This window comes from Schistocerca gregaria, chromosome 6 (assembly GCF_023897955.1).
Source record: "Schistocerca gregaria isolate iqSchGreg1 chromosome 6, iqSchGreg1.2, whole genome shotgun sequence".
In the NCBI taxonomy this organism is placed as follows: domain Eukaryota; kingdom Metazoa; phylum Arthropoda; class Insecta; order Orthoptera; family Acrididae; genus Schistocerca; species Schistocerca gregaria.
Window position 1 is genome coordinate 268987051 of NC_064925.1, and position 224692 is coordinate 269211742.

Here is a 224692-nt window from a genome sequence, read left to right on the forward strand (position 1 = left end):
TCTTATTCTGTATGTTACGTTACGGTAAATGTCAGTTTGTGTCATGTTTTCCTGTTGTTTATGGTCTCGTCATCTTAGGTGCTTTTGTGTGTTCTCTATTTTGCGGCCATTACTGATGTGTTGTACTGTAATAGTGGGGTGTGTGATTGGTGCCATTGTTTATATTTCTTGGAGACACAGAAAAAGATTTCCAGATGTACCACATGTTAGCAATAGAGAAAAATAACCAAATGCAAAAACCTATCATAATGGTCAAAAATGTCATAACTGGTGGAACAATGCTCTGCCTCAGAACATTACTCTAAGTGAACTGCCAAAGAACAGACAATAAAACGCTCTCCTCTCTGTCGCGCGTGCGCTTACACACACACACACACACACACACACACACACACACACACACACACAGACATACATACACAAAACAAAAGAAAAACGCACAGGAATAAATTCAAATTTCGCTGAAGCCAATCGAAAACAAAACAGTGAGAGAAACGACTGTGGAGAGTGTATATAGAACGTAAATTGGGCGGTGAAAGATGGATCTTGGCAACACTGAGCGGGGATCACACGGGCACGTATCGTTGGTGGTCGTAAAAACTCGAGTATAAACACTTAAAATAGCACGTCGTCGCAACTGGCGTAGGTAGAAACAAAAGTTGAAGACGGATCTACTTATTTGCACACGTTGGCTTCCCCACATTACTTTCCCGTCGTCTTCGAGAGATGGCTCTACTAGCCGAATGACATATAGTCTATTTCTGTCCGTTGGAGACCTGATGTGCAACTTTTGTTTTCGAGGTTTGAAATATAATGACAGTGTCAAAAAAGTGGCCGGTATACTGTGCCATTTCTGAACCTCTACGAAGAGGATCTGTGTTTGTGAGACATTAACCTTGGTACATATTAAGACATAAATATGAAGGAAGGCGCAATATGAGACTCTGAACACGGAATAAGGGAAAATGTGCCGCATATTGATGAAAATACAATAAAAGCCAAAATCCGAAGATACGTGGTAGAGAAGAACTAGCTTAAGAATAAATTATCTTGAGACGCACTTTTAATGTCTCACATGTTGCATCCAGAACTTCGGGTATGAACTTGGAAATTTTAGACTTAGGAATGTGATAACTGTATTGCAGTGAGGCAACAGAAAAGTCTATACCAAGATACCTGAAGGTAACTTGCAACTGTAGACGAGCTGGGACAGCATCCCGCATTAGAGAATATTTTCTGTGAACAGATGTGCCTACGACTCTTAATAAATGTTAAAAATTACATATGTTCATTCGTAAATGGTTTCCGAAGGAATCCTCATTCTCGTTGACGCTACCAACTCATTTCTCCTCTCCACTTTAGAACCAAATATGTCTTCTTTTTTCCCCTATTCCCTCTGAACTGCAATTTAAGCCACGATCGAATGCCCGTATTTATTAGTTCGGTTGGCGCCATGTTAAAAAGCTGAAGTGGACTTGCTCGGACTGAAAATTTTCAACAGCGCTGGGAACGGTCACTGGTGCACGTTGAAGTCAATTGGAGTACGTAAAGCTGCCCGTGTAAAACCCCGATTAAAAATATAATAAGATCCAGAATTCACCAACGAGTAGGAACAATGTAACACAATCTATGAATAACAAACTACACCAAATAGTTATCCATACCAGAGTCTGACAAAACTTTTACGTGTTTACAGGTCACTTTAACCATAAGAACTGTAACATCCACGAGATAAATTTTAGCTACAGTGCGCAGAGAGGAAATTATGCCTGTAACAATTATAAACATTATCTATTCGACATATGACAAAAATAGTGATAAAGATCATAAATATTAATTATTTATATAATATTCTATGATGTAATTGGATATATCGATGTGTATCATACAAAGACAATGATAATTGTAAATTCTTTTTATGATCTGCGTTTGTCTTCTTTTGTTTTTACCTTTTGTTGGTTGGTTTTTGTAGGTTGCAGGCGTATATCAAACTGAGGTCTGTTAAGAAATTGTAATTATTTGTTAGTTATTACTTGAGAATAGAGTTCATTATTATTATAAATATGAGTGAGTAATTATGTGTAACTTTCATTCCTCTCTCAGTAAGCATTATCTGTGTTAATTATTTCTTTCCGCTGCAAGGAGCGCAGCCATTGATGATAGCGATTTGTATCGCGTTTTTGTCTGTGTTTTCCTTAGAAACAAATCAAATGTTTGCTTGACGAAGTCTAAATAGTGCACAATACGAAAGTAGAGTTTATAGAGTTTAATAAGCATTTCAAATACGTACTTATTTGCTCTAACAATAGAAAGTCTCATTAATTGTCTGTCGCCATCTTAACAATTATCTCAGCGGCAAATTCAAATTACGCAACTCTGCAGACATAAATACCGAACGTAATGCAAATGTGTAAAAATAAATGCGCACCAGTGGTCACGAACTCATTTTAATGAAAATGATTCGAATGAGGTTGGTTCTTTAAAAACCGTGCTCATAGCACGATCCCTATAAGAAACTTTTCTAGCTGATGTATGGAGCCGAAATTAATTACGCACGAGTTGCGAAGAATATTGTTCCCGGTAACATACGTCAGTGTTGTGCGCGGCTGATATTCGGTGGTTTTAATGATCATTTAGCTGAAGATAACTATTTCCATCATAATCAATAGTCGTATAGAATCTGTTGTATGGACTGTGATTTAGCAACACTTACACAACTTACAGACAACACTTTAACACGACGTTAACTTGGAGTTCTTCAGCAACGTGACCAAATTTTTAGCCGGGAGAAAATTTATTTAGTAATTACTCAACGTAATAAAATAAGATTATCATTTTCATTTACAAATTAGTTAAATACCAAACCACCGAATAACACAGCGAACGCCGCAGAACGATATACAAAGAAGGCAAATAAAAACCAAGTACACCTCAGAACTGCTGAAGTACAGCAGTGTAAGCGTAACAAAGGGGCATATGCAAGTATTTTGCATGAATATGTAGTTTAAGAGTTGTTTTGTAACCAAAAATCAAATTCAGACATTTTCCTAATATCCTTGTATTGCAGACGACATACTCTATTAAAAGATTTGTGGCAGACACATTGTGAAAACAGATAAAAACATATATAAGTTAAACACCAACAAAATCTAAATTAACGTACCCCTAACCTACATTCAATTTTTTGTATACGTTTCACTAACAATAAAAGGAAAAACCTATTAAGGAAGCCACTAATGCAGAGAAAAAAGTCTGGGTATTTTAAAAAATTGTGTTCTAGCAAATAGGTGGGACTCGTTAGTTCGATATTATTGTCTGCAAGCACGGGAACACTGCAGAAATTTCCGTTATGGTAGTGTACAGTACATTGTCTGACGGTGTAATGCATGCCACAGCATGTATTCTGTATTTGGAGAGACACTGGGTTTCTTTTTTGGTAAAGCAACATAAATTACAATCTCTAAGAGAGAAATACCACAGATGAGAATTTCCCTCTATCCACGCTTAACTGCCAGGTGCGAGGGCAAAACTTCTTGTAGCGCCTACTTGAATTTAAATCTGTCAGTAGTAAAAGAAATTACTGTAAGCGAAATTTTAAGTCATAAACATGCCTAACTAGGAGAATATGATAAAAATAAATATTAGAGAAGAGAAAATTATATTGATGTACATTTGCATGCTCGGAATAATTACTATGGTGGACAAAAAAAGCAGATATATCTTTCGGAACTCTTAACTATTTTGGCAACATAGCACAGCATACAGTTATCTTACATGAGACATAGAGATAGGTAGAATTACTTGTTACGTCATAAAAGAACAGATGTATAAAAAGACTGATCTGCTCTTTTGGAGTAAACAGTCTTTTGGAGTCTGTACTACAGAAGCACAAATTCATCAGATGATAACAATAAAAGTAACAGAGGTAAGCTGCAATATAAATTTAGTTTTACTGGAATATATATCTTCTAAAGTTGTTTTAGAGCCACTTGCCATTTTATTAGTTTAACCGCTCTCATATTATTTATAGCAGCGTGAAAGAGATTACAAAATTACTGAGTTGTAAGAAGAGATCATTTTGACCTTACAGAGAACTGTAGTAGTTGTAAGAAATTTCATTTGATGTATTCAGCAAATTAGACAAAATCGCAGCAATGTTGTCATAATATCAAAGCCACCAGATTCATTAGTGATGGAATAAATATAAAAGTATCTACTGATTGGCTCAAATTAACCCACCTAATGGTGGACTCAAAATGCTATGTGTACTCTACTAATATTTCGTGCAAATATTACAGACGTTTGATGTGTTGGAATATACATACAGAGAGAAGAGCACCACATACAAGCACTGGAAATGGATTGGAAAATGCGCAGTTAAATATATTGAAAAGCGAAGATACCAAGAAGTCGAATATTATACGAATTCTGCAAGAAATTTCTAGAAAGTAAATGACATAAAACAGAAAATACATCACTAAACTGAATCAGTCATTGCATTTAACAGTTATTATGAAAAGATATATACTCCAACTTAACTTCTGTGACTTAAAATTTTTCTGAAGTTAATGAAATTGGTTTAGATTAGATTACATTAGATTCAGGTTTTGTCCCATAGATCTAAAAAGGAGATCATTTGCATGAAAGTATAACATCAAAAACATAAAAAATCTGAGTGTAATACTCACTGACCTGATAATTTGTCAGTATATCGTTAAAATAGGTGAACAGTCTTGTGACCGAGTGCTGTCAAAACTGAAATCTGAGACATTTTTACTTAAGCTAGTCTAACAGTCCCTGTTAAGATATTCATCTATACTGTAGAAGGAATTCCCTACCAAAATGTCTATCAGACTCTGCTTATCTGAAACCAAGTTTTTAATGGTTGCTGTCAATTTATTGAAAATGTGTTTTGCTGAATACTGGACCCATTTGTGTACCAAAGTAAGTGACTTTAGGACTTTATGTAGATTGTTCTTATTCCTGGTATTGATAGTATATATTCAGATGTCGATTAGAAATAGAGATGTATAGCTTGCAACAAATTTCATTAAAGAATATATATAATGAGAAGCATTGGTTAGAATACTAAGTTCCTTGAACAGGTTTCTACATGATGTTCTTGAATTTACACCACAAATGATTCTTACTACACACTTTTGCATACTAAAAGGTTCTGCTCGGTTTGTTGAGTTACCAAAGAATTTTATCCTGTATGACATAACAGAATGAAAATCAGAAAATAGTGCATGATATTTTTAATATTTATATCTCTTACATCAGACATCATTCTCACAGCAAATACAGACTTGTTTCGGGATTTCAGCAGTTATTGTGGTGTGCCCTTCCCAACTGAATTTATTATTGTGTTATAATCCCCAAAATTTAATACTGTCAAGGTCTTCAATCTGCATGTCTTCATATGTTATATAGATGCTGGAAGGAAATCTATTACAGGTTCCGAACTGCATATAATGGTTCTTTCAAAGTTTAATGACAGTGAATTAACTTTAAACCATTTACTGAAGTCAGTGAAAATTTGATTAATAGCCGTTTCTAAATCTATATATGGCTTTCTATTTATTGCAATGTGTGTATCAAAGAAAACAAACTTAGCATCTGATAATGAAACAGACGATAGGTCATTAATGTAAACAAGAAAAAGAAACAGACCCATGATGGAACCTTCAGAAACACCACAAGTAATTAATTCACAATCCGATGAAGACTGACTGCGTACTGCACAGGTATTATGCATCTACATCCTTTGTTTCCTGTTTGTTAGATAATAATCAAGCCGTTTCGCAGCATTGCCAGTGACACCATAATATTCTAATTTACTTGCTGTGATTCACACAGTCAAAGGCTTTGACAGGTTAAAGAAAATGCGAGTAGTTTCTAGTTTATTGTCTAATGAAAGAAGTACACTCTCACTGTTCGTGTAAATAGCTTTCTCTTGGTCAGAATACTTGAACACAACCCTCTGAAATATTTTTGAAAAAGCTGGCAAAAGTGAAACTGGTCGATGGTTTGACGGTATCTCTTTATCCCCCTTCTTGTAAAGAGGTTTAACTTCAGCCAGTCTGGAAATGTTCCACTGATAAAAGATTGATTATGCAAGTAACATAAGATAGAACTCAACTTGCATGAACACTTTTGATTAACTTCGTTGATATTTTGTCATGTACACTGGAATACTTAGATTTGTATGGATTTTTTGTTGGATGCTACTTCTCTGGGGGACGTGAGAGTCATTTGTATTTTAGTGAAGTTATTTGTAAGGACTGTTCTCAGAAACTCCATTGCGCTGTTCACCAAGCCAGATAACACTAAGCTGTCAGTGACAGAAACAAAGTACTTGATTAAGGAGTTTGCAACACTACATGCACTAGTTACCAATGTTTTATTAATTTTCTTTTTGGCCCTACCTATGTTCACTATATCCCATTCAGTTTTTATTTTGTTGCCTGATGTAATTATCTTTTCCTCCTAATAACGCTGCTTTGATTTCTGGATTACTTGTTTCACTATTTTGTAATATTCTTAGTAATGCATTGCAGTGTTAACATCACAGCTGTTCCTAGACAGTAGATACAGTCTCCTTTTTGTCTCACATGATATCTTTATTCCTTGTATAATCCAGGGTTAATTTTTGTAATTCTGTTTGATTTGTGCTGCCTTTACAGGGAAACAATTTTCAAAAGAGAAAGTAACTTTATTAATGAAAGATTTGTATTTTACATTTGAGTCAGAAGTATTGTAAACATCTATCGAGCTCATAACTTGGAGCAATCTCCTAAAATTCTCAATTTTGGACTGATTTATTCCAATCTGTACACAGATTTAATATTTTTTTATTCTGACAGATTTCAAATTTTATCGCAAGATGCTACATGTCATGGTCAGATAGCCCATTTACTACTGTTTTTGTGATATGCGTTTTTTATGTAGGTTTGACTACAAAGGTATTACCAATAGCAGAGCGTATTTACATAACCTAGTTGCAAAGTTTGATGTGGACATTAAATTGAGAGACAGTGTTACTGATTGCAATGATTGTTCACTGACAGAGCTTTTCATTAAGTCCACATTAAAACCACTAGAAACAGCTGTTTCCATGATTTTTTTAAAATTTTTTTTAGCTTTGACAGTGCTTCAAGATTTCATGAAGAGGTTAAGGTTTTCTCAAGGTGCTCTCTATATGCTTACTATTATAAAACACTTATTGTGAAATACTACTTATGTTGCACAAGCTTGTGGGTGCTGCTCTGAGGAATATACACTCCTGGAAATGGAAAAAAGAACACATTGACACCGGTGTGTCAGACCCACCATACTTGCTCCGGACACTGCGAGAGGGCTGTACAAGCAATGATCACACGCACGGCACAGCGGACACACCAGGAACCGCGGTGTTGGCCGTCGAATGGCGCTAGCTGCGCAGCATTTGTGCACCGCCGCCGGCAGTGTCAGCCAGTTTGCCGTAGCATACGGAGCTCCATCGCAGTCTTTAACACTGGTAGCATGCCGCGACAGCGTGGACGTGAACCGTATGTGCAGTTGACGGACTTTGAGCGAGGGCGTATAGTGGGCATGCGGGAGGCCGGGTGGACGTACCGCCGAATTCTCAACACGTGGGGCGTGAGGTCTCCACAGTACATCGATGTTGTCGCCAGTGGTCGGCGGAAGGTGCACGTGCCCGTCGACCTGGGACCGGACCGCAGCGACGCACGGATGCACGCCAAGACCGTAGGATCCTACGCAGTGCCGTAGGGGACCGCACCGCCACTTCCCAGCAAATTAGGGACACTGTTGCTCCTGGGGTATCGGCGAGGACCATTCGCAACCGTCTCCATGAAGCTGGGCTACGGTCCCGCACACCGTTAGGCCGTCTTCCGCTCACGCCCCAAAATCGTGCAGCCCGCCTCCAGTGGTGTGGCGACAGGCGTGAATGGAAGGACGAATGGAGACGTGTCGTCTTCAGCGATGAGAGTCGCTTCTGCCTTGGTGCCGATGATGGTCGTATGCGTGTTTGGCGTCGTGCAGGTGAGCGCCACAATCAGGACTGAGTACGACCAAGGCACACAGGGCCAACACCCGGCATCATGGTGTGGGGAGCGATCTCCTACACTGGCCGTACACCTCTGGTGATCGTCGAGGGGACGATGAATAGTGCACGGTACATCCAAACCGTCATCGAACCCATCGTTCTACCATTCCTAGACCGGCAAGGGAACTTGCTGTTCCAACAGGACAATGCACGTCCGCATGTCTCCTGTACCACCCAACGTGCTCTAGAAGGTGTAAGTCAACTACCGTGGCCAGCAAGATCTCCAGATCTGTCCCCCATTGAGCATGTTTGGGACTGGATGAAGCGTCGTCTCACGGTCTGCACGTCCAGCACGAACGCTGGTCCAACTGATGCGCCAGGCGGAAATGGCATGGCAAGCCGTTCCACAGGACTACATCCAGCATCTCTACGATCGTCTCCATGGGAGAATAGCAGCCTGCATTGCTGCGAAAGGTGGATATACACTGTACTAGTGCCGACATTGTGCATGCTCTGTTGCCTGTGTCTATGTGCCTGTGGTTCTGTCAGTGTGATCATGTGATGTATCTGACCCCAGGAATGTGTCAATAAAGTTTCCCCTTCCTGGGACAATGAATTCACGGTGTTCTTATTTCAATTTCCAGGAGTGTATATTAACCTCACTATTCTTTAAATCAAAACAGTTTCAACTGTATTTTCTCCACAGAGGTAGGAAGCCTACTTAAAGCTAGTAACATTTAACATATCTGTAGTTGTGGTCACACGATGTTCAAAGAGGCACATTATATTGACTAGTTTGCTCAAATCTAATTCTCCAACACGAGTAAGCAACTCATTAACGTTACCTCACAGTCCTCAGATATTCTGATGCAATAAAGATAATTGATTTTGTGCACTGGCTGAATTAAAACTGGACGAACCTAATTTTTCTGTCAGTTTTTGAATCTCTCTAGTTTCAACCAAAGACTGTCTACGTGAGTTGTGTTCATTAAAATTTGCTTTCTTGCTGCGTGTTCTAAAGGATAGTGGAACAATCAATACTTGAAGTAGAATATAACGAGGTGATCATGAAACTGCAACAAAAGACTCTTATATTTACAATTCAAACTTGTACACGAACGGATTATGTTGAAAAGCAATGAGAGAGAGAATTTAAACAAGTTATAACTACTTTTAGCGAAAACATCTGTTAGTAGCTACAATGTTCAGTACAAATCACTTAACGGACATAATCTGTGTGGCGTTGCCCCATGTCAGTGATCTACATATTGGAAACTGATGGTATCGTCCGTACACGTAGGTATGATTTTCAAAGTTGACATGTCGGGACGGGGCAGAAAAAAGTTTGTATCTTTCTGGGCAGGCATCGCTCTTTGTGGCGATGAAATAATACGTTGGGTACAAATAACGAACTGTTTACAGTATCACTAAAGATTAATTTGCTTCTGTGAACACCTTGTCCCACTACATATTTTGGTTAGCAAAACAGACGAAAGCAAAACAGACGAAACACGAAAACGTCTTTTCTACTAATGAAACTACATAAAAATGTTATGGCAAGAATTTTTGTCCCATTCTTTATTTATTTATTTATTTTATTTATGCATTTATTTTACCTGGCAAGATTAGGGCCTTCAGGCCCTCTCTTACACCTAACCAGGCATACTCAGGTTGAACGAGTTACAGTTTCTACTTAACATTAAGGACATATAGCCTATTATGCAGTATTGATGTTAAACAAAAAAATAGATATTATAACAGTAGTACAATGATAATTATAACAATAAAAAATAATTATAACAATCAATAATAATAATAATAATAGTAATAATAATAATAATAATAATAGTAATAATAATAATAATAATGACTATGTATATGAAAGTAAACATACTTTTCTTTTCTGAATGTCAGTCCCATTGTTAGTTGGGAATTTCTCGTTATGTTTTTGCAGCTTGTGAGTTATTCTCATCGAGCAAAGACATAAGACGACAGAATGGGGTGAAAGAGATGTATAAGAGGTAGATAGGTTAGAGGAAGAGAAATAGAACGGTAAAATTCGAAGCTGTGATGGAGAGGAGAAAGAAAGAGATGGGAGGGGCACAAGAATGGTGGTTATACCGTCCCTAATATGTAAGCTTTGAGTTCCCTCTTTAATGTTGAGTAGTTCTGGATAAGACGCAGATCACAGGGGAGCGCGTTCCATAGTCGTATGGCTGAGATGGAGAATGACATGGAGAAAGATTTTGTGTTATGTAAAGGTACAGCCAAGATGATAGACGTATCCGATCTGGTGTTGCGATTGTGGAATGATGATAGGTGTTTAATGTGAGAAGATAAGTATTGGGGGCACCAGTGGCTAAGAAATCGATGAAGTAAGCACATCGTGTGGAGATCGCGTGCCATATGTGGGCGTATCCAACCTAGCTGGGAGTATGAAGGACTGATATGATCATACAACCGAATATTGCACACGTATCTAACGCAAGCATTCATCACTAGCTCGAGGCATCTAGAATTTTCACTATTTGTGCCGTGTTGAACTACATCGCAGTAGTAAAGATTAGGCAAGACTAGTGTTTGGACTAATTTTTGTTTAACATGGGTTGGAAATATTTTTCTAAACTTTTGAATTGCATGTAGGGAGGAGAGCGATTTCCGGCAAGCTGTGACTGTTTGTTCTTCCCAGTTTAGGTGTTCATCCAAGATTATTCCAAGGTCTTTTACTGTTTTTTGGTATGGTAGTTGGGTACCATTGAGGAGTATTTTAGGGACTGTTTCGCGAAAGTACCGGCTGATTAACTTTGGATGAGATATAAGTATGACCTGGGATTTCTTGGGGTTTAGTTTCAGACCTAGGTTCTGTGCCCATCGAGAAACAGAGCAAAGATCTGCGTTCATACTCGCTACTGCGCCAGCAATGTTTTTGGGGCTTGCACTTATGTACAGTTGGATGTCGTCGGCATAAAGATGGTAGTTGCAGGAGTGAATCACTGAAGAAATATCATTAATGTACAGTGAGAAGAGTAGTGGACCAAGGACGGAGCCTTGGGGAACTCCAGAGCGCACGTTTCTCCATGATGATTTTTCCGACCCACAAATGACTTGTTGACTTCTGTTTTTGAGGTAGCTGTCGAACCATTGTATTGCGCTGTTTGAGAAATTCAGCTGTTTCATTTTAATTAGTAATATATCGAAGTCAACTGTGTCAAAAGCCTTGCTAAAGTCAAGCAGTGTTAGGATAGTAGCTTCACGTCTGTCCATAGCATGTTTAATGTCATCAGTTACTTTGATTAATGCGGTTGCTGTACTATGGTGCTTTCGAAAGCCTGACTGATATTCGTCATGGATGTTATGAGTTTTGAGGTAATCCGTCAGTTGTTCATGGACGATGTGCTCTAGGGCTTTAGAAATTGCAGGTAGTATGCTGATCGGCCTGTAGTCACCTGGCGACTTAGGGTTGTCAGTCTTGGGTATAGGCTGAATTAAACTTTGCTTCCACTCAGTAGGATATGTACTACTGACAAGAGACAGGTTGAAGATGTCTGTGATAACTGGAATAATAGTGTCTACGACGTTCTTAATCATGCCAATGCTCACTCCATCATTTCCTACTGCCTCGGAAGAGATTCTCATAATTGCCTTGTGTACTGTGCCGGTAGTGACATGTTTTAGGAAAAACTTGTCTCTCGAGAGATTCATATCTTGGGGCTGGTAATTTGTCGCTGCGTGGCAGTTTGCAGCTGTTGAGAAGAAATCGTTTAATTCTTCTGCAGACGCTTGATAAACAGCGTCAGATCTTCGCTTCCCTATACCGAAACTGCGCAGCTTTTTCCACAGTGCAGCAGGTTTTGATATGCCGCATACGACAGAGCGGGCATGTCTGATTTTGGCATTCCTCACGCTTTGCTTGGTTCTGTTTCGGAGTTTCCTATAAGCTTCGTACGCCTCGGGAGTTGGGTTACGCTTGAAGGCCCTATGTGCAGCATCACGTTTATTCATTAACTGACGTAATGCAGTGGTGAGCCACGGAGCGGGAGCTCTCTTTCCCTTAACAGTGCGTTGAGGAGCATGTTTATCATACAGTGCAATAATTTTGCGACATATTTGCCGAATTTTTTCGTCTAAAGTCGGTTCATCGTTTATATCATGCCAAGGGATGTCTGAGCAATCCTTTTGAAGAGCGTCATGGTTAACATTTTTTAAGTTTCTGTAGGTTACCAGGTGAGATTTTTCTTTGGTAGTATGCATTGAGTAATTTAAAAATATCACGTCATGAGCAGAGAGTCCCGGAGCGGATGTCTGATTGGCGCGGATTATTTTATCTGGTCGCTTTGTTGCTATTATATCTATGATTGTGTGGCTGTGTGGCGTGTGATGAGTTGGGTCCAGCGGTGTTAAACTCATATCATTGGAGTGGAACAGTCGCCTTAGTTTTTCGGCAGAGGGAGATTTTAACTGTAAGTCGATGTTTGTGTCGCCCATAATGATTATGTGTTCATACTGTGTCACGAGTGAGGACAGGGCAGACTGAAAGGAGGACATGGCACCGACGTTTGGAGGTTTATAGATTACTCCAATTAGCTTTAAGTGGTACAGCAAAACCATGCAGTTCTTGTCGACAATTAATTTAAAATATTTTGTCATACGTGAAAACATTGACTCATCAAAAACACTGAAAAACATTAAAAGTGTTGTTGTCAGCTGAATGGTGGGCATGAGTCACCTTCCCTCTTTCACAATGTTCACAGCATATTTTATTCCAGCAGCTGATGATGCTGAGGCGGAAAATTTTCACTGTATTCGATATAAAATCTTCTTCAAATACATATTGCCGTCACTCATATGCGTTACATGCCACATTTATCTAGGATTTTAATAATAATAACAATAAACAATGTAAAATGTTGTAATATAATAATGATAATAACGTGTTGAGTTCGGTGCTAGACCATCACTTTAGTAAAACATGCAAAAAACTGCGCTACGGAGAAATACGTAATCAGAAAAACATTCGTAAGTATAATAGAAACTGACATGTGTCGTGAAGTTTATTAAAGAATTATAATAAAAACAAACTCTTACAACCTTGACAACGTCATAGTTTAGACCATTCCTCCCTCCCCCTCTCTCATCTCTCTGTCTCGGTCTCTGTCTGTCTCCCTCCGTCCTATCCTCCACCCCAGTCTCCCCCCTCTTTTACACACACACACACACAAACACACACACACACATACACACACACGCAGACGACTTTTTCAAAAAATTGAAGATGCCTTCACAAATTGGCAACGCTCAAAACCTACGCGGTAAACTGTTGAATAAATATAAACACTGTGCTGAACGCGGAACACTTTTAAATGCAGTTTAATTTCGCCGAGAAGTTCAACAAAATGAGATTTAGTGGAAATGAGGCCAGTGCTGAGTAAGAAAAAGTAGTTTCAACAATACAACTGAAAGAAAATCAGCCCTCAGTCACAATTTTTAACAAATTTATCTGGTTTCGACACTGTTAGGAGTGTCTTCCTCAGAATTTAAATCAAAGAAAATATAGACCATTGTTTGATTTAAATTCTGAGGAAGACAATTCTAGCAGTGTCGAAACCAAGTTAAGTTGTTAAAAATAGTGACCGAGGGCTGATTTTCTTTCAATTGTAAATATTCATGGTCTCTGAATGTGCACCCGTGTACAAGATTTTGAGTTTCTTTTGTGGTTGGCAGGAGAGCCAACACCGTGTTACTAGAGGAGGCCGAAAGGCACGGATTTAGCTCACGCAGGTTGGCGTGAGGTCTGGAACAGGACAAGGAAATTAGAATTTAGAAACAACGGACGTAGCTGGTGGAATACTTAACTTTAATCCATTAATGATGAACGTCTCTCTTGACGGTACATAGTTCACAATATCAATAGTAACTGATAATGGCGCCTTGCTAGGTCGTAGCAAATGACGTAGCTGAAGGCTATGCTAAACTATCTTCTCGGCAAATGAGAACGTAAGCAGGCAGTGAACCATCGCTAGCAAAGTCGGCTGTACAACTGGGGCGAGTGCTAGGAAGTCTCTCTAGACCTACCGTGTGGCGGCGCTCGGTCTGCAATTACTGATAGTGGCGACACGCGGGTCCGACGTATACTACCGGACCGCGGCCGATTTAAAGGCTACCACCTAGCAAGTGTGGTGTCTGGCGGTGACACGACAGTTTCAAGAATGGCGAAAAACTGCCGGGAGTGAATGAATATTCAAGCTTGTTCCGACCTCAACCTTCGCAACAACTTTAGGAAAAACAGTGGTTTGTGCGATATGTAAACAAGACACAGTAACTACGTAGGTACCCCGCACACCAACTTTATGAAGAAATATTGCTTTTAACCTATCAAGAACAAAATGCACAGAATGTCTCTATATTTCCAGAATGATCACGAATGATATTTTGTATATAAAAGCGATAAGCATCTGGAGTAAAGTACTATTTAATAACAGTGAGACTGAAAAATCACTAAGAATTAATTATAATAGATGCCGTGGAGGTCGGACATACAACCAAGCTTATTGAGAGGCTATATTCGCCTTAAATAATTACAACTTTTTTAAAAAGATACCAAGGTGATTCATGGTTTTGTATCTGAATTTCATGTACATGCTAGAGCAACAGGAATCCTGGTCTTGAAGTAATAAGGCAAACCAGACGAAAGTTTTGAAATTTTTCTACAGGAAATGGAAGTGTAGGCTCAGGGAGTAGCGCAATTAACATAATATTTGTACACTTCAGTACCTCCTATAAGTTGTTACAACATACAACTGTAGTCTAGTCCAGAAATAAAATACAAGAAGAAACTATAGTTTAGGATTTTTTAAAAAATGCATTATAATCGGGAAGGGCGAAGCCACATCCAAAATTTAATGACTTTCCTTATTTCACACACGTTACTAAGGTATCTGTGACATGAAAAGCAAAAAATAGTAGCATTTTTTTCTGTGTTAGGTGCAATTAACAATGAGTAGTGATATTATGAATTCTATAATAACTTTATTTACAGCGATGAAACATGTGAGTTATTCTAACATGTGAGATGTTAGTGAGAGAAATTCATTTGAAGATGCAGACCAAAGATAAATATTTATAGACAGTCTTATGATGTTGCTCAGTAAATGTTCTGAACAAAATAAATAATGTAAATATTAATTTCTCTCTGCAAACAGTTTCAGTGGATGTCGACGCCGTCATCCTTGTCTTCAGTGTTACTTGTTTTAAAACATACTATGCTATACTATGAAATGAGCGTATGGCATCGTTGGCAAGGAGGCCCCATTCGGGGGAGTTCGGCCACCAAGTGCAAGCCTTATTTCAGTCGACGCACATTGGGCGACTTGCGCGCAGATGATGAGGATGAAATGATGATCAGGACAACACAACACTCAGTCCACGAGCGTAGAAAATCTCCAACCCGGCTGCAGATCGAACCCGGGCCCGTTTGCATGGGAGGCAAGCACGTTACCAGCCAGCTAAGCAGGCGGACACATACTGTATGTTAAGCAGCCATGCAGTTATTTATTTGCTACACCTTTTGCTCTCTATAGTTTCTTTTATTACCCTTGTTCACTTGCGTACCAGCAGAATTCTTCTCAATATCCGGAGTTACCGCTTCACCTAAAAATTAATTTATGTTTCCATGTTCTCGTTGGTGTGCAAGACAGTTGTTCACATAATATACTAATATACTCAATTCTGCAGTAGAAGACTGAAAATTCTATTTCTAGCTCATGGAAAAGCTGTGGATCGGGCGGTGATTTTCATACTCTTCAACCACATTGGTATCAGCGCATTGTTATATTCCACGCCACATGTACCTTTCTTTCTACTACATAGGAAATAATCTATTGTTGGGCTCAGTAGTGGGTGTAGTGTATAATACGGTAGATTATAGTCTGGTACAAATAGAAAATTTAATCCTGTGTGCACCGTAACTTCGAAACTTTTAAAAAGTTATAATATCAACAAGGACTTAGAAAAATATAAATTAAATGTGTAACTTATTTCGCATACACAGCAGATTCGTCACTGTATGGATCAGGGATGGCGAACCAACAATGCCGTGAGTGGCACGCGGCGGAATTAATCTAGGCAGACCTAAGTAATCGAAATAATTCATTTGTTCGTCTGAATGTGAAGTCATAGTATCAGCGTTCATCATGGACAGGCTAACGGTGCCGAGGCGTCGTACGAGATGCGGACGAAAGATCTTCTCTCATGCTCAGTCAGTGCGAGTCACGTTATACTCAGATGCGTTTATACCGTCATCCACTGTTAGATCAGATGTTAGATCGCATAGTTTGGTAGCTGTTCAAACAATGACGACTTCCGATGTCTACCGACAATTTCCGTACTGCGAAACTGTATCTGCGAAGCAGCTGTCAACTGTTTGTCTTTGTTCTTCACTTACGCTGTGGTGCAATTATACATCTCCAGTACCACTGTTAAACTGGTGAGTATCATTCAGCATGGTTAGTTTGACAAAGAAACGAAAAGTGCAAGTAACAGACATTTTAAACCTGATGAACTGAGAAATACGGAATGCATATATATATATATATATATATATATATATATATATATATATATATATATATATATATGTGTGTGTGTGTGTGTGTTTTCAACAGCTCTTCCTACTAAACCACTGGCCCGATTTCAACCAACCTTGGTGCACGTTTCCCTTACTGTCAGTCAACAATCTCTGCCTACCTATCGTTGTTCAGAAGGTATAACGTCGTAAACAATAATATCCGTGAAAAACCACCGCATCATGCATGACGTTTAAATTTACTAAGTCTTTGCTACTACCTTTATTGGTAACAAATTTTGCAGACGGTATCCACATATGCCGCATAATATACCTACAAAATTATATCATTCAGTGACACATAGATCACGAGATATGCCGTCGTAAACACTGCGGTGCATGAGGAAAACATCGCATCAAGCATGAAGGTTTAATACAATTATTCTTTTCTATTAAGACACTCCTACTGTTGAATCAGCTTAAGGAAATCTCTGACACCTGGGAGCGCATTTTACAGCTGTAACTGCTAAGCGAAACGGCTGTAGGCGACAACAATAGCCGTCTATAGAGCTATGAGAAGGCATTATCATAGATTCATTTACAAAATCGAGATGTAGCCATGTGAAGAACTGTACTTACACATTTGTAGAGTTTCATAATTTCAAAGGTGTTTTCATGAATACATGGAAATGAAATTTTTCCGATGTTACATTACAAACACAGTTTTTGTTTTGTTTCCGTTTCTAACAGAAAATTGGCGAAAAGAGTACTCAGGGAGTACCAGGATATCAGCTAGTGGTTAGTGAAGGCAATACAGCGGAGTGTGCCTTCTAAATTCGGGGATAGTGGGTCGAAAATCATCGTCTGTTAAACGGCATTAAAAAACAAATTACAAACGTCCTTGTCAAAAAACAGAACCACAGCAAAAGGAATTCATTGCATACACTATTAAAGACAGGATCTGACAGTCGGCATCTGTGTTTAAGTAAATTAACAAGGATTATCGTACCAGTTTTACACGTTTCTCGGCAGAAATTGTCATTACGCGGCCAGGTAAACCTTTTGGAGAGGGGGAAATTTTGATGGAGCCTGGTTAACATGTGTCCCATCACAGTTTGAAAGTTTTGAAACTTAAGGTAAGACAGTTGAGAGCATCAAAGATACTTCTTTATTTGGGAACACTGTAAAAGGTAGAATCCTGAAACTGGCGGAATGTGTAAAAGGACATCAGAAAAGTGATATGACATCCTCTCCTATTTTGATGTGTCATGACGAAAGTACAGATATAACTATATCTGCCCGTTTATTTGTGTTTCTTCGATATTGTTTTGTAAATGACGTCAAAGAAGAATTGATTGCGATAATGTTGCCATCAACTACCAAAGGCACAGGTATTTGTACGGCTGTCAAAAATTCGCTTGCTGAAAAGGAAATAGATTTAAGTAAAATTGTTTCGATAGTGACCGGTGATTCCCCAATATGGCGGGAAAGAAAAAATGGTTTTATTAGTTTATTCCAAGCTCATGTTGGAGATCCTATTTGTGAATTTCACTGCATCGTACATCAAAAAGCAGAAGGTGGTATCGATTCCCTTGATAATATAATGGCCATAGTCACAAAAATAGTGAATCTTACATCGTCGAAAGCTTCTAATAAAAAGAAGTTCGAATTGTTATTAGATGAAGTCATCTCGGTGTACAATGGCTCACTGATATATAATAATATTCGCTAGTTGAGCCGCGGCTACGTACTTAAAAGATATTGCATTTTTAAGAAGAAATCTTGTTTTTATAAAATGAGAGAAAAGTTGTGAGTACTCACAGTTAACGGTTGCTATGTGGCTTAAAAAATTGATATTTTTTATGGACATCTACCAGCGTTTCAACGATCTGAACGTACAGCTTCAAGACCCAAGCAAAACAGTTACTGTTCTTTTAATGGCGCTTTTGAGGATAAACTGCAAGTTCTTAATAAGGATATTGTTTCCAAAAACTACCAGATTCGAAAAAAAAGTCTGTGATTTGGATTTACATGAAAATCCAAATGAAGAAAGATTCACTGAGCAACTTTCTGCGCATAACTGTGCTAGAAACAGAGGGTGGCATTCTTATTATGCCATTACACTGCTTGCAGGCACGTACAGATCAACACATCTGGGCCCATCGGTGTGAAAATGTACTGCAGTTGGCCCAAAGTTGCGCGACCCTTCTGTGATGTCACCGTGATTGCGCGGCTTAACGTAGCCGCCTTGCGGTGTACAAAGAGAGTCGCTTGTGATATCGCATATCGCCACCTCTGTGCTGTCTGCTTCCCTCACGCAATGTTTTCAATAGAGCTACTTCATTTCAGTAACGTTCAGAATTTAGTGATACCGTTACAGTACTTTTACACTGAACCTTGCGAGTATATGATCACTTGCAATTCGTAAGTGGTATAGGAAGGTCACATCGTGAGCAATTGCTTTATTATCTGAAAAAACGAATAATAGATCACTGGTAAATAGGGTAGCGCTGCACCAGAATTACAAACGTCACGTGGTAAATGGTAGGCTTAGAGGCAGCATTAATACGGAAAGAAACACAAATGAATCTGTGAGAGAAATTGAGAGCCGATGACTTTACTTTGTGTTTGGTTCGTTTGTCTGTTTGCTTTGCACACAATAAGGACCGCACATCGTTTAATGTTAGTCGACAGAGTATATCATATCCTTATAAAATATAAATTACAGTTTATAAGTAACAAAAATTAGTTAATAACGCAAGTTCTGCGCTTTTATGTGACTAAAGCAATTGCTTTACATGCACGAAGAGAGAAAGTCTATTTATTGCTGTTATTCTCTACTGAATAAAGCGTTCTTCATCGTGATCAAAGATGAAAGGTTCTTCCTCTAGCCGACAAGTGCGAAAGTTGTTAATAAATAACAAACATTTTTTGTATAAGCTCGACGATGTATTGAAGTGATGTTCGGTATGTTTTCTCTTTGCGGATTTATTTTTAATTTTACATTTTCCTGAGGATATTGCGTTTTATAGCACTATATCATAAATGATTCATAATTTCTTATTATAACATTCCTGTGTTCTGTAAAAAAAAATAAACGATTTTCGATTAAAGCCTGAACCAAACATTGGCAGTTACAATTTTGGTGTAAATACTGATCATTTTTAAGTAACACACAGGAAGACGACCACGTAGAATAAATAAGTTCCGTAGGTTGCGTGGCCTTTTACACACTGAGGTGACATAAGTCATGGGGCAGCGATATCCACACATGCAGGTGTATAGCGCACGCAAGGTATAAAAGCGCAATGCATTGCTAGAGCTGTGATTTGTGCTCAGATAATTCACGTGAAAAGGTTTCCGACGTGATTATTACGGACGTCTCGAATTAACAGTCTTTTAACGCGGAACGGTAGTTGGAACCAGAGGCATGGAACATTCCGTTTCGTAAATCGTAACGTGGCTCCGTATTCCGAGATCCGCAGTGTCAAGAGCGTGACCAGAATACCAGATTTCAGGTATTACCTGTCACCACGGACAACCAGTGGCCGACGGCCTTCACTTAACGACCGAGCGCAGTGGCGTTTTGGTAGATTTGTCAGTGCTAACAGACAAGCAACACAGTGTGAAATAAACACAGATATCAATGCAGGACGTATTCGTCAGGTCAGCGCGGCGAAATCTGGCGTTAATGGACTGTGACAGCAGACGACCACTGGGAGGATTTTTGCTAACAGCACGACATCGCCTGCACTACCTGTCCTGGGCTCTTTAGCATGTCGGTTGGACCCCACACGACCTGAAACACATGACCTGGTCAGTTTAGTTCTGATTTTAGTTGGTAAGAGCTGATAGTGAGGTTAGAGTGTGGCGCAGATCCCAGGAAACCGTGGACCCAAGTTGTGAACGAGACACTGTGCAAGCTTGTGGTGGCTGCTTAAAGCTGTGGGCTGTGTTTTACGTGGAGTGGACTAAGGTCTGTGGTCCGACTGAACCGATCATTGACTGGAAATTGTTTTGTTCGGCTACTTGAAGACTATTTGCACGGCCACTCATGGACCTCATTTCTATGGATAGCAATGTGTCATTTCACTGGGCCATAATTTTTCGTGATTGGTTTGAAGAACTTTCTGGAGAATTCGAGCGAATGATTTAGCCACCGAGATCAGCTGACATGAATCCCATCACACATTCGTGGAACTAATTGAGAGGTCAGATCATGCACAAAATCCTGCGCCGGCAACAATTCCGCGACTATAGAAGAAGCAGGGCACAATATTTCTGCAGGGGACTTCCATGACACGTCGAGTTGCTTCCCTAAGCTGGGAAAAGGATATTACGATATTACGAGGTATGCAATAAGTTTCGTCATCTCACTGTATAACCACACTCTGTCTCTAGACACTTTCACTTTGAGTTCCTAGGGGAATCTTTGGTAGTAAGACACCGATCACATACGTAAACAAAGAGATCGAAATGAGGTAATGCCCGGTAAGTATGCAACACACACAACGTAAGGATAACATGGTTACAATCTTAATTGATCAATTCTACTAGGAAAACTACCGTGGTCTTATGACAGTGTACTGTAGCCTATGGTAGTTCCACATCTCTACTGGTACACTCTGGATAAAGTTGTGAAACCAAACTCTAAGCAGACACTGTCATCTACATATGACGGACTTTTTAGTACCATTCCTATGATGCTTACAACTGAGATGTCTTCACATGTCGCGGGAGCCCGTAGAGCAGAAAATAGAAACAGTGTTATGCTGCACATTTTGTTTTTTTCTTTTTTTTCACTCATACTTTATCACAGAAATCTAGATGAAGGAAACTAACAAACATTTTATTCCATATGTTGTAGCGACTTACTATCTCTGCAGTTCGGAGTAGCAAGTTTTGAATGACTTACTAGTAGAATAAACACACCTGGTCACTCACTCATGTTGTCGATGGATATTTCCTTTTGCTTCTTAAAGAGGGATCTTTGTAGAGCAACCAAAATCCATTAACTGTGTTGGGGAATTTTGACACCAGCGTACCATGAAACTTTCCTCAGCATGGTGATAGAGCAACGGAGTTTCGAGTGCCGTGTGACTGCCACAAAGTGAATGGTACTTCTAGAGTAATTTAGCTGCCATTATGATTTGTTAAGTCGATCCAGTCTGGTATCAGTGATACGACCTCGAAACTTCTCGGATGAGAAGTGGGGGATGTATGATCAATTTGCGACACGGGCTTCACTCCACAGGAACACGCAGTATCACTGCAAAATGAATGTAAAATTCACATTTGATGGTAGATGATATGCTAAGAATATTTCTATACGACTGACCAGAAATTTATAATATGTAAAGAAGTTGCAGCTAGTAAGCAACACTACCTCTTACCATAATCGAATGTGCATACTACGTCAGCCTACAACATAAATTACTTTGTTAATAACGGGTAATTCTCAACTGAGCTATCTATGACTGTTACGTAATCTCTGATGTTCAACGTTAACGACAGTCTTGTCATAGTGTCACGTAATTTGTTGATTCACTTTGTTGATTTTCTCACAAACAGGTCTTAATTAGAAGAAACCTGGGAAATATACACCATCTGATCAAAAGTATCCGGAGACCTGCTTGCAAATGACTTACAAGTTCGTGGCGCCCTCCATCGGTAATGCTGGGATTGAATATGGTGTTCATCTACCCTTAACCTTGATGACAGCTTCACTCACACAGGCATGCGATCGATCAGGTGCTGGAAGGTTTCTTGAGGAATGGTAGCCCATTCTTACAAGTCCTCCAACCTGTCGGCTCTTATCCACAGCCGCTGGAACAAGTCCTTGCGGCAGCACTGTCTGGATGATTGACTGGCGAAGGTGCGCGGGGTAGCTGAGCGATCTTTGTCACGGTCCGCACGCCCCCCCCTCCCCCCCCCCCCCCCCCACTGGAGGTTCGAATCTTTTCTCGGGCATGGATGTGTGTGTTGTCCTTAGCGTAAGTTAGTTTAAGTTAGATTAAGTAGTATGTAAGCTTAGGGACCGATGACCTCAGCAGTTTGGTCCCATAAGAAGAAAAGAGAGAAAAGTGGACTAGCGAAGTAGCCAGTATGCTGGTTGAGCAGCCACAGAAGCGGACATATGTGTTTCGTTAGAAGATTCAATATGGTGGATGTTTGCACTGGACCGTTTTTCTCCCCATGTAAACTGATCAGTTGACTGCTTGGTGACAGTTTCTCCAACCTCTGAGCATTTGGTAGGATTGGTATGTGGACGCTGGGGGATGGGCATGCAGCTCCTAGGGTGCCCGCATGTGTGGCTTTCTCCTGACTGGTGTGCATGTGGTGTCACCGCCAGACACCACACTTGCTAGGTGGTAGCCTTTAAATCGGCCGCGGTCCGGTAGTATACGTCGGACCCGCGTGTCGCCACTATCAGTGATTGCAGACCGAGCACTCGCCAAATTGTGCAGCCGACTTTGCTAGCGATGGTTCACTGACTTCTACGTTCTCATTTGCCAAGAAGACAGTTTAGCATAGCCTTTAGCTACGTTATTTGCTACGACCTAGCAAGGCGCCACATTCAGTTGCCATTGAAATTTGTGAATCATGTACTGTCACGAGCGACGTTTATCATTAATGGATTAAAGTTAAGTATTCCACCAGCTACGTCCGTTTTTCTCAATACTAATTCCCTTGTCATGTTCCAGACCTCACGCCAGCCTGCATGAGCTGAGACGCGTGCATTTCGGCCTCCTTTAATAACACGGTGTTGGCTCTCCTGCGAACCACAACAGTGCATGTAACGACACGATGTCCATGCGGGCGGCGAGTTCCGGTTCCCGGCAGTCAGCGGACAGTGTGCTCTCTGTGATCGCGAGTGTGTGTGTGATCAGAATGGTTTTTGCACCAGATATGTTTAGTGGAAATGTGCTGGAAGAGGGTGCATACAAACCCTTCGATATATTTAGCGCTGCGGTCTACCTGTGGCGGAAATTTAATTTTTTCATTTTCAAAATGTTTGTATCTGATTCTTAAACGTTGAAAATATGTTTTACTCTGAAGAACTATCATCGTAAGGTGATGATCCGTTTGACTCCTGTAAACTTTTAAGGAATTAATTTGACACTGTAGTGCCAATGGACTATGTCTCTCAATTCTTGATATCGAAATTGCATCAGCTGTCTGTTTGTCCACAGCATCAGCCAACAGGAACACAGTATTCTGAGGAGAGATGAAAACCTTCATCTTTGGTTCTGGTGAAATTGATTCACAAACAAACAGGAAGTAGGCTCTTCAGAGAGACAGACAGAGGCAGGAAGTGAATTTGGAATATTGCTTGCAGTATAGAATATCGTCACTTGATGCATTGTTTGCGGTCACGAGAACAAAGGAGGTCAACATCCGGTCTGTGGTCTATGGTATTTAGTATCGTGATCGGTAATTAGGACTTTTGGCTGTTCTTGACCTCTTCAGCAACACCTGGACAATAGCCGGCCGGGGTGGCTGAGCGGTTCTAAGCGCTTCATTCTGGAACCATGCGACCGCTGTGGTCGCAGGTTCGAATCCTGCCTCAGGCATGGGTGTGTGTGCTGTCCTTAGGTTAGTTACTTTTAAGTAGTTCTAAATTCTAGGGGACCGATGACCTCAGATATTAAGTCCCATAGTACTCAGAGCCATTTTGAACCTGGACAATAGACTGTGCTATTTTGGTGCCAACTGCTGCTTAAATTGCAGCTGCGCATACAGTATCTTGCGCCAGAGGCATATGCCAAACATGATGGTATTCCTTCTCGGCAGTGCCACGTGGCCGTCTGGAACCGATTCGTCTTGCGACCGTATATTCTCGTGACCACCGCTGTGGCTACATTCCTGTGATGTCGCAAAAGAACATTAGCTTCTCCTTCCCCTATTACGTGACGTCAAATTCAGTGAGGTGCTGGTACTGGCGTCTCTGTCACCGTAAAGGTATTCCCGACTACCATCAACTCACCACGCCTGGTCTCAAACATAACTAACGCTCACTACCGTTACGACATGTGTTTAAAGTAAACCTGATTTGCATCCTTACAGTGGCGCTACTGGCGAAATTGGAACAGACATCTTTCAGATATAGAAACACGCCCAAAAACTGTAGTTCATACCACACTACTCCATCTTGGAGTTGCGATTTCTTCCCGTCAATTATTCGGGAAGCGCAAAAACTGACGATGACCGAAGTAAAGACGACAGAAAAAGTCTCCTTGCAATGCACAGAAAAGGATTTCTGGAAACATCAGATACACTGCATACATGAGTTATAGGTATACTTCCTCGAAATTCACATAATTTTCTCCTATCGCGGGAGAGAAATACGAAATCCGGCTCAAAGATGCCTGTAACGGTCGAAGTTCGTGATTCACTGTGATGTTGCCCACGGATCCGGCGAATCTTCATACAGCACGGTGTCGACACTGCCATAAGAAGGCCACAGTTCAGAAGTTCATGTGGAGTTTAAGATAGGTTAGTAACTTGATATCAGTACCAAATTCGATCACAATTCTGCCCAACACCGCAGTGGACGTGTCGTATGGTGGTAAGACCGGCGCACTCCTCCTTACCCACATTTCGTCCCTCCTCTTCACGCCTCTGTGATGGAGGTCAGAACTACGACGTCACAGTTGAAATCAAACGGTTTTATTATGGATGGGTGAAGAAAACATTTCAGAAATGTCACAGCTCAGAAGCGCCGCCGAAAAGCCTCAGCGGGTGGCATAAAGGGCGTCAATCAAACAATCCTTTCCTTTTGGGCATTGATTTCCCCACATTTAGTAGTCAAAAACGTCAGTTATCAGTTCGAAGCGCAGTAGGACGAAGTCGTGACAACTCCTGCCACTTCTGAAACCCTCAGATAATTCATACCTTTTCTAAGGACATCCTTGGGTGGAACGCCATTGAACACGGTCTGATACCTTTGGAGCATAGTGTAACTGCAATTTTTGCTCTTGTGTAAAGGGTATAGCCTCTAGCGACTTTTCAAAACCTTTCGACCAAATATGAGAGTTACCTGGAGCAGCAAACGATGTTTATGATTTTCCAGCCCTCCTGTTTCGTGCCATATTGTGGCGTGATCATAAGAGGGATGGAACATTGGTAGGTCGTTTGAATAAAACAGCAACACTCTCAGTGCCACACGTGCACTTTACTTGGACACTCTGAAAATACCTCTGTACAGAGACAGCCACTTTCGACTCCTAGGTATCGGCGTGACGGGCATCCCTTTCGCACCCCTTAGCCGGCCGATGTGACCGAGCGGTTCTAGGCGCTTCACTCCAGAACCACACGGCAGCTACGGTCGCAGCTTCGAATCCTTCCTCGGGCATGGATGTGTGTGATGCCCTTAGGTTAGTTAGGTTCACTTAGTTCTAAGTCTAGGGGACTGATGACCTCAGACGTTAAGTCTCATAGTGCTTAGACCCATTTGAACCATTTTTTTCGGCACCCCTTAGATAATGCTTCCGACCAGCGACGTAGTTACATCCAACTAACATGTATCGAAATGTTTGCCTGTCATACAAGCACCTATTCGCACTGAAGAGCCAAAGAATCTGCTAGACCTGCCTAATATAGGGCCCCCGCGAGCTCGCAGAAGTGCCGTAACAAGGCGTGGGATGGACTCGCCTAGTGTCTGAAGTGGTGCTGGAGGGAACTGACTCCATGAATCCTGCAGAGCTGTCCATAAATCGGTAAGACTGCCAAGGGGTGGAGATCTCTTCTGAATAGCACGTTGCAAGGCATCCCAAATATGCTCAATAATGTTCACTTCTGAGGAGTTTGGTGGCCAGCGGAAGTGTTTAGACCCGAAAGAGTGTTCCTGCTGTAGTAATTATGGACGCGTGGGGTGTCACATTGTCCTGTTGAAATTGCCAAATTCCGTCGCAATGCACAATCGACATAAATCGACACTAGCTGACCGCCCAGCATTGACATCTGCAGCAATCTGCGGAAGCGTTGCGCTTCTGTCAGGTTTAATGATTTTCTTCAGTAGTCGTTCGTCCTGTCCTTGAAATGTCTTTTTCCGGCCGCAGCGATGTTGGAGATTTGATGTTTTACCGGATTCCTGATATTCACGATACACTCGTGAAATGGTCGTAGGAGAAAATCCCCATATCATCGCTTCCGCGGAGATGCTGTGTCCCATCTCATGTGCGCCCACTACAACACCACGTTCAGACTCAATGAACTTTTAATAACCTGCCAATGTAGCAGCTGTAACCGATCTAACAAATGCCGCACACTTGTTGTCTTATATAGGTGTTGCCGATGTGTGTCGACACATCCTGAAAATGCCAGAAGTGCCTAAGTGCGCGGGTGACACCGATAGTGGTACCAAATTCTGTGTCTTAGAGGGACCGACGGTCAGTTTATTCATTCTTGTGTCAATAACATTCTCCCTCTTGAAAACGCCACAGAGCCCGCGAAACAGGAGAGTTGAAGATGCATAATCACCTTATATACCAGGGCAAAAAATTCAGTTGGAGTACACTCCAAAGGGCTCAGATGATGTTCAGGGTGGTTGTAGCTCCACGATATCGTTAGGAAAGGGTCGAATCTTCCAAGATGTGTCAGCGATACAAAGGTTGTCAAGAACGGCATCCCGTTGCTCATCACAGTGCGAAATGTCGATTCCGACAGCGAAATGCGAGGGAATTAACGCTCCAAGGAAAAGTGTGGTTTCAGTGACGAACTTTATGATATCCACTGAGGCCTTTTCGTGACGACTCCGAGTGGAAATGTAGCTGAAATTTAAACTCTGGGTGTCGCGGTTCTGAACCCAATCGTAGATGTGCCAAAGAGTGGGTTAGAGGTGTTCAAGAGGGGGTGTGACGGTCTTGCCATCGTGTGACACGACCAAGGTGATGATGGGCAGAATTGTGGTGAAAGTTAGTTGCAATGTGAAACTATTATCCCATCTATAGGCTTAGACCCGTAATCTAAGCGTAGCATTTTTGATTACGAATCAAAATATGTTTGGGCCCGGGTTCTAAACCCACACCACGTAAATTCTGATTTGTAATCAGCACTGGCGGCCGAAGACTTCCGGCGTAAGAAGTCACCCTCAGTCTGCCAACGGCCTTCTCAAAGACGGCGGAAGAGCGGACAAAGGCTCAGGCCACTTTATTGTACTTGTGGTGGGAAAGCGTCCATAAAGGCGGAACAGTCAGCAACGATCAATGGGATGAGGATGAAGAAGGCAATGGAAACCACTGCATGAAAGACACATAACGTGGCCATGTGGTTCAAATGTATGTGAATTCCTAAGGGACCAAACTGCTAGGGTCATCGGTCACTAGACTTACACACTGCTTAAACTAACTTATGCTAAGAACAACACACACACCCATGCCCGAAAGAGGATTCGAACCTCCGGCGGGAGGGGTATCGCAATCCGTGTCATGGCGCCTCAAACCGAGTGGCCACTCCTAGCCATATGGCCTATGATTTTAAGAAAAGTGTCATGATTATCCCAGTATTGCCAATAGATTCGGGAATAGCCCCCCGTTCGGATCTCCGAGAGACGACTGTCAAGTGAGAACTGACCATGAGAAAAAGATTGAATAAACAACGATAGGATAACGTTCTATGAGTCGGGGTGTGGAATATCAGAAGCTTGAACGTGGCAGGGAAGCTAGAAAACCTGAAAAGAAAATGCAAAGGCTCAGTCTTGGTACAGAGGGTTTCAATGAAGTAAAATGGAAGATGACAAGGATTTATGGTCAGATGAGCACAAAATGCTTTAACGGGAGTAGGGTCCGTTAGGGCAGATAGTGTATTACTGTAAACAGTTGAGAGATAAGGTTGTTCTTATTAGAATCAACAGCAAACCAACATCGACAACGATAGTTCAGGTATACATGCCGAAGTCGCAAACTGAAGAGATAGGGGAAAGTACCTGAGGATATTGAAAGGGTAATACAGTACGTAAAGGGATATGAAAATCTAATATTCGTCGGGGACTGGAATGCACTTGTAGGGGAAGGAGTAGAGGAAAAGGTTACAGGAGAATAGGGGCCTGGGAGAATGAATGAGGGAGGAGAAAGGCTAATTGAGTTCTGTAATAAATTTCAGGTAGTAATAGTAGTAATACGGATGCACTGTTAAAGAACTACAAGAAGAGAACGTATACTTGGAAAAAGCCGGGTAATACTGGACGATTTTAGTTAGGCTACATCATGCAGACAGAGATTCCGAAATCAGAGACTGGATTGTAAGGTGTACCCAGGAGCACATACAGACTCAGACCAGAATGAAGTAGTGATGAAGCGTAGGCTGAAGTTTAAGAGATTAGTCAGAATCAATACGCAAAGAAGTGGAGTACAGAAATACTAAGGAATGATGAGATGCGCTTGAAGTTCTCTAAGGCTACTGATACAGCAATAAGAAATAGCTCAGTAGGCAGTATAGTTGAAGAGAAATGGACATCTAGAAAGGGCATTCACAGAAGCTGGGAAGAAAAAAACATAGGCACAAAGAAGGTAATTGCGAAGAAGCTATGGGTACTAGAACGAATACTTTTCTTGATTGATGAAAGTAGGAGGTACAAAAATGTTCAGGGAATTCAGGAATAAAGAAATGCAAGTCACTGAGAAATTTAATAAGTAGGTAGTGCAAGGTCTTAAGGACTGGCTCAGTTTATAGGAAAGTCAAAACAACCTTCGGTGAAATTAAAAGCAGGGATGGAAGCGTTAAGAGTGCAACGGGAATTCCACTGGTAAATGTAGAGGCGAGACCGGACAGGTGGAAAGAGTACATTGAAGGTCTCTGTGAGGGGCAAGATTTGTCTGATGTGATGAAAGAAGAAACAGGTGTCGCTTTAGAGGAGTTAAGGACAAATGAAGCAGAAGGAACTGATGACGTTCCATCAGAGTTTCTAAAATCACTTGGAGAAATGGCAACAAAACGACTATTCACGTTGGTGTGTGGAATGTATGAGTCTGGCGACATACCATATGACTTTCGCAAAAGTATCCACAAAATTCAGAAGACTGCAAGAGTGGACAACTGCAAGAATTATCGAAGAATCAGCTTAACAGCTCATGTATCCAAGATACTGACAAGAAAAATATAAAGAGGAATAGAACAGAAAATTAAGGATGTGTTAGATGACGATCAGTTTGGCTTTAGGAAAGGCAAAGGCACTTGAGAGGCTATTCTGACCTTGCAGTTGATAATGGAAATAAGTACTCCGTCTTCAGGCCACGAGTGGCCTACCGGGACCATCCGACCGCCGTGTCATCCTCAGAGGAGGATGTGGATAGGAGGAGCGTCGGGTCAGCACACTGCTCTCCCGGTCGTTATGATGGTATTCTTGACCGAATCCACTAGTATTCGTTCGAGTAGCTCCTCAATTGGCATCATGAGGCTGAGTGCACCCCGAAAAATGGCAACAGCGCATGGCGGTCTGGATGGTCACCCATCCAAGCGCCGACCACGCCCGACAGCCCTTAACTTCTGTGATCTCACGGGAACCGGTGTATCCACTGCGGCAAGGACGTTGCCAATAATGGAAATAAGACTAAAGAAAAGTCAAGACACGTTCATAGGATTTGTCACTTGGAGAAAGCGTTCGACAATGTAAAATGCTGCAAGATATTCAAAATTCTGCGGAAAATAGCGGTAAGATATAAGAAGAGACGGGTAATATACAATATGTAGAAGAGCCAACAGGAAATAATAAGAGCGGACGATCAAGAACGAAATGATCGGATTAAAAAGGATGTACGACAAGGATGCAGTCTTTCGCCTCTACTGTTCAATGTATCCATCGAAGAAACAATCATAGAAATAGAAGGAAGTTTCAGGATTAGAATAAAAATTCAAGGTGAAAGGATATCAGTGATAAGATTCACTCATGATATTGCTATGTTGAGTGGAAATGAGAAGGTATTAAATGAAACGCTGAGTGGAATGATCACTCTAATGAGTACAGAATATGGACTGAGAGCAAATCGAAGAATGACGAAAGTAATGAGAAACAGCAGAAAGGAGAACAGCGAGATACTTAACATCAGGATTGATGGTCAAGAAGTAGATGAAGTTAAGGAATTCTGCTACGTAGGCAGCAAAATAACCAATGATGGACAGAGCAATGAGGACATCAAAAGCAGACTAGTACAGGGTAAAGGGGCATTCCTGACCAAGAGATGTATACTACTATCAAACAGAAACGTTAATTTTAAGAAGAAATTTCTGAGAAAGTACGTTTGGAGCATAGCATTGCATGGTAGGAGAACATGAACTGTGAGGAAACCAGAACATAAGAGAATCGAAGTCTTTGAGATATGGTGCGACTTCTCAGAATCACATGCAGCACCTCTTTCGACCAACGTCCAATAACGTGGACTCTAACGAAACGGGATTTGGAAAATATTTTTATAAATTTATGAATACTTCAATTATGACAAAACCATGGAGAATGTTAGGAACTGTCACGATATTCGTCAAGTTTGCACTGAGATGAGCGTAATTGTGAGAGAGATTATGTCACCATGCCAAATTTAAGTAAGCCACAATCTTCAGTGAAGGACTAGTCGCTACAGAGATGGCTGAGATTTCAGCCAAGTTCACGAAACCTATCTACGTTGGTATGTGTGTTTTTGACCTTTCCGAACTCCACGTCTACTGATTCCACTACAACTTTGCAAAACGAAACTTCTCTGGTGTCAAGTAACTTTATTTGGATACAGACAGGCAGTACAGTACAGTGCAGACAAACAGTGTGAAATACTGCTGTATATGTTATGTTATTAGGTGAAATCCCGATGTATTTGAGATGTCTGGTTATGGGGTTGATAATACTGGCGATATATCAGCGTATCACATCAGAACAAAAAGATTACCGACCTTAGTAAATATGAGGAGAATGGCTTGCAGATTGTGAAGTTTATATGGCTCAGATCAAATATGCATGTATACTATGTAGATGTGGGTGACACGCAGAGAGGAGCTAATGGTGTGCACTGTGCAGTCTTTCAGTCACTCACAATAGAAGACCATAAAGTGTGTCTCTTTTGCTGATGATGAATCTCCTTATATGGTTCAGCAAGTAGTGTTTCAGTCATGGGGCCATGAGCCACATCCTGTACAGAAAATGAAAGTCGGTCTGTCACATCATGATGAATGTGTGAGTGTGTGTGTAAAACATATGGATGAAGTGTTTATCATAGTTGTGTGTATGTGTGTCGGTGCGTGTGTTTGTATGCAGGTGAATTATATATTATTATATGTACCACATATTACAAATATAGTGTATTTGCACTTATGTGTATGGTTCTTCACCTGCAGCTGCTAATCTCTACATTCTGTAAATATATAAATTGTCTTAATATAGTGTGTCTGTGTTACTATAAATTTTTTACAGTTCATCAGTTTCTGTTGTGCACGAGAATACACATAATATATAAAATCATTCTGCATTCATGCAATCTCTTTTGCAGAAGAAAATGTATTGATCCTGGAACAGCATAAACCTGCTGCTGAAAATATGGTATAGTTGATCAGTAGCTGTAATGTAAATAAAATCATCCTACATTTATATAATCTCATTTTTCGAAAAAGATGTATTCTCTGATAATATACTAGGGATTAATTTGCTATATCTGTGTTATTATTATTATTCTTATTATTTCTGACACACACAGTGGTTACGGTTACTACAACCCACACTACAAGTTGGGAAACGGGACCAAATTTCTAGTAGTTTACTGTCTAGTTGAGATTTTCACAAATGTTGTATTCGCATCTTACATAAACTAGCAGTACGGCAACAAACTACTTTTTAAAACACGCCGCTAACGCCAATAAAAGTAATTTATAGCAATACAACAATTTAAAAAAATTTAAGAAAATTAGTAAACAGGCTACTAAAGTAAATACAGAACTTTGTTAATAAAGTACAGTGAGGTAGTGAAGCTTCCAACACCGCCATTAAAAAAAAATAAACAGGTCTCAGCAAACACACGATTAATGGCAATAAAAGAATTTACAAACTTGGAGGAACTAAAAAAAAATTTTAAACAAAAGTGTCCTGGAATATCATTAGAACATAACATGTATGACGGACGCGTGTAAGGCGGACACAAATCACCCACTCATCGGTGCTCAGGCTAGACAGAATACTGACCAATTTAAATACGGCCGTGAACACAATTGCCACTTTCAGGCTATCACTGCACCGACTTTTAGCCAGCGATAACTTGTTATAAGATGGCTTAACTTGCTGACAGAATTAGAGCTAACCTAGTGCAAGGGAACATTACACTACTCAGACCTGAATGAGCGACTACATGATCAACCAACAAGAAGCATGAATTTACTCATAACCCACGACAAAATAGCAAAACAATTAAATTGCCAAAACTACATCTCCCATCGGACAGTAACGAGAGGAGGAGGAAAGATCACTGTCTTCTATTACACCGGTGTCAGGCACAGGAAACTCGGTCGCTGGAGGCCGCAAGGCAGAAGAGACGCTGGATACACAAAATTGTTACTTAATGATTAATCCTTCCACGAACTTAACTTCCAATTATGCTCGAACAGTACACGACCTCCGATGGCAAGGATCCACACATCCGACCGCTCACGCGTCGCCAGCGTACCCCAACACACCAAGGTCGCACGAAAACATGCTCTGTCACCGGAGGTCACGTCTTCTCTGCAACGTTGACGGGTAGTGACCGCTCCTTCATGTTAGGTGTCTCCTTTTAAAATCCAGTGTTGAAACGGAGGATTTCAAGAAGGTAATTAACGTCCCACCAAGGCGAAATGAACTGCAACTACTCGTGGAGCGATAATGTATACAACCAACAGGCGGGGAGCTCTTCCGCCCACTCGACCCGCTCATTACACAGAGCCGACATACATCACGTTGCGACTCGGTACAACCGACCACGCCTGCTTCGCGCTGGACAGCCACACTCACCCTCCCGTGTCCACAACACTCTCTCTGCGCGCAACGCCCCTACTTCCGCACCACAACGCCAGGTTACAACCGGTCAAAGATCTCACTTCCTCCATAGCAGTTTCCCGGAAGCAAAAACGCAGATATCGATGACAGAGGAAAAAGACAACCAAGCAGCCACTTAATGACAGACAACATATCTAACAAACATGTCAGGGGAAGAAAAGGAATACCAATGCAATCTAAACACAAGGTGTAGCACGAGTCGATACACAGCTCAATTTGATCCTTTCATCATTAAAGTTATTGTAGGGTGTAAGTAAATGGGAAAAATTTCATAGAACTCTTTTTCAGTTTACAGAATCTTTCAGCTTTACAGAAGCATACAAATAATTTTCTTGTATTCTTTGAATTTAGCCTTAATTGTGTTCAACCTATAGGTGCAATTACATACATGGGCATTTCTACAGTAAAGTCAGCCTCCACTGATTTTATAGTTACACTTATACACTTTGTATACATGGAATAGAGGCCTTGACTTGTATCTATATGATTATCAAACAAATAGACAACAAATTCGTAATGCAGCTCTCTCACGTATGAACACCAACACTAGTCTATTAGTGGCAACTAATAGTGCACAATACAAGTCTTTCAGTTTAATAGCATTTAAATGTTTTAGATATATTTCCATATCCTATTACGTTAATGCTGGCATTGTCTCATCATACATATCTACTACAGACATTACAACCAAACATATGGAGGTTGTGAGATGTGTCATACATGTCTGTCATTTTCCTGTCTATATATTCTATAATAATGCATACTTTGTCCCACCCACACCATGAATACTGCATATAGCACCAGCACATAAGGCATTTTCTACCTGTATATGTTCTTCGAAGTGATGGTCAGGTGCAAAACCTACATTTACACATTTACAGCCATGGACAGTTACATTACATGTGATAGCGAATAACTTCCTGGAGGCTTGGCTACTGGGAATGTGCAACGGCATAAATAGATGACACAAGGTCCATAAGTTCATGATGACATTCCTGGAATACAACTGAACAAAGTGAGTCCTCGTTGAACACTGGATCTGGCGATCTTTGGAATTGCTCTGCTAATTCTATAGCGCAGCATAACACCACCAGACATCCCGTTGGCTATAAATACCACTGTCTGTCTGTAACAATTATAGCAAAAAAAGTAAATATAATGAAGCACATGCACTTAATAATAATAATAGTAATAATAATAATAAGAAGAAGACGAAAAAGAAGGAAACATCAGACAACAAGTACAACAAATACTGGAACAATGTGCAATCAGAAGAAGAAGAAAATACAGTAATAGACTCAAACATCACAGAGCAAACAAACAAAGAGTAAAACGAAATCTTAAGACAGCCACCATGACAAGCACAAATAGAACATGAAGTGATACACATGTTAGATATAGAAGATAAATTTCAGCTGACATATGTAGAGTACAAAGACACAAATACAGACATTAGACCATTCTTGCATAGATCACCAAATAATCCACAAGTCGAAACAACAATAACAAATATCAACACAATCATACACAACAAAATAAATGAAACTCCAACTATGGAAGAGTTACACCTACTGGTTTATATAGGGGGTTACAAAAAAGTACGGCCAAACTTTCAGGAAACATTCCTCACACACAAATAAAGAAATGATATTATGTGGACATGTGCCCGGAAACGCTTAATTTCCATGTTAGAGCTCATTTTCCACCTACAATCAATGGAGCACGTTATCATGATTTCATATGGGATACTCTAGCTGTGCTGTTAGAACATGTGCCTTTACAAGTACGACACAACATGTGGTTCATGCACGATGGAGCTCCTGCACATTTCAGTCGAAGTGTTCGTACACTTCTCAACAACAGATTCGGTGACCGATGACTTTCATTTTTGCGGGCATTTTAAAGCTCTTGTCTACGCAACCCCGGTACCAAATGTAGAGACCCCTTCGTACTCGTATTGTGGACGGCTGTGATACAATACACCATTCTCCAGGGCTGCATCAACGTATCAGGGATTCCATGCGACGGAGGGTGGGTACATGTATCCTCGCTAACAGAGGACATTTCGAACATTTCCTGTAACAAAGTGTTTGAACTGTTGCTGTGTGTTTCCATTCCATGATCAATGTGATTTGAAGAGAAGTAACAAAATTAGCTCTAACATGGAAAGTAAGCCTTTCCGGACACATGTCCACATAACATATTTTCTTTCTTTGTGTGTGAGAAATATTTCCTGAAAGTTTGGCCGTACCTTTTTGTAACACCCTGTATAGGAGCATTCATTACACTAAATATACACACTAGGTAGAGATCAGAACCAACCAACACACAGAAGAAACCCACAAAACCAGCATGGCAACACAAGCTACAGATCAGAATAGAAAAACTGAGAAAAGACATAGGACAGCTAACACAATTTATAAGAAATTGAAATATCAGACAAAAAACGAAAAAAGGTTGGGTAAAATCTCACAACAAGAAACGATAAAGCAATTAGACGAAAAGAAGCAGAAATTACAAGCATTGTCCAAACGACTTAGAAGATACAAAAAAATGAAAATAGAAGGAAACAAAACCAAACATTCAACATAAACCAAAAGAAATTTTACCAGACAAGAGATAACACACACATTAAAATAGACAATCCACCAAACATAACAGACATGGAATACTTCTGGAGCAACATATGGTCACACCTGGCATAACATAGCATACATGCACGGTGGATACAAATGCCTGAAGTGATAATTTTGCAGCATGAAGTCACCCGAGCAATTAATTCTATGCACAATTGGAAAGGCCCTGGAAAAGGTAAAATAGCAAATGTCTGGCTAAAGAAGTTCACCTCAACACATTCACATCTAACTAAATTATTTTTTCAAAACTACTTGACATAGAATCCCTCTTTTCAGTCTTCAAATCAAAATATAACCTCAAGTATGGACTCTCCTTGAAGACGACACCGCGAATTATTTTTCTCATTTCCATTCCGAAACTGAGACACTATCTGAGGCTTCTGTAATCCATAATGCGAGGGAAATTTCATAAATAACGCACACTACTTTTATTGAGTTACACTTTCTTTTTTTCAACACCTCTTTACAGTCCTTGCTTCTCTTTTTTATTGAGTTACACTTTATTTTTTTCAATACCTCTTTACAGTCCCTGCTTCTCAGTGACCGGTCACAACGTCTCAGAAGCTCTATTATTCTATCCCAGACACCACTTCTGCCCATCTTTCGAATGGATCCGGTAATGGCGGTAGAAATCTCTGATAGAGAAACATAACAACGTCCAGACACAGGTTTCTTTATGTTTGCGAACAAGTCGAAGTCTTTAGATTAATGTCCGGGCTCTATTGAGGATGCCGATACATTTCCCATCGTCATTCACGAAATTTTTTTTGGGTACAACATTTCCGATATGCGTGTGATCATTATCGTGTAGAATGAGTGGCCCAGCCTCGAGGAACTGAGCTCGGGTTTTTTGCATTTTTCTGCGCAAGGTTTGCGTGTAGTTACGATCATACGCCTCCGCTAAATTTTTTCGACACGGGACTCTATCTGTCATGATGATTCTTTGGTGATCATACGCAAAAATTGTCTTTTGCTTGAGCTTTGCTTGAGCGCGTCGAAATTTTTTTTGCACGTGGAGAAACTGAAGCTCTCCACTCATTGGACTGTGATTTCAACTCCGGTCCATATAGAAATAATTCAACAAAAGAATCTTTGATCTTCATAGTCGAATCGCTGTTGGAGCCAGGTTGCAATGTCCAAACGTTTTGCTCAACGGTAGAACAGTGTGAGGTAAATCTGGCAGAAATTTTTCTCTTCATCAAATCATTTGTCAGAGTAAGGAATACTTGTGTTGGAAGAATTCCCGTGGCTTCAGATTGTTCTTCACAAATCGCCCAGCGATCTTATTAAAGAGCATCTGACACGAGTTTCACTCTTCGTTCAACTATTGGCGCTTTTGGCTTTCCAGATGTTAGATTATGGTCTATGCGCATACTACCAATGTAAAAACGGCTAACCCGAAGTGAAACAGTACCACAGTCCACTGTGAACTCACTATAAACTTCACTTGCACTTGCACTTTGACATTGGATTTCTGTCGGGTATTTGCCGAGTGAAGTTTCGATGTTGATGTATGACTTCTGGTCTTCGACAGTCGTAGTAACCGAAACCCCTACAGGGTCCATTTCTACCTCTCGTCAATTTCGTTTAGAGCACTTAGTGCAAAAACAAAAACACATGCTTTTTAATCAAGCTTCCAAATGCACTTGACGTAATTTTTATTCTAGTTGCATCAAGAAGTACAAGTAATCCTAACCTGTGCATTTTTTTAATGAAATGTTTGTAGAATACCTGCATATATTCTCTAGCGATGCCACAGCTTCAGGCGAAAAATGTTCTGCGCAGTCTGATGCTCTGGATATAGCCGAAAATAGTTGTGTGTATCATGGAAGCTTACAGGACAAATATCCTTCACCAGCATTATATGCCGTAGTTGCGATACTATCAGTTAATCTATCGATTTAAGCACTAGACTTCCATCGAACCCTTCCAATAAGTAGACAATGTTGCATGGTATGTCTGTACAAATTGTTGTCATCCAATTATTCATTACAACTTGAATCGCCAGATGTTTTGTTTATAATTCTCCCATCGCTGCCATTGTTCCACGATCTGAGTCAGTACGATGCTCACTTTCTTACTGAGCAGTTGGGTAATGTTGGCTTGGAAAACGACGGTTTTAGTGTGCTGACTGATAGTGTCATTCTCTAAGCGAATCACCAGAAACTTATGGTCCACTGCTAACCAAGTTACTCATGGACCACTTTATAAACTTGCTGAGACAATGCATTGGGAGGACATATTCCTCACTGGAGCTATGCATCTGGATGATGCAAAGAATCAGCTCATTATGAAGAAAGGTGTCTCTCTGAGTGAATATCTGGCTTTGATGAAGAGACTCAAAAAACTCACATAATAGTAGGATGGCATTTGGCATTCTGGGCAGAAAAGTTACTGTCATCATTGTTACCATTATCTTATTTTGTAGTGTCATATAACAGCTGAGACAATTGTGCATGTCACATTTCCGTGACAGTAGCATCAGCACGTTTTTATGTCTGAGGCCACTCCAGCAATCATGACATATGTCCACGTACCAAGACCAAGCAGGGGAGGGCCATCCTGCCCTCCTACAATCTGCATGAAGCACCCCCCCCCCCCCCACACACACACACATACCTCAAGCACCCCCGCTGTGCAATCTCAGCTCCCCATCTTTTGAGTATTTTGTTGTAATAATGTGATTCCATGTCATCGTCATTTGCTGTCCAGAATGAAGCACTAACAGAAGCAGCAGCAATGATCAGCTGGGATGAAGGTGAAGACTGTCAGGCCATCTCTTATTATTATTTCTTTCCTTTCTCAGACGTTATGTCTGGTTAAAAATGGAAAGTGATGCGGACCTTGATCAAGCGTGACTTCCTTTTAACTGTACGGTATATGTTACATTGCATTTAGTAACTTTTGGTTAATTGAACATGTATCAATAATTGCATATTTCTATATATACGTTTGGATGTAGCTGTATTGCTTTCATGTACTGGTGGATATTTTGTGCTATGACTTCTGTAGTTGATAGTATAAGTGGTATAATGTCAACTTTACCCTTGTGCTACATGTCCTTGACTTCCTCAGCCACTTGGATGTATTTTTCAATTTTTTCTCCTGTTTTCTTCTGTATATTTGTTGCATTGCGTATGGATATTTCGATTAATGGTGTTAATTACTTCTTTTTATTGGTGAGTATAATGTCAGTTTTGTTATGTGGTGTTGTTTTATCTATTATAATGGTTCTGTTCCAGTATAATTTGTATTCATCATTCTCCAGTACATTTTGTGGTGCATGCTTGTATGTGGGAACGTGTTGTTTAATTAGTATATGTTGTATAACAAGTTGTTGATGTATTATTTTTGCTACATTGTCATGTCTTCTGCTTTATTCTGTATTTGCTAGTATTGTACACCCGCTTGGGATGTGATCTACTGTTTCTATTTGTTGTTTGCAAAGTCTGCATTCATCTGTTGTGGTATTGGGATCTTTAATAATATGCTTGCTGTAATATGTGGTGTTTATTGTTTGATCCTGCATTGCAATCATGAATCCTTCTGTCCCACTGTATGTATTGCCTTTTCTTAGCCAAGTGTTGGATGCGTCTTGATCGATGTGTGGCTGTGTTAGATGATACTGGTGCTTGCCACGTAATGTTTTCTTTTTCCAATTTACTTTCTTTGTATCTGTTGATATTATGTGATCTAAAGGATTATAGAAGTGGTTATGAAATTGCAATGGTGTAGCCGATGTATTTATATGAGTGATTGCTTTGTGTATTTTGCTAGTTTCTGCTCTATCTATAAAGAATTTTCTTAAATTGTCCACCTGCCCGTAATGTAGGTTTTTTATGTTGATAAACCATTTCCTCCTTTCTTTCTGCTTAATGTGAATCTTTCTGTTGCTGAATGTATGTGATGTATTCTATATTTGTGGTATTGTGATTGTGTAAGTGTATTGAGTGCTTCTAGGTCTGTGTTACTCCATTTCACTACTCCAAATGAGTAGTTCAATATTGGTATAGCATAAGTATTTTTAGCTTTTGTCTTGTCTCTTGCTGTCAATTCTGTTTTCAGTATTTTTGTTAGTCTTTGTCTATATTTTTCTTTTAGTTCTTCTTTAATATTTGTGTTATCTATTCCTATTTTTTGTCTGTATCCTAGATATTTATAGGTATCTGTTTTATCCATCGCTTCTATGCAGTCGCTGTGGTTATCCAATATCTAATCTTCTTGTTTAGTGTGTTTTCCCCTGACTATGCTATTTTTCTTACATTTGTCTGTTCCAAAAGCCATATTTATATAATTGCTGAATACTTCTGTTATCTTTAGTAATTGGTTGAGTTGTTGATTTGTTGCTGCCAGTAGTTTTAGATCATCCACGTAGAGCAAATGTGTGATTTTGTGTTGGTATGTTCCAGTAATATTATATCCATAATTTGTATTATTTAGCATGTTGGATAGTGAGTTCAGTGCAAGGCAGAACCAGAAAGGACTTAATGAGTCTCCTTGGTATATTCCACGCTTAATCTGTATTGGATGTGATGTGATATTATTTAAATTTGTTTTGGTATTAAGTGTAGTTTTCCAATTTTTCATTACTAAGTTTAGGAACTGTATCAATTTAGGATCTACTTTGTATATTTCAATTATTCGTAGTAACCATGAGTGGGGTACATTATCAAAACCTTTTTGGTAAAAAATGTATGCGTAGTGTAGCGACCTATGTTAGCTTGATATGTCACCTCTGCATCTATTATCAGTTGCTCTTTACATCCTTGTGCACCTTTGCAGCAGCCCTTTTGCTCTCCATTTATAATTTTGTTCTGTGCTGTATGTGTCATTAATTTCTGAGCAATGACTGAGGTTAACATTTTGTATATTGTTGCTAGGCATGTTATGGGGCGATATTTAGCTGGGTTTGCTGTGTCTGCTTGATCTTTAAGTTTCAGATAAGTTATTCCTGGTGTAAGTGTATCAGGGACTGTGTATGGTTCTGCAATGTAACTTTTAAATAATTTAGTCAGGTGTGAATGTGTTGAGGTGAACTTCTTTAGTGCTTTACAATTGTGGATAGAATTAATTACTCGGGTGACTTCATGCTGCAAAATTATCACTTCAGGCATTTGTATCCACCGTGCATGTGTTTTATGTTGTACCAGGTTTGACGATATGTTGCTCCAGAAGTGTTCCATGTCTGTTATGTTTAGTGGATTGTCCATTTTAATGTGTGAGTTATCTCTTGTCTGGTAAAATTACTTTTGTTTTATGTTGAATGTTTGGTTTTGTTTCCTTCTATTTTCATTTTTTTGTATCTTCTAAGTCGTTTGGCCAATGCTTGTAATTTCTGCTTCTTTTCGTCTAATTGCTTTATCGTTTCTTGTTGTGAGATTTTACCTAACCGTTTTCGTTTTTTGTCTGATATTTCAATTTCTTATAAATTGTGTTAGCTGTCCTATGTCTTTTCTCAGTTTTTCTATTCTGATCTGTAGCTTGTGTTGCCATGCTGGTTTTGTGGGTTTCTTCTGTGTGTTGGTTGGTTCTGATCTCTGCCTAGTGTGTATATTTAGTGTAATGAGTGCTCCTATACTGGGTGTTACAAAAAGGTACGGCAAAACTTTCAGGAAACATTCCTCACACACAAAGAAAGAAAATATATTATGTGGACATGTGTCCGGAAATGCTTACTTTCCATGTTAGAGCTCATTTTATTACTTCTCTTCAAATCGCATTGATAATGGAATGGAAACACACAGCAACAGAACGTACCAGCGTGACTTCAAACACTTTGTAACAGGAAATGTTCGAAATGTCCTCCGTTAGCGAGGATACATGCAACCAGCCTCCGTCGCATGGAATCCCTGATGCGTTGATGCAGCCTTGGAGAATGGCGTATTGTATCACAGCCGTCCACAATACGAGCAAGAAGAGTCTCTACATTTGGTACCGGGTTTACGTAGACAAGAGCTTTCAAATGCCCCCATAAATGAAAGTCAGGAGGGTTGAGGTCAGGAGAGCGTGGAAGCCATGGAATTGGTCCGCCTCTACCAATCCATCTGTCACTGAATCTGTTGTTGAGAAGTGTACGAACACTTCGACTGAAATGTGCAGGAGCTCCATCGTGCTTGAACCACATGTTGTGTCGTACTTGTAAAGGCACATGTTCTAGCAGCACAGCTAGAGTATCCCATATGAAATCATGATATATATTTCTCACACACGAAGAAAGAAAATATGTTATGTGGACATGTGTCCAGAAAGGCTTACTTTCCATGTTAGAGCTAATTTTGTTACTTCTCTTCAAATCACATTGATCATGGAATGGAAACACACAGCAACAGTTCAAACACTTTGTTACAGGAAATGTTCGAAATGTCCTCTGTTAGCGAGGATACATGTACCCACCCTCCGTCGCATGGAATCCCTGATACGTTGATGCAGCCCTGGAGAATGGTGTATTGTATCACAGCCGTCCACAATACGAGTACGAAGGGGTCTCTACATTTGGTACCGGGGTTGCGTAGACAAGAGCTTTAAAATGCCCGCAAAAATGAAAGTCATCGGTCACCGAATCTGTTGTTGAGAAGTGTACGAACACTTCGACTGAAATGTGCAGGAGCTCCATCGTGCATGAACCACATGTTGTGTCGTACTTGTAAAGGCACATGTTCTAACAGCACAGCTAGAGTATCCCATATGAAATCATGATAACGTGCTCCATTGATTGTAGGTGGAAAATGAGCTCTAACATGGAAATTAAGCGTTTCCGGGCACATGTCCACATAATATCATTTCTTTATTTGTGTGTGAGGAATGTTTCCTGAAAGTTTGGCCGTACTTTTTTGTAACCCCCTATATAAACCAGTAGGTGTAACTCTTCCATAGTTGGAGTTTCATTTATTTTGTTGTGTATGATTGTGTTGATATTTGTTATTGTTGTTTCGACTTGTGGATTATTTGGTGATCTATGCAAGAATGGTCTAATGTCTGTATTTGTGTCTTTGTACTCTACATATGTCAGCTGAAATTTATCTTCTATATCTAACATGTGTATCACTTCATGTTCTATTTGTGCTTGTCATGGTGGCTGTCTTAAGATTTCGTTTTACTCTTTGTTTGTTTGCTCTGTGATGTTTGAGTCTATTACTGTATTTTCTTCTTCTTCTGATTGCACATTGTTCCAGTATTTGTTGTACTTGTTGTCTGATGTTTCCTTCTTTTTCGTCTTCTTCTTATTATTATTATTACTATTATTATTATTAAGTGCATGTGCTTCATTATATTTACTTTTTTTGCTATAATTGTTACAGACAGACAGTGGTATTTATAGCCAACGGGATGTCTGGTGGTGTTATGCTGCGCTATAGAATTAGCAGAGCAATTCCAAAGATCGCCAGATCCAGTGTTCAACGAGGACTCACTTTGTTCAGTTGTATTCCAGGAATGTCATCATGAACTTATGGACCTTGTGTCATCTATTTATGCCGTTGCACATTCCCAGTAGCCAAGCCTCCAGGAAGTTATTCGCTATCACATGTAATGTAACTGTCCATGGCTGTAAATGTGTAAATGTAGGTTTTGCACCTGACCATCACTTCGAAGAACATATACAGGTAGAAAATGCCTTATGTGCTGGTGCTATATGCAGTATTCATGGTGTGGGTGGGACAAAGTATGCATTATTATAGAATATATAGACAGGAAAATGACAGACATGTATGACACATCTCACAACCTCCATATGTTTGGTTGTAATGTCTGTAGTAGATATGTATGATGAGACAATGCCAGCATTAACGTAATAGGATATGGAAATATATCTAAAACATTTAAATGCTATTAAACTGAAAGACTTGTATTGTGCACTATTAGTTGCCACTAATAGACTAGTGTTGGTGTTCATACGTGAGAGAGCTGCATTACGAATTTGTTGTCTATTTGTTTGATAATCATATAGATACAAGTCAAGGCCTCTATTCCATGTATACAAAGTGTATAAGTGTAACTATAAAATCAGTGGAGGCTGACTTTACTGTAGAAATGCCCATGTATGTAATTGCACCTATAGGTTGAACACAATTAAGGCTAAATTCAAAGAATACAAGAAAATTATTTGTATGCTTCTGTAAAGCTGAAAGATTCTGTAAACTGAAAAAGAGTTCTATGAAATTTTTCCCATTTACTTACACCCTACAATAACTTTAATGATGAAAGGATCAAATTGAGCTGTGTATCGACTCGTGCTACACCTTGTGTTTAGATTGCATTGGTATTCCTTTTCTTCCCCTGACATGTTTGTTAGATATGTTGTCTGTCATTAAGTGGCTGCTTGGTTGTCTTTTTCCTCTGTCATCGATATCTGCGTTTTTGCTTCCGGGAAACTGCTATGGAGGAAGTGAGATCTTTGACCGGTTGTAACCTGGCGTTGTGGTGCGGAAGTAGGGGCGTTGCGCGCAGAGAGAGTGTTGTGGACACGGGAGGGTGAGTGTGGCTGTCCAGCGCGAAGCAGGCGTGGTCGGTTGTACCGAGTCGCAACGTGATGTATGTCGGCTCTGTGTAATGAGCGGGTCGAGTGGGCGGAAGAGCTCCCCGCCTGTTGGTTGTATACATTATCGCTCCACGAGTAGTTGCAGTTCATTTCGCCTTGGTGGGACGTTAATTACCTTCTTGAAATCCTCCGTTTCAACACTGGATTTTAAAAGGAGACACCTAACATGAAGGAGCGGTCACTACCCGTCAACGTTGCAGAGAAGACGTGACCTCCGGTGACAGAGCATGTTTTCGTGCGACCTTGGTGTGTTGGGGTACGCTGGCGACGCGTGAGCGGTCGGATGTGTGGATCCTTGCCATCGGAGGTCGTGTACTGTTCGAGCATAATTGGAAGTTAAGTTCGTGGAAGGATTAATCATTAAGTAACAATTTTGTGTATCCAGCGTCTCTTCTGCCTTGCGGCCTCCAGCGACCGAGTTTCCTGTGCCTGACACCGGTGTAATAGAAGACAGTGATCTTTCCTCCTCCTCTCGTTACTGTCCGATGGGAGATGTAGTTTTGGCAATTTAATTGTTTTGCTATTTTGTCGTGGGTTATGAGTAAATTCATGCTTCTTGTTGGTTGATCATGTAGTCGCTCATTCAGGTCTGAGTAGTGTAATGTTCCCTTGCACTAGGTTAGCTCTAATTCTGTCAGCAAGTTAAGCCATCTTATAACAAGTTATCGCTGGCTAAAAGTCGGTGCAGTGATAGCCTGAAAGTGGCAATTGTGTTCACGGCCGTATTTAAATTGGTCAGTATTCTGTCTAGCCTGAGCACCGATGAGTGGGTGATTTGTGTCCGCCTTACACGCGTCCGTCATACATGTTATGTTCTAATGATATTCCAGGACACTTTTGTTTAAAATTTTTTTTTAGTTCCTCCAAGTTTGTAAATTCTTTTATTGCCATTAATCGTGTGTTTGCTGAGACCTGCTTAATTTTTTTTAATGGCGGTGTTGGAAGCTTCACTACCTCACTGTACTTTATTAACAAAGTTCTGTATTATTTTAGTAGCCTGTTTACTAATGTTCTTTAAATTTTTTTAAATTGTTGTATTGCTATAAATTACTTTGATTGGCGTTAGCGGCGTGTTTTAAAAGGTAGTTTATTTCCGTACTGCTAGTTTATGTAAGATACGAATAAAACATTTGTGAAAGTCACAACTAGACAGTGATCTACTGGAAATTTCGTCCCGTTTCCCAACTTGTAGTGTGGGTTGTAGTAACCGTAACCACTGTGTGTGTCACAAATAATAATAATAAAAGATAAGTCAAATTACGGCTCGTGTGGGGGCATGTAGGCAGTCGTTCCTCTCTCGCACTACCTGCAGATGGAACAGTAAAGGAAGTGACTAAAAGAGGATAACAGGATGGGAAACGCCGTTTTCAATTCTATTTTTATTATTCGTGCTCGCCTTTGGTACCTGGACTGTGCTGTCACAGCATTCAATTTGAAGATGCGATTGTGAGAAAAAGGTGAGATTTGCAAGAATTGAATTAGTGTATAAATTTATCTATGTTCAGTGTTTTCTGCACTACCATCCCTTACAAAATAAGCATTATTTAGTTCACAGAAAGCTCAAAAAGAATGACAAGGGCTGTTTCGCTAGCAGTGACAACCGAGGACTCTCAACATTAAACAGTTAGTGGAAGAAGAATCGGATGATCTTGAATCATCTGTTTTTCATATGGAGCGCATTCTTCGATTCAGTTTATGAATATGTTAATGTCCAGTAGTCTTAAGAAAGAAGTATTATGAAATATAGACACATAAACACAAATATATGTAAATAAATGTCATCGCAGATTTTGAAGAAATGGAAAGCGCTAATAATGTGTGTTTTTTCACAGATTGGATTGGTAACCAGGGTTGTAGTGTTAGCCGATCAACAGATCGTAATAAAACTTACGAAGTGTAGTTTTGTTTGGAAAGTTGCACTTTTTTGAATGGGACAATGCCTATTGACATTGCCGGACTAAAAGTAAGATAAATCAGAATATAAGTGGTGTTTATTTCAGGATTCTAGTGCGAGTCTCCTACGAGGTATCGTGTTTTGAAACGTTTCCACACCAACACTTGTCTGTATCATTCAGCCTGCGTAGTTGCTAGGTACGATGTTATTATGTTTGCTTACAGTGTGCTTGTGTATTCCACGAGTGCTCTGCGACTTAGTTAGTGTGTGATTGTCGAAGCGGTAGGTCGTGTGTGGAGGATGGTGTTTAACAATGCAAAGAAAGCCGACGTGCTAATAGTGTACGGAGAAATCAGTTTGTTCTCTTATCCTGTGTGCGTCGAGATAGCCCAGTAGATGTCAGTCATCTCTGCAATCATTTATCAACCTCTTCTACCACTTATGTGAAAGTGCAAGTATAACACTTAGACAATGTAACAGAAGGAAACAAATGAGAACATAGGAGAGTGAAACTAATGTTCTTGTTGCTATTGCAGTTTATCCACATATTAACTCCCGCAAAAACGCACGAGGAAGTAGCATGACTCAAGCAAGTGTCCTACTCATTCTCCATCGATGTAGGTTCCTTCCCAATCACATCTCTCTCCATCAAGAGCTGTACGGAAACGGTTATGAGAGTCTCGTTAACTTTTGTACATGGGCATTAAGACATGATAGTCTGGCTGTATCATGTATCTTGTTTGTTGATGAAGCCATATTTACCAATCATGGCCAGGTGAACCACCGAAACAGGCACCGTTAGTCTGTTGACAGTTCCCATTTGCATCGTCACATGGTATGTCAGCATCCATGAGTTGTAATTGTGTGGCGTGGGATAGTAAACCATTAGCTCATAGATGGGACACTGAACAAGCACGAATATTGCAGCTTCCTAACAGATCATCTTCCACGGGTACTAGAAAACGTTGCTCTGCAGACTAAGAGGAATCTGTGGTACCAACATGATGGCTATCCAGCCTTAGTGCACGAAATACTACAGAATGTCTTCACGAACTGTTTCCAAATCGTTGGACTGGACTTAGAGGATCTGTACCTTGGATAACCCATTCCCCAGATGTGACGCCTGTGAACATTTTACAGTGGGGAAAGCTGAAGGACGATTTTATAAAGACATACCAACTACATCCAACGATACACAGGGCCATATTAGTGCAGCCTGTTTGGATGTCTCCGCTGAAATGGTAACACATGTGCAGCAGTCGTTGCATACCAGATTGGAAGCTTGTACTGCTGCTGGCAATGGTCATGTTGAACACAACCTGTGGTCGTCTGTTGCCCCGTTACTGGTCAGGATGCACGTAAGTAGGGTATGCACTTGCGTTATTCTTTAGTGTATGCTATCACAGGTATTGCACAAGTGTCAATGTGGGACCTATTCAAAATACGATATTTCGAAACGACTCGCAACGGACACCAGTGAGGTTCTAATTTACATTACATTTAGTTTGTTGATGTCAATAGGCATTGTTCCACAGAAAAAGTGTATGTTTGTACAAAATACACACTTTCTAAGCGGTATCAAAATCTGTTGGTTGGGTAACAATGCGAGCCCCTGGCTACCATCCATTCTTTGAAAACCGCACATGACTAGCAATTTCCATTTCCGCAATATTTCCGGTGCAAGCTTTAGGTGATTAACTCTCTATATCAGTAACTGCGATAACAATCAAGAAAAGATATCTCTGAATTTTGTAAGTCGTTCCTCACTTTTCTTTAATAAACTCTCTCTCGTCTTCTTCACGTAGCATACTGTTTCCTGCCTTGACCATTGCTTGTGTAAGCATTTGTAATTATTAGACATTAATAACTGCGTGAACTGGGAGTATATTTATATATGTTAAGACTAATTACCACCATTTTCACAGCTGACAGAGCAAATGTTCGGGTTCCTGTAAGTACTTTCCGGAATAACGGCTTGGTGACAAAATATTATCAGCCACTTTTGACACCTCATGCAGATCGCTACTAACGGTAGCAACCATTTTCAGAGCCTAAAGTTGTTGTTTCATTATTTAATACGATGTTCAAGTATGAATAAATTCGGCGAGCCTGTAATAATATTCATGGTGTCACAAATTAGGAATATCGAGCCTATTATTTAGGGAATGAAGCACTATTCTATATGCTCTCATTCTCAAAATATAAATAATTTTCTTAGTCAATGTAATTTTTATCCTCGGTCAGGGAGGAAGAATAATAACTTGCTCAACTTGTGGAGCTCTTTCTTTTGAATAAACCATTCAATTTTCCTGAAACTGTAGTCATTGGTTTGTAGGTACATTTGCATCACATCTACCGATTTACATCTCATTCGGGTCATTATTTCCTGATGAGTCGTTCTCTTTGAGTTAGAGTGTCCAATACCTTTGACATAATTCTGCTTTGGTCACATTAAGTCGATTAATATGTTGAAGGAAATAGCATAAGTGAGTCTAATGAGTTTCATACCCAAATTGATACACTGCTGCAGGTTTCTGTAACGCGTTAGGTATCTCTGTTCACCCTCCTGCCCCACCCCCCTCCCATCGCATCACAGCCTCGTTATGTATTTAGGCATGAAACCGTAGCTCGGGACTATGCGCTCTGGATGTAGTGGCAACTCACTGTGGGCATCAGAGAAAATAACAGGAAATGCCAGTTGTAAATCCATGACATACTAAACGAGAATCATAAGCCTCATCCGAGAATTTAATTAATCTGACGATTTCTTCATTGTACAGCCAATGAATCCCTCCAATTGCGACTGATCGTTGTTGGCCATGTGCATATGCGTTCTTTAGATTATGGTACATGATGTAACAGAAATCATCAGATGTATTGAGGTTCAGAACCAATAATTTATTTGCCTCGGAATTCCTGTGCATGCACTGGCCAATCCACCATGAAATCTAGATCTGAAAAGTAGCAGCAGGTCGTTATGGTCAATTGTTCGATGCTGTAACGAGTTTTTCTCAACGTGGAGTCACATGAAAGCCCTGACATGCTGTAATAGGAGGGAGCAACCAGCATATATGTGGTCATGCACACACTCTAGAATTTCTCGAGAGTGCCTAAAGTGTACATATACAGTTCTGTGTAATCCTCTAAGTCAGACTCGTTGAAATTGTACAAAGCATTCATCACGTACCAATACTTCACATCCGTTATGGCATTGCTTGTAAGGCTATAGATGAAAATGGCTATGTCACGATATGAGTGGGATGGCAGTGGGCATTCTGAACGGAAAATGCTGATATCAACATTAGCAATTTGTTATCTGTAATGCTATATTACAGCTGAGACACTTGTGGATGATATATTCTGCTGACAGCGGCATCAGTACTTCCTTATGTCCAAGGTCATTCCAGGAAACATGGCATCTGGCTACATTCCAAGGCCAAGGAGTGGAGTGGAGGGGAGGGGAGTGGAGTGGAGGGGAGTGGAGTGGAGGGGAGTGGAGTGGAGGGGAGTGGAGTGGAGGGGAGTGGAGTGGAGGGGAGTGGAGTGGAGGGGAGTGGAGGGGAGTGGAGTGGAGGGGAGTGGAGTGGAGGGGAGTGGAGTGGAGGGGAGTGGAGGGGAGGGGAGTGGAGGGGAGTGGAGGGGAGGGGAGTGGAGGGGAGTGGAGGGGAGGGGAGGGGAGAGGAGGGGAGGGGAGGGGAGAAGAGGGACGGGTAGGGCAGGGCAAGGCTAAACTGTCCCATACAATTTATATGAAGCACCCTCTGCTCTGAGCGCCCCTGCTCTGTTTACGTGGGAGTATCTGGTATCATCACAACACTAAAACTAATGTGTATGAAGTGCTGTGTACGTTGGAACTGTTTAAAATGCATGTCTCCAAAAGACGTGCGTGAATATTCATCTATCTACAACTAAATATAGTTCTTATTATGTTTTGTGTAATTTATTTTGTTACTATGACAGCAGTAGCACATTGCAGGTTTTTTTGTTTTCATATTTTTTTGGTTTCGTTTCTTAATCCAAGCTTTCTCCCTACATTCTCGCCATGACAATGGCAATGATTGATGAAGACATCGGCTTTAAGTATTTGAAAGAAAAAAAAAGTTCTCGCACCATGCTGCTAGGCATTCAATTTTATTTTTGTCCACGGCACAACATAATGGAAATGCTAACAATGAATTGATTGAAGCAACTTTCTGTTGTTGCTGAAGTGTTCTGTCCTAATGACAATATTGGCAACAATTATGTAACAATAAATAATTATAGATTAAATGAACGAATAATTTCGGCATAAAAGTTTGTGTGTATGGTACTGCGTCATATGCAAAAAAAAAAAAAAAAGAAGACTGCTGCTGCTGCTGCTGCTGCAGAAAACCAACGTTTCGGCCAAGGTTTCAGAGGCCTTCTTCTGGGCCTTTTTACATTATGACGCGGTACCATACGCAGAAAACTTCTATGTCGACTGACTCCGCCCGCTGAAGCCTATGCAATTATGAATGTATAATTTCTCACAGCAGTGCATGTCCCACCTTCAGCTCTGAAGCGCTTATCAGCCATGCAGCGTGGTGCTAAGCACACCACCTAAATATCTTATCCACACCAGCATACACATAGATAACTTAATAATAATAACAGCAGAAGTTGCGAATAAATATTTGCAGCGATCGGTAAATATTTCTCCCACTTATGAGAGAAATGTCACATGGTAAGGGTGTCGCAACGTACATCAATACTCTCTGCTACAAGGCGGTGTATGTACCGATGCCGACTGTGATGACTAAGAAAAAAAAGCAAATGAGCGTAACTAAAGATATATGATTTCCTTGCTGTTGAGGTGAGGCTGTTGCAGCCGCTGCCATGTCACATGAACATGCCGCTTTTCAACCAATCTCACTGTCTGAACACTACTGAGTGTAAGTATGTCAATTGTGGTACGATATCGAATAGGGATTTCTACGGAGTAGTAGTGCAAAAAAGGCGTCTATTTGGCAGTGTCATAGTAATGTTATCTATTGATAAATGACGTTGACTCTGCGGCGTGTCAGTGTAGATTTTGGCCTTGAGAGCAAAACCGAGGCAATGAACGCTAAATGAATGGACCTGAAATGTCTTATTGAGGCAGAGGCTGTAAATTTTGAGGTGTTGAATGCTATAATACAGCAATATCAACTAAACGTCAAAGAGAAAATTGAAGAAGTCAACACAAAACTAATTGCTATGCATGGATATATGAAGGTGATAACTAAGACACTTGACTGCTATCATCATCAGTAGTTTTAAAGCACATATATGTTAAACGCAATCTCAAAAATGGCTTGGACACAGGAGCATGTAGTCGACAAGGCATGAAATTAATGAGGCAAGGAAAGTCACGTGACGGTAGTCAGAATGATAAATTAAGGCAGTTGCAGCAAGATCAGCATCTCTTATAGTCCTTTACGCCTGTAAGCTACAGCCTGAAAGGGCTAATAAGCACAATGGATGGAGGTGGAAGGAAGAAGAAGTAGCAGAGAGAAAATATAAGGGCTTAGTTTCTATTACTGACTTCCTAACCATCACTGTAATAATGAGGTTGCCGCAACATACTGGATTGGCTGGAAAAAACCATATGTGCTAGGTAAGCAACTAGTACATTTAACGGAGAGTGTAATACAAATTTGGGATATACTGTAGAATTTGAAGGTACTCCTGGTTTATTAGAACTAATATTCTTAAGAACCTCTAACAGTAAATAGCATACCCCAAAAGAGATAAAAGTGTCTGGCCAATGCATGACTAACACACATGACCTCAAAAGGACAAAAGACTGCCTCAATGATTCACGAGTACAGGAATATAACGAAGCCAGTGTCAGCGAGGGTACTTAGCACAGGTAAAGGGATTGCAGTTCAGATGCTCAAATTGTTTCAAGTGTAGGGAAGGAACCATCTCAAAAGTCCCCTGAAGCAATTTAGAGAAAGCACAGAAAACCTAAATCTGGGTGGTTAGCTATGGATTTGAACCATCGTAATATAGGGAAAAGTGTGTATGGGCATGCAGTGTAAATACCAATGGTAAATGACCATACGTTGGAGTAATGGTCAAAAAACGATGGATTTGACCACGTTTATTATGTTAAACGAAATACGAAAAATCTGTTTATAAAGCTCTAGTTCTTTTAGGATCTCATTGAAAGGGATGGGTAATGCTGTGCATATAGCAACAAACAACCGTTCGTAGTACCTAAAAAGTACGAGAATATGTATATTTAATGCGCACTTATTTGCAAAAGTTATCAACTTTGGTTTTTATACATAAATTCTGCAAGAATAGGGAACAGAAAGGTTGCCAGTGTACACCCAAGAGGAGTTGGAATGTTTTAACAACAGTGTAAGGACATAGGAGGTAAAATTAAAATTACCGAACGCTCCTGGCTAGAAGAATTCCAAGAAAGGGCTGAAGTAACTGTTTAATGCACAAAAGAGAAAGTTTGTAGAAAAACTTCTATATTTGTCAGATTACTAGTTGTAGAATGAATTAGATGGTTCAGATGCGGATTCAAATTATAAATTAGAAATTAACCTGGGCGATATTAAAATTACACAGAGCAAACAAAAGGAAAGCGTTGTTTTTGGTGTGTAAATGTAGATGTAAAAGTGAATAAAGTGCTTGTGCCAGAATGTTTGTTTTCTGATTCGCTACCCAGCCAAATCAATCCTGTTTATGACGAGCTCCATGTGTCTCCTTTGGATGTTTACTTGACAAAGTAGTTGCAAGTGAATAGTTAGAATACCAGATCGTAGGGTCAAGTGCTATCGTTTGACTTGTCTCTGCAAAAAATTACGTGGTGGTGAAAATATCTTTCCACCTACATGAGAGGAAATTAATCGATGAAGGAATATAATTAAAGGTACAACATCAGGGCTTATTTCATTTGCGTTCCCCCATGTTCTCACCGTCAAAACTGTAACTTTCAAGAAATGCAACACATCTCGTCTTCCTGTTTTCGAACTGAAATTTGCTTATTGTCGTCAGATCTTCTGTTCCTTTAATTTTTATATCACAATTTGTTAATCGCCCATGATTGTAACCTTCCAGTTCATGCCAGAGGATATCTGAAACCTCAAAAGTACACACAGCATGCTGGCAGCCATAACATCTGAGTAACCACATCATCAGGCACACTCAAAGATTGTAGATGCTATGATGAAGATGCTATATTGTGCTGCTAATGTCTATGTTAATACATGCTGATTAAATGAATATCGAGCTAGAATAATTTGGGAGTGCTCTATCGAATAAACACAAAACATAATTATGTTCATAGCAGGAAACAAACCAACACTTTCCGACACATTCAAGAAATGATCGGCTGAGTACAGCTACAAATAATAAATATCTTCCAAAACTGCTGAGCAATTTCATCTGGCAGCTCTTACAATGGACGACCTGTGTCGCTACAATAGTAGTTCGATTACTGGTAAGTATCAGGAGACTTTACATCAGATAGTATGTGTAGACTGCACGTTTTTAAGAGTGTAGGAAATTCGCTTAGTTTATACGATTTGTAGTGGTGGTTAATGCTAATGGGAAGGATGTATCTGCTACTTCCCATTGCATCCGGCTTGGTGTGACTTGCATAACCTGCCTCGGTTAGCGAAAGGGTTGACCTTACCTGATAGTGACCTATCACGTGCTATAGTCTGGGGCCACAGAGGCTACAGCAGATGGGACGTGCCTCTGGTCACGTCATCTCCAGCCGAATCAGCGGACGGCGGTGGGCAGTAATCTGGTCACGTCTGGTGCATGTCACGGAAGAATTTCTTTTTCCTTCTTTTAAATAAAGTCCATGTCTTCTCCTTCAACCCTATCCCAGGGGCAACTGGAATGTGATTTAGCGATGTATTGTGTTCGTGGATTGCAGTGTTTGGCATAGTTCCTAATTTGCACAATTATTTACGAATTCACAAAATGTTATGCTGTTAGACTCGTCGTAATGACCTGACAGCTATGTCATAGAGTGTGAGCCATTACTTTGAACACACATAAGCACGACATTAGTACACAACTGTTTTAAATTAAGTCTTCCATTTCCAAGAACACTGTGGGCTGTAAATTTTTTACAACCTGGGATATCAGAATAGTTTGTTTAAATAGTGCACTGGGGTAATTATTAAACATTTAAAGTCTTGTGTTTACGATCTCAAAAAGTGGGTACTTTGAAAAATGCCTAAGAGGCTCAAAACTGTGGACAGCAATGGAACAATGTGCTGGAGTGCGGAAACGACGCTGGACACAATACTCTGCGGAAAAAAATAAAAAACAAAAATAAACAAATTAAAAATTAAAAAAATGCAATTGCATAAAAGTTTTACGCCCATGTCAGGAGTGTTCGTACAGCCTGACAAACAGAACACAAGTGAAGCTGAGGACATCTGATCGTCAGTAAGACGGAGTGAGTGGTGTGGGCTGGAGGAGGGGGAAAATCAATATATTTGGGTAATAAGTAACAATGACCGCTATAAGTAACAAGTTGGTTAGCACTGTCAGCCAGGTGTTATGTGTATGCGAGCTTTGTAAATTTGCTTGTATTTGCGATTGAAAACCCACGAAGTCAGGACTGCACAAAAAATCTTTTTTATTTGGATTGATTACTACTTTCGGCTAACAATCTAGCAACCTTCAGATGTAAGACATAAAACAGATTTAGCAACATCCAGCAGCTTACAGAACTGCACATAATATTGTAGCAGGGTTCAGTATTATAAATACAAATAATTACAGAGTACATACCATAAAACTTTCTTGCCTAGTGTTGGTACTTTACACATTCTTAAAGTCCTCCTTAAAATGACAACATCCACACATAACATAATTAAAGGCAACATCACGGCCTAATTCATCATTTCTCTGGAGAACTACTAATTTGCTTTCCCCTATGTTCTCACCATTAAAACTGTAGTCTTCAGGAAATTTAGTACATCTATGTGCAAAAGCATATGCCGAATGATGAGTTTCTTGAACTTTGTAATAAGTAACAGCTGCCATACCATTTACATGTCCCATGTCACAGCAACTGGTGATCTCCGTTATGAAATGATGTAATTACTGGTTGTATCAGTTACTAAGTTGTGATGGCATAACGCCTCTGATAAGATGATGTATTTTACATTCAGTCATTTTAATGAATGGTTTCTCAAGCAGAGAGTTTTACTTCCACTGCCTCTTCTCTGTATTAATGTATATATTCAGTTTTATGGCCATCATTCAATTACACTGGCCAAGATGAAAAGCTGTTTTAATTATCTCATGTTTGGATGTTTTCATATTTAACGACGTGTAAAGTCATAATGGCACCAACAGGTCACGAATGTTTCATGGTAAATATTCCATAATTAATTCGTGTATATATTATTGATCTCTGCTATAAGATTATGTGTAGTTCTGTAAGCTGTTGTATGTTGCTAACATCAGAAATAAATCTGTTTTATATCTTAGATATGAAGACGGCTAGATTATTAGCCGAAAGTAGTAATCGAACCAAATAAAGATTTCATATGCGATCTGACTTCATGGGTTTCAATCCCTAAAATAAATAGTCACGTATTATGGTAGTGTCACGACAGCTCCTTACGTATTTGGTAGAGGATAAGGAGCTTAGGGTAAGTGGTTGACTTGTAGAGAACAATGGACTCCTTGACTCAGGGAAAGTGTATGGCGGGGGAGGGGGGGGGGGGGGGAAGTGGTTGACATTGGAGATGAGTCACTGAGTCACAACTATCAGAGCCAGAGCAACGACCTTAAACTTTGATCTTGCTGATAAGGAGAGCAAACAACCCACTGATCTGGAGTGACCACTGATCCACTCCTGACACTATAGAGGTAGTCATCTTCAAATGGAGTAGATATTTGTAGCAAGGAATATGAAACTAATTTAAGGTTGTTATACTACAACTCAGTGACTAGGCGAATAACGGAATTCAAAGTAATTAGATAACATTTGTTATGATGTCTCCCATTCCACAATACATTGAAATATACTGGTAGTGCACAAAAAATATGGAAACAACAAAAATACATTACCATGCCTAATAATGAGTAAGAAAACGGTTGGTATTCAGAACAGCTTGCAGTCGTCTGTGAATGCGTAACTACAGGTCCTGTATGGTTTTCGAGGATATCTTTTAAAAAAAAGGAAAAAACTGGCAAACACAGTTAGCGATAATGGAGGTGGATAGTGATCACCTATCCTTCTCTCGAGAGTAGACCATTAACACTTAATAATGTTGATATCTCTTGACTGTGGTGGACAGGTAAGATGCGAGTGCTCTTACATAGAAAATGAGTCCTGGACAATGGGAGCTGTCATCTTTGAACATCGCATTACCAATGGGCAACCAATTTTGTGACATCTATCTGCTCAACCAAAGCAATCACATAATCTGTGATCTAGAAAAAAATAAAGAAAAACTTAATGAACCAATTAAAAAAGTACAAAGCGGAATATAAAAAGCTTCATATAACTGATCCAAAAAAAACAATATTTTTTATTAAAATACTGAAGCAAATTTAAATAAAGACACTGGTAACGAGACGGCTGCCCTAATAATATCGGAATCCGCACCATATTTTACTCCTGGGGTGTAAATTCGGCCAGAAGTTGGAAACGGTGTGAAAGAAGACTCAACCGACGAAACGACCAAATGACTTTCATCCATTGTTCCATATTTAAGGTTTTTGTGCCTTCGACATCAGGTTTTCCAGCTATGGGTATTTTCATCAGTGATGTGTTTCCAGCTCGCCCTACCATTCCCAGCTTGTGGAACTCCCTTCGGCCGGCCGGAGTGGCCGAGCGGTACAAGATGCTACAGTCTGGAACCGCACGACTGCTACGGTCGCAGGTTAGAATCCTGCCTCGGGCATGGATGTGTGTGAAGTCATTCGGTTAGTTAGGCTTAAGTAGTTCTAAGTTCTAGGGAACCGTTGATCTCAGAAGTTAAGTACCATAGTGCTCAGAGGCATTTGAACCATTTGAACTCCCTTCGTGTTGTTGTGGTGCTGACAGGATTCACGAGTGCGACAACGAATTCTGCAACGACTTTCGCAGCTGTCTTCAAGATACTCATCCCGTCTATGACGATATCGCAACACGAACTTTCGCCCTCCTTATGACTTTGCACCTAACGTTTCTCAGCTTTCCCTGCACGATGTATAAATCTTCGTTATGGTGAGCCTTAAAACACCAAATACTGTAGTAGCTGCCCTGGCTACGTAAGCACCCACGTTCAAATTCAGTTACCTCCTACATAACGCCATCTCGACTACAGAGAACACTTGTTTGCTCACTACTGACACACATGCAACGTATTAAGGAATTCTACAGGTATCTTCTGCGATCAAATAAAAGTGCGCCACCTGCAAGATTATCTGACATCTGCATTTGTGTCCAGGTATTCATTTCCCGCGGTGTTTCCGTGTATATGTAGGATCCCTGTAAGTGAAATTACTGTTATTATTCAATTAATCATCCGCTCACGCAGAAATCACAACAACACTTCGACAGGCAACTAGTGTCACAACTTTGGGGTCGCTGGGGATGACAGCAATCTCAAACAGAGAACAGTCGGTACGAAGGATTCCGTATGGGGCCGACTTTTACCGATCTCCTAGCAGTCAACTTATTGCACCGTTGCTATAGCTAGTCACTTGGAAGCTCATAACGCACTGATTTATGTACATTACCAATTAATATGGAACAGATATATTTGCGGTCCGAGGTACTATCACAAAATGTCAGAACTGAAGATCACTACAGTAGTGGGCAGTAACTTCACTCATAGACGATAAAATGAGTGAAGGCGGCAACTTTAAGACTTTCAAAAGCACATTAATTATGTCCAGATGCCGTGAGGCACTCTCATAACTTATAAACGTAAAAGAAGACGGTTGCTGTAGTTAAGAGTTCGTCAGGGAAACTGAGTCGTAAAGCGATAATAGGCATCACTGGCCGCCGTTGGAGAATATATATTGATTAAAAATCAGATACATAACAAACTGGGATCCGAATTCACCTGAAAGCGATGCGTCTAGTATTTGAGTATCTGCACTCGGCGAAGGTGGACACATCTGAACAGCTGCAGATAAAGCAAATTTTTCGACCACTTCTGGCTATAAGTGTAGGAAACGTGGTAAGATTTGCCCGTTTTTGTATTTTTATCGTAGACGTCGGTATATTATACGCTGATTTATGCAAGGATGGGTATAAGATTGTTGCGTAAGTGTGCACCTACCTGAAAAGCATGCCCGCTTCAGGCCACAAATGGCCCCTCGGAACCATCCGGCCGCCGTGTCATCCTCAGCTGAGGATGCAGATAGGAGGGGCTTGTGGCCTGCACACCGCTCTCCCGGTCGTTATGATGGTTTACTTTGACCGGAGCCGTTACTATTCGTTCGAGTAGATTCTCAATTGGCATCACGAGGCTGAGTGCACCTCAACAAATAGCAGCAGCGCATGGCGGCCCGTATGGTCACCCATCCAAATGTCGGCCACGCCCGACAGCGCTTAACTTCGGCGATTTGACGGGAACTGATGTAGCCCCTGCGCCAGGGCCGTTGGCGCACCTGTCTGAAACTGAAAAACGATTGTTAGGAAACACTTTCATCTTCATACGCTTAAGCCTCATCACTCGTAAAGACCAACTTCATGTTTCTCAGCACTGTCCAAAAACTTCTTTTTTCAATTTAATTTGTTCTGTGTAGCAACATATTCCGTGGGTCACTAGTTCGATATATTATCATCATACAGAAGGAAGCAAATTACAAGCTACTTCACAAATTACTTCTTTAAATACAGCCTTATGTTGACCGTTCATTGATTAATACGCAAATGGTAGAAGAATATCTAGTTTAACAATGGAAGAAAATGTAATTTTTTTAGACTGTGTAAGGTGAAAATCTTTTGACTAAAAATAATACCAGCTTCGGAAAAATGTTCTTACAGTTTATTCAACAACATGCAACCCATTGGTAACGCGCACATCGCGTAAATGTGCTTGATTTTTATTGACGTCGAAGGCTCTCACTGACAATTAAATTATAGCCTAGTTTTATTCACACAAACGTTTTCGACTCCATAACGAATCATTCTCAGGAACATTAGCTGAGGACAACACGGTCACATAATTAAATGTAAGTTCCAATACCATTCGTCGTTGTGGAGTAAAACTGGGTCAACCATTAATCCTGCTTGCAACTAATTATATTGTACAACAGTTTTTATCGAATATTCAGTTAAAAGGAGTTCTTTTGCAGCATAATGATTCACTAAACATAAAAAGCATCTTTCTTGCATCGTATCCGTCTACAGTGGCTTTTGTGGAAATGTGTGATTCACGCTGCATATCTCAGTGACCATAACTTTCGACAATTTGGGTCTTGTATTTAAAAGATATCCCATAACTCAACATTCTTTTAAACTTACATTGAATTCTGAACGTTTCAGTGTGTGGTTCAAATCGATTTTCTACTATCCGCCAAATACGCTAAATGTATAGTGCCATTACACCTCTAATTACTTAAAAAGCATGAGATTATCGTGTCTGCAAGTGCATGATGTCAGCAGGTGTCAGAATTATTTTAAGCAGATTTTGAGTGAATAGAACTGAAGCATGTATGTTTATTAGTACGAATGGTCGTTTTTAACACGTAAATGGCAGATAAAGTACATGTTTGCTTTTTCTGTGACAGCGAAGAAAGGTTAGAGTTTTCACATCTTGGTGACGTGTTCATGACGAAACAAAGGCACAGATTCGAAAGTGATGCAGAAAGAAATCACCTTGGACCTTTCCCAAGCTATCACTATGGTCTTAGCTTCAACTGCTTTTGGGAATACGTACACAATCTTAAAGTAAATGCCCGAATGGTTATTTGAACTGACTCATCTGCAAAACCAGTCAGTTGTTCTGACATCTGTATATCTGCTGGTATTGTAGATCCCGTATGTGTCTGTAGAATTTTTTGTACTTTAAAGGGATATGGCAAGCTGCTCAGTGCGCTACTGGCTGCTGGCTTTCATTTAGATAGGTTGCAGAAAGGAGAACGTACGAGTATTAGTAAATCAGCATTAGTAAATTTTTCGAAAGCTTTTTACCAAGTTAACTGCAATTCTCTTTGAAATTATGATGGCTGCAGGTACGAAATGCAGGAAGCGGAAGATTAACTCTACCGGGCCAGCTAGTTGACATTAGAGAGGATGAGTGGATGGAATTGTAGCCTATTCCCGATGTTACTTAACGTGTGCAGTGAACAAGTTGTGAAAGAAACCAAGGAGAAGTTGGGCAAGGGAATTATGGTTCAGGGAGAAAATTGAAAACTTTGAGGTTTCCTGACGACATTGTCGAATGACACAGACGAAGGCTTTGGAAGATCAGTTGAACGGATGCGATGTGTCTTGAATAACAGTAATAAGACGAACATCAACAGAAGTAGAACGAGGTTCATGGAATCTTATTCAATTAAATCAAGCTATATTTATGGAAATATATTAGGAAGTGAGATAGTAAGGGTAGTAGATAAGAGGCGTTACTTGTGCAGCAAAATAGACGACGTTCGCCGAAGCAGAGAGGATGCTCAGTGCAGACGAATAATAATAATAAGAAGATTCTTGGAAAAAATAAATATGTTACATGAATATAATTTCAGTGATAGAGTGTTTTTGTCTGAAGGTATTTGTCTGGGGCGCAGCCATGTGCAGCAATGAAATGTGGACTGTAAACTGTTCAGACAAGAAGAGAACAGAAACTTTTAAAATGTAATGTAATTGGAGCATCCTTAAGATTATGTGGGTAATGTAATAGAATTTAACACAAAACTAAGGAGACAATACGTTTAATTTCGGATGATGCGGTTAGGCTAAGAAAATGGTGTGTGTACTGGCTTGTAAACGTGAAATAGCGGCCAGGAATATACGTACAGGCAAACGATTTCAAGAGCCAGAATAGCTCTCCGTAGGTGTCGGAGTGAAATACCAGGCAGAGGGAGCTGGCGATGGGCTGCCGTGGGGAAGAACCGTTAACCGCCGTGCGGTGGGAGACAATGGTTCAGCTGGCGTAGCTCTCCTAAAAAATATTTGTGTCCACCAGATACTGAGTCAGTGAACCACAGACTTGTATTTGAATTGTGAACACAAGTGGGCAAAGAGACTCGGTCTCTACTGGCACGTTATACATTGCATTACAAGCGAAAGTAACGTGAACGGTGGTACTGGCTTCTGAAAGCCAGTTGTTTTGTGCGATTTGCGGCCAGTAGATGCAGACCCCTAAAATGCGTCCGACAGCCACAAGATACGTTCTATATTTCAAAAATTGGTAAGATGTTTTGCACCACTCTCCTTTGCTCAATCTGCATTGGTTTTCCAACGAAGAAACAATTCATGGCCAAGAGTTTAGGATAAATAATAATAGATTAAGAGAAGCATAGTGGTTTAGCAAAGTAAAATGAGGATATTTACTGTAGATTTCTTGCGTCAGCATTAATAAAGAACAGCTTTGTTTATTCTTGTATAGGAACGTAGCAGCGACATTGGGGTTTTGCTACACCCTGCTGTAGGCGACGTGGAAGACGTATCTGAGGTCACCGAAGTGAAGGTACAGGTGAGTGACAATCAGGGCCGGATATAGGGAGGAGGCAGGGAGGGGGGGGGGGGGGTACAAACCGGGGTATCGGCCCCGTACGTGAATTTCAGGGGGCGCCAAATTACTCTTAGAAAAAAATCCTTTTTATACAAAGCGCCTAGCATCCAGCGCACGTTGGCCTATCGATTATTCATATAATATTGAAACGCATCGCAGTTGGTCTTCGAACATTCCTGAACACATTCTAAGTTGATTTCTTAACAAATCGTAAGTTAATTTTTGAATGCGTGCATAGTGTACTTAATGTCTCTGCCACGGGAATCGCCGTCGCATCTTTCGCGCACGCAAAAGGAGACGGGGCTATATGAGCTGAACAAAATAAACCGCACGAATGAAAACCAATCACTGTTTGTTTATGTGGTTCATTAGGTGAGCGAAAGATCAGCATTGTTATAATTACTAGCGAAATCCATCGATTAAGACTACCAGGGTGGAAATAAACGACTAACAGCAATAACAGGTAAGATAGGTTACATATCATCTTCTCTGTGTATCCAAGAAAATGAAGTTTTGACAGAAAATTTTAGCCGGACCCTTACATTATTAATGGTCAGCTGTGCAGTCCCTGGTTAGGAGCCGCATTAGTCCTGTTCTCGGAGTAGCACGAAAAACGCATTGTACGATCCCGTAATGACGCGTAACCGGAGAATTAACTAGCAATTCTGGCAGGGTTAGAGAAGTTAACCGGAGAATAAGTTTTGACGCACTACGTTTACATGCGACACATCTTCCGAAAGACCAGAGCCGAGTTTCGGAAACAGTTTTTCGCTGTCGTTTTTACACGTCAAGGTCTGAATTCTATTTGCTAGCCCTTTAAATATAGTGCCTGAAAACCAACTGTTACAGTTTCTCATTTATTTAGACAATTGCTATTCCTCTTTAATTAAGCGAGGTGTAAACAGATTCAGTCTAATATTTCAAGTAATGCTTCACTGTGCAAAAATCCACTCATTCCATATTAGCCGAAAATTTTTAAAAACAAGACGGTACCTGACAGCTATAACAGGTTTCAAAACCAGTTGCGTTTACATGGGAACGAAAATCGATTGTGAAACTGGAAACCTGGCCATTAAAAGAGCATTTCCTGAACCGTTTTCGAAATTTTTACATAACCAATGAAAAACGGTTTATGAAATTCGGTTTTGAGAGCTTCATGTAAAAGGGGTGACAATGGCAGGAATAGTTACAGAATTAATAATGACAAGATTGTTTGCTAGAACGAGGAAGGAGAAGAAACTGAGACGTCACACAAATGATATGGAAGAATATGACGATTCCAAAAATATATAAAAATTTCGTATTACTACTTTTCGATCTCATGCTTGAGAAACTGGAGCGTATGAATGAAATGTGAAACTATTTACTAACATAAAACTTTTTGCTTGTGGTAGGGCTAATAGGCATTTGATACTGGCACTTCGTGAATTATATTCTATCGTGTGATTTATGTAAATGAGGTACATACAAAATGACCATCTATGCCAAAACAGTCTCGCTTTTTTGGTGCACGTTATAGCTGCTGCAATATTAGAAAGATCTATTTCGTTTTAACTTGCGGACAGTGACAAGATAGACGTAATTAAATAGAGAAACTACACCAGTATTGGGCACTATTCGTGTTAACAAGTTTTTCAGCATTTGACAACGACATCTTCATTTTTAATGTAGCAAAACGACTGACGAACTTTGATGAGCTAATATATTCTTTCGTAAAAAGGAAAGCACACCTTGTAAAGGTGTAGCAAGATCAGAGAGAAAAAGATTGCCGAGACTTACGGATTGAAGAAATGTTTACAGTTTTGCTTTCCTCTTGCCTATACTGGTTTTAGTTTCCTTTGTTTTATTTTATCACACAAAAGATAAAGTTAGTAGATAACAGGCAATAAAGACTGCAAATTTTCCCACCTAATATCAATTGTGATTTTTTTAAAGGGGGGTAGGATGTCAAACCGAACACCGACCGACTGGAAGCAGGAGAGGCACCACACGACATTTCAATTTTGACTATCGTGAATATAGGCTTCTTGGCGTCCACTTCAAAACATGTACGTTTGAATTCCACAGAGCGAAATACAGTGACGTGCGATAGAGTAATGCTCTTTGAAGAGGTGTGGCACTGCACTTTGGAACACCTAAGATGAGATAAGATGACTTGCATTTCTTAGAATATATATGATTTGTATATCACTGATTAGAAAGATGCGCGCTACAAAATGAACATGTTTTGAAAAACCAAATTTTTAAAATTTTTTGCGTCCTATCTCAAAGGCTAGAGGCGTGGAGGGGCGGTGTGTGTGTGTGGGGGGGGGGGGGGGGGGGTGTCAATGGGGGCGCTTGGCGGGAGGCTGGGTGGTGCCAGTATCAAGGTTTTGCAATATAAACCAGATCACGGTCCACTGGTTTCCACAGGTCGCGGAATCCACTTGTGCAAGCACAGTACGAGCAGTACTGAGCTTGTACCGTCGCAGTAGATTGAATAACTGATGAGAAAATGTTGTTTTTGTTGTTTTCAGACTGAAGATTGGTTTAATGCTCCTTTCCAAGGTACTGTGTCCTGTCCAGAGATCTTTATTTCCGTTTAACAACTGCACCCTTCATCCGTTAGAACTTGCTTTCTGTATTGAAGCCTTTGCCTCCCAGTATACCTTTTACGCCACCTCACACGTACTTCCCTCCATTGTCAAACCGACGATGCTTAGATGCCTCACGACACGTCCTGTGAAATGATCACTTTTTTCGTCAAGTTGTGCCACAAACTGCTTTCCTCTTCAATTATATTCAATACCGTCACATTACTTATTAGATGTACCCATCTAATATTTATCATTCTTCAGTAGTTCCACATTCTAAAGCTTCTAGTCTAGTCCAAACTGTTTATTGTCCACGTTTCACTTCCGTATTTTTGTATGCTCTACCTTCAGAAAAGACTAACACTTAAAATCAGATCTGAGTTTAACAAATTTCTGTTAATTAAAATCGCTTATATTGCCTTTCTCAGTCTGCATTTTATATCCCTCTATTTTGGCCAACGTCAGTTTATTTGCTTCTCAAATAGCAAAATTCATCTGATACTTTTAGTCTCTTCATTTCCTAATTTGAATATCGCCATTATCTAATTATAACGACTCCATTGTATTAAACTTGTTGTACTTTTTCGATTTTAATCTGACAGTTTCTTTTCAAGACCCTGTCAGTTCTTTTTATCTGTTCTTCCGAGTCCCCTTCCGCATTTGAAGGAATTACATTGTCATACAAGTTACAGATATCATTTCGCTACCTATATTATATCGCCTCTTATTTGAGAATTTCAGAGTGTATTCCACATAACTTTGTCATTAGCTTTCTTCAAGTCTGCAAATGCTATAAACGCAAGTTTTGTTTTGTCTAAGGTAAGTCGTATAACCAGTAGAGTCATACAGGCCTCAAGTGTCCTACATCGATCTGGAACCCAAACTGATCTTATCCAAGCTCGGTTTCTACCAGTTTTGCCACTCTTCTGTAAACAATTCGTGTCACTTATGAGGAGTTACTGACTCTAACTGGAAAGAAACAAACGGTTACTGTCCATGTTAGAGCACATTTTATTACTTCTCTTCAAATCACATTAATCATGGAATGGAAACACACACCAACAGAACGTACCAGCATGACTTCAATCACTTTGTTACAGGAAATGTTCAACATGTCCTCCGTTAGCGAGGATACATGCATCCACCCTCCGTCGCATGGAATCCCTGATGCAGCCCTGGAAAATGGCGTATTGTATCATAGCCGTCCACAATAAGAGCACGAAGAGTCTCTACATTTGGTACCGGGGTTGCGTAGACAAGAGCTTTCAAATGACCCCATGAATGAAAGTCAAGAGGGTTGAGGTCAGGAGAGCGTGGAGGCCATGGAATTGTTCCGCCTCTACCAATCCATCGGTCACCGAATCTGTTGTTGAGAAGCGTACGAACACTTTGACTGAAATGTGCAGGAGCTCCATCGTGCATGAACCACATGTTGTGTCGTACTTGTAAAGGCACATGTTCTAGCAGCACAGATAGAGTATCCCGTATGAAATCATGATAACGTGCTCCATAGAGCGTACATACTGACGAAACTAAAATGAGCTCTAACATGGAAATTAAGCGTTTCCAGACACATGTCCACATAACATCTTTTCTTTATTTGTGTGTGAGGAATGTTTCGTGAAAGTTTGGCCGTAGCTTTTTGTAACACACTATATATATATATATATATATATATATATATATATATATATATATATATATATATATATGTGTGTGTGTGTGTGTGTGTAAGGGGGGGGGGGGGAGGAGGGGGGCAATAGTAGAAGGAGACCAATGCTAGAGTACAGTAAGCAGGTTGAGATGCTTGAATGTTGAGCAGCAGGGCAGAGGAGAAGGGGACTCCACAGGACGCAATGTGGCAAGCTGCATCACACCAGTGAATGCACTGAACACTAGAGCATCAACAGTATTTACTGTCACTCAGAATTACACAACTGGCCATTAAAATTGCTACACCACGAAGATGACGCGCTACAGACGCGAAATTTAACCGACGGGAAGAAGGTACTGTGATATGCAAATGATTAGCTTTTCAGACCAATCACACAAGGTTGGGGCCGGTGGCGACACCTACAACGTGCTGACATGACGAAATTTTCCAAGCAATTTCTCATACACAAACAGCAGTTGATCGCCGTTGCCTGAAGAAACGTTGTTGTGATGCATCGTATAAGGAGGAGAAATGCGTACCATCACGTTTCCGACTTTGATAAAGGTCGGATTGTAGCCTATCGCGATTGCGGTTTATCGTTTCGCGATATTGCTGCTCGCGTTGGTCGACATCCAACGACTGTTAGCACAATATGGTGGGATTCAGGAGGGCAATACGGAACGCATGCTTTATCCCAACGGCCTCGTATCACTAGCAGTTCAGATGACAAGCGCTGTAACGGATCGTGCAGCCTCGTCTCGATCTCTGAGTCAACAGATGGGGACGTTTGCAAGACAACAACCATCTGCACGGACAGTTCGACGACGTTTGCAGCAGCATGGACTGTCAGCTCGGAGACCATGGCTGCGATTACCCTTGACGACGCATCACAGACAGGAGTCCTGAGATGGTGTACTCAACGACGAAAATGGGTGCAAGAATGGTAAAACGTCATTTTTCGGATGAAACCAGGTTCTGTTTACAGCATCATGATGGTGGCATCTATGTTTGGCGACATCGCGGTGAACACACATTGGAAGCGTGTATTCGTCATAGCCATACTGGCGTATCACCCAGCGTGGTGGTAAGGGGTGCCAGTGGTTACAGGTCCCGGTAACCTCTTGTTCGCACTGACGTTACTTTGAGCAGTGGACGTCACATTTCAGATGTGTTACGACCCGTGGCTCTACCCTTCATTCGATCCCTGCGAAACCCTACATTTCAGCAGGATAATGCACGACCGCGTTGCAGGTCCTGTACGGGCCTTTCTGGATACAGTAAATGTTCGACTGCAACCCTTGGCACCACATTCTCCAGATGTCTCACCAATTGAAAACGTCTTGTCAATGGTGGCCGAGCAACTGGCTCGTCACAATACGCCAGTCACTACTCTTGATGAAGTGTGGTATCGTGTTGAAGCTGCATGGGCAGCTGTACACGCCATCCAAGCTCTGTTTGACTCAATGCTTAGGCGTGTGAAGGCCATTTTTACGGCCAGAGGTGGTTGTTCTGGGTACTGATTTCTCAGGATCTATGCACCCAAATTTCGTGAAAATGTAATCACAGGTCAGTTCTAGTATAATATATTTGTCCAATGAATACCCGTTCATCATCTGCATTTATTCTTGGGTAACAATTTTAATGGCCAGTAGGGTACCTACTGTGCAATGTTCTTTCCTATATTTTGGTGTGTGATTTAGTGACTGTTTTTGCCTGTGTGCTCCAGTTGATGAGGTGCTTGCTGCCTCCCCAGGATGGAGCCCGCTGCCGACCTTGCTGAGGAGCTGCAGCTGCTGCAGTGGCTGATGCACTGGGCAGGCACGATGCGGCACCCGAGGGCTGGACCCTGGGCAGGCCGCGCCTACTACCTGCTGAACGCGATCGCACTGGCGGCCATTGTGCTCTTCCTGTGCGGGCAAGGGACCGCCATCTTGAGGGAAGGCACGCGTGACCTGGACCGCTTCATGCTCATGGTCTCCACCTTCAACTCCGTCACCATCTGGTTCCTTCGCATGTGCCACATAGCCATTCACGAGCACCAGTTCCACTTCCTCGCGTTGCAGGTGAGTGTCGAATTACATGGCTAGAGATGTAGGCAGATCAATTCGAAAAATACTATAGTTACTCCATAGTTCAAATCAAGAACACCTGCCAACATAAATCATTTGGACGTAGATAACCTCAGTCTAGTGAAGATGGTTATGTCATATAACAAAGGCAAGTGTTTGGGTCAAAATAGTAAACCAACTGCGTTGCATTCGGACTATGTCGATGAAATAGCTCCATATTTAGTAATTACATACAACTGCTCACCATATGGAAGATCTGAATCTTGCGCAGATCACACTAATAAGCAAGAAGGAAATACAACACCTCTGACAGCCGGCAGCTGGCTGACGATGACAATGACGGGGAGTATGTTTCCCATTTGCTGCGAGACTTTTTTTCGTGTAGAAATTGTAAGTAGACTGTTTAGGTTTTTATGTTGGTAACGCCACGTAGCGCTCTGTATGAAAATCACTGACTGTGCTGTGTGCAGTCTGTGGCTGGTTGGCATTGTTGGAATATTCGCTATTGTAGTGTTGGGCAGTTGGATGTGAACAGGACTTAGCGTTGTGCAGTTGGAGGTGAGCCGCCAGCAGTGGTGGATGTGGGGAGAGAGATGGCAGAATTTTGAGAGCGGACGATCTGGACGTGTGTCCATCAGAAAGAGTAAATTTGTAATACTGGATATCAGGAACTGATATATAATGGCTTTTGATCATTATTAAGGAAAATACATTGTTTGTTTTCTATCAAAATCTTTCATATGCCAACTATGCCTATCAGTATTCAGAGCCCAACACAATATTCCAACAATGCTAATCAGCCACAGACTGCACACAGCACAATCAGTGATTTTCATACAGAGCGCTACGTGGCGTTACCAACAGAAAAACCTATACAGCCTTCTTGCATAAGAGCGCTACGTCGCGTTACCAACATAAAAACCTAAACAGCCTACTTACAAAATCTTTCACAAATCTTTGATAAACGAACCAATACAGTGTATTGAGTGAAACAGTTTCAAGCAAAATGGGGTGGTACAAGTACTCTATTCGCCAACGATTTTTTATGGAAGATTCATAGGTACATACAGAATTTTCAAGTTCAATAAGGAGATTATTGAGAGGGCAATTTCGTGACGTTCAGGGTCCTAATGAGAGCTCGATCCATTAATTCATAAATAGATTTTGGGAAACGGGAAGTGTTCTTGTCAGGAAACATTGACAACTAACAACTATGTACTGAGCTCAAGGAATAAACTCTGGAAATCTTTGGGGCTTATAGAAGATCACTTCAACGTCTTTCTCGACAAATGGCGATTTTCTGTGGCTCTACTCAAGTGACTACGAAGTTACTAAAGTTACAGCCCTATAAAATAACTGTGTGCAAGAACTTAAACCGGGTGCACGGCAGAAAAATTTACCGTAATTTAACTTTCTTTTCAGAAGAACCGTAGTTCTACCTCAGTGGGTATATTAATTTAAAAAATGACCGTTATTGGACTTCGATAAGCCTACCGTAAAACACGGAGAACCACTGATGTAGGAGAGTGGTGCACTATTAGCGGTAAGAGAGTAATAGGCTCTATTTATTTCTAGGAGTATGCGAAAAAAATTTTGGCCAGTTTTTGGACAGATAACTGAAAGAGAACGTGCTTTCGCGACTTTTCAGCTCCAGCCAACATGTCATTGCAGGAAACTTATGACTCGTTTCAAGATAGAGTTACTGTATCATTACCAACATACTGACCCCTCGTTCCCACCGATTGGCCCCCAGTGTTTAAAAGAGAAGGCATAAAATCAAATTCAGACACTTGAGACGAACTTCAAACTAACATATAATGAGTAATTTCTTACGTAAGTGGAACAAGGGGATGCAGTTCCAACGTCACCTTGTTTAATATAACCCAGAAACCTACTTTTCTTTTTAAGTGTTAATGTTATGTACGTTAGAAATAATTTACGGGCCGAATAGTACTGTATTTACTTCGAACCTCCTGTAACCCACACCGCCGATGGCACAGCAGCTGTCCCCACGCTGCGTAAGCGGTTGCGTTGACGATTGAGCACCAAGTAGAAGTAATACATTGAACTATAGGACAATATGTGTTACATCGACTTTAGTAGCACTTCTAAAGACATACTGTGTTCCAGAATTACAAAATAATTCGAAGAAAACGACCTATTGACACATGCGCGGCACGGATCCGGAAAGAAATCGTTATTGTGAAACGCAACTGATTATTAAAACGAAGTAATGAGAACTATAGAGAGGAGATCTCAAGTTGTTTTCATATCTTTAAACGTTCAGAAGTCATTTGACACACGACAGGCTTGTAATCAAATTGCATGCCTGTGGAGTACAGCATCAGCTGTGCGACTGGATTTGTGATATCCTGACAGAAAGATCACAGTTCACACTAAGAGATGAGAAGTCATCTAGTAAACCTGAACGATGTCTAAAGCTTTCCAAATAAGCATTAGAGGCGGTTCTTAATCTGCGTTTGCGATCTAGGAGACAACAGGCGAAGATCTTTTACGTTGTTTGCAGTTGTGCCGTATGGTAAAGTCATCAGATGGCCGAAAACACTTAAAAAATGATGTATTGCTCGATGCGAAAAGTGGGAATTGAACCTAAACAATAAAAATTGCGAGCTCCTCCATAGGAGAGCAAAAAAAATTTAGTTACAAGATAAATAACAGTAATTTAACGGTTTTCGATTCAACCAAATTCCAAGGTATTACGTTATTAACTATAGGACTACTTTGCAACTCACACTTAAATGCTTAACAGAAGGTTAATTGAATCACTTTCAGACTATTTCTCTACCGTTCAAATCTCTAACAGCAAGTAGGAAGAACGAACGCTTAAATCTCTCCTCACGAACTCATACTTTATTAGGACGGTCATTTCTCCCTCTAAAGGTGGGAACCATCAAAACTTTTTCGTATTCGGAGAAGAAAGCTTTTTATTGAAGATTCGTGAAAACATCTCGCTGAAACGAGAAACGCCTTTTGTTTTGCTGATTTGTTTTAATGATTGCTACCCCAGCCCGTACATCATAACCGTGACATTTCCTCCCTTTCCTGTGACAGTATAAACGAGTTGCACTTCTTTGAATTTTTCTATGTTCGTCCGTCGATCCTTTCTGGTAAGGAATCCACGGTATGCAGAAATACTCCAAAGAGGACGGACAAGCAAAATATGGGTCATCAGTTTAATAGAATTGTTGCTTCTTCTGCTTGGCCAATAAAACATAGTCTTTACTTCGCCTTCCCAACAAAGTTTGTATGATATCGTTACAGTTTAAGTTGTTCGTAATTGTAATCCCAATGTATTTAGTTGAACTAGAATCCTACAAATTTGTGTAATTTATCGTGTAAGTGAAATATAACGGATTCATTTGGTATTCATGAGAATGAATGAATTATTTTTATTGTTTAGATTTAACTGACATTTCTCGCTAGCAGTAGGCCTATGTTGATTTTTGTGCATCGATTTGTGAATTTTCAAACTGTCACACTTTCCACCCCCTCCCTCTCTTTGATTCCTGACCCTCCTCCTCTTCACCTCTCGCTCTATTACTCTAATCTACTCGACTCACGTATAAGTAGATATCCAAGATAATTTATTACCTGTTGCAACAAAATCCTCACCATTTCCCTTGCTGACAGCTGAGTTAATTTGTGGCCGAGCGGTTCTAGGCGCTACAATCTGGAACCACACGACCGCTATGGTCGCAGGTTCGAATCCTGCCTCGGACACGGATGTGTGTGTTGTTCTTAGTTAGGTTTAAGTAGTTCTAAGTTCTAGGGGACTGACGACCACATAAATTAAGTCCCATAGTGCTCAGAGCCATTTGAACCATTTTTGAATTAATTATGGTAACCTAAGAAGAGTTTCTGTGCGCTAGACGACCCATATTGGCAACAGACCTGTCTTAATTAATTGATGACCAATATTCTATCCAACAGTAAGGCTTTAGTTCCCCCTCAACATTCCCCAAGGTTCAATGACTATCAAGGTGCCGGTAGAGGTGGCATCCAGATGGCAGATGGTCAAGAGGTGGCAGAAATACGATATCATCATCCGAAATTGCTGTACTAACCCACTTACCCTTGATTGTTCTAAGCAATTACGTTCCTCTCCTTCTCTCCTGAAGTTCAAGGTCAAGAGGATACACGTCCTGGTACACAACTGCAACTGCGATAATGATTTATTATGATTACATGATACAATATGGAGAGGACATCTAACACAGTTGTGGGGTGTCGACTCTTGTAACGTAGACAGCATATAAATCCCACCTTTATGTTTGAGAACCTTTTTTGAACAAAGTACTCTCTGATACCTAGCAATTAATCTGTGGGGATGTAGGTTTTGTCTTAGTACGCCAATAGTATTTAGCTGTTACACTGCAGAGATGTTGGGTTCATTTTTTAAACAAAGAAGAAGCAGGGAATGTTTTTTACTTACATTGATACATAGGCTACAGGGACTTTGAGGAGCTCTGTGAGATGTACTTTGCACAAGACCCGTGTTTATAAGGACAAGGAGAGATGTTAATCTAGTACGACCAGACATCCCGTTTTTAACGGGAGTGTCCTTTTTTTCGTAATGTATCCTGTGATGCCCACAGCTCTTTAAGGCCGCCAAATGGGTTTTTATTTGTTTTTTACGTCACTTTTGTCTGATACGTTTTTCATACTTTTTTACTGAGATCCAGTCGCAATTCGAATATTCAAGGAAACGCTGCCACTAGCTGTCCTTGAACGGTTACGTGAGTGAAGATCGAAAGAAAACGTTGATAGTAGAGGTGCGGAATGAAGACTTTCGCCGGCCATTGTGGCGAGCGGTTGTAGGCGCTTCAGTCTGGAATCGCGCGACCGCTACGGTCGCAGGTTCGAATCCTGCCTCGGGCATGGATGTGTGTGATGTCCTTAGGTTAGTTAGGTTGAAGTAGCTCTAAGTTCTAGGGGACTGATGACCACAGATGTTAAGTCTTGTAGTGCTCAGAGCAATTTTAACCAATTTTAGAAGACTTTCAAACCATGTTGCTCAGTGCTGACAACTCTGGCGTGAGCTTCGCATTGATGATTTTTGTGATAGAAATGATTTGTGGCAATAACATAGTTTTGTGAAAGCTGATTATAGGGACGTTAATGTTCAAATGTCGTGGCTATCTGTTATAATGAATACGAATTAAGAATTTATCTGTGAATATGCATATGAATATGAATTACCTACACACTGTTACATCTAATAGACTGACTTCTGCTTTTCCTTGAATATTCGAGTTGCGCCTGGATCTCAGTAACTATGAAAAAGTACACTCCTGGAAATGGAAAAAAGAACACATTGACACCGGTGTGTCAGACCCACCATACTTGCTCCGGACACTGTGAGAGGGCTGTACAAGCAATGATCACACGCACGGCACAGCGGACACACCAGGAACCGCGGTGTTGGCCGTCGAATGGCGCTAGCTGTGCAGCATTTGTGCACCGCCGCCGTCAGTGTCAGCCAGTTTTCCGTGGCATACGGAGCTCCATCGCAGTCTTTAACACTGGTAGCATGCCGCGACAGCGTGGACGTGAACCGTATGTGCAGTTGACGGACTTTGAGCGAGGGCGTATAGTGGGCATGCGGGAGGCCGGGTGGACGTACCGCCGAATTGCTCAACACGTGGGGCGTGAGGTCTCCACAGTACATCGATGTTGTCGCCAGTGGTCGGCGGAAGGTGCACGTGCCCGTCGACCTGGGACCGGACCGCAGCGACGCACGGATGCACGCCAAGACCTTAGGATCCTACGCAGTGCCGTAGGGGACCGCACCGCCACTTCCCAGCAAATTAGAGACACTGTTGCTCCTGGGGTATCGGCGAGGACCATTCGCAACCGTCTCCATGAAGCTGGGCTACGGTCCCGCACACCGTTAGGCCGTCTTCCGCTCACGCCCCAATTTCTTGCAGCCCGCCTCCAGTGGTGTCGCGACTGGCGTGAATGGAGGGACGATTTTAGACATGTCGTCTTCAGCGATGAGAGTCTGTTCTGCCTTGGTGCCAATGATGGTTGTATGCGTGTTTGGCGCCGTGCAGGTGAGCGCCACAATCAGGACTGCATACGACCGAGGCACACAGGGCCAACACCCGGCATCATGGTGTGGGGAGCGATCTCCTACACTGGCCGTACACCTCTGGTGATCGTCGAGAGGACACTGAATAGTGCACGGTACATCCAAACCGTCATCGAACCCATCGTTCTACCATTCCTAGACCGGCAAGGGAACTTGTTGTTCCAACAGGACAATGCACGTCCGCATGTATCCCGTGCCACCCAACGTGCTCTAGAAGGTGTAAGTCAACTACCCTTGCCAGCAAGATCTCCGGATCTGTCCCCCATTGAGCATGTTTGGGAGTGGATGAAGCGTCGTCTCACGCGGTCTGCACGTCCATCACGAACGCTGGTCCAACTAAGGCGCCAGGTGGAAATGGCATGGCAAGCCGTTCCCCAGGACTACATCCAGCATCTCTACGATCGTCTCCATGGGAGAATAGCAGCCTGCATTGCTGCGAAAGGTGGATAAACACTGTACTAGTGCCGACATTGTGCATGCTCTGTTGCCTGTGTCTATGTGCCTGTGGTTCTGTCAGTGTGATCATGTGATGTATCTGGCCCCAGGAATGTGTCAATAAAGTTTCCCCTTCCTAGGACAATGAATTCACGGTGTTCTTATTTCAATTTCCAGGAGTGTAGTTCCTGCAAGTGGCTCGGTCTTCTGATTTCTACTCACAAGTACTAATAAAAAGCAGAGAACAGCTTTGAACAATGGGGCCCGGCAGTTTTGCGACAGTGCATTCAATTGTTTGTTGTTCGCTTTGTTCGAGGCACACGTGCGTCTCAACAAGACGAAAAGAAAATGTACTTATTCCGAAACTCTTGAAGGAGAGTTTCTTTCTCGAAGCAAAACACAGGATCTACGCAAGTACAATGTGCATTACGTTGTTCAGTTTTCCCCACTGAATTTGGAGGACGTACCGATATAACACAACACCTTAAGGAAAACAAGTAAATGCTGGCCGTTTCTGCGAGTATTTCCGGCAGTATAACTTCCTTTTTAAGTACTAATTAACTACAAACTGAGCGACACAAACGCAATGCTGCTGTCGAAGCTATGTTTGCGTTTTATGCTGCAACACACAACCAGTCATTCCATTCAATGGACTGCACAGCTCGTATCATCACAGAACATTTTTATAAAAACACGCGGTGTTCCAGGACAAAGTGCGAGTCGAGCTTACTGAACGTTTCGTCGATATATACACTGAATGAGTGCAATAAGATCATAAAGGCGCTAAGTACATGTTTGTGATGGTTGATGCATCAAATCACAGAAGCTTAAGATTAGTCACTATTGTAGTTAGATATTTTACTCCTAGCAAAGTCATTCAGCGTAAAATAATCTACTGTCAGAATATTGGTAAAGAAACAGGAGACTTATTAGCTACTTATGTGCTGGGCATCTTAGAAATCAGAATTTAGTTAAGAGCATCGTTGAGTTGTGTTCAGATAACAGTAACACTAATTTTAGTGCGTAGAAGAGGGCTGGGACAAACTACGTTTATTCCAAATTATTGCAGAGTGTGCTCAAAATGAAGACCCGAGACATTTCTTGAGTAGCCTATGTGGTGCACAACGGTGATGAAACTGGTGCAGACATGCTGCCTATCGATATAGAAACTGTACTAAATAAAATATTTCATAATTTTCTTATTTATACTGTGCATATGGAAGAACAGAAATCATTTTTTGATTTTATTCCCACTGAATATAAGTAGGTTCAATGAAGTGTTAAAATTAGATTGCTGTCATAGCTGCCAGGCGTTTGTAAGACGTCTTGACATGCAAGAACCTCTGAAGTCTCATTTCATGTATCAAGATATGTGTCCTACATTGCTAATACAGTTTTTGAGAACCCACAGTCACTTTACTTCATTTTACACAAAAGATAACTGAAAATGTTTTCAAATTAAATTCAAAAATTGAAAACAATCAAATTTTGCGCTAATGATCAACTGAGGAAATGAAATTGCTTAATGAAAAAATCGATAACAGGCAATGTAGTAAGTTTCAAACTTTAGTTATTTCTTCAATGTTAATTAATTTCGAAAATTAAGGTGTTTTTGCCCAATCGATATATGAAACTATTAAAAATTTATTTTATGACAGTTTTGTAAGTTATTTAGAGAAGCAGGTATTTCTGCATATGCGTCTGAAACCTCTTCATCGGATAACATTGAAAATTTCTGTACTTTGGAATGAGTTTTTTAATAAAAAAACTGGAAATTCCTAAGACCCGAGGTTGAGGTTTGACGGTTCAGTTAACTGAATTTGAAGTATTTGGTATGTTAGAACATGTGACGAAAACTCTTTCTAGAAAAATTGTGCATACTTTAAGAGATGGTGTGATATACTGCATGTCCCACAAGGCACAAATGATGTTGTGGGAAATACGTTTTCAACTTTTAACATCCCCTTTGGATTGTTGCAAAAAATTTGTTTTACTGCCGAATCTATTGAATCTATTACAGTTGTTTGGACACATTTTTAGTGCGTTATCCCAAAGGAATTCTACAACTGCTGTGAAGCAATCCAAAACTCTTGCAAAGTATCAGGTCTTCTGATAAGTTCAAAGTTAACAGAGATGTTCCTGTTTCAGCTGCCACAAGTTCATGTTCAGCTGGTATTTGATGTCTGTCGCACTCTTTACTATTTTTTTGTATTTTAAAGTCTGACAGAATTCTTGGAGAAACTTGTTGTATTAGAATATGTACGTTTTAAAGCACGTTGTTGAATAAATGTCTTTGAATATTAGTTCACATTTAAAGCAGTGCTGACATGCATGAAGTATATTTTCTTTGTAACTAGAGTCATGTTTTGTCTTGTTGCTTCATTTCTGTTTTTCAGACATATCCAGTTTTTTACATAAAATATCCGTTCTCCATATGTCAAACAATTAGTGATTCTTACTTCTTACGTTTAAATAATTAAACGACCATATACAAGTTTTAAAAAGCTATTGTGCTCCTGCTTTCACAGAGAAGGTCGATGCCTGGGAGTGCAGGGCCCACATGCCTAATCTGCTACCCAGCGTGGTTTTGTAACCACATCCAGTTGCCAAACTGTTCACAGTGCAGCCTCCTGCCGCAGCAGCTCTGTCCCACGCCGTCTCAGTCCTCAAATCACTCTGGGTGCCTCCATCCTTCGCCTAATAACCCAATGCTGAGATGAGTGCCGGACATCTGGACACTTCTGAGTGGCTGCCAAGGTGTCACACTGTGGCGAACTGGAGCACCATGAGCATGTATATTAAAGCGATTTTAGTCATACGATAAATGCCCGACCAAAACCTAGAAATTCTGTCTCCGATTTGTCAGCGTTTTACATGTTGTTTGTTTCATCATACCGGCATTCTTGGTGAAGCATTTAATTGGCGTCTCAATAACTGAATAAATCATAATTACAATTGTTACTCTATAAGGTGTCCAGCATTCTGGGACGGCCGGTATGGCCAAGCGGTTCTAGGCGCTTCAGTCTGGAACCGCGCGACAGCTACGGTCACAGGTTCGAATCCTGCTTCTGGCATGGATGTGAGTGATGTCCTTAGGTTAGTTAGGTTTAAGTAGTTCTAAGTTCTAGGGGACTGATGACCTCAGATGTTAAGTCCCATAGTGCTCAGAGCCATTTGAACCATTTTTGAAACAACATTCTGAAGTAGAAAATACGTGGGTCATGTGATCACATCTGTCGGTGAAACAGTTGGGGGACACTTGTGTACAAACTACAACACAGATATCATCCATTCAATTAAGTGTATGTCTCAGTGTCAACTGTGTATTTTATGGTACATTTCCCGGTTATTATTTAAGGTAATGACAAATCATACACTGATAAGTGTGTTTCGTGTTTTGAATAATGTATTTACACGGAGCACAGAGCCTGAATTGACGAATATTCTACGTACAGTAATCAAATAAAATAACGTGATTATCCTCCACTCTGGGAGCAACAGTGTTAAGCTCATGTGAAAGGACATGAGCCCTCAGCGTGGCCGAGCGGTTCTAGGCGCTTCAGTCTGGAACCGCGCGACCACTACGGTCGCAGGTTCGAATCCTACCTCGGGCATGGATGTGTGTGATGTCCTTAGGTTAGTCACGTTTAAGTATTTCTAAGTCTAGGGGACTGATGACCTCATGTGTTAAGTTCCACAGTGCTCAGAGCCATTGAGGGGACATGAAAATGCAATAAGGATGACGAGTGAACTACTGTAGTTCCCTGAGAGATCACACAGGCGACGCAACAAAGCTACTTAACCCGCCTATGCCACATTGTTTGGCCCAGATAGGACTCACGAAGTACATGGAAAAAAGTTCCAAGAGAGGTAGTAGATTTTGCATCATTGCAATATGGAAGAGTCTGAGGCACAAATCTGGTGAGAATCTTGGAATTGCAATCTTCTCCCACATATATCAGTGGAGGTTCTTAAACAAAACTACGACTGATAATATACTTGCAGTTGTGAAACAGGCAACTTCCAACTGAAGAATGGAATGACGGAACTGAAACTGTGTGCCACATCTGTACGTAAACCCGGATTCCCTGCTTCTCACCACTGTGTTTCTTAACAGTTTCGGCTATCTGTGCACCCTTCCATTCTACAGTTGGAGATTGCCTGTTTTCTGAAATGTGAATAAATTTCGTGCATGTCCAAAGGAACATTGCAGCATACTTGTTACAAAAACAAAACCGCAAAAGCAGACAATATGAATGGTTGTGATTGTTTAAACCTAGCAGTAGCAACGTATTTTCCATAATGCTTATTACCAAGGAGAGTGGTGGACTTCATGCCCACCGTAAAAAATGAAAAAGAAAAAAATCGTTCGTTAATATTAACTTTTAATAACAGCATACTTTTCAGAAGGATCGAGAACTTGAAGATAAGAGGGTGACATTTGTTGCAAAAAGCCACATTCCACAGTAAGGGTTAAATTTCTGGGTTAAACTCCACTGGAAAATTTTAAAAATTACAGGATGTAGTTTAACAAATCATTTAAATACATTAAATATTTTTCCCTAAATTTTAAAGTATTAAGTATGCTACAATACTGTGGGAAGTCTGAACACCTTGATGAATTTAGAATGCAAAGGAAAGAAACACCAAGTACAATAAAGAGAGCTAAAAGATCTTTTGAAAAATCACAACTTCTTTACATACAAAACAACTTTGTAAAAAATAACTCCCAGAATTTCTATCAGATATTTAAAAGTCATCTAAAGGGCTACCAAGATCCAAGTACTTGCTTCACAGATGAAAATGGTAAAGTAGGCCTAAGCAACAGCCAAAATTGTGAAATACTAAGAAAGTACTTTTAAACATCATTGAAATGTGAAGAACCAAATTGTGAGCTCGAATTTCCATATCTCCATGAAAATACAGAAGGAGACCCACCACCTACAGCTGAAGAAATTAGAAAAGCAATACATACACTGGAAAACAAAAAAGCCAGTGGAGAAGACCCTTTTACAGCAGAACTTATTAAATGGTCTCAACCAAAAATAATAACTAACGTTCAGCTCATGTTTGAAAAAATATGGGAAACTGAAAACATACCAGAAGACTGGATAGTGGCTCCCATCCATCCCTTGCAGAAGAAAGGTGATAAGGAAAATGTAAATAGCTACAGAGGTATATCTTTTTTGGCAGGGGTTATAGAATATTTTCAATAATACTACTAAACATGGTAGAGGCAACACTTGCTAGCTATTTGGGAGAATATCAGAGTGGATTTAGAAAGGTCAGATCTTGCACAGAACAGATTTTCAACCTAAAGCCCATAATTTGTCACAGACTTACAAACTCCAAAGATATAGTTGTAACGCTTATTGATTTTAAAAAGCCATTTGACTCGGTTGATAGAGAAACCCTAGATAAAGTGATTAGAGAATTTTGCATCAAATCTAAATTAGCAAACCCTATTCATGAAACGCTCACAGACACCAAATAAAAAGTAAAGTTTTGGGGTGAAATAACGAAGGCATTCGACATAAAAACAGGCGTAAGGCAAGGTGATAGCCTGTTTCCACTCCTCTTTAACTGCATACTAGAGAAAATAGTAAGAGAATGGAAACAAAAACTAAAAGAACAGAAACTATCACAAATCAGACTGGGACCTAAAAACAAAGGTATTGAAATTCATTGGTCAGCATGTTTGGATGATTTTATCATTCTTTTTGAAAACCTAACGAATGCTGGAATTAAAATCAATCTCTTAGAAGAAATATCCAACAAAGCAGATTTAAGAATATCTGTAGAAGAAACAAAATTTATGACAAATGTAGAAAATGCTCCAGAATCCCTAGCAATAGATATTGGCCAGATAAACAGGGTAAATAAATTTAAATATTTGGGAGAAATTATCCAAGAAACTGGCATAGAAAAATTTGTTGTAGAAGAAATAGTACACAAGATGGAGAGGGCTTACGAAATAACTAGGAATGTCTACAACAAAAAGTGTCTGTCTAAAAATTAGAAGATACAGCACTACAACACAGTAGTAAAACGAGAATGTCTTTATGCATATTAATGTTTAGTACTGGACTACAAATTACACAAACCTGAAGTCCTAGAGAGAAAAATCATTCGAAAAATACTTGGGCCACCTAAAAATACAGAGGTTTGGTAATTAAGAAGCAATGAAGAAGTTTATCGCAACATAGGAAACAAATGAAACACTACAAAAGTGGCGACTGTAATTTTACGGGCACTTATACAGAATGAACAGCAACAGGTTAACCAAACAGATATATTAATGGACTGAGATCCGCCTCGATTGCGAAAAAACACCTAGTGTTTACCTAGGTTTCGGTGTAGATAACTACACCTTCTTCAGAACAATAAACTCAAAAGTGTCTATAAAGACCTTTGTCAATAATTAAAAGCTCAGCATAGCTATATATTTATAAAAGAAAAAGATGACACATAAAAGTACATGTGAACAAAGTCAAAAGAATAACTTAACTTAATGGTGTACACTCCACCTCACATCAGCATGTGTTCGATGGGCCGTGTCCCGTCGCAAACTGCGGCAACCAAACGGTAGCTCGCTTACCAGCTAGACACGCTATCTATGCACATGCGCAAAAAATAGGAAGTTACTTAATGCGCATGCGCATAAAAATACGAGAAAGCCCGTATATTCCCAAACGTGGATCAACGTATACCAAAATTAAAATGGACATAACCCGAGACGAGCTAAATACAAGATAAAACCTAAAGATCAGCACACAGGGTTACTGTATCTCGGAAGAGTAACATACATGATATTGCTGATTATGACAAAAAAAAATTTTTTTGTTATTAGAAGCTGTATGAAAAGTCAGTAGTTAGTCAAATGAGGGGGGGAGGGGGTTGCGGGGACGTAGTCTAAAGACGTCGTGGAGATAAGGATATAGGGATAAAACGTGAGATGTTCACCGGGCTAAAACCACCTACATCGTAAAAGGAATAAAAAGATAAAAAGAAGATGAACAGCTTGGCCAACCGCGCTCGCCATATCATCAAAACTACGAGTGAAAAGAACGAAGTAACGGCGCAAAACCATCAAAAAATTTTTTATTTCTTAGTAGGAGTTGGTCATTGAGGATATTGTCTCTATCATGTTGCAGATGCTTAAAGATCTGCATTTCTTCTAAGATATCTAATTTTAAGCCCTTGACCTCAGCATGAAGTAGCTCAATGTTAACTGGAGGGCTCGGCGCATGAGCCGCTTGCACAAGATGTTCCGCATAAGTAGAGCCTTCAGTACCGTCACCGCTTCGCGTAGGAATATGCTCTGTATACCTGAGACACAGAGCTCGTCCTGTTTGCCCGATGTAAAATTTTGGACAATCCCCGCATGTAATTTTATATACTCCTGATTTGGAAAGTTTATCGCTCTTACTCTGCAAGGAGTGAATTAAATTCCTATGTAGACTGTTGTTAGTAGAATAGGCGATTCTGAAATTATGGGCTCTGAGTAAACGCCCCAATTTGTAACTTATATTGCCTATGTAAGGGATAGATATTGTTGCCACCTGTTTGTCATCTACCGCATCCCCTAGGGTGGAAGACGTAATATTTTTTTCCATTTACTTTCTTATTATACATCTGTCTTACCAACTGAGGTCTATAGCCATTATTTATAGCAATATTCTCAAGTTTGACCAGTTCAGCTTCTACCGCATCTGGTGCAAGAGGGATAGCTGTAACTCTATGAATATTAGAATGAAAAAAGGCCATCTTATGGGCGTACGGATGGGCCGAGTGTGCAGGTATAATATTGTCGGAAAACGTGTTTTTCCGAAAAATACTAAATTCAATGTGGTTGTCAACTACTGTTAATGTGAGGTCCAGAAAATTTAAGGACCTAGTATCGGATTCTCGCTCAATTGTAAAACTGACATTAGGGTGAAGCTCATTAAAAATCGAAAAAATACGATCTACGTCACTTCGAGAACCATCAATGATTAGTAAAATGTCATCAACATATCTCTTGTAAAATTTTATTCTCCTAAGAATCTCTCTGTCGCTGGCAAAAAAATTGGACTCTAAGTAGTTCATAAAAATTTTTTCTGATAAAATCCCAGCTAGGGGGCTTCCCATAGCCAAACCTGCTGGTTTTAAGTAAAATCTCCCATTAAATGTGAAGTAGTTGTGTTTCAAACCGATCCGTAGCAGCATCATCAACTCATCGATCTCATTATCCAACAGTTTTTTATGGTGACGTAAATTGCACTCTAATATTTGCAGTGTCTGGTCTACCGGTACATTAGTGTACAAACTTGTTACGTCAAATGATACTAGTTTAGACTCTTCAGAACAAGATACCTCACGTAAACTAGTAGCTAGATGAATGGAATTTTTAACGGAATAGTTTTTACTGAAAACGAAATTTTCTTTAATCTTAATATGCAAGTATTTCGCCAGCTTATGATAGGCACTTCCCGTACTGTCCACGATAGGGCGAATAGGGTGGTTTAACTTATGAACTTTAAACTGGCTTCTCAATTTAGCGGGCTTGGGATTCATGTTTATCAGCCCCTTCTTTCGAAATTCTCCTATCAAATTTTTAGTGTTTTGGAGCCCGGTTCTAATTTCTTTTTGAAGCGTAACGGTGGTGTCTTTGTTAAGCATAACTATCCCGTTGTCATTGAAAAAAGCTTCGGTCTTGTCTATGTATTCTTGCTTTGTGGATATAACTACGGAGTTTCCCTTATCGGCTTTAGTAACAATAGCATCATTTTGCGTTAGTTTGCGGTTAATATTCCTTAAAACCTTTGTATTATCCTGTTTGTGTGTGCTGTGTACGACCTTACTCATAATTTTATAGGCATCGTAAGCAAATCGGGTTTGTTTATCATTAGGCATTTTGGCATAATCTAGACCGGCTCGGTTTGAAACACAACTACTTCACATTTAATGGGAGATTTTACTTAAAACCAGCAGGTTTGGCTATGGGAAGCCCCCTAGCTGGGATTTTATCAGAAAAAATTTTTATGAACTACTTAGAGTCCAATTTTTTTGCCAGCGACAGAGAGATTCTTAGGAGAATAAAATTTTACAAGAGATATGTTGATGACATTTTACTAATCATTGATGGTTCTCGAAGTGACGTAGATCGTATTTTTTCGATTTTTAATGAGCTTCACCCTAATGTCAGTTTTACAATTGAGCGAGAATCCGATACTAGGTCCTTAAATTTTCTGGACCTCACATTAACAGTAGTTGACAACCACATTGAATTTAGTATTTTTCGGAAAAACACGTTTTCCGACAATATTATACCTGCACACTCGGCCCATCCGTACGCCCATAAGATGGCCTTTTTTCATTCTAATATTCATAGAGTTACAGCTATCCCTCTTGCACCAGATGCGGTAGAAGCTGAACTGGTCAAACTTGAGAATATTGCTATAAATAATGGCTATAGACCTCAGTTGGTAAGACAGATGTATAATAAGAAAGTAAATGGAAAAAAATATTACGTCTTCCACCCTAGGGGATGCGGTAGATGACAAACAGGTGGCAACAATATCTATCCCTTACATAGGCAATATAAGTTACAAATTGGGGCGTTTACTCAGAGCCCATAATTTCAGAATCGCCTATTCTACTAACAACAGTCTACATAGGAATTTAATTCACTCCTTGCAGAGTAAGAGCGATAAACTTTCCAAATCAGGAGTATATAAAATTACATGCGGGGATTGTCCAAAATTTTACATCGGGCAAACAGGGCGAGCTCTGGGTCTCAGATATAAAGAGCATATTCCTACGCGAAGCGGTGACTATACTAAAGGCTCTACTTATGCGGAACATCTTGTGCAAGCGGCTCATGCGCCGAGCCCTCCAGTTAACATTGAGCTACTTCATGCTGAGGTCAAGGGCTTAAAATTAGATATCTTAGAAGAAATGCAGATCTTTAAGCATCTGCAACATGATAGAGACAATATCCTCAATGACCAACTCCTACTAAGAAATAAAAAATTTTTTGATGGTTTTGCGCCGTTACTTCGTTCTTTTCACTCGTAGTTTTGATGATATGGCGAGCGCGGTTGGCCAAGCTGTTCATCTTCTTTTTATCTTTTTATTCTTTTTACGATGTAGGTGGTTTTAGCCCGGTGAACATCTCACGTTTTATCCCTATATCCTTATCTCCACGACGTCTTTAGACTACGTCCCCGCAACCACCCCCCCCCCCCTCATTTTACTAACTACTGACTATTCATACAGCTTCTAATAACAAAAAAAAATTTTTTTTGTCATAATCAGCAATATCATGTATGTTACTCTTCCGAGATACAGTAACCCTGTGTGCTGATCTTTAGGTTTTATCTTGTATTTAGCTCGTCTCGGGTTATGTCCATTTTAATTTTGGTATACGTTGATCCATGTTTGGGAATATACGGGCTTTCTCGTATTTTTATGCGCATGCGCATTAAGTAACTTCCTATTTTTTGCGCATGTGCATAGATAGCGTGTCTAGCTGGTAAGCGAGCGACCGTTTGGTTGCCGCAGTTTGCGACGGGACACGGCCCATCGAACACATGCTGATGTGAGGTGGAGTGTACACCATTAAGTTAAGTTATTCTTTTGACTTTGTTCACATGTACTTTTATGTGTCATCTTTTTCTTTTATAAATACATAGCTATGCTGGGCTTTTAATTATTGACAAAGGTCTTTATAGACACTTTTGAGTTTATTGTTCTGAAGAAGGTGTAGTTATCTACACCGAAACCTAGGTGAACACTAGGTGTTTTTTCGCAATCGAGGCGGATCTCAGTCCATTAATATATTAACAAACGATTGCTGACGCGCTGCAATGTTGAAGGTTCTTAACCAAACAGATTTTTAAATATCTTTGGGACAAGATGTCAACAATAGCCTGGATTCAAGGAGTTAATAAAGATTTGGAAAGTAACTACATAAGCGAAAAAGATGCAACAAAAAGAGAGATTATCAAGAGGAAAGTGTTATAAATGGAAGGATTCCAAGGCAAGAGGCAGATGAAGACAGGATCAAAATATTCCGAGAAGAGAAAAGCGATACATAGTAAAAAGTTGAGAGAATACTGGAGGAAAAAGAAAGATCAACAAAGAAGGAAGCATTGAAATTGGTGTGTGGTCCTTAGATGACCCGAGCGAAGAAAGAGGAAAGAAGAAAGTACGCTATTAGATTGCAGTACCATTTATCAGCATTCTATCTCCTGCAGAGTAATACTGTACTGCAAGATAAAAAATTTTCCCTAGCGTGGAGGTCGCTTTAAAGTGTTCCTGACTGATATCGGTTCTAGCCCAAGTAAGACAAGTGATACCAACAACTTGGACATGGGAATAAGCGATTTCACTTTACTTCGAACATTAAACTGTAAGAAAATTCTTTTTGAATTGTAGGTTAGATCAGCAGTTATAATGCGCGTTTTTTAAAGTTATACAATAAATCTTAGTTTCATAAATAAGAAAGACAGTTTTTGTTTTCTTTAATATGTAGTAAAGATCAAACTGAGTTCGCTCACCTGTACTGCTTAAAGTGGTGTAATTTACACCAGTAGTGCCAAAATGTGGGCCAGGTGTATTTTATTGCTGTTATAGAACAATTAATCTGGAGCAGAAGTACTATGTGTGTATCTTACATTTTATGTATTTTGATAGTAATATAGACAAATTTTATTTTGCAAGGATGAATTTTTTCGTTCACAGTCGGAGATCTATAGTCATACTTGCTTATTACTCACACACTAATACCTAAATACCTGCCCCCCCCCCCCCCCCCGCCACATACCACCCACATACAAACATATACAAATTACTTTAGGAGTTTAAAATTACGTTAGTCAGTTCCATGAACATTATATCCATCTGATCGTACATCATGATTCTTTAGGGTGCATAAGAAGCACACAAAGTTTTACTTGATCAGTAATCTGTTATCTACAGGCAAGAAAGTAACAATGACGAATTGCGTAGTTCAGTCACAGATTTTAAATTTTTGAGTGACTACACACTTGCAGTGAGTGCATGCACTTTCTTGTTGACTACCATGGGGTTCAATTTTCTATGCTGCAGTACAAAGTATCAATATGCCCTGCTCTAAAACATTATTGTGTATACATGACACATACACGCACACACACACATACACATAAAATAGTGTATCTGAGGTAGGATTTTACAGTTGGTTAAGTGAGTTTCTCCAACATTATCTCCGTCTGCTGAATAAAAGACGAAATAATCAACGAAGGAACTACGTTATACAGGACGGAGTATGAAATGGCAGTAGTATGAACATGATAGGAAAACTAGGAAACCTGGAAACGGAAAGTCAAAGGATCAGTGTAGATCTAGTGGGGATCAGTGATGATAAATTTACATCGGCATCTACATCTACGTGGATAATCTGCAAATCACACTTCAGTGTTTGGCAGCGGGTTCATCGAACGACCTACACAATAATTCTTTATCCACTCTCGAACAGTTGGCGGAGAAATGATTTGTCTTATTTCATTATGATTACCGTTTCTTCCTATGTACGTCTTCGTCAACAAAATATTTTCGTATTTGGAGGAGACGGTTGATGACTGAATTTTCGTGAGAAGGTCCCGACGCAATGAGAAACGCCTTTGTTATAATGATGTGCATATCCTCTCTCCTATTTCTCGATAATACAAAATGTGCTGCTCTTGTTTGACCTTTCTCGATGTACTCCGTTAATCGTATCCTAAGGGCCCCACACCGTGCAGCAGTGCTCCAAAAGAGGACGAACAAGCGTTGTGTAGGTAGTCTCTTTAGCATATCTGTCGCATCTGCTAAGTGTTCTGCCTTTAGAGGTAAGATAAGAAATTATTTTCAGACGAATAATGCGTAATATCAAAAGCAGCTGAAAATGGTATGGTGGGGCTAGGATTAGTTATGAATAAGAACGTAGGGCATAGAGTGAGCCACTGTGACTAGTTCAGTGATAGGGATATTCTTATCGGTGTCGACCGCAAACCGACACCTACAACATAGGTCCAATTATACATACTAACGCCAGAGGCAGAAGATGAGCAGTTAGAGATAGTACATGAAGATATTCAACTGATAATTCAATATTTAAAGGGGTATGAAAATATAATGTTCATCGTGGATTCCATTGCGGTAGTAAAGGATCGAGCCTAATGGTCATAAGGCATTGGAATGTGGTTGTACGGGATTGAGTAGAAGAAAGGATTATGGGAGAATATGGGCTTTGTAGTAGGACTGAGAGAGGAGAAAGACTAATTAGTTTCAAAATAATTTCATTTAGTAATAGCGAATACTTCGTTCGAAAATCACAAGAGGAGGAGGTACATTTGCAAGAGGGCGGGAAATATGGGAAGATTTCAGTTACATTAAGTCAATGTCAGGATGTAACCAGGAACAGATCCAGACTTAGATCACAACTGAATAATAATGTAGAGTAGTGTGGTGTTTAAGAGACTACTCTGGACGTATTAATGTGCAAAGAAGTGGGATTTTGAAATACTGAGGAATGAAGAGATATAACTGAAGTTTTCTGAGGCTGTAGATACTATGATAATGAATAGCTGAGAAGGCATTTCAGTTGAAGAGCAATGGTCATCTCTGGACTTGTCTAATAAAACACAAGAAAATGACCCTATGCCTCACATTAATATGAGAAATTTGACATTTTTTAAAAATATTTGTGTGTGATAGAAGTGCATCAACTGTTACAGTGTATATTGTGTAGTAGCATAGAATAACATTAGTCACAGTCCAAAATGATCCAATCGTCTGGCTGGTGCACCTAATCCTTTCATTTCTGTTGTTTGCATAAACCACGCTTAGTTTTCTTGTTTATAATTGGTAAATGTAACTAAAGTAGGTAAGCTTATGAATCTCAATAATGTAATGATTACGTGATAACGTAAATAACTTCCGAAACTAGAATAACAATGAATGGATGCCAAATGAGGGCAACCAAATTATATACTAGAGTCCTCAATAGTTTGTACTACATATTAGGGGATTTTTCAGTATCTACAGGTACTTGCCTTAAGCTTATTGCAACACATGAATATTTAGATGATTTGTCACTAACTTCAAAAATGGCTCTGAGCACTATGGGACTTAACATCTGTGGTCATCAGTACCCTGGAACTTAGAACTAACTAACCTAAGGACATCACACAACACCCAGTCATCACGAGGCAGAGAAAATCCCTGACCCCACCGGGAATCGAACCCGTGAACCGGGGCGCAGGAAGCGAGAACACTACCGCACGTCCACGAGCTGCGGACCCACTAACTTCTCCTGATAAAAATTTGCCATATACTTTGTAGGGGGTGACTACATTTGGGGTTGTCATTATCATTTAATTTTATATACGTTTGACTGACGTATTTGCTTACTAAAAAAGTGGATTGGGAACGCCAGCAAATGTAATTAATTGGTCACGAACATTTATTTTACAAGCAAGCGTTACAAAATATGGCCATAAATACCTTACATTTCTCTGTTACTAATGAAATGAAGCAATATTATACCGATTACTAATAAATTAAATTTTCATGAGTGTCACTAAGGCTTTAATTATGGTCAATAAAAATCAAATGTAGTTGGTGGGCGGATTTTGTTGGGAGTGCTGTAGTGTGCATCACTTACCAGGTGATGGTTGGGCACTGATTGAGTCTGCACTGGAGTCAAGGTCATCTTTATTCCCTGCTCTTGTTTCTCCAAATGAAGTTCCCACATTTAAATCAGTAATATGGTTATGGCGACTCTGGTGCATTTGTTTACAATGCTGACGTCCTACACACATGTCAGTACTTCACCAATGATATCACAAGCCAAATTTCCTTTCTATGATGTCATTATGTTTCTCCCCTCTCCTAAACCATGTTCCCATTTCTTTGAAATAGACCAGTTGGGGAATTACTAAGCTAACAAACCCAAATTCAGATCTACCAATCACAGCCCAGTATTTTACCAAGCAATCATATATTTTCTGCCTCACTTGATCACTTGGCCAATCAGACAGCTTTTAGCAAAAAACACACATATTTAGATCCCCCAAACACAGCCCGGCATTTTACTAGCCATTAAAGCAAAGATTCAACCACTTCACAGTAAAACGAAACAGTCACTGCCCACGTTTGTTCTCTGCATCGCCCACTTGGTAATCAGTTAAGTCTAATATTTGCACTGCACATGGTGCTAGCACAATGGACGCCAAAATTAAATAAAAAAGTTTAAAATATCGCTGTCATTTATCAAAATATACATGACACAGCTGCTTATCTCAGTTACAGGTTAAGCTGCGCTGGGTAAAAAACATAATTCTATCACTGTACCACACTTGGTATAACGTCCAGTGGAGCCTAGTATTAAATATTTCCACATGTACACTGCTTTTATTACAGTTCTATAACTGTACAAAAAAGTTATCTGAAATTATGTGTCAGATACTGGAAAAGCACAGTCATTGTATAACTTGTAATTTAAGATATACTTGATGCTTACAACATGGTACCACAGTGCTATTTCCACGTTCAAATTGTCTGTATCACTGTTGTACAACTCTACAATACACATGTTGGTAACGTGGCTGCTAAGAAAGCAATACGGTAATATTTGACATTTCCTGCTAGGCCTAAATAAGGCTACACGACTACTGTGAAAAAATGAGTTGTCCAAGCACGATTTTAGCACGGAGAAGATAATGAACCAAGAAATTATTGACTAATGAATATATTTTTCATTTATTTTGTTCTTGAAGCCAGTACTTTTCTAATGACATATATCACATCTCAAGACACATTAGCATTTTAACTACATATTTCTGACAAGTAAGTATACTGCCGAAGTCCACTAAATATTACATGCAGCAAACATGCTACATGGGAAGCACGATGTCAGGCAATGTTCCACAGAAAAGAAGGTTAGACCCACCTAAAATACGATCATTGCACCAAAATGATATTGTCTGTATTATTTATAAAAGCACTCAAGTCACAAGCAGAAATTCGAAATGGACCAAATACAGTGTGTAAGCACTGCTCGGTCAAACACAATAATGGTCAGCTTTCCCCAAAGAGTTCCAAAGATTCTATCTTAAATAAAATTATGTGCGTTATTGATCGCAACAGATAAAGAGTTTTTCTATAGCAGTACAAAACAGTTTTGGCACCGTTGCCTTAACTTAACTGTTCTATAATAATAATAAAAAATACATGTGACTTGCGGTTTGGGACTACTGGTATAAATTACAAGGAAGCTACACTCGACAATGAGAGAAATTCGATTGCTGTTCCACACTTTAAAGAAACCAAAAATTGTCTGCATTATTTATCAAAGTAGCTTAGGAGATGAGAGAGGCATGATGACGTCTCAGAAAGGGGGCGTAAAAAGAATTGTGGTAAGGTCTTATGGGATTAAACTGCTGAGGTCATCGGTCCCTAAGCCTACTCACTAATAAATCTAACTTAAACTAAGTTATGCTAAGGACAACACACACACCCATGCCCGAGGGAGGACTCGAACCTCCGACCACGGAAGCCTCACGAAAGGGGGAGTAACTGGAGCTACAATGGGTAGAGAATTGGCACGTGGCATGTGATTTCACAATAGTTAACGAAGTGCATCAGATCACCATAGCCGTATTTGTCTCAGCAAGGAGTGTTGCCTATGCTGTCTCCAATTCCCGTACCACGGCGATCTCTCAGCCGTAGTTATGTAGAGCTCTCTCTCTCTCTCTCTCTCTCTCTCTCTCTCTCTCTCTCTCTCTCTCTCTCTTTCCTTCCGAGCACAGCGATGCATACCACTGTCCAGCTTCTGTTACTGTCCTGCAAGCTCTTCTTTAACTATTGTTTAACGCCCAGAAATCCGATAGCAGAAAGACTGCACACAACCACAAAGAAAGTTAGTACTCCAACGCATCCGTCACTTAGCAGTTAACGTGTCGCCTTTTCAGCGTTGACTTTCTGTATCCTGCGGTTGTGTGCTTTTGTCGCCTTTGCCTTGAAACAGCCTTTACATCACTCCAGTCCGACAATATGGATTTCCGTCCACGACCAGTGTGCTGCATTATTGCACATGCAATAGAGGTTGGGGATGCTCCCTTTGGCACACATGTGTACTGGCTATGGTACTAGGTGGTTACTGTGTCTGGGTAGCAGAGAATGTGTACCATCTGGCCCTACAAATTTTTTTTCCATGCCGGTTTCTTACAGCACTTCTTGAATTTCCGACCTTATCTGCCACTTCAATTTATTAGTGGTACACAGTGCTCAGCTATCTACATCTACATGTATGTTCCGCAAGCTAATGTACGGTGCATGACGGAGCGCACCCTGTTCCAAGAAATTACCTTTCTTGTACTATTCAGAAACAGAGGGAGTGAAAAGCGACTATCTCTATGTCTGCGTACATGCCCAAATTTTTCGTATCTTATTTTCGTGGTCCTTATTCGAAATACCCATTGACAGTAGTAGAATACATCAGCTTCAAATGTCATTTCCTAAAATTTTCTTAATTTTGTCCCTCAAAAAGTACGTAACCTTCCCTCCAGGAATTCCTATTTGTGATCATGAAGCAAGTGTACAATACGACCGATACGGTCTCAGGTTCGAATCCTACCTCGGGCATGGATGTGTGTGATGTCCTAAGGTTAGTTAGGTTTAAGTAGTTCTAAGTTATAGGGGACTGATGACCTCAGATGTTAAGTCCCATAGTGCTCAGAGCCATTTGAACCACTTGAACCATGTATACAATACCTGAATGATGTTCGAACCTACCAGTAACAAATCTACCAGCCTGCTTCTGAACTGCATAGATGTCTTCCTTTAATCTGGCCTGGTGCAGATCCCAAATACTTGATAAGTACTAAATAATGGCCGTACTAGTATCATATACGCGGTCTCCTTTACAGATATCCACACTTAAAGCTTTCCCAATAAACGATTGTCAAGCTGAGCTGCAGACCTTTTTTTTCCTGACTTTTCAAGCCTCATATTTCACGTTACAGTAAGCTATGTTTCAGACGTTTTATTTGAACACTATTGTTTTCAGCAGCAATTAATGTCCAAAGCCAGCATAGCTCTTTCGTTGAAGAAACCATTACAAATGTCTGTACCACAGGGTCTGCGTCATTTGTGAAGGCAAGCGTTGCACTTTTATTTGTTACTGACAACTTTCTTTCACCTCCATCATTGTTTCTTCCACAAATTTGTGCAAACATAATGGAAATGATCTGTACTAGTGCTCTAGGTAACCACTCCAAACTGCAGTGAAATATCGGACGGCAGAGTGAAAGGCTGAGGATGGTGAGGCGGTAAGGGAGGGTGAGGGGGAGAGGGAGGAGAAGTTAGTTGTCTTGTGATAATGAGCAGTTCTCATAATATGTAAAAATCCGCACATTCCTCAAACTGGGGAACTATCAAGAATGGTGTTCCACAAGGGTCAGTCTTGGGTCCTTTGTCGTTCTTAATATATATTAATGACTTGCCATTCTATATTCATGAAGAGGCAAAGTTAGTTCTCTTTGCTGATGATGCAAGTATAGTAATCACACCTGACAAACAAGAATTAACTGATGAAATTGTCAATACTGTCTTTTAGAAAATTACTAAGTGGTTTTCCCTGTAAATGGTCTCTCACTGAACTTTGAAAAGACACAGTACACACAGTTCCGTACAGTGAATGGTATGACGCCATTAATAAATATAGACCTTAATCAGAAGCAAAGCTAAGGTAGAATATTCCAAATTTTGGGTGTGTCTCTTGATGAGAGATTAAATTGGAAGAAACACATTGATGATCTGCTGAAACGTTTGAGTTCAGTACTTATGCAATAAGGGCCACTGCAAATTTTGGTGATAAACATCTTAGTAAATTAGCTTACTACGCCTATTTTCACTCATTGCTTTCATATGGCATCATATTTTGGGGTAATTCATCAATGAGGTGTAAAGTATTTATTGCACAAAAGCGTGTAATCAGAATAATAGCTGGAGTCCACCCACGGTCATCCTGCAGACATTTATTTAAGGATCTAGATATATTCACAGTAGCTTCTCAGTATATATACTCTCTTATGAAATTTATTATTAACAGCCAAACCCAATTCAAAAGTAATAGCAGTGTGCATAACTGCAATACTAGGAGAAAGGATGATCTTCACTATTCAAGATTAAATCTAACTTTGGTACAGAGAGGGGTGAATTATACTGCCACTAAAGTCTTTGGTCACTTACCAAATAGTATCAAAAGTCTGACAGTTAACCAACAAGTATTTAAGAAGAAATCAGAAGAATTTCTGAATGACAATTCCTTCTACTCCATAGAGGAATTTTTAGATATAAATTAAGAAAAAAATAAAAAAATAATAAAAAAATAAAAAATAAAAAACACAAAAAATAAAAAAGTTGTTATATTAACTTAAGTATGTTGTTAAATTAACTTAATTATCTCATCCATAGGAAATTTTGAGTCGTTCCACATCATTACGAAATATCGTTTTCATGATCCATGGAACTAATACTAATCAAATCTAATCTAAATGTAATCTAATCTGGCGTCATCGATACTGGAGATGGGCTTGCCGCCATCTTGGATTGACAAGGGTGTTGGAGGTACGCCATTTATAGACCACTTGCACTTTTCAATATCATGTAAATGCAAAATGTGCCAAGGAGTACATTGGTCGGCTTGAATAGAAGTGAAAGAAACTGAGAGCGAGGCTGCTGCAACTTGCTCTTACGTAAACAAAAGATTCTGCCAAAATTTCTTATACTTTAATGATTATTCTACCTACAGTGTTCCACATTACATACACTACTGGCCATTAAAATTGCTACACCAAGAAGAAATGCAGATGATAAACGGGTATTCATTGGACAACTATATTATACTAGAACTGACATGTGATTACATTTTCACGTAATTTGGGTGAATAGATCCTGAGAAATCAGTACCGAGAACAACCACCTATGGCCGTAATAACGGCCTTGATACGCCTGGGCATTGAGTCAAACAGAGCTTGGATGGCCTGTACAGGTACAGCTGCCCATGCAGATTCAACACGATACCACTGTTCATCAAGAGTAGTGATTGGCGTATTGTGACGAGCCAGTTGCTCGGCCACCATTGACCAGACGTTTTCAATTGGTGAGAGATTTGGAGATTGTGATGGCCAGGGCAGCAGTCGAACATTTTCTGTATCCAGAAAGGTCCATACACGACCTGCAACATGCGGACGTGCATTATCCTGCTGAAATGTAGGGTTTCGCAGGGATTGAATGAAATGTAGAGCCACGGGTCGTAACGCATCTGAAACGTAACGTCCACTGTTCAAAGTGCCGTCAATGCGAACAAGAGGTTACCGAGACGTGTAACCAATGGCACCCCATACCATCACGCCGGGTGATACGTCAGTATGCCGATGACGAATGCACGCTTCACCGCGATGTCGCCAAACACGGATGCGACCATTATGATGCTGTAAACAGAACTTGGACTCATTCGAAAAAATGACGTTTTGCCATTCGTGCACCTAGGTTCGTCCTTGAGTCGGCTCCTGTCTGTGATGCAGCGTCAAGAGTAACGGCAGCCATGGTCCCCAAGCTGATAGTCCATACTGCTGCAAACGTCGTCAAACTGTTCGTGCAGATGGTTGTTGTCTCGCAAACGTCCCCATCTGTTGACTCGGGGATCGAGACATGGCTGCACGATCCGTCACAGCCATGCGGATAAGATGCCTGTCATCTCGACTGCTAGTGATACGAGGCCGTTCGGATAAACAATGCGTTTCGTATTAGCCTCCTGTACCCACCGATTCCATATTCTGCTAACAGTCACTCGATCACGACCAACGCAAGCAGCAATGTCGCGATACGCTAAACCGCAGTCCTGATAGGCTACAATCCGACCTTTATCAAAGTCGGAAACTTGATGGTACGCATTTCTCCTCTTTACACGGGGCATCACAACAACGTTTCACCAGGCAACGCCGGGTCAACTGCTGTTTGTGTAAGAGAAGTCGGTTGGGAACCTTCCTCATGTCAGCACGTTTTAGATGTCGCCACCGGCGCCAGCCTTGTGTGATTGCTCTGAAAAGCTAATCATTTGCACATCACAGCATCATCTTCCTGTCGGTTAAATTTCGAGTCTGTAGCACGTCGTCTTCGTGGTGTAGCAATTTTAATGGCCAGTAGTGTAGAAAAATGTGAAATTGTAATGTGAGGTGAGGTAGAGTCTCTTTCTATTTGAGGGACATTATCATCTTTGATATCTTCCACGCCACTGGTTATTTCCTTTCCAGTAAGTATGTCAAAAGTATCATTAGATTGGGTAAAGTGTTATATTTCCTGATACTTTCCGTGTTGTTGTGTTACATGATAGGAGGAAGTTCTATATGCTCTTCACTACTTAACATCATGGGAGGAAGTTCTACCTGTACTTCACTACTTATAACAATAGTTTACCTTCTTCATAGGTCTCGCATATTAGTAATATTCAAGAATGTGTGACGTTGAAACAAACCTTGCGTTGATTCTCGAAGAATACTGGTCAGGAGAGGAATGCCTTTGAAGTCGGCAAATATAGTGACGTGTTTTTCTAAAAGCTCAATGATTGTTGTTATTGTGGTCTTCAGTCCTGAGACTGGTTTGATGCTATTCTATACTGTGCAAGCTTCTTCATCTCCCAGTACCTACTTCAACCTACTTCCTTCTGAATCTGCTTAGTGTATTCATCTCTTGGTCTCCCTCTACGATTTTTACCCTCCACGCTGCCCTCCAATACTAAATTGGTGATCCCTTGATGCCTCAGAACATGTCCTACCAACCGATAACTTCTTCTAGTCAAGTTGTGCCACAAATTCCTCCCCAATTCTGTTCAATACCTCCTCTAACCATCTAATCATCCCCCTAAATGAAGAATACTAAAATTGTTTTCGGTGTAATGTCCATAAATGTAGCACGTTAGCACATGAAAATTCTCATGTGTGTAGCAAGAATCTTGCCAATATCAACTCTAACCAACGGCCATGATCGATACAATGTGACCATATAGTATCATTGTTATAAACCAAAATATTCGCTTTAGTCTGTGGCTGTTATCCGTATGCTTTGACGTAACCTAAGACGTCTTTGCAATGTTGTTGTTGTGGTCTTCAGTCTGGAGACTGGTTTTATGCAGCTCTCCATGCTATTCTATACTGTGCAGGCTTCTTCATCTCCAAGTACCTACTGCAAGCAACATCGTTCTGAATCTGCTTAGTCTATTCATCTCTTGGTCCCCGTCTACGATTTTTACCCTCTACACTGCCCTCCAATACTAAATTTGTGATCCCTTGATGCCTCAGAACATGTCCTACCACCGATCCCTTCTTCTGGTCAAGTTGTGCCACATACTTCTCTTCTCCCCAATCCTATTCAATACCTCGTCATTAGTTATGTGATCTACCCATTTAATCTTCAGCATTCTTCTGTAGCACCACATCTCGAAAGCTTCTATTCTCTTCTTGTCCAAACTATTTATCGTCCATGTTTCACTTCCATACATGGCTACACTCCATACAAATGATACATACTTCCTGACACTTAAATCTATACTCGATGTTAACAAATTTCTCTTCTTAAGAAACGCTTTCCTTGCCATTGCCAGTCTACATTTTATATCCTCTCTACTTCGAGCACCATCAGTTATTTTGCTCGCCAAATAGCAAAAATTCCTTTACTACTTTAAGTGTCTCATTTCCTAATCTAATTCCCTCAGCATTACCTGACTTAATGCGACTACATTCCATTATCCTTGTTTTGCTTTTGTTGATGTTCATCTTATATCCTTCTTTCAAGACACTGTCCATTCCATTCAACTGCTCTTCCAAGTCCTTTTCTGTCTCTGACAGAATTACAATGTCATCGGCGAACCTCGAAGTTTTTATTTCTTCTCCATGGATTTTAATACCTACTCCGAATTTTTCTTTTGTTTCCTTTACTGCTTGCTCAATATACAGATTTAATAACATCGGGGAGAGGCTACGACACTGTCTCACCCCCTTCTCAACCACTTTCATACCCCTCGACTCTTATGACTGCCATCTGGTTTCTGTACAAATTGTAAATAGCCTGTCGCTCCCTGTATTTTACCCCTGCCACCTTCAGAATTTGAAAGAGAGTATTGAAATCAACATTGTCAAAAGGTTTCTCTTAGTCTACAAATGCCTAGAAACGTAGGTTTGCCTTTCCTTAATCTTTCTTCTAAGATAAGTCGCAAGATCAGTATTGCCTCACGTGTTCCAGTATTTCTACGGAATCCAAACCGATCTGCCCAGAGGTCGGCTTCTATTAGTTTTTCCATTCGTCTGTAAGGAATTCGTGTTAGTATTTTGCAGCTGTGGCTTATTAAACTGATTGTTCGGTAATTTTCACATCTGTCAACACCTGCTTTCTTTGGTTCAAAAATGTCTCTGAGCACTATCGGACTTAACATCTGAGGTCATCAGTCCCCTAGAACGTAGAACTACTTAAACCCAACTAACCTAAGGACATCACAAACATCCGTGCCAGAGGCAGGATTCGAACCTGCGACCGTAGCAGTCGCCCGGTTCCGGACTGAGCGCCTAGAACCACCGCGGCCGGCTGCTTTCTTTGGGATTGGAACTATTATATTCTTCTTGAAGTCTGAGGGTATTTCGCCTATCTCATACATCTTGCTCACCTTATGGTAGAGGTTTGTCAGGATTGGCTCTCGCGAGGCCATCAGTAGTTCTAATGGAATGTTGCCTACTCCGGGGGCTTCAATGATAAGTTAAAGTTGTCAAATTCAGGACTTCTTTTAGTCGATTGTTTTCATATTTCTTCTAATACTGTAAGTCTGAAAGACGAATTAAGTATCTCTATATTTAACGTAGGAGAGCACTAACCTGTTCTGACCTGTATGTAGATTCCCCTAATAGTAAAATGACACAGTGCAAGAAACATCCTCTGTTGAAATTGTTTACAGATGGACCGTGACTTCAGAGAGTTCTTGAACCTGCGTGACATCCCTCCGCTACGGAAGCGCTGTCGAGGTCACCGCCGTTTCCTCCTCTTCTACTTGACACTTGGCGTAATAGTAAGCGTGGTGTGGTCAGTCCTTCCCATGGCGACCTTTGGCGTTGGGCCTGAAGCCATTCCGAACGCCATGGCACTGCCTTACGACGTTTCGCACCTCCACACCTTTATCCCCACCTGGATTTTTTCAGCTTTTATCGTAGTGCACGTCACGATCATGACTATTACCACTGATACTTTCAACGTCAGTCTTATAGCACAGCTGCGTTTCCAACTCTTTGTGCTTAACAGGAATCTCATAACCCTCAACGCTGATGTTGAGACCATCAAGTCTCCATTAACAAAAGGGAACTACATCACAAATAAGAGTTCAAATGAGTCTCTAGAACACAGAAACATCCACCACCGCCTGAAGCAAAACGTTCTTCATCATCAGCTTATTATAAGGTAAGAATGATGTCAGACTTATTACAATATGTATTTGTGTATACTGTGTTCTTATATAATTTTAATTATACACTGAAGCCCCAAAGAAACTGGTATAGGCATGCGTATTCAAATACAAAGATATGTAAACAGGTAAAATACGGAGCAGCCTCGGCATTGCCTATATAAAGACAAGTGACTGGTGCGGTTGTTAGATCGGTTACTGCTGCTAAAGTGGCAACTTATCATGATTTAAGTGAGTTTGAACGTGGTGTTATAGTCGGCGCACGAGCGATGGGACACAGCATCCCAGAGGTAGAGATAAAGATGCGATTTCTCCTTACGACCATTTCGTGAGTGTACCGTGAATATCAGGAATCCGGTAAAACATCAAATCTCCGACATCGCCGCGGCCGGAAAAAGATTCTGCAAGAACGTGACCAACGACGACTGTATGGAATCGTTCAACGTGACAGAAGTACAGCCCCTCCGGCAAACTGTAGCAGGTTTCAATGCTGGGCCATCAACAAGTGTCAGCATGCGAACCACTCAACGAAAGATCATCGATAACGGCTTTCAGAGCTGAAGGCCCACTCGTGTACCCTTGATGACTGCACAACACAAAGCCTTCTTCTGCCTCGCCTGGGCCCGTCAGCAGCGATGTTGGCCTATTGATGACTGGTCGGACGAGTCTCGTTTCAGATTGTATCGAGTAGATGGACGTGTACCGGTATGGAGACAACCTCATGAATCCATGGATCCTGCATGTCAGTAGGGGGCTCTTCAAGCTGGTGGAGGCTCTGTAATGTTGTGGGGCGTGTGCAGTTGAAGTGATATGGGACCCGTGATACGCCTAGATTCGACTCTGACAGCTGACACTTACGTAAGCATCCTGCCTGATCACCTGCATCCATTCACGTCCAATGTGCATTCAGACGGACTTGGGTAATTCAAAGAGGACAATGCGGCAACCCACACATCCAGAATTGCTATAGAGTGGCTACAGGAACCCTCTTCTGAATTTAAACACTTCCGCTGCCCACATGAAAGTTATTGAGCGTATCTGGGATTCCTTGCAACGTGCTGTTCAGAAGAGATCACCACCCCATTGTACTCTCTAGTATTATGGACAGCCGTGCGGGGCTTTTTTGGTGTCAGTTCCCCTCCAACATTAGCCGAGTCCATGTCACGTCGTGTCACGGCAGTTCTGCGTGCACCAGTTTCTTTGGCTCTTCAGTGTATAACTAAAACACAACGCTGTCATGGTCAATGTTGAATCAGAAATTGAAGTAAAAATGCACAGCTGTTTCGAATTATAACAAAGAGGGAAAATATCAGAATCGTTTGCCAATTCCTTAAATCAATGATTTATTTATCTATTTATTATGGGTCGGATTGCAGACCACAAAAGCTTATCAATCGGGTTGTTCATTTCAATTAATGATGACCATCTTTAGATACAAAAATATGCATAAAAAGATAGTTAGACGTACAAATGTTCACAAATTACACAAATACAGAAACAGAAATCATTATAATCAAATATGTCAACGTTTACACACATGAGTAGATAGATCATATTACACATATCTTGTCGTTAGGTATGTAGATAGTACATTCATAATAATTAACAATACAGAATTCGTAATGAAGTTACAAATTTTGAGTATCATGAACACCATTGCGACATACCTGTTGACACTCATGGGAAACAAGTTATACTTAGGTGCAGCAATGTGTGACTTTGTTGCATTCTGGCACATTAGAAGTCACTGCTGCACGTCAGTTCACATGACTGAAATTGAAATATTCGTTTCATTTAAATATGCAAAATATGTCCTGATGAATTTAATGCAAAAAGGTACCAAAGCCCAGACGATTTCTTAGCGTACTATGATATGAAATGTAATGAGGGAAGAAGCTTTATTAGAAAATAAAATCATATAACAAAAATTACGTAATATTATTGTACAATGCAGTTATTGTGTCAAACTGAAACACCCGTAACTCGTTAATAATCCAGAAAAATACCCTCCTCCAAGCACACACACTGCGCTCACGCAATCCACCTACTAAATGGGTGGTTTACGTGAAATGAAACGAGTGGCAACGCTACTTGTCAATCATACTCTGTTCGTGAGACACACTTCAATATAATGTATCTTGGTAAACAGTACCACTATACAACACAAACAATATAGTTCCCTTATAAAGCAGAATCAAAACTTTTTCTCTCAGCACACATACTGCGCCTACATAGATTACTCGCCAAACGGCAGCACACTAACTGGTTCACTGTAATATACAACGAAATGGAAGGAACAACTGTCAATGAACTTACTCAGATTTGAAGTACCACGTATCATCTCTACTTATAAGATACAGATGAATAGTAAGTCACAGCTCCGAAAAATATGCCTGACATGAGGATCAATCGCATCATCAATGGAACAACTGTGAAAACGAAGTCAAAACACACACCAGTAACGCACAAAGGCATCTGTTAAACCTAGTTAATTACTCGTATAATACGTACAAAGTGTGACAACACAACGCTCACATAAAATGTAGTAGCCACCAAATGGGAAAAAGAAAGTTCGAAGTGGAAAAGTTCAGTACTAATTACTGTGACTGTACCACCTATATATGTAACGACAAGTTATGTGTAGATTTCTGCATCTACCCATGTGTTGAAATGTAATCATACATGGATAAAATAATTTCTGTTCATGTTTTTGTGTGATGTGGGAATACCTGTATGTCGAGCTGAATCTGTATGTTTGCTTTTAGTTGTGTAGACGGTCATTGTTCGCTGAAATTAATAACATGGTTGATATATATTTGTGATCTGGGATTGGATTTATAACAAAGCAGATATTTTCTGGGCCCGTGGAATACCCTACTGTGACCATGTCGCAACTTGTGAAATTACTTATCTGTTTTGTGGTTTTGATTTTGGACTGTATTTTGACAGCAGCATATATTTCTTACGAAAATTAGGGGCCATTTATTCTTAATGATAAATATATGAACATGTGTGTATAAATACAAATAAAACTTACTCATGTTTGGAATAATAATTGTAAGACAGTGGTAGATGTGTATTAAATTATACAGTACGTAAAACATATTCAATATATAACTTTAATCAGCAATAGTAGTCTGAAGACACTGGAAAGAATTAGATAGGCTTTAGTATTGCGATAACAGCAGAAGTATTTTCATATTATTAATGTTAAAAACGCCTACTACATTGTGCTGAGTGTTGTGATTAAGATATGTTATAAGTTATTTGTATCACCTTAATGAAAGTGTGGTGTAATGGAAATTGATGCTATTGAGAACGCTGTCTTCGTAACTTGAACTCATGTTCATGAAAATCTTAACTGACAGAACGTTCTTTATCTGTCTCTTTGTTCTCCCACTGTTCTTAATGTTACATAAGCTTCTTACTTCACGGCAGATCATCTCTTTTGTAAGACTACATCATAGGTTTACAAAAAATTAGGGGTTGCCTTTGTGTAATACTTTTGTGTTTCATATTTAGATGAAAATTTAAATTACATAAGTAAGAAATATGTACTGCCTTTTGAAGATAGCACAGAATCCTAATTATTAACTGGAAAATATACACAAATCCTGGAAAAGAAAATATGGCACGTGGAAAGGGAGGGCGAAACGAAATCAAACCTCACAGATCTACATCTCTACATCTACATCCATACTCCGCAAGCCACCTGACGGTGTGTAGCGGAGGTTACCGTTAGTACCTCTATAGGTTCTCCCTTCTATTCCAGTCTCGTATTGTTCGTGGAAAGAAGGATTGTCGGTATGCTTCTGTGTGGGCTCTAATCTCTCTGATTTTGTCCTCATGGTCTCTTCGCAAGATATATGTAGGAGGGAGCAATATACTGCTTGACTCCTCGGTGAAGATATGTTCTCGAAACTTTAACAAAAGCCCATAGCGAGCTACTGAGTGTCTCTCCTGCAGTCTTGCACTGGAGTTTATCTATAATCTCCGTATCGCTTTCGCGATAACTAAATGATCCTGTAACGAAGCGCGCTACTCTCCGTTGGATCTCCTCTATCTCTTCTATCAACCCTATCTGGTACGGATCCCACACTGCTGAGCAGTATTCAAGCAGTGGGCGAACAAGCGTACTGTAACCCACTTCCTTTGTTTTCGGATTGCATTTCCTTAGGATTCTTCCAATAAATCTCAGTCTGGCATCTGCTTTACCGACGATCAACTTTATATGATCAATCCATTTTAAATCACTCCTAATGCGTACTCCCATATAATTTATGGAATTAACTGCTTCCATTTGCTGACATGCTATTTTGCAGCTAAATGATAAGGGATCTATCTTTCTATGTATTCGCAGCACATTACAATTTTCCACATTGAGATTCAATTGCCATTCCGTCCACCATGCGTCAATTCGTTGCATATCCTCCTGCATTTCAGTACAATTTTCCATTGTTACAGCCTCTCGACACACCAGAGCATCATCTGCAAAAAGCCTCAGTAAACTTCCGATGTCATCCACAAGATCATTTATGTATAATGTGAATAGCAACGGTCCTATGACACTCCCGTGCGGCACACCTGAAATCACTCTTACTTCGGAAGACTTCTCTCCATTGAGAAGGACATGCTCTTACTTTGTTCATTAAACGACTGTGGGGAGCTGTATTGAACGCCTTGCGGAAGTCAAGAAACACGGCATCTTCCTGTGAACCCGTGTCTATGGCCTTCTGAGTGTCGTGGACGAATAGCGCGAGCTGGGTTTCACACGACCGTCTTTTTCGAAACCCATGCTGATTCCCACAGAGTAGATTTCTAGTCTCCAGAAAAGTCATTATACTCGAACATAATACGTGTTCCAAAATTCTACAACTGATCGACGTTAGAGATATAGATCTATAGTTCTGCACATCTGTTCGACGTCCCTTATTGAAAACGGTGATGACCTGTGCCCTTTTCCAATCCTTTGGAACGCTACGCTCTTCTAGAGACGTACGGTACACCGCTGCAAGAAGGGGGCAAGTTCCTCTGTGTAAAATCGAACTGGTATCCCATCAGGTCCAGCGGCCTTTCCTCTTTTGAGCGATTTTAATTGTTTCTTTATCCCTCTGTCGTCTATTTCGATATCCACCATTTTGTCATCTGTACGACAATCTAGAGAAGGAACTACAGTGCTGTCTTCCTCCGTGAAACAGCTTTGGAAAAAGACATTTAGTATTTCGGCCTTTAGTCTGTCGTCCTCTGTTTCAGTACCATTTTGGTCACAGAGTGTCTGGACATTTCCACCTACAGCTTTGACGTGAGAGCAACATTTCTTACGATTTTCTGCCAAGTCTGTACATAGAACTTTACTTTCGAATTCATTGAAAGCCTCTCGCACAGCCCTCCTCACACTACATTTCACTTCCCGTAATTTTTGTTTGTCTGCAAGGCTTTGGCTATATTTATGTTTGCTGTGAAGTTCCCTTTGGTTCCGCAGCAGTTTTCTAACTCGGTTGTTGTACCACGGTAGCTCCTTTCCGTCTCTTATGATCTTGCTTGGCACATACTAATCTAAAGCATATTGTACGATGGTTTTGAACTTTGTCCACTGATCTGCAACACTATCTCTACTTGAGACAAGACTTTTGTGTTGAGCCGTCAGGTACTCTGTAATCTGCTTTTTGTCACTTTTGCTAAACAGAAAAATTTTCATACCTTTTTTAATGTTTCTATTTACGGCTGAAATCATCGATGCAGTAACCGCTTTATGATCGCTGATTCCCTGTTCTGCGTTAACTGTTTCAACTAGTTCTGGTCTGTTTGTCACCAGAAAGTCTAATATGTTATCGCCACGAGTCGGTTCTCTGTTTAACTGCTCAAGCTAGTTTTCAGATAAAGCACTTAAAAAACTTTCACTGGTTTCTTTGTCCCTGCCACCCATTATGAAAGTTTGAGTCTCCCAGTCTCTATCCGGCAAATTAAAATATCCACCCAAAACTATAACATGGTGGGGAAATCTACTCGAACTATTTTCCAAATTATCTCTCAGGTGCTCAGCCACAACAGCTGCTGAGCCAGGGGGCCTATAGAGACATCCAATTACCAAGTCTGAGCCTGCTTTAACCGTGACCACCCAAATTATTTCACATTTCGGATCTCCGTGAATTTCCTTCGATACTATTGCACTTCTTATCGCTATAAACACGCCTCCCCCTTCACTGTGCAGCCTGTCTCTGTGGTATACATTCCAATCTGAGTTTAGGATTTCATTACTGTTTACGTCTGGCTTCAGCCAACTTTCTGTCCCTAGTACTACATGGGCGTTGTGACCGTTTATTAATGAGAGCAGTTCTGGGACCTTTCTATAGACGCTCCAGGAGTTTACTATTCGCACTTTAATATTGTTATTCCCTGTTGCATTTTGCCTGCTCCTACCTTGCCGCGTCTCAGGAGGCGTCTTGTCGGGCCTAGGGAGGGAATTCTCTAACCTAAAAAACCCACATGTGCACTCCACACGTACTCCGCTACCCTTGTAGCCGCTTCCGGCGTGTAGTGCACGCCTAACCTATTCAGGGGGACCCTACATTTTTCCATCCGATAGCGGAGGTCAAGAAATTTGCATCCCCAGCTCTCCGCAGAATCGTCTGAGCCTCTGCTTTAAGCCTTCCACTGGGCTCCAAACCAGAGGACCGCGATCGGTTCTGGTAACGATACTACAAATAGTTAGCTCTGATTCCACCCAGCGAGCGAGGCTTTCCGCCTTCACTAACTCTTCAAACCGCCTGTACGAACTGAGGATGACCTCTAAACCCAGACGGCGTGAGTCATTGTCTGTATGACTGTGCACCCCGTCTACTCTGAATGCTGTGCAATAGTTGCAATAGGACGTATGTCATAAAGCTATTGTGTCATCAACTGAGAGAAGGTGGCCGACAACTGTTGTAACAGGTCCTTGATATACTGAATACTGGGCCTGGGCTGGAGTCGACGTCCGAACTAGTCCCTGACATGTGGACAGACCAGGGTTTCTTGCTGTCTTCGGGACTACCTCAACAGCACACATACAGTTTATAAACAAACGTGCAGTGTGTGAGCGAGCATTGTCCTTTTCAAACATAGCACCATGATACTGTCACATTAAAGGTAAATCATGAGGACGCAGGATGTCCTTGAGGTATCACCGTGCTGTTAGAGTCCGCTCAGTTGCTACCAGTCCTACAAAGTGGCTTCCAGAACAATGATGCCACAAGTACACTACTGGCCATTAAAACTGCTACACCAAGAAGAAATGCAGATGATAAACGGGTATTCATTGGACAAATATATTATACTAGAAATGACATGTGATTACATTTCCACGTAATTTGGGTGCATCGATCCTGAGAAATCAGTACCCAGAACAAACACCTCTGGCCGTAATAACTGCCTTGATACGCCTGGTCAAACAGAGCTTGGATGGCGTGTACAGGTACAGCCACCCATGCAGATTCAACACGATACCACAGTTCATCAAGAGTAGTGATTGGCGTATTGTGACAAGCCAGTTGCTCGGCCACCATTGACCAGACTTTGCAGTTGGTGAGAGATTTGGAGATTGTGCTGGCCAGGGCAGCAGTCGAACATTTTCTGTATCCAGAAAGGCTCTTACAGGATCTGCAACATGCAGTCGTGCATTATCCTGCTGAAATTTATGGTATCGCAGGGATCGAATGAAAGGTAGAGTCACGGGACCTAACACATCTGAAATGTAACGTCCACTGTTCAGAGTGCCGTCAATGCGAACAAGAGGTGACCGAGACGTGTAACCAATGGCATCCCATACCATCACGCAGAGTGGTACGCCAGTATGGCTATGACGAATACACGCTTCCAAAGTCCGTTCACCGTGATGTCGCCAAACACGGATGCGACCATCATGATGCTGTAAACAGAACCTGGATCCATCCGAAAAAAATGACGCTTCGGCATTCGTGCACCCAGGTTCGTCGTTGAGTACACCATCGCTGGCGCTCCTGAGTGTGATGCCGCGTCAAGGGTAACTGCAGCCATGATCTGCGAGCTTATAGTGCATGGTGCTGCAAACATCGTCGAACAGTTCGTGCAGATGGATGTTGTTTTGCAAACGTCCCCATCTGTTGATTCAGGGATGGAGACGTGGCTGCACGATCCGTTACAGCCATGCTGATAAGATGCCTGTCATCTGGACTGCTAGTGATATGAGGCCGTTTGGATCCAGCACGGCGTTCCGTATTACCCTCCTGCACCCACCGATTCCATATTCCGTTAACAGTCATTGGATCTTTACCAACGCGAGCAGCAATGTCACGAAAAAAAATCTCAATCGCGATATGCTACAACCCAACCTTTATCAGAGTCGGAAACTTGATGGTACGCATTTCTCGTCCTTACACGAGGCATTACAACCAAGTTTCACCAGGCGACGCCTGTCAACTGCTGTTTGTGTATGAGAAATCGGTTGGAAACTTTCCTCATTTCCACACTTTGTAGATGTCGTCACCGTCGCCAATCTTGTGTCAATGCTCTGAAAAGGTAATCATTTGCATATCACAGCATCTTCTTCCCGTCGGTTAAGTTTTACGTCTGTTATCTTCATGGTGTAGCAATTGTACTGGGCAGTAGTGTAACATCGCTGCTCCTGTTCAAGCATCAGATGAATGGGACCTCTGGCCAGATCGCAGCATATGAACTGACGACAGTCATCCAGCGTAGTATAGAAGCACGATTCCTCGCTGAACACAACGCGGCGACGCCGTTCATTAGCAGTCCATACTTCCCAGTCATGAAACCATTCCACACACAGTCATTTTTATTTTGACGATGACTTCAACCAACCTTTGGGAATATAACTCCCTAGTCTGGCAGCTTCTAATCTGTAACCAAAGTTGTGTGATGACACAGCATGAAGCAGGGAGCCGACTGCTTGTTTTAGAACGCCAGCTGGAGATACGGTGGGGCTACGCTGAGCTCGGTGCACAACACGGCAATCCGCTCTTCTCGTAGTCAGACATTTTCGACCGTAACTTTGACGAGAAGTGTACCTGCGCTCACATTCCCATGCAGTCCAACATTCGTACAACATCACATCAGCAGCCCCACAAATTTGGATAATGCTCGATTTTACTAGCTGACTAAATAACGACCTACAGTGAGGATTCTTTCAAAGTCTGTCAGGTGCCGATAAGCGGTCTCACATGAGTTCACGGCGTCTCAGGGGGTTCACAGTGATTAGTCACCATCTGACGCTGTTCAGGCTTGGAAAAAACACAAATTCAGGCTGGTGGTGTGTGGCAGAGAATTGCAATAATAGTCATTTAAATACTCTGCAACGGTGTGTGCATGTAAATTACATTGACATCTGAACTATTATTCAGGGTGCTTCACTTTTTGTGTCAGGCAGTGTAACAGTCCCGACGAAATAATGTCTAATCAGAGAGATATTTCTATTATTGCTGTTGGAATGGGATTGTTATAGCACATAACGATACAATGTTGTTGTATACCTAACATACTGATCTCTTGCATGTTCCATTTTTAATGGACTAGATGTCATCGAGTTCTTAAGTCCAATCCACGCGGGTTGACAACAATGGAAAGGAATGGAACGTGACGTCAGTTTAAAAAGGAGGGGTGTTCACCCGAGACGGAATGTCAATACAATGACACCTCGCTTCTCCTCTCGCTCTTAAGGGTGTGAGTTTCTGAGATACCGGTCATGATAAAAAAATCGGGATACGTATCAGAATTAAGGAACTAGTATTGATACAGAAATGATTAGTTTGCCAAACGCAGACTAAACAGGATATTCTTGATGGTCATGTAGTACAGTTTCTACATGGCTGTGAATGGAAAGAATAGGGGAAGTATTTTAGAAACACTGAAAAACATTATCATTTATTTTATCAGGAAAATATGTAAACCTATAGAACTCGACATGAATTTTTCTCTCTTTAGTGGATTTTTCGTTGATGTGCAACTTCTTGGCTGATTGAAACTGTTTGTTAGACTGAGACTCGAACTTGTGAACATTGCCTTTTGTGGACAGGTAATCTTCTGACTGAGTATACGAAGCACAACTCAAGCCCTGTCCTTACAGTTGTCCCCACAGCTTGTGGCTAAACCGCGTGTTTACAATATAATCTGTTGTGTCACTACCTAGTCATCGAGCAAAAGTAATGGCGTTTTGGCAAAAATAATAAGTAGTGAAAAAGTCACTGTGGAATGTTGCATTAACAGCTGTGGCTGGTATCTGGAGTGTGGCAAAATGTGTGTCAGAATAACATACATGCTAGGGTATTGCCAGACAACACTAGCCACACCCAGTGGAAAACGAGAGTAGCAGGTGGGCTGAGGGCAGCACACCAGTGCAAATCTCTGGCATGGTCAACGTGAGTAGTTGCCAGGTATTAACGAAACATGTTCGCCTCGGAACGAAATAAATATGGTCGATTTTTAGGCAGAAGGCATTCTCTTGTCGATGCAGTCCAGCAACACCGCCAAAATGCAATGGAACACGCTGGGTAGCAAGACGACTGGGCACAACCTGCACCAGCCATGGGTTCAACGTAGTGCTGCGTATGCTACCACCAGCACTAACTACCTCTCGGGACTTGCCATCCACACCTACTGCTCCCAGCACGGAGTTCCTAGAGGAACTTAATGCTTCGGCACCATCTGGCGTCGGACTACCGTTCAGGACAACAACCCTAAGACCACATACATCAGACATGTACCACCACGGTAAACATATGCAAAGGCGAGGCACCATCAGGGCTTCAAACCACCGAGGGAGCAGGACGTGGGTGACGTCATGACCGTGGTCTACACAGGCCACTGCCTGTCATGGTCTTCCCGTTAGTAATGCAGGGTGCCTACGCAGCATCTCTGCAGAAACTACCCGCCATATGTCAGCGCCATTCAGGGACAACAGAGTGAGATGTGTCTGCTATGGTGTCGCACATCATGTAACCACCACTCGTTTCCTAGGGCAACTGCACTCTTCAGAGTTATGTTAGAGTGCTCGTCATCTCATAGTACTGTTCAGAGTGGCGTCAGGTGTGCTGACGTCGCTGCAGTCAGCAGTGCACGTTGTTCAACCACGTACAGGGCAACATCCGAGCCACGGCCCACAGTGTCGTTTAGTGTGGTGGCAATCAAGGGGCATGATTATGTGAGGAATCCGCGAATATGTCACAGTTTAACGGTAATGCTATAACTGAATCGTTAGCGCCTATACGCTGTAAATAATATTTTCTTGCATATTCTGCCTCTTGTGCCAAATTTATAGCAGTGATTTACATTATATGTAATCATTTAGAGAATACAGCTAGACAATGTGGAAAGAACCGATGGCTCATGATTAGACAGGAGAGTACTTTGGTAATATAAACAGTGTTCGTCTTTGTGCGTCTGTGTTTGTGGTGGCTTATTGTTTTCGTGTTATCCTTTATTTACTATTTCCGGGAAGCAAAAGTGTTTCAATGTGAGGCAATGGCAAAATCTGTGGGTGTCAAAAGGGGTGGGGCTACAGAGTCTTTAGTGAATCATGTAACTCAATTAAAGGCAAATATAGTGCTTGTGGACAATAAACTGACACAGAAACATGAGAGAGTTGCTGAACTTACAGATTCTAGAAATGGATCCGAATGCTGATATCCATGTTTTCCCCTTTTCTGGAAGGTCATCTGAGGATGTGTTAGATTTGAAGATGATCTCAGATCACTAGCTGACATAAAGGGTTGGTCGGCTAACAATTTTTGGAGATGTAAGGTTGTGCTCTACAGGAGAGGTAAAGTTGTTCTTCCCGTACTAAAAAGCATTACGGAGTGCGGGAACTTTTCATCAGATGAGATCTGGGTTGAAGTAGAGATGTAGGAAACAAAATAGTGCACCTTGTTTTCGTGAGCAGTTGGCAGAAGGCATAATGAGGGGACATCGCAGATAGAGTTAAGAAGTTGACTATTGACACTTACGAACTACTTCACAGAGAGCAGCTGAACAAAGTGGTACTATAGGAGGCCCAGCACCGAGCACTTGGTACTTTACTGAGAGACTTGGCACCAGAAGTGCTGAGAAGGGTGAGCACTAGGGCAACTAGAGATCTCCGTGCTGGGGTTAGATAAGCATTGGAGTATGAGGCAATCAGGGATATGTGTTTGCACCCAGTATAAAGTGTTTCAATAGGGAGTACGTGGGGCATACGCAGAGGCATTGCTGCTAGCCACGAAGGAGTGACGGGTATAACTGCTCTTGTGGTAATTATATTTGTTTATGGTTAAGAGAGAGGGGGGGTGTAGAAGTAATCTCCGCAAGAAATATGATCGAGGTAAGACCTGAAGGGCCATGTCTTTTCCGTGGAAGGAGGCAGTTTACCATCACCATCCAGTGTTTTAGCAAAAGTAATAACTATTGTGACAAACGTACCAAGAAATATTGAGAAATCCACTGTGGAGTATTGCATTAGCAGCTGTGGACTAATAGCAGAGGAGTGGCGACAGGTGGGTCGAAATAAGATTTCAAGCTAAGTGGCCAGCCACTGTGACAGAGCAGTTCTAGGGCTTCAGTCCGGAACCGCGCTGCTGCTGCTGCGGTCGCAGATTCGAATCCTGCCTCGGACATGGAAGTGTGTGATGTCCTTACGTTAGTTACGTTTGAGTAGATCTAAGTCTGGAGGACTGGTGACCTCGTATGTTAGGTCCCGTAGTGCTTACAGCCATTTGAACCATTTGAACGAGCTAAGAGCAACCAAGTTCAATGGAAAACTGCACCACACAGTGATAATGAGCATATCAAGCAGGTCGATGTTAGCAATACAGGGTAAGGCTCTTTTTCTGGATGTCGTGAATGGAAGCCAGGTTTTAGCGAAATAGTGCGCCTCAGAGCAATATAAATTTGTCTGTACTTTGAGGAAGAAGTCATTCTCTCTTCACTAGAGTCCGGCTCCATTGCCGTGATGCCAAGGGCCACGATGGGCAACGAGACGAAAGGGCATCAACAGCAACAGTCAGGGGTTCGAGACCAGGCTGCATCTGCTGCCATCAGCACTACCTTCCTCACGGGACTTTGTGCCGTAGCCCCGCCAACCTGTCGTCTGTACCTGCTGCCATCAATGCAGAGTTCCTAGTGGGACATTTTATCTCAGCAACAGCCGTAATTCAACTCTGCCGGAGGGCAGCAAGAACAAGCCTGTACACAGCTGTCTCCACGCGTCTTTGTGATGAACACATGTGTAGCCGATGAGCTGCTAGGGTTACACACCAACACTGATGTTACGGCCATGGCCTCCGGAGGCCGTCAGTCTGCCAGGGCATCTCGTTAGCATCACATGACTCCTACGCAGCAGGTCGTATGTCTTCTGCAACGAGAGACAAGAGAGTAAGTCGTGTTCGCCTCGTTGAGGCGTAACATGTCACGTACTTTAATCAGAAAAAGGCATCCGTTACGGTCAGCAGTGTTTCCACTGGGTCTACCAGCGTGTCACCAGCACTCACTCACGCTCCCACCCTGAGTGAAACTGCACTCCTCACCTTTCTTCCTACATAGGTAGGAATGATCATCAAAACAAAATAAGAGAAATCAGAGCTCGAACAGAAAGGTTTAGGTGTTTGTTTTTCCCGCTCGCTGTTCGGGAGTGGAATAGTAGAGAGATAGTATGATTGTGGTTCTATGAACCCTCTGCCGAGCACTTAAATGTGAATTGCAGAGTAGTCATGTAGATGTAGATGTATGATTTGAACGACATTTTGGGGAAGTGGGTCGTCAGTCGTGCTTTGTTGCCTTAAGCAGTAGAGAAATGCCTGTGTAAGGCCAAGATCCCGAGTTATAGTCTCGGTTCAGGACACAGTTTCAATCTGCCAGAAAATGTTATGTCAAACAATATTCAGATGCTAATATATAGCACCTTTTCACTTTATTCTCTGTATCTGGTCTTCTTTAAAAGTACCAAATAGCGTCAAACATTTCATTTTTTCCATCTTCAATGGAGCTGACAGTTTGATGTTCACAAATTTAAATACCTCATCAGGAATTGGTCTCATGGTTCAGATAGCTGGCCATACTCTACCGACTCATTCTGTTCTAGTACATAGATTTGTCAGGAGTGTTCTGATGGTGATTTGGTTCTACCTTAATTGAGACTTGTTTAAGGTGGTAATCATCAATGACTCCACACAAATAGCTTTTATTTAACAATGACACTATAGTTTTGTCCTAGGAACACTGAACTGATGGAGAAGTGCATAGGCGGCATATTATTGGCCCAGTGCCTGTCCATTGGTGCTGCAGTCTCCTTACAGCTGTTCCAGGTTGCTGTGGTAAGTGTCCAGTGTTTGGTAAGAGGTGGTCTTAAGTTATTTCCACTAAAGAAAACGACAATATTATCAGCCAACAGGTAATACTCTTTCAATAAAACTGATATTGTGCTATACATATACTATGTCTGTAACGGATTAGCTACATTAAATTACAAGGAAATATTTAGTATAATTTTCGGTGATCTTCTTCATGCCCAAAAATTGAATTTCTTTGGCAAGACTGTTTTCAAGTACAGCTCACAAGGGTTCAGAATTTTTTATGTGAGAATCAAAAAAATTCCTTCTGAAGAAACTGTGTACAACAAGCTGTCTAAAGGGAGTTACATGGTTCTAGACGTATGTTAAATTCGTTAGGACAATTGAGGTAGGGAAAACATTTGCATACTTTAAGTAATTAATACATTATGCAGGATTCAACAATATTACAGAAAATATGTCTGTTTCCCCTTCAAGTGAGAAGATTGTGACCAAAAACTAGAACATACGGAAGTGGAATGTGGAGAATGAACACTTGCTGACATAGATACTACTTGCATCACTTCATTCCTTTTTGCCATAATGAGACATGTCATAGAGAAAAACAATCTAACAGCTTGATGCTATATGTATTACTAAACGAATAAAATAGGATTTCTATGTGAAACATTATTTCACTTTCAGTACTTCATATAATTGTTCCCAGAATTTGAAAGTTTGAAGTTGTTTTGTAAGTGATAGTTCTTTAAGGATTTGGCAATGCATGGGGGAGGGAATGGTGTGTAACTAACTAATAAAGATAGTGGACATGTATTTGTGGTCCTTCAAATCAAGAATTTTGAGGAAGGTGACAAGAACACTTAACTTCAAAGGGCTAAAGAGCATGGGTATTAACAGAAATATTCCTGGGAACAAGAAGTAGTACAAACTACACAACGATAGTGAATGGTATGATCAAAGCATATCTCTGACATGGATGTCAAAATGTATTTCAAGGTATATATGATGAACTCAAATGTGGACTACTTTGCAGAGAACTGTTGTCATACATCAGAAGAACATCATGTAAGATATGTCAAGAAAGTAACAGGAATCTTCTATGGATTAAGAAAAGCAATCAACAACAAGTTAATAGGGAATGACAAAATTAAAATATATCATCATTTCTCAGCCACTGTATGGTTAACTCTCATCTGAACTACTTTGTAGATTACTGTTGCAATATAGCGAAAAAAATAGTAGAAACTTTCATATTATAGACATTCCTACAGTGTTAACGAATAGTAGTATAAAAGGGAGTGAGTAACTCTTAAACTGACTGATTAATCCTAGGCTATGATTCGAAGAAAGAAAGACAGAGAACGTATAAGAAAGTTCATGGGAGCTCGTTCGTATGGATTTTCTTTCAGTTAGTATAAGTGCTTTGTTGTCAATAATATGAGAATACCATACCATACATAAATTTTCGACTTCAATTGATACATCATAAAAACGAGTATGTGTTTTGACGCGTAATAAGAGAGTGGCTTGGACGGTATTACATATATAAAGACAAAGAAAATTTTTATTGCTGCATACTTGCTGTGATAGATGAAGATCTGACAACATATTTGAATTTACCAATAAACCTACAGCCATGGTATCATAGTATCTACCTATTAACAGAAAAAAACCAAATTTATGTAGATCATTGATACTTGTATTCAGATAATTGTTTTTGGCATTTAAGAAAATGAGACTAAGAAAGAATTTTAATCTGCCTTTGCTTCAATGTCCACAACACTTTTCTTTATCACTGATAGATCATGGAATTTTTGTAGAGCTTTGTACGTTTATCATGTCTGCGGTAAAATTAGACTCCTCTTTTATGGTGTTTTAAAGCGATGGTTGACAGAAGAATGTTGAAGACCAACTGCAGCGCTAGAACTTTCAATGAAGAGGTGCTAAGAATAATACAAGGAACTATATCTCTCTGGAAGCAGGTCTAAACAAGAAGGGAGACATTTCAGACACAAGAACATATTGGGGCTAATTTGAGAAGGAGCAACTGAGGTAGAAAACCCAGGGTTGAACACTAGACAGAGAGAGGGAGAGAGAGAGAGAGAGAGAGAGAGAGAGAGAGAGAGAGAGAGAGAGAGAGAGAGAGGGAGGGGCGAGAAAGGCAGAGAGTGAGAGACACAAATAGATGGTAACGAAAACGAATAGTCAGCATGTGATTATTTCATATACTCATAATTATTGCAATAGACTTCACAATGGCATAGAAGTGTATGCCTAATTCGTACTTGGTCCTAATTACCTTTCTTTATGCTATAAACACTTTCTTGTCTGTACGATGAGTTAATAAAAAAATGTACTACAAGATATCACTGAGCCAAAAAAAAAAACAAACAAAAACACGAAATACGTTTCTTTAAACCGTAATTTATATGTAACCGATGTTGGCGAAGGTTCATGTGGAAAAATTACCTGAATAAGTGGTTTAGAAGGAACAAAATAATATTTTTTTAGTTTACACTATTTATTTTCTGTCAGCATTTACCACTATAACAGTAATCCCACAAAGTATATCAGTCATTCTGTTCTTGTGTTATCCACTAACTACTAAGTTGCTACTTATTGCGAAAATTTGCAACAGTTTAATATAGATAACAGTGCATGTCGATAGTTTGAATGAAATACAGCTACAAAATAAGCGGTTTGTTTAAAATATGTTCACTTGTGCATAGAAGTTTTATCTTAAATCAACTTCCATGTTAAAATTAATAGAAATGAGTCCAAAGATTGTAGAACTATCCGCACAATACCTATAGAGGTAAAATACACAAAATATCAAAGAAAAATTACAAATACAACTTGGACACTGCAGTGCTGACTTTTTATAGCATACAGGTGATAAAACTTTGTAATACCTTATACCACATGATAGTATCTTCAAATAAATATAATGTTCTGGAGATATGAAACCAAAACAAGGAGAATTTCAAATATAAGCAGCCGTGTGTACATAATGTAGAGAAAATGATGAACTTTAAAGTCAGGAAATGAAATAATACTGAAACAAACGACTATATGTTAAAACTAAAATCAAATGATCATTCCAATAATATTAAACAAAAAATAACACACACACACACACACACACACACACACACACACACACACATACACATACATACAAACACACACTTTATCTTACTTATAAGTTCATTTCACTTTAGGAACAATATTATATGGCCCAGATGAATGACCAGTTGCACAATATAGGATATTAACAGCATATGAAGTTGAGTGACAAGTTACTTCATAGCTCCTGTAAAATTTTTAAATAATCTTCAAATTCCTAATGAATACATTTTTAATCATTCAAACAATGTGTAATTTTCTAGAATAAAAGCAACAAGCAGTCTGGAGATATCATTACAGTGAAAAAACAAATGATATTAAAGATGCCTTGGATTAGACATGGAGCCTTACATCCAAGGTCAAATTTCCCTGAACTAAGTAATCCCTTTCTCGATCTGTAGTTTTAGTTGGGACTCTGTATATTTAAAGATGTGATACTAAATGTTAGTATTACTTATTATCAGCATATTTATCATAAAAAACAACATAAGAGATTCATGTACAAATACAGAAAATATAAAACCAATGAACAAAAACAGTATTAGTCTAGTTGCTGTAACAAAATATTCTGCACCATTTGTCTTACGTAGTGATTTTCAAAAGTAATTGGTGGTTCACCTGCATATTATTTTCCCTAAGAACATTATACACGTCTATCACACATCTTTTCCATTACATTGATACTACCACATGGGAAAATTTCAGTGGTATATGGAAAGAAGTCAAGAATGTAGATAATATTTAAATGCCATGAAATGAAATGACTTAAGTGTGTGTAATACTGCAATTGTAAATTTGATTCAAATACAGCATATTTCATTAGTTTTAACTACTTTTATGACGATATACTTCAGTTAACTGGAGAGAGTTGCACTGCCAAAAGTTATTTAATTCCATCTTGAACTCCACCTCATAACCCACGATACATTTAATATGCTGTGTAAAGTAACTGAATACAGTTCCATCCATATAAATGTGACTCCTTTCTTTTTTTATCATCAGACGTCTGACTGGTTTGATACAGCCTGCTACAAATTCCTCTCCTGTGCTAACCACTTCATCTCAGAGTATCACTTGCAATTATTGCTGGATATATTCCAATCTATGTCTTCCTCTACACTTTTTGCCCTCTACAGTTCCCTCTAGTACCATGTAAGTCATTCCTTCATGTCTCAACAAATGTTCTATCATCCTGCACCCTCTCCTTATCAGTGTTTTCCATATGTTCCTTTCCTCTCCGATTCTGCACAGAACCTCCTCATTCCTTACCTTATCAGCCCACCTAATTTTCAACATCCGTCTGTAGCACCACATCTCAAATGCTTCAGTTCTGTTTTGTTCCGATTTCCCACAGCCCATGTTTCACTACCATACAATACTGTACTCCAGACGCACATTCTCAGGAATTTCTTCCTCAAATTAAGGCCAATATTTGATATTAGTTCACTTCTCTTGGCCAGGAATGCCCTTTTTCCATTGCTAGTTTGCTTTTGATGTCTTCCTTACTCCGCCCATCATTGGTTATTTTACTGCCTGGGTTGCAGAATTCCTTAACTTCATCTACTTCATGAACATCAATCATGATGTTAAGTTTCTCGTTGTTCTCATTTCTACTAGTTCTCATTACCTTCGTCTCTCTTCGATTTACTCTCAATCCATACTCTGTAATCATTAGACAACTGTTCATTCTGTTCAGCAGATCATGTAATTCTTCTTCACTTTCACTCAAGATAGCAATGTCATAAGCAAATTGTATCATTGATATCGTTTCACCTTGAATTTTACTTCCACTCCTTAACCACTCTTTTATTTCCATCATTGCTTCCTCGATGTACAGATTGAACATTAGGGGTGAAAGGCTACATCCTTGTCTTACACCCTTTTTAATACGAGCACTTCGTTCTTGGTCGTCCAGTTTATTGTTCTCTCCTTGCTGTTGTACATATTGTATATGACTCGTCTCTCCCTATAGCTTACCTCTGTAGAATTGCCTCTCCTGTGCCTTTAACTTTCTTAAAGCCAAACTGACCATCATCTAGCACATCCTCAATTTTCGTTACCATTCATCTGTATACTATTCTTGTAAGCTACTTGGATACATGAGCTGTTAAACTGATTGTGCGATAATTCTATAATTCTCGCAGCTGTCAGCTCTTGCCGTCTTCGGAATTGTATGGATGATGCTTTTCCTAAATTCAGATGGTATGTCTCCAGACTCATAAGTTCTACACACCAACGTGAATAGTCGTTTTGTTGGCACTTCCCCCGATAATTTTAGAAATTCTCATGGAATGTTATCTATGCTAATGTTGAACCCCAAAATTCTTTATAGATGTTGATTTTCGTCCCAATGTTATGTTCATACTTCGAGTATTCCTTGAGAAAATAGAAAATTTCATAGCAAGGTACATACTGAGAAGCAGTTTTCAAAAGGTGAAATTTTTGGACTACGTATCTGCAGAGCATTTTAGAAGTTACACCAAGTATCTAGAATATATAATTACTATCAGTAGCTATTGTACTTCCAAACATTTACCATTGCTTGCTTCTCGTATTTTAGTGTCAGAATAGGCTATTTTCATAGCATTTTATGTACTGTGACTTCTAAAAATCGTAGCTTATCAGTTCATTAGCAATCTCTTCAACTGGAGACTCTTACTACTTTTATTATGATACCGAATAATCTGGAAAAGGTCAAAAGAACCTTCCTCTGACTGTGTTAGTGGAAGACGACTTATGCAGTTTTTAAATTTTATTGTGCAGATCTCGATTTTGGCTGGAGGCTAGCCATTTTCAATGCACTATTATTTTCGCACAATGCATCTAATGCCTGGTGGTCGGGCTGCATCCACAGTTCAGCAGGCATTACATGCACTGAGCGAAAATAAAGGTGCAGTGAGAATGGCTAGGCTCTAGCCAAGGTCTAGATCTACAAATAAATAAATAAATAAAAACTATGACTGATCACTGCAATCTATAATTTACATTTCCTGTTTTTAGTTGACATCAATGGTTCCTCTCATCTGCTCACCTGAAGGTCGCACTACCACTCTGTTCACGAAACACGGATATGATTTTGTGTTTCGAACATTTTTGTATCCAATTTTAATTTTTTTGCATTTGTTGTTTTGATGTACTATCAGTTTTCTATCACTAATATATTAGTGTTATGTCTATATTAGTGACATGAGACTGATTGTACATTAGGACAAAAAGAGCAAACAAAATGATAAGTGGGAAGAAAACTGTTCGAAACACAAAAAACAAGGATGTGTTTCGTAAATCAAGTAGTGGTGCGACATCCATGTGACCAGATGAGAGGAAACACCGATGTCAACTAAAAACAGGAAGAACTGTAAGTAACCACTTGTTGTTGTTGTGGTCTTCAGTCCTGAGACTGGTTTGATGCTACTCTATCCTGTGCAAGCTTCTTCACCTCCCAGTACCTACTGCAACTTACATCCTTCTGAATCTGCTTAGTGTATTCGTGTCTTGGTCTCCCTTTTCGATTATTACCCTCCACGCTACCCTCCAATACTAAATTGCTGATCTCTCGATGTCTCAGAACATGTCCTACCAACCGACCCCTTCTTCTGGTCAAATTGTGCCACAAACTTCTCTTCTCCCCAATCCTATTCAATACTTCCTCATTAGTTATGTGATCTACCCATCCAATCTTCAGCATTCTTCTGTAGCACCACATTTCGAAAGCTTCTATTCTCTTCTTGTCCAAACTGTTTATCGTCCATGTTTCACTTCCATACATGGTTACACGCCATACAAATACTTTCAGAAATGATTTCCTGACACTTAAATCAATACTCGATGTTAACAAATTTCTCTTCTTCAGAAAAGCCTTTCTTGCCATTGCCAGTCTACATTTTATATCCTCCCTACTTCGACTATCATCAGTTATTTTGCTCGCCAAATAGCGGAACTCCTTTACTACTTTAAGTGTCTCATTTCCTAATCTAGTTCAATCAGCATCACCCGACTTTTGCTTTTGTTGATGTTCATCTTATATCTTCCTTTCAAGACGCTATCCATTCCATTCAACTGCTTTTCCAAGTCCTTTGCTGTCTCTGACAGAATTACAATGTCATCGGCGAACCTCAAAGTTTTTATTTCTTCTCCATGGATTTTAATAACTAATCCGAATTTTTCTTTTGTTTCCTTTACTGCTTGCTCAATATACAGATTGAACAACATTGGGGACAGACTACAACCCTGTCTCACTCCCTTCCCAACCACTGCTTCCCTTTCATACCCCTCGACTCTTATGACTGCCACCTGGTTTCTGTACAAATTGTAAATAGCCTTTCGCTCCCTGTATTTTACCCCTGCCACCTTTAGAATTTGAAAGAGAGTATTCCAGTCAACATTGTCAATAGTTTTCTCTAAGTCTACAAATGCTAGAAACGTACGTTTGCCATTCCTTAACCTTTCTTCTAAGATAAGTCGCAATGTCAGTATTCCCTCACGTGTTCCCGTATTTCTACGGAATCCAAACTGATCTTCCGCGAGGTCGGCTTCTACTAGTTTTTCCATTCGTCTGTAAAGAATTCGTGTTAGTATTTTGCTGCTGTGGCTTATTAAACTGATTGTTCGGTAATTTTCCCATCTGTCAACACCTGCTTTCTTTGGGATTGGAATTATTATATTCTTCTTAAAGTCTGAGGTTATTTCGCCTGTTTCATACGTCTTGCTCACCAGATGGTAGAGTTTTGTCAGGACTGGCTCTCCCAAGGCCGTCAGTAGTTCCAATGGAATGTTGTCTACTCCGGGGGGCCTTGTTTCGACATAGGTCTTTCAGTGCTCTGTAAAACTCTTCACGCACTATCGTATCTCCCATTTCATCTTCATCTACAGCCTCTTCCGTTTCCATAATATTGTCCTCAAGTACGTTTCCCCTTTACAGACTCTCTATATACTCCTTCCACCTTTCTGCTTTCCCTTCTTTGCTTAGAACTGGGTTTCCATCTGAGCTCTTGATGTTCATACAAGTGGTTCTCTTGTCTCCAAAGGTCTCTTTAATTTTCCTGTAGGCAGTATCTATATTACCCCTAGTGAGATAAGCCTCTACATCATTACATTTGTCGTCTAGCCATCTCTGGGAAGCCATTTTGAACTTCCTGTTGATCTCATTTTGAAGACGTTTCTATTTCTTTTTGCCTGCTTCATTTACTGCATTTTTATATTTTCTCCTTTCATCAATTAAATTCAGTATTTCTTCTGTTACCCAAGGATTTCTAGTAGCCCTCGTCTTTTTACTTACTTGACCCTCTGCTGCCTTCACTACTTCATCCCCCAAAGCTACCCATTCTTATTCTACTGTATTTATTTATTTATTTATGCATTTATTTTACCTGGCAAGATTAGGGCCTTCAGGCCCTCTCTTACACCTAACCAGGCATACTCAGATTGAACGAGTTACAGTTTCTACATAACATTAAGGAAATATAGCCTATTATGCAGTATTGATGTTAAAGAAAAAAATAGATAACAGTAGTACAATGATAATTATACCAATAAAAAATAATTATAACAATCAAGATTAATAATAATAATAATAATAATAATAATAATAATAATAATAATAATAATAATAATGACTATATATATGAAAGTAAACATACTTTTCTTTTCTGAATGTCAGTCCCATTGTTAGTGGGAATTTTCTCGTTATGTTCTTGCAGCTTGTGAGTTATTCTCATCGAGCAGAGACATAAGACGATAGATTGGGGTGAAAGAGATATATAAGAGGTAGATAGGTTAGAGGAAGAGAAATAGAACGGTAAAATTCGAAGCTGTGATGGAGAGGAGAAAGAAAGAGATGGAAGGGGCACAACAATGGTGGCTATACCGTCCATAATATGTTAGTCTTGAGTTCCCTCTTGAATGTTGAGTAGTTCTGGATAAGTCGAAAATCACATGGGAGCGCGTTCCATAGTCGTAGGGCTGAGATGGAGAATGACACGGAGAAAGATTTTGTGTTATGTAAAGGTACAGCCAAGATGATAGACGTATCCGATCTGGTGTTGCGATTGTGGAATGATGATAGGTGTTTAATGTGAGAAGATAAGTATTGGGGGCACCAGTGGCTAAGAAATCGATGAAGCAAGCACATCGTGTGGAGATCGCGTGCCTTATGTGGGCGTATCCAACTTAGCTGGGAGTATGAAGGACTGATATGATCATACAACCGAATATTGCACACGTATCTAACGCAAGCATTCATCACTAGTTCGAGGCATCTAGAATTTTCACTATTTGTGCCGTGTTGAACTACATCGCAGTAGTAAAGATTAGGCAAGACTAGTGTTTCGACTAATTTTTGTTTAACATGGGTTGGAAATATTTTTCTAAATTTTTGAATTGTATTTAGGGAGGGGAGCGATTTCCGGCAAGCTGTGACTGTTTGTTCTTCCCAGTTTAGGTGTTCATCCGAGATTATTCCAAGGTCTTTTACTGTTTTTTGGTATGGTAGTTGGGTACCATTGAGGAGTATTTTAGGGTGTGTTTCGCGAAAGTACCGGCTGATTAACTTTGGATGAGATATAAGTATGACCTGGGATTTCTTGGGGTTTAGTTTCAGACCTAGGTTCTGTGCCCATCGGGAAACAGAGCAAAGATCTACGTTCATACTCGCTACTGCGCCAGCAATGTTTTTGGGGCTTGCACTTATGTACAGTTGGATGTCGTCGGCATAAAGATGGTAGTTGCAGGAGTGAATCACTGAAGAAATATCATTAATGTACAGTGAGAAGAGTAGTGGACCAAGGACGGAGCCTTGGGGAACTCCAGAGCTCATGCTTTTCCATGATGACTTTTCCGACCCACAAATGACTTGTTGACTTCTGTTTTTGAGGTAGCTGTCGAACCAGTGTATAGCGCTGTTTGAGAAATTCAGCTGTTTCATTTTAGTTAGTAATATATCGAAGTCAACTGTGTCAAAAGCCTTGCTAAAGTCAAGCAGTGTTAGGATAGTAGCTTCACGTCTGTCCATAGCATGTTTAATGTCATCAGTTACTTTGATTAATGCAGTTGCTGTACTATGGTGCTTTGGAAAGCCTGACTGATATTCGTCATGGATGTTATGAGTTTTGAGGTAATCTGTCAGCTGTTCATGGACGATGTACTCTAGGGCTTTAGAAATTGCAGGTAGTATGCTGATTGGCCTGTAGTCACCTGGCGACTTAGGGTTGTCAGTCTTGGGTATAGGCTGAATTAAACTTTGCTTCCACTCAGTAGGATATCTACTACTGACAAGAGACAGGTTGAAGATGTCTGCGATAACTGGAATAATAGTGTCTACGACGTTCTTAATCATGCCAATGCTCACTTCATCATTTCCTACTGCCTCGGAAGAGATTCTCATAATTGCCTTGTGTACTGTGCCTGTAGCGACATGTTTTAGGAAAAAACTTGTCTCTCGAGAGATTGATATCTTGGGGCTGGTAATTTGTCGCTGCGTGGCAGTTTACAGCTGTTGAGAAGAAATCGTTTAGTTCTTCTGCAGACTCTTGATAAACAGCGTCAGATATTCGCTTCCCTATACCGAAACTGCGCAGCTTTTTCCACAGTGCAGCAGGTTTTGATATGCCGCATACGACAGAGCGGGCATGTCTGATTTTGGCATTCCTCACGCTTTGCTTGGTTCTGTTTCGGAGTTTCCTATAAGCTTCGTACGCCTCGGGAGTTGGGTTACGCTTGAAGGCCCTATGCGCAGCATCACGTTTATTCATTAACTGGCGTAATGCAGTGGTGAGCCACGGAGCGGGAGCTCTCTTTACCTTGACAGTGCGTTGAGGAGCATGTTTATCATACAGTGCAATAATTTTGCGACATAATTGCCGAATTTTTCCGTCTAGAGTCAGTTCATTGCTTATATCATGCCAAGGTACGTCTTAGCAATCCTTTTGAAGAGCGTCATGGTTAACATTTTTTAAGTTTCTGTAGGTTACCAGGTGAGATTTTTCTTTGGTAGTATGCATTGAGTAATTTAAGAATATCACGTCATGAGCAGAGAGTCCCGGAGCGGACGTCTGATTGGCGCAGATTACTTTATCTAGTCGCTTTGTTGCTATTATATCTATGATTGTGTGGCTGTGTGGCGTGTGATGAGTTGGGTCCAGCGGTGTTAAACTGATATCATTGGAGTGGAACAGTCGCCTTAGTTTTTCGGCAGAGGGAGATTTTACCTGTAAGTCGAGGTTTGTGTCGCCCATAATGATTATGTGTTCATACTGTGTCACGAGTGAGGACAGGGCAGACTGAAAGGAGGACATGGCACCGACGTTTGGAGGTTTATAGATTACTCCAATTAGCAGTTTCTGATTTGGTGTATTTATTTCGAAAAACATGAACTCTGCTTCTCCTTTGCCCTTTGCATCCGATGTGCATAGTACAGTAGGTGTCAGATCAGAGCGAACATAGGCACCCACACCACCTCCGCGTCGTGTTTCACGATATACCCTTAGGAGAGAGTAACCAGCGATTCGGATAGCGTCGGAAGAAATGTTTGGTTTCAACCAAGTTTCAGAGACGAGGATAATGTGGAACAGCGATTGGCAGAACAGGTCACAGAACTCGTCGAAGTGAGCCGTTAGCGACTGCGCGTTCGCGTGGGCCACAAAGAGCCCGCCGCCGGAACCGGTCCGTCCCATTGTGGCCGCCTGTAGGACCGAGCGCGCTCCGTTTACCTGCTGGCCGGAAGAGGGACAAAAGCTGGATTTCGCGGGGCAAGACATATTTACAGGTGTGTCCAAGGTCGTGACTGACTCAAGCGTCTGTGGACTAAAAGTGAAAAACACGCTGGCCCACGCGAACGCGCAGTCGCTAACGGCTCACTTCGACGAGTTCTGTGACCTGTTCTGCCAATCGCTGTTCCACATTAAGAAGGGAGCGAAAAGAAAGATGGAAAGTGGCAGTAGTGGTTACGAAAAAGATAGTAGTAGTAGTAGTGGTAGTGGCGAAGATGAAAATAACAGATATAGAAAGGCGGTTGTAAGGAGATTCCTGTTAATGGAGAATGTTAATTCCCATTTGACTGACAATATGAATATACATGAGCACTTATGATAGACAAATAAAGAAACAATATTTTTGTGAAACAGTTGACTGATTTTAAATAGAGTACTTATGGTACTTATAGAAATAACGGAGCTGTATGTAAGCTAAAAAAATGAAAAGAAAGAATAAAAATTAACTTATATTAGACAGATTATAATATGAGACTTTGTCTCTCGCGAGATTTCGCTCAGTCTTTCAGTTCGAACATGTTTGTCACCGTTTTCCTCCCTCTTTCCGTCTTGATTACGATCCTGCCATCCTGGGTCCATACATTTTGAAGGCCAAACTGTGTGATCGCAGCGTTCAAAACTTTTAGTCTTTCGCGCGTCAGATCTTCCCTCAGGGTAACCCCGCTCTTGGCGAGTTTTCTTTTCTGAGCAAACACTTCAGCTCTTTTCCGGTAAGACACAAATTTAATTATTATGGGCCTGGGTTTCCTGGCACCTGGTATCCTGCGCCCAACACGGTGGCTTCTGTCAATATCGGCCACGTCGATCTGCACGCCAAGTTTCTCACGCACGAGGCTAATGGCCAGGTCGTCGGTGTTTTCGCGATCGTTTTCAGCTACCCCGAACAAGTGCAAGCTGTTCCTTCGCTGATACTGCTCAATTTCATCGGTGGCAGCAGACAGTTTAGCTTCTAGGTCGGCGGCTTTTTTCTCTTGTGCGGCCAGCGACTTCCTAAGAGACTGGATTTCGGTGCTGTTGCGCCTGACAGACTCTTGCAGTTTGTCCATGACCGCGGCCGTCACGGAGTCCGTGATGGATTGGACGATTACGTCTAGCGTGTCTTTGCTGTGCAGCGCCGCACTCACCTGGGACCGGACGAGCTCCCCGATGTCGGGAAGCGGGGCCTCACCTGCCGCCGGAGACCGGGCGCCCGCGCTGCCTGCGCCCCTGTAGCCTCGCCTGCTGCCGCTTACTCGTGCTCTTCCCATTTCTTATTACATATTACATATTTATTTACATAAAAAAGCGAGTAGTGGACTGTTTCATAATCCACGAGTGACGCACATCAAAACAAAAGCATATGATAACTGTATCACTATAGATCCCACTGATGATGCCTTAAAGTGGAAAAAAGGTGAAATGGGTATACTAAAATAAATTAAAGTGCAGCAAGAGGAGGCATTTTTATTTACAAGATAAATATTTCTGTGCTAAGTGCAGAGGATGGACATGCATACAATCTTGTTAAAAATCTATTAGTCCGCTATCCGATAATATGTAATTTTTTATGAAGAAATCTGTCCATAGCCGTAATATATTACAAATGATAAGAATTTCTTCCAATTGGGGATCACAATCTGTACAAATTTATAACGTAAAGGTGGTGAATGTTATTGGCTGTGCCTATCATACAGAAATCTATATGTCATGTAATATCAGCGAATGTCTATTAAAAATGGACATATTCAAGTGCTCAGGTGGAACTCAGCTGATAGTGTGTGGCGTGAAGCAATCTGTATAACGAGTACAGTTAATAAAGAAGCCATGACTTGACTTAGTAATTATTATAGGTTCCAACATACCACTCACCTAGGAAACAATGCCTTTTCCTTTGAAATATAAGCTGACTGTCACTGAAATTGTTTCTTTATGCTAAGTACTTATAAATTCAGTTGTACATGAACGTTTCGGAAACTTTTGAAAATGCTGGCAGTAATGTGTATCAGTGCCAGGTGAGGCCTAAATTGCTGACGTCAACACTTTTTGGTGTGAAGGTTCCTGGAATTGCACCGATGTCAGCACTTGTGGTGTCAAAGTTACATGAATTGCTCTTCCATTGGTGAGGAAGGTCTTCTGGTTATATTCAAGGTGACAGCCATCCCCTCTCCTTTACCTGGTTTGCTCTCAGCTGACCTGACTGTGCTCTCAGTCAGTCGCTAGCGTGCCCCACTGCTTTTGGGCAAGAGACTGTCACAGCGTAGCCTGTACTCAAAGGCACCGAAATGATTGGAGTTATTCATCAGTAATGTGTTGTTGCTCTCCATTTGTGCCTGTCCACAAAACTGAACACTAAGCGCTCACATGTGTCTGCCTGCTTTAAACTGTATCCATTCTTGCAGCGCAAGATGTGTGCAATGTAGATGTAACCATACACTCTAAATAACTAGCTGCCTAACAGGTCTCCATATATCGACACTTCCAGTTTATTAGAACAATTTAATTCCAACTAATCCTTTTGCGCAATTGTTTGAGTTTAATCGTTTGTATTCTGTAGTGAAGAGGTCAGATTATTTTTTGAAAATAAAAACAGTGATATAAAAAAATAACTAATTAGCAATGAAAATTGTTATGGATCCATAACATTCATTAATATATCGTTTCTCCTTTAAATATGACTTCCAAACATATATAAGGCAGTAAAAAACCACATTTTCCGTAACAAGAATTTTTTTGTACTTTAAACATAATGCCACTATTTTTCGTTAAACTAATACTGTCATGTAGCAAGATAATACATACAATTTATTTACACTAAAATTAATAAAGAATCTATACACTATACAATGCTTATACAATAAAATATTCTTTTTCTTTCTATAAACAGTTGTCTCAGACTTTGTACAATTTGCAACACATGGGAAACGGGGACTTCCAAGAGTAGGTGAATAAAAACGACACATGTATACGCAATTACATGCAATATATACGCAAATGGATAGTGTGCAGCCATGTAGATACCACACACACAAGATATATTCACACAAAAAAAAAAACACTGGCATCGTAGTGAAAGCACTGCTTGTAATCTTTGGTCATGCTAACCTTTGTAGCCACACAATAAATACCCTCATCCCACCACTGGGTACTGTCAGTATCTATATGTATTTTTACGTCTGAGCTCCTCAGACTCCACAATCTGTGACCGGTTCACCTTGTCTTTCATCAGGCTGGTAACCTCCTGGCTCTGGTGTGTTATTCCATAAAGATTATAGGTCATATACCCAGAAATGTCAAATACCTCAGGATTGTACATACTTGCTTCATGAAATGTCTTGTGTCGTAGCCCACATCACAATGATAAACTAAATGAATTCCATAGTGCTTTCTTACATTACAGAATTAATCATTAATTTTCAAGTATGCTTTCGAAAATGACCCATGACAAGGGCTCTCGTGTTGGTATTTACATCAATGTGTTTCTTCAACGAGGCATGCTGTTTAAAGGATGCGCTGCAAGTGATTAAAATGTTTATCCCCAAACTGAAGCATTGCTGTAGATTTCTTTAGTGTTTTGTCATCGTATTGGGGCTGAATTCATTGCATGGAAATAAGCACCCTGGACACAGTGGCAAGTCAATGTGTGCTTAATGGAAATGGGTAGGATATGTGAGGTGTGCCTCCATGACAGACCCTTCACTGGAATCCGCAGCCACATCTTGGATCTTTTTCTCCAGTCTGACCGTTTCCTCTCTGGCAACCATTGGTACCTTCCACACAGCAACGACTGTTGCATGGTGTCCCTGCTGACGTTGCTTACATCTAAATAAAGGATCTAACTCAAATTATCAGATAGCCGGCAGTCCTCCTCTTTCATTGGTGGGTTATCGCCTTGTCTTAGCTGTGCTCCCAAGGGCAAAGCCCCTCACGAATCCATCATTCTAATGCCAACGTCTTCAAACGTTCTTCTTAACGTTGCATCATACAAAATCCCAAGTGTGACGTAATAGAAGGTAGGATACAGTGTGTATATGGCCATGAAAACACTCTAGATTATCTCAAAAACGTTTGCAAGAAAGTACACCTTAGTGTTCATGTGCAAATTACCATACCAGAGACACCTGCAAAATATTTATCAAATGCCTAAATGTGGATACTATATGGTAGTGCCTGCGAGTTTAGTGTGAATGAGATTATGTCAGGTACCACAGTTTATTGAGTCTCTTTTTCGAATCCAGGTATTCATGAGGAAAGACCCCCACATTTGTCACGAGCTGAAACTTTGCATCATTGGCATATGAAGCTCTGATGAAATGCATATACTCCTAATGTATTGTGTTAGCAAGTTCCTGAAGAGATGCTTGCTTCAAACATAATGAATCCCAGAGATAGAACATTATTATTGGTGTGAATCGCTAGGTAAATGAAATGTAGTTTTTTACATTGTCGGGTATGACACTGTCCATATAATTTTTGAAGCTGCAATCATCCAAGTGCTGAACCAGAAAGTGAAAGTCATACTTCCTCAAATTATAGGACAAGACAGACACGTGTCACGGCAGTTATATTTCAAGTTGTATTTGCTGCAAGCTGCACTGCAGAACTTTGTTGTTAGATGACAGTGGTCTCTATGTGAAGTTTCCTCATCTCTGTTTAACGGCAGCTCAAACTTCCTGCTCATATAAGACGTCACTTTCCTGTGATTTGGTCATGGGAGAGTTTGTTCTATAGATCTCATGTAGACTCATTGTAAGATTTTTTGAGCTCAGAGAGCGACGTTGTTATAGAATCTCACCTGACTTATGATACAAACTGATGGAGTTACATGACATACAACTTGATATTGTGGTATTATTATGTTGTACATGTCCCCCATTGAAGGAGGTGTGTTAGGTGGTGGGTTCACTTTCAGAATATGCCACAGGAGCTAGTAAGCACTGAAAGTGAACATATATGGCGAAGACATTGCGCTACTGGAGGTAGGCATTCTTAAACTTAAAGAACTCTTCATTCTCAGTAGGCTTTTCCACAAGTACCGGTTCCTGGCTAGGGCAGTCCAAAAGATGCGTTTCTAGACACTTGCTCTTAGATAAAGAGCTGACACATCTATGACAAAAGTACTGTTTATGCTCGTCTTTATACAATTGAATTGAAAGTGTGCTGTGCTGGTGCATAATGGCGAGATTCAGTACCGACAGATCGCTTTGATTGACAGGATCACTGACTGTGGTGTAGTCAGAACGATTTTCCTCCACCAGAGGGAATCACAGTGACGATTAGGTCGATTGACAGATGCTCTCACTCAGGGATCAGGAGTCAAGTGGATTGAGTGGCGACGGTGGGTAGTAAGCGCCGGGATGTCGTAGCCGACAGGTCCTTGGCTTGCTGTATTTTGGAATGTTGAGTAATGTCTGGTGTCGGCTGGATCAGTTGAGATTACCTGATGCAGATGTTATTTTGGTGTGTTGCTGGGGCACTGTAGCGGCACCATCGTTCAGGATAGGGAAAGTTAGTTTTGTGCGATATTCTGAGCGAAAGTTGGAGCAAGGTGCGGGCCAGATTGCAGTGAGTTAGGCATACCAGCAGTTGCGAAGGCAAATAGAGGCTACAGGGGTGTGGAAATGCCGGAGAGGGCACACACAGCAGTTTCCATGGTGCAAGTCACAGGCAGACGAGGGCCACTAGCCAACCTAAGTGTTATGCATACGTGATGTGAAGCAGCACGCTTGACGAAAACAGAGGCACACAGCCGAGTATAAATAAGTGCCATTTTCTAACGAGATTCAATTCAAGTCCATGGCGGGTCGTTGGTTCGACTCTCTGGGGCTGACACAGGGTCCGCAGACAGCCAGGGCGGGCCGCTCTTCACCTTGCTACTATGGGCAGTCATCTCGGCTCCCGATACAAGCCGCAGACTTCCGAGGCGAGGGCCGCAGATTCGGATGCCGGATCGTGGGCGGTCGTTGCCGCCGTGTTCTCAGCTATGCCAACGAGAAGTAGCGGCAGCAGGGCCGACCTAGAGTTCCCAGCGGAGCAGCGCGGAATCAACGGGGATGGTGGCCGATGAGTTGGTTGCTAGCGCAGCCATCTTGATGTAATCCGAACTCTGCAGCTGGTGTACAAAGCCGGCGCAACACAGCATTGCGTTGCACAGGCCGCTGGGGCGCTTCCTCAGCATTGCGGGGCCCTGTGATGCAGACTGAGGTAAACGGAGTGCTGTAGTGGCAACAAATGAATCATTTGGAAAGTTCTAGCAGAGTTTTAATATGGCAACTCCTGACACCCACCCACTACATTTGGTGTCTTCCCACTACATTTGGTCATCCTGATACATCTGGTGGGAGAAGCCACCATTACATTTAGTGTCAGAATAGCGGATGTCGTCTGTACAGTTCAACGTTCGAGTCCACCGCCTGCAGTACAGTCACAAGATGTCGTCAGTGCTGACAAAATTGTTCTTTGTGAGTGTGGGACGTTTTCTTTCTTTTTTGTTTCTTCGAGCATGGCTCCCGGCCAAGCCACATTGTTAGATGTTTGCGTGGGCATAGTATATTTTGTTGTCAGAATCAGTGTTAGTATGTTTAGGGAGTAACATTGTTTTGTGGCGTTTAATTACTTTTGGTGTTAATTTGAGTGTGATGTTACTGAGTATGACGATACGGAGTTGTAGGAAGTCAGGTTATTCTTGCGGTTAATCGTTTTGTTTTGAGACTAACTGAGAATGAAAGCAACACAATGGCAGAATCAAGGACGCAACGTGTGTCGGAACCACAAGTGGTGAGGATTTTGTTGGAAAAAGTAACACAATTGACAGCAGACAATACGCAGTTGAAAAATGAATTAATATCTAGAAGTGAGAGGGAAACTGCATCTGATCAGTCGTTGTTGCCTAGGGTGCAGGAGATTGATCCAGCTGTTACGAGTCTGGTTATTCCGTTTTCTGGCTCATGCATCTCCTTGGCCATTGTCAAGTGTTATGACTGCCAGTGGGCTGTTGGTGCGCCCTTATATACGCTAGTTGCAGGCTGTGACGTCACTGGTGCCCGTGACATTGCCATATATGGGCATGTTTTGAGTCGGCGTTCGATGTGCCCTCTTCAACCGCGCGATCGCTGGATCCCACGCAGTGCTGAGCCGTAAGCCACCGTCTCTATTCAGCGTGTTTGTGGTAATTTTTATTTTAATAGCTTCCTGTATTAAACTGCCCCAGAAGACAGAGGTATCGTCAAATTTTATGTGGTGACCGTTTCTAATACATGCTCAGCTAACGCAGATTTCTCTGGATAGCGTAGGCGATAATACCTCTCATGTTCTTTCATGCGTTGTTCCACAGTGCGCACTGATTGTCCGATGTACCTCTGGCCACACTCACAAGGTATTTCGTAAACTCCAGGTGTTCTGAGACCTACAGCATATTTAACTGGTCTCAGTAATCGACGGATTTTCGTTGGAGGCCTGAAGATCGATTTGATCTTATGTCTTTTCAACAGGCGGCTTATCTTGCCCGACACAGAGCCACAGAATGGCAGCAAAGCAAGTTTCTTTTCCTGCTCTTCGTCGCTGGTCTTATTCTGATATTTCCCAGAAATCACTCCTTTCACTTGATGGGCGCTGTAGCCGTTCTTCCTGAAAACCTCGTGGCTCAGTTCGTGGGGCAGGTTGTCGTCGTCTGATATTACTCACGATGCACTAATGTTTGTAACACTGTGCGCTTCTGTGCTGGATGATGATGGCTGGTGGCGTGCAGGTACAGGTTTGTGTGGGTGGGTTTTCTGTAGACGCTGTGGCCGAGGCACCCATTTCGTTTACGGTGGACAAGGACGTCGAGGAAATTCAATGCATTACCGTTTTCACCTCCATGGTGAACTGGATATTACTGTTGATGCCATTGAGGTGTTCCAAAAACTCGCCTAATTTCTCACGTCCGTGTGGCCAAATGACGAACGTGTCGTCAACGTGTCGAAAGAAATACTTAGGCTGCAATGGCGCAGTATCTATGGCAATATCCTCAAAATTCTCCATGAAGAGGTTTGAAACAACTGGAGCCAACGGGCTACCCATTGCTACACCGTCTGTCTAATCGTAATACTGGCCGTTGTATACGAAGTAGGATGACGTAAGAGTGTGCCTAAATAGCTCGACCACATCACTTACAAAGTACTGGGAAATTAGATCCAGAGAATCTTTGATAGGCACATTCGAAAACAGCGCCACTACATCAAAACTTACCATAATATCGTCCTCACTAAGGCGTAGACGGTTGATTATGCTGATAAATTCTGCTGAGTTTTTTGTATAACGTTCCCAGTGTCACATGTGGAGCGAGAAGCTTGGCCAAGGCTTGGAGAGCCTATTGTGGACACAATAAGGCGAAATGGCGTCCCGTCCTTGTGTATCTTCTGTAAATCATAAGCAGTAAGTGGTCTAGGCGCCTGTGGGAGAAGATTCGTAACCACACTGTCTTCCACTGAAGACCGTTTAAGAAGTTCTGATGTTTTTCTTACTATGCTTGATGTCGGGTCGCGTGGTCGCTTCCGATAGGTATCTTCGTTCAGTACCGCACAGATCTTCGTATCAGAATCCTCGAACTCCATAATTACGGCGGCATTGCCCTTGTCAGCGGGAAGTGTCACAATGCTGTCATCATTACGTAGTGCTCGAAGGCCGTTGCGCTCAGCCCTGGTCATGTTGGATGCTGGTAACTTCGCCTTTGTCAGTATACGCCTGCTTTCTCGCCGTATTTCGTCCGCTGTTTCATGTGGGAGCTTGTGGACTACCTGTTCAACAAAGCTTATTATTTCACAGACAAGAATGTCCCGCGGTGAAGGTGCGAAATTAAGTCCTTTCTTAAGTGCCGATATTGCACCCGCGTCTATATGTGGTCGGCACCATGTTGTTGTTGCGAAAGGCGGCCGAACTTTCCTTTCCGCTTCTCTGTAGTTCGTTCCTGTGCTGACGTCTGTTGAGAAACCGTAGCAGCGTCGACCCATTCCCAGTCCAAAGCTGTGAGTGTTCTTGATAACTGCAGGTGCAAAGCTATAAGAGCGCGTCCATTTGCATCCAGCTGTTGCCTTGTGTTGTGAATCCTTTCTCGTAATAATGCAAGCCTGGCACGACGAAATATCCTCCTGGTATCCCATCATATCAACACCGCTGCCACCAGGAGCAAGTTATCAGGGCCAATGGCAGACCCTGTGTCTACCAGGCAACAGGACACATACTGAACCGAAGTGACTGAAATACCAATCATTTCCGCAGAACATACAACTGTACATGTCCTGTGAATATGGACGTCCTGTCTCTAGTCGTTCCTTGAACACGAGTTTGTAAGAGACAAATTTCACCACAGCACGCACCCCCGCCCCCCCCCCCCCCCCACCTCGCCCTCTAATGTTAAATTACTCATTCCCACCCTGTGTCTACCTATCATGTTCACTGTTACACTTTGGTTTGCAGTACCTGGCTGGATACTCAGCAATTCTGACAATGCAGCTCATAGCATTCCTATTATATGTGGTGTGCTCGTCAAACCTGTAATATTTATAACCTATGGCGAAAATATTTTGCCTATTTTGAACTTGGGCCACCATATCTGCCTCTCCCATCTCCTTCATGGCTGCTGTTGCTTCAGCTAAGTTCTTAGGAGACTCGGTTCCTACTTTTCTTTGCACGTCAGCTGTCAATCCCCTCATATGGCTATCTAATACCCTCTATTCTCCTTCCTCCTATAGGACCCTGTTGGCAACATTTATTTCCATAAACGCACATGTATTGACGTTTAGCTTCCTAGTACTGTCAATAAAATTTTCAAAGAATTCTCCTACTTTTTCCACACACTGCTCAACAGTTATTCTCCCTTCCGTATCACTGTACGAACCTGTCCTCAGATATTAAATTGTTGACGAAATTTTCCATTTCTCATGATAGATTACATATGCTTTAGCATTTCAAACTAAACGTAGCTTGGACATATGCAAAAGCTGTTCCTCCACCCAATATCCCAGCCTTGTAGCTGTTAACAAGTTGTCTACAGTCGCTAATACACACATTAAAAAAGTATTGTATCACCCCGGTTCCACAATTCCCTAAGAATGATGTTGACTGTGGAGATTGCATCACAGGCACAGTTCCTTTGACTGTTCAGAGATGTCACTAAACCCACTCAAACATTTAAACAACCATGCATGAGCCATGCATGAGCACCGCCTATTAAACGGATGGGGGCCGGCCGCGGTGGTCTCGCGGTTCTAGAGGCGCAGTCCGGAACCGTGCGACTGCTATGGTCGCAGGTTCGAATCCTGCCTCGGGCATGGATGAGTGTGATGTCCTTAGGTTAGTTAGGTTTAGGTAGTTCTAAGTTCTAGGGGACTAATGACCACAGCAGTTGAGTCCCATAGTGCTCAGAGCCATTTGAACCAAACGGAGAGGGTGCAACAGACGATCAGATCCAGTAATTCCACCAGGAAGCAGGTACACGGCTCGTGCTGTCTATAGTTCAACCATGCCTGGACGGTAAATACCGTAGTTCGATCGCGTCCGCATTGTTACTTTGTGGTAGGAAGGGCTCCCAACAAGGGAAGTGTCCAGGCGTCTCTGAGTGAACCAAAGCGATGATGTTCGGACATGAAGGAGATACAGAGAGACAGGAACTGTCGATGATATACCTCACTCAGGCCACCCAATGTCTAATACTGCAGTGCATGACCACTACCTAGGGATTATGGTTCGGAGGAACCATGACAGCAACGCCACCATGTTGAATAATGCTTTTCGTGCAGCCACAGGACGTCGTGTTACGACTCAAACTGTGCGCAATTGGCTGTATGACGCACAACTTCACTCCTGATGCCCCATACGAGGTCCATCTTTTTAACCACGGCACCATGCAACGCTGTACAGATGAGCCCAACAACATGCCGAATGGACCGCTGAGGATTTGCATCACGTTCTCTTCACCGATGAGTGTCTCATATGCCGTCAACCAGGTAAGTGGTAAAACGTGGGACCGATGTACGTCGCTGGTGGTCACAGAAGGCACCGTAGCGGCTGAACGATGTATGAATGTCATCATCGGACCGATAGTGCAACCATATCGGCTACATATTGGCTTGGCATTCCTCTTCATGGACGACAATTCGCGCCCCCATCGTGCACATCTTGTGCAGGACTTCCTTCAGGATAACGACATCGCTCGACTAGAGTGGCCAGCATGCTCTCCAGACATAAACTCTATCGACATTCCTGGGTTAGACTGCGAGGGATGTTTATGGCTGATGTGACCTTCAATCACTCTGAGGGATCTACGCCGAATCGTCGTTGAGGAGTGGAACAATATGGACCAACAGTGCCTTGATGAACTTGTATGCCTCGACGAATACAGGCATGCATCAATGCAAGAGGACATGCAGCTGAGCATTAGAGGTACCGGAGTGTACAGCAAACTGGACCACCAGCTCTGAAGGTCTCACTGTATGGTGGTACAACATGCAATGTGTGGTATTCATGAGCAATAAAAAGGGCGGAAGTGATGTTAGTGTTCATCTCCTGAACTCTCGGAACTGAGGTGATGCAAAACTTTTTCTGATGTGTGTACATCCTCTCCTGCCTTAGCAGAAAAAAGAGAAACTATAGTAGCTGTACTGGCATGCAGAACAGGAACTGAGATACTAGAAGGGGGCCTATTCACTCTTAGTATCTCTACTCGCTTGGACAACTGAGTATTGTCTTCCTGCATTTCTACCATATGATTAACGGCGTGAACCGTTACGCCAATATAAGAGGCTGACGACTGCTAAGACTAAACGACAATGGCCAGCGGGTGGCAAGTGCATGTGCTGGGGCAGAGAAGTACTCCACCGCATAATGACAGTTAGGGGCGCATGTGGCCTTATTGATGCAAGATAGGTGTCTGCTTTGCAACAGGTGTGGTGAGACTGACGAGTCGCGAACACTGCATGCAGCCCAAGGTGGCGAACTGAACCCAGGAATCTAGTGTGACTGGCTGGAGTGTAAGCTGAGGGCACCCACTGGGCAGTCTTGCCTTGGGTACCATCCAAGTGTGGCAGCATCAGGGCTGGCTGTCAGGGCTCACAGAACAGTGGGTTTGCTGATGTTTTTCAATGAGACTATCTCTGTTTAGCCACACATTGACCAAGGACTGCCGAGGAGACTGTCAAGGAGCTGGTGAATGTCGGAAGTCGGTCGTCCAAGTCCTGTTAACGATTGAGTGCGGAAAAATTATACAATTATACTTCCTCCGGCCCACTTACCGTCACTTAGGTGGCCGAGGCAGCGCAGCCTTGTGCTACAGTGTGTAGCAATCTAGTCAACGCTATGATAGACTGATGCTTTGTAGAACACAAAGTCAGTATTTGTCTAGTGCCTAGAAGCAGAATTACGTAAGTGGCTGGTCCGCACTCCCCTCGGTTGCTTGCAAGAGCTTCCCTTAGGCCTATGCAGCAACATATCGTACTTTGTTGTCGATAAGACCTTACAGTGTATTTTGTCATTCTTTCAGAACTCACGGAGCCTCACGCAGGCAGGGAAGTGCAGCTGGTACCTGACCCTAATGCTAGCGGAGGTGTTTGTATACTGCTGGTTCGGAGACGAGCTCATCACGGAGGTAAGACCCATAAAACATCCAAGAACCTCACAGCGGTAAGACATAGTACTGCAGGTGCAAAAAGGCAATGTTGTTTGGGATAAGAATTTTAGATACAATACAGTATCAAGGAAAAAGTGTGACGTAATGCAAGAATAATACACAGAATAAAACCTAAATAAAACAATTAAAAAACACTTATGAGCCAAAAAATTATGACCAGTGGCCACTGCGAGACTGAATGACACCTCCTGATATTGGGCAAGTGATACACTAAGGAAAGTATATATAAGGAGCGATCAAAAAAATTCTGTTTGATGGCGTTGCCGCAGCGTATATGCAACCCAGCGTGACGCTGATATGGGTGTACGAGTATAATCACTAACTTCAAGCTAAGGAGTTAGCGTTGCCTTCGAACTGAATCTTATTGATGGCCCCTTATGAATGGTGGATGTAGTATATGAAATCATTGTACAAAATGGTTCAAATAGCTCTGAGCACTATGAGGTCATCAGTCCCCTAGAACTACTTAAACCTAACTAACCTAAGGACATCACACACATCCATGCCCGAGGCCGGATTCTAAGCTGCGGCCGTAGCGGTCGCACGCTTCCAGACTGAAGCGCCTAGAACCGCTCAGCCACACCAGCAGGCAATCATTCAATAGATTAACCTCCTAACCATAAGCGATTATCACAAAGGGCAGATTGTTATGGCCCAGTACCTGCAAATGAGTATTTTGCAAACGGCGTAGGTTTTAACCTGTTTTCGTGAGTGGAAAGTGATTGAAGGATAGTGAAACGACGAGAGGGTGACAAGGTGTATGTCGTCAACGCTTCATAACAGAACATGCAGGTTGGATTGGAGGTTTGCACCGTCTGTAAAGTGAGCACCTGTGAAAAGTGGCTGATGGCGCTGGTGCATGCTGAAATGTTTTGAACACACCGTTCAGTGATAATTGTTGAACACGGACTTCACACTGTGGACGCTACGACATCGTCAATTACGACTGCAGTAAACACAGGATCATAACATTTGACCGTGGGCTATTGAAAACGTGTCTTAAGGCATTACTAATCACATTTATTTTTACACGAGGTAAGGGTCGGTTCAATTTGCCGATATTCAGGTGAAATTCTGATTGAAACATGCGTCACGTCATGGACACAGACCGAAGGGGACAATGATAGGCTATGTGGAGTATTCACCAGGTGTTCCATGGGACCTGTGGTAGTAATCAAAGCTGCCATGATAGCTTTGGACTACGTGAACATTATTTCGGGCCAACTGCATTGTTTCATTCTCGATGTCTTCCCCGGCGGCATTCTCATCTTCCATTACAGTAATTGCCCGTATCTCGAGGACACCATCTTTCTACAGTTATCTTGTGATCTGAAGAACATGACAATGACTACTGATTGATGTGCTGCCCACCAAATTCACTTGATCAGGACTTGAAAGAAAAAATGTAGTATGCTATCTGGCACCTGTTCCTTGCACACAACCCTCAACCCATAATTTAAGGGAATTGCGTGAATTGTGTGTAGAAGTCTTGTGTCACATACCTCTAGTCACTTGTCGAATCTGTGCCACGAAAATCGCTGTTGTATTGCGTTTTAAACGTATGCCCACAGACTGTGCGGCAAGTGGTCATAAAATTTGACTCATCATCGTATTTTATAATGAGGATGCTGGTCTGACACTTCGAATTCCTGCTACAGCGAGTATTTATTTGATCTAGAAGGAAAATAATCCATAGGTTTGACAATGCAGCGTTAATCGAAATCTAGATGGTGCTTGCAGTGCTGTGGGATGCAATATAGCCTATGGTGTGCCGTTGTACAATCCGTTTAACGGTAATGACAGTCGTTATTTTGATAGGATCCTGTAAAAAATTGGCCTGTTTGTACTGTACACTAACAGGGAGGTTAATTACACCATTATTTTATGTTTTTGTTCACGTGCATATGGGAGTGTTATAGCGGTATTACATGTCAGACCTGTTGGTGAAGTAAACAGAGTGGTCTGTCAGCAGAGGCTACCATATGTCCATGGAAAGATTTTCTGTGTAAACATTCACACTACGTATTGCAAGCATTTGCATCTGTATACACGTACCCTCCGTGTAGTATAGTCACTAACGTAATTTTGGTAATCTGTTTCCTATGTTACGGCACAGTTTACTCAACTACCATCACACCAAAACATTTAGCCCAGATACAAGATCGAGGTTTGTCGATAGAAATTTAACTCTGAAATAGTGTTCCATTAAGTTTCTGGTGTGCAGCCGCAAGATTTCTCCTTATTCTTCTAATATTTCGGCTGTATAACGTTCAGCCACGTTCGCAATCAGCGCTCTTCTGGAGATAGGTTGATGACACGTTTTTTGTCTGGTCCAATTAAGGTGATGCTTGTAGTCGATATCTGAACAACTTCAGCAGTCTCAATCCCAGTATTAGATTTACCATGGAGGCCGAAATTGATGGAAGGCTTCCATTTTTGAACATGACGATACTGTGGGTCACAGTGTTCATACAAAGCTGTCACATAAAAATCGATATCGGCACGCTAAGAGTTGCCAGCCACGACACCATCGTAATGGCGTACTTAGATCTCTAGTTCGCTGAATATGTACAACTGAATACGCCGATAGTTGAACTAAAAACTTGCACATTTTACGGTTACGTGTAAGGAAAATGGAGACTTTGACAAGCAGGTTCTTTGAGCTCTGGAGTTTGGACCATTTCTGAAAGTACATGAAGAGGAGAACAGATCTGAGAACATTCTTCGTTATGCTGGTAACATATGCCTTAAGACTGCCCGAATTTTATAGAATTTTAACATTAAGAGCATGTTCTGCCCACCTTCGAAAATTTTGGAATTACTCGGCTCTGTCAATGATGATATTTAGCATACAGGTTTCCTTGTCACTGCGGGAGGACTTACATCGTCCGTTCGATTAATATAATTCATGACAGGTGCGTGGAACACTACAACAGCCTGGAGAATCGCAGGTAGTGGAATATTGTTTAAACGAGCGACACGAGGTGAAATTTGACGAGTCCTGCTAGTTGCCAGTATTTCCGGTTTCTTGAACAGTGTTCACAACGAGGCAAGTGACATTAGCTTGACAACCTGAGTAGTGTAAACGAGCGCTATCCTGTTGACAGGAGGTGGAACCCCTTCTCCTATCCTATGAGAGCCAACATTCTCAGTTGCAACCATCCCAGTATTTGTAGACGCTGTATAACTGACGTCGGAGTCCTTCTAGGAGCGGCGTCACAGCCCGGTGTTGCAGGCAGCAATTGTGGTGTGCAGCGCATACTCAGTGTACGGCATGGAGGCCTATACAGGACGACGATTTGCAGTCCTGGCATCAGGTTCCATTGGGACTCAGCAGCAACAGCAGCATTCTCCTGAAGATGGGGAACCGGTAGAACGCAGAAATGTTGAAATGTTGAGAATTATCACTAAGGAAAACCTACGCAGTACCGGGGATGTTTCCTGCGAGTATAAGGCGGACGGGGCGGTGGGCCTGCCGCTTCCATCTCCGCGTCGAAAGAAGGCTGCACTGAACGTACACTGACGTTAATGACTGGTCACGAGCTTGGGCCACAGACTTTACGGTTTTACATGACGTGAGCAGTTTACAAGCATTATTGGAAGAACTGTGTGTACCACAGCGATTCGAAACATATTAAAGTTGGTGAAGAACGTACCACCACTTTCCTCCGCATCCAGTTATAATTCTTTCAGGACTCTCGTGGAGATAGGTGCATATCCTACCCATTCCACGTCACGATTTTAGACGCTCTGACAACTGCACGTAGGGGTTTCACATCATACGTTACTGTATTTCCGATGTCATAGGCATGAATATTAACAGTTGGACATCTACATTATTCTACACTGACGGAAAAAAAATAGCTGTACCAAGAAAGAGTTGTGCGACATAAACGAAAGTTGGTAGACGTGTTTCTATATCTGAAAGACGATGTACAACAAAATTTAGCTCTCGCTGCATAAGAGTGGCGCCAGTAGCGCCACTGTAAAGAAACAAAACAGGTTTGCTTAAGATACACGTTATAACGTTCATAAGCGTTGGTTACCTTTGAGACTGGGCGTGGTGAGTTGACGTTAGTCAAGAATGTGTGTAAGGCTGCCAAACGCCATTATCAGCACCTCACTGAATTTGAACAAGACTAGTTAATATGATTACGAGAAGGTGGAACTTCTTCCTGTAATACTACAGAAAGATTTGGCACAAATGTGCCCACTGTACATGATTGTTTGGAGCGGTTGACATGACAAAGTACGGTCGCAAGGAGACCGCGCTACGGACGTCCACATGGCAATATCGAGAGGGAAGAACAGCTTGTTCGGCGTATGGCTCTGGCGCAACAATTTGAGCAGCAGTTGGCACCAGAGTGACACAACGAACTGTTGCAAATCGGTTATTTCAAGGGCAGAAAAGATCAGAAACACCGCTGTTTACGATTTCAATGACGCCAAGTGAGAGTTCATTGGAGGGCAGGGTGGAGGTATGTTGTGTTTTCTAATAAAAACTGGTTCTGCCTCGGTGGCAGCGATGGTCATTTGTTGGTTAGAAGGAGGCCAGCTGAGGGCCCGCAACCAACCTGCCTGAGAACTAAATACACTGGACCTGTACCTGAAGATATGGTCGGCGTGCGATTTCGTTTGACAGATGGAGCACTATCGTGGCTATCCACTCTCGTAGTTAACCCACGTGTTCTGACTGCAAATATGAACGTCAGTCTGGTGATTCGACAAGCTGTGCTGACATTCTTGAACAGGATTCCAGGTCTTTTCCAATAGGTAACGCTGCTATAACCCAACATCCTCTACAGAGTAGCCTGCTCGATCACCAGATCTATCTCCAGTCGAGCACCTATGAAACTTCATCGGACGACAACTCCATCGTCATCCGAAAACAGCATTAACCGTCCTGTATTGACTCAACAAATGTAACAGGCATGGAACTCTGTGCCAAAAACTCACATCCGATACCTGTACAGCTTAACTCATGCGCTTTTGAAAACTTACATTCAATATTCTGTCAGTTATTCTGGTTGTTAATGCAGACTATTTCACAGTTGCAATGGCTTATCTCTCACATTAAGCTGTGATCTTGAAATGTTAATCACTTAAATATATTACCTAAGCATATATATTCCCAAAACTTCATTATCATAAATTATGTATTTGTTGGTGTATTTGGAGATGGCCAAGTTAAGTGGCAAAATAAAAGAAAACATTTACGTAGCTGGAAATAAAATAATACATACAGTTTGACTTACTGAGCCCTCCCGGTTGACCGTGCGGTCTAACGCACGGCTTTCCGGGCGGGAAGGAGCGCCTCGTCCCCGGCACGAATCCGCCCGGCGGTATTTGTGTCGAGCTCCGGTGAATCAGCCAGCCTGTGTATGGTTTTTAAGGCGGTTTTCCATCAGCCTCGGCGAACGCGGCCTGGTTCCCCTTATTCCGCCTTAGTTACAGTATGTCGGGAATTTCTGCGCAAACAAGTTCTCTACGTACGCGTACACCACCACTACTCTACCACGCAAACATAGGAGTTACACTCGTCTAATATGAGACGTTCCCTGCTGGGTCCACCGGGGGCCGAACCGCCCAATAACCCTGGGTTCGGTGTGGGGTGGCGGAGGGGTGAAGTGGACTGCGGTAGTCGTCGTGGGGTTGTGGACCACTGCGGCTGCGGCGGGGACGGAGCCTCTCCGTCGTTTGTAGGCCCCCGGTTAACATACAATGCAATACAATGGCTTACAGAATTTATGGTTAGTCCCGCAAGACACTAAAACAATCGCTCACCTGGGATTCTTTAGAAGGATATCTTATGGTTTTAGTTTTATTTTTGGTGTGGTGCTCCTTTGAATTTTAGCCGACTGACAGGGCAATGTTCTTTGAGTAATAGATATGTAGAGAGGTACAACACGAACATACAGGTATGAGCTAATCTGGTCAGTAACGTAATGTTACGTTGAAAGCATAAAGCGATTTGTAATTTCGTTTGTAATATTAGTGCTGTCTGAAAAGTAACAGTATTGTTTATCTACATTGGGTATTTAGTGTGTTTCCGGCTGTCAGAAAGGTTACATGTGTTTTAATAGTATCAGCGATTACTTATTTTCTGTAAACATAGACCAGCGAAACTGTATTAAAATTTTCGATAAGACCGGAATAAAGAGCATTAAATTTTCAGAAATGTTCAATACTGCTTTGGTGAATCTGATACGACTAAAAGACATGGGTTTACGTGGGTTTACGAGTCGTATAAGCATTTAGAAGATTGCCGTAAATGCTATGTTGATGAGTGCCCTCGACACCCCAGCACATCATCAACCGATTTGCCATATCAATTAGCTCGTGTCATGAAATTGTTGCTGATGATCCGATGATTTCGGTATCAAACAAGTGACAGCAAAATTTAATCCAAAACTGTTAATTTCCAAAGACTACCAGCGCAATTGTAAGTTGCTCAGGAACCGATGCAGCACTGCTGGAACGTGTCGTTACAGATAACAAAATACCATGTATAGTGGGAACATTCTCGGTCGCCGAAACCGAAAAGTGTTCGGTGAATATGGTGAGAAGTCATGGATATGCTCACTGTGATCTTCGATTTTATCTGGACAGTACGCCAAGAGGTTTTGCTGTAATGTTGAAAAATCAATGAGGAATACTACTTACAATCTCAGCATCGTTTGCATGTAGCAATCCAACAAAATCGTTCGGGTTTGTGGCGATACAATGCATGACCACTGCAGCACCAAAATGCATATCTGTGCACTAATTTTTGGCCAAAAACAATACTGTAATGATGTATCAGCCTCCATATTCTCCTTATCTATCTGCAAAGATAAGGAAAATTTTTCACGGCCGTCGAATTACAGAGGTAGATGAGATTTAAAACTCGTCGTCGGTAGAGCTAGAAGTTTACCCCATGGTCGATTTCCAGAAGTACTTTGAGGGTGGGAGAAAGCATTGGTATAAACATATAACGGGGTCTGTTTCCTAGGGGATAGGATTAATGTATACGAATAAGTGAAATTCTTTTCATAAGTCAAAAATTACCGCTAATTTTTAACACGGCTTGTCAGGTTCGTGACATTCTTCTACTTTTCAGATTCTGTCATTTGTAAAGCATTTCTTTTCCTGTTGAAATAAGATTTATAGAAACGTTCATGACATCCTCAATAGGTTTCTTATTTCCTTCCTGGGAAGTGCCATGTAGACTGTAATAATAGAACCGTAATTGCTAATTAGACCTCTATCATCAAATAGGAAAATAACAACATTTTAAGTAGCCTTAGACGTTTGTTATGTATGTGTGGTACTGTTTAGTTGCTTATGAACAGTACCTGACATGAAAGGGCCTTGTAGAATTGAAATTATTAAATAAATCAGCTCTGCATCGAATATTGCTCTATGCGAATTTGTGTCATGTAATTTTCTGTCCCCGAAAACGCAGAACTCATTTTTGCTTGATGAAAATAGTTTTTATATTGACAGCATGAGATAGCCGTTATATTTTGGGCACGTTTACCTTTCTGCTGTTTATACTCACTTGCTTTCTTTTTACTAATTGCTGGGTGGCCCTCGCTCTTCAGCGCTTGCGTCTTCTTTCAGAGTGAGAACGTCACCATGTCAGCCTACACAGCAGCGACGTCACTACAGGGGTTCCCCGCTGATGTCCGGAAGTCGCTGCTGCTGGTCATGACCCGCGCTCAGCGTCCGCTGCGCATCACCGCCGGTGGGCTGTTTCCCTTCTGCAGGGAATCCTTCGTCTCGGTGAGGACTCGTACTAACGTACACATTTCTGTTCATGTGTTCGCATTCGTTTTGGTACAAATATTCTTCGCCGTCAGGCTGGCTCTGAGCACTATGGGACTTAACATCGGAGGTCATCAGTCCCCTAGAACTTGTTGTTGTTGTTGTCTTCAGTCCTGAGACTGGTTTGATGCAGCTCTCCATGCTACTCTATCCTGTGCAAGCTTCTTCATCTCCCAGTACCTACTGCAACCTACATCCTTCTGAATCTGCTTAGTGTATTCATCTCTTGGTCTACCTCTACGATTTTTACCCTCCACGCTACCCTCCAATGCTAAATTTGTGATCCCTTGATGCCTCAGAACATGTCCTACCAACCGGTCCCTTCTTCTTGTCAAGTTGTGCCACAAACTCCTCTTCTCCCCAATTCTATTCAATACCTCCTCATTAGTTATGTGATCTACCCATCTAATCTTAAGCATTCTTCTGTAGCACCACATTCGAAAACATCTATTCTCTTCTTGTCCAAACTATTTATCGTCCATGTTTCACTTCCATACATAGCTACACTCCATACAAATACTTTCAGAAACGACTTCCTGACACTTAAATCTATACTCGTTGTTAGCAAATTTCTCTTCTTCAGAAACGCTTTCCTTGCCATTGCCAGTCTACACTTTATATCCTCTCTACTTCGACCATCATCAGTTATTTTGCTCCCCAAATAACAAAACTCCTTCACTATTTTAAGCGTCTCATTTCCTAATCTAATTCCCTCAGCATCACCCCTGAATTTATTCGACTACATTCCATTATCCTCGTTTTGCTTTTGTTGATGTTCATCTTATATCCTCCTTTCAAGACACTGTCCATTCGGTTCAACTGTTCTTCCAAGTCCTTTGCTGTCTCTGAAAGAATTACAATGTCATCGGCGAACCTCAAAGTTTTTATTTCTTCTCCCTGGACTTTAATACCCACTCCGAATTTTTCTTTTGTTTCCTTTACTGCTTGCTCAATATACAGATTGAATAACATTGGGGACAGGCTGCAACCCTGTCTCACCCCCTTCCCAACCGCTGCTTCCCTTTCATGCTCCTCGAGCCTTATAACTGCCATCTGGTTTCTGTACAAATTGTAAATAGCCTTTCGCTCCCTGTATTTTACCCCTGCCACCTTCAGAATTTGAAAGAGAGTATTCCAGTAAACATTGTCAAAAGCTTTTTCTAAGTCTAGAAATGTAGGTTTGCCTTTCCTTAATCTATTTTATAGGATAAGTCGTAGGGTCAGTATTGCCTCACGTGTTCCAACATTTCTGCGGAATCCAAACTGATCTTCGCCGAGGTCGGCTTCTACCAGTTTTTCCATTCGTCTGTATATAATTCGCGTTAATATTTTGCAGCTGTGACTTATTAAACTGATAGTTCGGTAATTTTCACATCTGTCAACAGCTGCTTTCTTTGGGATTGGAATTACTATATTCTTCCTGAAATCTGGGGGTATTTCGCCTGTCTCATACATCTTGCTCACCAGATGGTAGAGTTTAGTCAGGACTGGCTCTCCCAAGGCCATCAGTAGTTCCACTGGAATGTTGTCTACTCCCGGGGCCTTGTTTCGACTCAGGTCTTTCAGTGCTCTGTCAAACTCTTCACGCAGTATTGTATCTCCCATTTCATCTTCTTCTACATCCTCTTCCACTTGCATAATATTGTACTCAAGTACATCGCCCTTGTACAGACCCTCTATATACTCCTTCCATCTTTCTGCCTTCCCTTCTTTGCTTAGAACTGGGTTTCCATTTGAGCTCTTGATATTCATACAAGTGGCTCTCTTTTCTCCAAAGGTCTCTTTAATTTTCCTGTAGGCAGTATCTATCATCGCCCTCGTGAGATAAGCCTCTACATCCTTACATTTGTCCTCTAGCCATCCCTGCTTAGCCATTTTGCACTTCCTGTCGATCTCGTTTTTGAGACGTTTGTATTCCCTTTTGCCTGCTTCATTTACTGCGTTTTTATATTTTCTCCTTTCATCAATTAAATTCAATATTTCTTCTGTTACTGAAGGATTTCTAGTAGCCCTCGTCTTTTTACTTACTTGATCCTCTGCTGCCTTCACAATTTCATTCCTCAAAGCTACCCATTCTTCTTCTACTGTATTTCTTTCCCCCATTCCTGTCAGTTGTTCCCTTATGCTCTCCCTGAAACTGTGTACAACCTCTGGTTTAGTCAGTTTATCCAAGTCCCATCTCCTTAAATTCCATTCTTTTTGTAGTTTCTTCAGTTTTATCCTACCGTTCATAACCAATAGATTGTGGTCAGAGTCCACATCTGCCCCTGGAAATGTCTTACAATTTAAAACCTGGTTTCTAAATTTCTGTCTTACCATTATATAATCTATCTGATACCTTCTAGTATCTCCAGGATTCTTCCACGTATACAAACTTCTTTTATGATTCTTGAACCAAGTGTTAGCTACGATTAAGTTGTGCTCTGTGCAAAATTCTACCAGACGGCTTCCTCTTTCATTTCTCTCCCCCAATCCATATTCACCCACTATGTTTCCTTCTCTCCCTTTTCCTACTCTCGAATTCCAGTCACCCATGACTATTAAATTTTCGTCTCCCTTGACTACCTGAATAATTTCTTTTATCTCCTCATACATTTCATCAATTTCTTCATCATCTGCAGAGCTACTTGGCATATAAACTTGTACTACTGTAGTAGGTGTGGTCTTCGTATCTATCTTGGCCACAATAATGCGTTCACTATGCTGTTTGTAGTAGCTTACCGGTACTCCTATATTTTTATACATTGTTAAACCTACTCCTGCATTACCCCTATTTGATTTTGTATTTATAACCATGTATTCGCCTGACCAAAAGTCTTGTTCCTCCTGCCACCGAACTTCACTAATTCCCACTGTATCTAACTTCAACCTATCCATTTCCCTTTTTAAATTTTCTAACCTACCTGCCCGATTAAGGGATCTGACATTCCACGCTCCGATCCGTAGAACGCAAGTTTTGTTTCCCCTGATAACGACGTTCTCTCGAGTAGTCCCCGCCCGGAGATCCGAATGGGGGACTATTTTACCTCCGGAATATTTTACCCAAGAGGACGCCATCATCATTTAACCATACAGTAAAGCTGCATGCCCTCGGGAAAAATTACGGCTGTAGTTTCCCCTTGCATTCAGCCGTTCGCGTTACCAGCACAGCAAGGCCGTTTTGGTTAGTGTTGCAAGGCCAGATCTGTCAATCATCCAGGACTGTTGCCCTGCAACTACTGAAAAGGCTGCTGCCCCTCTTCAGGAACCACACGTTTGTCTGGCCTCTCAACAGATACCCATCCGTTGTGGTTGCACCTACGGTACTGCAATCTGTATCGCTGAGGCACGCAAGTCTACCCACCAACGGCAAGGTCCATGGGGGTAGGCCTAGAACTTAGAACTACTTAAACCTAACTAACCTAAGGACATCGCACACATCCATGCCCGAGGCAGGATTCGAACCTGCGACTGTGGCGGTCGCGCGGTTCCAGACTGAAGCGCCTAGAATCGCTCGGACACACCGGCCGGCTCGCCGTCAGAATTACGTGGTCGCTTGATGCGGTGGGTTCAGTATAGGAAGCATCGGTGCGACAACTGCCTGGTCTTGAGGGGCACATCAGCCTTTACGTCTCCACATTTGCATAAAATTTTAACTGTTTGCTAGATCAGAAAATTAATTGACGTCTTATGGAACCCTCAATATATTAGCTGGCGTCATAAACCACTTGCGAGATTTTCATATTATCTCGCTCGCTACATGCAGAGCATTGGTCCTACAGAAGGAATGCACGAAACATTTTTGCTGAAAATTAAATGTAGTTTGTACTTAGATCCGTTTTCGCTAGCGGCCGTAGTTTTCAAGTTATTCAACGAAAAAACAGCCCCACTTCCACAGTGGTCTCTACTAGTCAGAGTTTGTAGTACGTTGTTCATGCCACTCCTTCCTACCAATATACAATTATCTGAGACTACACAAATTATTTCGCACAGCCGACCTTGTCTACCGAGTCAAGGACATAGAAATTGGGATACTGAAGTTTGTGTAAATTTTACCTACCAATTTCGTGAATTTTAACACCATAAAATAAACCTTTACATCTTTGTATTCGTCAGGCTTTCTGATTACGAAACTACTGTGCTTGTACTGGCTAATTTTGAATAGAATTGTTAATGTAATTAGTTTTAGCATAGCGTTCACAGATGTGTTTCGTTCGTTACCATCACGGACACATTTAAATAAATTATGTTAACTAAAAAGATTATTATGTTGGCGGCGGCGTAACAGCCAACCAAAAGAGACCTAGGTAGTTCGTGATAGTCGGAAGTCTTTGAACAGTGGTAAGAGGAAATGCAAAGAACAACGGTCTATAAATCCTGACCGGCAAGATATTAGTATAGGGTGGAAGTGCGTTTCAAGGTCACTTTTGTGCGTTTTACAAAGATAACCAGCTCGAATATAAAAAGCTCAGAAGTCGGTAGGTAGAGGAAAAATTGAAGCAGAAATTCTGGAACGCGTCATTACAGGTAATGAAGTACCATGTCTAGTGTAAATATTCTCGGTATCTAAGATCGAAAAGTGTTCGGCGAATGCGTTGAAAAGTCATGGATATGCTCATTGTGTTCTTCAATTTTATCGGCGTTGTACATCAAAAGAAAGAGTTTCTGCTACAAGGACGAAAAGTCAGTGAGGAGTACTACCTACAATTTCAGCGCCGTTTGCGTGTAGCAAACCGAAAAAATGACTCGGATAAGTGGTGCCACAACGTTACTCTGTATGTTTTTTCGAGTTACTGAAGTACTGTGGCCTACAGCGATAATGTATCCCAATTCAGAAATTAACTACATTAAATTTCCTACGAAAAGGTCATGCTGATTTTTCTTTGGGCCTGGGAGTTTGCCAGCAGGGAGATCGAGATTATCAAAAACTCTTGCTTGGTTTATGGAGATCAGATATAACTTTGCGGGATGCATAAAACGACAGCCGTACCTAGAGCTGAATCACCCTGTACATAGGGGAACATCTCCAATATCGTTCGACTACACTGTTGGTGATAAGCCATTAGAAATAGTAACACTTGTAAAATATCTTCAAGGAACAGTCCACAGTGAGCTAAAGTGGAATGACCACATAGACGCAAAAGTAGCTTTGACGTATGATACTCCTAATTCAACAGTCTACTACACGTTTATATGGTGGGGGTCGTCAATACACATTGCTCATCAATTCATTTAAACTGGCCGAGTATTGAGTACCTGCGATAGCTGCATTGAGAACGGACGGAGTTTTCAATATAATTTCCTTGCTATTCACTTTATTTATAATTTTTCCACGACATCAGCAACAAAATATAATGAGATGTAGTCCTTTCGTCGAACAGACAAATGTGTGATGAGTCATTTAATACGTCATAGAAATCTGTCTGGCAGTTTACTGAAAACACACCTACGTCCTTTTGCAAGAATAATAAACGAAGTTACGTAATCTATGGCGTGTCCTAGTTCTGTGATGAATTTAATTTGTAACCGTTGTTCGAGGTGAAGATTCGCTTTCAAATAATAGATGTTCCATTGGTTACATCATACAAAAATGCAACAGTGAAACGACTGAAACACTGTCGGGCATGCTTCATCAAGAACGTGGAATGGTTGGGGACCTTTTTCTCTCACGTAGTGTGTTTAATTCTATGCTCACCATTATTCGTTTCGCTTCTATGCGATCTGAAGTTTAAGATTTACCGACCACCTTTGAAGAAAAACGGTCCTTCCATTATAGTCAACAAGAATTCATAAAAAAGTTCTTCTGAAAAGAAAAGTAATGGGGTTTTATGTACAAAAGTATAGTCTCTTTTGTTTGCCAGATTTCTGATGACTTATTTTTCTGATAATGTCATGTAAAAGTGTCAGATATCTCCCACTTCCCCCCCAACTCCTCTGTCACAACGGGAGTAGGTCACTTTGGCTAAGTATAGAATCCAAAGTGGCAGACCTAGTCCGATATACTTGCTTTTAAAACGGTTTAAACTCAAAACTCACAGTTTAAAATAGTGGGAAATTAAACAAATTCCACGTGTGCGAAGGCTTCAATAGTCTGTGTGGTTTCCGGAGCATTTATGATAAGTTTGGATTCCAAGAGCCTACTTGTCGTAATTTTAAAATTGCTCGAAATTAAAAAAATCCAAAATAGGCCCTTGCCCTAAGTTTAGAACGATGGGAAATTATAAACAGCCCATTTTTTAATTCAGAAACTCAATTGTGCCAGAGACCTATTATGTTCAATGTCCAAACAGTTACCACTGTGTGTAGTACGATAGAATAGGGACATTTATTGAGTTAATCAATCTCGAGGCCATGTTGCGGGTGGATAGCTCCACAGTATGGCAACAGAGATAACAGCTGCCCATTATGACGGTTCAACAATTTCCTTGGAATCTCAGGACGAGTTCTACCAACCATTCCTTCTTTGAGCTAAGCAAAGCCATAAACAATTTCCCTACCTAAAAGTCAGCCACATCTCTATGTCCCTGTCGGACAGAAATTTTCATACGTTACCAGAGGGGCCGTCACGAAATTAGACGCCATAAGATCACACTCCACCCTTGCAGTCGAGCGGCGATGAGCGCTGTGATTCCACGCCACATAGCTGTGCATTAAACACAGCAGTATGTCAGCAACAGCTAAATGTTATATGTTCCGATGCTATGATAAACAGAAGGCCGAAATTGTAAACCTAGCTTTCAAAAACTCGTTCACGGTAGAGGACTGCAGCACCATTCCCCCTTTCAATTATCGAACAAACGAAAGGATGGGTGACATAGTGTTTAGTATATTTGGGATTGTAAAGCAGTTAAGATCCTTAGACGCCAGGAAGGCATCTGGCCCAGACGGTATCTCCGTAAAATTTCATGTTGACTATGCTACAAATATAGCATCATTCTTTTCCATCATCTATCACAGATCATTGGAACAGCGGAAAGTTCCACGGGATTGGAAGAAGGCCCAGGTCATATCAATCTACAAAAATTGTAGAAAATCGGATGCACATAATTACCGGCCAATTTCACTGACATCGATTTGTTGTAGAATCATGGAACATATTTTGGTTCAGACATAATGGCCTTTCTAGACTCTGAGAAGCTCCTATGCAGAAACCAGCACGGTTTTAGGAAACAGCGGCCGTGCGAGACACAGCTGTCCCTCTTTGTGCATGATATACAACACGCAGTAGATACCGGCTTCCAGTTTGTTGTCATATTTCTCGGCTTTGGAAAGGCGTTCGACTCATTTCCGCACTGTCGCTTGCTACATAAAGTGCGCGCTTACGGTCTATCCGATGACATATGCGGTTGGATAGAATGTTTTCTAACAGACAGGGAGCAGTATGTCGTCCGGTGACTTCAACAGAAACAAGCGTAACTTCAGGTGTGCCACAGGGCAGCGTAATAGGTCCTCTGCTTTTTACGATTTACATAAACGATTTGGTTGGTGGTACAGGTAGCGGCCTTAGACTGTTTTCCGATGATGCTGTAGTCTACAGGAAAGTAGTATCACGTGAAAGTTGTGAACAAATCAACTAGGATTTGCAGAAAATAAATACGTGATATAATGACTGGCAGTTATCTCTCAATATTAGTAAGCGTAAGGCGAAAATCGCCATTAACGTACAAAATAAATGCCCAGTATATGCAATCTTCACGGATTGTCAGCCGAGTAGCATCGTCGTCTCGTAGCAACGTTTCGATGGAATGCGTCTCCATCATCTTCAGGCAAAGCGTTGAGATATCGCTGCTGCTCTCATCTTTTACTCTCCCCTCTTTGTGGAAGTGTGAGGGGGAGTTTGTAGCCTTTCGGCTTTTACTTCCTTGTGTACGTGTGTGTGTGTGCTTTTTTCTGTAGTTTTTTTGGTGCCTGTGTCTGGTGTTATATGGGAAGGAGCAGGATTTGGGATTGGGTATTGGGATTTTCTCTTCGACTTAATCGTCGAAGTACATGGGTAGCTTGTGCTTCTTGGGGGACATGTCATACGGAGGGCGTTTCCTGATCTGGAAGAACCCTCATAGAAGGCCCTTGCCAGATCTTGGAAACGCTCTCTCAGGAGCGGGATGTCAGCTGCGGCGTGCAGAACATCTATGGGGAATCCAAGGGGTAAATGCAATGCCATCCTGAGGGCGCGATTCTGCAGCCTCCGGAGTTTGTCCAGGTGCTGCTTCGCCGCGTATCCCCAGACATGCCACGCATAATCCATTACTGGCCGGATCAGGGGCTGGTACACATTTACTGCTACTGGGCAGGGAAGGGAGCTGGTTGAGTTCAGGATGGGGTATAGGATGGACGTTCTGGCGCAGACCTTCGTGTGGACCTAGTCTATGTGGAGTTTCCACGTAAGGCAAGAGTCCAAGGTTACGCCAAGGGCAGTTCTGCGCAAGGGTAGTTGGCTTCCGTGTTGGTGAAGGTCTAGGTTCGCGCTTTCCGAGTCTGCGGGTAATCAACATAGCCTGCGCCTTTTCAGAGTTGATGGTGATGCGCTAGCGACTGTCCCAGGTTTCTGCCTCGTCTAAAACCGTTTGTAGCCTACGAATGAGCTGGTCCTTGTTCGCATTTCTCGTGTAGAAGGGTGTGTCGTCCGCGTACTGTGCAGTGTGCACCAGGGGGGCTGCTGGAGTGTCCGTAGTGTACAGACTGTACAAAACGGGCTCCAGGACCGATCCCTGTGGCACCCCAGCACGAATACGCCTTTTGGTGGAGGTGGCAGTTTCTACTTTGACGGAGAAAGCTCTATTCGTGAGATAGCTTTTAATCTGCTGAACTATGCTCCCGGGAAACCATTGTGTGTACAACTTGTAGAGTAGCCCTCCTTGCCATACTGAATCGAAGGCTTTGGCTACGTCTAGCAGCACTATCCCTCAGTAGCCACTGTGACTGAAGCCCTCTGTGGCTGCTTCAACCATTCTCATGACCTGTTGTGCGGCAGAGTGGTTGTGCTGGAACCCGTATTGGAATTCCGGCAGAATTTGCTCTTGGTAATCTTTTCTTGTATAGGCCTTAGCAGGAGGCGCTCATAGTTCTTCCTGAGAGTTGGCAAAAGGCTAATCGGCCTGTAGTGCTGCGGTAAGAGAGGGTCTCTCCCTGGTTTGTGTATCGCGACCACTTCCGCATGTTTCCAGCAAGCTGGGAACTCGCGGAAACGAATAATCTCGTTGAGGACTTTCGCAAGGTGTGTGATCGCTGTGGGTGGGACATTTTTGACTAACTGGTTAGTGACACTGTCGTGTCCTGGCACCTTTTTTGTAGGAAGGGACCTGATTACTCTTGCCACGTCCTCGGGGGCAAAAAGTACGGGTTCGTCCTCTGGGTCCTCCTCAGCGTTGAGAAAGACAGCCAGTTGACGACTGACTACCTCTTCATGCTCTTCATCCTGGGGTTCTGCCGCTTGAAACTGGTTCTCAAAGGAGTCGGCGAGGGCGTTGGCCTTCCCAACATGGCTGTAGACCAGTCCCCGCTCGCTGTGCAGTGGCGGCATCCTAGCGCTTCTTTTAGTGGACTGTTTGGTTGCTTGCCATAATGTATGATCGTTTACTTTGAGAGCTGTGAGGCGGTTTTGCCATTGCTGGTTTCTGTGCTCATTGGACAATACCTTCAGTTCTCTCTGTAGACGATTGAGCAGCATCCTGGTGGCCTGGTTTCTGGTGATCTTTTTTGCCACTCTGTTATTATGTCGACTTTGAGCTAGCAAATGTTCCGGGAGCTGTATTTGCGGCGGTGGGCAATCCCTTTGTGGAGGGGTGGCCTCTTTCGCTGCCTGCAAGATGGTGCCTGTTAAGTCTTGTAGCTCTTGTTCTTCTGTTTCGGCAGTAGGTGGCGGAGCGCGAGCGATATCAGAGGCGACAGTTTCTCGGTATCGCTCCCAGTCTGTACGTTTGAAAGACGTCTGGTACCGTGGGAGTGCTACCCATTCTCCCAAATCGACCTCTAGAATCACTGGGTTGTGGTCAGAGGACACAAACCATGCGATCCTCCTAATGAGAGCTATGTCTAACATGTCAGGCCTGCTCAAAAAATGGTTCTGAGCACTATTGGCGTTAACATCTATGGTCGTCAGTCCCCGAGAGCTTAGACCTACTTAAACCTAACTAACCTAAGGACATCACACAACATCCAGACATCACGAGGCAGAAAAAATCCCTGACCCCACCGGGAATCGAACCCGGGAACCCGGGCGTGGGAAGCGAGAACGCCACCGCACGACCACGAGCTGCGGACACGGCAGGTCTGCCTCCGTTTGTCGGAAAATGTTTGGGCTCGACTGGACCCCATGTTTCGAAGTGGTGGGTGCGTGCTAGTTGTTGCAGTTTGGCGCCTACTCTGGAGGTTACTCTAGAAGTCCAATCAGGGTGTTTGGCATTGAAGTCTCCCCCTATTACGAGTTTGCCTTCAATTTGCCTCAGAGCAGCTCTGTCTCCCTCATCTATCTGGTCATGTGGGGGGCGGTAGACTGCAACAGTTGTTAGGGGTCGGGGGGCAGTGGTTACTTCCACCGCCACTGCTTAGATTTTATTGGTATCTGGTAGGAATACCTGGTGTTGGGGGACCCCTCTTTTTATGTACATGGCCACTCCTCCGTCTTGGGTTGGCCTGGGGACTGTGGCTTTTATTCCCCGTTTTAGATGAGTTTCCCCCATCATGCCTATGTCGATGGAGAACTCCTTCATGAGTTCTCTGAACTCGACCGCTTGATTAACAATGCCGTCTGCATTAAAGACGCACATTGTCAGGCCTAGGATGTTTGGTCGTCTATTCATGATGGGGTTTTGAAACTACTGTGGAAGTCGCAGAGGAGAGCGACTGCTGGACTGCTGCCTGAAGGGCAACGAGGATCTGTGTGTTCTGCCTCTGGGCTTCCCTGAATTCCTTCATCATTTCCATGACGAGGTTCATGGTCTGCACCATAATGCCTAACACCTGATCCGAGGGTGTGGGCTGCGTTTGGGGTTCCCTAGAGCTTTCTCTGTCATGGTGGACCTGGTCGTTGTTGTTGTGTATTTACCGGTGTTGTTCTTGTGTTGGTGTACGGTGTTGTGGTGATGGGGTTACGTTTCCGTGGCTTCTCGAAGGAGAGAGTACTTCTGTGCAAGTTGCCCTTGGTGTGTCCGGCCTTGGTTTTACCCAGGCCTTGTCCGTGTGTGTTGTTGTGTTTTCTGTTCTTGTGTGGCTGGATGGGATCATGGTGTTTTGTTTGCGAGTGTGGGGGGCGGCCTTTGCGCCCTTTGCCTGCTGTGTGTGTCGTTTGTGGATCTCACAACATTGGTAACCCGCTGTGTGGTTTTTTGCCACACAGTGTGCACCTTATTTGTGGGTCCGTGTGTTGTAGTGTGCAGGTTCTTGTGTCTTGGGCCTCGGCGCACTTTCTGCATCTTATTGGCATGGTGCAGTAGGCGGCGATGTGGTTTAGGCCCTGGAATGTGATTTTCACTCTGCAGCGGAGTGTGCGCTGATTTGAAACTTCCTGGCAGATTAAAACTGTGTGCCGGACCGAGACTCGAACTCGGGACCTATGCCTTTCACGGGCAAGTGCTCTACCAACTGAGCTACCCAAGCACGTCTCACGCCCCGTCCTCACAGCCTCACTTCTGCCAGTACCTCGTCTCCTACCTTCCAAACTTTACAGAAGCTCTCCTGCGAGCCTTGCAGAACTATCACTCCTGAAAGAAAGGTTCGCAGGAGAGCTTCTGTAAAGAGGAGACGAGGTAGTGTCAGAAGTGAGGCTGTGAGGACGGGGCGTGAGTCGTGCTTAGGTAGCTCAGTTGGTAGAGCACTTGCCTGCAAAAGGCAAAGGTCCCGAATTCGAGTCTCGGTCTGGCACACAGTTTTAATCTGCCAGGAAGTTTGGTTTAGGCCCTGACACCTGAAGCCCTGCACTGTCTTGTTTTGCGGCACAGTGGTTCAGTGGTCACAGGGACAGCCAAGATCATCTTTATTTCCCTTTTACTTTGCGGGATGTCTGGCAGTGTGACCTGATACAGGGACCATTTGCTCCCTATGTTGCCCATCTGCTGGACCGCCTTGGCGACATACCCCTGGGCTGTGAAGTCTGTTTTGATCGCCCGGGGGGACATTCGTCTCAGTAGGTCCTGGATGACAATGTTCTTGTTTTGGGTTTTTGTAGTGGGGAATGTGTAGTGGGGTATGTTTTTGTTGTTAAGAAGTGTTTTGATTGTGGTGTAGTGCTCAAGTGTGTGTACTGTTATTTTGATTTTAGCACCACCAGCAGGTTTTTCCTGGAAACTGCCTCCCCCGATTTCTATTTATAGCATCTTAAAGAATTCCTCATAGCTCTGGGCAAACAATCGGAGGGAGGTGGTGGGTGACCTGATTTTGTGTTTGTGTTATGTCATGTGATGTCTCTGGCTCATCGGCCACCTCCTGAAACCTGTTCTGGGTGGGTTCCACTCCACGAGCAGCCGGAAGCCCCGGCTGGCAAAAGGCTTTCCTCGCCAGCACGAAACCATCCGAGTCTTGCCCTTTTACGTGGTTGCCTTCTAGTGCAGTTGTTTCCTGGTCCCCTCTCAGGGCGACGACAGGTGCTGTCAGCGGCGCAGTTTCCTCACAGGGAGTGGTTGGGGTGGGGGTCCTAGAGTGTTTCGTTCCCTTCGTGTGCTTCTCCTTCCTGTCCTTCCCTGGGCGCCACTGTTTGGATGAGGTGGACTTGAGTGGGGGGGATTTGAGGAACTGCGATCGGGTAGGGGGTTCGGTAGCAGTTGCGGATTTGGGAAGAATTTTGGGTCGGTTGACGGGACTTCTGATTGGCACTTAGGTTGAAGATATGTTCAGCGAGGCGATTATGGCCGTTGGCAAGCAGGAGCAGAATAAGCAGAAGGGAGGGAGGGGGGTGGGGAGATCGCAAATACTGACAATGTATTTGTTTGTTTGTGTTTGGAGTGTGTTTGCCATGTCAGGAGCGCAAAGGGGGCTTGCTGCCAGGTGATTGCCAGTTGCATTGCTGACCCTAAGAGAACGATGGCAGACGCGGAATTCTGGACGGGGAAGGCGGACAACCTTTCTGTGGTTCCGCAGCCCGTTTCCAGGTCCTGACCTACTTTTTCCCTATTCTTGGGGGGGGGGGGAGGGGGGGAAAAGACTAACTCTGTGGCAGCCGAAGTGCTCGAAACGGCCGGCTGAGCGGCCCGCGGCAACAAGAAAACGCGCCTCGTGTCGTCGGCGGAAAGAGACTGCCGCGACCCCAAGGCACCACCCTAGCTCGACATACCACCTCGACACGAGAATTCTGCTGTCAGGTGACGCCATGGAAAATTTCCAAAGTGCCGTTTTTGCTAAGACCTTCGTGCAAGTGCCCGTCAGTCTTTTAATAAAAACAGAGAAGGCAAACACTTCTGTTTGTACTCCCGTGCAAGTGGGGGCCTATCATTGACATTGCGCTAGTTAGAGGAGCGATGCTCAACCCTTGACTGCCACTGCAGTCCTTCAACAACGGAAGTAGCTTACAATACGTTAGTTCGTCCAGTCTTGGAGTATTGTTCATCTGTATGGGAGCCCTTACCAGTTGGGTCTGATTCAAGAGATTGAGAAGGTCCAAAGAACGGCAAGATTCGTAACTGGTACATTTAGCCATCGCGAGAACGTTACAAATCTCATAGAAAGTTTGAAGTGGGACACACCTGCAGATAGACGACGCGCTAAACAGAAGGGGCTGCTCACTGAATTTCAGAATCCGATCTTCGCCGAGGATGTAGAGTATATATATTATTACCACCAACTTTAACATTGCACAATGATCACCATTCAAAGATAAGGAAAATTTGTGTTTGTACTGAGGCGTTCAGATAGTCGTTCTTCATCGCACGATCCGCGAGTGCAGCAGAGGGGGCGAAATATGACTTTGGCGCTAATAGTGCCCTCCGCCACACACCTCTTGGTGGCTAGCGGACTATATATGTAGATGTAGATCGTGTCGTTTGAGTTTTCTGTGGTACGGTGCACTGACGTATGTTTTATATCGAACCAAACGCAGGAGCAAGGGCCTCCGCTTGGTGTGCTTAAAGGCCGAGAAGTCATTCGAAAACTATCTAAAGTTGTCGTATCGAACGTACTGAATTTATTTTACTAACCTACCAACAGTGAAGCCAGGAATAATATACATTTTGCGCAAGTTCAGAAAATGGCAACGAAATTTTATGATATTTTCGAATTGACTGTACTCTGTATTAAAAGTCCAGTAACTTCTGTAAAATCCCTATATGTGAGCACGTGTTTTGATTCTCCAACAAAGGAATACAAATAAAAGGAAAAATTACCGATTCTGACGATTTTCACAAAAAGGTAGTTTGGAGAAGAGTATTTCGATACTGCGACAGAACAGACTATCAGATGGCTAGAATAATACAAAGTGATTACCATGAAAACATTAATTATACTGGTTCAGACATTTCTGTTCTTTGTCTAATCCTTTTGCGTGGTTTTGGATTCAGAAAGTATAATGATGGACAAAAGGTTTTAGAGAATGCGGAGACACTATAGCAGCAAGAACGAAGTTTTCTGTAAAATCCGCTTACTGGGTGTCGAGGGCAATAGTTTCGTAAAATACGTCGATAAAACTTGGACTTCACAAAACCAGACGCAAAAGTATATTTCGCTCGAGCTCAACGGAAATATTGGACAGAAAACACTTAGTTATATTTGTGTGCGTGAGGGGTGCAGTAACGAAGGCTCAGTAAGAGCTGCAAACAAACCATTTTCGTGAAGTAGGGAAAATTCTCGGTCGTATTAAGGTGAGCCGATGGAACTAAAATACTGGTGACGGCATAAAAGTAGTCGCGCGCAGCTGCGCAAGGAATCTCTTGTAAGGAAAGTGCGTTCGTACATAATGCAATATAGTAATTATAACTCAGGCGTTACCAAAATTAATTTCATAATTTTCTTAACCACTTTCTCGCTGGAACTATCTACAAGGTCCAACAGAACGTGTAATTATCAGCAACAACGTTTTTCACTACACCGTCGGAACAGTTTCTACATCTACATCTACATCTACATCCATACTCCACAAGCCACTTGACTGAGTGTGGCGGGGGGTACTTTGAGTACCTGTATCGGTTCTCCCTTCTATTCCAGTCTCGTATTGTTCGTTGAAAGAAAGATTGTCGGTATGCTTCTGTGTGGGCTGTAATCTCTCTGGTTTTGTCCTCATGGTCTCTTCGTGAGATGTACGTAGGAGGGAGCAATATACTGCTTGACTCCTCCGCTAGCCGGCCAGTGTGGCCGAGCGCTTCTAGGCGCTACGGTCTGGAACCGCGCGACCGCTACGGTCGCAGGTTCGAATCCTGCCTCGGGCATGGATGTGTGTGACGTCCTTAGGTTAGTTAGGTTTAAGTAGTTCTAAGTTCTAGGGGACTGATGACCTTAGAAGTTAAGTCCCATAGTGCTCAGAGCCTTTCGAACCATTTATGAACTCCTCGGTGAAGGCCTGTTCTGGGAACTTTAACAAAAGCCCGTACCGAGCTACTGAGCGTCTCTCCTGCATAGTCTTCCACTGGAGTTTATCTTTCATCTCCGTAACGCTTTCGCGATTACTAAATGATCCTGTAACAATGCGCGTTGCTCTCTGTTGGATCTTCTCTATCTCTGCTATGAACCCTATCTGGTACGGATCCCACACTGCTGAGCAATATTCAAGCAGTGGGCGAACAAGCGTACTGTAACCTACTTCCTTTGTTTTCGGATTGCATTTCCTTAGGATTCTTCCAATGAATCTCAGTCTGGTATTTGCTTTACCGACGATCAACGTTATATGACCATTCCATTTTAAATCACTCCTAATGCCTACGCCCAGATAATTTATGCAATTGATTCCAGTTGTTGATCTGCTATACTGCAGTTAAATGATAAAGGATCTTTCTTTCTATGTATTCGCAGCACATTACACTTCGCTACACTGAGATTCAATTGCCATTCCCTGCACCATGCCTCAATTCGTTGCAAATCCTTCTGCATTTCAGTACAATTTTCCATTGTTACAACCCCTCGATATGCTACAGCATCATCCGCAAAAAGCCTCAGTGAACTTCCGAAGTTATCCACAGGGTCATTTATGTATATCGTGAATAGTAACGGTCCTGAGACACTCCTCTGCGGCTCACCTGAAATTACTCTTACCTCGGAAGACTTCTCTCCACTGAGAATGACGTGGTGCGTTCTGTTATCTAGGAACCCTTAAACCCAATCACACAATTGGTCTGATAGTCCATATGCTCTTATTTTATTCATTAAAAGACTGTGGCGAACTGTCTCGAACGCCTTGTGGAAGTCATGAAACACGGCATCTACCTGAGAACCCTTGTCCATGGCCCTCTGAGTCTCGTGGACGAATAGCGGGAACCACTTAGGGTATTGCATTTTTTGACTGGGATTACTTTTACGTTTTCACTATAAAATATGTATCACATGCAAGTGTAAACTTTGAGAATGTTGTTATTTTATTTACAGTCCAACTAAGTCAGTGGCTCTTTTTATTCCACAGATTGAAGTAAAAGAAATAGATTTTTTCAAAATTTCTTGTGTCAGTAGTTTTTAATTTTTTTTGTACAAGCTACTCTTTCGGAATCTTTAGTAGCATTCTCGAATCATCATTAACTGCAAAGCTGTAAGACCATGAGATGCCCTTGAGGAGACTATTTTCGTAACGGCCGCTGTAGTAAATCGTGTAGCCGTCGTACAATCGCATTCGCGAACTGCGAATACATTTCGTAATTTAATTCATCGAACTGGAAGGAATACTATACAGACACTGTTAGAGACGGACACTGCCCTGTTGTACTACTCTCTATGTTGTAGGATGGAACAGAAACGTTTACTCATTTCATATACAATATCAGCCTTATATTTGTTTAACTAATGACAGAGTTCTGCGAGGCTACGACAGTCAGGTCTTGTCAGGACTGTCGCTGACCGACGAGTGGGCGGTCAGTGTTGCGTCAACCGCCCGAGCAGGTTGACGGGACCGTGCCGTGCTGTGCTGTGCTGCATCCCATCGACCGCGGTCCACCGCTGGCGTTAGGCCCAATGTGAAATTTACGAGGGCCCGTCGCGAGATCCACTGACGTCAGAAGGCACCGTAAGTTCAGTGCCACCGACTGCTCGAAATTCGCACTTTTTTCGCCGTCTGACTAACACTCAGTAACACACTATTGCTTCAAAGTTCAGATATATGACATAGCTTTCCAAACCCACACGATTTTAGACTTAACCTTTCTCCAATTTTAGGACCGGACAGCAATATGCCCAGACAGGATGTAGGCCGCTGTGCTGGAGAAGCAAGAAGTGGTTCAAATGGCTCTGAGCACTATGGGACTTAAATTCTGAGGTCATCAGTCCCCTAGAACTTAGAACTACTTAAACCTAACTAACCTAAGGATATTACACACATCCATGCCCGAAGCAGGATTCAAACCTGCAACCGTAGAGGTCGCACGGTTCCAGATTGTAGCGTCTAGAACCGCTCGGCCACTTCGGCCGGCGATGGAGGATCGCTATTTCCCGTCATAAAGTGAATAAAATGCTTATAATGACGTATGGTTACTATATCTGAGCCAGTTAGATAAATCATTCCAAGCAATTCAAAGTTCGGACAACGTAACCATCCTCCATGAGGAATTTGCGATCTTTCTTGGATTTTGGAGGGTTTACAGTTTAGATAGCTGTATGAGGCTTATTCTAACTAAATCTGCAATCTTCGTTGATGCCTGGTTGTCAATTTTCACAGGTAAAGCCGCAAAATCCTACGGCAGTTTGGTATTTCCTATGGTTGGCATTCGGAGGTAACAGAATTTAGAGCCACAATTGCGCCAGTTTTATAAAAAAGACTAACCAATGTACATCAGAAAAATATATTTTCTCGGACAGATGACAGTATTATTATTTACCTAACGCTGATTATTTGTTTAGGTAGTTAGGCTTTGGTGCAAGCGAAATACGCAAAAGTTACTCGTTCTGACGGAACACACGGTAACCTAGAAGAGTAGGAGAATGTTCGTTAATAAAATGCTGCAACGTCAATGTATATATTTCAAACCGCATTCTAGAACACTTGCAGTGGTATAACGGTTTATTAACGTGTTTCCGATGTAGTCCATCAACAAAGGAGGTGGATTACAAAACACTCGTTCGACCTATACTTGAATATTGCTCATCAGTGTGATCCGTACCAGGTCGGGTTGGCGGAGGAGATAGAGAAGATCCAAAGAAGAGCGATGCGTTTCGTCACAGGGTTATTTGGTAAGCATGATAGCGTTACGGAGATGTTTAGCAAACTCAAGTGGCAGACTCTGCAAGAGAGGCGCTCTGCATCGCGGTGTAGCTTGTTGTCCAGGTTTCGAGAGGGTGTGTTTCTGGATGAGGTATCGAATATATTGCTTTCCCCTCCTTATACCTCCCGAGGAGACCACGAATGTAAAATTAGAGATTGGAGCGCTTACGGAAGCTTTCCGAAAGTCGTTCTTCCCGCGAAACATACGCGACTGGAAAAGAAATGGGAGGTAATGACAGTGGCACGTAAAGTACCCTCCGCCACACTCTTCTCTCATTGCTCTCCTTACGCTCACTTTCGCTTCGTTCAGCTTTTGTTTGTCAGCTAGGCTTTTACTCCTCTTTAATCTGAGATGAAGTGCTCTTTGTTAACGTAGCGCTTTTCTAGCATGGCTATTAAACCATGGTGGATCCTTCCCATCACTCAAAACCTTAAATGCATAATTTCGGACGAATGCTGGTATGGTTCCTTCACCTAGTTGACTGGTGCTTTGTACCCATGTCAGTGCAATCTGTAACGATGCTGATATCGACAGGATATTAAACTCGAAGCACCATTCTGATAAGCAGAAAGCAATCTAGAATGCGGGCCAGCATTGCATTCTTTAGCGATTTTTAAGCGATTACTCACAAAAATTCTAATGAACCAGTTGGTGTCTGTCCAAGCTGCCTGCAAGTATGCCAGATGCGACAGATATACGGCGTAGTTCACATCCCACTTTAGTTTCTTCGTTTCACAGGCTCTGACATCAGTAGGGAATTCAACTTGACCAGAAGCTCATTGTCCAACCTTCTGTACTGTTGTTTCTCAGCAAATCATAATACTATTGATGTTCTTTCACCTTAATGTTTACATAGAATTCTTATTTTTCTCTTTTCTGACATCTCATTTACAAACATAAGGTCGTGATCCAAGGAATAATTTTCTTCCTGAAGTTTCGTCTGTCAGTGCTGAAGACATATTCAGCAGATCGTCAGACGCGGTCGCCATAGTTTAGCAGGTAACATTGGCCGACAGCGTGGTCAGAGTACGTCCTATTTCCTTCTTCAGTTCTTGCTGGTACGAGAGCTTACGATACGTTAGGTTAGTACCAGTCCTGTGTATCAAGTAGATTAGATTTGAACCTGTTAGGGTGGATGGATGGCGTGATGCCTGTCACGCCTGTGTGCTTGCAGACTAGTGCTGCACTGCGGTTTTTGCTATTAAAAAGACCCCGGATGCATGTGAATGAGCTTCATCTGTCTCGAAAATACCAGGCGAATACTGCACCTCAAGTTATCGGCATAACCAAATAAGTTTTACGAGTACATGACATGACGTGATAAGCGTTCTGTTATGTACTAGAGACAATTCGTGGTAACCTTGAGAATTAAGTTACAAACACTCTGTTGTGCAGACGTACATCAATTAACGTTTAATGACAGTCATTAAGCATACGTATGAAAGATAAGTATAAAATTACGCATAAGGTATTCCGAACACCTAAAGCACTGAAATGTGGAAATACATAGCTATTTCACAGTGCATTTAGAAACCACTTCGCGTAAGAGAATCACCACTCTTTTAAGCTGTAATAATCATTTTTAGACACTAATGCCAACTTACCACAGAACTAAAAAAGATCCACTACACTAACTACAAGCGTAAATACTCCAGCCTTCTTACTTGAACAAATTACTTTTTTGAGTTTGTAATTTACACCTAAAATTTACAACAAAGATTTTTACCAGCTTGTGGTTTCCAATAAACTTGCGATTTCAGTCCATAGATTCTCATCTATTACCGATTATGAATGTTTTATCTTTAGGGTGCAATAAACTCAGTCTTTCTTTGAGTAATCGTATCAGTTTCTCACGCTCTATATTAGTGTGAAAACATCAATCCATTTGGCCGTAGAAAAAAAGTTGAAGTTCACCGTTTTTGGTCCGAAGACTGTACGATCCGGCGACGAGATCGCCTAAGGTGTGATCCCGCAGCTAACGGCGTACTGATGCGATGCAGAAAGATCGGCCGTCTTCAGCCGCTATCCGTCGTCTGCTGGATCGCCCGATATCGGAGCATCTGTGACCACAGCCTAACATCGCAGGGTCGCGCCGACATGTGCTGCGGCTGTTGTAATGGCGGAAGAGTTGGCGCTGTTTTTTGTATCCATCACTGTCTAACTTCAGACCGTCTTCTATTCTTTTGAAATTGCTTTGGTGCTTTTGAATTTGTATGTACTTTATGTATATCCTACCGCTGCGATTATTAGATCTTACTGAGACCACAGTGTGAGAGAAACAGCCGGCCTCGGTGTCCTTGCGGTTCTAGGCGCTTCAGTCTGGAACCGCGCGACCGCTAGTGTCACAGGTTCGAATCCTGCCTCGGGCATGGATGTGTGTGGTATCCTTAGGTTGGTTAGGTTTAAGTAGTTCTAACTTTTAAGGGACAGATGACCTCAGATGTTAAGTCTCATAGTGCTCAGAGGCATTTGAACCATTTTTTTTTTTTTGTGAGAGAAATGAATTTGGTGCTTTTCTGCTTCTAGAATGTGATCTGCTACTGTTGATTTATTCGACTTGCCCAGGCAACAATTTCTCTTGTATTCCATATGCTGGGTGGTAATGAATCTATTTGCAGTTTCTATGTTTATTTGGGTTTTATGTGTGTAATGGCTTTTATATACTCTTCTAAAGAAACTACGCCCGTCGCTTGGTAGCGATCAAGTGTTACAGGAACTACAAATAGAAGCATTAGCACCCTTATTAAGGAGGACTAGAGTGGTTGCCGCCTGGAAAGGACACGTAAATCCACAGTAGCAGAGCATACACGAGGATCATAAAATTTCCAAATCCGTTTCTCTGACATTCTTGTTTTAGCAAGCTCTAAAAATCACCTTGGTATGATGAACAGAGCAGCCATGGAAACTGCAAAGCATAGAAACAATTTCAAAAGAAAACAAGAACGATTAAAATTATTTAAGCTAGTGTCATCAGTGCTTCATAAAACAAATAGCGCCAACTGTTCTCCACGAGAAGCTCCCCTTGATCATCGGCGGCGGCCTGATGACGTCACAAAGCGCGCGTCGCGCGGGTACATGTATACAGTTCGGTTTGTTGAGCTTGTTGGTGTCTGTGGTAGCTTTCTGATTTGTTACAACGTCTGATGATTGTGGTGTCACTGCCAGACATCACACTTGCTAAGTTGTAGCCTTTAAATCGGCCGCGGTCCGTTAGTATACGTCGGACCCGCGTGTCGCCACTATCAGTGATTGCAGACCGAGCGCCGCCACAAGGCAGGTCTAGTCTAGAGAGACTCCCTAGCACTCCCCCAGTTGTACAGCCGACTTTCTAGCGATGGTTCACTGACTACATACGCTCTCAATTGCAGAGACGACAGTTTAGCATAGCCTTCAGCTAAGTCATTTGCTACGACCTAGCAAGGCGCCATATTCAGTTACTATGTCTTCTGAATAGATAATATTGTGAATCATGTGCCGTCAAGAGAGACGTTCGTCATTAATAGATTAAAGTTGAGTATCAAACTAATTAGTCCGTTTTCTGAATTCTAATTCCTTGTCATGTTCCACACGTCACGTCGGTACAGTTCTTCCCTCCTCACGCCAGCCTGCGTGAGCTAAAACGCGTGCATTTCGGCCTTCTCTAGTAACACGGTGGTGGCTCTTCTGCCAACCTAACAATGATAGCTCTGCATTGGAAGACGAAACGTTAGGCAGACAATAGTGTCTGCCCATAACTCAAATTTCAGCAATAAGAAAAATACCGGCCGCGAAAACCTGTTTATGGTTTTGCTCTTTGTCTGATTTGACACAGCTTTTCACTGTAATTTACGCTCCATTTTTCATCTATGCACAATTAATGCCCTCCACGTCCACTAGCGTGATACTGACGTAGTGGGTAACAAAGGCGAGCAGGACTTCTGTGATGGCATGTATTCGTTTTAGACTATTTTTACTCTGATCTACGTACAGTGATGCTCAAAAGTATCCGAACGACCTGAATTGCATTTCGCCTGATTCTTATGCAACCCACATAACGCAGCTGTCTAGCAGGTCCTCTAAGCACTCCTTGGTACAGTCGTTTGACTATTGAAAATGGTTCCAACAAGTCACCACTAGAAAAAACTGCTCTGTATCGCAATTACTCAAGATGTAATGAAATACTACGATACTACAAATATCAGGGAACACCTTATCACAGGTAAGACTGTCCTTAAGGCTTGTAAGTTCACATTTATTACAATAAATAACATACCTGAAATGTTACCACTCTCATTATTACGTCAGATAGGTAATGCATCATTGACCGAAGTTGGAATTGAGCCCAGACCATAGATATATGAACCTATCACCAGCCCAACAGACCACCAAATCCTTTTCTCAGGGGGCTCATTTTCCAATCATAAAGCCGTTGTACCACACTGGCTGAGAATTCTGACACACAGGCTCCCTATATCAATTTGCAGCATGTTCAGTGAATTCATTTACTTGGTTGACCGAATCACCGTGAACTAGCTGCCTCGGCTACCCAGTGCATCCATTCATCTTTATTTTGTAATCACCAAAATAAAATCACGTAACTGCCACCAACACAGAACTGCCTACAGTGTAGGAATGCAGAAATGAAAATAGGAAGTGTTCCTTTCCACTGGAGCTACTCTATTGCGCTATAGGTTTGTTGGAAACGTCGTGCAGTGCAAAAGAAAGGGTATAACTGTTTGTCTCTCATAAGTATTGACCTGGCGATATGCATTATCCCACAACGCTGTGGAATGCAGAAGTTCTGGAGGAATTGTTCTAGACTTCTGGAGCTGCTATAGCTACATGTCAGCTAGTGGCGTAATGGTAAATTTCGCGCACAGTAGATAAGATGTCGCGAGTTCGAGTACATTCACTTCTGTATTTTTTTAAACGCAATTGTAGCATAATTTCCTATACTTCTCAACGCAAAATAGTCGTATGTGGAAAAAGGGCTACCTTCTGCGACATTTTGTTCATTTCAGGTTTAATAGACAGCCATACAGTAGATGCATCTCGAAACTTTTCCATTATGTATGGGTAGAGCGCATCGTGCTAAAATACGTCGGAAAAGTATACCAGTAACCAAATCTAAACTTGAAAATCGAAGACAACAGTTTTTGTAATAAACTGGGAATTCTCTCAAGACCCTGTCATTCCCGTTAACTAACCACGAAAGATGTCTGATATGTCTCTATTCTAAAGTAACAAAGTGTGCATGCATTTAAAGATGAAGTGCATGATGTGAAGTTCTGTGACGGAGATACCAACCCAACACGTAATCGGATTGTTAACTAAGTAAAATCAAATGTTACGTGTCGGTTTTTCATACCAGCTGCTTGACTCTAAAATAAGGATACAAACTTTTGTGCCCAAGCAACAATCGAACTGCTCACCTACCGTGCATCCACGAATATAGCTTAAGTATCAGTTGCTTACTCACCAATAGCAAGATGCGTGCGTCTTTGACCAGAAATAACGAAACCTATTGCGATTGTTGGCAACACATGAACAGACATTAAAAATGCACGTTAATTTTCACTGACAGGCTGGTGTGCACGTGATAGGGCTTGAAATGAAATTATGAATAATTTTGTACTGGATCAGGATTTGGACTCATATACTTACCTTTGGAGGAGACATAGAGAAGACTTCAGTCTTGAGAAAAGGATCAAAACGATTGAACTATACTGTTCCGAGAGATTCAGATCCTCGAAAGAGGAGATACGAATTCGAATCACACTCCAGCACCAAATTTTTCAACGCCTCTAGTTCAACCAAGCACAACTAAAGTGAGAGCCCTGTCCTTTAAATGGCTATCGGGTCATCAAATAAAATAAAATTTTCTAATGTAAGTAAGTTTACTGGCAACTGTATTTCTGTTTTCCATGACTTCCGCTATGTCATTTCCCAAAGTAAACCGGCTCTGCCCAGTTGGTAATGAAGGAACGTGATTTTTAATGCGGATTCTGGATTATAACGTCTCTCTCTTGAGATTACCGGGGGTAAAGTAAATCTATTTGTGCCTCTTAAAAGTAAATGCCTGAACCCAGACATTGCACCTGTGATAGTTCGTTCCGCCAGACCACTGTGGCCACATTTCCCAGCCCCAGGAGTGTGCTGTAACAGGTGATGTGCTTAGCTTACAAAATTAGTCACGGTGAAAAAACGCGAGACTATTAAATGGTTAAGTAGAAGCAAGCTTCTGAAGCGGAGATTATGCTATTCTCATGTCAGCAGGATATAAAGACTCTTCTAGGCATCATAGGCTCGATGTGAAGCCATTTTAAAATTTTCACAAATTCAGCAAATTTATTAGTTCGAGAAAATCCACTGGGAAGTATGTAGTTACCGGATAATTCGATTATTACCGTCATTATTACAATGATTTTCTTCATACCACTGCTGGAACACTGTACTTGAAGATCATTTGATGCTGTTTGGTCTTTATAGAAGTAGTTTCCCAAGAACAGGTTCTTTCCCTGTCTACAGAATCCTTTTCATGTTAATATCCAACATCAGTAATAACTCGTAGATTACATTAAAACTAAAGTAATTGATGAAGACGTTACTTGATAACAAAAAGGCGCTGCCTTTCTTCATTCGCTTGCGCCTAGAAATGGCTATCGAGTACTGCCAAACCAAAAAACAAGAGATCTTACTGCCTTCCGATATACGTCGCTGTCAGTTATTCTATATGATTTGGTCGACATGACCTGTTTCAAGTTGTGTATGACAGACAATGTTTTAGAAAATCAATTGTTTTCCTTTGCTATAAACAGAAAGATTTTCATTCTAAGCTATCCAAGTACAACATTTTCGCAATATTACTTCAAATTTAATATTCGCTTCTATAATCTAGGAAAGTATTTCACAGTTGCAAAACTCGCAGCCGACTCATTGACCTTACACTTAGTCGCTGACCATAAATTCTAGCTGAGAGTGACACCAGATTAAGTAACCTAGTGTAGCGAAGACTGTTTGCCAGTGCTCTTTCTCACCGGAAAATACGCAATTCACTCATTGGGCTCCATAAGTACACTGTAACAGTAATTTCTGTGTGTATATATTGCATACGGATTAGAATTTAGTGATGCTCTCTCTTCCACTTCTGTATACAATATGCCTGACCTAAACGGGCCTTTTATCATTACAGGCCCTGAGCAGTGCAACATCATACTGGCAATAGTAATGTGCTTATACTGACAACCTGACTGTTCGTTTTACCTCATTTTGTAATAATTTAAATAAAACAACATGACTTTCCAGTGGGAGACATTTCGACCCCCTTTTCTTTCTGTGAAATTTGTCAGTAAGCTTTTTGCCTTCCAATCAGTGAAATGCGGTAGAGTAAGGCCGATAAATGATTCACAAACCACGATTTAGTGCCGTTAAGACGATTTATTTAAACGTAAAAGGACTGCACATAAGTGCAATAGATTTCGAGGTGCAAAGTGTTTGTTATCATACTTTTGTGACAGGTTGGGAATAAATGATTTCCAACGACTTTTTATTGTACTGAAATAATATTTTGTCACAAAGTAACAAGGTAAGTGTTTTATTCGTATCTATTTTGTAGGAAACTGTAATCATCATGGAAGATTATACACCTGAATGTTTGCACAACTGGTAGGGGAAAACGCTTCATGTTAACCAAACCCCGCGCCTCCTCTCCGTATCCTCCTATGACACGAGCAAGGGGTTCTCCTCGCATACCGCTACAGAGCTGTTCCTAGCACAGCTGAGAATTGGCAACATCGTCACAAACATTAGGCAACACTGTGACAGGGCAACCACTTCCGCGTATGGTATTGAACTCGCTAAATTCATTTGGTATTCCCTTTCCATTTGAATGACTCGTGCTGTATAATCGTTATGTAAACTAAGACACTGAGACAGAAAATTCAGTTTTTTGCCTTAAGAAATGCTATTCTTCACATAATACAACTTCTATTATCTTTCACGATGCGTTATGAGGCTGAGCGACCAATACCATGATGAGAGCAGCATACAGGCAGCAGTGTGGCTGTAGCCTGGTCGCGACCGTGTCTACGGCTAGAACGGCTCAATCAGTCGTCAGTTCTAACCGTGGTAGGGGCCAGCGTGTGCGAGCTCTTTTTTCTGATATATTTTATGGAGCTGCGAATTTCCAGAAAAAATTCTGTATCGAAACCGGAAGAAAACCTTTACACGTCAAATCCTCTTGGTAGTTCCACTCAGTAAGTCGTGTTAATGGTCATAGATCTTGGCTTTCTGACTGCCAAGCTGCTTCGCAATACCAGCGTCTCTGAAGAAATCCGAATCGACCATCAGCGATACGAATTTCAGTATCGTTCTTAAGACTCACATGCCAGGGTGATAAGTATGAAGGAAATGAACCTCTTGATTACTATAAGCCCTGTATGCTAAATTTCCACGGTAGCAATTAGGAACTCCCTGCAGACATTTGCTAACAGCGGCTCTAGCAACTTACTTTTTCTCTGGGTAGCTTCAAATATAGGCAATTTTGTCGCCTTAAATCCAATTGAATATTTTAAATATCACTTGTGAACAGCGTTAACTTCTCCATTAATTAAGGTATTTGCCTGAGTAGCTATAGAGCAGGTTCTGATAGGTATTGACACAATCTTTTGAATCCATTTACCATAGAGAATCAAAGAAAGAAACCAAACACATTACATTGCATTTACTCTCTGTGCCTTGTCTAACACATATGAATCCATGGCAATAAAAAATTATTTGAGGAACCTCCCGTGAAAGGAAAAAGAACAGAATGTGACGCTTTAATTGTAGTGCACGGGATCAGAAACAATGAAATTAATTCTGTGCCACATTGATGTATTGCATTCTGGTAAAATAAAAGGCGAGACAATCCAGTGCCTCAGCCCGCGCCGGTAGGCAGTAAACGCGTCCCAGAGCACTCAGACGCATGCGGTGTTCAGAGACACATGGTCGGCAAAGAAATCTTTCGCTACAAAATTGTTGGAACAAACTATTATTACCAGTGTGACAGAAAGCGAAATCTATTGTAGATTCTCTTGAATTACACTCATAGCTTCAGCACCGAGAGGAAAGGGGCGATAAAAACTTTGTCGGCGTGTGCTTTTAGTTACCAGACGTCGTATTAGCTAGTCTCGCGTTTTACCTCAAGACTACGGCCATAGTCAAGAATAAAGTACTAAGGCTGAAGTCAAGACTTCTTCTGGGATGTGCCGCAGTCTACAATGTTACCAGATCGAGCATATTGCTGGACAAAGGATTCTGAGAGGAGCACTACTCTATTGCCCACCTTACGTGAACGACTCGACGGTCAATTTATTGCCCTAAGGCTGTATCTACAACACATATTGCACGCTGAAGACCCAGAAGAATTAAAAAAACAAAAGTAGTTTATGAGAGCAACGTTAACTATAGCGTTCGAAGTATTTATAGTATTGTATACGTGTGTGTAAATGACTTCCAATTCTCACTCAAGGAAGACAAGGATACACAGTCTAGCTTCAATATTACAAATTCGACTCAGTTTGCGGATGAACTCAGAATTAGGTTGATAATCATTTTTAATATTTAGCAATACTTTACACATTGGTGTTTTACTCGTTTTCAACCAATGATTCCCACAGCTACAGGAACACTACTTGTGATACCTCATAGACAAAATACTTACGCAGTGCTATCAGACGAAAAGATCAAGCTGACACAAACTGCGGGAAGTCTGTTTTACAACCTTCGTACCTGGATAATGAGCTTTTTCCTATTTGAGAATTCTGTGAACGTTGCTGCTTGAGATGATTTAGGACGAAACTAAATTCCTTCAGCTACAACAATGTTTAAAGTAATCGTCTTAACGGTACTAAATCGTGGTTTGTGAATCGTTTACAGGCCATTCTCTGCAGGATTTCACTGGCTGAAAGGCAAAAAGCATACTGACAAATTTCACAGAAGGAAAAGAGGGACGAAATGTCTCCCACTGCAAGGTCATGTTGTTTTATTTAACTGATTACAAAATCAGGTAAAACGAACAATCAGGTTGTCATATAAGAACATTACTGTCGTCAGTATGATTTTGCACTGCCCAGGGCCTGTAATGACAAAGGGTCCGTTTAGGTTAGGTATATTGTATACAGAAGTGGAAGAGAGAGCGCCACTAAATTATAATCCATATGCATTGCACACACAGAGAAATTACTGTTACAGTGTACTTCTGCAGCCCAATGAGTGAACTGCGTAATTCCCGGCGAGAAAGATCACTGGCAAACAGTCTTCGCTACATTACGTTACTTAAACTGGTATCACTCTCAGCTAGAATTTATGGTCAGCGACTTCGTATAAGGTCAATGAGTCGGCTGCGAGTTTTGCAACTGTGAAATACTTTCCTAGATTATAGAAGCGAATATTAAATTTGAACTAATATTGCGAAAATTTTGTACTTGGATAGCTTAGAATGAAAATCTTTCTGTTTATAGCAAAGAAAAACAACTGATTTTCTAAAACATTGTCTCTCATACACAAATTGAAACAGGTCATGTCGACCAAATCATATGGAAGGACTGACAGCGACATATATCGGAAGGCAGTAAGATCTATTTGCCTTTTGGCAAAACACACACACACACACACACACACACACACACACACACACACACACACACACACATTCTTTTTTTCATTTGTTTGTTGTGCTCGACTATTGGCGAGGCACGAAAACCTCTGTGAATGAATTTCTTAGTTTTGAGTACACTTACGAAAGAAATATAAAAACAAGTATGAGAGTTACTGATTTATGATGCTCAGTTTGCAGTCAGTTCTGAGTATTATTAGTAACTACGCTCCAGTCCCTAAGCCTAGTTAAGACGCATTACGTATTCCAGGCCGTAGCAGCCGCGACTAGGAGACCCCAGCTATGGTCACTTCCCAGCCCGCTGTAAGATCGCATCGGTTCGTCTTCTTCCTGCTGGTATTGTAACTGAGATTTGGCAACACAGCAATATATGTTTGGCAACTCTGTGATGGACGAGTTATTTCCTGGTGTGCATGGAATTAAGCCTCAAAGTTCACTTGATTTTACCTGTCATTTCCATTGAATAATGTGAGGTATTGTCGCTTGAGGTGTAACAAAATATCGTAAATTTACGGTCATGAATACGACGAACTTACTATGCGCATTTCCTATCTGACGTACTAATGAGAGTGCTAACATTTCAGGTATGTCATTTATTGTAATAAATGTGAGCTTACAAGCCTTAAGGACAGTCTTCCCTGTGATAAGGTGTTCCCTGATATTTGTATTATCGTAATATTACTTTACATCTTGAGTTATTGCGATACAGAGCATTGTTTTCTTGTTGGAAACATTTTCAATAGTCAAGCGACTGCACCAAGGAGCGATTAGAGGTTGCATGCGAATCAGGCGAAATGCGATTCAGGTCGTTCGGGTACTTTTGAGCATGACTGTACATCCTCGAATCGTTGTGGCACCTTTCAAGTCTTGTACCAAAGGCAGGTATCCTGCTATAACACGTCAAACACGAAGGGGTGTGAAGAGGGATATCACCTGTAGGGATGACTGCGACAATCCAAAATGGAATTGTCGTACACAGTATAGGGCTTACACACATCCAATTTAATTGCAATTTTTTAAACAATTTCGACTTTCCTCTGTAATTACAATGATATTGTATAACTTTACAGGGAGAACTCTCAGATTTGGTAATATCAATATGTATATCTATGATCATGGAATGAAAGGACTTAGAGACAAATTTTGTGCTACACCTTGCAGCTACTTCATCCAACAGTTGACCATTTTCGACATCTAGCCTTTGGGCGCCTGTAGTTTTCAATTTATCTGCTAACGTTAAGGTGATATTAATAACCAGTAATATCGAAACTAACAGACATTGAAAGGAGGCAGTTCGTCAGAAATCAGCAGACAACTGCCTCTAACCTACTGGAGACATATAGAGGTAATGTCTGTAATTTTGCGACAACATATGAGGCTCATGATGAAACCTCATCTGTTAAATGTAATATCTAAATTCGTTTGGATTTGCGTTAAAGAAGATTGTGGCCAGTCTATGCCACGAACTTACGGTTAACGAAATTGTCCACGTATGAGATTGCAGGCTTTCTCGTTGAATCACGATGATAAAATCTTCACGAGCTGACAGCCGAGTCAATGCGTTGTTCTCCGGCAGCGTTTCAGCAAATTCATTACTGGCCATCTGCAGGCAAAGTCTCGGGTTCACGTCTCGTCCGTCCATCCGCCGCCACCGACCTGCCTCCATCGGTGCACTCTCGTCTTATTCTTGATAATGTTGTGTTCCACGCCATGCTGAGTTGGAAGCCACTATCCCAGTTGACCAGGTTATCACTCACCCTTATCTCCACTGCCTCTTTATTATTAAGTCCCAGAAATCTTTGGCCCTCCACAGCCTCTTGGTTTCTTCAGACTGAAACGTTTATTCTTCATCGAGGCTGTACTCCGCTACCATAGATTTATCTTTTTGTCCAAGGCGAACGCTTCTCATACGCTCAGAGATGCGTTGTATGATGCAACTCTGCGTCTGTCTAATATATTGTTTTCCACACTCACGGGGAATGCTGTAGACACTCGCTGTTCTTACACCTATAATATAATAAAACAATGGAATAGATGATAATGATATGTTGAAGTGCGTGGCTTTTTTTAATGTATTGAATTAATGAGATTAATTTTTCGGCATGAATGACAAGCACAATAAGCTGAGCTATGCCTAGAAATAAGTTCGTATTAGTTCATATTATTTTGCAGGGCGAAGTAGTTTCTTTCTCCGCTGCAGATTTGTGCTTACCATTCTTTATAATGCTACGTTTGGTCGCCGTGTTCACCTTTGAAGTCTTGACCGTGTTCCCATCGGGCTTATCGGATCGTCGTAAATTTCCAAAGTACACGGGTGGGCTTCAGTTCTTGTAATTATAACAACTCACACGACATTTCTGTTAATGAAACGATACTGTATTTTTCTAAACGGTGCACATATGAAATAAATACTCATCACTTATTCATAGCGACCCCAAAATGGCGGTCTACAATTACTCGCTAAAATTGGCGTGCTTCTCACTCGTTCACTAGCTGAGCGCGAATCCTTCCTTCCTCGTAGTGGTTCCAGAAAAAATCCTCTGTTTTTTAACAACTGAAAGTCAAAAAATACATGACGGTAGGCATAGGCTCTATGATGGGCTACCGCTTCATCTTCTCTCTTTGCCTTTAAAGAAGACGAAAACATAAAGGAAATGCAAAACGTTTATCACACACCCAAGCTGTCCTTCATTTAGCCCAGCATATTAACATCTTACGTTCTCCAACAAAAATCAGAAATTTGGGGCATCGATGTTGAACCATGAAAATTGATAATAAAAACTGTTAATTTAAACGAGTCTAAAGCCATTTACAACGAAACTAATGTTATTACGCTTTAGTTTTGAAGTAAACTAAATTAATATCTTCATTTCTAATTTTAATAATTTTCCTGTCTGCAGTAATGTAAAGAGAGGAAGCTGAAATAATTTATAATTTCAAAATTTACACTCATTGATATTAACCGCACAAATCTTTATACAAATAATTATTTACATAAAATGTTATGTAAGTTGTGCCTGTAAAGTAATTTCAACTAAGACAAAAAAATTTCAACTGCACCCTGTTGTAGAAGGACGTGGGTGCTATGTATGTATTACTTATTGAAATTTTTTTTGCCACGCCTCGACGTTCCTGAACTGTGTTAAAAGGCGCAAAGTAAGTTCTGCCCAAAAGTGTCATGCAGATTGTGAAAGTCGTATTTCGTTAATTCTGGAAGATCTAATACAAATGTATCAGCTTCCTTACTACCCGATCTTCATAGGAAATACTCCGTTGAAATCGCTATGAACTGCGCTGCATTTGTTAACGAAGTTTGTTAAGGTAGTAATGTTCCTATCGTATCATATTGGCATGGCAGTAGATGTAAAAACCTCTGTCTGGAGCATTGCTTTCGTAATTTTTCATCTTTTTCTCCGAGAACGTTCATTGCAAATTCAATGAAACGCCATTATACTATAGTAAGTGCCCCAGAATGCATTTTGGAATATACGAGTATTTGCACACGGCGTATCATTTCCCTAACGAACATTCTACAACTCTTCGAAGTCATCATACATTATGACATATTGTGTAACTATAATTTTTAAATTTTCGTTAGCATCAGCACCGACCTGTAGCTAAAATCTGTGTTAGTTATACAATAACACAGCGGTCTAACATGAACAATATGTATATAATATTTTTCTTTTGCTAATACTGAGCGATTGTTGTCATTGATATTACTGCGTCAGAATGATAACACTGGAAATCACAGTTGCTGAACCACATTCTGACTGTGGCTTTACCTATAAAAATTCTTAATCAGACTGCAATAAAGATGCCAAATTCCGTTAGAATATACCACACACAGACTGTGGGGGGGGGGGGGCACGCCTTAGCAACATTATAATGCATGGACATTTAATACCTATCGAAAAGGCAAATACTCCGAGCACCAACACAGAGCGCAGATTCTGCAAGAGGAATAGTTACACTGCCTGTAGTCTTAATTACACTCCTGGAAATTGAAATAAGAACACCGTGAATGCATTGTCCCAGGAAGGGGAAACTTTATTGAGACATTCCTGGGGTCAGATATATCACACTGACAGAACCACAGGCACATAGACACAAGCAACAGAGCATGCACAATGTCGGCACTAGTACAGTGTATATCCACCTTTCGCAGCAATGCAGGCTGCTATTCTCCCATGGAGACGATCGTAGAGATGCTGGATGCTGGATGCCTCAGTTGGACCAGCGTTTGTACTGGACGTGCAGACCGCGTGAGACGACGCTTCATCCAGTCCCAAACATGCTCAATGGGGGACAGATCCGGAGATCTTGCTGGCCAGGGTAGTTGACTTACACCTTCTAGAGCACGTTGGGTGGCACGGGATACATGCGGACGTGCATTGTCCTGTTGGAACAGCAAGTTCCCTCGCCGGTCTAGGAATGGTAGAACGATGGGTTCGATGACGGTTTGGATATACCGTGCACTATTCAGTGTCCCCTCGACGATCACCAGAGGTGTACGGCCAGTGTAGGAGATCGCTCCCCACACCATGATGCCGGGTGTTGGCCCTGTGTGCCTCGGTCGTATGCAGTCCTGATTGTGGCGCTCACCTGCACGGCGCCAAACACGCATACGACCATCATTGGCACCAAGGCAGAAGCGACTCTCATCGCTGAAGACAACACGTCTCCATTCGTCCCTCCATTCACGCCTGTCGCCACACCACTGGAGGCGGGCTGCCCGATGTTGGGGCGTGAGCGGAAGACGGCCTAACGTAACGGTGTGCGGGACCGTAGCCCAGCTTCATGGAGACGGTTGCGAATGGTCCTCGCCGATACCCCAGGAGCAACAGTGTCCCTAATTTGCTGGGAAGTGGCGGTACGGTCCCCTACGGCACTGCGTAGGATCCTACGGTCTTGGCGTGCATCCGTGCGTCGCTGCGGTCCGGTCCCACGTCGACGGGCACGTGCACCTTCCGCCGACCACTGGCGACAACATCGATGTACTGTGGAGACCTCACGCCCCACGTGTTGAGCAATTCGGCGGTATGTACACCCGGCCTCCCGCATGCCCACTATACGCCCTCGCTCAAAGTCCGTCAACTGCACATACGGTTCACGTCCACGCTGTCGCGGCATGCTACCAGTGTTAAAGACTGCGATGGAGCTCCGTATGCCACGGCAAACTGGCTGACACTAACGGCGGCGGTGCACAAATGCTGCACAGCTAGCGCCATGCGACAGCCAACACCGCGGTTCCTGGTGTGGCCGCTGTGCCGTGCGTGTGATCATTGCTTGTACAGCCCTCTTGCAGTGTCCGGAGCAAGTATGGTGGGTCTGACACATTGGTGTCAATGTGTTCTTTTTTCCATTTCCAGGAGTGTATTTACAATAATTTTCCTCACTCGTAGATCTATACAGATGTAGCAAACATAGATCTTAATAAACTTCGAAGTCATCTTCCGTTGCGTCGACCATTGTGGGCGAGCGGTTCTAGGCGCTTCAGTCCTGCACCGCGCTGCTGCTACGGCCGCAGTTTTGGATCCTGCCTCGGGCATGGATGTGTGCTATATCGTTAGATTAGTTACGTTTAAGTAGTTCTCAGATGTCAAGTCCCATAGTGCTAGAATTTTGACAATATTGCATCACATCACTGGAGTAAGTTGACCAACAGAAATCTGTATTCGTACCACAGACTCGTATCATAGGACAATAACAGCCACGGACAGAGGAAAGCAAAAGGATTCCATTAAATAAGCGTTCTGTTAACAAAACGTGCTCTCTCTTGAACATACAATATTCGTTTGTAAGTTGGTTAAGATGGGCAGACATTCACTGACAACAGCACTTCCTGTTTGGTTTGAAAACGACTGTCTCTCACAAGGCGTGACGCTTGTCTCTGGATCCTACTGGTTAGGATTTTTTGACCACCACTGCTTACGCCTTGTGACAAGGCTGCGAACATTACATCATTCATTCCTTATATGTCGTACTGCTTGTAACCAACAAATCGGGCAACTTCAGTTCTGGTGTGGACACGCACAGGTCCAGAAACAATAACTCCATTGTGTCATATTGTCACGCCTCCACGTGGACTAATCTCACTGCGATGATTCCATACAACTGACAGGAAACACACACACCAATTCCCTGCCGCCGCGCGGGATTAGCCGAGGAGTCTACGCGCTGCAGTCATGGACTGTGCGGCTGTGTCTGGCTGAGGTTAAAGTTCTCCCTCGGGCATGGGTGTGTGTATTTTTCCTTAGGATAATTTAGGTTAAGTAGTGTGTAAGCTTAGGGAATGATGACCTTAGCAGTTTAGTTGCATGAGATTTCACACACACACAATTCCCTGCTGTGCCTCATGTAAGCGGAGGAAGACCAAAAGACAGAATAGTACCAGTTCTACACCACCTACAGCGTTTCAAAGCCGCCAGTGGTCTCTTAATTCCCACAGATATTCAGGTGGCCAAACAGCATTTGCATCCATTCATTTGGTGATGACATGATTTGTTGTGTACAATCTCTCCAGGCTTTCTCTATGACCGTGAAGTATCAAAATAAGTGAACTATTATTCATTACTTCATAATAAAGTTTACTTTTACCCGATACATACGTTTTTTATGACTTGTTATGCCTAGTAATAGGATCAGATTCTCTGTGAAACCGAAGTTCAGGGTGAAGAAAAATTCATGCACTTGGACTTCGCAGCGCAGTTCCTCACATACTGGCAAAACAAAAATGTTTCTCACAAAATTTAGTCCTGCGCATATTTCGGACAGTTAATGGCTATCTGGCAGCACTGTAATCACAGGTACGGTAACTACCTCTGTCAGGAAAGCCATTAATACTTTGCAGTTGGTGCAGTGGATAGTGTTTTGGGTTAACGTGCAGGGAGTCGAGGGGTCGATGCTGGGACCAGGCTCATCTGTTTTTATTTACTAAAGGTAGTCTGTGTGGTACGGTATCTGGCGTTTTAATCGACATACAGTGATTACAGAAGGTCTTGTAAAAGACATTTGCAGTTACCTCCTACAAACACAAAAATGGAAGTACTATCATTTGATCATTTCCTTGTCGTGGATGCGAATTGTTTCGCGCCACTACTAGACTATATACCTGTTTTCTGTGTATCCTCCCCCAACGGTACCATCGAAATTATTTACAGAGCCCGTTGCTAGCCCTACTGGTGATTTAAGGTCCTATCGAAATATAATGGATGTGAATGTGGCAAGAATAATTGTTGGTATTAATCGTTGGGACTGTTCGGGTCAGTTACAAACAAAACAAAATTATAATCTACTAGATGTGGTGGTGAGACACAATTTACAGTGATGACGTGATAAATGTTTCTTTAAAAGCTAACTAATGATAAAGAATGTACTGATATTTCCATTTCCGAGTTCGTAGTACGTAGCTGCAACTGCTTTGTTGGAGGTTCACTATAATAGGGCTATGATGATTAAGGCGCCAGATACCGCACCATGCAGACTACTTTTAGCAAGTAAAAAGAAATTAGCCTGAACCTCGTATCGAACCCTCGTGCATGTGACCCAAAGCACTGTCCAACCGCACCAACTGCACAGCACTACTGCCATCCCCTGACAGAGATACTTGCTGTACATGTGACTGTAGTGCCACCAGACTGCCAATCCCTAACGTCCATTTAAAAACTAAGCCCAGATCGGCCCAACGGTACTGTCCGGCCGCAGTGTCATGGGGTCACTGGATGCGGATATGGAGGGGCATGTGGTCAGCACACCGCTCTCCCGGCAGTCTGTCAGTTTACGAGACAAGAGCCGCTACTTTTCAATCATGTAGCTCCTCAGTTTGCCTCAGAAGAACTGAGTGCACCCAGCCTCCCAACAGCGCTCAGCAGACCAGATGGTCACCCATCCAAGTGCTAGCCCAGCCTCAGAGCGCTTAAATTCAGTGATGTGACTGGAACCAGTGTTACCACTGCGGCAAGTCCGTTTCCCTTAACGTACATTTACTCCCCCAAATATGCGCAAGACCAAGTTTTGGGGGCGATATTTTTGTATTGCTAGTTGTGAGGAACCGCGTCCCGAAATCCGAGTGCGCTAATTTTCTTCGCCCTGCGTATCGAGCTCTCGAATTTTCACTTAGCCACTCTGAATGTGCTTGACTGTTGTTACCTAATTAGTAAGCCGAAATTCGTGAAGTAAAGTCTCTTTGTCTCTTGGTAGGAACCACTGGGGTTTGGTATCTGAATTAACTATAAAATTTTCCGTCTTGCCTGCATTTTTATTCAGTTCAACAAGTAATCGGTTTCGACTTTGCAACAAAAATCAGACCATAACAATTCAGTGATACACATCACTTGCATACGTAGTTTACGATTACACGTACTCTATGTCGCTGCTGCTGGCTATAAAGTGGGAAACGGTTATTTGTTTGAGGAAACTAGAATGAGAATCCCACAGATTTGCAGAAACTTAGTTTCGAATTAAAATAGGTTGTAGTAGAACAATACGAATCACTTGTTTAAAGGAGATAATGATGAGCCCTCTTGTATTGATAGTGTTGTTGGCATATGGCTCTGGTTCCTACTTTCTCTGGTCCAACTGTCTGCAACTTCACAAATGTCTTGTATAACTCTCGTTCTATTTCTTTCTTCTTGCTGTTAATCTCACGAAACTGTCTTCAGGTTTCTTAACTTTTGCCCCCATTGTCAGTGTTAATATCGTCTTATCTTTCATAATGCTAACTTGATCCTCATCTGAAACATCACAAATTTTCTTTTTGCTCTCTTAGCATTTATGTTTGTAAAAAACATGAATGTTGTCAACTATGCTCCTATGTCATTTCTGGTTTTAATGCTGATACCCATTACAAAGAAATCAAGTAGTTTTTCTTAATTAAATGCTGTGAAGGAAATATGTTTACTAGATATCAATATGATCAAAAGCTGTGAGACCACTTAACAGATTTGAAGCTACAATGAGAGAGAAGTTCAAGTGAGATAAGTGGTGGATATTCACACTGCTGTTAAAACGTTAAAAGTAGTATTAAATATTTATAGAACAAAATATTAACTCTGTTTCCAGTTTTCCACGTGAAAGATTGGATCAAATCTTCAAAACACAACCAACATCATATTAAGACAATTTTCGAACACACTGTTCCATTAAACAAATTGTAGTAATGGTCCATTTAAAAGAAAAACAAAGGGCCACCATATTAGACCATTCTAAATTTTTAAACGTACATTAATGGAAAATTCATACTATGAAGTAAAAGAAATAAAGAAAATTATTTGTTAAATAACCTACAAATATTGTATTTATACTGTGTGATATACTTAGTTAAAGTTAATGCATTAGTAATAGACTGTTGATCAAGTATGCTATACAATTATGTAGCAACTACTTGTGGCTATTTTCTTTTAGTGAAATATATGACCGCTAGAAAATTTGTGGAATAGATATCTAATAAAATACATTTCTCTCTTTACAGATTGTGAATATGTCTTACTCCTATTTCGCCATTCTTCGAAACTTTAAGGATGACTAGCAGTAACAAATAACACTGTTCTTGAATCAAGGCACATGGACTTATGAATTATACTCTGATTCTGCATGGAATTTTTATGCTAAGGATAATTATGTATCAGTTTCACTATTTGTACTGAGCATACCTGAATTGTATTGCTTTTCTCATCACTGAACCATAACTGAAGGACATAATAAAAGACGAATTAAGATTCAATATTTCGCTGCACTTGTCAAATATGGGTCTTTACTGAACATTTCTTCAGATTAACATGCAAGATGGACATAGGAGGTAGGTACAAGGTAAGGAGTACAGAAAGCTTACAGAATTCACAGGAGAATGCTACTGGACTGTGAAGTATCCATGTCACTTTAGGTTAGCAGACAAAATAAAATGTAGGCAAGTGGCGGCTGTGCAGATTGTATTCATTATATGAAGAAAGATCATTCTAATGAACTTGATGAATCAGAGTCCCTGCAAACACGATCACAGCCTTACTGTAAGTACAAAACATATATCTATGAAATGTATATATTGCAATGGTGTTCCCAGCAGGTAACAGATCTCCGTGGAACATTGTGCACATGTTGAAGGTGATGGTCACTACTATGAAATCATAAACTAAACAGTTATGTTTGTGGGTATGAATACACATTGTTTAGACACATGTTTTGCATTTACAGTGGCAGTGGGTCTCTTGGTGATGGTATAATACATATAAATTTTACTGGTGAATTACTGCTCACGAGAGAATCCCACTATCCACCATCGATTAGAGTCTGGTCAAGCTGGCATGCAGCTTCTGAGAAATATACATTATTTAAAATTTCTTGGTAGATACGCTTTACTTCCACAGTTCTCTGTGCTAAATTTGAATATTTCTGCTGAATTTCGTGACGAAAACAATCAAACTCTGAAAATTTTAATACTCTACGAACTATAAAAGAGTAGTTTAATCGAACTTGGTCAGTTAAAGAAAAATGTGGTTGAGCTATATTCTGCAGTATCTTTAATTTGCAGTGGGAAGCCTGCTAAAATGCGAAGTATTATAAAGACGATCTGGAAAGGGTTTGTTGTGCTTTTTTAGTTATTTTCATGTCTGAAAGATGGTCAAAACCATGCACCAGTTCCAGAATATTTGTTAAATCGAACAATACTGTGGCATTCTATTAAACGAAATGTGAAGATGTAATTGATATGTTTTTAACGCTCATTTGTAAAGAAGTATGTAAGAATCAGCCAATGAAGGTCATGTACACTAAGGAGGAGATAAGTAGTACATGCAACAGTACTTTCACACTCATTTGTATAGTATTGTTATGCTATTTGGAATTTTGATCATAAATTTTTCCGTGATGGTCCGAAGAACTATTCAAATTTTGTTCAGAGAGATCTACAAATATAGATTTTCTAGCAGGAACTATGGAAAGAAATGTACATTAATCGAAAGTCGGGTACCAAGATCATCACATGTGAAAACATGTTCCCCATCATTTTAATATCTCATAAATTATCATCCACACACAAAAAGTCATTAGGGATTTCTATAGAACTCATGGAGAGCTATTCAGGGTCGTGATTGTAGTTTTTCTCGCAAATAATGAAATTTTTATTTACAAGGTTAAAACTTTCCACAGTTTCCTCCATTACAACAACATAGCCATAAATAACTCTTACGTTTTCTTGAAAGTCTTGTGCCAGTCACACTAGTGCTGAAACTATATCCATCATTACTAAAATTATCTCATGATCCATTATCTCCACAAACAATATTCATTATGGTTTTCCGTGGAACTCTTTGGGAGCATTTCAGAATTGTGATCATAATGTTCTCGACAAATAGACACATAATTTTGTATGATATGAAAATTTTCGGGATTATTACTGTTTCCACGCGAATTTCTGAAGCGTTTTCACATATTGGACAGATAACTTTGTAACTGTAATGTATCTATAAACAACTCTGAAAAAAGAATGATTTTGTAAAGTCAGATCCAGCTTCACATGGTGACAGTTTAGCTGCCAGGCACAAAGACAGCAGTTCGTTTAGGATGGATTTCAAGCTATGATTGTTGAGAAGAAAGAAAATAAAACATCTTTGACAGATCTTTCTAGTGTTTAATCTTTGAATCTCTTCATATGTACAGTTTTTTTGAATGGATATTGAAGCTAATGAGCAAACTGTCTTCTTATCTTATTATTACCAGTAATTATAAATGTTGTTGAACACGATGTATACAATGAGTTCATAAACACTGGAAGTTGTTGGCATGTGTTACAAAAATGTTAGACAACTATCATAGGGAGTATAGAGAGTAGTAGGTGTAACGCCAAAAGAAAACGTTGACATTACCTGAGTCGAAAAACGCCTTTAAGGTATCACATAGCACAATGGAAAGAGAAATATTAGGCCTACTTCTTTCAGAGGTAATGCATGAAAGAATAGATTCATAAAGAAATGGGTTGCATGATCATGTGTTATCCTTTTCCTTAAAGCATCTAGCTATGCAATGGGATAGTTTTCCTGATTGTTTATGCATACTCATACATTCAGATTCAGGAGACAGTCAATATCAACACATCACTTATCAGTAAACCTGAAATTCTGTTGAGAATAGTAAGTGGGTACACTGAGTGCACAAAGAAGGTTTTTAATGCACAACCATTATTATTAATTAATTAAATTGATTATATTAATAGAAATTTGTGTAATATGATATAATTTAATTAATTTAATTAATTAATGAAAATGTTGACCATCCCAAACATGCTTAGTGGACTCGACATAGCCACTTACTACAATGCATAAAAATTTAACCTAATTTTGATTGCACTAAACAGTAATTGAAATAAAATTTTAGTTGAAAACAGTGGGCAGTTCGAGAGCATTAGATTTAATTGAAAAAGACAATTTTGGTGTATCAAATGTGGTATTACATGGCCATGTAACACTGAATCACATACAAAAATAATTCAATATTAACTGTAAAATATAAATTACATTTAATACTGTATTTTGGGTATAAATTCCACATCCTGAAATTAATTGAACTGTAAAAAATAAATTACATTTAATAGTGTATTTTTGGGTATAAATTCCACATCATTAAATTAATTGTCATTATTTTATTTTTCTTCATTCCCATATATATCAATTTAATATTAACATCTTCAAAAAACTGAAAATCTCAACCAGTAATTATTTTCTAATATTTCATTGGCAAAAATTTTTAAATTCAGCATTTAGTTACAAACATATTTTATGTCCTTGTGTAGTACTGAAGTATTCGCTAGAATTAACATTATATAAAAGATTTATTTGTATCTTCATAATCTTTTTAAACGAATTAATAATTGTTGGCCTTCTTTTTAAGCATTTCATTTATATAGAATAAAAATCTATTACTGAAATTTAAAATCACATGGTACTGTATCATCATTTTCAAAAACTATTCTTTTGTTGTATGAAATGAGATTTCTTTCTTAACTTGCTGAACTTTAGTATTTACATCTCTAGTTACTTGGTTGTTTTCTAATTGTAACTTTTCTTTCATTTCATTCTGAGTTAGTTTTGAATAGTCTTAAAATTTCAAATGAATCCTTCTACCTCCATTACAGTGCTTTTATCATTTCTATCAAAATAATAACTTTCAGGTCGTGTTGAAGCCCAGTTTTAATCCACTTTTTATCTTCTAAGTCATTTGGTTTTTCACTTAACATATACAACAGCATATACAACATAACAACAGCAATGTATACTACACTGTCCATATAAAAATATGGAACAGTCTCCCCTAGTTTATCTAACATATCAGTGTGGGATCCATACCGGATCAGGTTGATGTAGGAGATAGAGAAGATGCAAAGAAGAGTGGGCCGTTTCGTCACAGGATTATTTGGTAACCGTGATAGTGTTACAGAGATGTTTAGCAAACTCAAGTGGCAGACTCTGCAAGAGAAGCTCTCTGCAGCACGGTGTAGCTTGCTCGCTAGGTTTCGATGACGTATCGAATATATTGCTTCCCCCTACTTCTACCTCCTGAGGAGATCACGAATGTAAAATTAGAGAGATCTGAGCACGCACGAACACTTTCAGACAGTCGTTCTTCCCACGGACCGTACACCACTGGAACAGTGGCACGGAAAGTGCCCTCAGCCACACACCATAGGGTGGTTTGCGGAGTATAAATGTAGATGTAGATCATTCAACTTAAGCTGTGCAATTGATGAAGTGAATGCTGTTATAAGGATATTTGTAGCTGTGTTACTTTCCATGTAAAAAATTACACATTTTCTGTATCAAACGGTCATTAGTAACATTTATATCTCTATCATCTAATCAGCCACTCTATAGTATCTCATAAAATTGCTGTAAATCTGTCTTACATTGAGTTTTATTGATTTTTATCGTTGTCAAAATTTTCCTCATAATGAATGTAGACATATCTTAGCAACATCTTTTTTTCTTGGTTTTTCTTTGATCTTGTCAAGATCTAAATTTGTATCCAATTTTTCTTTCTCTTCTTTTATATACATCCCATTGCTTTCAAAATTTGGTGACCTGCTTTCTAATTTTATTTTCACTAAGTCCTTTATGTAAATAATAAACAGTATTTGCATTTATTTATAAATTCCAACAGTTTCTCATTTTTATCAGTCCTTTTTCATACTTGCAAAACTGGATGGTGTAGTCCTCTAAGTACCAATACTTTACGTTTTATGAGCCCATACCATATCTAGAATAGCATCTTGGGCTATATAATGTTGCTAGATCCTACAGCATAATAATGATAATATTGTACAGTCAAATAGAAACTACACTCATCACTGTATCTCAATTTTCTGCCAAGACTATCTGCTTTACTCTTAACCACCATAAAAACATCTCTTGGATTCACTGGTTTGACAACTTCAGACAACTGTTATAATTTCTTGAGTTTCTTAAATTCTGCTGACTTAATCCAGTTGCAGTTCCACATCTCTACCAAATGATATCCTGGATTTAGTATCTCTGCATTTCTTGTAAATGTCTTTTGATATAAATCACCCACTGTTACTCGATTTTTGTCATTAATTGTTTCAGTTTGAAAACATTTTTACAAACATACCAAAAACAGCTGCAGTATTGATAAACAGTACCAGTTTCTTCATCAAAGCCATGTACCTTAGCTCCATCTATATTTATTTCAGCACCTAAAGAGCAAGTTGAATATTATAATTCATTAATTAATTTAAACAAGCTATAGATTCTGTTATAATTTTCCTTATGTTCTTCATCCACTACAGCAATTCTTCTATTAGGTAACTATTTAGGTCTGTATATAGCCATACAAACTCCAGCAGTTGTGAAACAATAGAATAGAACAATATTAGCGATATGTAGGAATTATATTCTTTGTTCTAAACAACCACTTCTTAATACATGTACATGAGAATTACATTATTCATTAACTTCTTGATTCATGCAGTTTTCTTTAACGTCTTGACTATGCCATTTTTCCCTATTTTCGGTTTCATAGGATGAACATAAGAATATTCGATATCAGAAATCGGTCCTATGTAATTCGTATTTTCCTGTGTATTGAATAAATGTGGGATACATTTTTTCTTTAGCTCCTACAAATCAAATATTTTTGGAAAACTACTAAGTGATCCTTGTACAAACTTACTGCTATCAATTGCTTTTAAACATGTCTATTTTATCTCCAATAACATTACTTTTTTCTATGAAGATAGTATATGTCTTTCTTGTGTTTTCTACACAATACTTCAAAATATTTTGTAAAACCTATTGATTGCATTATTAAGTAGAATGAATAACCATTATGTTTATTATATATCACAAACCTTCCTAACTCGTCATTTGTTTTAAATATATAAACATGATCATGATTAAAAATGTGAACTATTACCATATCTGAATATGTATTTCTGTTTCTTGTTGAGCTTCACAATCATAAAACAAGTATTTTTCACTAAAGGTAGAAGAAATTCTCTTTGCAGATACTTTTCTACAACACTTAAAGTATTCTTCTGTCACTATATTATTGCAAATTGAACATTCAAAAATATATCCTTCAAATGAACCAAACATAAAATTTTTATCATTATTCTTATAATAACAGATCCAGTGACAGCCAGCATGAACAGATGAATCTAAATTAACTATTCCAAATTCATATTCTCTACGATGATTATATAATTCATGAATCATAAGAACACCAAGAAAGTATTTGCTTTTTAATTGCTGAACAAGTTTTTCTACATCAAAACTACTTAATTCATTATGATATAATTATATGAATTACTTTTGAACATTTTTTATTCCAGTGCCAGTATTCTCCTCAGTTACTAAATTATGTATTTTTTCTTCGAATTCCTTATCAACTTTTTTCGTTTTCCATTATTGTACCAGCTTCCCACCACCTAATAATCCAATAGTTGAAAGATATGGTAATCCTCCCAACAATAAAGGAAGAAATCCTTCTTCAAGTTTCTTCTTTTGGCTGTATTGGCCCATCATGGATTTGGAACATCAGCTGGTTAAGTAACTGTTAATGTAATGAAATTCATCAATGACCAAGTATCTAAAGATGTTATGTTGTTTTATTTCATCTTGATGGTTACCAGTTTCACTATTTCACTATGGGCACCTTCAGGCCACATATCCTTCTCTCCAAATAAATGAAACTGTCTAAATAAACTCTCCAAATAACGAAATCGTCATTTTCATTTGTTAGGAGAGATGCAAATGAGTCCTGAAGATAGCATAGTGAAATCCTGAAACTGGTATCCTTCAAAATAAAATGAAAGAAACATCTCAAAGTACACAGCTGCTGGTGAATTTCATTGACAGTTCTTTTTTTAGGTATTCAATAATATTTTTCACAGCAGGTATACCAAATGTTGTGAGTGAATTACCACCACTTATTTATCTCTTTTTCTATTTTGTGCATCAGTTAAAAATTATCAATACTGTTGAATTGTTCACAACTCAGTTTAATTTCTACTCATTTTAGTTTTGTTTTGCCACTAGGTAGCAAAGTAAGGTGATTAATAAAAAAAAATAGAGGAGAAAAGAAATGATTCGGAAATGAGGGAAGAAAATGTGAATAAAAGAGGGGCTTTAAAATCGTAAATGACCGTGAAAAAGGGAAAGAATGAAAAGCAAGTCAGACTTCGAGTTACAGAAAAGCTATCGGACTTTGTGGTTCGGAATGCTATTGTTAGGGTGATCCTTGTGGCGTTTTTGAGCAAAAGTTAAACCAATTTCCACTACAAAAATTATTGAAAAAGAACACAGAGTAACAAAAATATAACTGACAGGGAGAAATGGCGTAGCTTAGAGTTCATTCTTTACCAGGTGAACATGTCTTCTTGTTTCGTGTGGCGTCTAGGTCTTCAAAAATCTCCTACTTCATTTATGCGTGAAAAGTCTGCTCCAAAATCTTGTAATCGTCCAGGAATCACTAATTTATACCAATAAAATCATCTTGATGCTGTATGCAATTTAATTTACTTTGCTACTTCCGTCCTCCGAATTTCTTAACAACTTCCACAATATGTCTGCACATTAAAATCAGATCAAGACTAGCTATTAAGTTTTTTTTATACGGCTTCGTCAGATCACGTCTGCCTTAAGCTTTGGCTATCAAGAGACGATAATGAAACGGATAGAAAAACAAAAAATGTTACCATTTTAGTATTTTCTCTGCCGTCGAGCGCTCATACTGCTGCGACGGTATAATTTTTATCTGAGGGAACGTGTGTAGCGTGGCGAAATTCAAAGTCCCACTACAAAAGTATAAGCAATTTGGAAGTTATTAATCATATAGATAAAATTTTTATATAAGGACTAATATTTTTAGAGGGCCCAAGTATTATCATCAAGTTGAGTACCCATTCCTAATTTTCTCTTTCCATACAGTATTTCTCTGACTGTTGTAGCAGCTAATTTTTCTCTAATTGATGAATCAGGAGCATGAATTGTCTCTTTTGCAGCTAGTGGAAGTTGTCTCACTTGCAGCTAGCTGAAGTTGTTCATGTACTTCATGTCTTTTCTTTAAATCTTTCTTATCTCATTATGCAATGTCATGATCTTTGCACGATTCTTGTAGTGGGTTTATTGCTTTGTCACGATGTGCTAATATTTTACAAGTTTAATAAAAGGTCCATGGCAGGCATAACCTAGTAGATACATCTCTGGCATTGGGAAATTACTTAAATCTAAGTTTATTAAACGTTTTTTGTGGTTTTCACTTTTACTAATTGTTTGTGACAAGTTATTCAGAAATCTAATGAAATATATAAATTCTTTATGGATTATTGATAATAAAACCCCTAAACTTATTTGTTAACATTTGTGTTATTCTGAATTTTTCATTTCAATGATTTTTATTTCCAGCTTATTCTTCTCCATGAATAATTGCTAAACTGTCGGTTAAATATCTCAAATCACTCATCCAAATTAATTCAATGGTTTGTTCTGTACATTTTGTGATCAAACCTTCACCTTTTTGAGAACTGAAAAATTTGAACTTTAAACTGGTAGTCGTAATTTTGGAAAATAAAGTTCTGCAATTTCTTTTATCAAACTTTTATACTTTTACCATTTTTTACTTTATTTTATTTAGATTATTATTAAAATATAATGCACCTGAATTGAATAATGTTTCTGCATAATTTGATAAATCAACATTACAAAATTTTTCACCCATATCATCTATTGTAATGTGTTTTTTAGTAAACGTATTCATTAATCCATTTCTACCTTCATAATCTTTTCCATCAATAGTTAATTTATCTACCTGATATTTTACTGGTAAATTACCAACATATTTAAACATACCAAAAGGCTTGAATCCAAAAACTTTATCTTCACTGTGATTAATATATTTAACACTCTTTCACTTATATTTATTTTTCTACTTACACATGCAGCTTTTTCCTATCTTTAATATCTTTTTTGTACTTGTTCAACACAACTTGTATCACTTATTCTTTTTATGTACAGTTATATAAAGGAGAATAATCATCAGACCATTCTTAGTTTGGACTTACATATTCTGCTAGTTGTTCATGATGGTATTGAACCAACTGTTTTTCAAGCTCTGTATTTTCTTCAACAGCTCTTAGTACATTATCACCTAAACCTTTCATTCTGTCTTTAAATTTTTGATAGCTTCAGAAACAGCCTGATAATGTTTTTTTATATTTGTCATAGTATCTTCTGAGTTGTTTTTCCAAAAACTAGAATCTCTCTTTCAATTCTTCATTTACTCGAGTTTAGTTTAGCTTTTAGAACAGCCTCTGGGTCACATTTCGAAAACATTCACTAAGGAAGAATGCATAAAGTAAGGATTTCTATACATTAATATGATAGTACAATCTGCCTTTAACTTATAAAAGAAATACAACTACATGTATCTGGTCAACATTTAGCTTTCTCACTTGTCCATGAACAATTTGGATAATTTTGACGAATTTTTATAATTTTTCATATTCTAGTATATACTCAAGAGCTTTAAATTTATTTATACATTTAAAGTAAAACACCATCATCTTTTGAAGAACTCATTCAATGATAAAATCTTTTATATAGTATCTGCATTTCCCTTCATTAGGTTTCCTAGTCATACCTATTTTTAAAAATCCAAATTGATCATTCCATCATTTACTATACATTTCTTTAAAATCATCGAATTTTAACACATGATAAATGAAATTTATATTTGTGTCATTTAGTCTAAAAATAATTAGAAGAATTGTTTTGGTAATTTTGAATATGTCTGAGCTAGATGAAACTCTTTTAGTTTTTGTCTTCCCCTAGCAAAATGTTATGTAACTACATTTTTATTTTCAAGAATGAAATCATCAAATACTGCAAGTAATTATCTTAGCAAAGATAGAGTGGTATAATTTCATCACTGTTTTCAATAAATGCTGTAATCTTTCCATTATTTTTATGTTCAATGTTTTACACATTTTTTATAAATTCTTGATATTTTGGGTGATCTAAGGTTTTTGAGTGAACACACAAATGATTTATCTCATTCCAATTTAACCAGCCTGAAGCTAGCACACAACTATCAATCATTACATTGTTTTTCCACATCCACTTGGTCCATCAAATGGAATTTTTAAAAGCTTCTCTGGAATTCTTATTTTTGGTTCCCACTCTGTTTTCATAAATTTAAAGAAGTTTTATTAATATTAAATGAGTTACCAATTACGAGTTAGTGGAGCCATGTGTTCTCAAACAAATGTTGACTGTATGTAAACAATAAAGTAATTGGAATAATTTCAAAGTGCAAATATTACACAAAATATAATAAAATTTATTGTGCTGGAGAAAAATAGAAATTGTGGTTGGCTAATATAGTTCAAGAAGATTGAAAAGATTTATTCATTCACAAAAGGCAAATATTCTCAATGGAGAAGATGAAATTTTAAATAGGACTATTACTGAAAATGATGTTAAATTATACATGGATATAAAGGAGAGTATTGGAAGTATGCTAGGATTTAGTGCCTAGATTCTTGCTGATAAAAAAGTTGTTAACTGAAGTTCTTAAATCTATTCCGTTTGAATTAATCAACATAAAGTTTATGGATTTCCAGGTTTTACTGACAGACCTGTTGCAAATACACTTCTCGGTTTTTCCCGCATATCGTATTGTGAAGATCCACAATATTTCATCAGTGTAAATGTTTGATATCTTCAGATGGTGGTAGTTGCTACTGTCACTGAGGCAAGATGCTACTGTGACTGATGATACCCACGTGGCTGCATCGAAATTTATCAGGCCAGGAGCTGCCAATATGTATGTGCACTCAGTAAATAGGGATGACAACTCAGTTTTTCAGTATAGCAAATATGAAGTTGTGCTACAGAAAATGGCCCAGAGATCACAAGTGTATGTGTATGTGTGTTTAGTGAGTGAAATGAAACAATGTGTGTATAGTGTGTGAAGTGACTGATAGTGAGATATGACTGAACTTTATGGCATTACATTAAGTAATAACTTATTTGTAAAAAAAAAAACCTACTGTATACCAGGAGTAAATCTAATAGTTGTGCCAAACTAGAAGTCTGTAAATATAAGCGCACACGAATTAGCTTATTTTAATTTTCTCTAAACTTGTACATGTCCTATATCCTTGTGAAAGGAGATCTACAGATGAATAAGGCTGCTATTACAACAACAACTACTACTACTCCTGCTGGGAATCGCAGTATGCTGTGAGCAATGACTGTGCTCCAGGACTCTCCTGTGGCCAAAACCTGAATTAAATCTCAGCAGTGCTTTGTGTCGAGTCTTGAATCAGAAGATCTAGTTTCCCATTTCTGATTTAATGGCAACCAGTGCTGGATTCCACTCAGTACTTCACTGAAAACCTACATCCATTTTGATAAGATTTCCCGCTGCACAGATATGTATGGCCTCATTAACAACACAGTCCCAGAAATTTGACGATGGGGGTAACATTTACGTCTTTTCGTAAAACGTGCGATGGTTTGTGTCCAGGCAATACTCCGCCACTGCTGCATTCATTCAACTAAGCGCCGCCTGGAATCTAGCAATGCCTGCCACTAAATTAACAGAGTGAAAAATGGTTCAAATGGCTCTAAGCACTATGGGACTTAACATCTGAGGTCATCAGTCCCCTAGACTTAGAACTACTTAAACCTAACTAACCTAAAGACATCACACACATCCATACCCAATGTAGGATTCAAACCAGCGACTGTAGCAACAGCGCAGTTCCGGTCTGAAGCGCCTAGATCAGCTCAGTCACAGCAAAGAGGGAAAACAATAACAACCGATTGATAACTCGAGGCAACACACTGCTGAGATTTAATTCGACTTTCAAACCCTACGAGCGTGTGGCAGCGCAATCATGGCCCAGAGCACATACACGGAAAGCCTTTCTGTAGATCCCACTGGGGGCACTAGAAGCCCCACTTTCCTTCAACTGCGACCGTCGTCACATGCACTCATATTGCTGCTCCTGGACTGATAAATTTTGACGCCGATGCGCGATTATCATTGGGCGAGTCTTGCAGCAGCGACAGCAACATCTACCACCATCTGAAGATGACGAGCAGTTGAATCGATGAAATATTGTCCTATTTTCACAATACTAACCGGCGGCAAACCCGAGGAGTGTATTCGGCACATAAATTATGATCTAGCTGCTGAAATGTTTGTGAAGCATACTGATCACTTCCATTGAGAAGTGCTTATGCTTCATTCGTGACTAATGCTGAATTCGGTGAAACAATAATTTATGAAGAAAATTATGCTGTATATATTCCAATTTTTGATACTACACATGAATTAGAAATATCTTTAAATGATGACAATGATAATTTGATTTACTTTAATAGTGCCACTGTAGCAGTAATTTTAGAAATGATTTAATTAGTTTTTATCTCAAACAAACGATGAACAAACTAGAGAGCTGTCAGTTTTACTCATTTCACGTGAATGAGTAATCAGAAAGTAATCTAAATATTGACAAGAAGGATACAGAAATTTATATAAAAGTAGATGTAGGATGGCTGGGTAAAAATCATGCTCAGTTGTACATGAGCTTCAGTGTTATTGGAGCTGAAAGTAAGTATCCAACTTAAGATGAAAAAATCTAATAAAAAAGTAATCAACATTTATGTCACAAAGTTATTTCATGTTATAACCAAAAAGAGAGGAAATAATGTTATGTGTAGGATAGAGCATACTTTTATTTCATAATTAGTTTTGTTGTATTTGACTTCATCTCTTAATGATGAAATAAGTGTTGAAGGACATATTCTTAATAATATAAAATAGAGAGTAGAAAAGAAGGAAGTGTTTTATGTACTTAATATGCCTAGTGATTTCTTTAGAGACTATAGAAAAAAATTATGTTAAGAGGATCTTGCTGCCATTTTGATTCAGATATCAAATTTTGTAGATGCTCTTCTTAGATGGTCTGACTACAATGAAGGTGGAATTGAAATAAAAAGATACACTTCGAAAAGAATCTAAAATTATGGGAAAATCTATCTAAACTGGTATACCTATTGTTAAATATGAACCTAATTATTAGCTTTAACAACTAGAAAATATACTGAAAAATTCTAAAGTGCCGATATCAGCCTGTGAACTACAAAATGTGGAAGTTGCTGGTTTAAGTAAGAAGAAAAATTTCGAACTAGATCTAATGAATTGATACTACTCAGTAGAATTGCATTATTTTGTTTTTGTTGTATTTCAAACGAATCGATAAAATAAGCAGCTAGCTGATTCATTAGTGTATGATCACGTAAATAAGGGAACAATTGACAGGAATGGGAGAAAGAAACACAGTAGTAGAAGAATGGGTAGCTCTGAGGGATGAAGTAGTGAAGGCAGCAGAGGATAAAGTAGGTAAAAAGACGAGGGCTGTTATAAATCCTTGGGTAACAGAGGAAATATTGAATTTAATTGATGAAAGGAGGAAATATAAAAATGTAGTAAGTGAAGCAGGCAAAAAGGAATACAAACGTCTCAAAAATGAGATCGACAGGAAGTGCAAAATGGCTAAGCAGGGATGGCTAGAGGACAAATGTAAGGATGTAGTAGCTTTTCTCACCAGGGGTAAGATAGATACTGCCTACAGGAAAATTAAAGAGACCTTTGGAGCGAAGAGAACCATGTGTATGAATATCAAGAGCTCAGATGGCAATCCAGTTCTAAGCAAAGAAGGGAAGGCAGAAAGGTGGAAGGAGTATATAGAAGGTTTATACAAGGGCGATGTACTTGAGGACAATATTATGGAAATGGAAGAGGATGTAGATGAAGACGAAATGGGAGATAAGATACTGCGTGAAGAGTTTGACAGAGCACTGAAAGACCTGAGTCGAAACAAGGCGCCCGGAGTAGACAACATTCCATTAGAACTACTGATGGCCTTGGGAGAGCCAGTCACGACAAAACTCTACCAGCAAGATGTATGAGACAGGCGACATGCCCTCAGACTTCAAGAAGAATATAATAATTCCAATCCCAAAGAAAGCAGGTGCTGAAAGATGTGAAAATTATCGAACTATCAGTTTAATAAGTCACAGCTGCAAAATACTAACGCGAATTCTTTACAGACAAATGGAAAAACTGGTAGATGCGGACCTCGGGGAGGATCAGTTTGTATTCCGTAGAAATGTTGGAACACGTGAGGCAATACTGACCTTACGACTTATCTTAGAAGAAAGATTAAGAAAAGGGAAACCTACGTTTCTAGCATCTGTAGACTTAGAGAAAGCTTTTGACAATGTTGACTGGAATACTCTCTTTCAAATTCTGAAAGTTGTTGTTGTTGTTGTCTTCAGTCCTGAGACTGGTTTGATGCAGCTCTCCATGCTACTCTATCCTGTGCAAGCTGCTTCATCTCCCAGTACCTACTGCAACCTACATCCTTCTGAATCTGCTTAGTGTACTCATCTCTCGGTCTCCCTCTACGATTTTTACCCTCCACGCTGCCCTCCAATGCTAAATTTGTGATCCCTTGATGCCTCAAAACATGTCCTACCAACCGATCCCTTCTTCTAGTCAAGTTGTGCCACAAACTTCTCTTCTCCCCAATCCTATTCAATACCTCCTCATTAGTTACGTGATCTATCCACCTTATCTTCAGTATTCTTCTGTAGCACCACATTTCGAAAGCTTCTATTCTCTTCTTGTCCAAACTAGTTATCGTCCATGTTTCACTTCCATACATGGCTACACTCCAAACAAATACTTTCAGAAACGACTTCCTGATACATAAATCTATATTCGATGTTAACAAATTTCTCTTCTTCAGAAATGCTTTCCTTGCCATTGCCAGTCTACATTTTATATCCTCTCTACTTCGACCATCATCAGTTATTTTACTTCCTAAACAGCAAAACTCCTTTACTACTTTAAGTGTCTCATTTCCTAATCTAATTTTCTCAGCATCACCCGATTTAATTTGACTACATTCCATTATCCTCGTTTTGCTTTTGTTAATGTTCATCTTATATCCTCCTTTCAAGACACTGTCCATTCCGTTCAACTGCCCTTCCAAGTCCTTTGCCGTCTCTGACAGAATTACAATGTCATCGGCGAACCTCAAAGTTTTTACTTCGTCTCCATGAATTTAGTACCTACTCCAAATTTTTGTTTTGTTTCCTTTACTGCTTGCTCAATATACAGATTGAATAACATCGGGGAGAGGCTACAACCCTGTCTCACTCCTTTCCCAACCACTGCTTCCCTTTCATGCCCCTCGACTCTTATTACTGCCATCTGGTTTCTGTACAAATTATAAATAGCCTTTCGCTCCCTGTATTTTACCCCTGCCACCTTTAGAATTTGAAAAAGAGTATTCCAGTCAACATTGTCAAAAGCTTTCTCTAAGTCTACAAATGCTAGAAACGTAGGTTTGCCTTTTCTTAATCTTTCTTCTAAGATAAGTCGTAATGTCAGTATTGCCTCACGTGTTCCAACATTTCGACGGAATCCAAACTGAACCTCCCCGAGGTCTGCATCTACCAGTTTTTCCATTCGTCTGTAAAGAATTCGCGTTAGTATTTTGCAGCCGTGGCTTATTAAACTGATAGTTCGGTAATTTTCACATCTGTCAGCACCTGCTTTCTTTGGGATTGGAATTATTATATTCTTCTTGAAGTCTGAGGGTATTTCGCCTGCCTCATACATCTTGCTCACCAGCTGGTAGAGTTTTGTCATGACTGGCTCTCCCAAGGCCGTCAGTAGTTCTAATGGAATGTTGTCTACTCCGGGGGCCTTGTTTCGACTCAGGTCTTTCAGTGCTCTGTCAAACTCTTCACGCAGTATCGTATCTCCCATTTCGTCTTCATCTACATCCTCTTCTATTTCCATAATATTGTCCTCAAGTACATCGCCCTTATATAAACCTTCTATATACTCCTTCCACCTTTCTGCCTTCCCTTCTTTGCTTAGAACTGGGCTGCCATCTGAGCTCTTGATATTCATACACGTGGTTCTCTTCTCTCCAAAGGTCTCTTTAATTTTCCTGTAGGCAGTATCTATCTTACCCCTAGTGAGATAAGCTTCTACATCCTTACATTTGTCCTCTAGCCATTCCTGTTTAGCCATTTTGCACTTCCTGTCGATCTCATTTTTGAGACGTTTGTATTCGTTTTTGCCTGCTTCATTTACTGCATTTTTATATTTTCTCCTTTCATCAATTAAATTCAATATTTCTTCTGTTACCCAAGGATTTCTAGCAGCCCTCGTCTTTGTACCTAGTTTATCCTCTGCTGCCTTCACTACTACATCCCTCAGAGCTACCCATTCTTCTTCTACTGTATTTCTTTCCCCTATTCCTGTCAATTGTTCCCTTATGCTCTCTCTGAAACTCTGTACAACCTCTGGTTCTTTCAGTTTATCCAGGTCCCATCTCCTTAATTTCCCACATTTTTGCAGTTTCTTCAGTTTTAATCTACAGGTCATAACCAATAGATTGTGGTCAGAGTCCACATCTGCCCCTGGAAATGTTTTACAACTTAAAACCTGGTTCCTAAATCTCTGTCTTACCATTATATAATCTATCTGATAACTTTTAGTATCTCCAGGGTTCTTCCACGTATACAACCTTCTTTCATGATTCTTAAACCAAGTGTTAGCTATGATTAAGTTGTGCTATGTGCAAAATTCTACTAGGCGGCTTCCTCTTTCATTTCTTAGCCCCAATCCATATTCACCTACTATGTTTCCTTCTCTCCCTTTTCCTACACTCGAATTCCAGTCACCCATTACTATTAAATTTTCGTCTCCCTTCACTATCTGAATAATTTCTTTTATTTCATCGTACATTTCTTCAATTTCTTCATCATCTGCAGAGCTAGTTGGCATATAAACTTGTACTACTGTAGTAGGTGTGGGCTTCGTATCTATCTTGGCCACAATAATGCGTTCACTATGCTGTTTGTAGTAGCTTACCCTATTCCTATTTTCCTATTCATTATTAAACCTACTCCTGCATTACCCCTATTTGATTTTGTGTTTATAACCCTGTAGTCACCTGACCAGAAGTCTTGTTCCTCCTGCCACCGAACTTCACTAATTCCCACTATATCTAACTTTAACCTATCCATTTCCCTTTTTAAATTTTCTGAAAGTGGCATGGGTAAAATACATGGAGCGAAAGGCTATATACAATTTGTACAGAAACCAGATGGCAGTTATTAGAGTCGTGGGGCATGAAAGGGAAGCAGTGGTTGGGAAAGGAGTGAGACAGGGTTGTAGCCTCTCCCCGATGTTATTCAATCTGTATATTGACATGTTCTAAGGCATGTTCTAAGGCATCAAGGGATCACAAATTTAGCATTGGAGGGCAGCGTGGAGGGTAAAAATCGTAGAGGGAGACCAAGAGATAAATACACTAAGCAGATTCAGAAGGATGTAGGTTGCAGTAGGTACTGGGAGATGAAGAAGCTTGCACAGGATAGAGTAGCATGGAGAGCTGCATCAAACCAGTCTCAGGACTGAAGACAACAACAACAACAACAACACGTAAAAAAGCATACTCTGTATTCGAAAAACAGAAGAAACGAAGTATTTCCTGTAGAAGCATGGAATTAGAACCTCCAGAAAATCATTTGAAATCTTCTGACGCTTTTCTCGATTTTAACCTTTTGGCTGTCGCAACTGCGTGTCTGGCCTATCGTGTCGAGCGCACTCTTGGGGTGGCCCAATCCGTGTGCCTGCGCTACCAGCCATATCCGCGGACTGTTGTCTGTGCCTGAGCTCTTCGCTCTGCCGATCTCGCCCTGTGATGGGTATTTCTGGACTAGGGCTGTCGCGACTGTCTGGGAGTCTGAGTGTGATCGCTGGTGCGGCGTTACAAGTAACCACGGTGTACCATAGCTTTGAATCTGGAGAGGAATTGCTCGATAGACACAATGTACACTGAAATTGCTTATATTGCAAACATGTAACTCCTCATCGAAGGTTTTCTTTCATTTGCAATTAATTCTTGCGAATCGTCATAAGGTCCGTGTATACATCTGATTTTTATTTGACATATTGATACTTCATTATCAGTTTTCTGTATGTAACTTACGATGTAAACGCTGGCGAATCCGTACCGATCAAACGTTGTTTTTCATCTGTACTAGCGCAATATTTCACCCGCAAACTACTTTCGAGGTAAGCGTCTGGATGTTGAGAAACACTTCCGAAGCTAATCACTATACAGGTTGTACAGAAAGCCTGAGAACACTTTCAATTATTTATTGCACCAGAACGCAAAGTTGTACAGATATCATACATTTTGCATTTTGAAGACAATTTCTGAAAGTCTTTTTTTTTTCTACAGACATGGGATGTACGACGCACCGATTTCTTTGGACTCCTTATGAATGTCTCTCGTACGCATTCCACATTCACTTCACTCACACTGGGACATCCGCTTCTCTTTGACGGGCACAAGCAATCCGTCGCAACGAATTTGTTGTGTAAGTGATAAATGGAATTTCTTAACGGTGGCTTCTTACCGTACTTGATCCTAAACATCCGTTGAACAGCTGTGGAATACTTGTTTTTGTCGAACTCCAACACAAAGAAAGCTCGCTCCGCGCCTGAACCCGCCATGTTTGCCACTAGCGTTGACTATTGGCAGACTACGCTGCGGCGGTGCACATGAAGAAAAAAAAAAACTTTCTGGGTTTCTCCTCAAAATGACACACATATGATGTCTGTACAATGTTTGGTTCTTGTGCAGTAAATAATTGAAAGTGTTCCCGAACTCTGTGTACACCATGAATTTTGAGCTCCCTAACCCAAAATAATCCTAAGGTAACTTCAAAACCAAGAAGTGAACGTTTGTGAATTATTTTTTATATGGAACGAAATTGTTATTTGACATTAGAAAAAACGGTGATGTAGAATTTTTGTTAAAAAATTCGATACGGAAGTACTAAACTTTCTAAACTACCTAATTAAACTTCACCTTTAATTCCTAATGGCCATTTGCGCCTCAGAAACGGGCGTGTGAGTCGTAAAGAAAAGCTTGGAAAAGTTCATAGAAACTTGGAAAGTTCTGTAAATACTGAGAGAGATTTTGTGTATGGGATTTACACAATTTTCGTTATTCACGACTGAAACGATCAATATGAGTAATTATTTTTTTATTTTCTTCGTTATGGTCTTGAGCTTGAAGCATTATTGTCAGCACAAATGCGATTTTTCACACGTCCGTACATAAGGTGTTCTTCAGCACAGTAATTCATCTGGAGAGGCTCTTCAAGCTCAGATAATTCTGTGTTTTTATTTGATTCCTTATTTTTATTTTTATTGAACAATTTTTTGCACTTGTAAATTTCTTCTTCTTTCTCATTCGGGCTCTGGATTGGCAATGGTGATGTTAAAACATTTTTTAATATTTTTGTACTCGTTTTCCATTTTTTGCTTATTCATTTTTCAATATTTTTTTTTCAGAAGTAAGGTCTCTATTTCATCTTCCAGATGTAGCAGCTTGGCTAAAATTTTTTCTTTGTATGGTATACTTCAAAACATGGTACAACACACAAACCGAGCGAGGTGGCGCAGTGGTTAGACACTGGACTCGCATTCGGGGGGACGACGGTTCAATCCCGCGTCCGGCCATCCTGATTTAGGTTTTCCGTGATTTCCCTAAATCACTCCAGGCAAATGCCGGAATGGTTCCTCTGAAAGGGCACGGCCGACTTCCTTCCCCATCCTTCCCTAATCCAATGAGACCGATGACCACGCTGTCTGGTCTCCTTCCCCAAACAACCAACCAACCAACAACACACAATGGTATGTTACATGTTATACATTCAGGTTTCGATTTTCTGTGCACATTCTGTTTCGTGCAAACTGTACATCTACGCCATAGTCAACGTTTCTTGGACTAATCACTTGGAATGACATTTAAAGCGCCTTCCAGTAATGCACAGACGATTCTCGTCATCCGAGGATTTTGCTTTCCTGCCTCTTCTCCATCCTGTAGCAAGTTTTTCTAAAAGTTCTCGTATTCATTGCAATTTGACGTCATTCTGACCAGTGGTTTGAAAGTTTAATTATAATCAGCCTGTATACTGTGTTCGAACATTACGAATTACTTCGAAGGAAAGACGATTTATTGATACATAGCACAGACTCAGAATATATCATTCTTTTGAAATACAATTAGTTATTTATTCACATGAAGAAAGAAGTGTTTTCGACAGAGGCCCTCAGATTTATTCCATATCTGTAGATTTGCAGAAAGCTATTGATATGGTTCCTTACAAATGACTTCTAATTAAACTGTCTGCCTATGGAGTGTCGTCTTAGTTGTGCAACTCGATTCGTGATTCCCATTCAGAAAGGATACAGTTCGCAGTAATTGATTAGGACTCATCGAGAGAAACAGAAGTCATAGCTTACGTTCCCCAAGGAGTTTTCCAAGGGCCTGTGCTTTTTCTGATCTATAAAAACGATAAGGGAGGCAATGTGTGCAGCCCTCTAAGTCTGTTTGCAGTCGATGCTATCGTTTACTATCAAGTACAGTCACCAGAAGATCAAAAACAAATGGCAAAATGTTTTGTACAAGATGTCTGTATGATGTGAAAAGTGTCCATTCACCCTAAGTAACGAAAAGTGTGACATCCACATAAGTGCTGAAAGGAAATCATTAAATTATGGTTACACGACAGATCGCATAAATCCAAATGCAGCCATTTCAAGCAAATACCTTGGGAATGTGGTTATGAACAATTTAAGTTGGAACATTTATTTAGAAAATAATATCGTGAACTTTTGGCAAATCACTTACAAGATGCAACAGTTCTCGTTCTCGTTTGTCCGTCCTCTTATGGAGTACTGCAGCACGATATGGCATCCTTACCAGACAGCATTGATGAAGGACATCGAAAAACTTTAAAGAAGGGCAGCTTTTGTTGTACTGTCGCGAAAAAGGTGAGAGAACGTCAGGGGTGTGATACGTGATATGGGGTGGCAGTCATTAAAACAGAAGCGTTTCTCGGTATGACTACATCTTTTCACCATATTTTGTTGACGCCTACGTACATAAGGACAAATGATAATCGCAGTAATATATGGCAGAGCTCGCACAGAAGATATAGGTGTTCCTTTTCCCGTGCTGTTCGAGAGTGAAAGGCTTGAGAAATAGTCCCAAAGTATTTCAATGAACCCTCTACCTGTCTACTGAGTGTGTATTGGAGAGTAGTCACTTGGATGTAGATCAGTGATGAGGTATCTCACTCTACTAAGAATTGCTCTATAGATAGTTCATAATGTGAGAGCATTTTATCTACAACCACATCAACTTGCAGTGAAATAATAAGCAACCAGTTTCATAAAATAAATAAAATTTGTTTTATGTAACTGGTTGCTTATTATTTCATTATACACGACTACAGTTGCTGAAGATGGATAAAATACTATACATCAACAAGATTGCGCAACAGTTCACACTCGAGTGCTTGGCAGAGGGTTCTTCGGACAGTATTCAGACTATTTACCTACCGTTCCATTCTAGAACAGCACGTGTGAAAAACAAACACTCAAATCTTTCATTGGAAATTCTGATTTCTCTTATTTTATTACGATAATTGTTTCATCACGGGGACCACTTACAGAGATCAATGTAGAAAACAAGATTTTGACCGTAATGACAACAGAGAAGTGAAAGAAGGTGAAGAAGTAAAAGTTAATGAGTTTCATTTGGAGGAAGAGAATTTACAAACACTCTTTGATCAAGACTTTCGGGGAGGGGGGTTTGGCAGGGCAAAAAGAATTTGGAGTTGGGGATTTAAAGGATGAAATGGAAGTCCGTGGTAGGCAATGGGGGTGAATGATGTTTATTTGAGAGATAATGGTTTAAACAAATATTCAGTAATCGTGAGAAATGAAGAAGAATATTATGAACAAGTAAGTTATTATTTTGGTTAAATAAAGATTTTTGTTTTGTTTTGAAAATGAGGTGAGGGGAGTGAAGCTTCAGATGCAATCAGTTCTTACAAAAAATGGGAGTTTATCGCAAAATTATAAGTTATGTATAGTCTGTTATGTTGAAAGTGTCAAAGTCAGCTCGCAGATCGGTTGGTAGTGGCGTTAAAGATGCTTTATCTACTGAAAAAAATGCGAAGAACAGGCGTAACAATGGAGACAGAGGAAAGGTTTCTCTATACAATTAGGATGAGTCTGGAGTCATGTGGTAATTTTAGTAATCCTTTCTGGCTAATGTTGGCCTTTCGAACATTAACAGCATCTTTTTAATCAGAAGATGACTTCCTTCGTAGTGGTCCTCAAACTTCTGGCTGATGAAAGAAATGACTTGAAATTCTCCTATGACAGTGAAGTCACTTGGAAGGTGACATTCGCATGCGCAAACGCAGGAAATAGGTAATGCATCGTTATGCCCCTAATCCAACACCATATAATGGTTGAGGGGGCAGGAGGTGAATGATGACCACCTATATCCATAGGAGTATCATTTTGAATGAGAAATTCTTTGTAGACACTCAGGTTCTCGTCTCCAGGCTCCGCTCAGATTGTAGCCTCTGTCTCTGTGGAAATTGTGTCTGTCCAAAAAAAATTTCTACCGTTTCTTTTATTTCAGAATACCAGAGGGAGCTTGAGGACCTACATTTAGTCAAAACTGATGGTCTGTCCTTCTGTAAGGTTGTGTTCTGCTGCCATTGATTTCTCTTTCTATACTTTATATGTTATCTACAAACAGTGTAGCCCTCAGCTACCATGCAGACAGTCTGCCTACGTCATTTTTGCAACATTGGGAGGTCACTTTATAGATACTAAGTGTCACAAATCTTAGTTGTCTTTCACTGGGCACATTAAATCATTAATCTTCGGAAAACATACTAATGGAGGGGCGCTAGATCAACTCTGACAAAAAAAGGATCGTCCCTCATGCATTGACCTTCCTGGTTTCACAATTAAAAACGTGGTAGACATTTTCATGCAGCCACAAAGAAAAGGTCCATGCGAAACTGGAAACTCTAGAAATTGTAGTGATGAAACAAAGAATCTCAGTTCAGAATTGAAGATTAAGCTGCTAGGAAAGATAACGTACGTATCAAGAAGTACACCTAATGATGTCAGTAAAAATATAAAAAAATACTGAAGATACACCACACATATTAGTATGAAGTCCTTTCATTAACGTAAAAGTTGGAGCTGGGTAAGAAATTTTTTATGTTGAAAATATGTTAATTATATAGTTGGCGTAAAGGTCAGGGGAGCTACAGTAACTCATAGCAGACTAAACAAAGAACAACCTTTGATAAAATTCACGATTGGTATTTTTGTATTCAGAAATGGATTTCTGATGATGCCTGACTGAGAGAACGTTTCATTGTTGGTATCAACTAGATACTCAAACCAAAAGCAGTTGTGAACTGGAAAGAGAAATACAGTTAATTCGTAAATGTGTAGTATTCTGAACTAGATTTAATGCTTGTCGGCTTTCTTTCCCTTAATAGATATTACCTTAAACTGAGAGGTAAAAAGTATTTATACGATTCTCTGATGCAAAAATAAAAAGCATAAAGTGAAGTTATCAAGCTGGTTTATACTATAGTGTATGAATTTTAAATACTTAATGTATATCGTGTACATCATATACCAAGCCTGAATTTTGTTGTTCTTACTGGCTTATATTTATGACCTTCACCTTAGGTTTATTAGTACTGTGTTCTATAGCATGAAACCTATCGACAGGAGCAGCTGGATCTCTTTGTATACTTATATGTTCTCCTTTCTAAAAAGTATGCTGCCTAGGAACTTTGAGATCGGAGCAACCAAACTTACGCATCTTGTAAAAAGACACAATTGTTTCTCGCACTGAGATGTTCCCTCGACTGGTGCCATGAAGGTTTTGAAAGCCCACAGCAGATGGCAGTGCTAATTTTCCATATTCAATAACGCTCTGAATGTTTACCAAGAAACGGGCTCTGTGTAAATTTGACCTGTGCATGAATTTGTCCCAGTCTCCTATTTTCAGAATTTCAAGACAGGTGCTATCTGGAAGAAAAAAAATACCTTTTCATGAAATAATCAGTTCCCTGACATAATGACAGTTTTATTTCAATTTTACAACAGAAGCTGATTTTTATTTTTATGATTTACAACTTTTACATGTAAGTGTTTTCTTCATTGTTTTCTTAATTAATTCATTCGTTAATCATACAAGTACTCGATATCCTGCAGGAAAAATGAAGAGTAACTTTATGTAGTTAATTTAACACAGTTAAATTTTATCCTGAGATATGTGTTTCTAGAGCTCATAGTTATTGAACAACTCCAAAAAAGTGTACAAAAGTGACATTCAAACACGTTTTCTTGATTAACTCGAAAACTGTGGCTTCCTTCGGAGGCATTCTCAGAACACTATATACTTATGTAATTCATTAAATTTTTTACAAAAATGCCCTGTTTATTTCTTCTGTAGAACTAATACACTCCTGGAAATTGAAATAAGAACACCGTGAATTCATTGTCCCAGGAAGGGGAAACTTTATTGACACATTCCTGGGGTCAGATACATCACATGATTACACTGACAGAACCACAGGCACATAGACACAGGCAACAGAGCATGCACAATGTCGGCACTAGTACAGTGTATATCCACCTTTCGCAGCAATGCAGGCTGCTATTCTCCCATGGAGACGATCGTAGAGATGCTGGATGTAGTCCTGTGGAACGGCTTTCCATGCCATTTCCACCTGGCACCTCAGTTGGACCAGTGTTCGTGCTGGACGTGCAGACCGCGTGAGACGACGTTTCATCCAGTCCCAGACATGCTCAATGGGGGACAGATCCGGAGATCTTGCTGGCCAGGGTAGTTGACTTACACCTTCTAGAGCACGTGGGGTGGTACGGGATACATGCGGACGTGCATTGTCCTGTTGGAACAGCAAGTTCCCTTGCCGGTCTAGGAATGGTAGAACGATGGGTTCGATGACGGTTTGGATGTACCGTGCACTATTCAGTGTCCCCTCGACGATCACCAGAGGTGTACGGTCAGTGTAGGAGATCGCTCCCCACACCATGATGCCGGGTGTTGGCCCTGTGTGCCTCGGTCGTATGCAGTCCTGATTGTGGCGCTCATCTGCACGGCGCCAAACACGCATACGACCATCATTGGCACCAAGGCAGAAGCGACTCTCATCGCTGAAGACGACACGTCTCCATTCGTCCCTCCATTCACGCCTGTCGCGACACCACTGGAGGCGGGCTGCACGATGTTGGGGCGTGAGCGGAAGACGGCCTAACGGTGTGCGGGGCCGTAGCCCAGCTTCATGGAGACGGTTGCGAATGGTCCTCGCCGATACCCCAGGAGCAACTGTATCCCTAATTTGCTGGTGGCGGTGCGGTCCCCTACGGCACTGCGTAGGATCCTACTGTCTTGGCGTGCATCCGTGCGTCGCTGCCGTCCGGTCCCAGGTCGACGGGCACGTGCACCTTCCGCCGACCACTGGCGACAACATCGATGTACTGTGGATACCTCACGCCCCACGTGTTGAGCAATTGGGCGGTACGTCTACCCGGCTTCCCGCATGCCCACTATACGCCCTCGCTCAAAGTCCGTCAACTGCACATACGTTTCACGTCCACGCTGTCGCGGCATGCTACCAGTGTTAAAGACTGTGATGGAGCTCCGTATGCCACGGCAAACTGGCTGACACTGACGGCGGTGGTGCACAAATGCTGCGCAACTAGCGCCATTCGACGGCCAACACCGCGTTTTCTGGTGTGTCCGCTGTGCCGTGCGTGTGATCATTGCTTGTACAGCCCTCTCGTAGTGTCCGGAGCAAGTATGGTGGGTCTGACACACCGGTGTCAATGTGTTCTTTTTTCCATTTCCGGGAGTGTAGTTTGTGCAGTATGCGCAAGGTAATAAGAAAATCTCGCCCATAGTTTTGGAAGTAGTAGTCGGTCTTATTCCTTTCTCTTACAACCTGAAGCAGAATAATGAAGAGGATGAAATTTGAAGCGATACAACCAATGAAAAACAAATCAAGAGAGTGGATCTACTGCCTTAATTGTAAAAGATGGGCACATAGCCATTGCGCCACAGGAACACTTTCATTACTGTGTGCATAAATTGTAACTCGGAAAATGATGTTGAATTAACGTTTAATTAACATTCATCTTCTTTACAGTCCAGTCACATTAATGTGGTCACCACCATCGTTCGATGTGAACGTATAATAAGAGCTCACAGCTGGAAGTTGGTAGCCCTGGCAGTGGAGGCTCTGTACAATGTCTCGTGATGACGAAGAAAATAGTCCAGTTGTTATCGCAAAGCAGAAATGGAGCCATTTATCTGATGTGCAAAAGGGATTTTGGATCAAGAGCACAAGCATTTAGAATACGACTAAATCTGTAAGCTGCGTGCGTACCGCCATGGTTAATGTATACCGTACATGGCAAAATAGTGCTATCCAAAACGGGCACTGAGACCGCTGTGGAGTACCATGGCCCATAGATAACAGGTGTGGACAATGGCTGTGCAGATGTATACGGGCGAACAGACATGCTACTTTTCAGCAACTGACCGCGCAGAAGAACCAAGGGGCTACCAACAAAGTCTAATCAATCAGGTGCGATGTTCATGGACCCAGTCTGACTGTTGTTCATCGGCGACGAAGGCTGGAATTTGCATGCCAGTGCTGCAACTGAGTGACGACAGGTTTTTTTTTTTTCTATCGGAAAGACAGTTGTTGGCAGATATGGTGTGAAATGTATGGAAACAAACAAAGAGGGTCATTATGGTCTGGAGTGTGGCTTCATGGCATTCCGTGAATGATATAGTCATTCTGGAAGGCACAATGGACAAACACAAGTCTGTATCTATCCTTGAGAACCATGTCCGCCCTACATCCAGTTTGTTACTGCTGGACTCGTTGGTACCTACAAACAAGACCGTGCAACGTGTGACACAGTTCGCGGTAAGTGTGCCAGGTTCGAAGATTCCAAGGATGAATTTACTGTTCTCCCCGGGCCTCCAAACTACCCGAATTAAAACCCGATCGAGAATCTCAATTGGGCTGTTCGTGCCATGGATTCTCAACCAAGAAACTTAGCACATCTGGCCATGGCACCAGAGGCTAAAAGGTTCCACTTCGCCATCAGTACCTTCCAGAGCCTCTCACAGAGGCCCTTGCCGCAAAAGGCGGTTATTGGAGATTTGGTTAGATTGAACAGTATTACAGGAATTACCACATGACTCCAATCTCATCGTAATTTTAGGCCATGTCATTCCAAGAGGTGAAAGTTCGCCAAAATGATTGTTTACTGCCAGTTTTATATTTTACTGCGTTAATTGGTGTAAGGAAGACATTAATTTTGTTTATTCGCAATAAAATGTATTTTGGAAATCTTATTAGCGTTGTTTGGTTTACTCATTACTGAATTCTGTGAAATGCATAAACACATACCTGGGGCACGTTTAACCTTTCGAATTGAGCATATGAAGATTTACTTTGTGCTCTTCTATGTAGTGCTGAGTTTCACGTATGTGTTTTAAGTTATAGTTTAATGAACATCGTATAAGACTAAACAATTTTAAGCACTATAAATCGAAAAAATTAAAAAGAATCCGAAAATAAATCTACGTAATTCGGACCCTTTCTGAACTAACAGTCCGGAGAAAAATAAGCAAGGCTAAGAATGTACCTAAATTATCTTGTAAAGGAGTATCATACATGGGACATCTTAGAGACAAATCTCAAAATACTAACAATAAAGCAAGTCTGGAAATTCACTTACATGAAATCCCATTTACATCAACTCTTTTTATATCCTCCAACGTCTCAGTAATTAAAATGAGATACTTTTGAAGATTTACTTAAAAGGGGATCTTACAATACTCTCTATGTTGCTAAGAAAGAGAACTAAATGGCGATAAATTGCAACGTTCCTTGTAGTGTATTCAAAAATATCTACAATTTTATAGGCACATATATTTTTATGAATTGTATGAATTTTTGATAAGCTACTCAGCACTAGACCCATTTCAGAGCTTAAATGTCCTCAACGTCCCAGTGTACATAAGTAACTATTCGGAAACTAATGGTTTCGATACTCGTCTAAATGTGGTAACTACCAGTACGCAACTCGCCTTGTTGATTTTATAACACGAAAGGCAATGTGCGGATGATGTTAGACCGAAACGAAAGAGGCTTTTCGAATATTGCACTATTCGAGTTCCTTAGGTTTTTCAACGACAGTGAAAATGTCCGTACACAGCCATCCAAAGCCTCTCGTTCCAGTTGCGTGGTGCAATGACTGGCAATTATCTCTCAGTATTAGTGTAACCTACTGCGTATAACAAAGCGAAAATGCCCTCTCATTTACGAGTACAAAATAAGTGCCCAGTCTTTGGAAACGGTAACATCCGTCAACTATCTGGGTGTGACTTTAGGAAAAGATCTCAATTGGAACGATCATATAACAAAAGTAACTTCTAAGATCAACTCTAAATTGCGGTTCATTGTAGAATCGTGAAGCGATGCCGTTCTTCAAGAAAGGAAATTACTTACAATACTTTAGTTCGTCCAGTCTTAGAGCATTGTTCGTCCGTATGGGACCTCCACCAGTTGGATCTAAAAAAAAATGGTTCAAATGGCTCTGAGCACTATGGGACTTAACATCGATGGTCATCAGTCCCCTAGAACTTAGAACTACTTAAACCTAACTAACCTAAGGACATCACACAACAATTCAAGAGATTGAGAAGGTCCATAGAAGAGCGGCAAGATTCGTGACTGGTACATTTAGCCATCACGAGAGCATTACAAACATCGTAGAAAGTTTGAAGTGGGACACACTTGCAGATAGACGACGCGCTAAACGGAAGGGGCTGCTCACAAAATTGCAAGATCCGATCTTCACAGAGGATGCAGAGCATATATTATTACCACCAATTTTCAAATCGCGCAATGATCACCATTCAAAATTCAAAGATCCGCGAGTGGAACAGAGGCGTGGAGGTGGGGGGAATATGACTTTGGCGCGAATAGTGCGCTCCGCCACACACCGCTCTTATAAATTATGACTGATTATTTCTTGGAATCTTGAGTAGTCTCTAGATTCTGAACTGTTTCTTGTACTATTACTAAATCTTCCAAAGTCCAATGACAGCACTGACATCATCATTAATTAGAATGTTGATCATTGTGCTGTATTTTTTCCGTTCTGGCTTTTATGTAACGGCTTCATAATCTACCACGTTTCACTGGTTTGCTGCGTCAAAATATACAATTATATAAAAATATTTTAATGTATTAAAGAACATTCTATCAAATCATCTACATTATATTTTAATGTCCATATGGAGATACTCTTCAAATTTCAGCTTCGTATATCCTTCTCTGTCGCCTGTAATGATTACAAAAATGTCAATTTTTGTGGGTATTGCTTTTTCAGCTTTTCTCAAAATTAGTATTTCTTATTACATCATTCTACACTTTCCTATGACAACATTATGATATTCTAACAATATTTCATTTCTGTGTCCTCTGCAGTGTGTGCTAAGCCTTAGGGACAGGTTCATTGCATCTAAACAAGAAAAAGTCCAGTAAACATGGCCTCTAAAATGCATACCTTAAGAGCTGTCAGCACTTGTTAATCTTCGACTGTATGAAACAGATCCCTTCAACTGCAAGGACATTGCTTTTCTTATTTTGGGAGAAGGTAGTATGGACCAGACGAGCAAAAATTTCCCAGTTACCGTGGGTTCTAAAATGCATACTGTGAGAACTATGAAGACTTGTTCAAATTCCCTAATGTGAACCAAATCTCTTGTTCAGGAAAAGAGCTGACAGCTCGTAACATATGCATTTTGGAGCCCATACTTACTACAAATTTTTTTCTTATTTTGGTGTAAGGAACCTGTGCCTAAGGCTTGTCGGTGTTTTTTGGGACACCTTATAGTTGTGCTATGCTGTCTCTGCCACTACACGGACAAGGTGCGCTCAGTATGAACTGGTGGAAGGGTGGGCAGACCAGACAAAGTCCTTCTTTCTTTCTCTTTACCCCCCCCCCCCTCTCTCTCTTTCTCCTTATCTTTCTCTCTCCCTTTGTCTCTCTAGCTCGTCACCGCTACTCTGAAGCCGAAAGCGCTTGCTTCTTCACAGTACCCGTAACTTTTCGAATATAACCTGGGCGCTAGTCATCACACGTGGCTATGCATTCCCTTACTGAAGTACATCTCATGAAAGTGCCTCTAGGTGACAGTTCCACAAGCTCTAAATGCTCCATAACATAATGCCAGCTGTTTAGAGCATACTCATTAAATAATCATCAAGATCCCATTTTATATACAATGACAAGTCAAATCAGTGTATCTGGTGTTCGTCTACTGGTCTCTTCAACGAAACAGGCTGTCAGAATGCGACGTCAAGTTTACGTCTGAAGTTCCCTTGGCCATCGTTGCATGACGTTTGGAATCATGTTCGTCCAAAAACACAAGGTTACTTTTACTCCCCCAACACGACAGCGCATCACCATTTCCGTAATTAAAATCAATGCAATTGAATGCATGCCATCAGTTCAGTCAGCAGTAAGTGTGTCGACACAAAGAGTTCCACAGTCCTTGATTAATTCCAGCGATGAGACAGTAGCGTAGACGGAGCTTTAAGGGCAGGCATGGAGAAAATGTGGTCACCCAGAGCTGACACTGTACTGCGTGCTATAGTATATGCTTTTGCTTACAGTTTACAGACAGTGTTTTATATCAAATAAGAACGAGTCTCTTTGGAGGTGAGGAAGAATTACAGGATATGGTCAATAGTTTTAATCGTGGACTGAACACAGAAGAACGATTGACTGGGAAAGCAATGACATACGATAGTACTGAGGAATAGTATAAATGAGATTACCATAGACTAAAAAAGATTGGTAACCACCGGTAGATGTATTGAAGGAATTTTACTATTTGGCCTATATACACTCCTGGAAATAGAAATAAGAACACCGTGAATTCATTGTCCCAGGAAGGGGAAACTTTATTGACACATTCCTGGGGTCAGATACATCACATGATCACACTGACAGAACCACAGGCACATAGACACAGGCAACAGAGCATGCACAATGTCGGCTCTAGTACAGTGTATATCCACCTTTCGCAGCAATGCAGGCTGCTATTCTCCCACGGAGACGATCGTAGAGATGCTGGATGTAGTCCTGTGGAACGGCTTGCCATGCCATTTCCACCTGGCGCCTCAGTTGGACCAGCGTTCGAGCTGGACGTGCAGACCGCGTGAGACGACGTTTCATCCAGTCCCAAACATGCTCAATGGGGGACAGATCCGGAGATCTTGCTGGCCAGGGTAGTTGACTTACACCTTCTAGAGCACGTTGGGTGGCACGTGATACATGCGGATGTGCATTGTCCTGTTGGAACAGCAAGTTCCCTTGCCGGTCTAGGAATGGTAGAACGATGGGTTCGATGACGGTTTGGATGTACCGTGCACTATTCAGTGTCCCCTCGACGATCACCAGAGGTGTACGGCCAGTGTAGGAGATCGCTCCCCACACCATGATGCCAGGTGTTGGCCCTGTGTGCCTCGGTCGTATGCAGTCCTGATTGTGGCGCTCACCTGCACGGCGCCAAACACGCATACGAACATCATTGGCACCAAGGCAGAAGCGACTCTCATCGCTGAAGACGACACGTCTCCATTCGTCCCTCCATTCACGCCTGTCGCGACACCACTGGAGGCGGGCTGCACGATGTTGGGGCGTGAGCGGAAGACGGCCTAACGGTGTGCGTGACCGTAGCCCAGCTTCATGGAGACGGTTGCGAATGGTCCTCGCCGATACCCCAGGAGCAACAATGTCCCTAATTTGCTGGTGGCGGTGCGGTCCCCTACGGCACTGCGTAGGATCCTACTGTCTTGGCGTGCATCCCTGCGTCGCTGCGGTCCGGTCCCAGGTCGACGGGCACGTGCACCTTCCGCCGACCACTGGCGACAACATCGATGTACTGTGGATACCTCACGCCCCACGTGTTGAGCAATTCGGCGGTACGTCCACCCGGCCTCCTGCCTGCCCACCATACGCCCTCGCTCAAAGTCCGTCAACTGCACATACGGTTCACGTCCACGCTGTCGCGGCATGCTACCAGTGTTAAAAACTGCGATGGAGCTCCGTATGCCACGGCAAACTGGCTGACACTGACGGCGGCGGTGCACAAATGCTGCGCAGCTAGCGGCATTCGACGGCCAACACCGCGGTTCCTTGTATGTCCGCTGTGCCGTGCGTGTGATCATTGCTTGTACAGCCCTCTCGCAGTGTCCGGAGCAAGTATGGTGGGTCTGACACACCGGTGTCAATGTGTTCTTTTTTCCATTTCCAGGAGTGTATATGTGCTACTATCACATATACGTCTTACTGCAGAAAACAGTACCTCAGGATGTGCTTCCAGAACGAAGAGTTGCATTGAAGTGAATGAGAGACTGTGGGAAAAGCAGAAGAAAATAGAAATGTTTCAGATGTGTTACTACAATAGTAAATGAATCTCAGATGTAAACGCTAGCTAGGCGGTAGGACAATATGAAGGGGCATGTGTTATGACATCGGGAAATTATTTCGATGGTAACACAGGAAACTGTAGAGGATAAAAACTATAAGTGTAGGCACAGACGGAGATACATATAAATCAATCCAGGAAGTTGTATGTAAGTGCTTCTCAAAGATGAAGAGATTGGTACAGCTTAGGGATTTGTGGTGGGCTCCATCAAACCACTCAGAAGACCAAAAAAGAAGAAAAACGATCATGAACTTTGAAGGCAATACAGGATAGCTTATTTGGTGTTACTAAAATACGTGAGGGATGATGCTGATTGAAGCTGTACCGAAGGATCGTCAGTCAAGCCTGCAGAGATCATCTGCTCGCTAATGTTTAAAAAATCGGGCTGTGAAACCCGTTGCCCCATTGCTGTAGACGATTCGAATAATCTATTATAAAGCTATATTGTAGGGATACTTTTAGCCAACAATTAGCCTTAGCTTCCTATGCTTCAAGTTCTCTCATTTTGCCATTGGCCTCTAAGATAGTCAGATATTTCCCGAAAGTTGGAGTGGCAATTTCCTATCAGCAAACTCTTCCTGAGACAAAAAAATATGGTTGGAAAATGCGTCTACTTACACTGAGTCGTACTTACAAACGTCTCTCTCTCTCTCTCTCTCTCTCTCTGTCTGTCTCTCTCTCTCTGTCTCTCTCTCTCTCTCTCTCTCTCTCTCTCTCTCTCTCTCTCTACAAAAGCAGCGAGTCAGTGACGTAAATGGTACTGAGTACCTTATCTGCTGCTTTCAGAGAATTATAACGAAAGAGGAAGAGCACGAAGAAGAAGAGGAAAGAGAAGAAAATGATAACAGCCATTGAACCAGTTACATCAAAAGTTTTCGATTCTCTGGCAGTGAAAAATACTAAGTAACAGAGTCGTTATGACATTAATCCGATTCTCGGTAATTGGTGTCCATAAATAATAAGTAGTCCCTTCACTCATTAACTCCGCAATGAAGATGTTAAATTTTTCATATAAACGTTAACTGTGGCTCAGTAGTGGTGAAGCGCACCATTACTTATCTAGAGAATAGAGGCGTGGTAGCCGATCCTGGGAGATTGTCATACACGCCTTCCCGTAATACGAAAATAATTGTCAGTGTGCATGTATGGGGCGAGTAATGCTGATTAAAGCATACATAAATAACAAGGGGACCTTTAAATCGGCATGCACAAGAGATTTCAAATAGTTTCTCCAAGCGAGGATGTCCGTCATAGAACATCTTTAGGTCAAGTGCATTTCTCGAGATACTAAGTTTTCCTGCAAAACAGGACGGTAAGAGCTTTTCAGATTGTTTATTGACTATCAAAAGTCATGGCTAATACTGATGCTGTTTTAAAAATTTCATCGCTGACGAAATAACAGTATTACTGTTGCAAGGGAAAAGACAAAGATAACTATGCTTTTGGGAATACTAGTGTGGTGTCAATTATATCTGTCATTAAGTTTCATAACAAAAACTTTCAGTATCAGGCGCTTTTCGTGTGTTCGAAAAATTGTCACAGGAAGTAATACATGCAGACAGTTCGATTGTTGTGCAGTACGTCTGCTATTGCTCTTGGGTGCTGTTTCACTATTAAGAGTTCGTGCATTCACAAATGGATTTAAGTGTGGTCAATAACATTTATACAACAAATTCTCCATACAACCTTTGTAGGTTAGCAAAACTTATATTTTTTTCTTAACGTATTTTCTGTTTAAACAATATCAAGAAAATCTTTTACATGCTAAGATGCTTCGGACTGACATACACACCATGTGTTTCTTTGAGTCCCTTAATTTTTTCCTGTTGACTTATTAGCTATATTCAAATAAACTGCTAATCGGAAAGAAAAAATATATTGTAGAAGCTTCAGTTATCGTGGTATCTCATAAGATAATTCTTCCATGAGAAGCGAGTGCTTTGAAAGCTGTCACGTCTTTGAGATACACAAGGGCTATTCGGGAAGTGAGGAACGATCGGCCGCGAAATCGCATCAAGACGCTATTTCAGTTGTGAGAGCACTGTGAGGGAGTAAAGGTGCCTAGAACGAAAGTATCTCCCGCTAAGTAGGAGGGCCCGCTGAGAGGCTTCGCCTTAATGAATGCAACCCACCTAACGCAACTGCCACGCACTGCCTTCTTCATGGGAATTCTCAGCCGCACTTTGCAGGGGTAGTGAAGACGCTCCTGCAGCCCTTTCGATGGGAAGTGTTCGATCACCCACAACATAGCCCTAATTGGCTCGTCCTGAGTATCATCTGTGTTCACATGAAACGCTGGATACGAAGACAACACTTGGGCGCAGGCTACGAGCTGTAGACCAGCGTAGAGAATTATTGGAAAGCACAAGCGGCTGCTTTCTATGACGATGGTGTCGGAAATTTGGTATAACGTTCCGACAAATGTCTAAATCGGAGCGGCGACTGTAAGGTGCAGCTAAATGTGCAAAGAACACAGTTTTGATTTTCACTGTGGTTTCTATTTCGTGACCGATCGTTCCTTACTTTCAGAGTAGCCCACGTACATCGTATAATTGTAAAGACACTGAAAAAAACTGCCCAGTCAGAACTGTTACGTATCGCTGAACGCAATTTATCAAAAATGCAATTGTAAAATAGCGGTTCCACCTAAATTCGTGCCCCTTACCTTGTTTAAAATGGTGCGAAGGACAACAGCGCCCAGTTCACGAGCAGCTTCGTAATATGATCCGTGTTTGTAATGTCGAAAGTGTTCTTCAGTTTGATACAAAGCCCGTCGAAATGACGACGAACGTAAAAAATACGTATGGTTAACAGCTTAGTACTGTTTGAAATGTGCAACAACCTTTAGTACACTAGATCACTGCCTTAACACCTGCTTTAACATTTCTCTGTACAAGGTACACATTCCAACAGTGGTTTCTGCACAGATCATAATTTTTTAACGTGTCATTAAACGTCTATGGATAACATGTTGAGGTGCGACAACCTATGCTAATGAGACTGTAGTAAAATACACAACTGCTGGTTTTCCTTTTCCAATCACCGATTACTGAACTTGAAAACAAGAGTACCAAAATAAAATACACTTCTGGGACATAAAAACGGGCATTCGGAAACGTAGTACTGTTTCCATAAAGGAGGCTATATTGACAATAGCTATTGTAATTAACATTTACTAATGTGAACAATCTGTAAACACGGTAAACCAATAGATAAATAAGTTTCTATGCAAACTAATAAATTCATATCCGTAAATATCTGAAATTGTCTCTGGAGAAAATTGTGCTTACTTAAAATTATCTAGCACATCCGAACTGCGTGCCACGCTGGGACTCGTTGCCTCTCATGAAGTGCTTTACTGAGTTCACGGCGGCGCATTTTCAAAGATCTCAGCTGATATTGTTGTGCACTTCACATCAGAACTGGAATGAAACTGGAACAATGGGTGGCACTGCACCAAAAAAATTAAATCGATTTTACATGGGAAAAAATGGCCAGCTTTTCCAGAAACGATAAAGTGATTCTTTTCTTTTAATTTCAAGGGGTTAAACAACAATTACCAAGTGACATGAAACTCTTTTCGACCTCTGGATGCCAATATGAGACAGCCCATGATTGAAAAAGCGAAACAGGTCCTCAGGAGAAACTAACTTTCTGCTTCGTCAACGACGCAAGTGCTGGATCTGATTTTGAAACATCAACGCTGCTTACTCGATTCTGTTTTGTAAGGGCTTTCGAGTCGCTCTTCAGGAACCGAATCTCCTCACTGGAAAAACGCTCATCAAGACTCGTTCCATCAAAAAGTAGACAACGTCGGAAAAATCTGTTGTAACATAAATTACTCCGTTTTTTTCCTTTCAGGCTGCAAAATCGTGCTGCGAAGTGAACGGTTCTGATAAACAGTACGTGCAGAAATGGCGACAACAATGTTTCGAGAGTGTCATGTAGAAAGGACAGTAATGACATTATAAAAGTTTCTCGAGTGTAAAATTTTCCTTTGACGTCTCCAAGCCCGGATGTATTTTTGATAAACAGATGGCGCCCTCGGCAGCAGTTGTACCAATTACTCTGATAAAACTATTTTCCGCTAGTTGACGTTCAGCACATTAGAAAGAAGGCAGAAGCTAAGTCGAAGACCAATTATGAAGCAATCGGCCTTTCCCCGGTTTTGAGAAACATTACGGCATTTAATTAAGAAGTTAAAGAAAATACAATGTGCTTGAGATTTTGTTCCACAGTTAGTGAGGAAACAAAACGGCTAGCCACTACTTGCAAAATTTTTTTAGCTTTCGTTCTGTGGGTTGATACCGTTATGGGGGAATATAATGACTCTAAACTTCCTGTGAATCGTACGAACATTGATATCAACAGTTATATTGAATAATGCTTTTCGTGCAGCCACAGGAGGTCGTGTTACGACTCAAACTGTGTGCAATAGGCTGCAACTTTATTCCTGACCTAGATGACGAGGTCCCTCTTTGCAACCAAGACACGATGCAGCGCCGTACAGATGGTCCCAACAACATGCCGAATGGACCGCTCAGGATTGGCATCACGTTCTCTTCACCGATCAGTGTCGCATATGGTTTCAAACAGACAATCGTCAGAGACGTGTTTGGAGGCAACACGGTCAGGCTGAACGCCTTAGACACACTGTCCAGCGAGTGCAGCAAGGTGGAGGCTCCCTGCTGTTTTGGGGGGGCAATATCAGGGGCCGACATACGCCGCTGGTGGTCACTCAAGATGTCGTAACGGCTGTCGTAACGCCATTCTCCGACCGATAGTGCAACCATATCGGAAGAATATTGGCGTGGCATTGATCGTCATGGACGACCATTCGCGCCTCCATCGTGCACATCTCGTCAATGACTTCCTTCAGGATGACGACATCACTTGACTAGGGACGGCCAGCACGTACTCCAAACATTAAGCCTATCGACCACCTATGGGATAAATAGAAAAGGGCTGTTTGTGGACGACGTGACCCAGCAACTACTCTGAGGGATCTACCCCGAATCGGTACTGTGGAGTGGGACAGTCTGTATCAACAGTGCCTTGATGAACTTGTGGATAGTACACCACGACGAATACAGGCATGCATGAATGCAAGAGGATGTGCTTCTGGGTATTAGAGGTACCGTTGTGTACAGCAGTCTGGACCACCATCTCTGAAGGTCTCACTGTACGGCGGTACAACATGGAATGTGTGGTTTTTATCAGCAATAAAAAGGGAGGAAACTATGTTTTAGTTGATCTCTATTCCAATTTTCTGTTCAGGTTCGGGAACTCTCGGAACCGAGAGGATGCAAAACGTTTTTGGTGTGTGGAAGCTACAAGCTACCTGCAAGACAATGGTAAAAACTGTGATAAGAACAAGGGAACACAAATGAAATTGTATCATGTTATGGCTGAACCCATTCTTGTATATGGTTCAAAATCTTTGATAACAAAAAAGAAAACATAACAGGAGGCGGAGATGTTCATGAAATTTGTAAATGGCTGTAATAGAACTTATAAATTACAGAGAGACCAAGTACGGACACCACTGTGTGAAGTCATGGCACCTGTTGGAAAACTAGGAAGCTCCTTTGACGGTAGTAAAACAGTATTAGAGTGTAACTGCTTATTCACTTTATTTACAATTCGTTGCTCTTCTCACCAGCTTCTGCTGTTGCTTGATTCAGCTGCATGTTGGATTGTAGCGAAATGTTGTCCAGTCAGGTCAGCATCTGCACGCCCAGGAGAAAGTGTCAGCGACCCTAACGACTGCCTGGGTTGCTGGCGAGCTGGGACAGTCATTATCCAGCATGAAGTGGTCTCTTGCTGGCTGCTGGAGTGTCCTCGATCCCACTCTGAATTATACGTGGACCTTTATTGACCCAGTAGCGGCGCACCTGGAGCCGGTAGTCGTATGCTTGGAAGATTATCTCCATATTGGCCTTGTAGGTCTCTGCGCTCAGAGATGTCTGAGTGTTGAGTAGGAATGTGGAAACCAGAGAGGTCCTACTGTTGGCTTCCACATTACAGTTCAAGTTGGCAGCATTCTGCTATGTTGTTGGGAGACAGTTTCGCCATCAGTAGATGACAGTTATAAGCAGTGTGAAGTTCACCAAATAAAGATTAGCACCTCGAATATATCTGCAGCTACTTCACAGACGTTGCTGCAGCTATTAAGATATAGTTTCACTTCAGTATTGTTATCATGGAATCGAGTGCTGTTACTGTCATTGACATCAATCTCATTGATCAACCGGCAAGAGCTGAAAAATTGAAGTACACTACTGGTCATTAAAATTGCTACACCACGAAGATGACGTGCTACAGACGCGAAATTTAACCGACGGGAAGAAGATACTGTGATATGCAAATGATTAGCTTTTCAGAGCATTCACACAAGGTTGGAGCCGGTGGCGTCACCTACAACGTGCTGACATGAGGAAAGTTTCCATCCGATTCCTCATATACAAACAGCGTTGCCAAGTGGAACGTTGTTGCGATGCCACGTGTAAGGAGGAGAAATGCGTACTATCACGTTTCCGACTTTGATAAAGGTCAGATTGTAGCCTATCGCGATTGCGGTTTATCGCAACGCGACATTGCTGCTCGCGATCCAATGAGTGTTAGCAGAATATGGAATCGATGGGTTCAGGAGAGCAATATGGAACGCCGTACTTGATCCCAACGGCCTCGTATCACTAGCAGTCGAGATGACACGCATCTTATCCGCTTGGCTGTAACGGATCGTGCAGCCACATCTCGATCCCTGAGTCAACAGATGGGGACATTTGCAAGACAACAACCATCTGCACGAACAGTTCGACGACGTTTGCAGCAGCATGGACTATCAACTAGGAGACCGTGGCTGCGGTTACCCTTGACGCTGCATCACAGACAGGAGTGCCTGCGATGGTGTACTCAACGACGAACCTGGGTGCACGAATGGCAAAACGCCATTTTTTCGCATGAATCCAGGTTCTGTTTACAGCATAATGATGGTCGCATCCGTGTTTGGCGACATCGCGGTGAACGCACATTGGAAGCGTGTATTCGTCATCGCCATACTGGCGTATCACCCGGCGTGATGGTATGGGGTGCAATTGGTTACACGTCTCGGTCACCTCTTGTTGGCATTGACGGCACTTTGAACAGTGGATGTTATATTTGACATGTGTTACGTCCCGTGGCTCTACCCTTCATTCGATTCCTGCGAAACCTACATTTCAGCAGCATAATGCATGACCGCATGTTGCAGGTCCTGTACGGGCCTTTCTGGATACAGAAAATGTTCGACTGCTGCCCTGGCCAGCACATTCTTCAGATCTCTCACCAATTGAAAACGTCTGGTCAATGGTGGCCGAAGAACTGGCT

The 224692-nt window shown here is 41.1% G+C and overlaps 1 protein-coding gene across 1 annotated transcript; it reads left to right on the plus strand.

The window, feature by feature from the left end:
* The first annotated feature begins 58755 nt into the window (after window positions 1-58755).
* Window positions 58756-184983, plus strand: LOC126278575 (odorant receptor Or2-like). The gene is made up of 7 exons (XM_049978781.1): window positions 58756-58842; window positions 68324-68633; window positions 99200-99696; window positions 113916-114015; window positions 138373-138477; window positions 146122-146283; window positions 184730-184983. Exons 2-7 carry the CDS (start codon window positions 68325-68327, stop codon window positions 184784-184786), a joined length of 1230 nt encoding a protein of 409 aa, XP_049834738.1. The 5' UTR covers window positions 58756-58842; window position 68324; the 3' UTR covers window positions 184787-184983.
* The last annotated feature ends 39709 nt before the right edge of the window (window positions 184984-224692 follow it).

Coding starts and splice junctions, on each gene's coding strand:
- LOC126278575 (XM_049978781.1), top strand. CDS start 68,325: ATGGAGCCCGCTGCCGACCTTGCTGAGGAGCTGCAGCTGCTGCAGTGG. Junction 114,016..138,372: donor AGCTGTTCCAGGTTGCTGTG/GTAAGTGTCCAG, acceptor TCATTCTTTCAG/AACTCACGGAGCCTCACGCA. Junction 138,478..146,121: donor GAGACGAGCTCATCACGGAG/GTAAGACCCATA, acceptor GTCTTCTTTCAG/AGTGAGAACGTCACCATGTC.